Source organism: Cygnus olor, chromosome 6 (assembly GCF_009769625.2).
Source record: "Cygnus olor isolate bCygOlo1 chromosome 6, bCygOlo1.pri.v2, whole genome shotgun sequence".
In the NCBI taxonomy this organism is placed as follows: domain Eukaryota; kingdom Metazoa; phylum Chordata; class Aves; order Anseriformes; family Anatidae; genus Cygnus; species Cygnus olor.
The window spans coordinates 38515556-38803913 of NC_049174.1; the positions used below are offsets into that span (position 1 = coordinate 38515556).

Genomic DNA, 288358 nt, shown 5'->3' on the forward strand with positions numbered 1-288358 from the left:
CCATTTTCTATCATAATGAGGAAAAGAGCAAAGAAAATGTACCTTCACAGGAGAAGTAAAAGAAGATGAAGTAAAAGAAGATGAATATGAACTCCATAAAAACACACATATATCAAAATTACCTAAGAAGCAGACAGTGGTTCAGAGCCAGGGGAGATAAATATACCAATAGAAAAAGCACAAAATGATCGGAAGAGGAAAGTATGATGTTGTCCACAGCCAAGAACTTTTTCAGTAACCATTACCTGATGAAGGTGCTGATGGTGATTGTCAATGACGACCTAGAGGAAAGACTACAGACATTGCAACTTCAGATGCGGTAGGAATACCCCATACCGTGGTAACGCCATCCCTAGCCCACTTGTGCAACTGGGCATTTCCAGGAATATGACACACTGCCAGGAATATTAGTTAGAACTGTCCTGAATGCTGTAATCACGGAATTGCATGTGTAAGGCAGTGATCGGAGACACCAGCTTGTTTGTCTTGAGCTCACAGGGGGTGAGTTATGCCCAGGCGTGTAAGCAAAGCCATAGCCTGGCTCTTTACAGAAGACTTGAAAATGGGTGACCGGGATGTAGTTTGTGATAGGAAATGGAATAAAATAAAACACACACACACAGAAGAAAAAAAAAAAAAAACAAAAAACTGGTAAAAATACTGAGTGACCATGGCGTTAGGAAAAGACATAAATTTGGTTTTGTCAGAAACTGAAACAGCAGGAGGGAGGAAGAGAAAATGAATATTCAGTGTGGTAGGAAATGAGTGTTGCAGACATAAAGGGACGTCTTAGGCAACGACTGCTGGGACTAATCCTCTGAGTATGTTATCACCACATTCATCTCTTTGGGTTTCAGAAAGGAGTTTATCATAATTCTGCAAAGCAGATTAATGTGTATGGGTAGCTTTTGTGGGTTTGGAGGTACTGCCCTTGAGCTAACGAGCTAACTGTAAGACCACAGACAGATTCTGCTACTCCCATGCTGCTACCACACCAAGGATGATGTCCTTAGCAAAGGACCTTCCTGTGGAAGATCCCTTTATTCAGCTACAAGATCTGACATACCATGCAAAATGAGATAAGACGACAGGAAAGGAAATGAGAAGCAATAGCGGAAGAAATCAGGAGGGGTACGTAATGGCTGGCAGCTTCTGAAAACAGAAAAGTGCAGAAGGCTGGAGCTGGCCAGGTGAGCAAAAGGGCTGAATTTGGAGAGTATACGCAAGGGGTGCTAGTGCGTGGCCGGCCTGGCGGCCTTCCAGGAAGCCAAGGTCACAGCATAGAAAGAGGTTTGTCCCAATCTCTAAACATCTTTTTCCAGATCTAAAGCACTGGTCTGCATTTGAAAGCAGGTGTTGTCTGCCCACGTGGGACTCACAGCGTGGACAAGCACCTGGGTGGGTGCCTGCACCATAGGATCATTCAGTGTCCCAAGCTGGAAGGGGCCCGCAAGGATCACCGAACCCAACCCCTGGCTCCACACAGGACCACCCGAAAATCAGACCCTATTTCTGAGAGCGTTGCCCAAACACTTCTTGAACTCCAGCAGGTTGGTGCCGTGACCACGTCCCTGGGCAGCCTGTCCCAGTGCCCGACCACCTCTGGGTGCAGAACCTTGCCCTCACAGCCAGCCTAACCCTTCCTGTCCCAGCTCTGTGCTGTTCCCTTGGGTCCTGTTGCTGTCCCCTCCTGTGGTGTAACCCAGCTGGCAGCCCGGCACCACGCAGCCCTTCGCTCAGTCCCTGGAGTGGGCCGGGGGCAGAATCAAAACAAGGTAAAAGTGCAAGAACTCAACAAGGATGAAAAAAAAAAGAAAACAAGCAATGCACAACACAATTGTTTGCCGAATTGCTCACCACCCACCAAACGAAGCCCAGCCAGGACAAATGAATGGGATTTAAACTAAAACAGGAAAAACTTTCATACACTCCGAATGCCCACTGGAGGCTCACTTAATGCAAAGGCTCTTAATTCACATGTGTAAACTAAATGTTCACAGTTAGTGTGAATGCCTGTGCTATGGTGTATGCCAATTAAATAATTATAAGTATAGGAGATTAAAATAAGCCCTGTAAATGCCTAGGTACTTTCATCACAAAGAAAAAAAAATAGCGAGGATGTGTGTTTACCTTGTATGTTATACTCTGACAATTTTGCAATAACTTACGCGATATCTCACTGCAAATGTAACGTGAGTAATGTGAATTTTTACCGTGCTCTTTAATTTAGTTATTATTGTATGCTGTCAACACGGAGTATTTTAAATCTTGGCAGGACAGAGATGTCCTGCCACAAAACCGAGTAGTCAGATAAATTAGTGTACATATGAAAACTGTAAGAAAGGGAAAACATTTTTAACATTTTTTCCTTTCTGCAGAAGTAATTATTCACTGCTGCTTAAGCTTTGTAGGAATAAATAAGTATCTCTACCATGCCACACATGGAAGGATTTCTTAGAATCACTCATCTGAAAGCACATAAGGTTACAGGAATGTTTATTTCCCCAGCTGTGTGGACACAGAGCCTTTCTTAAAAAAATTGTCTCCATGTGGTTGAAGGGGCACCAGCAATTTGGCTCTAATCTTGCTTTCACCACTGTAAAAATAGATAATATACAATATTTTTTAAATCTATTCTTTGTAAGTATGAGGTGATTCATATAAGTTTGCCAGACAGTAATGTTTTTATGGACAAATTTGCTAAAAAGAAGCACATCATCTTTTAAGCTTCTGATCAACAAGCTTTTTATGTGCATGTTACAGGCGCGTGTGCATCTTTAAAATCTTGTTAATGTCGCAGCACAGCCTCGTGCGCAGCATAACATAAATGGTAAATCGATGGCATCAAACTTAGCATTTTGGTGGGCAGGCTGTCTCCTGGGAACCAAACGATTTGTCTTTGAGGTCAGACGTGACAGCAGTGCTCCCAGCTGCAGGTGGGTGGCAGAAGCTCTGGCTGTACCTGTCCCAGCAGACAGGAAAACTTCTCTGTAATGGCACCGTTGGATAACAGCTCGAGAAACATGGGTTCCGTGTGTTTGTCTGCTTGAGGACATTTGAAGCTACGTAGCTCATCTGCAAAGGGCATGTGCCAGGCAGCGGTTCGGAGTTATCCATGGGTACCTCACAACGATCCCCTCTAAAGCTGCCCCACTTTGGCTACAAGACTGTAGACTCCTTGTATCCAATTCTTATGGTAATTCTTATGGGAAGAACAAGGCCTGGGGCATGGTTTTTACTACACAATTTGATATTTAGTATTTGATATTCCAGAACAGACCTGGAAGTGCCTTAACAGTGGTCCCAAGGGACTCAATTCCATGCATCCGCCTCCTTGACTCCATCTACTTTTATTTTGAAGCTGAGTGTTAATATTTTCACGTACACACACACGTACAGCCAATATGTTGTTGCAGTTTGCTTTACAATGGCTAGAGTTGCAGCTTATTTTTACTTTTAGGAGCTTTTTGGCAATTTTTGGAGTCTGTTTTTCTTGGATTATCCCTACCATATGACCCATTCTTCAGTACCATATTCTAAAAACTGCCTACATCAGTTTGTGATTTTTAAATATATTTATGTAGTTTTAAAGTGTAAACATGGAAGAATGTCCATGAGAAACTTGTAAATTTTATGTCTGTCTATATTTTTAGTTTTTAAATGTCCAACAATTTTATTTAGAATTACTGTCATAGGACTTCAACTAACAAATATTTTAACTTGGCAAACATTCAGATTTTTTAGTAAGTGAATCCATTATACTTTCCTAACATCTGCTCTTAATAATCCCAAATGTTTTGGGGTTGTTCTACTTTCACATAAAGATTTTTTTTTTTTAACTAAGACACCATTACACACAATGGTTGATCCTTATTTCATAGAAGTTGCTGATAGAATGGGCATTGATTTTAATGAGAATTAAACTAGGAAAAAAAAAGGAAAGTAAGTTTAAAAATATTTAGTTATAGGGCAAAATGCTCTCTAAAGGATTAACTTAACACTGTGACAATAAATAGTAAAGTCATTGGCCAAATAAGTTCTCAAGTTACAAAATTCTTCTAAAATTGAATCATCTGAAGCATATAGGGAACAGAAAAAGTTACGAAATTTGGTTAGAAATTATTTTTGTCTTTTCTTTAAGTACAATAAATGTGTGGAAAATTTGGAAAACCTGATCTGTAAATTCACGGCGAAGTGAGTTTCTCAATAATCCAAAACAGAAATGTAGGAGTTTCATCAACTTTTTTTCCACAACACGCCACTTCTGTAACACTTGTCAGCTTTCGCTAAAAGAGAAAACATGCAAGAAAAAAGAGGTTAGAAAAGGAAGTTAATATATTCAGGTAGATCGACCAAATCTCACTGGTTTCTTTCATTTTGAATTTATTTCCATACTTAAAGCATCTTCTTATAAAAGGTGTTTTTCATTAAGTAGGTAATTTAAAATCTGGCTGGTTATTTTGAAAGGAAATCTGACGGACAGCAAATGTCAGACTAGGATTTTGTATCAACTGAAATGCCATCTAGAAAATACATGCCACAATCCACACTATCTGCCACCATGGAGTCTTTGCTTGGAGATCTGTGTTTAGTTTGGGCATGACACTTCAAGAAGGATGTGAGCCACCTGGAAAGGGCACAGGAGAAGGAAACGAGAATGATTGTGAGTCTAGAGAATATGACCTCCTGGAGAGATGAAAAGGACAGGCTGTTTATTTTAGGGAAGCAAGATACGATAACAGCCATAACATAACTCTCCTGCTGCAAAGAGGCAGTAAGGGAGCGGTTATGAAGCAAAAAGAAGTAACAGGCTAAAACTGCAGCTGGAAAGATTTCAGGTAATAGAAGATGTTTTGGTTAAGGAAGATGTTTAAAATGTTAGGAGGAGCTAAGCAGCAGGAGGCTGTGGAATTGTCACCGCTGGAAGCCCACAAGAAGAGGCGACACGAGGATCTGTCAGGAATTAGGTGATTATTTCCGCTGCGTAGCAGACGCTTGGTGGCTGGTGGCTCTTAAAGGTCTCCATGGAGGTTCTCAAGTGTGGGATCATCCTTCTACTTGTACCTTGACAGCTCAGTTCATTAAGAAAAAAGAGGTTTATTTTTAGAAGAAAGATTTTTTAAAAAGCAAAAAAAAAAAATTTAAAAAAAATTTAAAATGAGATACAAATAAGATAGAACTGGACGTGGACTTCTTTCAAAGGGCATCAAATCTAAGCCCCTGTTCAAACATCACCTCAAAATAAATTAGGTCTTTTGTTTGTTTGGTGTAAGTAGGTGCTTCGTATTTAAATTAATTCAAAAGAGATTTGTGACCCACATACGCTGCTGCTTGTTGGGTTGTTGTTGTTTTTGGTTTTGTTTTTTATTTCCTTCATCCCCAGTGGTTCGGCCATGCAGCCACTGGATTGCTTTGTGTCTCTGTCACTGGAATCAGTTTTATTTCACAGTAGGCTTCACACCACAGTTTGAGAACTACCAAGTTAGGTTTTCACTTCAAATGCTAGTAAAAACCACAGAACAACTTTCAAACAGGATTTCTTAGCATACGTATGTATGGAAAGAGTTAAGAAAAGCTCCCCCAGCCCCTCTCCCTCCCCCTCCCACCCCAATTTATTTAAGATTTGTCTGGGATATATTTAAATGTGGAAAACTTGGAAGAAAGCTTAAGAAAATACTGTCAGATGAATGTCTCGAAGTGCCCACGTCCAGCTGTGGAATATCTTCTTGTTGGTGAGAGGGTCTGCTAGGATTTACAGATGAAAACTTTCCAGCTCACTTGGGAGCCAGATGTATAGGACTGGACGCATTATTTTACTGACACTGTGAGTTGCACAGACTTACACGTAGGCTGGATCTGGAGCATATGTTTAATGTCAACACAATAGCAAACCTTATGTTGTTTCCTCAGGTACCAAAATATTCACCATACCCAAATGCTCTTCACTAGAAAATGTGTACTGAACCCTGTAGAGCTTCTGTTATCTTTTAACAAAGATGAAGTTTATTAATTTGAGTGTATTATGATAGACATCTGAATCCTGATTTCAAGACTCAACGACCTCCCGTGGGCCCTTCCAGCCTCAGCCATTGTGATTCTATGATTCATAAGCCATTGTATTTCTTTGGACTTACTAACAGATAGCCCAGTTTCTCCAGGGAGGTATATACTCATTCAAACATCGGACCCGGTATAAATCAAAAGAGATGCTGTCAGATCCTGTCATTACCAGAACTGTTTGTTACTTTATGTCCTTAAATTACTTGGTTGCTTTTCCTAACCGAGGCCTTTCATCATTAACAGTTAACTTGAGTAAAAATAATATTGGGGTTTTTTATTCATTAGGGCATGAGTGTCTTTCTCAAGAATTTCCCCATGCTAGTCTGTTACAAACCGTCTCCAAGCTGGTATGCGCTCCTTGCTCCTATGAGTTAGTCACTGTTAACACATTTCTGTGATGCTGTGGGATTGGCACCCGCCTCCCGGAACAGAACTCCTGTGGCGTGGACATCTGGCTCCGAGATAAGATCTTTAAGCTATCAGCTCACATCGCAGAGTCATCCAGAGGAACTGAATGGCAGACAGAAAAGGTGGCCTGTGCAGAGAAGGACCTCCACATCAAACTTCTTTCAGAAAGAGAAATCTTAGTGTCGGTCTAAGAGGATTCTCTTCATCTGATTCAGTAATTTGTCTTTTTATGTGACCAGTGTACGGTATTGCTGTTGAATTTTAATTTTTCTTTGGTTTCTGTTCCTTCCCTCATACCTCTTTGTTGTTTCTAGGTCCCCAGAAGATACCACGAATATAGAGGCAATATACACAGCAAGCAAAGTGCCGGTCTCCTTCAGGTAAGGAGAAACGGATGCTCCAGAGCAACACACTCAGCGCTGCCTCCTCCATTCACCGCCGCCATCTTCACAATTCATACCCAGGTAACCTCAGGTAAACAACTTGGAAAAGTTGTTCAGAAAACCACAGACGGCTACCAACTTACTGCCACAGAATAACGATGAGCTAGGTCTCATGGGCATGGGAGCTCAGCTCGGAGCACGGCAGGAAAGATGGCAGTCAGCCACTGTGCCTGCAATGTCCCAGGCTGGTCGGAGGGAACCAGGGGGCTGCCGTCATGCTGAGCAGGATGGCCCAGGGCCAGGCCTTTTCATCCAAGGGCACGTGAGCTTTGGCAGGAGCAAGAGGACCTACAGAGGTTGTGCACGCAGAAGGTCCAAACTTGAATGGGTTAGGCATAGGTATGCACAACAGGAAGGTACGTTTAGATGAATTTTATTAGGAGAAAACGTTTGCTCTCATCAATGAGTGCTGGAGAGTGACAAGTCTAGACATTGGTGTTTTGGTGGAAGGTGTCTTGCTACTGTCTGATGCAGGAGAAAGGCTCTTTCTCAGCTCCACTTCCCCACAGGTCCCCCCTTTAGCATCTGCCTGAGATGTAGTTGGAAGGAAAGCGTGTGTGTATTTGTGTACAGTGTAGATAGGTGTTCATCGCTTTATATTACAACTGGAGTGATGAAGAATATCTTCCTCCTTGATACAACAGTCATCTATGTGAAATATTTTTGAGTAGGCACAGAGTCCTCCACCCCTTCCTTTGGATTTCTGTTTTTCATTTGTTTTAACTCGATTGTCTTCGTGGCCGTGAGCACATCTTTTTCTGGAGCTCCTGACTCAGAAGTTATGAATGTTAGCAGAACTGGAGAGCAGAGTCCTCCAATGGCTCCTCATTGTGTGGGGCCACCGGACCATTTTCCATACTCTTATCTTTCCCCCCTTTCTACTCCCCAGTCATCCACAAGGAGCAGCTGCAGTATTCACTTCTTGCCAGAAGGGAAGACAGGCAGACAGCTGTCACACTATGAATCAGTTTTTAAACCGTGGTTTGGAGAGGAAGATTTTAGCTTTATTTCCCACTTGCAGAACAAAGAGCATCTGTTTCTGACACTTGTAGTTTTGTGCTGATCTGGGGGTTTGACTTGCAGTTACAGATTCCACGTAGGGAAACTGAATTCAAATATCCAATGAAAAATATTCCCCTGATATTTTTTAATTGATCAGGGCCGCTGTGAAATTAAATCCAAATTATATCTGAAAAACCAAAACGTTTAAATGAGAAGCAGTCTGTGTGATTCTCTTTGGTCCTGTAAATGGTGTGACTAGAGACGCTGTAAGCAGATAGAGCGGTTATTAGTTTTATTGTTCTGTGGAATTTGAAGACACTGAATGCTGAAGAATGAACAGACTTTGGCTTGAAAAGTGTTCATGTGTGCTGCAGTAGTTAGGGGTAGAATGGTTTCTTGGACACACTGGGAATCAAGAGAGCCAAAAGTGAGTCACATGGACGACTGCAGACATCACATTTAATTGTGTAATAATACTACAGCAAGCACAATTGGAGCAGGCTTGCTGACCTCACAGCTGAAAGCACTATTTAAGATCTGGCTACCAGATGTTCCAATAGGATCTAGCCAGCTGCTAGCGGAGGTTACCCTGAGTGTTTTAACAGGGAATATTTACAGCCTAATAGTTCGGAAGAGATGATTGCACTGATTTTCTTCTCTGCCCTGCTGTGGGACAAGGCTCAAGCATGGGGATTCAAGGACGGAGTGCTACATAACTCTATCTGGCTAGGTAAGAAATAATTTAATCATGAATGTTTTGCTGCGAAAGTCACTGTGTTTATCTAACAGTATAAAAATAAACACCTAGCAATACAAAAATGAGCCAGGCATTAATATTAGCAAAATCTTCACTGAAATTGGTCGTCATTTTATATCAGTAATGACTGCAAGTTTTGTAGTTATGAGCTTTTTGTTTTATTGTTTCTCTGAAGTGCAGGAAAAAATAGTTTTGGAATATTTCATCTGAATGTGTTTTCCTACAGCATGAGATGAAAAGAAAACTGTTAAATAGTAGCTGCTTCTAATGAAGGAAAACAAGTATGAAAAGAAACATTTGCCAAAAGAATGAATTATTTTCTGCATGAACATATTTCAAATGCCTGGGGTCCTACATATGAAACTAAATGATCTGGAAATAATATCAATATATTTCCTAGGTTTCTAGGGAAGTACAGAAATGTATATGTTTTGGCCATTGGTTTGTTCTCATCATTAAACAGTTGAGAAAAGATTCCAAAGGGGCTATAAAAATGTTGTGGGAATAGTTTCTTATACCTTAAGTGGGGTTAAATGCCTCTTCTTTTATAAGTCTTCATAATTATCCAATACAACAGAAAAACATATTCAAAATGCAGTCACATAAAATACGCCAAAGCAAATATATGCACTGAGTGCTCTGTTTCATAGACAAATGCTTACAAACTCCTTTCTCCTGTCTAAGGATGCTGCATATTTCTTTAAGGATTTTAAGGCATTCCTGTAGCCTGTACATGTTTTTGTAGCGCTGAGATGTTTCGTGAGGAATTGGAGCCACTCTCTCGTAGCTGGTGCAGCAACCACGTGGCTCCAGTCCCTTCTCAGAGGACCATGTAGACAGCAGGAACAGAAATGAGAAGGAGCAGTGTCAGTATTGCTTTCCATCTGACTGCACCTTTTTAATGACTTTCCTTTCCTTCTGAACCTGGAGCACGCCCGCTGTGTCCCGTGGCTGCTGAGGGTGCTGGGGGGGAACAGCTTGGCAGCCTCGTGCGCCTCCTCGAGGGGCTGCTCTTCGAGCGGACGATGGCAGGGGAGGGCTTGGCGTGAGGAGCAGAGCTTCTATTCCAGGCTGGAGCAGCACTCGGGGATGCAGCAGATGAGTAGCACTGAGGCTGTGTTAAGCCCTGATAGGGGCAGAGAACTTGAATTTGATACCGCCTGCGATGGGTATCCTCCTGCAGGATGTGGAGAAAAGGGGCTCGCTGTGCCAGGCTGTGCCTGCACGAGCAAACAGCACCCGGCCGTGCACAGATCCTGCCTGGGTCTAACCACGCGCGTGCTGCTTGGCACAGGTCTGCTCCCTGCTCTCCGCAGTCTTCCAGAGCATCCCAGTGCCAGCAAGAGCTGGCTGGGGACCGTGCCAGGGTATAACCAGGATGAGGCCACCCCAGCCCCAGGGTAGTGGGCTCAGCACACCCCGTGCGACCTGCGCTCCTAAGATAATGTTTTGCCGCACCTCTGGCATTTACAATGAGGGTAAATAAAAATCAAGGACAGGAGCAAAAACCGATGGCTTTCTCTAAAGAAACAAAGACATGCAAAAAGCTGGAAATGCAATGTGCAACTTTGAAATAACCACTCTGCTTTCCATTGTGCTTTCCAATGAAACTCCTTTTAAAATGCACTATCTATTCCAACTGCTGCAAAAAAATTACTCAAACAAAATCCAAACTGCAGTTAATTAAATTACCAATGGAATTCAGTGAAATTACATATAAATGAAGAAAAATTGGGCAAATTCACAGCCAGCTACTGTATGAATCTTTGAATTTAAAAAAAAAAAAAAAAAAAAAATTGAACACTAAAACAAGTAACCCCAATCTCATACCAGCTGTGGACAAGCATTAAAGCAAGACCCACCCCGCTAAGTAAAACCTAGGAATGTGCAGTGGCATCTGAGCCTTGCTTATCTCCTCTTCTGATAAAGCATGATTGAGACCAGAGTGAAAATGGAGTTTTCCATTTTACCTTTCTTCCTCAACAAACCATTAACACAAATATCAAATATTTTGTAGAGGTCAGGCTGGAAATGCTCATGTGTTTTACCTTTTTTCTGCGGTACAAAAGATCTTTTGTTTTCTCAGTAAACACGGAGTCCTGCAGCTGATTGTATCGTGTCCTGCTAATGTCTTTCTTGTGTGAATGGAATTTTATAGCTGCTCATTTTTGAAACAGGCACGCTATAACCAAAGGCTCATTGTAAACTGATGAGAGGATTGGAACAGCCTTGCCCAAATATGTTCAGACACTTATTCGAGAGCCAGTTCTTAGTGCCAGGAAGCAGGTTTCCCACGACAGGTTCTCCCCTCTCCGTGGTCCCAGTTTCACCATGTGTCAGGGAGGTTTGGGGCCATGCCTGCCCCGTTCGCTGCAGTATGACCGTGCCAGGAACTGTACCTGGCCGTCCTCCACTTAAAAGTTACGTATTTGTTTTCAGCCTTTAACATGTAGCACCGTGCCATGCATATTGAGGGAACTGTATTAGGCCAAGTCTCATACTGGCTGTCTTTGTGCAGAAGAGCTTTGTGGGTGAGCAGGGGGTCACTGTCCTTGCCCAATCCTGCTGGCTCTGGGCCTCAAGGAGAACTTTTAAGAAATGTGAGCTGGAAGAAAAGTGTCCCATCAGCCGTGCAACCCATGATCTTTTGTGTAAGGAGCAAAGTGGGTGGAGGAATCCTGGAGAGAGCACTCCCAACATGCAGGTTTTCAGGCAAATAAAGAGCGAGCTCAGCTGAAAGATCTCACTGGCCCAGGGAGAGGAGATTTCAGACAGGTCTCATAAAGAGAGAAGCCTTGGCGGAGTACTTGTGTGTGGTCCTTCCTTCCAAAGGCTACTTTTCTCATGTCACAAGGGAGACACAGACAGATGGGCGATTGCTCTCAGCAGGACACCACCATCCTTCGAGACACTGCAGGAAGACTCGGTGGTGCTGCTAGTGGAAGAGCAGCCCTCGCAGAAGTTGTGAAGAGCAGATCTTTCCAGCAATATTCTGAAAAATGTAATGCCTGTCCATACTGATATTTTAGCATCAATAAAAGTGCTAGTATCACTTGCGAAAGTGACAAGCCTTAGGATTCAGCTGCCCCTTACTCCTTGACTCGGTGTAAGGGGGGCAGCTCAGCTAATCCCAAGGACTAAAATCTGGGGTTTTCACCTCACTGCCAGCTCACTTCAACTCACCTTTCAGTTCACTTACCTATTAGCTGCAGTGATCAATAATCTCATCGCCAGGTTGTCCCCTGAGTATGCAGTGAGGCTAAGTGGTGCGCTATTTTCTGTAGTGCTCACATTTTCATGTGTGCTGAATTCAACACAAGCAAGCTGTAAAGAAACAGAGCTGGGTTTATCATGATAGACTATTAGGTGAATGAAAAATGATACTTCCTGCAAAGAAATTTTTAATTAAGAGCTTTTTTTTTTTTTTTTTTTAAATAGCATACTGTTATTCGACAGCTGATACGTGTTGGGACTTTTCTTTGCACTCCAACTGGCTTCTTAGAAGGATTTTTCCCCACAATATAAGTAAACCCGTGCCCATGCCAGGGACATTCCCAGCGATGCTGCAGAAAGCAGCTCTCAGTCTTCTGAGACCGCTGTCAGCAATATCATTGACTTCACTGGGCGCTGGTCCAGGGACTGTGGGTCCAAAAACTACATTGGCAAGCGTCATTCTGTATCTAATAAGGGATCTCACCATTGCTAACCACAATTCAGTGGTGACCATATTATTTTTAAAAAAATATCCTAACCTAGCCAAAACTGCTGACTCTAAGCGTGTCACTAGAAGAGACATTCTCTTTTTCCCATGGTACCAGTAACTACTGTAAAAATGCTTCCTGTTTTGCTTCTTTTTTTTCAATCGTGTTGAATAGCAATAACTGCAGACAGACGTTTTTCTCAGATTATACTAAATAAAAAAAAAAAAAAGCAAAAATGCTGTTCAGTTAGATATGCATATTGGTTCTGAGACAGATTTCTGCACATATGGTATCAGGCGAGTAAAACAAGAAGAGATTATAAAACCTGTAGTAGCGCTGACAATTTCTAGGTTTCCCTGGAAAGCTGCTTCATGTTGGACCTCCAACAGCAAAGAAAAAAATAAATTAAAAAAAAGAAATTGTATTAATTTTCTGTGCAGCAAAAATGTCAGCCAGCATTTGTTCTGGTTCTGCCCCTTGTGACAAAGCTCAGATATTTTTATTTCGCTTTTTCATTCCCTTTAATTTTTACCTCTCTCCTATCCAAGTAGCTCTGATTTGACTTCTCTGGAGACTGAAAACAAAGCTCTGATTCATCTTCCAAAAGCACTAAGGCTGCATCCAAAAGTATGCTGTGATGGCAGTCCAGAACGAGCTTCCCCCGCGTCAGATAGGATGCGCAGAACCAGCGATGCTGACACCAGCGATCGTTCCCATAGCTACTGCTTTCTGAGGAGTCCTCTGGGAGTCCTTCCCTGCGGTTGTTGATTTTCCCTTGTTCAAACCTTGCCAAGCTCTGACTAGCTCTGTTGTTCAAAACTTCTCCTGAGCAAACCCATACCTTAGGGGCGGGAGGGGTGCCTTCTCCTGACGCTTCCCAAACGGCACAGCTACCAGCCGAACATCTTGTTTCGATTCTCACCTGGCCATCGGCCCGACATGCGGGTCCTGGGGGACTGGGGGAGGCGGGAGGGCATCCCACAAGGCTGTACTGAAGGCATTTACTGTTCTTGGTCCCCAGAACGAGCAGCTGGAGTGTACCACCGGGAGTCACGCTCTGGCAAGTACCAGCTCACCTATGCAGAAGCAAAAGCTGTCTGCGAGTACGAAGGAGGACATCTGGCCACGTATCAGCAGCTGGAGGCAGCGAGAAAAATAGGTCTGAAACAAAGCCTAGCCATTTGCTTTTCACATTGCTCATTCATAATGCCTTGGATTTTCATGAATGTTATGAACTCTGGGACCAAGAGACTTGTAAAATCCTTGGATTTTGGCCCGAGTTGCATGCAATTTCCCCCCTCGGCACCAGAGCGTGACTGTGCTACCTGCAGAGCTGTCGGGGTCGTGCCTGCACCCGGTGCTGCGCATCCCCTGGGCTCTGGGTGCAGCACAGCCCCGAGCTGGTGGGGAGCCTCATTCCCGTTCGATTCCTGATGAGGAATGATTAATTTATTCAGCCCATTAGGAAAACAATGGAAAATGACCTCTTCACTAGAAATTCGCAGGCTATGCTGTTGAGTCAGAACCTGGCTCTCAGCAGCAGCACACATGTAAAAAGGGCACTTTTGTCTCTTCTGCGCGGCTCGCAGTCCGAGGACGCCACAAATATGTTCCAGATCGTCTTGGTGAAAACATGGAATCAGTCTCTACCAGACAGAGAATAACACTGCATTCTTTGGCTATTATATTTAGGTTCTCAGCCACAAAATGCATTAACAGGATCCTGTTGTTTAGCAAGAAATTTAGCAAGGCATTTTAGGTATTTACATTTAAACTGAAAGTATTTTAAGTAAATACCTTGTTTCCTTAGCTACCTTCCATGTGTAGCATTTTATTAACTCTCATAACTTAATACTGCAAACTGGTTCTTGAGATATGGTTTAGTAAGTTTGTATGGATTCAGAAGGGAAACAAAGAGCACAATTTATTCACTTACATAACTCATCCAATGTATAATTTGATTACAAATGCTGGTACAGCACTTAAAACGCACAACCCTGGAGACCGTATAGTCCATCTGCATTTGATTTTTGTCTTCAGATGAAGAACCAATGATCGTGCTGTGGAGAACATAAAGCAATTTTACATTCCATGCTTAAAATTATCCTCTCAAAGTACAATTCTTTCCTGTAGTTCAGTTTCTATTAGGCCAATTACATCTAAGCCATTGATCACCTTGAGTAAGTCCTGACTTACCGGAACAAAAAGCGGTTTCTTGCTTAGGATTGATTTATCACATCGATGCCCCATTTCCCCCCTGTTGCAGGTTTCCACGTGTGTGCTGCTGGCTGGATGGCAAAGGGCAGGGTCGGTTATCCCATAGTGAAAGCTGGAGCCAACTGTGGCTTTGGAAAAACCGGCATCGTTGACTACGGGATTCGCCTCAACCGGAGCGAGAGATGGGATGCCTACTGCTACAACCCTAACGGTGTGTTCAGAAACAACCCTTTCCCCTCGGGTCTGAGGTTACGACTGCATGCCGTGCTGTCTGGCAGTGCAAAAGCACCCTGGCTCCGAATGAGTTAGCCTCAGTACCATAAATATGCAGTCTGTGAAGGGGGATGTATTGACACAAATTGATCGGGAGCCGTGCACCCTCTGCTGTCACCAGCAGCTGATTCAGCAGCTGATCCAGCTCGCTCGGAGCTCGGTGTCTCTGCACTGCCTTGTGCTGCAGGTAACTGGGCCTGACCAAAGGCCCTCCAGAAACTAGAAGTGTTGATTAAAAAGGTAAGTGATGTTCCTAATGAGATCTTCTTTTGTATAAAGGCATTTACATTTAGCCTACAATTTCATTTAAATATCTAACCTGAGGTGCTTAACAGATGTTGAGCTAAGTGGTCATAACAGTGCGTTAAGCAAAAAATTTAACTCCTGTGTTGTAAGCACATTTTCTTACCTTCGTAGCAAGATGGTAGCTTAGAAAATTAAAATCAATCTCAGTGATAACTACCCTTTTGCTTGCCTTCACATTCTTCCCAGTTTGCACATAAAGAATCATACAATTTCTTTCAAAGTTCTCCATCATCTTGTTGCAAGCACTGCTGCTAAAAATTCGGAAGCAGCCGTGAGAGTTCAGAAAATAAAATCCAGGGAAGCTCTGGTTATCTTGGGTTTGTAAAAGCTTTTATTCTAAAACACTAGAATTCACTCAAATCTGACTTGTGACAGTTGCAGTGTTCCTTTTATTAGCTGGACATTTGGGCATGACATTTAGCTATAATTAAATGCTGCAAAGATAGGCATGTGTGTTTTAATCTGCATCCAAGAGCTAAAAGAGTTGTCAAACATCTCAGAGGCATGGTGGCACATTGCAGGGACAATGCCACCTCGCTAGGGAGCTGCCTCTGGGAGAAGTCTGCCAAAGTCACCAGAGGGTATGTCTCCTAAGGCTGGATGTGGCTGTCTGGATGAGAAGTAGGAATTTGTTCCCAAAGAGGTAGAATGTAGGCTATGGTTTAAAATCCACCCTGGAAAGCTATGTTCTTCAGTTATTTTATTTCTTTATTGCAAACACAGTTCTGGAGGGAAATAGGGGTGTGCCTGCTACTCTGTTGTTCCTGTTTACCAGCCTTCTAATGTGTTTGTAGAGACATACACAGATAAAACATTATGACATGGGAACCATTCTCTGGATATTTTGCCTGTAAACAGGCAAAATGTTAACCCTTATTCCTTCTTTCTCGTGCTTGAGATATAGCAAGTCTTGAAATGAATGCCATGCCTGGGACTGAACCACCTGACGGGTCCAGCTCCCAACAATGTCTTGTGCGCACGTGTGTGTGTGCACGTGTAACTGCAGTGTAACTAGAGAAAAGTGGGTCTCCAAAGCAGACCTGGAGAGATGGTTCCAACACGACAGACAAGACTTCACCGGATACGGGCCCTGTCTCTATTCACCTCCATTCTCTACACTGCAGATGAAATATTTACACGGCCACTGCATCAGTTTATCTCGGTTCCACTTCACATAGCGGGGAAGATGGAAGAAGTGGGCACCAACACGAAAAGAGAAGTTCAACTTTGTGCTCCATTCGAGTCCCCTGATCCCGGGGAGCGCACTGCCCTGGCTGGCAGAGCCAGAAGCTGGAGATGTTGGTGACGTCTGTACAGCTGTGCACATTTGTTTGTGCTCGCAGGGTTTGAGCTTGTTTATGTGAGCTGGGCAGTTGTTAACCGAATAGCTCTGTGGGGTGGGGGACACTCACAGATGTTCAGCACACAAAGAAAACTGCAAGAGAGACTACTGCACTCATTATTACTGCATTTATGTCAGCCCAACACTCTCCTTTGTCAGCCTTCTCCTCTGGGAGGAGAGGTAGTTGCTTTCCAGATGCTCTGTTTGGTTAGAGGACAAAGGGAAACTAGAACTTCCAACACTCCCAAAGCAGCCTGAGCCTCTCCCATGAAAAGGAAATGTAGTTGTGCTCGATGGGCAGCCTGCTATGCGGGCTGGCAGAGCTGTCTGGCTGCAGGTGGGACGTGAGTGGCCTGGGGCACAAAGCCCTTGGTTGGGGCAGTGGACGAACTACGAGCATTAACCACACCAGCCAGCTTCAGGGCCTGAACTCATGCCCAAAAAGTGCCTCCCCAGGTCTGAACACGGGCACTTCAGGACCTCTGGGTCTTGCACTTGGGGGAGTGCAGGAGCTGCAGTGCTAATGGTACAATGAAGTGTATGTGAGCACTGACCTTTACAAGGTGGGTGGGTTTTTTTTTTTGTTGTTTGTTTGTTATTTTGCACAAGACACACTTCAAAGAGGTTTTTGAAGAAGAAAAGCTGAAACGGAATGCCAGGGCAACTTGCAAGTACAGCCTTAAAGCTTACAGTTCAGCACAGTCAGAAACCCTAAATGCCTTTTACATGAAGCATTTAGCTCTGGCCCAAAGTCCACTGAAGTCAATGAAAGCTTTTCTTCTAAATTCAGTGAGTTTTGGATTATGCCTCTTCCAAAATATCTGCTTCCAAAAGCTAGGAATGACGGACGTTTCTTGTGAATGCTGACTGCTTAAATGTATGAAAAATGCTATCATGCTGGATGTCCCTTTGTGATTTTCTATGGATCTACTGGGTGAAAGAGCTCGAAGCATTAAATCATAGCCATATCCAAAATGAATACTTGAACTCTGATGTTTTTATTTTTCTCTTAGGAAAAGAATGTGGTGGAGTCTTCACAGATTCAAAACATGTTTTTAAGTCACCAGGCTACCCAAACGAGTATGAAAATGAGCAAATTTGTTATTGGCATATTAGAGTGAAGTATGGACAGCGGATTCATCTACAGTTTCTGGAGTTTGATGTTGAAGACGACACTGCTTGTATGGCAGATTTCTTGGAAATCTATGATAGCTATGACGATATCAATGGCTTTGTGGGCAGGTACAGTAATTCCAACTTTAATATAAAAATAATCAAATGATATATATTTTTCTGAAACATTACTTCAGAAAAATACTGTGTTACTTGGTCCAATTAGCACCTCTGATATGCTCATAATACTTGTAGTAATAGTACCTGACAACTTACCTTATTTCACTTTTATTAACACAGCCCTGTAAAGAGTCTTAGGAAATTGTGCTTTGCCCTTTTCTGCTTTGTTGAATTACATGAAAGAGAGCTCGAAACTTTTTAGTCAGCTGCTTATTTTAATTCTCTATGATTTTGCAGGAAGACCTAGCAATTTCAAACAATATTTTGGATTTGCTTTAATTAAAACGAGGGAGGAGAGGTGTAAAGTGTTAGCAAAAAATTTATCCTTTGCTACAGAAGTCAAATATTTTGTAACAAAATCAGAACAGGTGTTCCATGTCTCTCTTGTAAAATTCCATTTGTCTCTTTGCTTAATTCTCACTTTCTTTTGTTCGCTGTCATCTTTTTGCTTGTTCTTTAGTGGTCATATTTTTACTATGAAGTTCCTCATTTTTCCAGGGGGAAAAAACCAAAAAACCAACCAACCAACCAACCAAACAAACAAACAAAAAAGCGATAAAAACACTTCCCAATTCCTGCCACTTTTCATATCCTTTCTACAACTCATGTGTAGGAAAGCAAGGATATAGCCCATTTGTTTCTCCTTTACAGATCATTTTAGATGTTTTTCTTGACAAAGTTCTTTCTTTCTTAGCCTTGAGTCATTGTTCTTTTCCTTAATGCCTTGTTAAATTGTTTTTTTTTTTCTTCTTGTTTTGCATCATTTACTTCCTTCATATTTTGAAAAATGTTTCCTGCATTTTTCCTTCCCTTAATCCTCACTATAAAATCATGACAAAAATCCTTTAGTCAATGGCTTTAACATGCAGAGAATTATGTGCACTGAACAGCTACAACCAGCTTGGCCCCACGAGGCACAGCTCCAGAGGAGAGTACAGCCTGAGAGCCCCGTGGTCAGTGTGCGTCCCCACACAGCAGGGTAGGGCATATCTGCTGCGTTTAGTCATGAACATTTCTCTTTTTTTTTCCAGGTTTTGTGGAGATGAGTTGCCAGATGATATCATTAGCACAGGTAATATATTTGCACTCTTTATGGTTAAAAGAAAATCAGCCCAAATAAACTTTTCTCCCTGCTTTCTAATAATAAGTAAGAAGTCCAGAGACTCAATCTCTGCTTCACAGAGAAGCTGCTACTCAAAACTGCCAGCATGGTTTTTCATCAACGCAGCTACTTTTAAATAAATGATGTATCATTCCATCCACAATTTGAGGTTCAACTAGTGAATGCAAATAACAGCAGAATCTGAAAAATATTTGCTGCACACTCATGGTACAACCTCACCCCAGTGTCACCTAGAGATCCATGAGGCTTTGTGCCTATTTTGCATATCCAGGTGATTTTTCTTCTTAAATGAGGGTGACTTTTTTTTCCTTTTTCTTGTCCAGGCAATGTGATGACTTTGAAGTTTCTGACAGACTCCTCAGTGACTGCTGGTGGTTTTCAAATTAGGTATGTTGCTGTAGACATGCCTTCAAAGTCAGGTGACGGAAAGAATACAACTTCCCAAGGAAAAGCAAACTTCTTACCTGGAAAGTTTGGTATCATGTAAGCAGAGTGACACGATATGCTCATTAGGAAACGTGTTTTAGAACCCAATTCAAACATCTGTTTCTTCAGATAAGACAGACATACGGTCATTTCCTTCATATCTTCCTGACTTTTTATTTTCTGTTTTATATAAGTTTTGTTAATAAAGTATACTAGGAAATAAATTATAAAATGTATTTACATGAATGCTGGAAGACTATTTTTAGATTTCTAGACCTGTAAAAAACTGAAGAAATCACTGTTACCAAAGACTTTAAAGCTATTTTTGTATATAAACTGTTCCTTTTCCTTATTTCTTGCACCGTTTGAACAAACTTATTGTGACCAACGTTTCAAATATTTTTAAACCTAATTTGCTGTTCTCTCCTTATTTCCTTGGTTTCCACATATTTATTTTTTTAGATTGTGGCTTTATTTCTTCCTGTTCTCTACACTATTTTTTTTTAATTAACTAATTTCCCTGAGTTCAAAAGGCCTTTGGAGTCCACTTATTCTGAAGATGCATAAATTCATCCTGTGGATGGCCTAGCAGCCACCCATGTTACTGTCTGAAGTCAGAAGGTTTTGAAGCAGCATGGAAAGCACAGGATCCACAACATTATCAGTGTAATTTTGTTGTGAGATGAATCAGAAAGTACTCTAGAAATTTTGTCAGCGTCTCCTCATGCGGAGAAGAGATGTTCATGTCTTTCCACTTGTCTTATTTCACTTCATAAAGAATCAAATGAAAGACTTGATGATAAAACTGGCGAGATGAAGCATCGAAAGAAATTACTGACAACCAGCAAATCCATTCTGAAGATGCTGTTGAGATACTGTATGTTTACACGGGTTTTAAGAATGTACTGTTTTGAATTGATAAACACGAATCATCTTCTGTACATTCTCAACTTCAGTTTAAGTTCCTCAGTCTGAAGCAGCATTAAAGCTACCTCTGTTTTAACCTCGTCCTGAGTTTCCAATGATGTATTTTGATTCCGTGAGAACTTTTCAGACTGGGAAGGCCTTTTTTTTTTTTTTTTTTTTTTTTTAAGTTAAAGCAGTCAGTAAGCTGCAACATGTCTCGGTTTGGTGCGGAGGGCCATGGCCCAGCCCTGCCTGAGGGACACCTCGAGTTCTTGAGAGGGGAGTCTCGGGTCACGGCTCTTTTTTTTCTTTTCATTTTTGAGCGTGTATTACTCCAATTTCCCTGGGAATACGGTTCTAACTCCTAGCCTAAGAAAAGGGCAGAGGGCACATGGCTGGCCCCAGCTCCCCGTGTGAGGTGAGAGGGGGCGGGCGGCTCGGAGGAGCGGCATTTTACGACCCCGCCGCCTGCCGGCCGCCCGCAGCCCCCTCACGCCCTCCTCCCGGGGACCCCCGGGAGCCGGTGACCGGAAGCCGGCGTGAGGAGGGCCGCCGGGACGCTGCGGGGCGAGACGGAGCTAGGACGTGCGAGCATGGAGCTGGGAATGCAAGGTGGCCACACGGCGTTAGGGGCTTGGTGGGGAAAGGGCTCCTCAGCGTCAGACGTTACTACGGGGAAACGGCTGAGGGGGGGGGGGGCGCCTGTAGGGCTGAACCGGGTGGGCTGCGGGGCACCCCTCGTGTTTCGGGTTTATGCAGGGCGGCTTGTGTGGGGCTGGCGCTGTGAGCAGGGCTGTGAGACACTCGTGTTTTTATTTCCAGTCATAAACGAGCGCCTCGGAGCGTGACCGCGGCCGGAGGAGCCGCAGCGTTACCAGGACGCGGCCGAGCACGCCGCGGCCGAGGCGGAGCGCCTCGCCGCCTCAGGTGACGGACAGCCCCTCGCCCCGCCCCCGTCGCCCCCTCCGCCAATCCGCAGCGGGCCCCGGCGGGCGCGGGAAGCGAGCGATGGCTCGGCGCTCGGCCGCGCGCGGAGAAAACGCGTGGCGCCGCTCGATGCTCCCCGCCTCGGCCCTTAGCCCGGCCTCCCCGCGCTCCCCATTGGCTCAGCCGCCGCCGCCCGGGCCCGCGCACCGCCCGTCCCGCGCACGCCGCCATCTTAGGCCGGGAGGCAGCGGCGCGGCCGCGGGCGGGGGGCTCGGGGCAGGGGGCTCGGGGCCGGCACCGGGGCCGCCGCCGGGGCCGCCGCCGCTCGCCGCGCCGCAGGAGGCCCGGCCCCCGGCCCGTCGCACCATGAGCGCCGCCGCCGGCCTGCAGCCCCTGCTGGAGACGCTGGAGGACCCGGCAGCCCCGCCGGGGGAGCTGACGGACGCGCACCTCGCCATCGTCAGGTGGGCGCGGGGACGGGGGAGGGCAGCGGGGTGCTCGGCGCTTGGTCAGGCTTGGCGCGGTGCTGATCTGAAGCGATCTCCGCGCCTAGAGGCCGTGCCGGCGGTTATCACGTTGTCTTCTGGGCGAGCACGCTTCGTAAGTCCGCTCTGAGCTGGGTGAGACCGGTCCTTAATGGTTCGTAGGGCAGGTGCAGCTCCTCTGCGCAGCTGGCCTGTGGTACGTGCAGTCACTGCTGCCAGGTGTCAAACCAGAACTCCCCTAAACTCAGAGCCTGCGTCTGGAACGGCGCTTGAGGAACGTGCTTTCAGCTCACGTGCTTCTGTTCGTCCAACTTCCAGTAGTGGCGTGAAGTTTCATGTTCACCATTCCATCTTTGCTTAAAATATTAAGATTAAAAACCATAATGTTTTTCACATCCCATAAGCACAAAATATGTTGTTAGTCACTTTGCTTTTTCCAATGCACCAGCGTGCACATACTTCATAACGCACTATTTTATTGGTATGTCAAGCAACGTGTGCTGACTGGCTCTTCTGTGCTTCACCATCTTCTGCTTTAACTTCCTAAGGAATGAAGTAGTTCCCTAATGTTCTGGTTTAACTCCATTCTAGCTGAAACCAGGACACCTAACCACTGTCTTTAGACTCACTAATAAAGCGTGCATTATAGGAAATTTAAAGCTATGTAGATGATAACAAGTTTAACGGGTGAATGTTGCTTGTTTTCCCTTCTGCTCCGTAAAGTCGCTTGACTGGTGAGGAAGGCAAAGAATTCACTGCTGATGTCAGAAGACACTTTCCTCAACTTTGCAAAGTGTTTAAGGTATGTCTTTTCCAGATCAAAGATACGTTCAAGGCCAGACTAAGACTTGAACATGCATTCATGTAATTATGAATTCAAGCTAGTAACATAGCATTAAGGGTGTGTTCGTGAAACATTTCTTCAATGTTATTAGAAATTACTACGGGGGAAAAAAAAAACACCTTAGGGACTGGGATGACTTCAGGCAGGTGTTATGCAGTCAAATCAAATCTTCCAGGAAAGATAGCACGTGTATATTTTAAATGTCAATTTTTTGAAAGATTACTGTAAAGACTGTTTTTTCGCACGTTTTAGAACAGAGTCAAGTATTAGCGCAGGGAAAAGCAAGGAAGTAAAGAACTTCTGATGTCTAGCACGTTCTTCAGTAAAGATGCCTAAATTACAGAGAACAAAAATGTCTTCAGAACTTCAAATTGTTTTAATGATCTGGAGTGTGTATAAACAGGAAGGCTTTCCTACATGGGTGTATTTTTCATCAAGCATTCATTTTTGACAGGTCTCTTCAGCAGGTCTCGGTATTAAGACTGTTAATACTTTATGTCTGTTTTGTAAGCTGATATTTTACATGCATTTAACTCTTTTTCAGGCACATATCTCTAGCACAAATTCAGAGCTAAGTAACGCAGCATTACAGGCCTTAGGATTCTGCGTTTTTAATTCGAAGATCACATCTGAGTTATCAGGTAAGCAAACCAACTTCAGTGTGCTTGTTGGTGATGTATATCTTTATTCCATAGTCCTTCTTTTATTTCCTTGTTAGCATATACAGCAATTTTGGAAAATGTTACTGTTCGCAAGTGGTATAATAGTTTTATCTCTAGATCAGTGTGATTGGATCACTAATTCCACCTTGTGCAAAAAAAAAAAATCATGCTATTAAATTAATACTGGCCTACTACCTGATAGTTTGATTGCATGCTTTGGTAGCAGTCAGGTTCTGTAATTGTTTTCTGGAATTTGCAATCAAAAACCACCCAAGTGGAAAAATAATGAAGAACTTTTTTTTTTTTCTCTGTGGAGTGTGCGCCTGCCTGGTAGTGCTTTTCAGTGTTTTTCAGTGTTCGCCTGGTAATTCCTGTTCGGTACATTAAAATAGATTATTTTGAAATGTTTAATAGCACAACATTTAAAGTACTCCAAAATCTTACGGCCTACGTTCCTGGAAGGTGCTAAAACCCTGTAACAGCAGGTTTTGGTGCTGAAAACATGAATCTATGACTCAAGGTAAAAACATTGGGTTTTGTTAATCCAGGAGAGCTGATGTTCAAGTTGGCTGGTCCTCAGGAGGTACCTTTACAGGTTCTAGGGGTCAGGCATATCTAGTCGCAATGGTGTGGTCAGAAGCAGCTCGATGTCAGCTGTCTGTGTGCGTGTGGACAGGTTGTGTAGTTGTGGAAGGTGAAGGCTAAACTTGTCACATGTAGCTGGTCAGAGAGCATTTTTACACAATGCTTTTTCTCAGTTTTTCTATTTATATTTTCCAGTGTTTCATGCCTTTCTATTACTTAAACTATAATCTGATTTCTTGAGGAAATGAAGCATCTGTAGCAATGTCTGTGTGGTCCCTTTCCTTTCCCCTATAGCTTTTTTTTTTAACCAGTTAATAAACTGCAGTCAAACTTGCTAGGTAAGGTCAGGTCCTGAAGATAGGTGGAGAGTTAGGAAGGTGGGACAGCTCAGTTCTAGCTCTAAAAGTTCTAGTTTTTTTTCGTAGACCTTAACGTGAATTTATATATGTCAGTATTCCAGGAAAACTGACTTTGTAAAGTACTACTAAATTAAGTTGAAATCCAAGCAGTTAAAAATAATTGAATATTCAATCTTTACCCCTAACCCTTTTTAGGTAAAATTATCTTCTAGCTTTATGGTTATGGTGGTTTTACCTGTTTGGGGAGCTGAGCTCAACCACAACTGCTCTCTTACTTCCCCTACTCAAGGGAAAAGGGGGTGAAAATACGATGGAAAGGGCTCAGGGGTTGAGATAAGGACAGGAAGATCACTCACCAATTACCATCACGGGCAAAACAGACTCAGTGTAGGGAGATCCATATAATTTATTGCCCGGGTCCAATTTATTTACTGCTGGGTCCATCCCCCAGGAGCAAACTGCTCCAGCACGGGTCCCCCATGGGCGGCAGCTCCCCGCAGACCCCCTGCTCCTGCGTGGGCTCCTCTCCACAGGCTGCAGCTCCGGCCCGGGGCCTGCTCCTGCGGGGGCTCTCCATGGGCCGCAGCCTCCTCCAGGCCACATCCACCTCCTCCACGGGCTGCAGCGTGGAGATCTGCTCCATGTGGGACCCATGGGCTGCAGGGGGACAGCCTGCTCCACCAGGGGCCTCTCCACAGGCCGCAGGGGAACTTGTGCTGCATGCTTGGAGCACTTCCTCCCCCCCCTTCACTGACCTTGGTCTCTGTTTCTCACTCCTTTCTCCCAGCTGCTGTTGCACAGCAGTCTTTTTTCCTGTTCTTAAACGTGCTCTCCCAGATGACCAACCAGTGCTGCTGATTGTCTCAGCTCTGGCCAGTGGCAGGTCCTTTTTGGAGCCGGCTGGAGCTGGGCCTTATCTAACGTGTGGCAGCTGCTGGGCTCTGCTCACAGAGGCCACCCCCGCAGCCCCCTGCTACCAAACTCTTGCTACATAACCTGATACGATGGTTTTCTGGCTTCTCGTGATACCATGTATATGCTAGGTTAATAGTATCTACATGCATGAATATATTTTGATTTTTTTTTTTGCCAAAATTTCATGAGAAACTTCCAAAAATTACCAAAAAGTAACGTTTAAGACATTAAATCACAATCAGTCTAGTTAAATGTAATGTTAAATGAGCAAAATGACCTAAGGCTTGCTAAGAAACTGAGTGGAATACTCAGAATTTGACTCCTATGCATTCTGCTTTCAGCAACCGAAGTACATGACTTGCTTTCAACGGTAAACAGCATTGCTTTGAAAACTTCAGACAAAAACACTCGCACTCGAGCACTTTGGGTGATTTCTAAGCAGACGTTTCCTTCTGAAATTGTTAAAAAGGAGGTAAGTTTCTTAACTTTTTTGTAGCCTGGGAAACGAAATCTCACATTTCCAGCTGCTCAGGAAAAAATATTTGTATTTAAGTACAACATTCACTCTGATGTTCTTGTGTTCCCTCAGGTGTCCAATATTATTTCTACACTGGAAACAATACTTACTAAAGGAGAAGTCCAGTCTATGGTTGTTGAATATGAAGCACTGAATGTTGTTATACGGTATGTGCACTGTTTTTTTTATTGGCTCTCAGTTCAGCTCATATGCCTATAAAAAATACTGATAGTATAGAAAGGGCAACTGTAAACATCAGTTTGTTCTGCTTTTGGGGAGGTTGAAATAACCCGTCAGCATTGCAGTTAAGTAAGCCATCGAAATAGGATGTTCTAAAATTGTTCAGAATGGCTTCCTCTAAATCCGAAGTTGAATCAGAGCGCTTATCGATGATATCTAAGACTGTCTGAGCGTGTGAGCAGTATGCTGCCTGTTAGAGACGATCAATGCTTGTATTTGTTTTTTCAATTCAGCTTAATGGAGCAAACCCCAACCCAGATGGGAGAAGAGGCTGTGAGGTGGGCAAAGCTGATCATTCCTCTGGTCGTCCATTCAGCTCATAAAGTGCAGCTACGAGGTGCCACTGCACTGGAGATGGGCATGCCCCTGCTGCTGCAGAAACAGCAGGAGGTGGCAGCTGTCACTGAACACCTAATGACCACAGTAAGTAGAAATGTGCTTTTTTTTCTAGATACAGCACGAGTAGTGATCAGGGTTTTCATTTTGTTTTTTATAGTAGTAAATAGTAGCTTTTTGCTGCCACTGTGTGTTGAGAGCAACTTCATGATGACAGCAATTTTGACAAAAATTAATACAACAGCACGGTTAAACATAGCACCACTGTAAAAAAAAAAAAACAAAAAACATTTCTGGTAAGCATTATTGATGAGGAAAGCTTCTGTTTAAATGATCTTTAGAAACCTGTCTTTACAGCATTAACTCATAGTATCATTATACTTTTGTTGTTTCTTAAACAGAATTTGGTGAGAGAACTAGGATCTGTTGCAGAACTTGGTATGGCATCTTCTAGCTTAACCCCCTACAGAAAACGGGGCTAGCTTCAAAGCTAAGCTGGGTTGCTCAAGGCCTTGACGATTTGAGTTGTGAATATATTAAAGGAAGGAAATCCTACAACCTTCCTGGGCAGCTTGTTCCAGTGCTGAACCACTCTCATTGCAAAAATAAATAAATTTAAAAGCAAACGACACCACAAACAACCAAAAGAAGTAAATCCTTTGGCTGAAGTGGAATTTGCCACTAATAATGTCAGTGTGACTTGAGAGTTAGAGAGGCTACAGGTAGTGAAGAAAATCGATTTTGTTGTTTGATGCTGTCAGCAAGAATAATTGATACCAGCTATTCATTTCAGCAAAGAAGGTAATCAGATGGTAGCAGGGTTTGACTGACTCACCAGGGAATGCTACATGGTATAAAATTCTATCTTTCTGATCTAGAAATAAGTTATTTCCAGACTGCTTGTGTCTTTCCAGTTATCGTTGATTTGATTACATAATTTTTACAATAACTTGAATGTATTCCTTGTATAAATTATTTTTCTTTCCACCCGCAGAAATTAATTTCAGAACTTCAGAAACTGTTTTCTACAAAAAATGAGACTTACGTCTTAAAATTATGGCCGCTGTTTGTCAAATTACTTGGAAAGGTAAGCAGAAGAACAGTCATTTTACTTACCTAAACATTAATAACTATATTTTTGACTACTTAATTGTTGTAACTTTGAACTTCTTTATTTTCAGACTCTGCATCGTAGTGGCAGTTTCATCAATTCATTGCTGCAGCTGGAGGAACTTGGATTTCGTAGTGGCTCACCGGTAGTAAAGAAAATAGCCTTCATTGCATGGAAGAGTCTAATAGATAATTTTGCTTTAAATCCAGGTAGATTAAAAAAAAAAAGGTTAACCTGAATCGTTTTGAGTATTGTCACTTTTTATAACTGGAAGAGTGTATATATTGTTTCCCTCTTTCTTAACCTGGTGAAAACTGTGGTATGTACCATTGTATATACTGTGTATATATGTGGTGTATACATCGTAATATTTACTATGTGTATATACATAAGGGAAAGTGATGTAACTTGACCAGTAGTTCTATCTTAGTTTTGCTACTAGGAGAAATGGATAAAATTAGAAGCCTCTTTTGTAACACTTCACTTGAGCCAAACAGTCAGCAATCAAATGGAGAAAAAGAACTTTGTTCTGTAGATAGTATTTTGTACTGTATGGATTAACTAGGGAGAGCCATGCGTAAAGATTCTGAAGATGTGAAATACGTATTTAAAAAATCTGTTTAAAGGGTACGAAAGAGACCTAAACAAGTCCAGTATATATCACAACACCCAAAATATTTACCTTGATTGTGCTCACAGTCTGTCCTGAAGAGGAAGCTAAATGTGAACATTTCTGAGTTTAGCTGAATTTCAGTTAAGTTGTAATTCTGATTTGTTTGCCATCTGGTCACTTCTACTGATTGTTTTCCATAGATCAATTAACCAAGATTCTTTTCCTAGATAAAATCGCTGGCATTGCTAGTGTTTGTGCTGCATGCTTTATCATGGCTAACAAGGACTGCAAGCTGCAAAAGCAGTCTGTCAGCAGTTTCTTATAAATTGCTGGTGGACAGGTTCTGCTGCTGCTGAGCTGGCTAAAAGTTTTTTTTCCCTTTAAGCACTTAGGCGTGAGCAAACTTCTGTCCAAACATGCTATGCTATTTCTTCTTCAGTGGCAAATGATCATTTGTGGCCTCAGTGTGCCATATTTAAGGTCATTCGTTCTCATTTTGTTGTTAATATGCAGGTACATTAAATGTTTGGGCTTTATTTTGCTGTGGGAGATGTTACTCTTTAACATAGCAAGCAAGAGTGGATTTCCTTATGTTTATGTTGGTATGCAGTAGATTTCACTTCCTGTCTGGTATTGGAAAGAAATGCCTTCTATTTCCAGGGTCATTCCAGACACCATTTCAAGCAGTCTGAATAGTCTGAAAGATTAGCGTGGTATTGTAGTTCTGCAAAGCATTACTGTTTTTTAAGGTAAAACACAGTAAGAAGAAAACTAATGGTTTAAAAGGTTTACTTTTTATTTTGGAATCAAATTATTTATTTGCGTTGATTAAAAATACTTTCTTGTTTTTCTTCAAGATATATTGTGCAGTGCTAAAAGGCTGAAGTTGTTAATGCAGCCCCTGAGCTCAATCCATGTGAGAACAGAGGCTTTAGCACTGACGAAACTGGAAGTCTGGTGGTATTTGCTCATGAGGCTGGGGCCGCAGCTGCCTGCAAACTTTGAACAGGTAATACAACTGAAAATAGTTGTAGTATAATCATTTAGCTGATGTTCAGTGTGCAAAGCTACATCCACTCCGTTACCATAGCTTTTGTGTACCTACTTTGCCCTTCTCTAGTTTATTATTAGTATAAAACTGTCTTTAGGAACCAAACGTGCTTTTTGTTTATGTGTATGTTATATAGGAGGAACATTTAGGACTGTGCGTGCAACATTTTTCAAGTTCCAAAAGACTTGAGAGTATATCTGTCTGTAATGTGAGTGTCTTAGTGAAAATTTCCACTCAGTGCACAGCAATAATAAACATGAGCAGGTTATATAAGGATTGTTTTGTCCTTTCACGATATTCTTCAATATCATGGAGACAAATGTTTCAGGTGTTCCATTACTACTCACCTTGTATTTGAAATGAACAAAATGTTTCTATTTGGCTTCTGAATTTTGTTAAATGAAACTTCAGGATGGATATAAAGAAAAAAAAAAATCGAACTTTTTAAATGGAGTATAGTTGTATCACTTATAAGAGGAGTTTTTGTTTTATATATCTATTTCATAATTGCTCATCAGTATGTTTTATACAGTGTCTTAGAAATATTATGAGGACCCAAGAAGCACTGAAAAATTGATGCTGTGAATAGCAGTACAGTCTGTGATATTTGAAATACATGATTCTTTGTGGCTTATGGCTTGTTTGTGTCATTTTTATTTAGATTTGGTATTTTTGCAGGTTTGTGTACCGTTAATCCAGAGTACTCTAAGTCTAGATTCTTCTGCTGCATTGCCAGGAACTCCCTCGCGTGTACCAACCAACCAAAATCTAGGTTTGGCAAACCCTACACAGAAATCAGGTATTAAAATGGAAGCCTGTTTCCACCTGTGTTTTAGATGCAGGAGCTAAGGTGTTTTGTGTAACGCGTTTATGGTTTATTTGTCATATTATTGAAAGCAGTAACTTCTCAGATGAACATGCAGAAAACTTAGGTGGTGATTCACATTGGTTAAGTTGAGACTGTAGTCAGTTTCTCAAGCTTACAAAATCAGGATAATCAAGTTGCGCTGAGGGCCCATCTTTAATGTCCAGGTTTGTGTTCACTTTTGCAATGGAGCTTTGATTTGAAACTTAAGGGTTTTTATGTGTTATATGCTCTGTGTGTACTAGTCTCAGTTCTGTAGCATTTTTAGGTTCTGTCTGAATAATACAGCAGTGATCATAACACTGCTCATAACACTGTAAGTACGTGTGAACTCACATTAACTTGAGTGTTAGATCCAAGTGCTGAGATATGGAACTGCCTCTGCTCTGCATGGAAAGCCTAATGTTCTCATACAATTCTAGACTGTTGTAGTTAGAAGCCTCAGGTTCATTGTGCAAGTGTCCTCTGTGTTTATAGTGTAGCACGTAACTTGTTCTATTGCCATAACTTCCATGGCACCTTTTGTTGCCAAAATAAAGTTTGGCATCTGAGACTCTGAAGTCCTTGGAACACACATGCTTTCAAAATAGACGGTTAAAACTGTGATGTTAAACCCTGTCGAGTACGTAATGTCTGACTGATAAGAGGTTCCTTTTAGCCACCACTATTATATGACTTGCTCTTCTCACATTCGCTGTGGGGGTTCTGGTTTGTTGGATTTTTCTTCTCGCTACAGGTGAAATACGAGGTAACTTTTTCTTTTTACTCCCACCACTCAGGTTCTTATCCATTTGCAAGTCCGGCCACACCAAGAATGAACTTGAATTCTAGTACTGCAGGAGTGGTGGTGATTCCTTCTATTCAGCTTCTGGGAATTGAGATGTTGCTTCACTTCTTGATGGGACCAGAAGTTTTGGATTTTGCGAAGCAAAACAAACTTGTACTTAGTTTAGGTATGTGAGTTACCTTTTTTCAAAGTACTGTTACGTAGTCTGAAATTAACCAGATTTTGTTGGATTTAAAGGGGTCCAGTAGCATGAAATGCTTTAAATATTTAAAACTGCTAGTGGTCGTCTTTAATACTGGAAGTTGTTTTTAATTATGTGAAATACTGTAAGTATATACATTTCTGCTTGCTTTTTAAGACTTAATTTGAAAACAGACTGCAAAATAGCCAACTTATAAAACAGGCTTTGTTCTTCTCCTAGAGCCTCTCCAGCACCCACTGATCAGCAGCTCATCTTTTTTTTGTAAGCATGCCGCCACGCTTATAAATGCAGTTCAGGATGGATTTATTGCAATTGGAAAAGAAGTTCCTGGTAAGAATTTAGTGGGAAAATTCACTTTTTTTCTGAAAAATAATTTGGGGGAGGAAAACACAAGGGGGGAAAAAATAGCCGCTTTCTGTAATACTTCTGTCTGCATTACTTAAATACAACTTACCTGACTTGGTCCAAAAGCTTATGCCAGTTTCTGCTTATGTCAATGTTTGTTTAACACAGTTTGTATTTAAATATTGTTTGTTTAATGTTTTTATTGCAAAGTGAATGGAGATATTTTTATCTTTTAGATTCTACGCTGAATATTATATGGAAGGACATAAATGGATATGTAAAAACAGCTATTGAATCAGGTAAACTTTTCTTGTCATAGCTGACCAGTCAGTGATAGTGGCTTTTTTTAGTAGACTTTAAGAAATATTTGCTTCACTGGTAGTAAAACCTGTTTTTAGGCATCATCAACAGTTTTTTTGGAACTAATCTCTTTAATATGTGTGCTAAAAATACAAAATCATACTGATTCAATCCATTCAGGCTTGTCAGGGAAGACACCAATAGCATATGACTGCAGCTGTGTGTCTTTTAGCAATAAGACACAGAAGCACTTGAACTGATTTTATTGCTGAAAAAAAGTCTTTCCATTTCTAAAAACAATCCCATGCCAAGTCCATGGTATTAAGAAAAACTCTGAAATATTATTTGATGTATTACTCAAAGTAGTATCAATTTATGTGACTATAGCTACCTTTTTTCCCCAAGTCAAATTTGTTGTAGCATCGTCTCTTTACAGATAGCCTGATGTAAGTGCATTCTTATTAAAACAAACAAACAAGTCTAAATAAGCTTTTTATATTGAATGATCTAATTGAAAAGCATAATAGAAATGACGTGTGTTACTTGGATGCCTGCAAAATTTCACAGCCTTTTTTTTAATATGCCAGAGTTGAATGTTAACAGGAAGGCGTTTCTATTTTACTTAGATTTAGCTTTTCTATTTAAACCTTTCAGTTTCAGTTACAGTGTTCTTCAGAGATACTTGGTATCCAATTTGATAAAGTATTTGGTAATGTTTATAAGTATACAGAACTTCCTATGATCTTACAGTACCTTGTATTTAAGATTTAAGTAATGGTCGCTGCGCATTAATTTGTTCTGCTGTAACTGTAAATATACTTTATTCTAGGTAATAAGAAAGAAAAACAGGGGTCAGAAGTACTGACTATGTTACTTCAGGCCTTAAAAAACACTGTTAGATCAAATTCTCTTCCGGTGCAGAAAATACTGGTAAGTTGTGTGGGTTTGTAGGGTTTTTGTTTTTTGTTTGTTTTTAAACCTAATTTCTTTGTGATTGTGTAAATTCTGTTTGGTGGCAGTCTTTTGCACCTAATTGACCAGACCAGTCTCTTGAGAACCAGTGTTTGGTATGAACTGTGCAATTCTAATGATATGCCATAATGTTGCTTAAGGGTTTCTTAGGTGCTAATAAATCTGGAAAACAGCGTTGACCGTATTGGGTGTATGACTCTCAGAACCTTCTGTTTCAAAGGGAAGCTAGTTGCTACAGTTTTGCTTACATTTATGTTTTTATGTTAAAATATTGCTCTCCTCAAGAAAAAGAAAAAATTACTGTTTTCTTCTTTTCCCTTCTTTAGTCTCTCGTTGATATTACTGTTAAGGAATTACCTCCCAAAGTATTAGGATCACCAGCTTATCAGGTTGCTGATATGGATCTTTTAAATGTAAGTCTGACTTCCTTCCAGAACTTTCTTCATGCTTAAAGGCATTAGGATGTCATGTAAGCACATATGTGCAGAGCACTTCATAAGTCATGAGATCCAGACTAATATTTGAAGGTTTTTAATGTTTTTTTAATGTTTGAAGCTATTGCTATTGTCTGCTACAAAAAAAGTGGTGGTGGTAGTATTGAAAACTACTCTGTTCTACTTTGGTCCTAGTGAGCCGTAGCTGTACTGAGTTCTGTGTACTGCGTTGGAAGGGACAAGTAGGTGACAGCAATCTGAAAAACAACCAAAAAAACTACCACCACCTTTGAGAAAAGACTGACGTTAGATTTTTTTTGTTGTTGTTGTTACGAGAAGATTTAAGTGTAACAAGGTTATGTGAATGAATGCCTCAAGTGAATAGTGTAAAGTTTTGTCTACCAAAGCTTAAGAGCTCAACTCTATAAGTTTACCTCAACTCTTTTCCTGAGTTTGGATTCGGAGCTTTTTTTCCTGACTTAGTTAATGTAGTCAAACTTTATTAGGGTGATTGGAGCTTTAATTGGCAGGTATTACATGCATTTTTCTGAATGCTTTAACACTAGCAAGGTTGAAATGGTAGATTTTTAACAGAGGTTGTCCAGAAGATGTTGTACTGTGAAACTGAAGAAAGCCAATCACATAAATCACATCATGCTCTATCATGTTTCAGGCATCATAATATATAATGTTTGCATTATGCACACCGACCTTACGGTGTTATATATGGTGTCAAGGAAATAGTGATTAAGTACTATAAAACTCATGTGATGGTGGTTTTTTGCTTCAACTATAATATAATTGCTGGAAAGTACCAGCACCTGGCAGAATTCCTCTAGCTTTTGCCTCTTTTTAGTTTGAAATGTTAGAATTGACAATTTCTGGCAACTTGTAAACTTCTGGATTATGGTTAAAAATTGCAGATACATGCATGTTTAAGTGAGGCGACTGTTTTATTTGTTTAGTGTATATATTGCTTTGACATCTGAAATTTCTTTTGCAAGGGAACGCCAGCTTTGTTCTTAATTCAGCTGCCTTTCCATGATAACCTTTTGGAATGGTGTGTAACAGATGAGAGGTATGTGTTGTTTCTTGGTTTTTATTTTGTTTTAATTAATAAGTTCCCTGTGGTTTAAGACTTTATAGAAGTTTTTTCCGAGCTTCAGCTGAAATGTCTCTTACCTATTGAATTTCTCTTCCCTAGGTTCTTTGTAATCCTAGAAACTCTCGTGGGTTATGTTTTATCTGGGCCTACATCTCCACTGGCTTTCAGTGAATCTGTGTTATGCATTATTAATAAGAATGCAAAGCTGGTGGAAAACAAGGAACATCTTTGGAGAATGTGGAGTATTGTTGTTAACCCGCTAACCGAATGGATTAATCGGGTATAGTTACTTTTGTTCTCTTTACCAGAAAACACACATTCTGTGCTGATCTTCTATCTTAATGTATTTTTAGAAACTGTATGTCTTGATGGTAAAATTATATAAGCCTTGATGGTATGTATGAGACTGCAATGTGTGCAGCGTTAGTATGAACGTTTGCAATGACACTGTAATATTCAACAGGTTCTGCAGATGGCTTACTAGAAGTCCATTGACTAATCTTGCAGTCATGAGATGTAAAAACCTTAAAAATAGTTTGCTTTAGATATTCTGGGTATTAGCATCACTGCAACTGAAATAAGCTTAGAAAAAGCACTTTTTTTTTTTAATCTTTGAAATTAAGGGGTTATTTTGGAATTAAACGGAGCTTTTTATCTGCTTAAATAGTAGTATCAACGTGAACTCTTATAGAGTGGAGGAATAACTAATTTCAAAGCACCGTTGGCAGTTGAGCTAGTGCAATTTTTATGTACAAAACAGATGATAAATAAGGTTGTTCTAAATGTATTTGAACCTAGGGTTTGCTTAAGCAGTAAATTGTTTTTTATCGTTGCAGACTAACGAAGTAAATCAGGGTGATGCACTGGAACACAACTTCAATGCTGTTTATAGTGCACTGTTGCTACCAGTAGCCCTTATCTTCCCTGTTCAGGAATTTCCACAGGTAACAGTTAGTACTTCATAGTTTTTATAAAACCCACGTTGTTTCTAATCAGTGTTAGGTACCATCTCATGATCTCAGAGTAGCATTTCTTTCACCAGTACAGATGTATATTAAGACTACTGCTCCGAGGTTAGAATTCTTGAGTTCGTGTAGGCTTTGGCAGAAGAAAATTTAATTTTTTATCTCTGTGCACAGACACTGATACTCAAACTTTTTCTTTCTGTTGTTAAAGCCAACTATGAAGTCCTTGCTGCGCACTTGGTCAGACCTGTATAGAGCATTTGCTCGCTGTGCTGCTTTAGTTGCAACAGCAGAAGAAAACCTATGCTGTGAAGAGCTTTGTGCCAAAATAATATCTGGGCTAGAAGGTGAAACTCCAGTAGTGAGTATAAACCTGTGACATTGGACTATATAAATATTTTAGCAGACATTTTCAGTTAGATATGTGTGCAAGAACCTATCGTAAACTTTAATGTAGTGTTTTCTATAATTTAAAGTGTTTGGGGTAAGACTTAGAGCTATAACAAAATTCTTTGTATTAATGGGAGTTGGAATTGAACTAGAAATGGATTGAAAGAAATGAGTGAAAGTAATATAATTCTCGAATGTTAAAATAAGTTAAGCAGTCTTTGGGTTTGTCTTCTGAATATTTAAGTAATATCGTTTTGGTGAACGTCATCAACATCATGGTAAACACAGTTTGGCCAGTTGAAATTTTTTCTACGTGAAGGAACTTCAGGTTGAATTAACAAGTACCACAAAAGAAGCGTTGTGATTAGGAAGGATAGAGTAGCAGTGTAGAATTTAGAGGGCATAACTTGATTTGGAGGGTTACATCATTGTAACTTTTTGATGTGGCTGTATTCTGATAAACTTCAATTTTCAAAAACAAACTTGTACTTAGAGCTTCAGTATAGAAGTTGTATTGATACAGACTGGTTTTTGGCCCTTTTAAAAGCAATGTGTTTATTATTTAGAAGAGTTTGTGATGGATTGAAACAATGCTTGACATGGATCTCTTTAATGTGTAGTAACAACTCATTGTGCTCCCTTAATGTAATTCTGTTAAAATCTTGCACTTATGCCTACAGTGGCTTTTCTGAAAATCAGATTTAGTATAGTTACTGAATTAAGCACACACTGCGATGTGGCAATGTGTTGAGCCAGATGGTTAGTACCTTGTACCCTGAATGCTAACGTTTTGCTGTACGTTCTTAAATCCAACGCCTTCTCACAGCTGTCTGTTACTGCTTCGCTTCCTTAGTTTATGCATGTGTTCTTGTGTCACTTGTTAAGAGTGGGAAGACTGAATCTTCAGCTTGCTTGTAAACTTACCTTAGTCTTACCTGACAATGCACAAAAACTTCATCCCTGCTTTTAAATGTAAAAGCTCTTTTGCACTGCAGTGCTGAATGGCCAACACAGTTTTTCTGTCACTGCAGTTCTTCTGGGCTTTGCTGATAACTTCTGTTCTTTTCCTCAGGTGTCTTCAATGATGGATGGTCTCACCCATATTATATCAGTTATGGTTGACTGCATCAACTTTGCACCATATGGTATTAAATATCAGCCAAAAAATAGATGTAAGAAAATATCTTGAGTGTTGGGGTTTTCTGTCTCTCTGTCTCAGGTTTGCTTGAAAATAGGAGTTACTGCAGATGCAGAAGTGATGACTGTAGGCTATCAGTAGTCTATGTATGTTACGCATATTAGCGAAGCATTGGAGGGATTGACAAACATTCTTAAAAAGGAATTTAAAACATCATCCAGTATGCATATTTAAGTGCTAGACCTATTCTGATTTTTGAGCAGCTGAGTAGTTACTACGTTAGCTTGATAGAGAATGCTTGAAATTCATGTAACCATGAAGGCTACGTTCGATCTCACCTCCTTGTAGGACACAGCTCTGTCTGGAGTTGCATTTGATGTTTCAGCTATAATTTATAGATGAAATCTACTTCTGCTTTGTTCAAACAATCTGAAGCAGTAATGCTTGATCACTCTCTGTAGTCTAAATATGTAATAAATACCTGTCTGAAATTGATCTTAAGCTGTTAGTGTAACAGTTAAAAGGCTGCTGCTTGTGAAGCTGCTTTGCATTGTAGTAGTATACATTTGATAGAATACAAAAGATCTTTGTATGCAAAATAGTCTTTGTTCCCTGCTCCTATTTAGAACTGAAGAACTGATTTCCAAAATAATTCAGTGCAAAGCTCAGTGTTTTTATAACTTCTGTCCCAGCTGAATTTGTTGTAGAGGTAGCGAGCCACTGTGTTGGACTGCTGAAAGAATGAGTGCTTTAATGGGAAATGCTAATGAGAAAAAACATGATGGAAACTATATTTTTGAATGAAACTTGATACTTCCCCTTCCCTCCCCTCACCTGTTCCAGAATTTACACCTGTCAGCTAATATTTCTAGCTTGGTTGCTGTCTCTGCCAAGTAGGCATTAAAGATGCTTAAAAACAGTGATTTGTGTGACCAACCACAAATAAAATAGGAGGAATAGGATCCGTATCTGTAGTGGTATGATAAAGATGTATTTATTAAATAATGTATGTCTTCTTTTAGGTCTGGTTTTAAACTATTAGTATGTCAATATAGTACTGTTCCATGCACTTTGTTGTAATGCATGTTAGTTATATAGGGGAAAAATATTTCTTTTTTTTTTCTTTCTAATGTTAGCTCCACAGACACCTACAGATTGGTCTAAGAAGAAAAGGGAGCCCCTTGGAAAGCTTTCTTCTCTGTTTAAACTCCTGGTGATGTTAATAAACTCTTTCCATACGTTCAGTTCCAACGAAATCCATTCAGAAGCATTGGTCTCTGTTGGTCCTTCAATTATTGCTATTCTTCACAACATCATCAGCCATGTTTCATTGCCTTTGGTGATTGGGACGATGTTCGCAATTTTTTCAAAACCACTGGCAGTGTTTTATGAAAAAACAAAGTGAGTATTTGGATTCATTGTATTGCTGCATATTAATGAAACTTTGCGTAGTCTACATCACTTAGTGTGTTTAAACATAACCCAGGGTTTTTCAAAACACTGACCCTAGGACGCTAAGAATGTTCAACCTCTGTGGAGTCTCAGCTTTAAGGGCACCAGTTACTTTGCTGTATTTTCAGCCTAGCTGGTGGGTGCTACTCTTGTGGTGCACACAAGCACTGCAGAAAGAATGGGTCTGTAAGATCATCACTCAAGTTGCTCTTCTACAATTGGTGCTGGGCTGCTGGGACTTGAATGTGTGGTGGTGCCTGAGCTAAGGTGGGCTGCCAGAGGTGGCCCTAGTGGCACATGGCAGCAGTCAGCACACGTGGTGGTCCTCGGTTCTTGGTGATGCAAGAACCTTCTGGGAGATTCCAAAAACATGCACGTGAGTGGCAGTCTCCATTGTAAGTTTTTTTTTTTTTTTTTTTAGAAATAAAACCAAAAACTTAGGTATGTATACATGGAACGGAAGCTTTAGGACTTCTGAAGGCTTAATATTTCCAGTGTTGCCATTACATTCACACCAAAGAGACATTTCTGCAAGACTAAATTGTTTGGCTTCCAGCTGCCATTTAATTTCAATACTGTGACAATATTTATTAACAGTACTTCATTTTATAGTGGCTAGACAGTGGGTAACTTGTGTGAGGTAATTTACGTTGTATAATGTAATTTCATTAAGTTGTGTAATAAAACTAGTGTGCAGTGCTTGTGTGTGTGTGTTTAATTCTTAGGATACATGAGAGCAAAACATTTCATAACTCTTTTTATTTGTTTTGGCAGGCTTGCTGATGTACCTAAAGCATACAGTAATCTTAACAACAAGGTAAATTTTCTGGAGAAACAGCTGTGGGTTGGGAAAATATACGGCATTGTAGAGTTCTTGCTGTTCATTCTGTATTCTGAACAAAATTGTAGTGAAGGTAGAGATTTAACTGCTTTAAACTAAAAAAGGTAACTAAGACAAGTAAGCTTAGATATTAGTGAGGCTTCTGTGGTGTGATGTTTACACTTGTTTGTTCAGGCCATAATGTTATCTGGGTTTTGTGTGTTTTTAAACAAAACAGAACTTTTATATAGCAAATGAAATATTAAAACTAAATACTTCTTCCTTCCCTCAGCTTGAAAGACTCCTGGCCGAGATAATTCAGTGTTTGCAGTCTCACTGCACTGGCTCGTACGACAGTGAACTGCTAGAGCAGCTTTCTCCGTTGCTCTGCATAATGTTTCAGCATAAGAGCAAACAGATCCGCAAGCAGTGTGCCCACTTCTGGAACGCAACATTTGCTAAGGCTGCATCACTGACATACCCTGAAGAATTAAAGTAAGAAATGTTTTTTTGTATATTGTGTGTGGCTTGGACTGGAACAATATATGAATAAGGTCAGTGCAGCTTAAAGCAGGTCCTCTCCCTGACTGTAAGAGCTAGACTTAGTGAAGTACGTGGCTGTGGAAAGGAAAACATGGCTGGTATGCTGTTCAGTTATGCAGGGCAATGTATATATGTGGTTTTGTTCTAGAAAGCTTGGAAGAATGTTTAAGGAATAAGCCTAGAAATCTGTGTGTAGGTTTATTTGACTGTAACGTTTTCAAGGAAGAGATCTCAGGTTAGGTATAAATGAATTAGCATTGTTCTGATCACCATTTATATTCTGCCTCTTGCGAGACCTGGGGTGTCTGCTGGTCTTGTTGCATACTTCTACCCTCGTAAGTCTAATTTTTTTGGGTTGAGCAGGTCTGTGTTAAGCCAAGCCAAACAGAAAATTCCACTCCTGCTGCCTGGCTTTGAAAGCATTGAGATAGCTGAAGAACATAGCGCGCCGTTCTCTGAGGAGGTAAATACTTTGTACCTAGTGGGTGCCTTCGTTGTGGGTGAATTACCCACTTCACCTAGTGGGTAACTTCCTGGGAGTGCAGAGGTCAATTTTGATTTTCGATGTGACTGTCTTGCAATTACTTCATGTCTGGAATGATGAACTGTGCTGGATAAACACCATCAGGAGACTGAGCTGGCTCTTAACAGTTCATGCATTTAAAACTTGGGGTTCTACGAGCTTGTTCAAAATAATGATTTTTTCAAGTTGTCCTCTACATAATTTAGATGAAAAAAGGAGTGTGTTTAGTTGTAGAAATGAATGTTTCAGGGTGGATTTGTGAGCTTGGAGTTCCTTCATATGACACATTGGCTGTATTTTTCCTTGAATAGATGGAAAATTCACAGTGGGATGCAAAGATGAGTGGGATGGAAGCGAATCTGGGTCGAAAACGAGACTCCATATTGGCTCAGACAAATGAACTAAAAGACAAGCCCAGTAATGTGCAAGTAACACCTGCAAAGGTAAGGTGTTTGCAGATTGGTGTGACAATCAAATCCGTTACATTCTGCAGCTAAACATGCTGGTGTGACTTCTGAACTAAAATTAATGAATTGATTGAGGATTTTTTTTTAAAACTTAGCTGTACAGTGCACTTAGTTGAATTTTTCTGTTCAAATTTTCTGGTAAGTTTACAGATGGCTGAGTTTTGGGTGGGGATGGTGGAAGGCTGCTTGATGGGTTGCCAATCTGTCACTTGTATTAGGAAGCAAAGGGCAGGACATCTGTTATAAGAAGGAGGCTGGCAAGTTTGTAGCTGTTACTTTTCTTGGATCTGGAACTTAAGTTTTCAGACTGTTTTTGTAAAGCAATTATTAGTCTGTTCTGTTACACCGTCATTGAGATGTTCTGTGTACCCATGTGCTTAGCAACCAGCTTCTGGTAGATGGAGGTGGCAGGAATCATGTTCAGACAGTCAGAACTCCTGCGTTCCCTCCTAAATCTGCAGGTGAGAGCTGTTGAAATGGGTAAATCTGCCTGAGAACAAGGAAGGGTACTGGTGTTTTTCTGTCCTTTGAGTGTGTTGGAGATGGCAAGTACAGATGCTGGTACTTAAGTTGCCCAGCCAGGGTGGTGCAGTGCAACTTAAATTGTTTTTGTCACCCTTCAGTGATATCAAGTTGTTCTTTCAGTGGGAGCCACAGTATCATACTCTTAAGAAACTACTGATTAAGTAAACAACAGCAAATAATAGTCCTTACAAATATTGAGGTACCCTCGTGTGTTACAGTCTTTGAACTTCCAGATGCTAAAGGAAGTGCAAAAGTTTAAATAAGGGCAAAGAGGAGGGGTTGAAGAAACTCTAATAGGTGGTAGTGTTGGAAGAAAAAAAAAGACTGGTAAAGAAAATCAGCACCTACTGAAGGATTTGTGTTGATTAATATGCTGAAAGAACTGTGGTTATCTGAAAACTGTTCTGCTTAGGATCGCTGTACCTATGAGTGATGAAAGCGTTGTCAGTTCCACTGTCTTGTTTCTAATCCACCTTTTTTCCTTTCTCTAGTTAAAACTAGAGTTTTCATCTTCGAAGGCTAAAAACGAGATACTCCTGGAAGAAGAGAAATCTGTTGATTTTGTGTTCATTCCTCCAGAAGCAAAACCAAGAATATTGACAGAACATCAAAAAGAAGTGCTTGGGTCAAAGAGGTTTGTAATTAGTTTTCTTTTAAAGTTGCATGAAATGTCATTACATTGAGTAAGACATAACTTCACTTCTGCTATCTCAGATTACTCAGAGTGTGGTTAAATCCGACTCTTCCATACAAGTTAAAATGTTTAAAGCTGTCAAAGTTCCCTGGCTTACTGTCTCAAAGCAGTCAAATTATTTTCTGATCTGCAGTTCCTCCTGTGACTAAATATAGTCTATCTGTTTGGAGTTTGATACTTGGAGTTTACATTTTTACTTAATGACTCTTGTTTGCAATATGAAACAGAAGCTGGCATTTTTCTTGAATTGTGGAAATTCTGGTTTTCTTTCCTCATCTGATGGAAAAGCTCTAACTTTGAAAGAGAAGTCTTATGTAAGCAGCATGTCAAATTAGGCTATTCCCAAAACTCATCTTTAATTCAAAGATTCCTTTTCAATTTTCTTTTTTTGTGTGAGAAAATAGCACTAGTGTCTTCTGTATTCAGGCAGATGTTCACGAAAACAGACTGCAAGCAAAATTTGTGTACAATAGTGCTTTACAGGAACCCAGTTGGTTAATGCAGTCAGCATGTGTTGGTGAATTCTTTGCACAGTGGGATCCCAACCACAGCTCTTTATTCCCTACCCCTCCCCACACGCACCCTCCATAATCATGTTGCAAAAGATTTGATGCAGCTGAAAATAGCAGCCTTCCAGTAAGGAGTTGAATCATGATCTGCATACGCTCGGTGCTTTCTTTTGCCAGTTGGACTGTTCAGGTTGTGGCAGCAGGTAGCAATGCTGTGTCCTTTCCTTTCCAGAACATGGAGCAGAGTGTGTGGTCGCAGTCTCCTGATATTTGGTGCACATTACTTTGCTTCTTTTTACAGCAGTCTGTGCTTTGGTGCATGTTGCTCTTTGAGTAGTCTTAAGAGTTTGGAAGTTCAGTCTACTTCCTACAAGAATGTGCTGTCTAATGATGAATGCATTATACTACCCCATCTCACCAACTTTTTTAATACTCTAACTTAACCATTTCTGGTTTTGTTTCAGAATTGGTATTCCTGTTATGTACAACAATTTAGACACTTCACAAGATACAACCTTATTTTCTCAGTATACTCAGAGCCAGGAAGATTCTTTGTAAGTAAAGCTGGCCAGTATGGTGTTAAAGGTCCCCTCCTCCCTTTTTTTGCAGCCCTTCTAATTTAATTAACTTTTATTTTAGGGAAAAGCCATCTTTAATAGAAAATGCAAAAGAAGATAATAAAAACAATTCTCAGGTAATTTCTCATTGTCTAATGGTAGTTAAGATACCAGAATTGTAACCATATCCATGATGTTTTCTTCATATCAATAGCTCTGATAATTGATGGCAAAACTCTTTGATTACTGTGTATGATAAATAAACGGGTTTAAATTGCTTTGGAAACTATTTGAGAAAAAAAAAGTGCCCCCAAATGTATCTGTTCACAGGAATCCTTTTCTTTCTCTATGTTGATTAACCTGTAAGGCTCCCAGAATATCTTTGTTTTTCTTGAACCTCCTCTAGTTTTTCCCATTTCTGCATAATACTGACGCAGACTATGTGACTATAGAATACACTGAGAGCTCTTACAATTTGTATTTCATTTCATCAGTAGGTTTTAATTTGATACCAATTGCAGTGTTCTTCGTGCTGTGTTCTGCTCTGCCTAACTTAAACTAGAAGAGGCCAATCATTAAATGTTTGAATTTAATTTCAAACTGAAGATTTAACAAGGGTTTTAATAAGTTTTAACAAGGATGCATTTAAATTGCTTTGTTACACAGTGTACAGGTATCATAGGAACTTAGTTCAATCATTTGTATGCCCCACCAGTAATATTTTACTGGGGGGTTGGAATTTGAAAGCTGCAGCGTAGACTTGCTGTGACTTAACTATGGTGCTGTTCTGCAAATTGCCTAGCGTTGTGCTAGGAATCCTAACACTTGCTGACTTTTCCATAACACCTTTCCTTTCAGTGGGTGTATTTTATATGCATCATGTCTTTCTGTAACTCTTTTCCCTTACAAAAGTTATTGTTGATAGCTGTTACTCAGTGACCTTGCCACTAAGAAGGCCGATGGTAGCCTTGGCTGCATGAGGCAAAGCCCTCGCAGCAGGTTTGAGGGAGGTGGTCTTTCCCCTCTAGTCAGCACTGGTGAGACCACAGCTGGAGCGCAGGGCCCAGTTCTGGGCCCCCCAGCACAGGAGGGACATGGACGTACTGGAGGGAGTCCAGTGAAGGGCTGTGAAAAAGACGAAGGGACTGGAGCACCCCTCCTGCGAGGAAAGTCTGAGAAGCTCTTCAGCCTGGAGAAGAGGCTGTGGGGAGATCTCTTCGACACATAAATATCTGAAGGGGGGTACAAAGAAGGCAGAGCCAGGCTCCTTTCCATGGTGTCAGGACAGGAGGCAAGGGGCACAGTGAGACAGGAGGTTCTGTCTGAACATCAGGAAGTGTTTTTTCACTGTGCAGGTGCTGTAGCACTGGCACGCGCTGCCCAGAGAGGGAAGATCTCTCTCCTTGGAGATCTTCAGAAGACACCTGGACATAGTCCTGGGCAACCTGCTCCGGGTGGCCCCACTTCAGCTGGGGGTTGGCCCAGGTGACATCCAGAGGTCCCTGCCAACCTCAACTATTCAGTGGAAGAATAAAAACAAAAAAAATTGTCTACTGAAGGACACATTGTAAGATAATTTGAAGGAAGGGTGGCTTGAAAATCCTCATGGGTGTTTTGTTTTTTGTTTCACCAGATCTGTTTTTTATATCATATCCATAGCAAAAATACAGACCTTGCTTTTCATGTTTTTGGGACAGGGAGAAAACGAAAAGAGTGAAGGCTGCATCACTGAATCAGATGAAATCACGGGGGACTGCAAATCAGATAACTCTCTTGAGGATGTGAGAAAGAAGTCTGTTACTCACATGGAGAGCAACTCAACTGTAAATAGTGAAGGGGAGTCAAAAAGTGATACGGCTGAACTGATGCAGGAGGAGCCAGCAGTTGGAGAGGGGTTAGAAAAAAGTACCACAGAAACAGTTTCAAAGGAGTCTTTAGTAGGAAACAAAGACGCTTCAAATGTCAGTAGCAGTTCGACTTCAAGTGATGTAATTTCTGGAACTCCCCAGCCTGCAAGCCGACGGCAATCTTTTATTACTTTGGAGAAATTTGACAGTTCAGAGAACAGACCCTTTAGCGTTTCGGCGTTAAACAGTATGTCAGAGGTGTCTGGAAGCTCTTCTGTGCCAGATAAACAGGAAAATACAAACAAGTACAAGACTGCTACTAAACTAGAAAAATCTGGAGAAGAGAACAAAAATTCTTCACAGTCTGAACAAATATTTACTGCAATACGGAGGCTAACTCGCAGGCAGAGTAAAATGGAGCAGCTAGAAAATAAGCATTCCAGGTTAAGTAGGTCAGAACAAGAGAAAAGTGCGCAAGAGTCTGTTGTTTCCAACAGTATGGAAACCAGTCCTGAACCGTCTTATGCCGTGGAGGACACAGAACGTGTTCTCACTGCTCAGTCCCAAGCTCTCAGTTCTACAGAAGCAGAAATTAAAAAAGTTGAAGATGCAATAGCAGAAATAGAAAGGGTTCGGGCTTTAGATACGGATTCTAAAGAAAATACACCCCCAGAGGCAGCTGGTTCGTCTGACCAGGTAACAGATGATGATAATCAGGTCCCACATGTGTCTCCTAGTCAGAAAACACTAAGACGTTCTTCAAGGCGACGATCAGAAACTGGAGAAGTGTCAGCGGGTAGTCAAGATAAGGAAGACGGCCACCAGAAAAAGGACAAACGTAAAGAAGATGAAAAATCCCTGCAAAAGAAGTTGCCACAGACTAAAGACGATGTATCCCAAAAGCAGAAAGCAGTGTCTGGGAAAACAACAGACACTGCAAATAGAAAAGAAAGCAGCCTACCTGAGAGAGCTGCTGCAGAGGACTCTGGCTCAGTGGGTGATGAGGAGGTGAACAAAAGCACTAGGAAGTCAGAAGATAAATTGAAGATGGACGTGGAAGGTCAAGACTGTAGCTCAGGTACAATAGGCGAGAAGAAAAAGGAACGCCCACGATACCATACAAGAAGCAGCTCACAAGGATTGCTTTCCAGCATAGAAAATTCAGAGGCTGATGGCTGTGAGACCAAGGAAGAAAGCTTAAAGAAGAAGAAATCTGGAAAAGTGAAAACCAGAAGTGATTCTCTTGAAGGTAAATTGAAAGACCTACAGCCAGGAAGCCGTGGCCAGGAGGAGGTGTCTTCCCAAGAAAACGAAAGTAAAAATCTGTTGGAAACAAATAGAAGTGAACTAAGTGATGAAGTCAGCACAGACATGTCATTGTCTGAACCACAGGACCTGAAAAAGGACCTGAAAAATGAAGTAATTCCTACAGATGCTGGTGGAGCTGGGGGATCTGCCTGCCCAGAGACTTCACCTGATACGCAGAACACGTGTGGGGAACAAACCAAGACCGGGGTGGTGACAGAATCTTTTACCAACCCAAGTGTATCTGAAGCTCCGAAAGCAGGAGAGGAAAACACACACATTGAAAGGCAAAGAAATGCAGGAGACTGTTCAAGTGTTCTGCCTGACTATGTACGAGGAGCAAATGCTTCAGGTAGCGAGCCTTCCTCTTTGCAAGTACCTGAGTGTCAGCACAAGAGAAGCAAAAGGCAGAGAAAACTAAGGAGCTGCGATTGCTGTTACAGAAAGGTAAAGCGGCCAGCAATGTCATTCACTGAGCTGAAAACTGAGGACAGTCCTGACCCGAATGAGCCCCAAACCACCCCAGTTCAGACAGCTGTAAATACATCAGAGATGTCTGCTAGCTCAAATTTTGAGGAGAGCTTGGCCATGGCACCTTGTGCAATGAGCACACCACGGCTTCATTCTAAGGAACCCAGCGCGTTCAACTTGGAAAGAGAGAGAAAATCTGAAGATAACCTACAAGGGAATACTTGCAGTATGGAGGAGGAGGAGAATCCAGCTCGTGTAGCAGGGGAACTTGATGATTCTGTAATAGAAATAAAAGTAGCTATTGATGAGGATGACGGAACTGAACAGGGTGTACCCCAGTGTGCTTCAGATGAGCCTGCTGACAGCTGCCTGGCTGCAGAGAATCAAAGTGAAAAACCAGGAGCTACAGTAAAGGAAGAAGAAAATGAGAATGGACCAATGGAGGAGATACCTGGGGCACTGAGCGTTGTTAGCAGGCCTGAGAGAGAACAGATGAATGAACTAGAAAGCAATCAGGATGATGAAGAACAAGCTGAGAACGCTGTAGCAGAAAGTTGCGCTGTTCTAGATAAAGAGATGAAAGAGGAATTGATAGAAGCTGAAATTACAGTACCTGAAAATGTGGCCGTAGGGTGTGAAGGTGCAGTAGAAAATAATGTGGATTCTCCTCAGAAGCCAGAAAATCTCGATTCTTTTGCTTTAGTAAACGAAAGCCCTAACAGTATGCAGGCACGCTGCATGTGGTCTCCTTCGGCTTCTCCATCCACGAGCATTTTAAAGAGAGGTGTAAAAAGAAATCAAGATGATGATTCCCTGTCACCTGCTAATAAGGTATGGTGATGCGATTCGTTCTGTGATACTCGCAGTTCATTCTGTTCATAACTGGGATGTGGAACAGTATAACGAGTTCCAAAGGCACTCAATTACTGACTTTAACAGTATTTACAGTAAAAAAATAATGCTGAAGATGAAGACTTGTGGATTTTTTTCCATAATGCACAAGCACTGGCAGGCTTGTGTTATTGGGGCTTGGGAGTTTAATTTTTGAAGCCGAGTGCCAAGGGCTAGTTTGCATGCCTGAGTGGCAGCAGAACAAAAAACTGCAAAACCATTGAATGCACAGGCAGGGTCTTACCAGTGGGTTTTGAGAAGCATTTTTACAAAATGCATTGCATGTTTCCTTTAGCAATAAGGTAGCCACAGTTCCTGTCCTTGGGTGAAGCATCATTAGTGTCATTCAAGAACTTGAATAATATTACCCCTTTCAAACTGAGTTATTTTGTCTCTTCAGACTTCTTTCACCAGAGTGGGGTGGTCTGAGTTCATCTGATAAAAACTGCTTTTTCTAAAAACAGATTCGTCGTGTCTCTTTTGCAAATCCCATTTATCAAGAAGGACTGGCAGATGACATAGACAGGAGGAGCCCTGTCATTAGATCCCATTCTTCGCCATCTTCACGAAGTCTTAAAATCTTATCTAACATTCAGACTAAGGTAAGTTCTTACACGTGTTCAGTATGTCATAAGTCTTCTGTTTCTCATGTTAACGTAGCTGTAGCGTATGTTCACGGTCACTTGCAAGCAGTTAACAAACAGTTAAAAGGGTGAAGAGTAGAGAATCAGTAAGTTTAAGAAATAGCTGTAACTGTTTTAGTCTTGTTCGTTCTGTTGCTCTCTAAAGACAAATACAGTCTGAAATCTAGATAGCTAGAAAGTTAGCTAACTGAATTCTTACAATCCTGAGAGATTTTTTCCTCTTTTTCTATCCAGCATATTACCACTCCAACCAAAGGATTTCTGTCCCCAGGATCTCGTAACCCTAAATTTAAGAGCTCAAAGAAGTGTTTAGTAAGAAGTGCTTTGGTTCATGTTTCTCTTATTTTTCTTGTACTCTTCTCTTATTTTTCTTGTATTCGGTTGTGTGATAGTTAATTTAATAACTTTTCTCTGTTATTCAAAGATTACAGAAATGGCTAAGGAATCACTGCCTTCTACAGAATGCATGTATCCTGCCTTAGCAGGCTGTAAGGCACCAGTCGATGTAATTTTACCTCAGATTACGTCAAATATATGGTAAGTACATTGTTGCTTTGGAAGATCACATTTCAATAGAAAATTCTTACTGGATTTAAAAAAAAAAAATAATGGCAAAAGCAATTTTTGTGATGCAAAGTGATGAATTAGAGACACCTTTTGCAGGGAAAAAACAAAGCATCTTTTAAAAGGAGGGAGGTTGGATGGTGAGGGAGACTTTACTTGAACAATTCCAAACCAGTTGTCTCTCTTGTGAAGAGCTTGCAGCCAGACACAGGGAACTTTCCCTAGTTTGTAAGACAGAGCAGACTGATCTTAATGATCTGTGACAAAGCAGTTGGAGCTTCCAATAGCTCCAATAGTTGAAGATGCCACCATCCCGCTGCAGTTTGGGAGCACTAGAGACCAAGTGGGATTTTGGGGGAAAGATCTACGTTTCAAACACACAAATGCCAGGTGCTCAGCTAATGAAATTTTGATATGTCAGAAACAAACTATACACTGTAGCAGGAACTGCTCTGAATGGACTTTTCTAGTGTACTCAGCTTCTTTTCCTTCCTCTTACATGTAATTGGGCTTTTGAATCCCATTTCAGGGTTGGATATTGATAAATTGCAAAGAAGTGTGCTGCTGCAGATAGAAGAAATGTCTCTTGCATGTTGTTTTTTCCTTTATGTGCGTGTGAATTGGCATTCGTGTAAGATTTATTCCTGCTCTACAGTGCCAAGGAGAAGGGACATGGATTTTAGCATAATGAACCCTTTTTTCTTCCCTGCTGCAGCGCAAGAGGTTTGGGGCAGCTCATTCGAGCAAAGAACATTAAGACAGTGGGTGATCTGAGTACTCTGACAGCATCAGAAATCAAAACTCTTCCCATCCGTTCTCCTAAAGTTTCCAATGTTAAAAAAGCTCTTAAAGGATATCACGAGCAGCAGGTAAAGTTTAATCCTAGTGCCCAGAAAGGTAATGTTAACCTGATGAACTGCTAACGTTCCTCATGAAGAATAATGTATTTTTTTTGTACAAGAAAAATTTCTTTAAACTGTGATCTATCTGTCAAAGGTGGTCTTTCATGGTACAGGACTTGGTTACAACATAGTTACTGGGAATGAGGATTACATCTGTTATGGAGTAAAGCGTGTCCCACCTCATAACTTTTTCTCTGAACATGTTTTTTGTTCTCTCAAAAACCCGCAGGTAAAATCCCGAGGGTGTGAGGAATTGGTAGTGCTTGAAGATGTAGAGAAAACAATAAACAACGTAGAAGATAAATCTGTTGATGACGAGAAACTTGCAACAGGTAACTCTTGCCCATTTGTTGCTTAGGATTTGGATGTTTCTGCTGTTGCTGCTTTTCTCTTCTAATGGGAACACTTATTTTTGTTTTTGGAGAGGAGTTAATAGCTGATATTACCATATTAGATGGGTGATTGAGTTAGCCACTTCATGAAGCCCTATAGTAATGGCTTTTTTAAACTTGTTCTGTATTTGAGGGCAAGATACGCTGTGTTTTTCCCTAAACAAGCTTGTGTAAACAGCATGTTAGGCACGGCTCTGCATACTTCTCTTTCCGGATCTCAACCAGGGTCTCCGCTGAGCTGTTTAGTACTGCAGTAACTTCTCTGGTTCTGGGCGTGCACAGAAACAAAGCAAATTGAAACTGCGGAGCTGAAAAGGTGCCTGATGGCAGGCGAGACAGTTCAGATGTTTCTCAGGATACTCACTTTGGATTTAGGGGACTAGATTTTTATCTGAATGTTCCTGTGCATTTTTGGAGTTTGCCATTAGTTTATGCAGAGGAATCCCTAATTGTTCTTCCTGCAAGAGACTTTGAAGCATTTGGTTAACCAGAGAACAAAACCCAGGAGTAACTTCTCTTCATCTGTCCAATTTAAAATTGGACCATTCTTGGGGTAATGTGTCTTGAAGGAAACTGTCAGTATTTTAGTAGGATCAAATATTTTGATTTCAGTCCTTGATTTTGTGGTATAACCATGATCAAACAAAGTCACTATAAAGAAGGGTAGCATTTAGTTCTGAGGGGTGCCTTTGTCAGAAGCTCACTCTACAAATACTTTGTGGACTGAATACATTTTTTGTACAAAAACTGCAACATTGCACTACAACATAGTTCTGCTGGGATTTACACCTGACCACTCTGCCTGCAGTGCCCTACCTACCTTCCCCTTCCTTCCTTTTCAGATTTGATTGAACCGGTTGTCTTGAGTGCAAACGGCCAACCCACAGCAGATCTTCTGAGCCAAATCGATGCCCTTGCTGCTCAGCTGACCTCTGAAGTTCTCTATGGCTATTCAGGAAGCCAGCTCTTTGAGATGCAGGAAAAACTTGCGGGCATGACAAACTGTATCATGAAAAACCTGCAGTCCCGCTGGAAATCGCCTCCCCACGACAGTTCCAATTAGTTGCTTATCATTCCTAATTAAGGAGGAATTTGTTACAACAATTTTCCCCAGAAATTTAGCTTTCTTACTGGTGAATTAATCCTTAAAGTGTATGTTTTGTACTATAGAAGATTTTTTAAAAACCTATATGAACAAAATATATCATGATTTTTCTTTTTTCCGGTGGTTTTTTTAACTTGTGGGATTGGCTATTCCCCGTTGAAGGTATTTGTATTGTATTGCTATGCATATTTCTTTCAGGTAGCGAAAGAAAACTTGATGAAGGTGTGCAATAGCAAAGACTGTGAAACCAAACTAACAGAGTAGTTAAATTATTTTTTCACATCCAAAGTGTTCTTACGACTGCAAACTCTTACGTGGTGGGAGATCAATCTCACAGCTCTGCTCCTGTGCTTCCCAGGTCCGTTTCCTTTGGAGTCGCTGAAACTCTTCAGCGCTGTTGGATATTGGGTTAAGCTGTGCTTAGTTCCTTGCAGTGGTAGCAGTCCAAAACCCTGGTGTCTGACAACTGGATGGCATCTCTTTGTGCATGCCTTGTTACCAGAATCCCACTAAGAAGCTGACCATAAAATGCATCTGGCAAGTGAGAGACTTTGCAAAACTTCTCAGGCTTTTTCCTGTGCTCTAACAGCTTTGTTTGCAGCAGTTCTCCCCTGGTGGAGAAGACCTTCTCCTTTTGCGGAAGTGAAGGGATTTGACTTGGGTTCTTTGTATATTATGTACAGACTGCAAATGTTGGTTAATAATTTATGATCGAGTTTTAATTGCATGGAATGCATTGCTGCTTCTCAGAGACCTTCAGAGTTCTTGGGTTTTACTCCTGAAATCTAATTTGTATATATTGGACACTTATGGAGAGGAATTGCTGCAGGTGTTTTTAGAACTTACATATGTGCAAATAAAAGAGCAATTAGTTCCCAAAGGTGTTAATGTCAGTCTTTAAGTTTAAATGGGAAAAAAAATGACTGCAGCTCTGTTTAGCCCTTCCTCAGACTTGCTTTGGAATCGCAAGGTTGGGAGGAACCTTGGAAGGTTATCGGTGGCTCCTTAAGCCAGGACTAGGTCCTCAAGGCCAAGGTCGTGTCTTACCAGCACTGCTGTTCTGTGCCCTGTTCACACATCCCGTAAATGAATGGGCTGTGGTGTCGTAGCACTGTGTGAACAGCACCAGTGAGGAGTGCCTGTAGGTTTTGCTGTCCTGCCAGCTGCTTTCGCTACACCGCATCCCCAGTGGGAGGAGTGACGTTGTCCTTTCAAGCTGGCTGCGTACGCCACGATAGCTGCGGATTCCCTCTGAACAAAGGCCTTCAGAGTTAACAGTTGCAACTCCTCCTAATGTTAACTTACCGTGTGTACTTTGTCCAAGATAAACTAAAGATGAAGTGCCTTTTTTACCATTTTACCAGCCAGCCTCCAGAGACAGAAGGACCAGGTGCTTCAGGAGAAGCAGATAACCAGTGTTCAGGTATGAAATAACCTCTCCAGTTCATTCACAGTCCTCAGAGTTTGACTTAACATTGTGGCTGTTGGTTTTTTCAGTTTTCTGAACAAAGCCAATTTGTTTTAAGATCGATTCCTGCTCTTCATCATGAGTTAATAGTCAAAGATACTGCAGAAACATCAGCTTTATTTAGTCACTAATTTACAAGTAACAACTTCTGACCCCAGAACAACTGCATGACAAACACATGCATAAGAGCTCAGCAAGCAGAGGGAAGAGGCTTTTGCTTTGTGGTGTTTCCCCATCTTCCCTGACAGATAAACTTTGACAGATAAACTTTGGTTTGAGATACTAAGCTTACATGGAAAACAAATATATTCAAACATTTTAGAATAGTCCAGAAAAATCTCTTTATGGAAGAGTGAATAAAGTAACGCTTGGTAGCCTTGGCCTTAACTTCATGTGTAGAAGTTCAGCGATACTGAACTGGATTAAAACTCTAGTATTAGAACATTTTGATGGTAAGCTGTATGTTTTAAATGGAAGTCTAGGCCAGTTGGAAGAAAAGATTTTGGACACTGGAAGCAAGACAGCTCTTAGGAGCGCTGTCTAGTAGTGTGTTTACAGGTAGTTATCAAACATATTTTGAAGAGCTGTTTCAGAAATACTTTGTTCTGCAGTTTTTTCCTCTGTGGTGGTTTATAAGGCACTATCAGCATGGAAGACAAAGCACTTTGGAGAAGTGTTAGAAACTCTTCCAAGGTGTGAGACGTGGCCGGCATGTCTGGGCCATGCAGATGTGCCTTAGGGAAAGGGGTTTTGATTTAGACAGCTTCTACGTAGTTGGCTGGCAGCATGCCCGTCTTGCCAGTTCTCTGGACAGTCCCGTACATCCAGCCTTCATCGATGGCTTGCACGTTTACGATCGTGTCACCGTCTTTGAAGGAAACTTCATCAGCGTCAGCTGCCATGTAGTCATACATGGCCCGATACGTCTTCTGGAATGTTAAGGAAGGAGAAAAAGTAAGACACGTTTATACCACTGCTGTTAGTTCCTGGTCAGAATCAACATGTAAGCAGAGGGCAGGTTATATTCAACTCTTTTCAGTACTTAAAAGTATCCCTGATGGCAGTAGCTTTGGCTGGTCTTTTAAAAAGCCTGGTTTCAGATCACAGACTGCCTTTTTCAATAATTCAAACTTCAAAAAAAAAATTCCAACTCAAAAATTCAACTTCAAAATTCAGCTTCAACCTCCTTATCAGATTTTTTTTTTCTGTTGAATTAACTTTCAGGTAGATACAGCCTTGTTTCTGAGAGGTGCAGCCAGCACCCTGCCTTAGTGCTTTTGTGGTTTCGTGACTCTGAAGGTGAAAAAACACTTTCAGAGTGTACGTGAGCAAGAGTACGTGAACAATTAGGTTGGCTCCTGCTTATAACTTTGTGGCCTTGCCTCCCAGTGGATTGTGGTGGGAGGGAGGAGGTTTAACCTAAAGAACTCTACGCAACTGTTACGCCTTCAGCTGGTCCTGTACCAATTGCCAGCCCAGGGGTGGGGGTGTTGCTGGGCTGTCCTGGGGTGTGCACTGGGGGCATTTGGGGCCAGCAGGGGCTATGCACTGTGGGCAGGAAGCCAAATTTGTCCTGGTGAGAGAGCCCACCCTGTCAGCAGTGCTGCAGTGAGCTCGGGACTGGCTGTCAGCGCAGCTGCTCAGTGTTACTTACGCCAGCGGTCGATGGATGGGAAGGAACTGACGATACCGTTGTTTGCTGGGTGGCAACTGAAGATGACCTTTGTTGTGGCAACTCTATGGTTTTAGCATGTTTATAGCCCACTGCAAAAGGAGAAGAATGTTTTGTGTTAGTTCTTTTAGACTTAATGCTTTTATTTTATGGAATTAGCAATGGGATTAGGCTTACTCCCAGTAAAGGTAGTGTGGTAGGTCATGAGGTGGCTCAGATCTGCCTTTTACCCACTGAAACACCACTTGATATCAGTTATGGCTGTAGCTCAATGCTTTGCCAGATGTGCCTCTCTAGTTTTTCCTGGCCAAAGGAGTTGGAGCCAGTGACCAGTGCTGTCCTGCTGGATGGGCTGGGTACCGTCTGTCCTCAGATAAAGTGCAGTTTTGGTCTCATACCTGTGGTAGTTGAGGTAAAGAAGCCCCCGTTGCTGTAGTAGGACAAATGTTGATCCATCCCTTCCGAGGGCTCAGATTTTTCGTCCCCACCACTGATGCTCAAGGCACTGGCAGAGCGGGAATGCTCCCGGCTGCGGCGCTGGGCTTGGACTGCAAGGAGAAAACAGTGGGAGCAGAGTTACCTCCTTACTTTGTAAGGAGAGGCACACATTTAAAAACAAAGTGTGTATTTTATATATGCACATGTATACACGTGTTTTGTGTATGTGCGTGTAAATACATAAATACAGTTATCCCTATGAAGAAGAGCTACAATCTCTAGCCACCATTAATTCTTACACAACCTGTGTCCTTGCATAACAGTTTGAAGTACTCTTGCATTCCTGCACAGGTAGAGTGACTAAACTGTCCTTTAACAACCCAAGCTGTCAGTTTTACTGCTTGGATGTGTGTAAGTATAAAGGCTGTTTTGCATAAATAGTACAGACTGGAACAAACCTGAGATCATGTGTAGGCTTCTGGACTGAATGTTGTCTTCTGCTGGGTCGTAGTCAAAGACTGAGCCAGGATTGGTGCGCCACACACGAAGACCTGTAAAGGAAACAGCTTTTCTGAGGAGGAGGTGGAGCTCAAAACATTTTCTAGAGAGCTTGAGCAGCAACCATCTGTCCTGAAGGAGAGTAAAAGCGTATCAGAAAAAGGGAAGCAGGACTTCATAATTTGTGTTTCTCAAATCTATAGCACAGACTTCTTATTTTTTCATTTATTCTATATCAAGTGAGCTTTAGCATTTCTGCAGTACATGTGGAGATGAACTTAAGACAAGTAAGAAATTAGAATCTGTCACCTAGCATCACGTTATACCAGTGGGCAGGATGGGAGAGGCAGAGGAGGCCTCAAAGATGATCAAGGGGCTGGAGACCCTCTGTTACTGAGACAGGCAGAGGGAGCTGGGGTTATTCAGCCTGGAGAAGAGAAGGCTCTGGGGACAGCTTATAGTGGCCTGCCACTGCCTGGGGGGGGCTACAGGAAAGCTGGGGAGGGACCCTTTTGTGAGGGGGTGTATGGATAGGACAAGGGGGAATGGCTTTAAACTAAAAAAGCGTAGATTTAGATTAGATAGTAGGAAGAAGCTCTTCACTGTGAGGCGCTGGCACAAGCTGCCCAGAGCAGCTGTGGCTGCCCCATCCCTGGCACTGTCCAAGGCCAGGCTGGATGGGTTTGGGCAGCCTGAGCTGGTGAGGTTCCTGCTCATGGCAGGGGGCTGGAAGTAGACAACGTTTAAGTCCCTTTCAGCCCAAACCATCGTTGATTCTATGGTTTACAGCTGCTATCGAAGAATATATTCCACATTGATACAAAACATCATCTCCAGGTAATGAAAGTTTTAAATTGATGTGGCTGAGCTTAAATGATTTCTCACGGTCAGCTTGTGTTTTGTGTAAGTGATGTATTCTAGTCTTGAAAAAAAAAACAACAAAAAGCTTCTGCTTACCTGTGAGATTCTCTTGGTCCTGGTCCACACGCTTTCTCTCCATTTCTACTACTCGCCTTTGAATGCCTCTGTAGCTGATGTCACTGAAGTCTTGCATGTTCTTTTTCACACGTTCTGTAATGGGGTCAGTAACTACAGGTGTGAAAGTACCTTTGTTTTTCTCAAAATCCTCATGGTATTTCACCTGCAATGTACAATGAAATGTTTGTCCCTCTGTAGATTAGACAAATGATCGGTTTTATTCTTGCTTTCTTAAGTAAAATGTCTAGTAGAGAGGTGTGCTGCAGTTCTGAATTTTTGTTTTCTCCCCTCCAAAGAACAATGAGGGAGAGCCTAATCCCAACCATGCCTTTTCTGTGGAGTTACTATTGCTTTTTGCATTTAGTAATGTGGGTGACCAGTTGGTAAATGTATATTGTCCCTTGTGACAGCAACCCTGGTGTCTCTTGAGAACAAGGTCATGTTTTTAGTTAAATCACTGCCAACTTAATCCACCTATAAATGCTCTTACCGTGGAAATGTGTTTCTGGGTCTCTCGTACGCGCCGCATTTCAGGTGTATCCAGTACATAAGCAGCTTTGCCTTGTACTTGTTTTCGGAAGCTATCTGAATAAAGAACCTGCCAGGTAAGAAAAAGGAAGTGAGCACAGGGCACAAAACTAATTCTGCACCGTGAGGAGTGGCTGTGCTGATGCAAGGCAACCTGGCAGAGAAGGTTAAAGAATGTAAAACAGGCACCAGCAATTCTTGGTGAATAATGTTAGAATGCAAAGCAAATTTCTTTTTCATAATTATATGAGATGTGGACAGCACTGGACATGATCACAAACCTTGCTTTTCTCAACTAAAAGATCTTTCCTTTTTTTTTAAAAAAAAAAAAAACCTTGTAATAATAGGTAGAGAGGTAAAGTAGTACTAATATTTCAGGTAACGTTTTCGTAGATCTGATGGGCACTTTAACTTTAGTGAAGTAATTGTGAAACAGACACCATGACATGTATTTCTGATTAAAATATTACAATTTTAGCTGGTTTTGCAGTTATAGCTGGTTTCTCAGTTATAACAGTAGCGACAAGCTTCTGTAAATGTTTGTTTGCAGCTGTTGTATCCCTGGATTTATCGAGCAAACCTTGACGTCTGTATGTACACAAACCTTTGGAGGCTGGGGTATGTCAGCACTTTTACAGCTGGAGCAACAGGTTAGCAATGATGTGCCTAAAGGAGGCCACTTCCAACTTTGACAGGTTTGTATAAATTGCAAGATATTATCAGAAATCTAGCAAAATATATTGTTACTGAAGAATATTTTATATCTCATACAGTATAAGACCAGTAAACACAGAAGATATTTGCAAGAGAAGGCAACATAGATTTTTGAAATTTGGTTATTGGAAAAAAAAAAAAACAACAAACTAAAGCATTTAATCACACAGAAAGAAATAGTTGTGTCACAAAATGGAAGAAAAAGTATGATAGGATTTGGTTTTAGCATTGTTACTTCATTCTTCAAAACTGGGTAGCCAGGTAGCACTATTAACATCTGCACTGTTAATTTGCATTGAGTGGGAATTCCAGGAGTTTAAATATTAGTTTTTAAAGTATTTTCGTGTATCAGCAGAATAGGACTTACCGAGCTGATGTTTTCTTGATTGCGTTTAGCTCTCTCCATCTCTGGAGTCATTGGTGTTGGAGTTCCTTTTGCTAGATGTTCTTTGTACAAAACCTACAGTGTAAAAAAGGTGTCCACAAGTCAGACTGGCATAACTCCCAGCTCGGTCTGTAAGTGGGGTTATTGTTTAAGCATACTCATCACTGCAGGGGTAGAAAAGATCTGGGGAAGTAAAGCATCTAATAAAAAGTTATTTGCTAGAGCAGAAGGTAAAAAACAGAAGGGAAAAATAGGCAAAAATAAGGAAAACTGAGTGAAGAAGGATATATTAGAAGTGGATTTTTTTTTTCAGAATGGTTATTCTTAGTATAAGGCAGTTGTCTGTCTTCTTTCAGTACCGAGCTAATCTGTTCTTGATTGCGTTTGACTCTCTCCATCTCTGGAGTGACCGGTGTGGGGGTTGCCTTCCCTAAGCCTTCTTTGTATACAACCTACAGACCACAAAGTAACCCAAAGTCACAAAGGTACAGATTGAAAAACGTGATGTTACTGGTTTTAGAATAAATGCCATCCATTATGAAAAGAAAAAAAAAAACCAGGAAAAATGGTATTAAAAAGTTAATTGATAAAAAAAAAATCTTTCATGTACTGTAATTTTAAACTATGACTTTCTAAATTTGGGGGGAAAATTAGAGGGTTAAATAAAAACCAGGCAAACTTAAGTTATTTAAAAAAAAAAAAAGCTCTGTTTTAGCCCCTTTACTTCTTCCAGACAATACCGAGCTAATTTGTTCTTGATTGCGTTTCACTCTCTCCATCTCTGGAGTGATAGGTGTGGGGGTTGCGCGCCCCAAGTTTTCTTTGTATAACACCTGTGGGATACAGAACATGTATCCAGTATCTTAAAAAACAACAAAAAGTCAGAAGGCTTTGAACACAAGTTATTACTTAGTTATAGAATTTCAAAAAGTCATGATGGGTTATGATGCGTAGCACTGCACAAAAGCCAAACATCTACAGTTATCGGAGGGGTAAGAAAAACTGTAAAAGAATAGCTTGTTATATCTTGGGGGGAGGGAGGGTTTTAAAAAAAAAAAAAAGGGCTCTATCCAGCTACAGCTATGACCATGGCTCTACAGGTCTTGGGGAAGCTGCCTGTGTCCCTAAGAAATGTTTTGTCTACCCCACTGAGAAAGCAGCTCTTCCTGCTCTCCAGTTGCAGTTACAAAGCAAAATACGGAACAAACAGGATGAGAAGCTAAATGTGTAAATGTGAACCATCGGAGCCGGTTACGATCCAGGAGGCGCAGAGAATCCCCTGTGAGCAAACCCTGGCTGGAAGCAGTTGGTGAGGTTTCTCTGCAGGGGAGAGCCGGGTTTTGTCGCCTCCCTGGCAGTGGGCAGCCAGCTAAGGCCGGGTGTCAGCGGTGGGTGCCCTGTCCCCATCATGGCACCGTCACACCTACACGCGACCCTGGTCCGTGAGGCCACCCAAAAACCTCACAGGTACGCCGCAATGCTGGGCCAGGCAGCCTTCACGGCACTACAGTCACCTGTGGGGCAGGGAGGTGGGGTTTTCAGGGCAGGGTGCTCAGGTTTTTGTTTATTTCCTTCCCCACTAAAGTCAAATAGCACTGAAAAGCAACTGACAGCTGGACCGCTAGGCGCGGGGCCACAGCGCTGCACCACTTCCCAGCAGGGCACGAGGCTGTTGATGTCTGGATGGAGCCCCCAGTAACAGAACTGAGCTGCAGAAAACTTGTAAGTTTTTGGATCAGCATGTTAACACCGAAGCCAAGTTATTTTAGAAGAAGAGAGATTAATTTGCAGAAACAAATATATCTATATTTTTAAACTAAAATCAGTTTTCAGTTGGTAGTTAGAATGTTACTTTTTTAAAATATAGGCGCAAAGGAAAAAATAATCTATTTTTTAAGGTACCGAGCTAATGATTTCTTGATTGCGCTTGACTCTCTCCATCTCTGGAGTGATTGGTGTTGGGGTCACTTTCCCCACATTTTCTTTGTACAAAACCTATAGGATACAAGGGAGTATCCAAAGATCATTAAAAAGGTAACAACAGAACACAAACAATCACATACAATAAGGCTTTTGGGTTATTACACCTAGGAGGGGTTAGACTTGGCACCACTGCTGGTCCTGAAGGAAGCAATGGGCGTTTTGCCATGAATCTAGGATGCAGCAATGGACCCATATGGTATCAATTGGGCACGAAAGCAAGAGAGTAATAAGAAATAGTTAAAAAAAAAAAAAAAGCAAAGAAACAATGTCCATCAGAAGAAAAAAAAAAAGGCAAACAGTTCTAGTAAAATCCTGCTTCAGACAGTGTTAAATAGAAGCTATTACAACTTGTCTGTAAACACAAAAAACTAGGGGTTTTGCTATGACACAGGCTTATTTTTTAAAGTTAGGAAGCACAGATTATTAAAACTGCTACAGGCTGTTAAACACTTCAGATCTTTAGGAACTGGTTTCCTGTTAAAAATACCGAGCTAATGATCTCTTGATTGCGTTTGACTCTTTCCATCTCAGGAGTGACAGGTGTTGGGGTGGCTTTCCCTATGTTTTCTTTATACAACACCTATGAGACATAAAGGAGCCAAAGAAAGCAACAATAAATAAACAGCCATCTGTAAACAAAGGTGAAGCCTAAGGCATCTTTTTCTGTTATTTAATATCACAGGGCCTAGGCATTATATATATATTTATGGAAGGTACTTAGCAACATTGAAGTAGGGTTTGGCACGCTGCGTTTTTAACTAAGGATGACCCAATACATAACTACGTACTATATAAATGCGACTACAACCTACTATGCTGAGGGGCTAAGAATGTTATGAGTATTCAAATTATAACAAAAAGAATGTCAGCATTGCAGAGAAGACGAAAGTTTGTTAAAAGTTTGTAGGATTAGAATAGGGCATCAAAATAAGTCTTAACTACAACAAAAACTGTAACAAGTCAATGTTATTGCTGTAAACCACGGTGAGAGGTGGGTAAGAAGTACGCACGTATTGAAGCTGCTTTAGAGCTAGGATTGGCATTATTTTCGAGCAAGTGTTACAAACTCCATTTATTAAAACTGTTAAAATGTTCATTTAAACAGCGTTAAAGGAAACTTTTTTTCTTGGCAAAGTACCGAGCTACAGATTTCTTGATTGCGTTTGACCCTCTCCATCTCTGGAGTGATCGGAGTGGGGGTTCCAGTCCCCACGCTCTCTTTGTACAACACCTGTGTAGTAACAAAAAGCATCCAAAACAAAATCAGAACTCAGTAACGATTACATTCAACATGAAACTAAACAGTTGAGGCTCCTGGATCTTAATCTGCTCTCATGCAGAGCTCTAAAAGCTACCCCTGAAGGCACTGAGGACTGGGCTTGCACTAGGTAGGGTCTGAAGGCAAAGCTGTCCCTGCTTGCATCTTAGAAGATGCAATGATCCAACACAGAGACCTCTTACATCAATACTGCTGCACAACTACATTTTCATGGTGGAGGGAAGCTTTTTAGACTACCACTGAACCCTGCTGGAAAATCAGACCCTCCCTACTCTATGGCAAGAGCACTAAAACAGGAAAGTGATAGGATTTAAAAAAACAACAACAACAAAACACTAAAAGGAAGTAAAAGGAAATCAGAACAGGGAGCAAAAATGGTTAAAGATATTTAGGATTATGTAAATAATTACATATACGAAGAGTAAGATGTAAGTAAGACTAGAAAATACAGTACAGTGAGGGAAAAAGGATATTTTAGCAATTGATTATGTTGGTTATGTGGAAGTAAGGAGTGGAATTGTTCCATTTTTAATAAAGGTTAAAAAGTTCAGTTTAAGTGGAGTTAAAGGGAATACATCTTTTCCTCCACAAAATACCGAGCTAATGTGTTCTTGATTGCGTTTCACCCTCTCAACCTCAGGAGTGACAGGTATTGGGGTTCCTGTCCCCAGATCCTCTTTGTACAACACCTGTGGGCAATAGGGCTGGATTAAAAAGAAGAAACAAGCAAACAAAAGTAACATGCAGCTTGCTAAGAAAAAAGAATGTTTTTCAAAGTTGCTCTGAGCCAAAGCTTGGAATAAAAAAAGGAAAACTTACAACCTTCCTAAAAACGATTAAGCTGAAGACATACTCTGCAAAGACTCCTGGCAGAAAGCTACAATACCTTTGCTATTTGCTTCTCAGCATCTATTAAAAAAAAAAAAGTCTCTGCAACAGTAGATAAAGACTTCCTAAAGGAAGACGGTATCAAATAAAACACAAAAGGAACAAAGGAAAAACTGTTTCATTTACCCATTCCATAAACATCACAGCAGGTTAAGCTGGCATGTATTAGAGTGCTGTTACACTGAGCTCATTGCCACAGCTTTGTCAGGTGCAAATAGTTTAGTTTCGGTATGGAAAGTAAATAAAATCAGAAAAAAAAAGAAACAAAACTGAGGATGAAGTGATTAACAGAAGGAAAATCTGGATATTTAAGAATTTAAAAAAAAAGATAATCGGAATCAAAAGAAGGGTGGAAGCTAAAAGTTGTTGTTATTAACATTGCATAATCCAATCAGAGGAACAAAAATTATGTAAGTAAGTAATGATTACAGAGGAAAAAAATCTCAAAGGGAAGAGGATATTCCTTTTTAAGTTGATTATAGGGGAATAAGAGTATTTTGGGGTAGTAAAATTATTTTTAAATAGATCAAAAGGGAACGTTCTGCTTTGCAAACTGAGAAATACCGAGCTAAAATTTTCTTGATTGCGTTTGACTCTTTCAATCTCAGGAGTGACAGGTGTTGGGGTTCCTGTCCCCACCTCCTCTTTGTACAACACCTGTGGGATAACACGGCTACATGAAAGGAAGGCAGAGGAACAAGCAGACAACAGGAGCATTTTGTTTGCTGAGAGAACAAGCGGAACACAAGAGAGATGTTTTCTGAGTTGCCCTGAACAATCATACAGATTAAAACCCCCAAAGTCCATAGCTAGCTCAGCACGTGGATGAGCGAGTTAAACACCAAACACCACTACGGCTTGTAGCAGGATGCTGGAATACCTTCCCGGCTGGGCTGGCTGCTTCTCAAGGTACACATTTAAAACTGCTGGGTAGCTAGAATATTAAGTCTTTCATAAGTTATAACGACTGGTTTTTTGTCTTTTCGCTAGTTGTGAGGTAAAGCTGTTCCTGGCTGTACTTGAGCCATTGGAGGGCCAGGCCCTAATGCTCCATCCCAAAACTTTGCCACACACCACAATGACGAGTCAATCCTTCCCCTACGAGAAATGCTACCAATTATCCAGAATTTATCATCACAGAATCTGGTTTGCTTATTACAAGAACTACAAAGAGACATGATCATAATACAGGTGTACATATGAACTTGGTACAGGAGAAATTACAGTTATCGGTACTCTCCTACCTTACTTGAAACTTTCTCACCCCACAAAACATACTAATGCTGCCAATTTGTTACCCTGCAAAGCTGGGCTTCCAGCATATCTATAGCCTACACCACCTGGAAATCCGGGCCACTGTCTTTCTGCAGCAAAATTAAAGACCTCCTAAAGGAAGAAGGTATCAAGTACGACACAAAAGGAACAAAGAAATAAATGTCATTTCATTTACCCATCCCATAAACATCACAGCAAGTTACACCGGTGTGTATTAGCGCACTGTTATACTGAGCTCGTTGCCACAGGTTCGTATTAGACCACAAATAGTTTAGTTTTTATATGCAGTAAAACCAGGAAAAAAAAACTAACACAACAATAACCCATAACCAAGGATTGAAGTGATTAACAAAGGGAAAAGCAGATATTAAAGAAAAAAAAATGTTGAGTCAAAAAAAAACAACTTGGAAAACAGAACCTAAAAGGTACCATTGTTAAGATGATCTAATTGAAACAGGAAAGAAAAGGAGAAATGGAAAAATGGAGTAAGTAACAATTATGGAGGAAAAAACGTCAAAACAAGGGGAAGAGGATATTGTTCTTTGTGTAAGTTGATTATAGGGGAACAAGAGTATTCTGGGGGTATTAAAATTATTTTTAAATAGAACAAAAGGGAATGTTCTGCTTTGCAAACTGAGAAATACCGAGCTAAAGATTTCTTGATTGCGTTTGACTCTTTCAATCTCAGGAGTGACAGGTGTTGGGGTTCCTGTCCCCACATCCTCTTTGTACAACACCTATATGGTAACACAGTAGTATAAAAAAAATAAGAACAAAAGGAAGAATGCAATTGATAGAGGGAACGTCACAGTTATCTTTTATGCTCACCACATCCATTAGAAAGCAGGAAAAATTAGGAAGTTTAAACCAATTAACAATTGTGATCAGTTCAAAGGAAGTGTTCTGAGACCTAGAAATAATGCATCCTAGGTCTTAGATATGCTTCAACACAACCATAAAGCATTAGGAAAATGGAATTAAGCAAATTCAAAAAACTGTTTCTTAAAAAAGGCAAAACACTTCAAGCTTCACAAAAAAAAAAAAGAAGAAACTTTAAAAATTAAAGGCCATGACGCATTACGTGTTAAGATTACTATAATATCTTTTAAAAATGATTGCATAAAATATAACTAACAATGATTAAAAATTTAACAGTAGAAAAGGAATGTCTCTGTGAGTTAATTACTGAGAGCAGAACATTTACAAGTGTTAAAGAGTCCTCTAAAATGAAGTTATAGGGATCATTTTCTTAAATTGCAAAAAAGTACCGAGCTAAAGTTTTCTTGATTGCGTTTGACCCTCTCCATCTCAGGAGTTACAGGTACTGGGGTCCCAATTCCCAGCCCCTCTTTGTACAACACCTGTGTGGCAACAGGGAGGTATTTTTGGGGTTTTGGTTTTTTAAGGAAAAAGAAGGGAAAGAGGAAGATGGGGGGGAGAGAGAGAGAGAGAAGAAAAGTAATTTAATATAGTGAAACTTTGAAGTATGACAAATACAATTTTGTCAGCCTTGTTCAAATGCTAGCAAAAAAAAAAAAAGGCAATCAAAATAATCAGCTAATGACAGTAAACCTCCTAGGAACATTAGCCTTCTCACCTGGGTGTGCCAGCAAGAACTGCAAGAATTCTTTTTGTGAAAGCAGAGCTTGAACTACACCACCTGAAAACTTTTTTGCATTTACGCCTTCTTCCCCAAAGGAGTCTGTTTACTTACATAAAAGATCTTAGTGGTCAGCTTTGCCTCTAAGATTGCCTCTCACCAGTATAAAAGAGAGACATGATGGTCACAGAGACAGTTAAACATAGTGAAAAGTGTAACAGTGGTGACGTCTCTGAACTGTCCTATTAATCTCAAGTCAGGTCTGAATTTTGTATCTGTCACGTCTGAATTTGGTCAGACTGAGTCAAAACTAGTCCCAAGACACTATAATTAAAACTGAAATATACTACAAAATTACAACATAAAGCACTTCCAGTTGTGCAGGGGGACAGGAATGTGTTAGAAGCAGAAACAATTCTGGATAGAAATGCATTGCTACAGTAATTTTCCCTTAATTACACAATTTTCTTCATTTTTCACATTATAGTGACATGGGGATGCTGCCCAGGTTTTCTTACAAAGACCTGTAGGATATAAGAAAGCATCCAACACAACAAAACCAGGAAAATACAAACAAAGTCCGGGTGCATTAGATTGCTTTGCTTCACAGTGTTAAGAGTTCATTTTTCATTTGCACTGCACCAGTGTGGTGAGTCTGAGGAATGTTAGAAGGATCAACTTTGTTACCGAGGAGAAGTCACTCAGAATGTCACTATTTTGATGGGAAGAAAACTTATGGAACTGCTTAGCTTTAAGTAAATGAGGTTAAAAATTCACAGCTGGAATAATTTAATGACAATTAAGTTAGACTGAGGTAAAAAAATAAAATTCATAGGATACTGACAAGGCTTTAGTTATTTGATTAAGAAAAGGTTGTTCAAAGTTCAACAAAGAATTGAAATAAAAAATTAATACGGAGGAGTTAAAAAGATTCGATTTGCATTCTAAACGGTAGGTTGTGTTTCATTTAGTACTACCGAGCTAATGTTCTCTTGATTGCGTTTGACTCTCTCCGTCTCTGGAGTGACCGGTGTGGGGATGCCAGTCCCTAAGCCCTCTTTGTATAATACCTGTGAGGTACAAGAAAGTTTCCACAAAAACAAAACAAACCAAACCAAAAAGAAAAACCACCACACTCAACACAGGCAAAATAATTAAATCTCATTATTTTGTGAGTTATGTTTAGTGTTACGGTCACTTTTTAATTAATTACACACTTGTTCTAGAGGCTAATATTAAGGAACTGGCTGATGGTTGATTATTCTGTAAATATGACTACAGACACTAGGAGATAAAGGGTTAAGATAAAACAAACATGGGGAGAAACACTGGATTGATTTCACAGCTTACTACCAGCTTTGTTTCTTAAAAGAAATTTATGAGAAGTTGTCAATCACTCAAAAAAGTTAAACCGCAAAAAGGTGGAATAATTGAGTTAAAAATATTGTCAGGGAAAAGAAAGGAGAAGGGTGAGATTCTAAATCACTGAAGGAAACCAGAATACATGTTAGGATGTTATGCAAAAATGAGTCGCCTTTTTTTTTTTAAATACCGAGCTAATGTGTTCTTGATTGCGTTTCACTCTCTCTATTTCTGGAGTGACAGGTGTTGGGATACCTGTCCCTAGGTCCTCTTTGTACAATACCTGCAGAACACAAGCACCCAGAAAGGTGAGAAGATCATATTCCTTCCGTAATATCTACAATACATGTGGATAGGCAATTTACCTGGTTAACAGATAAATACAAACTGGGATTATATGTAAACGTGCAAAAGATATTTTACTCCGTAAGTACAGTCACCAGCTCAGCAAAGCTCTTAATGTCTACATTTAGGTGCTTGGAAACACAGAAGTCACTAGAGGACTTCATTATAATAGGACACAAATTTAAATACTCTGCTAATCTGGAATGAGAGGTAGGTATCTTCTGCTTTTCATTTTAGTTTAGGAAATGTCATAGTACTTCTTTTCAGGCAGTCAATATTTCCAGAGTTTTTTTTCACGGTGTTAACAAACAGCTGAATTTAGTTGTGGGCTAGATTTCATTTTGATCTCTACTTTTTCAGAACATTATCGTATTATTTCATTTTAAGGCTCTAGTGAGAAAACAATCTCATATTACTAGATTTAATTTAACCTACAATTGTTTGATCAAAAATTGCCTTTTCCATGATGGACGACAAATGTCCTAAACCTAATCATGTAGAAACACATTACAAATGCACCAGCAATTCTCGCAAATTTGTAAACTACTTGCAAACTGCATTTCATTGGTTGACGTCATTGAAAAAAGAAAAAAAATACAAAAATAAAGGATTCACAGCAAGAGAAAACAAATTATGTAACTTGAAAGTTAGAAAAATGAAGAATCATTTGAAAAAAAATCAATTATGCACTAGTGACCTGCAAAAGTCTCTAGTACCATAAACAGCTCAAGAGGGAATCAGTACTTAAAATTAGGAACAGTAAATCATGAGATATTCACTGTATGGGAGCCATTGCTCCTCAGCATTGTATAGCAAACATCTGAGGTACCAGTGATCAAAAGAACATATCCTCCCTCAACACTGCATTCAGGAAATGCTGGCTCAAAATCTGGAGAGCAGGGTTTAATTATCAGAATCTACACTTAACTAGATATGGGAAAAGCGAGATACTTTTTCCCATTTAAAACTGTTAATAGTTTCTGTGACTACAAAAAGAGGCTCCATTTATTTTTTTCCACACAGTTCTTTCTAGCTGTTCACTTTTTTTCAGAATAATTGTAAGATATCATCCGGGTATTTTTTGGTTTTAGTTCTGTGCTTAGAAAAGGTCACAGAAATAATTCAGGGAAGTGGCTGATGGTAATGATTACTGCAAAATTCAGATATTTAAACTTCCTGCCGCTGACTATAGGGATTTAAGGGATCTGTTCTTTCAACAATAAATACCACAAACAATATCAAAGGCTGGAGCCTGAGCTCTGCAAGATTATATGGGTAAGACGAAAATATTGGCCACTACCGAGCTGATGTGCTTCTGTGTCTCCTTGACACGTTTCACTTCGGGGAGATCGGGAATTGGAGTTCCTTTTCCAATACTCTCCTTGTACTTAATCTGCAAAGGCAGAGACATTAGAAAGTTAGACTTATATTTAAGCACAGCTGATACATGTATGGGTAACAAATTGCATGACTAAAGAAACACAGGTCATTTACACAACTCACTGAAATCTCAAGTACTAGATGTATTCTAATGGCAAAGAAGTTAGCAAGGAATTTTCTTTTAGAATTAATTATTAGATAACTCAGGCCACAGCCTAAAATATAGTAGTTTAAGAATAACTCAGAGCAGGGTAAAAAAGCAGTCTCGTATGAACGAAAAGTTTTCAGTTGAAACTTAAAATTTGGGTATCTAATATCTTCCAGGTGCTAAACTTCAGCAAAAACAAAACCCCTGATTTATAACAACCAAACCATTTCAATGTATCAAACACTAAGTTACAAAAACCTGTGATGTTAAAAACTAAAAAAATAATAATAATAATATAAAAATCTTAGCTTAATGGCATTAAAATAGGCACCTGGATTGCCATGCGGATTAATTAGAGCATTAACCTGATTTCAAGAAGGCTGAAAATGTCAAAGATCTCATTGGCTTCAACATGAGCAGAAAGCTGGTGTTAAAGTACTCCCATCATCTTTACAAGCAATCTGTTAGAAGGTAACTGCTGCGGAGATTTCACTGTGAAGGGCACTTTCATAAAAGCACTGTCTAGAAACTGTTATAAATGCCTTTGAACAGATCTGATATGATGTGGTCTTTCTAGCAATGAAAGCAGAACTCTGGATTTGTAAAAATCTATCTATTTAATATAGGTGAGGGTCATCATACAATATTTTAGCAATTAAGTGTTTGATATCAGTGCTATTTTCATTTTTACTTTAGCATAACCAAAAAAAAAAAGAGAATAGTATTTCAGAAAAATGTATTTAACATAATATGCAACAAATGGCTGAAATGTTAGTATCTCTTATACTAAAATAATGTCAGAATTCAAATAAAAAGCATGAAAAAAATTACAAATCTTGAGTTACATACAGTTATTCCAATATATGAGTATTACAACTTTTTAATAGAATATAAAGGTTTTACAAGATATGCTTTAGTAGTCTTTTGACACTGCCTGCGCTAACATCCTCACAGACAAGCTAACAAAGTGTGGGTTAGGTAAGTGCACAGTGAAGCGGGCTGACAGCTGGCTGAGTGACCAAGCCCAGAGCTTTGTGACCACTGGCACAAGGGCCAGTCGGAGACCAGTCACCAGTGGTGTGCCCCAGGGATCAATATGGGGGCCGATACTGTTTAACATCATTGGCGACCTGGGTGCTGGGACAGAACGCACTCTCAGCAACCTTGCAAATGACAGATCTGGGAGAAGCAGTTGTAAACCTTATGGTTGTGCTGCCATCCAGAGGGACCTTGCCAGGCTGGAGAAATAGGCCAACAGGAACCTCATGAAATTCAAGGGGAAATGCAAAGTCCTGCACCTGGGGAGGAATAATCCCAGGTACCAGAACATGCTGGGGGCAGACTGTCTCAAAAGCACCTTTACAGAGAAAGACCTTGGTGACATGGTGGACAATGAGCTAACCATGAGCCAGCAATGCACCTCGTGGCAAGGGAGGCCAACAGCATCCTAGAGTGCTGTTGAGGTAGGTTATTCTTCCCCTCTACTCAGCACCAGTGATGTGGCATCTGGGGTGCTACGTCCAGTTCTGGGCTCCTCAGTACAAGAGAGACACACACTTACTGGGGAGAGCACAGCACAGGGCCACAAAGATGATTACGGGACTGGAACGTATTTGATATGCGAAGAGGCTTAGAGAGCTGAGATTCTGCAGCTAGTAGAAGAGTAGGCTCAGGGGGAATTAGTCAACTTGTATAAATACCTCGAAGGTGGGAGTGAAGACGATGGAGCTGAGAATAACTTCTGAGTAGTGCCCAGTGACAGGACAAGAGGTAATGGGCACAAGTTAAAACACGGGACATTCAATCTGAACACAGGAAAACACTTTTTTACTGTGAGGGCGGTCAGATACTGGAACAGGCTGCCATGAGAGGTTGTGGAGTCCTTTTGAATATCTTGAATCCTTTGAGATGTTTAAAACTCAACTGGACACAGACCTGGGAAACCTGCTCTAGCTGAACGTGCTTGATCAAAGGGCTTGCAGTAGATGATGTCTTGAGGTGCCTTCCTACCTAAACAATTCTTTGGTTCTCTGCTAAATAAACTGTGTTTGGGATGAGACTATAATCATGACAAGAACTTTCATGTTTTAGAAATGGACTGTAAGTAACAAATTGAATGTTAATCATTAGAAAGATTATTAAATCACAAAAATAGACAAAAACTTTTAGAAAGTAACCCTTAGCTGGATAGATTATTGCCAAACCACAGTTAGCAAAATTTAAAGAATTAAGAGGGAAAAAGCATATTATTTTAAGTTGAATTAGCACTCGTAGAGTATTAAAAATCAAATGTTTTGTACCGAGCTAATTGCATCTTGTGTTCGTTTAACTCTCTGCATCTCTGGTGTCTTTTCAATCGTAGTTCCAGTTCCAATATCTTCTTTATATAAAATCTTAATATTTAGAATCAAGACAACAAGGTTAAGCATACAAAATACAACATTATTTCTTCTAGAGAGTGAATAGATTCGCATGACAAGTGATTTGCACTCAACAGTGCAGGCTGAAAGCCAACTGAGAGGATCTCCAGTCACTGCTTATTGCCTATCTGAAGTCCTATTTACTATGAGTGCTATGTGCGCAAAAAAGGAGACGATCATTTATATTTGTAGTAATGCATTTTAAGTAGAATATCAAAACATTTGTAGACCAATTTTAGGATTGAAAACTAGTATTTGTTCTTCTTGTTCTAATTTTGTTTTGGTATGTTTTACACAAATTCTTTCTACTTACTAGACTAACGAAACTAGTGGCAAAATGATACTGCAGACAACAGGCACTTCGTGGTAATACATGAAATGTGAAACGTATTGGGGAGACAGTTCACTTTTCACTGAAAGAAAAAGCCAAAGACTGCACTACTTACATGACAACAGAACAAAAGAAAGGTGGACACTTGTAATAACACTTTAAGCAGAGGGCTGACTGTTTAACTATATCACAGCTATGTACATGGGAAGGAATGCAGTCAGGGAACTCCGAAAGTGACAGTAGATAAAAAGGAGTAGCATAAATCAGCTAACCAGTTTGAAAAAGTTCTTATGCACATTTAAGCAGGTCAAGAACATAAGTATTCGTAAGGGAAAAGCCTAAAATTAGATTTACTCTGAGGGTGGTGAGGCACTGGAGCAGGTTGCCCAGCAAAGCTGTGGCTGCCCCATCCCTGGAATTGTTCAAGGCCAAGTTCGATGGGGCTTTGAGCAACCTGGGCTGGTGGGAGGTGTCCCTGTCCGTGGCCAGGGGCATAGAAATAGATGGGCTTTAAGGTCCCTCCCTTCCAACCTAGACTGTTCTATGATTCTAAAATAATTATTTTATTAAACACATGAAACTGTGGGTGTTTTGGAATGAGCACTGAAAACAGAAAATAACCATACCGAGCTGAAATTCTTCTGGTTTTCTTTCACACGCAGCATTTCTGGTGTATCTTGTACAACTGTAACTTTTCCTTTGCTGTTCTGTAGGTCCCACTGATACTGAAGCTGTTGAAAAAGTTGAAGTAAAATGCCAAATGTTGACTCTACACCATAAAAATTTACTCACCGAACTTTCTTTGAAGCTAAGAAAAATAAAATATTTTCAAGGACAGCTTTTAAGGAGACCATGTTAACATCACCATTAGTGATATAAAGACGTACAGTTATAAATATTCTCACTTAAATTAGTAATAGGAGATCCTTAACTAGATCAATCAAAAAATCTTGAAAGGTGCCAGACTATGGCATCTAAACCAATTAAGCCTCAACAATGAAAGATTTCAAGCCAGACTGTGGAGTAATTGTTCATGTCCCTGACCATACAGTCCTGCAGTTAGTCTCTACTGACCACAACTTCTGTAAGTATAATTCTCTATTATTAGCAAAGGAATTGTAAAAGCACTGCAGAAAGAAAACTACAGACTCATTTTTGTTTCCCTGTGTACTGCTGAATACATAGGGGACCAACTGGGGATCCCTGAGAATATAAAGGCAGCCTAGTTGGGATTAGTGTGATATTGGGACATTGTTAAGTAACAAAAAAGCTGAACATTTTTAATTATTTGACAGTAACAACGTTTGTTATGTATATACATACTGTGCTGAAGTTCTTTTGATTCTCACGGACTCTCTGCATTTCTGGTGTGTCTGCTACAGGCACATAGTATGGCATGGTCCTTTCTGCATCTTCCTTGTACTTTTTCTAATACAAAATACAAAACACATTCCATTAATTCAAAAGCACTAATAAACAGCCTGACTTTTCTTATTATTGCATAATGCTCATCTTTACAGAAACATGAGTACTTCTGTTTCAGATTACACCTCTGTGTACGACTTGTTTTAAACATTTAGAGTCATTAAGGAGTAGGAAAATTCAGCTAAATCTACTTAGAACTAAATTTACTTTGGTATTGCAAAAACAATAGGAATGATTGTTCTATTTTATACAGTATTACAATAAATTAATTTCAATATTGAAACGGATTTTCAATACTGGTTTTCAGTAAGAGATGCCACCTCACTGTTCCACAGAAACTTGTTTTTCTGATGTATCTCCTGAATGTTGTGACAGGTAGCTAGCTATTCAGGTGCTCCAAATTAACATCTGCTCAAGGTTCCCATGGGAACAATGATTACATATCTTCACTCTATTTACCTGGCTTGAAAGGTTTTTGACTTGCTGGGCATGAATAATCTCTGGAGTATCGACAACACTCGTGTAGTTGGCTTTCTCCATTTCTGCCAACTGCTTGTATTTGATCTGTTAGGGAGAGATAAGGGAGAGATCACATTTAGGTGCCTTTATCATATCTTTGCAACAATTTTCATACTATTTCACACTATTTATTCAGAAAGAAAAAAAAAAAAAAACAACTGCTAGCAATTTTTTCTTTAAAAAAAGACATCAGACTTGAGAAATGGATTATTCACACAGACCTGACTGGCAATGTCTGTGGCATTCTTTGCTCTCACAAAATCCGGTGTCTCCAAAGCCAGTTCTGTGAGACCTTTTCCTCTAATTTCTAATTCCAAGGCTTTTTTGTACTCTTTCTGCAGATTAAGACAATAGATAAATATTTTATTGATGTGAAAGCAATCCCTTTGGCAACTTCAGGTATTTTCATGACCACATCACAAAACAGGAATTCTGCTAATATAAACGTACAATTGAACACACATATGACATAACTGAAGTGTTTACTTTATAACTTAAATCTTGAGAACAAACAGCCCAGCTGAAGCAGCAAATGGAGGCACACTACAGGCCAGCTCTATTAAGGTTCCTTCTCACACCAGTAACCTCAAAGTGCAAGTTCCCTTAGGTCATCAGCGATCTGTGTAAAACAGTGACTTGCACAGAAGAGGAGCAATAGGGAGCAAGCAGTTTATGAAATGCATATGGTAGTGAAAAGTGGTCACGTATGTTTCACACTGAGCATGCCCAAAAGATGTAAGGGGACAGGATTCTCTGTGATAGTGTAGGCCCTTTGAAATGAATAGCCTCTCTAAAAATTCATCATCAGCAGCTACTCTTCCCAAAGACATCTTTCAGTAAGGTCTAAAAGATATATTAAAGATATATTTTGTATAGATTGGTATAATTCATCTCTTGCTATGGCAACTGCTGAACTTGGCTGAATATGTCTGTACTATTCTCTGGTAATAAAATAGGGGCTCCTTGAATAACTTAAAATGCTTGCCCTAAGTACATACAAAATGCTGTCAGTACGCAGTCAGCATGCTTAATAGAATTTGTTAACAAGCCATATCATAACTTAGTTTTTTCAGCTTTAAGCCTGGTGATGTTACAGCCCTCAAAATTTGAGCTGCACTTATCCTATGAAAATAGTCACTATGAAATATTTATGATACCAGTCCACTTTGTAAATAACATAGGTTACACATCCTGACTGTCTGTTGCCACCTCTCTCCACTGGGGAAAAGTCTGCCTTGGCCATCAGTCCTGCAGCTGATGCAGTCAAAAACAGTTTATCTGTTGACCATCTGACCATTGATTGCAGCACCTGTTTCTTCTTCACTTACCTTCCTGATAGTGACTGCAAAGCCAGAAACAGCTCACTTACAAGTTCAGGCTCCCAGTTTCAGACTTAGTCACCATACACATTCTTTTTTTCTCTCTACTCAAGAGTTTGTAGGGTATTACTATATACTAGTGTTATATGGCTATAAGCATTTGTCCATCTGAAGTTGTTACCTCTATTCAGGTATTTTCCAAATAGCTTCTGACATACCTCATTCAGGATTTGAGTTGCATTCTTTGCTCTTAACATGTCTGGAGTCTCCTCTAAAGCTGTTAATCCTTTACCTTTGACACCTTCCTCCAGATCCTTCCTGTACTCTTTCTGCATAAGAAAGAAAAGGAAAACTGCAAAGACAGACTAAAAAGAGTTCTACACTCTACAGCTTTATTGCAAAAATGAAAAAAAAAAATCCAAAAGCAATAAAAAAAAAGATCTTTTAAAACAGCAAAGGTATATGGTTATATAAGAACTACTGCAATGGAACAGTGTATAGTCATTATTGTTCAAGACAAAATGCAAGGGCACACACATACACATCCCACTATGTACCAGTTATGCTGATGAATGTCAGGAAAGGACACAGTAAATATAAATACAGTTAATGGACAATAATAAATGTACATGACAAATTAGAACACAACACAAAATATTTATAAAACATGCTTAAAATGAATGGTTAGGAAAAAAAAGTGGTGAAGAAGAAATGTTGCTGAGTATACTTAGTGGAATTATTTAACTTGACAGAGGAAAAAAATAGAACAATTGCTACCTCGCTTGCTATTTTGGTTGCATATTTGACATGTAATAAGGATGGTGTAATCTCCAAGCCAGTAAGGTTTCTGCCCTTAATGGACTCTTCAAAGTCCCTCTTATATTCTTTCTAATGAGAGTAAGAAGAAAAAAAGCAAAATAGCAAATATTTATTACATTATTTTTAATTATATTTTAAAACTTCTGGGAGGATGGAGAAGAAGCAGCAGTATTAATGTCATGATGACAATCTTCTATAGTCAGTGCTGCAGACAGAGAAAGAATAAATCCTCTTTCTGTTGAAGTTCATGAAACAGCTCATAACTTCCAATGGAAATATGACCTGATCCTGTCTTTGTTTTTTTTTCTCCTACTTATATACGCACAGAAAACATTCAATGGAATCACTCAAACATAATGACTTAGGGCCTTATACAAGTGTTTTTCAACATGTATAAGCCTTCACCTGCAACAGAACAAGATAATACTTCAAACAAACAGAAAATAACTGCTTCAGGAAATAGAATGACAGGTCAGCAAAGAACACTGTGACAGCAGAGACAAACAGGAAATAAATGGGTTTTTCAAACAGAGTTCTCAGGTGAAAACAAGAAACAGCATGCTTTCTGTGGACTGTAATAATTGACATAGTATACTCCTGTTGCAAATATTGAAGTGATGTGTGTTTCATATTACATTTCTTGTAAATACTCAAAGATTTGCTTAAGCTTCATTTACTGACAGCTTCTTGATGAAAAATTACAGAAAATATACACTTCATAGTGACAGAGGAAAATTTCATTTATTTCAAATACAGTATTTTACAACCAATATTAAGAAACGTGTGATACAACAATAATTTGTCAAAGTCTATCGGCATTCACAAAACAAAAGTATAACTGCATGTCTAAACCACTTTAACTATTTTAACTATTTTTTAACTATTTAACTATTTTTTTTTTAACTATTTAAACTAACTTTAACTAGTTTAACTATAAAAATAAACGTTAAATTTTCTTTAGTATATTGTTGTTGATTTTAATCTTACCTCACTCTGCATGAGCTGAGATTCCTTTGCAGTAAGGTATGTTGGAGTTTCAAAGTCCAACATAGGTTTACCTTTTTCCTTCTCATACTTTTCTTTATATTTCACCTGAGAAGAAAAGAAAAAAGTTACCCTTCTAAATAATCAAAGAACCAATTCATCAACTAATATTTGCCTACTGTGGTTAACTGATATCTGGTAAAAAAAAAAAATGAATTTCTAACACTGTTTATCTTCCTGAAATCCCTATTATTGATCCTAAAACGTAAAATCAAAAGTCAGCCTTGCAGCAAAATGTGCGTGGTCTAAAATTCTACAGTCATATTTCCTGTTGCAAAGAATATGCAGTGTCAGCTCTGATTTCAAGAAATAACTGATCACAAGAAGGAAGACAGGTAGCTGCAAAAATCTAACTTGAAGGCACTGAGATTGCTCCCGACCCTGGTTTGAGTTCAGCCAGTTACATGTTAATGGATTGCTGGAACGTTAGTGACAGGGCTTGCTGGAATGTTAGTGACAGGGCTTGAAAAGATGCAGTTCAGCATCTTCCTACCTAATTCTATATATGTCTGTCCAGGAAGTAAAAAGTCTACCAAAATGAAGATATTCTTGCTTCAACTTACAGTATCTAGCCTTTAGGGCATCAATTTTCAAACTGTTGCATGAAGTAATGCTATGTCTTTGGCTCAGATTCCAGTCTCAAACTAGTGCAATGAGTGGTGACTTACACTACAAACTGATGAGCAACTAGATTCTTAGTGCTCTGCTATGTAGTTTTTGCTCTTCCATGCTATTATTCTGCACCAGAACAATACCTATAGTCCTTCACATTCTAGCAGTTACTTCTCTCTTGCTTTAGGGTCAATAAATACCTGGAATAGAGAGGACTAGAGACTAAATTAGAGGATAAATTTCTGTGGAATGATTCACTATTTGCTGTATTCCAGAGGGAAAAGGTGTCAACAGGCACATCTAAGAGCAGCAGTAGATATTGGTTTCATTAAAGGAATTATGTATGCAGAAAAATAATGGCAGAGCTCTCCTTTGTATCACTTGAGACTAGAATGGATAAAGCAACTGAAAGCATACTGTCAACAACAACCCTACCGTTATCAATTCCCAGTTTCCAAGATAATTGAATCTTCTTTTCTATAGATGAAGTTGCCCCCAATAAATGTGTTATACTGTGTAACAAGATCTAGATACAACAGGAATAAGTAACTGAGATCTACTCTAGAATGAAGAAATCAGGTGTATAGTTTACATGTGCTTAAATGTGCAGATGTATGAGTATTTCTCATTGACTTTTGTTTTCTTGAGTGTGAAGTGTTTATAAAACAGAAAGGCACAGAAATCACTATACATCACAGAACTTACTAGGTTGATTTCAGTGATGGAGACTTTAGTACTCAATGATTGCGGTTAATGAGAAACACGCGACCAACTTACGTGGCTCTGTAGTTCTGATGCCTCCCTTAGGTGAACCTGTTCAAGATTATCTGGCACCACAAGGTAGTGACCCTTACTCTTCTCATACTGCTTCTTGTACTGGTACTGAAGGGAAGGTGTCAAAAATCATCTCAATAAAAAAAAAAATCCCTCAGCAAATTTACTTCTTAGGTCCAATCAAAGCAACACTTCAATGGAACATCAAAGAGAAATTAGAAAGACAAAAAGCTAAACAAAAACAAGAATTTTAACTCCCAGTATCAGATATCATTTTTAAAGATGTGGGTGAAAAGTTATCTTTTTTGATCATTTCGATTGCAGCAAAGATATTTCAAAACAAAGATAAAAAAAAAACAAAAAAGAGAGAGAAAAAAGTAAACAAGAAAGATAAAGAAAACACAGTGGATACATGAAAAGGCTGTGCCAGGCAATGACGACTTTTGTCTTTTCTCAATAAAATTATTGAGCACTTTGTTAGACATAATTCTGTACCTCTATATTAGGAGGATGTTAAACAAAAAAATGAAATGAAAAAGCAGACAAAAAAAAGTTTTATTATATTAAGCATTAAAGAAAAAATATAAAAAAAAGAAAGAAGAAAATAGTATTTGTTAGTGAGGTGCAATCAGTTAAAATGTAATAAAGAATGAATCCACTAAAAATGATTAGAGGATTTAAAACACTAGCAGTTCTACATCTAATAAGGATTTCACTTCCCAGGGAACAAATGTGACAAAGTTGCTAGTCGGCTAGGAAACAACCATTAGAACGTAGAGAAGAGATCACTACCAGGTGATATACCATGAACAATACTAATTGCTCCCTTAGCAATCATTATGGAAATAGTTAGCAGAGATCAATTCAGAATGGAATCAGCAGGAATGGGAAAATCAAATGGATCTGGTGTTAGTTAATGAGCTTACAGCACTGGCGAGTTGGCTTGTACTCAGGACATGGTTCATGATCAGCGATTCAGACATGTCTGTAACAGGCTTATGAAGTTTCTTTAAATCTGCCTTGTATTTCACCTGAAGATAAGAAAGGACAAACATCAGAAAAGAAGGCTGCTGATAAAACCCGTGATGCCTAATGTGTTAATAACACAAAGGAGGTCTTTCCTATAGGACATTTGAAACTTTTAATTTCCCTGTAGGAAAAGTGTGAGCATACCTCACTAGCCATGTTGTGAGCATCTTTCATGGTCTTGTAGATCTTAGCCTCCTTTAAATCATACTTGGGTTTTTTACCCATCTCTTTGGAAAAATTCTCCTTGTATTTCACCTAAATTAAAAAAAAAAAAACGAAACAAAACAAAACAAAAAAAAACACAGATATTACATCTGTTCTTGAGCGTTTACTTGTTTGGCTGCAGAAGGCAAAGAGACCTGAGTACATGCTGATTTTAAGCGGAAGAACAAAAATGCAGTAACTTGAAGGCATCCAGTGGAATAAAGGTTTTTTTAAAGATCACCTGACTTGGAAAGAAAATCTACATTTGAATTTACAAAATATCACTAGCAATTTTTCATTCAGTGCACATGTAACACCACCTCACTGTAAAAATAGTGACAGACATAGTCAAGAGAAATACATTGACAACATACAGATACATTCCGACCCTTTGTGAGATGAAGAATTCCTCATTCAGTGACAGCTATACATACATAAAAGATACCGTATTTCACAAAGAGACAAAAACTGACATAAGCATAAAGAGTATTTTTTAAAAAACTTTTAACATACTTCTTGCTGAAATATGAGCTTTAAAAACTACCTTAGGACATACCAGCACTGAAGATGGCAATGGAACAAATACTTACATATATTGTCATACACAGACTGGGTTTTGTATGAAACGGAGATAAAGGAAGATGATAACGATCACATATAGAATAGTGATACAATTAATTACTAGGAACTAGGTTGCATAAGAGACTTAGTAACACTTCTAAACCACATCAGATTAACGTTAGCAAAGTAAACCATATCAATGTAAATCGATGTTTTAGCAGACCTAGGCTGGAGGCACATATGCCAGGTTATATGAGTGAGTTTTGCTAATGGCTTAAGTTAGGGCAAGTCCTTCATCATGACTTGTCCCATCCCACTGCTGCTAAAGGTCAATTCCTCACTATTTCTTGTGGACCTGTAAAAGACTGCTTTATTAGGAACATTTTTGGTTTTAGTGTGTGTATATATATAAATATATATCCACAAAAATGCACAAAATTGTTTCAGAGGAATTAGAGAAGATTGCAAGGAAATAACTCTAAGTATTAAAGATTGGCCCTCAGTAATTTAGCCTTAAGTTCTGACTTTTCTAAACAGATCCCACAGTTAGCAATTATGCCCATCAGCATTAGAGTAGCCATCAGTAGAAAAATTCTGATGATTTCTCATGTCTTCCCTGTAGTAGTATTCTGACTGCACGGAAACAGGTGAGGCAACATTTCTTTCTGCTTACCAATCCACATTTACGTGGAGATACTTTATACTAAATAAACCAGCAACGCTCACACTTGGCCTAAAGAACAACAAATGAGAATTGTCATTTATCCTTCTGAAAGAATTTGATTGTTTTCAGGACCAAAATAATACATGTAAGAAGCATACATAAAACTGTGGTTGATAAGGAAAAAGGATTAATGGTTCTTCAGAAAAAAAAAAAAAAAGATCTCTCAAGAAATATTTATATGAAAATTGAAATGAAAGAAATAAACTACTGAAGAACTGATAGCTAAACTGAGGAACAGCTGAATCCTGCTAAAGCTTTTTAACTTACAATGACAATTACAGAAATGTAAACAGATAATTTTATGTTAGTAGAAAAAGAAAGATGCTTGAAAGCAGAATTAAATCACATTCCACAATCACATTTTACACTTCTGAATTCATTGGCATATTCTTGTCCATACAGCCCCACATTGCTCATGCTGTATTGCACTGCCTCTCTTTTGCTTTGCAAAATATGCCAGCATTCAGATAAAACACACAGTGAAACAGGCAAATCCACAAATTGCTTAACCAATGTAAGAAAACAATATCAACATTTTTGACATAAAAGGAATCAGTATTAGTTCTGATCTCACAAAAATTAAAATCAAGATGTATACAAGACTGTTAAGTTACGCAAGCTATGCAAAATATGATGAAGATCAGACCCGTCATGCCAAATTTTTTAAACCCAGATGAAATGTTATTGGAAAAATCTATGCGAAATTGAAAGCAAGGATGCCAGACAAATGAAATACAACCAAAAAAAAAAAGGCAAGTGGATTAACAAGCTGCTTTATAAGGAAGCTTTATAAAGAAGACAATGCTTTATAACGAAGAAATTTATGAGAATAAATACCCAAGAGAAAAATAAAGTGAAAGATGATACCAATTAGTATTTGCTCCCTTACTCCCCTCTAAAATAGTTGATTTTCTCTCAGGACCAAAATAATCTCTAAGTTTAAAATACTAAGAGAGAGATGGCTAGTATTGGAGCAAAAGCATGGAAAAAGAGGAGCTCATTATATCTGAATGGGAATAAACATAATTTCTTCTTTTTCTTGCAGTTCAATTGTTCCAGACCAGATGCCAGTTTAAGAGTCCTTGGTTCTACTGAAATTCTTCTTTTTTTTTTTTTGTTTGTTTGATTTTTTTTTCCTAACAAGCATGGTGGCTGTCATTCAAGCATGCGGCAGTTACATGCAGTAGTCACAGCTAGATATGGAAAAGCCATAATCCCCCTTTTTTCTTTTGGAAATACAAGCACAGAATTGAAATGCAGAGATCTACCTGCTGCCACTTCAGAACTGCTATGCAGCTATAGGTTTTTTGTTTTCCAAAGGTTTTGAGATGGCAAGAAATGTAAGAAAATATGTGCCCTCAAATCACTACAGTGTATACTTCTCAGAGCTCTATGGTTTAATCATACACTGTGCTTCCATTATGCCAATCCAGAACAGATTAGTTTAAATAGAAGTTTGAACAGAATAGTTAAAATAAAATTCAAGTGTGAATCTTCTGCATAGGGAATGACTGTTTACTAAAAACAACCTGCACCATTTTTGGGTTTGTCATATACATATTTGTTTTTCATACATTCTCAGGAAAACCAGCTCAAGCTTATATGGCTGGTTTTACTTTTTGGGGTGAAAAAGGGTAACTTCCATGTTACATGAATGCATTGGAAACTTCTATTATAAACACTGGAAGTTCCAAAACCATCATGAAGGGCATAGGGTTTGAAGCCTTATGTAGTATTTCTGAAAGAGACAAATTCCCCATGCACTTAAATCCCATGCACAGTCTTTCCAGAGGAAAAAAAGAGAGCAGTCTCACAAGTTTTGCTACATACAACACCTTTGACACAAAAAGACCTGGTGCAACTGGTGCATCATGAACCATTTAACAACTTGGAATTGTAAGTGCACAAGAGATAGATGCATAAAAATGGCATTCCCAGTTGTGTCACTTAAAATTATCTTACATGACTACTTAGCATATTAGCTTTCTTAAACGTTCTCATCCATGGGGTATCATAAGATGCTGCTCCATGCCCTCTCATATGGCGCTTGAGGTATTCCGCCTATAATGCGTAGCAAGAGAGCAAGATCAGAAATGCAAACAATAATAAGATTAAAGCATGAAGTGGTGAGAAAGAACCAAGTAGAACTGAGGACCTGGTGAAAAAAACAAACAAACAAAAAAAACAACAGAAAAGCATGTGCTTCAGAATAATTGGAGAACGTGTCCATTGCAAAATTAAACTACTAAGTTTCTATCAATATAGCATACTAACGCCAAAACAGAAGATTCTTTCAAAGGCACAAAATAGAAAGAAAGTGACCAAAAGAAACCGAATGTCCCTCTCATAAGGGATGAATAAGAAGAGTTAGGTAAGAGGCTGCTTCTTTTAAAGCCAATACTCAGAAACAGGGGAAAAAATAAAAAAATAAAAAAAAAAAGAGAAAGAGATAATATAGCTGACACATCAGCCTCAGTACTTAAAAGATCTTGTCATGGCATCATTTAGTATAAGAGAATTATATTTGCATACAGGTGCTTATTTTCTTTTTTTTTTTCTTTTTCAAAATATTCTGCACAAATGAATAACTTATCTGTGTCCATTTCACCACTGGAGACAAGAGAGGTGCTACAGCTTCTAGGCTTTTGCAGAAAATGTTTTTTAAATCCAGCAACCCTTAATTTTCAGGCAACCCTTTCTTGAAAACTATCAGCTGGCTTTTAGAGGTAATGATTGTCTTCCGTTTTGATCTTAAGGATGTACAGATTTATGCAACCTAACAACTCTGGACCAACAGAGTCTTGTAAAATAATTCTCTCCGTATCAACTGTTTCAGAATTTCACAGAATTTATAAATTTGTAAGTGACAGTTATTCAGGTACCTGTACATTTCTATGTTCTAACTTTCCATATTCCATCAAGATAAGAAACTGGACATCGCAGAATTATAAATAACATTTTTAAGAAGATGGAAACACTCAAAGATTTTAGAGATGGCAGGATTAAATACAGAGAAATTATATGCCCTGTCTCTGCACTTCTATGAATACTCTCTGCAGCCCGTACAGAGGGATCACTTCTGCTCCCATTGAAGCCAGCAGACTTTTAGTATCTGGGCAGTTATCCACCAGCCTAGTCTTTGGGAAAGTGATTGGATGCACTTTGGGAAAGTGACATACACTGAATGGATATAAATGACTTGAAAGAAAGTGGTGAATCACATCTGGCATCACTGTAAGCAAAATCAGACTCTCAATGTTTGTTCAACGAAGAAATAGCTTCACATCATGACTTAATTTTTACTTTAACATGTTCCTTTATAAATATTTCCTTATCATTTAATCTAGAAATAATTCTAGTTAAAATATTAACATCATTCTAGAAGTTAATGTTATTTCTTTTCTCTCACTGCTTCCAAGTTTCACAAATGTTTTATTATTACCTGACTAGTTAGCTTGGACACCTCTTTTGCCAGTTCAATATCCGGACGTCCCAGCATGGTAACACCAATGCCAGCTTCTCCACGCTTTTTATATTCAATCTAACAAAGAAAATCAAATTAAAAATGTATAGTTTAGTAGCGATGAAATACCCTTTTGATTTTACTGATACTGTTTTTAATAGTAACATTACTGCTAAACATTATACAGAAGATTTTAAAAACCACTCACGTCACTAATTAACTTGGCAGCCTGAGTTGCTTTCTTAATATCTGGTCGATCTGCTATAGGTGTGTAGTGGAGCTTTGACTTGGCATCTTTCTTGTATTCAATCTAAACCATGGTGACAGACAAAGGAAAAAAGAATACTCAGGTTTGTTCACGAGAAAGATAGCTAATAAGGACACAGAAATGCTGCTGGGAAAGTACATGATTTTTTTTTAACAATTTCACAAAGAATTGGTTAGGGAATCTGTTTTTGCAAGTGGTCAAGTTACATATGAAGAAATGAGCATATGCAATTCTGTCTGTATTTGAAGGAATGAAAGAAATTATTAAGTGTGATTTGCATTAGAATACTTCATGTTATTAATTATAAATATGAATATCAAATAAATCCTTTATTTCAGTGCAATTTTACAGCTGTAAATATTTGTATGTTTGTCCTTCAGAATTATACCTGAACAGGGAGACTGGGAGGAAATCCAGATGTATGTAATTTTTTTTTTTTGTCAGCTGCCTTTGATCGACTTTTCTTACACGAACTACTTAGTTCATAAAACCACAAAACTTACTGTACTCTGTTTTTTAGCAACTTCCATGGCATGTTTCACTTCAGGAGGCTCCAGCATGATAGAATAATTAGATTTGCCTTTCTCCTTCACGAACTTCTTTTTATAATTTGTCTGTTAAGAGCAAAAAGAGGCATGAGTTTCATGGTGAGGTAAATGCTACTGAAACTTGGAAATAAGTTCACTGAAGCTGTTAAGACAGATAAAATAGAGTCTCCTGATTCTCATATCTTATGATCCCCAGCTTGTTTGTCATAATCTGCACTTTAGATTACAAAAGCTTGCTATTTAGAGGTGATGATTTGTGTTTAAACTGTTTTCTATTAAAAATGAAATCTGGATTAAGGGCACCCATTAGAACTCCAGCCTGTCACTTTTCTCTAGAGTATTTCAACAGCTACCCCCAAAATGGATTTTGCTCTTTGTTAATGTCTCCTTCTGGTAGGAATTTGTCTTTGCTGACTCCTTGGGCATTTTATGTTGAGACTCAACCATGTACACTCAAATATGCAATAGTCTAATCAATTATAGGTATCAGTTAGTAACTTCACCATAAATTGGTATTGCACTAGTTACTTACTTCGCTGACATTCTTGGTCACTTGTTTCACATGAGCCGTGTCTCTTGTCTCAGGCAGGGTAGTATAAGACCCATGTGGTAGCTGTTTCTTGCTGTGTTCTTTGTATTTGTTCTGAAAGCACAGAATTAAAATAGGTAAAAAACAACATGCACACACACACACTGCCGAAATATTAAAAGGATGTACTTAAAAATGACTAAAGAACTGTCAGATGTGTTACCTCAGATACCAGAGAGCTGACATTCTTAGCCAGGAGGATCTGAGGTGTATCTGGAACAACAAGGCACGTTCCTCGAGCTTTGTTGTGCTTCTCCTTGTATTTTACCTAGCAGTGGGAAAAGATACCATTTTAAGCAGTGTGTATCTTGTTTTGTAATGATTTCCAAAGAGATTACTGTAGTTGTCACTGCTTTTTAGTGCAAAAGTTTGCAGATCATCTCATATTTTGATGTTTTCCAAGACAAATTTGTTCCAGCCTACACATTCCTGTAATTCTCAATTGTAATTAATATATTGAATATATTGCTAGTAATTGTTAAAGATACATTGTTGTAAGCACAAGCTATACCTGCAGCTTTTTTTGTTTTGTTTTCTCCAGGTAAGATTTTCATTTCAATAAGAGGAATCTAGAGATATATCAAAGGTCTGGGGTGTTCAGGCAATGTTGAATGTAAGTATTTATTTAATGTGAAAAAACAAACTAGGCCACTGACATTTACAAGACCAAACTTATTCAGATTTGCTAATTTATTAATGAAATAAATCAAATAATGAAATGCGACTGAGTTCCACTTTTCAAACTGTCATTCTTAATCCAATCATATTACCAGTAAAGTAGCTTACATAGGATGTAAAATTCAAGAAAAACAAAAATTGAATGCTCAAGTACTTACATCACTTGACAAGATGGCATTATTTAAAGCCAGTACTGTGTTTTTATCATCTGTGACAGAGAGTTTGCATCCCTTTAGGAATTCCCGGTCCAGTTTGTATTCATACTGCAGAAATTTAAAAAAAAAAAAAAAAAAAAGATTAAAAAAGGGAGTCCCAGATCTTCAACATTTTTTTAATTTTGAAAAAGAGAGATGTGGGGAAAGGGTCTATTCAGTTTATTCTGATTTTCTTACATCACTCTGTTGCAGAGACGACTTGGCCGCTTGAACAAAGTCAGGTCTATCAGCAATCCAGTGCCAATGAGCCTTGGCTGCTTCATATTTCTTCTTATAATCAAGCTGTTCACAGAGAAACATGAACAAAAAAAAAAAAAGTCAAAGTTGTGTACTTTACAGATCAAACTGATGCAAATTCTCTTTCAGTCTGAACAATTAATAAGGGAAGATGAAAGAAACTGTATCTTCATCAGATTAGGGCTTTCCTCTGAATCATGTGCAATCCAGTAGGAGCCCGCTTCCTCTAGTTACTCCACTGCTGGGTCAAGAAAGGAACATGAATGACTGGAAACTGTCATAACTTTGAGGAAGGTGAGTGCTTTCAGTTATTTGCCTATTGCAGTGGATGTTGGGCCACTGGTAATAGAAAACAAACAAGAACTTCCCATTAAGCTCTTACTCTGTCTACAAGAACATCATCACAAAACATTTCAGGTATAGTTACGCCTCTGTAAAAAAAAAAAAAAAAAATGGAGCCAGAATAATAGTAGATGTGTGACATGGAAGGAATCTCAGGTGTCTTCAAGAAGAACTTTCAAGAATGAGCATTTGTGTATGAAATAAATTAACAAATATTTTATGCAGCAGCATAAGAATTAAAAGTAATGTCCAAGCTCAAAGAATTTCAGTGGAATTGAAAATAATTTCCCTCAGTCTCCGCTCCTAGTCCCAACCACTGTCCATAAGAAAATTACAGTATTCATAAAACTGAACTCACGTTGCTGTTTAGCTTGTAAGCATGCCTTGGAGTCTTAATGTGAACAGAATCTGCTACAACATTGCAGTGAGATTTATTCCTCTCGTACACTTCTTTGTATTTCAGCTAAAGAAAGACAAACATAAAAAAACGTTTACAAAGATAACACATAAAAGCTACGGTCAACAAGAAAAGCAGCAAAATATTAAAACCATAATAGTAGCAATTGCCTCTGTAAAGATAAAATCTTGACGGAAGAAAAAGAACTTATATCACTAAAATGGAAGTAATGGAAGGCTAAAACACATACTTATGGTAGGTCAGATATTTACTTTACATATGCACAATATCCGTAGCAGAAATAAACTAACACAGTAATGGATGACGTGCCTAATTCAAGGCTGCACAAAAGTCACTAACCAATATAGAAAGAAAACCCAGATACAGACTTGCAAGTACAGTGCAAACAAAATAAGTTCACTCTAACAAGAAGCTTTTTTTATGACAGGTTTGCACACACGTTAAAAATATTACTTATCACAGCAAAAAGTTTATTATGTGTGTTTTTGATATTACAGACTAGGATGATTTACTTACATCACTTATTCTGTCCTTGACCTTGCGCACGTGCAGTAACATAGGTGTATCATGAATTGTAGTATAGCCCTTAGGCTTCGCTTTGTTATATTCCAATTTGTAGATAATCTGAAGATACAAATTATAGATCATATTATTTCTCCAGTCTTGGTGTCAATGGAAAAAAATCAAGATAAGAAATATTTTTTAACTGACTCCTGAAAATGCCATATTTTTATTATTTTCGAAGGTCAGAATTCAGAGAAGGAAGTATGCTTGGTAGGGACCGACCACACTTACATCACTAATCTGTTTGTTGACTTTTGTAGTCCTTAAGTGTTCTGGAGTATCCACAACTGTAGTGTACTTATCTTTCTTCTTTTCATAGTCTTTTTTGTACTCAACCTGGTGATTGGCAAAGAGAATACATTAACCACGCACACCAAGACAAAACATCTTCAGGAGATAAAGGTTTACATTTACAAACAAAGTTGCAAAATCCTTTCACCAAAGCCAGTGAAAGTTGAACATGCACAATAAACCAAACTTTGCAAACCCCTTATTTGCCTTAGAGGCTGCCTATTTGCAAGATTAATTTTACATTTATTTCATTGGGTCTAAAAACTTTGTTTCTATCTTAAATCTCCACAATTGAGTTAAAAAAACAACCTCAGCAGAACGGTGACTTTTTGAATTCATAACAGGACAAGATGTCATTTTAAAATATTAATTTGAATAAAGATAAATGTAAAACATCTTATACAACAGAAGATAAAAGCATTCACTGAATAATTATAATGCCAGGCTATTTTAACGGCTCTGATAGCAGAATTTGATAATTTCTTCCTAAAAGTTCATCTTGTCCTACTCAGGACTCTACCTGGTTTTCAGACAATTCAGTGAGAAAAGACTGTACACCAATAATAGTAATTCTTTGTAGATAGCCTCAAGGCAGGTGGAAAAGGTTAGAATACATTTTTTAAAACTTTCATCCTCTATCTTGTATCAGAAAATAAAACCATGCTTTTAAACAAGACTGAGACAGACAAAATATAAAAAATTATATACAAACAACAAATCAAAACACAACATCAACTCAGAGGAACACGCAGGTTAGGCAAAGTGCTATTTTCTTTTTCCAAACATACTCAAACTTACCTGCAAGGAGTTTTTAATGAGGTAATAAACAGAAATCCACCAATCAATTGAATAAAAACGTCTAGTAATGATTCCATTTGTCTAGTAATTCCAATGTCTAGTAATGATTTCTAGTCTAGATTCCAATGTCTAGTAATGATCTCCAGTTCCATAATACTAACAGAGTTTATTAACTGTGCTTATCATGACATCTTATCATGACATCATTACACTCTCATGTAATTGGTTTCTATTGTTGCCTTTCCAGTGTATAATTTATATGTTATATGCCAGTTTCATCTGACCCAGTCAGGAATCATTTTTGTCATTGAAAGGAGTAAGGTAAGGATACTGCTTAGCAAATCTGATTTCAGAGCAGATATAAATATATAATCAGTTAATTAATCCCATTTTTTCCCCAACTGTTATGAGCAAAATATATATGCAGGAATCCGTCTTAAATGAAGACAGAAAATGAAGATGGACTACAGAAATTTAATTTTTCACGATATCATTTACAGGTCTTCTTTTATATGATCAGAAATGCTAATATGTTAGGCTCTTTTTTTCTGTATGAACCAATAGAGGAATCAATCTCTACATAACAGCACTCCCAACTGACAGGAGAGATTATTTTTGTTTATAAACTCTATTATGTGACCATGGGAGGACTGTTTTGCTAACCTTGCTTAAAAGCAGAAAGTAGAGCAAGAAACTGATGGAAGCGTGACTTTGACTGCAGACTTGTGCGCAGTACTCTTCCTACATCACTTCCAAGGTCACTTAGAAGTGAGATATAACTCTCTTCTGTATCTAGGCACAATGTGTCATCATTCTCAAGCAGAGTGGTAGATAAATGTTGTAATCTACTCACCAAATTACTTCATCATAATCCTACTGAATTAAGGAACTTATGTTATGGGGGGTGGTCAGTCCGAGAAATGGTGGCAGAATGAGAGAAACAGCTAATATACAGTATCTTAAAATGTTAAAAAATGTGAAAAACGCTCTTTCTGTAATTATGTGAATTATTACATAGAAGGATATATATCAATTATTTGTAATGAAAGGAGGAAATGGAGGCAAGATCAGCCTGAGCCGGGTGAAGCTCAACTCACAGTAAATATTTTTTCAGATAGTCTGTTCTCAAAACTATTTTATCATAGCCAGCACTAAGCACATGGAGAAAACTTTGGAGTCTCATATCTGTGGATACTTAAGAGAACTCACAAGCATTAAATATTAAAAGTCCAAGCAACTAAATTGTATAAATAATGTCTCCTACAGCAGCAGTTCTTCGTATTACCTGGCTCCATAAGTATGTGTTGTAGAGAGCTGTCAGCATATCTGGCCTCAGAATTTCATTACATCCATGTTGCAGGAGCATCTTGGCAAAGGATTTATATTTTTTCTGTGCATGCAAATGGCAACGAAGTACAAAAGAGACTTGTGAAGACCATAAGCAAACAATAACACAGCTCTAGATCCCAGACACTTTGAGAGTGGAGAGATTTAGGCAAAGTACTATATGTATTCATTCACATGTGCATACAATTTACATCTATATAATTAAAAATGTCAAGGGTATGTATTGAAAGATTTTAATATTATCCTGTTAAGGAAATTATGAAAATATTTTTGGGGAGATAAGAGTAAATTATAGATAAAGGCAAGGGCACTCAAAGATCACATATTCTGCTGCTGCTTTATGTAGAAATGAGTAAGAAGATAATATTTGTGAAAGTCATTGAAAGAGAGCTAATAAATAAATGCATGGTACAACATGCATTTTTTTAAAATCTCTCTAATGACTTCAACCGGCCTTAGATCAGAAATTAATGGAAGATGATGTCAATTGATGCACAATATATGAAAGTACATACAGCAGAGATTAGCTCACTCAAAAAGTAATAACTCTTTTTGGGTGGCAAAACAAAGACTGTCTGATCTGAACTAAAACATCACAATATCACAGGTGAAACCTCTGATACTGCCAGCTGTAGACATTTCACACAGACAGAGTAGCTGTGAGTGAACCAGGCACTTTCTGGCAGCACTGGCGAGTGCTCCTACAGTACCTGACTGCTCAGTGTAGTCCCCCACTTGGCCAGGAGATTCCTAGGATCATCCACAATAACGCTGTACCTATCTTTGAGCTTCTCATAGGCAGCCTTATATAATTTCTGCTCAGAATAGCATAATACATCGTAACAAATTAAAAGAAGAGAGTGAAGAGACAAAGAGATCCTGAGATCACAGTTCTAATGATTTAAACCTCTTTATATGAAATACTTAAAAGCTGGGATTGAAGTTCATGTTCAAAATAGAAAAACATTTAAAAAAAAAAAATGGAAGAACAAACAAACAGGGAGGGGAAAAAAAAAAAAAACAACACAGATATGTCCAGATAACATACGCATTTCTGTATTTCCACTGGAAGGCCTAACTTACAATTTTACAATTTAAGGACACCTACATCCTATTCCTGCCACTTTTCGATAAGCCATTTTATAACCTATTTTACCCATGAAAAAGAACTGCTGAAGCCACTCTATATGCAGGTAGACTCTTGATTTGAGTACAAAGAGAGCACAAGGAAATGCAAGGCTAAAATAGAATATTATCATCAGATTTTTGCAAGTGAAAGATATAATCCTTCATCACAAAAACATCATTCATAACAGAAGACATTTAGGCAAGTTCATTTCAATGTATGGGACCCTACTTGCTATACTTTTTCTCATCTATTCTTATCATATTAAATTTTTCCTTGTTTGCTCTACCAAACAATAACAAGACTGAATATTAACAATGTTCCACAACAAGTTCTGGCTCATCGCTTATCAAATTGAGTATGAAATTATAGCAATGGTACTGGAATGGTATCTGTGATGAACCAGTTTTTCTTTTACCTAGAACACATAATAGCATAATGCCTTCACTGACAAGGAAGCAATGTTTCTTTCAGCAATTTCAGAAACGAACAGGGGTCCAGACTTCACTTTTTAGTCACTGTAAACCTGCTCTGTGCTAATACTCAGGCATATCACAGGTACAACCTTATATTTCTTGATTTTAGTCTGACCTTAAGACACCTTTAGTTCTGAATCTATTTTTATTTATTTACAATTTCATAAGGAAGATGAACTTTTGACTATTTATTAACATACACAAACTTGTTACTACCATCTGAGACTTTGAAGAAATCTTTATCACTTACCCCATCCATCAATTGAGTTGCATGTTTAAAATGCTTGTTAATTGGAGAGTCAGCTACATAGTTAAAATGAGACTTAGTCTTTTCAAATATCTCCTTGTACTTACACTGGAGAAAAAACAAACACCAAAAAACAATATATTCCAAAGTTAATTCAAAGTTCGGTAAGGTAATGAAAACCTATGATTTTAGAAACTATTTGCAGCAAAAACATGGTAGAATTATTGCATATGTGTGTTTACCTTAACTACAAGCAAAAAATATTTTAGAGCAAAATAGCTGTAAATAAATAGTAAATAGTAATAAATGGTAAATAGTAATAAATAGCTTACAGGATGGAGCTGCCACAGAGAAAACAATGGAAGATTCAAATGTTCATAATTTTAAAGCTAAACTTAGAATCACTAGAAAAATTACTTTGGAGCAGATATCTTTATAAGGAACAGAGAGGATAAGTAAAAGATTACTTTGCCTCTCTTTTATAGTAAGAACTGAAATTTTAGATGTTATATCTTCAGTTCTGTCACGGCAGATTCATATCAATGTCTACGTCAACTGGATACTCCTGAGAAAAATTTAGCTACAACATAAGCAAGCATAAAATAATATTTAGCAAAAATTCAAACTGTTTTACTTACCCCACTGTAGAGCACTTTATTCTTTTCCGCCAGAGCAAAATCTGGAGTATCCCATGCATAACAGCCAATGCCTCTGAGCCATGATAAGTCTTCCTTGTATTTAACCTTTAGAAAAGAAGTAAAAGATGCCTTCACTTTCTCAAGTAATAAGACTTGTTTTTCATTTTGGAAACCTACATATAAAGTTTCAACCTCTCACATCTAGGAACTATTTGAACTCACATCACTAATAGCATCTGTGACTGCGCGATGATGGAAATGTTCTGGTCGGTCTGGGATCGATCTCCAGATTCCCAGCTGGCTCATATAGTTTTCCTTATATTTCACCTTCAAAGAAAATTGGAGAATGAAAAGAATTTGAGAACAGAACACTCCATCCCATGCAATTTTAAGATGTTCTTTTTTTTTTCCTGAAACATCAAAACTAAAACAGCGTAAATAAGACTTACTTGCATTCACCTTTTTAAGAGCAAAAGCAAGCGCCTTTTATCTTTCAAAGAAAGAAATAATGTTAATAGCGCTGATCATATTTTTCTAATTATTTGACACAGTCAAAAAGAGCAATAGCATAAACAGCATGTTATAGGTTATTAAATGACAAACATTAATTAGGAATGAAAATCTTATATACGTACACTGCTAATATCATCAGTGACCTTCCGATGATAGACAATATCCAAAGCATCTTTCACTGTGTGGTATTTCCCCTTAGTATTCTCAAAGGTTTCTTTGTAGCGCAACTGGTAAGAAAAATAATATTGTATTTATCTGTCAGGAATCATTTTAATTAAATATGCTATATCTGAGGAATGTCATAAAGGGTTATGTTGCTTTCCAATACCCTAATCTAAGTCCTAAGGAATTTTGAGAAGCTTCAGCTGAATCATGAAAAAAACCTACTCATCCCTTCTTCCTTATCCTGGTCTAGAAGAAAGCAGGAAGATCATTCTGGTCATAGGAGAAAGATTTTCTCAGAGAAGAAATTTGGATGTGCAAAAGAACTGGGATGCTCTTTTGAGTCACTTAAAAATCACTTCTAAGAGAGCAGTATGAAAAATCACTACTAAAACATCAACCTTAGCACATTTCCTTTCAGGATTTCCCAGGGCAGCTGGGCAATGTGCAATCTAAAATATATAGCAAAGATCTCACTAATGAGTAGAGTATTCTTAGCCAGTGCCTTAAATCACAAATCACAAATCACTATTACAAACATGAAGGAAAGATCACTTTTACCTTTAAATTCTTATGTGCAGCAGCTCTTTTTTCCTCTCTCCCCCCCCCCCCCCCCCCCCCCCCCCCCCCCCCAATTTTTCTCTCTAATTTACTTCTAAATTAAAAAATTAGCAAGTTCTCAGTGACATGCAAGTCAACTCCTAAAACCAAACTGAGATGAAAATATCTGATAAAAGGTACTCTATCCTGGCTCCAGCATCAATCATTTCACTCTAGTCTGCCCTATTTGGCAATTTCATGTATACGCAACTTATTTTAAATCTACTTTTTCCTTTGTTTTAAGTCAGCACTTCAGTGCAAAGGAAAAATAATTATAATTATGAATTATAATAAATGAAATAAAGCATTACAGTGACATCAAGTGAAATCTTAATCTCTGTATTATCAAATGGAAATATAAGCAGAAAAGGGTGACAGTTTATTAGCCACACTGAGATACTCTAGGCTTTACATGCTTGTTTGCCATTGATCCTTTTTTTGCTCTTTTCTGAAGAAAACAACAAAAAGCAGCAGAGAAAGTTTTTATGGACTACATACATCACTGGCATTCAGGTACGCTCTCTTGGCTCTGATCAAGACTGGTGTGTCAGGGACAGGTGTGTATTTGTCCTTCATCTTCTCATACTGGGTTTTATACTTTGTCTAAGAGAGACAGCAAAAGGGAGAAGTTACTTCTTTGGTCTTAGAAGCGATTTGCTAACCTGGTTTAATGTTAACACCTAGAGGTGCTACACTGAGTGCACAAAGTTATTCTCTTCTGTCAAAATACTGGGAAACAAGCTCAGCTCTTCAGCTCTTTCAAGGTGTTCCAGATCTTGCAGCCAATCCGCCACATATTCTGCCAACAAGTTTATAGAAGCACATGTCTTGTAAAATACTTAAGTGTATAAGAAATTTGTACTCATTTACCCCAACTTATAAAGGAAATGTGGAACTTAAGCATAAGAGACACAATACCAAATAAAGGGTAAACAGGTTTGAGCCTTGAACCTGTCAATAACATTCAAAACGAAACTTTGAAACACCTCAGCATACTGTTACCAAACAAAAGACCCAATATCTTACCTCGCTGACCATGTCCTTTACATGCCTAGCATGTGTGAAGGCTGGAGTCTGACCATCAGCATGGTGGTGAGGTCTCTCTTTTGTGGCAAGCTCCACATACAAGTACTGCAGCAAGACAAAAAGAAGAAAAAAAAAACATTTCAAGTAAGTTTTACTTTATCACCTTGAAAGATGATTGTAAGTTCACAATGCATATATAACCACCCAATTTACCCCAGGAGAAAATACTGTGCCCTTTCATATTCCACATTATCTCAGTTCATCTTTCTCTACTAGTACTCCCAATGTTCTGTAAATGCCAGTAACACGCTTACAAACCCAGAAGTCGAATGCTTGTGATGTTAATGGCCTCTCTGCCCTATATCCACACCTAGCTTTAGATAAAAGCATCCAAAGAATCTGTTTTTCTCTAATGGGTAACATCATTTTGAACTAGAAGTTCAGGTATTAAAGTGCTATATGAATAAAGAAATGATGAGTAAATGGCAGATGGATAAAAGGATTTATTCCTCTGACAAAGTCAGAGTTTCAGAGAATTTGAACACAACTGTAGCACAGTTCAATGATTTGTTTCAGATGGACAAAGCTGGACATGTCCAGACATGGCCAACACGAAAATTCATAGACACTTGAAAATTAACAATGGCTATTTTTAGAAGTGATTTCTAGGAATTTGATATTGCTTTGAAATGACCTGTAAAGATTTTGCTGTACTCTAAGAGAATATTAAGAGGGATCCCCAGATTGTTTTCTAACAGTACAAATTTCTCACCTGGCTCTGTATTTTTTGTCCTTGTTTGGCTCTTAAGAAGTCAGGTGTATCAAGGATGGAAGTGTATTTTGTCTTCAGCTCCTTGCCTGCAGCTCTGTAAACAAGCTAGAAAAAGACAGGTGTGAGAATTATTTCTTATGCTACGCATATCCATTTAGCAGCCGAACAATCACAGCTTAGCAATTATAGCATCTCACATATTTACGAAAAAACAATGAGAAGATCTGAGCTTTACGTAATTATAGCTACCAAAGATGGACAAAAATAATGTAGAACTTACTTCACTCAAATGGGTTTTTAGTTCCTGAACTGTCCTGTATCCAGGAGTATCCAATACCACGCTGTATTTATCCCGCATCTTCTTTGCTGTATCAGTGTATATGTAGTTAGACTGAAAAATAAAGGACATATCACTTAGGAAGCTTTTATTCTTGGTAGTAAAGAAAATTTTACAGCATAACATAACAACACTTTGAAACAAATGACTGGATGCATAGCAAGACATGTTGTCATAAGTCTTTATTCATTGTCATACATTTTATTTCTTGGAAGTACATAGCACACGTCAATAAATCTATTGTTGTTAGATATGTTTTTCAGAAGAAAAATCTTACCCAAAGCTTACGCAGCTGACGAGCACGGACCATATCAGGAGTGTCATATAGGAAGCAACCTAAGCCCTTCAACCAATTCAGATCCTCTTTGTATTTAATCTATGAGGCAATTCGAAAAAGAAAAATTGAACGTTAACGCTTGGGATATTGGGTTCATTAATCAGTCTTTAAACACAGATATAAAGCATATAATCTATTACATAATAGAATGCAGGTGATAAGCCAAATTCCACTTTCACTATAAAAGTATTAGGTCTGCTGTATTCAGATAACAGGTATCTTAACAGAAGTTGCTTACATCACTTGTGATGTCTCCAACATAGCGGCAGTGCAACACCTGGGGAGTATATGGCAAGGAAATCAAGTGTCCCTGCATCCTGAAGAAATCTGACTTATAGATCAACTGAAAGACAAAGTGAAAATAGCATTTCACATGTTTGATCATGAACATTCTCTTCTGTTTCTCTGTTCGAAAGACACATACATCACTGACAGCTTCCTGTGTTGCTTTGACTTGACGGATTTCTGGTGTGTCTGGAGTGGTATGAATCTTGTCCTTGTTCTTGTGGTATGTTGCCCGATACAACCTCTGTATCAAAGGAGACAGTTACACATTAAAAACTTGACATGGTAAGAAGTTTGGCAGAATGTAAGTATTTGTCTTTTTAGGCCAGCTGTTTTGCTATGTATTAGAGCACTACTGGAAAAATGGGAGCAAACATACTATCTTCTAACCAGGCAAAGATTTTCCACATTTGATAGGAGCATCTCTAATATATGGAGAATCTAAGGCTCTAATTCTACAAATATGTAAATACGTATATTTAATTTTCATCCTAAAGTCAATGATCAAAGAAGTGAGTACATATGTATAAAACTCTACAGATTCAACATCATAAAGACACAATAATTTCTGTGCATCTTTAATCAAATAGCAGCAGAATGGTTAATAAAATTAGGCTGTAAGTGATTTCATATGATGGTAACAGTTGTACAGGACTATATAAAGTCAGAGTACAAAGAACCTTAAAAAGCCATGCCCAACTTTAAGGGTGAACCAATGATCCCTTGCCTTTCTTGATGGATATTTATCTAACCTGTTCTTAAAAGCCTCAAGGAGCAGGGATCCTACAGTCTTCCCAGTCAATGTGTCCTCATATCCCTCACTACAAATACAAATGAAAACAAATAAAAAATGTTTCCTGTACCTCATTAATGACTTGATTCACTTTCTTCACATTCTCAAACCCAACATCTTTAGGTCCCAGAGTATAGCCTTTAGCTTTCATATGTTCATAGGCTTCTTTATATTTCAGCTATGAAGTGGAAAACAAACAAACAAACAAAAAAAAATCTTTTAGATAGAACAAAAACATACAGAAATTAAAGTTGCTTGTGCTTTTACATACACTGCAGTTCTGACAGTAATTTAAGCAGATTTTTAGAAACAGATTTTTGTAGATTGTCAAATGAGATTTAGCTACATCAGAGCTAAATACACTAGGCATCATCAGTATTTTTACTTCTATGATGTGGCCCAAGATTAGTAACATTTTAAATTTCTCTTGCACCTAATAAGGCATCCATATCTGCCTAAGGAAACTTTAATTTTGATAGTAATTGCTTCAGATAGTTATAAATTTCAGTAACATTTAAATTCTGTTAACGTAAACAGTATCAGTGCTGGGGCCTGAGTGCACTAGTAAGAATTTATTGTTCTGGCTATCCCCACAGCCTGGGATGTCAGTCTTTGCCTGAGCTATGCTGTAGATGTATCTGTCTTCAGCCCTGCCTCTGTTCGCAATTCCTGGATGGACCCTGGTCCTACATTGCAGGTAACTCATCTCCAGCCCTGTTTGTAGCCCCGTTTCTAGCCCTCTCTCGGATTTACCTTGGACCTATGTTGTAGGTAGCTTGTCTCCAATTTCTGTCCTAACTCCTGCAGCTCCTGACTGGACCCATGTGGAAGGAGCTTGGGCTTCACCTTGTGTGAGACTGTAGACGTAACCTGTTACCAGAACCCTGCTATGCCTACCCTACTCAGTGGGACTTCACACTGGCTGATGAGGTCACTGCCTATGTCATGGTCACCATCAGCTCCTGTCTCAGGCATATACATGGAACTCTTGCTGCTCTCTGACAAGCACACTCATATTTGAGAAATGACTGCCTCAATAATTGTTTACTCCTAGAAAATTGGCATCAAATATTCCCTTGAGACTCATGGTGTAGAACTCAGTACATTACTTACATCACTGCCAATGTATTGGACATGTTTAGCATGCTGAAAGCTGGGGGTATCTGTAGGAAGGCTGTATCCAGTAGGTAGAGCATTCACACCAGCCCAGCGATACAAATTCTGTAAGGTGGTGGGGAGAAGGAGAGAGAGAAAAGGTGTTTGAGACAACTGTGTGCAATATTTGAGAGTATTCAATAGCTAAACAGGAAATCTCATATATATAACTGGCAAAAGATTTCCCACACAGCTGTATTATAATGCATACTTGCAGATTAAATAAGGATATTTTCCCACTTTAATTTTAGAGCAGTGAAATCCAGCTTCTTTATCTGAAGAGCTAAAGACCGACTTTTAAAGAATTTGTGTTTTGAATATAAGGGAACATTGTGGACTTGTAAAAAAGAAAATCAAGAGGAAATATGAACATGCATCAGAAACACAGGAGAAAAATATGGCCCTTGTTTTTGGCATCCTGTTAAAAAAACAAAATGTTTATACTTACTTCACTCTGTATTTTGTTGGCATGATATGCCCGCTCTAAATCTACTGTTTTATCTGTAGGAATCATTTTGCCTTTGATATTATGCTTATATTCACCACGATAGATAGCCTGAAAAAAAGAAAAAGTAATTAGAGGAGAGTCATCATATATTTTTTCATAGTAAGTATTGTTTGCAAACACATGGAAATATCTCCTAAAAATGGATGATTTTTTGATTCAGGAAATTAATAATTTTAATGATTGTGTTCTAGTGATTAGATATTTAGTGATATCATAATAAAGGCATAGGAAATGAGGTGCGGATAACCAGCAATGAAATAATGAAATGATTGAACTTATTAAAAGTCACATTTCTAGAATTTGTGAGGGAATGGCATATGCAATATTGGAGGTGAAACACTTACTTCACTTAAATTCAAGCCACTGAGGACATTCTGGACATAGACAGGAGTATCCATGACCACAGTGTAGTCACTCTTCATCTTTTCTGCCTTAGATTTGTACTTAATCTGCAGAGAGAAATTCAAGAGCTCTAATTAGTAAGACTAGTCATTATTAATTGAATTTATTATATTACTATGTTACTATTTACTATTTATTTCATTACTTAATTATTATACTAGTGAACCTGCATTTAAACAGAAAGTATATTGAAATTATGGCTAAATAAATGAGCATCACACCTGAGTACCTCAGTATCCTCTTCTCTAGGCAGAACAAATCAAGTGACCTCAGCCATTCCTCATTCATCTTGTGCTCTAGAAGCTTCACCATCTTTGTAGCCCTCATTTGGATGCTCTCTATTAGTTTTATATCCTTCTTATATTGTGGCAGTAATCGAGGTGAAGCCACACCAGCACAGAGCGGAGCAAGCAAGCACTTCTCTCAACCAGGTAGCAGTGTTGTGCCTGGTGCACCCCAGGATACGGTTGGCCCTTTTGGCTGCCAGGACACACTGCTGACTGATACTCAACTTGCCATCAACCCTAACTCCCAGACCCTTTTCTGTGGGGCTGCTGTCCAGCCTCATCCCCCAGTCTGTATATATATAGCAAGATGCCCCATCCCACGTGCAGAATCCAGCACTCTCTGTTGTTAAGCTTCACATGGCTGGTGATTGCCCAGAACTTTAATTTGTCAAGATCTCTCTGCAAGGCCTCTCTACCCTTGAGGAATTCAACAGCTCTTCCCAATTTAGTGCTGTCTGCAAACTTACTTAGTATATATTTGAGTCCGTCACCCAAGTCATTTATAAAAACATTAAAGAGAATTGACCCCAAAATGGAGCCCTGTGGAATCCCCTCTAGTGACTAGCCATATATGAATACTTCACTAGAGAAGGATATATAACATTTTCCAGACCATATCTGGACTAGAAAAAAGCTACTCCATCCTTTTAATACAATGGTTTGAAAAATAGTAAGAAATAGAACCAATGCATCCAGTTCAGACTCACATCACTGCGAAGGTCGTAGGCATGTTTGGCATGGAGAATCTCAGGAGTGTCCCAAACGAAGCAGCCAATGCCTTTCAGCCAGTTAAGATCATCCTTGTATACCACCTAAGGTATGAGAGCAAAGAAGCAATCTGTAAGACTTCCACTGTGGTCTAATTCCTTAATGCCACATCAGCCTGAAACATAGTTGTCAAATGAGGACAAGTAATGTTCCTGGTATTTTGACCATTTTTGTTTTGAGAAAATAAGAAAAAAAAAATAATAATTTAAAAATAAAATTTTTTGAATTGAGCACATTTTTCTTCAGTGCTTCATTTTGGCCAATGAATTAAAAAACAACAACAACAAAAAAACCACAGTAATTAAAAAAAAAACTATTTGCATATCCAATGCAAATGCTTTATTGATGGATCACTGACCTGCTCCTGGACTGAACTAAGCAAGGCAAGCACGTGGAAGCTTTGCATCACTGGAATTTTCTCAAATTTCCAAAGTGCTCACACCTTATGCAACCAGATCATAAAGGATACTTTACAGACAAAGATGGCTGAACTGGTAGAACTGTGAAGTTATGGCCCAAATGCCTATACTGATAACACTGAAATGACGCATGCTTAGCCACATCTCAATCACAGACCAGCGGCCAAGTATCACAGAAACATGATACAGATGCTGTTTAGTGGTGCATTATACAAGAGGTACAAGTGTAACCTCAGAGTGCTCCAACTATGTCTTTGCAAAATCATTCCTGCTAACAGGGCACAAATGCAAGAATCTTTTTAAAAAGTGATCTACAAACAAATTATTTGTGAACTTACATCACTGAGTTGATCAGTTACTTTTCGAACATGGGCATTGATTTGAAGATCTGGTAGGCAGATCCATTCATGGAGATGTGTACGGTAATCAATTTCACTGATTTTCTGCTGTGCATCCCTAGCAGAAACGATGTCTACCATGTCTGGAATAATGTGGACTTTGGCTTTATTCTTTTCATAGGTTTCCTTGTACAGACGCTGCAGAAAGTCAAAACAGTACATTAATAATTCTGACAAATAGCCTGAAACATTAACTGTTGACAAAGTTGAAGCAAAATTAGTGATATTTTCATGAAATGTTAGTTGGAAAGCAATCACTTTGGCTATGACTGAAATTTCTATCTTCCCTGCTTTAAAAATTTGCAGGTAAGGAACCTTCCAGCCTATCATAGTAATTAACACCAGTGACAAAATACGATTTGTCAAATTTTCATTGCACTTGTGTTAGAGGAGGTAGACTAGGTGGTGCCCTGTTTTATACATAAACATATATTGCACTGAAGGTTTAGTATTGCAGACAATTTAATGGTTAACACAGAAGCTTGAAAAGACATTTGTAGGTGTATTATTGTATTTAGCAAATACTGAACATTGCATATTGAAATGTGGTATCTATGTGGATTCTCTGAGTAGCCTCTTCTGAGATAAGTACGGTTTTATCAGAAAAATACACATCAGAATACAACACTTACATCAATATTAAGTTTTCCAACTCTAAGACACCTTGCTGTATTGGGATCATCCTCAACACCTTTGGGTATCGTGTACAGTGCTTTAAACTTGTCATATTCTTCTCGGTATTTTACCTAAGCAGATACAAAGAAAGACAACAAATAACAGACTCCAATGAGACAACTATATTTTTGGAACCAAATTCATCAGTAAGCAAATTATTTAGTTGAGTCTGAAAAGAAAAGGAAGTATTTGAAGCAGGATCTTGTTTTTCTATTTCATTTTCAGCTGCAAAGAAAGCACATTGTAATTCTCATTGTAAAAGAGATTGTCTAGAAGACTTTCAAACAAATAGATGGAATAAACAATTTATTTATTGTTCCAGCTCCTTCTTTTAAAGACATCCATGAAGACAATGATCTCTCATTAGCCACTGTTCAGCAAAGCGTCAGATTACGTTCTTTTATACTCAATAAAGCATCATTTAAAGACATATATAACATTTGGTGTTTTTCTGACCTGGATGCTTGTGCAATTTAGTATAAAAAAGAGTGAATCAGGAATTTTCAAGCTGTTTCTATTACTGTAAAATACAACATTTGTTTCCATGAAAAGAAGCAGCAAAGGACTATGTAACTGTTACCAAAATTATCATCACATAAAAGTGATTATCTACAGATATATTATACCTAAACTGAAAATCGAAGATTCTGTGATTCTAACATAATTTTAAAAAGTTTTGATAACTACAGAATATGCGAGACGTGTAAGATTTCATTGCTAGAATTGATAATCTGATTAAAAAAAATCAAAGTATCTTATTCACTTACATAACTAGCATTATGTTTCAGTTCTTTTGCACGTGCTAAGGATACAGCATCAGAGGGCATTATATAGCTAGTAGCTTTCACTTTGTCCCAGGCTTCCTTGTAAAGATTCTGTGGGGAAATAGAAAGTCTCTGTGAGTAGAAAACTTCTGGGAAATAACCGATGTCCAGTAAAAATCTGTAGGCCCTCTGTTTTTACTTATACATTTTAATTATTACTTAACATGAAATAAACTAGTATAGTAGTTTAATCTTGATAGCACACACAGAAGTTGACAAAATGCTTTCCAACTAGTCTTGTCCATTCTCATAAAACAACTTTATTTGGTTCAGGTGCAGTTTTCTTCAGGGAATCCATTTATTAATGCAGGTATTTTGACAAAACTAGAACTACAGATAAGAAATATGCCCTCTGCCTGAAACGCAGTTATCTTCCCCATACTCAAACAATGCAGAAGGCTATCACTGACTTTGGAAGCTTATCTTCAACCAGAGTGAACAAGCAAAATAAAACAAAATCCCACAGAGTAGCACCTCAAGAGAAAAAAAAATGTAGAGACACTTACATTGCTAAAAAGATGTTTCAAATTTTGAACTCTTTCAGAATCCACTGTTTCAGTCACAGTTGTATACTTGTCCTTAGTTTTATGGTAATCTTCTTTGTATTTCACCTATAAAAAGATAGGAAGATAGATTTAGTGAATTTGTTTTGGTTCTCAGAAGGAGCAAGAGGAAAAGCCTCAGCAGACAAAGTGGGAGACTCACATCACTGGCATTTATACCACTTTGCACTGCAGTCACGTAGACTGGTGTTTCAGTAACAACACCAAAGTTCTGAAGATTTTCTTTTCCTGCAGCTGTGTATTTTATCTGAGGAAACAGAAAAAAAACCAAAAACAATTAATACTGAAAATGTCTAAGTTCCCTGCCAGCTTCCTTTAAAATCAGTTCTGGACAACTGAAACCCAGGATTACAGTCCTATTATAACCAACTTTAAAAGTGACAAGCCATATAGAAGAAATACAGCAAGTATGAACTAATAATGAAAATTGCGTATAATTGTACAGCACATAGTAGGCTAAGAAAACAATCAGCAAGGGAACAGACTATTCTTTCAACATAAATATCTTAATTAAGCTACCTTGTGACAGATCTGTACACAGAAAGGCAAAGTATTATCTTCTCACTGTTAAAAAAACACAGCTCTGCAGTTCTTCCATTCTCCTAGTTTTCCTGCTCCTTCAATAACAAAAATTATCATGCTTCCACAGACTGAACTGCAAGACTGTATTATAATAATAAGAAAAAATATTTCTGATTTAGTAGGAATTACTTCATTCTGCTTTGGACTAGGACTGGTGTCAGTCACAGCGAATCATAAATGGAAGAAAAATCTGTTATATATATTTACTTATTTAAGGAAAACTTGCTTACTTGGCTCTGGAGGTCATATGATTTTTTAGCATGCAGGATTTGTGGAGTATCCCAGACGTAGCATCCAAGTCCCTTCAGCCAATTTAAGTCATCTTTATACACCACCTACATAGAAAAAAAGACACCTAATCAATTAGGAAGAAATTTGCTCTCTGCTTGAATAAAGCACTATTATTTCTTCTCTATATTCAGCATTTGCCACTTGTACAAAGTCAATGCATGACAATGCGGGCTCATTCAGTAATTATAATCTATTTGGAAGTTTAAATGTGAGCAGACAATACTAACCCATCTCACAGTTTGCCTGAATGATTTTTACCCACAGGATTTGCAAAGGAAAGTAAGCCAAATTACATCATACTAATAAGCCAGGCAATTAAAACATCATTAAATTTTATTAGGAAAGTTTTTTTCGGCCTGAGTTGAGATACTGTTGACTATGTAATATGAAATTCAAGTATTGTGGTTCAGTGTGCCAGTCACTGATACAATCCTAAAAGAATTAAGTTTTCCAGGAGACTGGGAAAAGCTGCTGGCTGTATGCTGTCCTTCATGCTGTCCTGGCTCCTGCGTAAATTGTATAGTGAGCACTGCAGCACAGCAACATTCTGCCTGTACCATGGTACATCCACATCCCTTCTCTGCATGTGCCAGACAGTAAGCTTTCTACACAATCTCAACCAGTCAAACTAGAAAATTTTGGGAAGGTTTTGCAAATCTTAACTTTTTAAGTTTTTTTTTTTTTTAAGTTTAACTTTTTAAGTTAGTGATAAGTAACCAGACCATTAAAATGTCCCAAAGAAAACTGCAAAAATACAATCTTTGGTACTATGCCACTAAGCAATCTAAGAACATGGTTATTAATTTCATGTTTAAATACTACAGAAATATATGAAAGCATTTTATATTTAAATACCTAAAAAATGACATGAAAGGTTACAAAAATGTCAAATCAAAAAGCGAAATACATACATCACTCAAAATTTCCTGGGCCCTTCTGGCTTGAATAACATCATTTTCTTCAGGTGAACAATTCCACTGATGGAAGTAAGTTCGGTATTCAAGATCGCTAAGGATATACTGGCACTTCTTAGCTAGTACATGATTCATCATGTCACTTGGAATATGGACATTTGCTTTGGTGTCTTCATAATTCTTTCTATATGCCAACTAAAAAGGAAAGATTGAGGAAAAGGTGAGAAGAGTGAATACAGTGTTTTTCTGTAAAATTTTGTATCCAATAGGCTACAGGTAATAGAATAATCTTATGCATGCTTTCTGGACTTAGTGGCTAAAATCCCATGGGATTCAGTAGGACAAAACCTTAACTTAGATATTAATCACCATTTATTCTGATGAGGTGCTAGAAGGACAAGAACAATCTTCCTCAATTGCAGACTTAACAGTGAGTGTGAAAATTAACAAGACCTCAAGATAAAAAAGACATACATTAAAAACATGTTTTTAATCTAGTTACATCTCCCTATTCAAACAAAGACAGTATATTTGGGATTATATTAACTTTATGCCCTGCATGACATGTTATACGTGCAGTGGTGATAATAAAACACCAAAGTAAATTTGCCTTCCTGGTTCTTAAATTCCTATTTCAATACAATTTTTTTTTTCTAAGGCAAAAGTATCCCAAGACATGTAGTATTTATTTCTTGCTGTTCAGATTCTTAAGTTGAAATAGAAAAAAGTTATTTTTTCCTATTCTGTCTAATATCTAAACAAATTCCTTCTTAATCTGTTAAAACATTTCAAGTTAAATTATTCACCGTATACAAAATACCATTCAGGAAACATAAGCATGTTGAAAATACTATTACTGATGTTAATAAGGATGGCATTACTTATGCTTAATATGAGAATTACATTAAAATAAGGAAAATGGAAATTATTACAGCAAAACAAATTCTCTCCTTACCGCGCTCCTTATTTTCTGGAATGCTAGTGAATGAACGACGCTGGGGAAATCACCAATCTCCTTCCCAGCCAGGTAATGTCCTTTCAGTTTCTCATATATTTCCTTATATTTAAGCTGCAAAATATTTGCGTAGAAATTTTAAAGTTCATTTAAACGAGATATAGGGGAAAAAAAAAAAAGGAAGGAATAGAAGAATGGAAGATTCACACTTACCTCACTGTTTATGTAGTTTGCATGCTTGGCTCCAACAAGTGGAATGTATTTCTCATCCAAAGAATACCCAATGGGCTTGCTGATTTCCCAAGCATTTTTATAACGTTTCTAGACAAACAAAACACATACAAATTCTGAAAAAGTCCATTATACTTTCCAAGGGACCTGATTCTGCCATTTTTACTCACATGGAATATGACTACTTTTATAGAGTAGTTCCTTATTCCATGAATTATCCCAGTAAAGTAAATGCAGAATGTGCCTTTAGAAAATATAATTGGTATAAAGCAATCAGAGTAAGTGTTCCACCTCAGAAAAGTACTGGAGCGGAAATTTGAACCGTTCTCTGTTTTCTTCATTAAATTCACTTTCTTTAAATGGTGATCTGCCATTCAACAGTTTCTAATTCAGAAGAGTAATAAAAATATGCAAGATGTAGATATGAACTCTTGTTTAAAAGTGTAGTATGGAATTGACAGTGATAATTTAATAGATACATGTTCAAAATCATGAAAAATCTCCAATACTCTTACTTATTATAAGAGCGTTAACTGTGTCAATGGAATTTTTCTAATATACCATATTTTGTTAAATATTAAATAAATTGAGACAAAATTACAAAGCCCCGACTCATATGAATTAGTCACTTAAATTTTCAAAAATAGATATTTCCAATTAAAATTAGTGAGACTACTGAAAACTAACTGCTTAATAAGGTAAATCACATGCACTTACCTTCTCATAAAAAGGTAAATGCAAATTTTATCACTAGTCTAGGGAGATATTATTAAATGGAGTTATAAAGAGTTTTTGTCATACAAATGCAGCTACTACTACTACTACTACTACTTCCAAACTCCCCGTAGCAGCACTTTAAGAACAATTCAGTGAGGAAAGAAATGATCCTTAATCCAATCATCCAAACCAGAAAAAAACAAAAAACAAAGATTAAATGACATTCCTGGTGCCACCTACTAGACTAATAACAGAAACAGAAATTCAACAGTATTCTGAAGTCTGGTCTATATTCTGTTGCTTTCAAAACAAACTAAACCTTAGTTATATATTTATCAAATCTTACATCACTGTACAGTAAGGACATGTCTCTGGCGTGGTTCAGTGCGGGAGTATCATCAGACCCAATGTACTGTCCTTTCTCAAGGTTAAATGTTTCTTTGTATTTTAGCTACAAAAGAAAAGAAATACTATGTTAATTACACAGTAGCAATAAATTATCCCAACAAGTCCATGTATCAGAAGTAGATGGTTATTTTCTTTTACGTTATCATATCTTCAGTAATGCTGTACAGTACATTCCAACCATTATGGTGCACAGGCAAATGTCATCAGTATGGCATATCACAAAATTCTAGTAAAATTAAGCATACTGATCAGCAATTACAGGTTAGTAGCCACACTGTGAACTCCACTAGCATTGTACAACTAGCTACTATTCACCAAGAACAGGACTCAACTTTAAATTACAATAAGAAAAATCTATGTAAACTGTAAATAAGGGACAACCTATATTCTTCTACAGAAAAATGTAAAATTATTTTGTATAGCAATATTGTGTCGTTCACTTATACAGATTCTTCCTGAACAACTTATTTAGATTTAGAACCTAGTAGCATGGTTTAGTGGTGGACTTTAGTAGTAGCTTAAGGGTTGGATTAGATGATCTTAGCAGTCTTCTCCAAACTGAATGATTCCACGATTCTATGATTTACCCAAATAAAAGTCTATTAATGAGGAATGCATATGCATACACTCACACATACATACATACATACAGCTAAAATGAGTACAGTCTAGCAAAAGCAAATAAGTCATCTACTGATTCTGATAATGTAACAGTTTCTACGGAAAAAAAAAATACATACATCACTCTGATTGACGGAGTTAATCTTTGCCAAGACAATGTCTGGAGTGTCAACCACACTGGTATAATTGGAAAAGTTATCAAGGGCTTCTTTCGTATATGCTCTCTGCAAAGAGATGAAATATTTTCTTAAACATTGCATGAGGAAGAAGAGCCAACCATATAACTGCTAAAACATTTTCACTTACCTTATTTATCAGTTCTTGTGCATTCTTAACTTTCTTATGTTCTACTGAATCCAGAGGAATCCAACCACAGCCACGGAGCCATTCCAAATCAGATTTATAAATATTCTGCACCATAAAAAGTTACAAAAAAGAAAATAAATCATTGAATACGGCCTTATATAATATAGAAAATGCACTTAAAGCAAACAAAGTGGAATATGGTATACATATAAAAAGACTTACATCACTTTGCAGATCATAGGCCTTCCTTGCCTGAATACAGTCATTCTGGTCAGGGTGGCATGTCCATTCGTGCAGGTATTGGCGGTAGTCAATATCACTGACCAAGGTCTGACACTCCTTGGCTGCTACAACTGACACCATATCTGGAGGGATGTGTATTTTGGACTTCGTTTTGTGATAATCTGATTTGTACAACCTGTCGTTTTGGATCTCGCCGGCATGCTCAAACCACACCAGTTTCGGGTCATCTCTCATACTGGCAACTCCAACATAATGACCTCTTTGTTTGACATAGTCAGCTTTGTATTTAAGCTGATGGAAGAGGGAAGAAATATGTAAAAATCAACGCTGATTATAGCTACTCTTTTTTAACACGAGAACAGCTACATTTCTGTCAATACAAAGAATAGATGAGACTGTGTTATTAAGACAGGAGGTTGTCAATTGCAGTCTTAGGTTGTCAGTACATGACCAGACTAAAATATTATAATACAAACAGTAATGTTACTTTATGTAGTCTTTCCACGTCAAAATATATAATTTTCTAGATTAATATACTACCATTCTTCAGTAAGGAGTATTTTCAACACAACAGGGAAGCCTTGCTAGAAAGCATTTGCTAATAAATGCTTTTAGCCTCAGTTTTATAACATTTTTGTAACGCATTATTTAAGACTGTCTGAAGAGTTTGATCTTTATTTAAGGTATTTACATCAAATTTTTGATAAAATGTGTTTTCAGTAGTTAACTAGCTGTCGTGTAATAGTTTCACCAACAACTATGTGAAAGATTAAATTGCAATGTGCATATCATCTTACAATTTTTCCAGGAGGAAGTCGCCATAATATGCCAAAAAGTGAAATCACAGCTACATATTACAATCATAGTACTTCTTCAATTCTTTAAGATTTATAAAATACGGAAGTCCACATAGTGGATTTTGAAAGGACTGCTTGTGGAGAAACTAAAGGCGGAAGGGAGAATCTTACCTTTCAGCACTGATATTCATAACATTGTAATATCAAAAATGTCTGAACTATTTTGAAGACAGTGAATTTGATGGGTCATAAATTGTCTATTGGGTGTTATTACTAATACAAACTTTTTTATTTCTTTTTTTCAATTTGCAAGTTCTTTAACATTTCTAAGCCTCCAGGCACTTGCTTTTACTTGTGATGAAAAAAATAATAATAATATTACCTCACTTTGGACATCAGTTGAGTGTTTGGCATGACAGATCTGCACAGTGTCAGGAGGTAAGAGGTAACCAGTGGCTTTTTCTTTCTCCCAGCTTTCCTTGTATAAATTCTGTGGAAAACAGAAGTGAGGAGAAATACAAAACTACTATAGTCACAGTCAGTACTGTATATATGTAACCTATGTTAGAGTGTAAGGGAAATGAATCCTTCCTTGAGGATGTTCTTAACAAGGCAAGTTTTCTAAATTCCTCAGAAGTGTTATTAACGTGAGCACAAACTGTCAGATGATCAAGAAGAGAACATGTACCTGATTAAGAATTCTGGCTGCCTCACGAGCCATATCTAGCTGTGGTGTATCTGTCAGAGTATAATTTGACTTGACCTCATTCCACTCTTTGTGGTATTTTATCTGGAACAGAGAAAGAAATGAGTGCCTCACAACATCATCACAACACTGGGAAAGCATTATTTCATGCATAAAGTAATGGTAATTATGTATAAAAATGATTGTTCAAGGCTATTAAATATGATACATTAAATATACATCCAACTTGATATTTTTAAAAAAAGGAAGTTATACAAGGAATTCCAAAATTTCTCAGAAAAAAATAATTGAAAACTTGTTCTAGTGTGGCTGGATGGACAGGGATTGGAAGGGACCTTGACAGATCATCTAGTCCAATCCCCCAAGACTGAGAGAAGGAAGGGACTAGCAGAGCTAGCAGCATCTTTTCTCATGCTTAGGATTGATGTTATGCTGCTTGAAGAGCTTCTTTCCTCTTAAGTGATGGAGATGAGTCTTGGTTCGTCACTATGTCATACATTCACAGAATTCCCACAGTTGGATCCAGAATTCTTTTGCTATTTTTAAAATTTATTTTTAAAGAGAATATACTAGCATGTAGATACACAGACCAAGTTAACAGCCTGACAACTTCCCAGCAAACTTACATCACTAAGAATTTCCCCGCTATTCTTTGCTGTGATATAATCAACTCTGTCCGCCACTGGAGTAAATGGAAGAGTTTCAGCTTTTGTACGGTACTTCCTCTGTACAAGAGAAAAGATTAAACTACAATCAGATTATACTGGAATACATTACAGTTAACACATCAATTCTGAACATATGGAGAAGAAAACAAAGGTTACATGGAAAGAAAACTCTCCATATATGATGAATACTCTGGTAATACTCCAGTTGTATTTTCTATAATAAAAATAAATGAAATACTGATGTATTTAACCATTACAAATACTTAAACTTACAGACATCCTTGAGAAAATCTTAGAACTCAAAACTATTTTGTTACCTCACTCAAGAGGTCTCCAGCATGTTTGACATGGTTTATTCCGACTGAATCATTTGGCAACCATCCAATTCCCCGTAGCCATTCTAAATCAGACTTGTAAACTGCCTGGGAAAACAAAATAAGGTCCCTACTGTTAGCCACAGCTCCCTGTAAAATCCCATAAAATTCATCAATAATGGCACTTCCACTGGTTAAAAGGAGAGCAGTAATTTCAACATCAGCACTACAGCTAAATTTAGCACACATCAAACTTGGCAGTATATAACAGCAGCATACACTGTGCATTCTAAATAAACAGCAACGCCAAAGATTCCCACTGACTTCAGTTAGAGCTGAAGCAGACTAGGAAGAGACAATACAGTAATAAGTTTAACTTAAGACTAAGTTTTTGTGTTAACTCACATCACTTTGAAGATCGTAGGCTTTCCTGGCGTGTATGACATCATTCTGATCCGGAAGACAGATCCATTGATGCAAGTAATGACGGTAATCAATATCACTGACCAAGGACTGGCCATGTTTAGCTGACTGAATAGACAGCATATCTACTGGCAGGTGGCACTGTGTCTTCCATTTGGCAAAGTATTTCTTGTATTCTAGTTCACTCTGCACCTTTCCTATGCCAAGGGCAAACTGCATTCTTGTATCTGCTTTTGCATTTGGAACTCCAACATAATGTCCTTTCTGCTTCTCATGATCCAGTTTGTATTTATACTTGGTAAAGAACAAAAATCATCATTAGTGACAGTTATAATGAAATAGAATCACAGTCTCATAGAATATCCTGAGTTGGAAGGGACCCCCAAGAATCACCAGGTCCAAGTTCTGGCACCACGCAGGACCACCCAAAAATCAAACTGTATTTCTGAGAGCGTTCTCCAAACACTTCTTGAACTCCAGCAGGCTTGGTGCCATGACCAATTCCCTGGGGAACCTGTTCCAGTGCCCAACCATGCTCTTTGTGCCAAATCCTTTCCAGTAGACTTGGACCTCTCAAGATTCCCAAGACCATTGAAAAATGACTGAGAGAGGTTCTTGCGATGACATCAGCCAGCTCTCTGAGCACCCTCGGGTGAATCCCATCGGGCCCCATCGACTTATATGCATCCAGCTGGAGCAGCAAATCCTACACAAGTTTGGGGTTGGCTCGGAGTTTATCATTACCACAGTCATGGTCCTCCAACTCAAGGCAACTGGGGTCCCGGATCCCAACATCAGTGTTGAAGGCAGGCGAAGAAGGCATTAAATGTCTCTGCTTTGTCTATGTCCCTATTTGTGAGGTGACCATCCTCATCAAGTGATGGACCAATGTTATCTCTGGTCCTCTTTTTGCTGTTAACATATTTTAAAAAAACCTTTTTATTGTCCCCCACAGTACTGGCTAGCTTCAACTCTAAATGAGCTTTTGACACACAAATTTTTTCCCTGCAATGGCATACAGCATCTCCGTAGCCCTCCCATGTCGCCTGACCTCACTTCCAGTGGCCATACGCTTTCCTTTTCTGCCCAAGCTCTACAAGAAGATCCATGCTCAGCCAAGCCAACCTTCTGCCCAACCCTTTTGACTTCTAGCATCTTGGAATTGCCTGTTCCTGTGCTCTTAAGAGGTGGTTCTTAAAGTGACCAGCCACTGATAGACCCCAACACCTTCAAAAGCTGTTTCTCAGGGGACCTTGCTAACTAGTACCCTGCGCATCCTGAAGTCTGTTCTCTCCATATCCAGGGTTGAAATTTTGGTGGCAGTTTTCCTCCTGTCACCAAAGATTTTAAACTCATCTGCTTCATGGTCACTATGTCCAAGATGGCAACCAATCACCACTTCACCCATGAGACCCTTAGAGCATGTGCTTTTAAAGCATGTGAAGAACTAGATGCCCCTTTTTGCACTTACATCACTAGCAATTTCTCTAGAAGCTTTGGCTGCCTTGATTGGGATTGCATCTGCTCTCAAATCATAACTCATCTTCAGTTCATCCCAGGCTTCTTTATACAGTTTCTGAAAAGACAGTACACAGTCACACATATGCTAAATACTCTGGCATTTGTCATTAGAGAAACACATATTGTACTGCCATTTGCTTGCTGAAATAGGAGATTTTTTTTTCTGTTACCTCTCCTCCTAGCTATAAATACTGCTGTAAATACTGCCTTTCAGTACATGCTCAGTGCCTGTAACACTAGGGTTGCAACTTATACAGCATAGAAGGGTGTTTGTAAAAGTTCAGAAAGAATTATATGCCTTCAGCTCTCTTCCATTACAACATAGTATTATCTCAATGGTGAGATATTAATCATTTCGAAATATACAAGCCTCTTTTATAAATTGTCTAAATTCTTCCAAATACTTCCAAATACTCTGCAGAAAGAAGGGAATGTTGAAAGCCCTGTATAAGTTCAGACTTCAAAAATACATGACTTAATCTTCAACTTTATAAGCAGCATCTTAGAATGTTAAAATTCACAGCTTACTATTTTATTGAAATGTAGAAAATAAAATGACAAACATACCTGGCTGTAATTAAGAGCGTTAGTCCTGGCTAGGGTGATTTCAGGTGTGTCTGGCGTAATATGGATCATAGTCTTGTCCTTTTCCCAGGCTTCTTTGTATTTTGGCTGTTAAAATAGTTGATTTTAATGATATTTTAAATATGGAATTGCACTTGTCAGTAACATAAAATTCCATAAATCTCTCCTGAATTATCAGCTCTAAAAACAAATGTCTCAAAAAGGATTAGGCAATTTAAAATACCACTGATCAATTTTACATTTTAGCAGAGAGATTTCACTTTAACTGTTTATAGCTTCAAAACAATGAAAGACTTTAAGAACGTTGTAACGTACAATGCTGATTTGTTCAGCGTTCACTTTAGCCAAAACAACGTCTGGAGAATCGACAACACTGGTGTACTTCAGGCTTTCAATAGGTGTGCGGTACACGTTATCACTCAGGAGATCCTGGGCATTCTTCACTCTCTTAACATCTGGAGAGTCATTAGGCAGCCAACCAATTCCACGGAGCCATTCTAGGTCTGACTTATAAACAACCTGTGTCAGAAATCAAATAAAACACTGTGTTTAAAATGACTGTCTTCATTATTTTAAACTATACAAAGCAGTATATGTTTTAGAAAATGCCCAGTCAGCTAGACCTAGATTAACCCTTTTTATACATGAGAGATATCCAGTATCATAAGTAAGCCTGGGAAGCAGATTTTAAAAAGTTCATTTCTTAAGCGGCTTGGTCTAAACCTTATGAAATTAAATAGAGGAGAAACAACTCAACAGAATATTGGTTATGGATGATAAAAGGAGTATTAAGAATAACCCTGTTCTCTCCAAAATATTTATTCCTCCAGGAAATTTGACAAAAAGGAAATCAAAAAAAAAAAAGTTATGGAGATACTGAGGAGTAGAGCTAACCAACATAACTCCTGAGGTGATATCAGGCAACACTGTTTAAATTTGAATTGAGCAAGTCCTTACACAGGAACATGAATCTCACCTCTGAAGCTCAAATCAAATAGAGGAAGAGTGTCTGTTCACTGATAAGCCGTAGAGCCGAGCAGAAAACCAGCTGCAGTGACTCCACATGCCATTAAATCAGCCATTAAAACATCTTTGCTGCTAACTTACATAGTTTTCATGTTAATAAATTAATTTCTAAGTAGATTCGGGTAAACATAAGTAATTGAAGACTTCTGATTACAAAGTAACAAACATTATTTATCTCATAAGACCCATCAAAGAAAGATGAATGCTTCATAGCTGTAAAATGAAAAACTGGAGAAAGAACTCTAAAGATAAAACCTTTCTGACTGTGTAATATCATGCAATTAAAATACTTAAATACACTAAATAAAAACAGTGGTATCTAACACATCTTTGCAAATACGCACATCACTCTGCAGGTCGTAGGCTTTCCTGGCGTGGATCACGTCATTCTGGTCAGGCAGACAGGTCCACTGGTGCAGGTAGTGGCGGTAGTCGATATCACTGACCAGCGTCTGGCACTCCTTGGCTGCCTGCACTGACAATGCATCAACGGGCAGGTGGACCTGGGCCTTCGAATCGTGGTATGCCTTCCTGTAAATGCGGTCGTTCTGCAGCAACATGGCACGCGCAGCAAACGACAACTTGGGATCCTCTTGGGCTGTCCGGCACCCAATGTAGTGGCCTTTCTGCTTCTCATGAGCTTCTTTGTACTTGTACTGAGAAACATAAAAAGAACGTAAGCAACCTCACCTTTCTCACCTGAATGCTACTGACAAACAAAGGCCTTCATCTTCCTATGCCTGTGACACCTTTCCCAGTGGAATTGCCTCAGCAAAGACAAAGCTCCATGCCACTCAAAGGGTAATCCCTCAAGCGTCCCAAATGGCATTCCTCAAAAATTCATCTGGCTTTTCTTAATGCTCAGTAGCAATGGAAAATGGTACTGAAGAGGAAACCTGTCTTGCTCTGCAAGACCACTCTGAGTGCCAGCCACATTCCATCCACAGCTTCCTCTTTAAAGTGTTCTGTGGTGGTGATTACAGGAACTGCAAGTATCCAGCAGCAGCCACATCTGCGGCCACTGCCAAAAGCAGTTTTAAATTGTTTCTTGGTGTCTGGAAATTAACACACTGCTTTGTAGTCTTCCTCGCAATCTCACAAACGCATCACATGGCATCCTACACACACAGCACTTACCTACAGGCGGCCTCAAGCTGTAGAAGAAAGAAGCACTCAGAATGGGCTTTAAAATAGCACAGGGGCAGAAAACCCTACTCTGCTTCTAGCTGAAATGCTACAAGCATTCACCCAGCTCTGCCAAGCAGGATGCAGGAAGAGACAAGACACAGCAACCAGTTGAAGAGAAGACGGTACCTCACTAGCGATGTCTCTGGAAGCCTTGGCATGTTTGATGGGAATGGCATCAGCTCTTATGTCATAGCTTTTTGCCTTGGCCTCATCCCAGGCCTTCTGATAATGTTTCTGCAAAGAAGATTAAACACTCGTGTCAATTCCAGCCAAGACTCGGTGATAGCAAGGACTTTCTTAAGAACTACTTCTCTTGTGCTTAACTGCTTGGGTGCTCCTGGGCAGTTTGGCAATCACATTAGGTACTTCCAAGAAAGTGAGCGTAGGTAGAGAGCCTTACCTTTCATTTCTCTTTTACCTTTACTTCCTCTTTAGCCTTTTACAATGGTGAAGAGAAACTAAAGTGCCTTCATCTGTCTGGAGGCACCCAAGGAAGCACAAAAACATGAGAGCTCTGTCTTTACGGGCATCTTGGCCCACACAATATTGGTCAGCCTACCTAGACTTGAAGTCATTAGTACAGCTGGGTAAATATCATGCTTTGTAGTTCTCTGATGACTGTGGAAAATCAGAGACTGAATGTTATTGCAGGTCAGGCCACAACAAAAATCAGCAAAAACAATATTCAAAGCATGAGTGAGAAAAAAAAGGGGGGGGGGACAGGGACGACAACTGCTGAAGGAAGTCCTGAAATAGTTCACTCCTAACCCAATCATGTCAGGAACTTCTGAACAGTATTTTACATACATGGACATCAAGAACATCTGGAGTGAATGCAGTTTCCAGGCAAATATTCTCAACCAATTAATTCCTGATGAAAATGCAAAATGGGAAACTGCTTCCAGTTTTACAGAATCTCCACGGTTAGTCCCATAAAATTAGGGGGTGAAACAACACAAATCTGCAAAACATCCCAGGGCTGATGAGTCTGCAGGCTCCTTCAACAACCCCAAGGAAAATATTTGCCAGTTTTTGTCAAAGGAAGGAGAAGTCCTGCGTAATTACACGCTGAACATTTAATTTAGCTCACAAACACAGCCTATCAAGCAAGGCAGGCGATCCCATGAGTCCCACCCTCAGGAATCTACAGAGTTTAGGGCAAAATGCACCTGCTGGAATGTTCCACACAGCCAGTTCCATCACTTTCACATTCATACGGACTGTGAGAGGTTACAATAACACCCATTCTAGATCAAGACCTCTGTTTTTTTCCTTCAGGAACAACTGGTGTGTTAACAGTACATGATCCTTAATTAATGATACACTCTGCCTAGATGTAATCTACAGTTCACCATACAACCACACCTGAGAACAGCGTTAGTAGCTGCCACTCTTTATGGCAAAATCTAAAAGAGGTCAGGTAAAAACTCTAAGACTCTAAGTAGGCACACCCTTAAGTTAATAACGCTTTGCACACATATCGTTGTGGGCTCTTACGTTGCTGATGTTCTGAGCATTGACTTTGGATTGCAGCATTACGGGAGTATCAGAAGGTATGGAGATCTGCATCTTATCTCTATCCCAGGCCTCACGGTACAGATGCTAAGGAGAAAGGAAGCACAATGACATTTCACTGTGGTCTGAACATTGGGAAAAAAAACACACTCATGGGAATTCTTTGGTATTGTTGGTTCGCATTGGTTTCAAATTAAACGTTCTCACGATAGAAACTGCAGTCTCTACCACTCAGAAATGTCATTGCACAAATGAAACGTAAGCAAAAGGTAAGCTTACATCGCTGAGCTGCAAAGCATTGATCTTGGCCTGGACGACATCTGGTGTGTCAGTTATGCTGGTGAACTTCAACTCCTCCGGACGTGTGCGGTACAGCCTGTCGCTCAGGATTTCCTGGGCTTTCTTTGCTTTAACCACATCCACAGAACCTTCTGTCAGCCAGCCAATGCCTCGCAACCACTCCAGGTCCGACTTGTACACGTTCTACAAATAAACCAAAGGGTTACGCCACTGCAGAGACAACTCTAAGTACAGAGAGCTTCCCCAAGCACGTGGCTTTCCCCAAGCTCCTTCTCCAACAGTCACACATCAACAGTCAGCGCTGAGACTGCAGCAGACCAATCCCTTCCCACCCATGGCTTTTGGTTGCTTTGCACAACACAAGTAGCCATCTTTTAGCATGCAGGGTCATCCACACAAATTCAATAAACCGTACCAGGACCGACTGCATCTTCACAAGCACGTCCTTCAGAGAATATTGGCACACTCACAAACATTGCCCACACACCTGACAGAACACCTTTCTACAGTTACTCCCACTCACATCACTCTGCAGGTCGTAGGCTTTCCTGGCGTGGATCACGTCATTCTGGTCAGGCAGACAGGTCCACTGGTGCAGGTAGTGGCGGTAGTCGATATCACTGACCAGCGTCTGGCACTCCTTGGCTGCCTGCACTGACAACGCATCAACGGGCAGGTGGACCTGGGCCTTCGAATCGTGGTATGCCTTCCTGTAAATGCGGTCGTTCTGCAGCAACATGGCACGCGCAGCAAACGACAGCTTGGGATCCTCTTGGGCTGTCCGGCACCCAACGTAGTGGCCTTTCTGCTTCTCGTGAGCTTCTTTGTACTTGTACTGAGAAACACAAAAAGAATGTAAGCAACCTCACCTTTCTCACCTGAATGCTACTGACAAAGGCCTTCACCTTCCTATGCTGTCAAACCTGTGATGCCTTTCCCAGAGGTATTGCCTCAGCAAAGACAAAGCTCCAGGCCACTCAAAGGGCAATCCCTCAAGCGTCCCAAAATGGCATTCCTCAAGGTGTACAAAAATTCATCTGGCTTTTCTTAATGCTCAGTAGCAATGGAAAATGGTACTGAAGAGGAAACCTGCAAGAAGTGGTCTATGCAAGACCACTCTGAGTGCCAGCCACATTCCATCCACAGCTTCCTCTTTAAAGTGTTTTGTGGTGGTGATTACAGGAACTGCAAGTATCCAGCAGCAGCCACATCTGCGGCCACTGCCAAAAGCAGTTTTAAATTGTTTCTTGGTGTCTGGAAATTAACACACTGCTTTGTAGTCTTCCTCGCAATCTCACAAACGCATCACATGGCATCCTACACACACAGCACTTACCTACAGGCGGCCTCAAGCTGTAGAAGAAAGAAGCACTCAGAATGGGCTTTAAAATAGCACAGGGGCAGAAAACCCTACTCTGCTTCTAGCTGAAATGCTACAAGCATTCACCCAGCTCTGCCAAGCAGGATGCAGGAAGAGACAAGACACAGCAACCAGTTGAAGAGAAGACGGTACCTCACTAGCGATGTCTCTGGAAGCCTTGGCATGTTTGATGGGAATGGCATCAGCTCTTATGTCATAGCTTTTTGCCTTGGCCTCATCCCAGGCCTTCTGATAATGTTTCTGCAATGAAAATTAAACACTCGTGTCAATTCCAGCCAAGACTCGGTGATAGCAAGGACTTTCTTAAGAACTACTTCTCTTGTGCTTAACTGCTTGGGTGCTCCTGGGCAGTTTGGCAATCACATTAGGTACTTCTCAACAGTATTTTACACATGTTTGACATCGAGGCCCTGAAGTGTGTTCAGAGAATGGCTTCAGAGCTTTTGGATGGTCTGGGACACAAGTCTTATGAAGAGCAGCTGAGAGAACTGGGATTGTTTAGTCTGGGGAAGAGAAGGCTCAGGGGAGACCTTATTACTCTCTGCAACTGCCTGAAAGGAAGGTGTGGGGAGCTGAGTGACAGTCTCTTCTCAGAGATAACTAGCAATAGGACTAGAGGGAATGGCCTCAAGTAGCACCAGGGGAGGATCAGGTTAGAAATGAGGAGACATCTCTTCTCAGAAAGAGTAGGCATGCCTTGGGATGGGTTGCCCAGGGAGGTGGTGGAGTCACCATCACTGGAGTTGTTCAAGGAAAGGTTGGACGTGGTGCTTGGGGACATGGGTTAGTGGGTGACATTGGTGGTAGGGGGATGGTTGGACCAGATGATCTTGGAGGGCTTTTCCAACCTTAATGATTTTATGATTTTATGACATCAAGAATGTCTGGGAGTGAATGCAGTTTCCAGGCAAAAATTCCCAGCCAATTAATTCCTGATGAAAACACAAAATGGGAAACTGATTCCAGTTCTACAGGATCTCAAGGTTTAGTCCCATAAAAATAGGGGGTGAATCAACACAAATCTGCAAAATGTCCCAGGGCTGATGAGTCTGCAGGCTCCTTCAACAACCCCAAGGAAAATATTTGCCACTTTTGTCACCAATTCTAGATTAAGATCACTCTTGCTTGAGGATCATCAGAAACATTATCAGTGCACACTCATTCATTAACAATATACTCTGCCTAGACAGCTCTTAGACGCAATCTATGTTTTACGATACAAGCACACCCGAGAACAGCGTTAGTAGCTGCCACTCTTTATGGCAAAATCTAAAAGAGGTCAGGTAAAAACTCTAAGACTCTAAGTAGGCACACCCTTAAGTTAATAACGCTTTGCACACATATCGTTGTGGGCTCTTACGTTGCTGATGTTCTGAGCATTGACTTTGGATTGCAGCATTACGGGAGTATCAGAAGGTATGGAGATCTGCATCTTATCTCTATCCCAGGCCTCACGGTACAGATGCTAAGGAGAAAGGAAGCACAATGACATTTCACTGTGGTCTGAACATTGGGAAAAAAAACACACTCATGGGAATTCTTTGGTATTGTTGGTTCGCATTGGTTTCAAATTAAACGTTCTCACGATAGAAACTGCAGTCTCTACCACTCAGAAATGTCATTGCACAAATGAAACGTAAGCAAAAGGTAAGCTTACATCGCTGAGCTGCAAAGCATTGATCTTGGCCTGGACGACATCTGGTGTGTCAGTTATGCTGGTGAACTTCAGCTCCTCCGGACGTGTGCGGTACAGCCTGTCGCTCAGGATTTCCTGGGCTTTCTTTGCTTTAACCACATCCACAGAACCTTCTGTCAGCCAGCCAATGCCTCGCAACCACTCCAGGTCCGACTTGTACACGTTCTACAAATAAACCAAAGGGTTACGCCACTGCAGAGACAACTCTAAGTACAGAGAGCTTCCCCAAACACATGGCTTTCCCCAAGCTCCTTCTCCAACAGTCACACATCAACAGTCAGCGCTGAGACTGCAGCAGACCAATCCCTTCCCACCCATGGCTTTTGGCTGCTTTGCACAACACAAGTAGCCATCTTTTAGCATGCAGGGTCATCCACACAAATTCAATAAACCGTACCAGGACCGACTGCATCTTCACAAGCACGTCCTTCAGAGAATATTGGCACACTCACAAACATTGCCCACACACCTGACAGAACACCTTTCTACAGTTACTCCCACTCACATCACTCTGCAGGTCGTAGGCTTTCCTGGCGTGGATCACGTCATTCTGGTCAGGCAGACAGGTCCACTGGTGCAGGTAGTGGCGGTAGTCGATATCACTGACCAGCGTCTGGCACTCCTTGGCTGCCTGCACTGACAACGCATCAACGGGCAGGTGGACCTGGGCCTTCGAATCGTGGTATGCCTTCCTGTAAATGCGGTCGTTCTGCAGCAACATGGCACGCGCAGCAAACGACAGCTTGGGATCCTCTTGGGCTGTCCGGCACCCAACGTAGTGGCCTTTCTGCTTCTCGTGAGCTTCTTTGTACTTGTACTGAGAAACATAAAAAGAATGTAAGCAACCTCACCTTTCTCACCTGAATGCTACTGACAAAGGCCTTCACCTTCCTATGCTGTCAAACCTGTGATGCCTTTCCCAGAGGTATTGCCTCAGTAAAGACAAAGCTCCAGGCCACTCAAAGGGCAACCCCTCAAGCGTCCCAAAATGGCATTCCTCAAGGTGTACAAAAATTCATCTGGCTTTTCTTAATGCTCAGTAGCAATGGAAAATGGTACTGAAGAGGAAACCTGCAAGAAGTGGTCTATGCAAGACCACTCTGAGTGCCAGCCACATTCCATCCACAGCTTCCTCTTTAAAGTGTTCTGTGGTGGTGATTACAGGAACTGCAAGTATCCAGCAGCAGCCACATCTGCGGCCACTGCCAAAAGCAGTTTTAAATTGTTTCTTGGTGTCTGGAAATTAACACACTGCTTTGTAGTCTTCCTCGCAATCTCACAAATGCATCACATGGCATCCTACACACACAGCACTTACCTACAGGCGGCCTCAAGCTGTAGAAGAAAGAAGCACTCAGAATGGGCTTTAAAATAGCACAGGGGCAGAAAACCCTACTCTGCTTCTAGCTGAAATGCTACAAGCATTCACCCAGCTCTGCCAAGCAGGATGCAGGAAGAGACAAGACACAGCAACCAGTTGAAGAGAAGACGGTACCTCACTAGCGATGTCTCTGGAAGCCTTGGCATGTTTGATGGGAATGGCATCAGCTCTTATGTCATAGCTTTTTGCCTTGGCCTCATCCCAGGCCTTCTGATAATGTTTCTGCAATGAAAATTAAACACTCGTGTCAATTCCAGCCAAGACTCGGTGATAGCAAGGACTTTCTTAATAATCACACTCTTGCACTTAACTGCTTGGGTGTTTTGTTTGCACCCTGTGACTGGGAAGGCTGCAATAATATTCCCTGCAATTGTCTTAGCAGAAAACCCATGACTCAAAGTTAAATCTTTTGCAAAAGCCAAAACACAAAGACACAGCTGGCACATCCCTGAAAACACATCACAAGACCCCCACTGAGGGACTTCTCCTGACCATATGCATGGCCTTGCCACAGAGGCCCCACACAAGCAGTCCGACTGACAGAGCAGTGCACCTCCCTGACCAGCTGTGAATTCTGCATCAGCCTGAAATGGTCAGGGTTCAGGTCACAAACATCCAACTGCATTACCAGAGCTACTGGAGACAAACACCTGTTCTCATGACAAATAAAAATCAAAGCCCGACTGAGCTATGAAGCCTCCCACAGCTGCTGCAGACTTCTTATTTTTTATTAGTCTTTTTTGAGTCCTTCGAAGAAAGCAAGTGTAGGTTGAGAAACTTAGTCCTTTCACAAGGCTGAACAGAGACTAAAGTGCCTTCGTCTGTCTGGAGGCACCCAAGGAAGCACAAAAACATGAGAGCTCTGTCTTTACGGGCATCTTGGCCCACACAATATTGGTCAGCCTACCTAGACTTGAAGTCATTAGTACAGCTGGGTAAATATCATGCTTTGTAGTTCTCTGATGACTGTGGAAAATCAGAGACTGAATGTTATTGCAGGTCAGGCCACAACAAAAATCAGCAAAAACAATATTCAAAGCATGAGTGAGAAAAAAAAGGGGGGGGGGGGGACAGGGACGACAACTGCTGAAGGAAGTCCTGAAATAGTTCACTCCTAACCCAATCATGTCAGGAACTTCTGAACAGTATTTTACATACATGGACATCAAGAACATCTGGAGTGAATGCAGTTTCCAGGCAAATATTCTCAGCCAATTAATTCCTGATGAAAATGCAAAATGGGAAACTGCTTCCAGTTTTACAGAATCTCCACGGTTAGTCCCATAAAATTAGGGGGTGAAACAACACAAATCTGCAAAACATCCCAGGGCTGATGAGTCTGCAGGCTCCTTCAACAACCCCAAGGAAAATATTTGCCAGTTTTTGTCAAAGGAAGGAGAAGTCCTGCGTAATTACACGCTGAACATTTAATTTAGCTCACAAACACAGCCTATCAAGCAAGGCAGGCGATTCCATGAGTCCCACCCTCAGGAATCTACAGAGTTTAGGGCAAAATGCACCTGCTGGAATGTTCCACACAGCCAGTTCCATCACTTTCACATTCATACGGACTGTGAGAGGTTACAATAACACCCATTCTAGATCAAGACCTCTGTTTTTTTCCTTCAGGAACAACTGGTGTGTTAACAGTACATGATCCTTAATTAATGATACACTCTGCCTAGATGTAATCTACAGTTCACCATACAACCACACCCGAGAACAGCGTTAGTAGCTGCCACTCTTTATGGCAAAATCTAAAAGAGGTCAGGTAAAAACTCTAAGACTCTAAGTAGGCACACCCTTAAGTTAATAACGCTTTGCACACATATCGTTGTGGGCTCTTACGTTGCTGATGTTCTGAGCATTGACTTTGGATTGCAGCATTACGGGAGTATCAGAAGGTATGGAGATCTGCATCTTATCTCTATCCCAGGCCTCACGGTACAGATGCTAAGGAGAAAGGAAGCACAATGACATTTCACTGTGGTCTGAACATTGGGGAAAAAAACACACTCATGGGAATTCTTTGGTATTGTTGGTTCGCATTGGTTTCAAATTAAACGTTCTCACGATAGAAACTGCAGTCTCTACCACTCAGAAATGTCATTGCACAAATGAAACGTAAGCAAAAGGTAAGCTTACATCGCTGAGCTGCAAAGCATTGATCTTGGCCTGGACGACATCTGGTGTGTCAGTTATGCTGGTGAACTTCAGCTCCTCCGGACGTGTGCGGTACAGCCTGTCGCTCAGGATTTCCTGGGCTTTCTTTGCTTTAACCACATCCACAGAACCTTCTGTCAGCCAGCCAATGCCTCGCAACCACTCCAGGTCCGACTTGTACACGTTCTACAAATAAACCAAAGGGTTACGCCACTGCAGAGACAACTCTAAGTACAGAGAGCTTCCCCAAACACGTGGCTTTCCCCAAGCTCCTTCTCCAACAGTCACACATCAACAGTCAGCGCTGAGACTGCAGCAGACCAATCCCTTCCCACCCATGGCTTTTGGCTGCTTTGCACAACACAAGTAGCCATCTTTTAGCATGCAGGGTCATCCACACAAATTCAATAAACCGTACCAGGACCGACTGCATCTTCACAAGCACGTCCTTCAGAGAATATTGGCACACTCACAAACATTGCCCACACACCTGACAGAACACCTTTCTACAGTTACTCCCACTCACATCACTCTGCAGGTCGTAGGCTTTCCTGGCGTGGATCACGTCATTCTGGTCAGGCAGACAGGTCCACTGGTGCAGGTAGTGGCGGTAGTCGATATCACTGACCAGCGTCTGGCACTCCTTGGCTGCCTGCACTGACAACGCATCAACGGGCAGGTGGACCTGGGCCTTCGAATCGTGGTATGCCTTCCTGTAAATGCGGTCGTTCTGCAGCAACATGGCACGCGCAGCAAACGACAGCTTGGGATCCTCTTGGGCTGTCCGGCACCCAACGTAGTGGCCTTTCTGCTTCTCGTGAGCTTCTTTGTACTTGTACTGAGTAATGTTAAAAGAAGTATGATAAGAAATATTTTGCTACTGGTTATGAGTCATTTTCTTTTAATTTCTCCTGAGTATATTCATTTAGATTTTAGAAATGCATAATATTTTCTTGCATCTATTTTACTAAATTGTTACTGGTGTATGACTTTCTAACATCCTTTCATGTAAAGAATTGCAGTAGAATTTTCCTTTTGGAAGTTGCTGCACATTATCCTCCTGCACTGAATTTTATCTTGGTAGGCATTCTATATGAATCTAATATACCATGATTTGTCATGTCACTTGTAGCTTTTTACTTGATTCCTATTTCACAAATTAACTGATTAAATGACGGTAAAGGAAGAACATACATCACTCGCGATATCTCTTGATGCCTTTGCACTTCGGATTGGAATCGCATCAGCTCTCAAGTCATAACCCTTCTTTTTGGCATCTTCCCAGGCTTGTATATAAAGTTTCTACACAAAAGAGGACAGAAAACGGTTTCTGAGTATTCATAAAGGTGGAATTTCTACATTTTATATATTTTTTTGAAAATTCTTGTGAAAACATATTTTAAAAGAACTGTATGTTTAAAGAAATGCTCACTTAATTGCCCAATTTCCATTAATTTATTATATGTATAAATATTCTTACATGGCTAACATTAGCCGCATTGGCCTTTGCTAATAAAATTGTTGGAGTGTCAGGCATGACGTGAATTGATGTTTTGTCTGCATCCCAGGCTTCTGTATATAAACGCTAGGAGAGAGGAAAACAGATTCCATTAAGAAGTTTAACTAAGCAACAATGAGAAGACTGTAAACTTGAAAGCATTATTTATCAAAAATATGTCAATGATATAAAATAAAAGTAATCTTGAGTCAGAGCCAGATCTATATAACCAAACTAATATATTTGTCCAAAGAAAGTATCTTACATGCTGCTGGTGTAATTCAAGTAAGCTTTAAATACCGTGGTATAGTAAAGCTTCTCATTGAACAGCTCAGGTAGGAAATTTTGTCCTTCCTCATAATTTCTCAGGCTAAGTTGGCCCAGCAATTGATTGATTTAAGGTTGCTAGGAAACTACAGTAGGAGTAAAATTATATACTTTACTCCACTGTAAGAGTTGTTTGATTGATGTTTCTTACTGAAGAGACAGAGTAGGTATATTGTGATTCTCATCCTCCAGGTCTGAGATAAATTGTAGAAGATTCACTTGCAGAGAACTTAAGTTATTTCCTCATAACTTGTTCATCACGCAGTATCTGACACTCAGTTAACAATACAGCACCACAGCAGCTGCAATAAATGCCACAATATTCTACTATATCCTGTCTTACAGCATGTTCACGGTACCATTAGCTCTATACGTACCCTAACACCATGCCACAAACTTGTCTCTGCAGATTTCACAGTGTTGTCTAAGAACTGTGAAGATATTTAGTCTGTTCTGTCAGAGATGTGTTTTGCATAGTGAAGTAGCCTTAACAGAATAGAAAAACTATACCAAACAACCATTTACAATAGGAATTTAGACAGGATAGGAAAAAGAGAGAAATTCAACCATATCCTTAGTATTGCTCTTGAAAAATATGTGACGTAGTAAAAATGACCAGAAAAACTAAGTGTTTAGTTCAGACTGAGACCCAAGATAAAATACCCTTTTCCTGTGCAAAGGCTGAATTGGGGCATTCATCTTCTCTAAGTCCATAGCAAATCTGTACAGTCTTACTCTGGATTTTGTATTTTTCACCATATGAACAAGTTCTATCAGCTAGTAGTACCAGTGTTTTTAGGGGAAAACAAAACAAAAACACCTCACCTTGTTCATTATCTCAGCATTTTGCTTGGCTAATACCATAGCCAAAGAATCTGTCACGCTAGTAAATTTAATTTGGTCTGCTGGTTGACGATACTTCCTTTCACTCAGGATTTCTCCAGCTTTCTTAGCTTTCTCAACATCCATGGAACCAATAGGAACCCATCCAATACCTCTAAGCCATTCCAAGTCAGATTTGTAAACAGCCTGAAAAATTTTGAAAGTTCATCATATATGTGCAAGTGTGTGCAATATCAAAATAACTGTATATAATATCTTATCCTATACAAGGAATTTTATATATTTTTGCATAGTAACAGTATTTGGCTTTGAAACCAACTTTAATTTTTGAAGAAAGAGTAAAAGAATTTTTAAATAACAAAAGGGGAGTTATTGAAGATCTCCATGAATACCAGAGTTACAAAGAAATTATACCTCAGGTTAAGGACAAAGAAAATGGAATTAAATATAAGTTTGATGACAACATATTAAACATTTCACCTCTATGAACATGTCTGATGCAAGCAACTAAGGAATATTGTATCTTTAAAAAAACATTTTGCACAAAACCAAGTACATTTAATTATGTATTACAAATCTAACAATTTACTCACATCACTCTGCAGATCATAGGCCTTCTTAGCATGGATAACATCATTCTGGTCTGGCAGACAGATCCACTGGTGCAGATAGTGGCGGTAATCAATATCGCTGACCAACTCTTGGCATTTCTTGGCCAACACGATACCCAGCATGTCCACGGGGCTGCTGAAGTGTGTCTTTGTCTTCTCAAAGGCTTTCTTGTACTCCCTGTCACTCTGGATCTTCGCTACGTGCATCGACCACATCATCTTGGGATCATCCTCTATGTTTCGCGCTCCAATGTGGTGGCCAAGCTGCTTGCGATAACCTTCCTTATACTTGTACTGAAATGAAATATATTAATATTCATATGGTATAATTATCATTTTATAAGTGATACACACAGATTAACATAATCAGTAGTTTTGTTTGATTTAGACTTTTCTACTATTTCATTAACTTTCACATTAAAAAGAATTATGACAGGTATCATTATCTCTGAATTTGATACAGTTATATGTCCTGTTTTTGGTTGGAATACACTTAACTTTCTTTGTAGTGGCTGGTACGATGCTGGATTTGGGATTTACGATGAAAATAGTGTTGATAACACACTGATGTTTTAGCTGTTGCTGAGCAGTGCTTACACTGACTCGAGGACTTTTCAGCTTCTCATACCGCCCGGCCAGTGAGGAGGCTGGGGGTGCACAAGCAGCTAGGAGAGGGCACAGCCAGGACAGGTGACCCAAACAGACCAAAGGGTATTTCCTACCACATGACATCATGCTCAGCAATAAAAGCTGGGGGAAAAGAAGAAGGAAGGCAGGGACATCCAGAGTGCTGGCGTTTATCTTTCCAATTAACCACTGTGCATGATGGATCCCTGCTGCCTGGGGTTAAACCACACCATGGTATCACACATTTAATTAACTAAACACTGAATGTCATGTACTTACTAACAAGTCTGATATTCCACATTGTTTTAATGTTAAGATTAGAATATAACGATTAACTTATTATAAAAGTTTATCACACAAACCCTTGAGGAAAAGAGTGACTTGGTCTTCACACTAGCAGTTTAATTATCAGTATTGATGAAAAAAAAAAAACAAACGTTAAAAATGTTATGCTCCTTGTTTTAGTGATGTTTTCTCATCTCTTAAATGAAAATTGTCATAGTCACAGCATATTTTTTATTCCATTTTTGTATTCAGACATCTTGATTTTCAAGACAGCATTCCAACAGAAATATTTTTTCCTCAGGAAAAAAACAAGTTAGAACTTTTAGAATTGATTTACAAATTTAGTAATTAGTAATTACTAATAATTATTATATTTGGGAAAGAAATTTCAAAGTATTTCCTATTTTGAATCAGAAATTAATTTGGTAACTCCAGCATAGAATTGTACACCTTACTGAGTATCCTACTTCAGCACCCATGGACATCAATGGAACTACCATAGTGGACATAGATTTATTATTTCTATTATTTTCTCTATTTATTACTGTGGTATATAACTTGTGCATAAAAATACTGGCTATCCCTTTCATGCGCTAAGAACATGCAGTAGAATCATTTGATTTCAGTATTATCTATTCTATACTCAAGATACTACATGAAAAAAACAGTGGAACAAAAATTCTGATTCTTTTGCTTTACCAAATCCATACAGACATGATGAAAAGACGGCTTACATCACTGGCAATCTCTCTGGATGCTCTGGCAGCTTGAATAGGAATGGCATCGTAACGCATGTCATGACCCTTCTTCTTTGATTCCTCCAAAGCTAGTTTGTACATTTTCTGTGAGAAAAAAAACACATTTGTGTTTCAAAAATCAGATAATTTACCCACTTCAGTTAAGCACATCTGTGCGATAAAACAAATTGAATCCCCCCAAAATATTGTTAATGTTCAGACAGCTTAAATATTTGAACAAAGCTCTATCTTCTCTAGAAGGTAAAAAAACAAAACAACAGATTTTGCAATTTTATGGTAGATACCCAGAAACTGGAAATCATCTAGGGATGGGAAAGAAAGGAATATTCTAAAACTTAAATTATTCATTTCCATACTTTGCTATAGAAATTATTTCTAGTTTATGGTGTATAACATATTCAAAAAGCCTGAGTTAGATACCTAGGAAGTAAATTCAGGGAAAAGAACAACTCTGATGTTATCAGCATAGCTAGCCACTTGTGGAACTAAACAACTTGACAACATTATAATATTATGTAAGAGTCAGAGATGACAAAATTCTACTTCTCTGAGCTCTTCAATTTTACTTGCCTGACTGTAGTTTAATTGGTTTTGCTTAGCTAGCAGGATTTCCGGTGTGTCAGGCATGACATGAACCATGGTCTTATCTTTATTCCATGCTTCAGTGTATAAACGCTAAGAAAGAATAGAGGAAGAGATTACCATTATGTTCCAATATAAGTTAAATACTCATAAACCAGCTAAAACAAAGGATATTAGGTAAAATTAAAGGCAGCAGCAGGAATATATGCTTACATTTTTAATCAGATACAGATAACAAATTCTCTTCATAAAAATAATTTATCTGAGGCAATTCAACACTTAGAAAACAGCTATATTAATTAAGAAAAATGAATAAACCAAAGCATTATTACTACTCACTGCATAGACATGTCAAATAAAGGATTAAAATGGAATATGTAGAATATCTTGAGCTGAGTCTTCCATTACATGGCTGTTAGTTTTGATTGAAATAAAGACAGCACACTATTTGAAAGAAGCATCATCTCTGAACTTCAGCATTACTTGTCATCGTGGTATTTCAAGTCTTCCGTCTCCAGGGTTTAGCTGGAGAGTGCTGACATGTTACCAGATTGGATCAAGACTCACCTTATTCATCGTCTCTGCGTTATGCTTGGCCAAGACCATCTCTAGAGAATCAGTAACACTAGTAAATTTGATTGTGTCCGGAGGCTGACGGTATAATTTATCACTCAAGATCTCTCCTGCCTTCTTGGCTGTTTCAACATCCAAGGAACCAATTGGGACCCAACCAATGCCCCGCAACCATTCAAGGTCGGACTTGTAGCAATTCTATTGCAAAAAATACACAGGTTATTCTAAAAATAATAATGCAATTTACGTAGTGCATCTTTTCACAGATGTTTAATTAAACTCAGTATCAACTTCTAATACAAATAAATTCCAAAGCCCAGGCAAATCTTAGCTGATATCACTGCAGTTCATCTAGATGCAGAGTGAAACCATTATCCAAGCTTCACAGAATGACAAATGATAAACAGCCCAAATTACAAAATTTCATTTAATATCAACTAGCAAACATATCTTATTAGAGGTCTGAGTTTCAATAATACCTAAAAATAAGTCTTGAAATTTGTTTTTACCACATTAGTATCTGATGCCCTGGACCACCTATGTAAAATTTCAAATACATCCCTCCCCAAAAATGAAATAAAAGGTACTTGCATCACTCTGCAGATCATAGGCCTTCTTAGCATGGATAACATCATTCTGGTCTGGCAGACAGATCCACTGGTGCAGATAGTGGCGGTAATCAATATCGCTGACCAACTCTTGGCATTTCTTGGCCAACACGATACCCAGCATGTCCACGGGGCTGCTGAAGTGTGTCTTTGTCTTCTCAAAGGCTTTCTTGTACTCCCTGTCACTCTGGATCTTCGCTACGTGCATCGACCACATCATCTTGGGATCATCCTCTATGTTTCGCGCTCCAATGTGGTGGCCAAGCTGCTTGCGATAACCTTCCTTATACTTGTACTGAGATATAAATCAAGATATTTTGTTCATATATTAAGTATAAAACTCAGTTACTCATTTTAAATGTTTCTAATAAAAGTCTCCAAAACACTCTGTAATCTACAGCCAACAAAATACGTTTAAAGTAATTATGGGGATAATAACTTGGATTCTCTGATTAAATTTCTAAGATTTGTATTAGAACCCTAAATTGAGAAGTGTGAGAATTTTTTTTTTGAAAAAACACTAATATTAGTGAAAAATAATCCTGATTTATACGTACTATATAAAGATTTAATTAACAAAACATTAAAATATTAACATGATTGCAGCATTGTATTGTCCATAATTTTTACAAATCACTCTTTATACATATATAATAATTTACTTCCAAAAATGTACATTTTGAGGTTAGAGTTTAATTGAAATGCCTTTTACAGAATTTAACTGATAGTTTTCAGGTTGTAGAGATCAGATATCAGCACACAAAGAAATAAAAAGTTTATATCTTACATCACTGGCAATTTGCCTGGATGCTTTGGCAGCTTGAATGGGGATAGCATCACTTCTCAGATCATAGCCTTTCTTTTTTGATTCTTCCATGGCTTGTCTGTAGAGTTTCTAGATGAAGAATTAAACAATAGGATTCATGTAACTAAATTCTTTATATTAGATTCTGTGCAAAACAAACTGCTTGTGAGTAGATTAAAAAAAAGTGTTAAGATTTATTCTAACCCAGTTTTATCTTTTTTAACTCAAAGCCTCCGAGCAGCAGCTCTTAAGAATTTGTATTGAATGAGGATCTTTGCTAAATACTTTAGATAACAATTTTTTTTCTTTCAATACTTTAATAACACAGATTACAACTTCATAGATAAGCTACTCCTCCACATACAAATAGAATAAAACTTACTTTCTAAAGCCTTCCCTTACTGATGCGAATATATTTACCTAAACTAACATTGAACACTGGAAACAATGTTCTTCACAATTGTGCTGGAAATTTTTTTTTGTCTTTCCAGTGTTGGAATGAATTTTGCACCTTCCCAACATTATGCACAGCGGGAGAAAGAACCCCCAAAAATTCACTGGAGACACACTTTTCAAAGAATTTATTCTAAGTAGCGCTCACAGACATATGTATACACTACTGTACAAAAATGCAAGTGATGCTTTTAAAGTCACAATTTTAATTATAAACATTTGGTGTCACTTAAAGAAATAGATGGTATCATCTATATCAGGTTTATCAGGATATTGATAATCCAGCCATGAAACAGACCAGTTACATCTGGAGATCTAACAAACTCACCGCACTGTAGTTTTGCATGTTCTGTTTTGCTAGTGTGATTTCAGGTGTGTCGGGCATGATGTGAACTTGTGTCTTGTCTTTATTCCAGGCATCTGTATATAAACGCTGCAGGAGAAACAACATATGTTAGGAGGGAGAAAAAAGATGGCTACTTGGAAATCCCCTATAGAGCAAGAAAAATTACAGAACTGTACTCCAAGTGAAGTCTAAAAAATCCTTATTCCTTACATAGCAACGAGACCTTATATTCACTCCTCAAGATGCTTAATTTACAGCTTAAGAATTTGTAACGTAGAAATAATTCAGTTTTAAAGGAAAAGTTTACAAAAAAAGGCTTTCAACGGAAGGCTAATCAGACACACACAGATTTAAACCCTAAGAACAAGGCCTCACTGAAGGAAGAAATGGTTTTGTTGACATAAATAGGATTGAGATTACAGCCACAGACTCAGAAAAACTCTTACATTGTGAGAGCTATGTTGAATTGTTTGAAATATAGATATTTCAAAGACTGATCTGAAACAAGTAATTTAAATCCTAGATTACTAAATATATTTGATAAATTATTAGATTTATTAGACAAATGGCTAAATTGTTTTATTAAAAATTAGATGGAAGATAACACTACTAGATACATGCTAGAGTATGTAGAAAGCTTTACAACTCATAATTAATATTTAACTTCATAACTTAGAAGATATTGTTATATTAGCACTTGCTAAAAATAAGTTACCTGTTGATTACCAAGAATGAAACAGACTTTTAAAGTCTCACTGTGCTGAAACTGCATGCAGCAACAGACCTGTATTGCTAGACCTCCCTCTCCAGGTTTTAGCTGGAGAGTACTGACATGTTATTAAATTGAATCAAGACTCACCTTATTCATCGTCTCTGCATTATGCTTGGCCAAGACCATCTCTAGAGAATCAGTAACACTAGTAAATTTGATTGTGTCCGGAGGCTGACGGTATAATTTATCACTCAAGATCTCTCCTGCCTTCTTGGCTGTTTCAACATCCAAGGAACCAATTGGGACCCAACCAATGCCCCGCAACCATTCAAGGTCGGACTTGTAGCAATTCTATTGCAAAAAGTACAAAGACAGCCATCTCATTAATATTGCCAGGGAAACATTTCATATATCTCATGCAAATAATGCTTATTTTCTGTTAGTCTCCTTCCTCCTAGTTCAATCTGCAAAACAATCCTTGTTTAGAACCTAGATTCAAATCCCAATCCCTGTCTTCAAGAGGTATCATTCACCGGACAACATGTATAGGAACAGTCAAAGGGTAAATGATGTAATTAAAACAAAATCCTGAAAGCCAGCATAAACTTTTCCTGTAATGTATATTCCCAAGAAACAGGAGGTCATTCGGTAAGGAAGAGCAGGTTTTAAGTTAAACAATTTTCCCAAGACAGAACGGTAGAATTCCAGTCATGAAACTTAAAGAAAAAAGTCATACGGGGCAATTTCCTCTTTATATGTAGTTAATCTGCATACATAGGCATTAAAGCTATCTGTTATATTACTTATCTGCTAATCTTCTATTATGCTAATGGATTTCCTGTATTTAAACCTTCATACTATTCAGTATTCCTTATTTACAGATTCATTTACTATTGTCTTATGACCTCCTCTTGAAACAAGTAGAGAAAAACACAATGTGAAAAAACACTGCAACGGAAACAGGTCAGGAGCTTCTGCATTTTGTAGAGAGCAGCTTCTATCTTTTATATGCTTTGTACGTAAGGGAAATTACATACACGTCAGAACATCAATGCTCATCAGTGAGTACTCACATCACTCTGCAGATCATAGGCCTTCTTAGCATGGATAACATCATTCTGGTCTGGCAGACAGATCCACTGGTGCAGATAGTGGCGGTAATCAATGTCGCTGACCAACTCTTGGCATTTCTTGGCCAACACGATACCCAGCATGTCCACGGGGCTGCTGAAGTGCGTCTTTGTCTTCTCAAAGGCCTTCTTGTACTCCCTGTCACTCTGGATCTTCGCTACGTGCATCGACCACATCATCTTGGGATCATCCTCTATGTTTCGCGCTCCAATGTGGTGGCCAAGCTGCTTGCGATAACCTTCCTTATACTTGTACTATAGGCAAAAAGATGTTCATTGAGTTTTATTTCAGTTTTCTTCACATACTAAGAAAAGCCCAAGTAGAACAACCTCCAGAGAACTTTGTATGTGGAACCACGGAGACGTTAAAGTATTCAGCTGATGAATTGCAATGTGCAGCTACAAAGGGATTCACCTAATATTTTCTGACTGTTGTAACCTTCATGTTTTCCAAAGCTCACTATCGCCTACATATTAAGAGCTCCTCCTCAGTACGTGAGAGAATAAAAAGTGTGCAAATTACAGAATCAATAAAAAAATCTCAAAAGTTCAGTAAATTTACCCATTTTCATAGAGTCAGTACGTGACTTTCAAGCACAAAGGAGAATTTTTAATATTAATATCTAATCATCGAGGAACCCACTACTTTTACACTGCCTTTACCTCTTACAAAAACTCTGTGATGAGAAAATTCAAAAGTATTGTGCATTAAGAGAAAAGAGGTTCTGAATAAGAGACTTTCACAAAATTAAATAAATGAAAGGCCAAATCAAAAAATAATGGTCTATGCAGAAACATTATCACAGATGTAAGATGCAGACACAGAGAAACTGTCCAAGAGGGTGTGCCACCAAGGCCTCCTGCATACTTACATCACTGGCAATATCTCTGGAAGCTTTAGCAGACTTGATAGGAATCGCATCTGCGCGGAGGTCATAGCCCTTTTTCTTCTCTTCCTCCATTGCAAGCCTGTACAGTTTCTGGAAGAAAAACAAGAGTTCCCAAGTGACCCCAACTACACTTCTTCCTGCACCGCCTCTGCCCACGGATGGACACCGAGCCCACACAAAACACCTACCTCACTGAGGTTCTGCTGGTTCTGCTGGGCCAGCAAAATACCAGGTGTATCTGGCATAATGTGAACGCTGGTTTTGTCTTTCTCCCAGGCAGACGTATACGCACGCTGAAAAGGTGAGCACAGCGTAAAAGATCATGCAAGCACAGGGAAACAAACACAGAGACCAAACTAGCTCAACAGGGCCTCTACCAGCCTCTAGGTCTCAACACACTTAGGCACTTTCCTTTCCCCAAGACTTTTAAAGTCTTACCCTTTTCTTTCCCGCACCACACCCAATCGCTGCTCCAATTACAAAAAAAGACATTAAACTAAAACAAGGAAGAAAAATCCTCCAAGCAGGAGCACGGTGTTGCCTCCAACAAAACCCTGGAGCCTGAGGCAGAAGAGCTCTAGAGCCCTGCTAGAGGCACTCCTTTCCCTCAGGCTGAAAACACAAGGAAGTCTCACTTGGTTCATAATTTCAGAGTTGTGCTTCGCCAGAACCATAGGCATAGAGTCAGGAATGCTCGTGAACTTGATGGTGTCCGGGTGCTGACGATACTTCTTGTCACTCAGGATCAGGCTCGCCCTCTTGTTCTTCTCATCGTCCAGCGAACCACTTGGGGACCAGCCAATGCCTCTCAGCCACAGAAGGTCGGACTTGTACACATTCTGAAATGACAGGCAAGGACACAAACAGCTCAGCAACATCCTCAGTGTGTGCAAGCACCCCTCCTACTAAGGGAAGCTCCGCCTGAGAAGGCACATTCCCCTGGGTCAACAAACCAGACAGCAGAAAGGGGCTACCATGCAGCACGGCTCCCGTTACACCGAGGTTTTGTAGGCAAAAGCCTTGGTAGGCAAAAGGGACAAAGATCTGCCCCATCCAGCAATCTTGGCTGACTTAGGCACAGACTAGGACCGTTACAACCCATCATCTAACGCTCTTTATACCATGCCAGCTTGTGTTTGCCCAGTGCCAGTCCCCCAAGATTCCTGTGCCCTTTCCCTTACAAAAAGAACTTTAGCCACATGCAGAAAACTTTCCCTCCACACAGTCAAAGCAAGACACAACTCTTCTGTGATCATAATATACAATGCCACACAAAATTCTTCCTCTCTGGTTAAAAAAATAAAAAAATAAAAAACACTCAGCATGTCAGTATGGCCACAACACCGTCTCACAGAATCAGCCCAGGTTTATGGTCCCCAACAGGGGAACAGAACTCAAGAAGGACAGCCCGTTTCCCACACATCTAGGAAAGAAGAACTTACATCGCTCTGAAGGTCGTACACTTTCCTGGCTTGTACAACATCGTTCTGGTCCGGCAGACACGTCCACCGATGCAGATGATGCTTGTAATCAATGTCGCTGACCAGCTCCTGACACTTCTTGGCCAACACCACGCCCAGCATGTCCACGGGGCTGCTGAAGTGCGTCTTTGTCTTCTCAAAGGCCTTCTTGTACTCCCTGTCACTCTGGATCTTCGCTACGTGCATCGACCACATCATCTTGGGATCATCCTCTATGTTTCGCGCTCCAATGTGGTGGCCAAGCTGCTTGCGATAACCTTCCTTATACCTGTACTGTAGGATTAAAGAAGCTCAGTAAGTTTACGCTCAGCCCTTCTTCTTCCTCTCAGCACTGTTCTGGAGCAACTCCTGTGAAAAGAGCTTTGCTAATGGAACCTGGCAAGATCACCATGGGAACAGGCATCCAAGCGCAACGTACCCCACGATGGGCTACACCTCCATCCCACCCCAGGCCTGCACCAAGACACAGGAGCCACACGGAGGTCCAGACTGCAACCCCAGCCAAGCCAGCTCAGGAACCAGGAGCAATGTGCTTGTGCAGACAGCAGCTCCACACAACCCAAGCAGCCTCACTGAGAGGCCAGCTCAGCAGCTGGGGTGGAAAACGGAACAAAACCCATCAGACTGCTCCAGCAGGCAACCTGGCCTTCATCCTGTACTGCTCTGTCTGCACTCACCCACGCAGCTGACACACTCCTCTGCACCAGGCTCTCCTCACAGTGCGGAGGACTCTTGTTCTCCCAGCTCAGTGTGTCCTCAGCTGCGGGCCACCTGCTGCCTGAGTTTGGGCAGTGACAGGGAACTGCGCTACACTTTTCCCTCCCCCATTTCCAAAATGCCCAGGAAGCCTGAGGAGAGATTGAGCTCATCTTCCCAGACTAACAGAACAAACCTAAACTACAGAATGTCTCATGAGAGAGTAAATTCAGCCCCTGCACCCTAAATTCATACTCCGCAACACAAGCTGGGACAAAGTAACAGTGGCCTGACAGTGACTGCACTGCCCCAGTCCACACAGAAATGATAAACATCCCTGTCATATCAAAAAACTTGGTTTGGGTTTTCTTTTCAATGGTCCAGCTCGTCGGGTAGCTGCAGGCATCAGGGGAGTGCACATCCGTACTGACAGACTGGCCCTACTGAACCTCTGGCACCAACGCCTTTACTGACTAGCTGAGCGGTAATGACAGGTACGTGCTCTGTGGGCTACACTCATCTAAGTTTGCAGTCCCTGGTCTTGAGCTGCAAGCACAGAGAAACTGTCCAAGAGGGTGTGCCACCAAGGCCTCCTGCATACTTACATCACTGGCAATATCCCTGGAAGCTTTAGCAGACTTGATAGGAATCGCATCTGCGCGGAGGTCATAGCCCTTTTTCTTCTCTTCCTCCATTGCAAGCCTGTACAGTTTCTGGAAGAAAAACAAGAGTTCCCAAGTGACCCCAACTACACTTCTTCCTGCACCGCCTCTGCCCACGGATGGACACCGAGCCCACACAAAACACCTACCTCACTGAGGTTCTGCTGGTTCTGCTGGGCCAGCAAAATACCAGGTGTATCTGGCATAATGTGAACGCTGGTTTTGTCTTTCTCCCAGGCAGACGTATACGCACGCTGAAAAGGTGAGCACAACGTAAAAGATCATGCAAGCACAGGGAAACAAACACAGAGACCAAACTAGCTCAACAGGGCCTCTACAAGCCTCTAGGTCTCAACACACTTAGGCACTTTCCTTTCCCCAAGACTTTTAAAGCCTCACCCTTTTCTTTCCCGCACCACACCCAATCTCTGCTCCAATTGCACAAAACAGATGTTGATCAAACAAGGAACACAAATCCCCTGAGCAGGGACCGCAACACCCCTCCAGCAAAACCCTGGCCCTGGAGGCAGAAGAGCTCTAGAGCCCTGCTAGAGGCACTCCTTTCCTTCAGGCTGAAAACACAAGGGAATCTCACTTGGTTCATAATTTCAGAGTTGTGCTTCGCCAGAACCATAGGCATAGAGTCAGGAATGCTCGTGAACTTGATGGTGTCCGGATGCTGACGATACTTCTTGTCACTCAGGATCAGGCTCGCCCTCTTGTTCTTCTCATCGTCCAGCGAACCACTTGGGGACCAGCCAATGCCTCTCAGCCACAGAAGGTCGGACTTGTACAAATTCTGAAATGACAGGCAAGGACACAAACAGCTCAGCAACATCCTCAGTGTGTGCAAGCACCCCTCCTACTAAGGGAAGCTCCGCCTGAGAAGGCACATTCCCCTGGCTCAGCCCAGCAGACAGCACAAAGGGGCTATCATGTATCTCGGCTCCTGTTACACCAAGGTTGTGTAGGCTCCGCACGCCTGCACCACCACAAGCAGGTGCCCAGCAACTGACAGAGCTCTCCTCAAGCATCTTCTGTGCAAAAGCCTTGGTAGGCAAAAGAGACAAAGATCTGCCCCATCCAGCAATCTTGGCTGACAGAGGCACTGAAGAGGACCCTTAAACCCCACCACCTAACGCTCTTTATACTACTCCAGCTTGTGTTTGCCCAGCACTTGTCCTCCAAAAGTAAAAATTAACGCTTTTGCCCTTTCCCTTACGTAAAGAACTTTAGCCACATGCAGAAACCTTTCCCTCCACACAGTCAAAGCAAGACACAATTCTTCTGTGATCATAATATACAATGCCACACAAAATTCTTCCTCTCTGGTTAAAAAAATAAAAAAATAAAAAACACTCAGCATGTCAGTATGGCCACAACACCGTCTCACAGAATCAGCCCAGGTTTATGGTCCCCAACTGCATCTTCCCCAACAGTGGAACAGAACTCAAGAAGGACAGCCCGTTTCCCACACATCTAGGAAAGAAGAACTTACATCGCTCTGAAGGTCGTACACTTTCCTGGCTTGTACAACATCGTTCTGGTCCGGCAGACACGTCCACCGATGCAGATGATGCTTGTAATCAATGTCGCTGACCAGCTCCTGACACTTCTTGGCCAACACCACGCCCAGCATGTCCACGGGGCTGCTGAAGTGCGTCTTTGTCTTCTCAAAGGCCTTCTTGTACTCCCTGTCACTCTGGATCTTCGCTACGTGCATCGACCACATCATCTTGGGATCATCCTCTATGTTTCGCGCTCCAATGTGGTGGCCAAGCTGCTTGCGATAACCTTCCTTATACCTGTACTGTAGGATTAAAGAAGCTCAGTAAGTTTACGCTCAGCCCTTCTTCTTCCTCTCAGCACTGTTCTGGAGCAACTCCTGTGAAAAGAGCTTTGCTAATGGAACCTGGCAAGATCACCATGGGAACAGGCATCCAAGCGCAACGTACCCCACGATGGGCTACACCTCCATCCCACCCCAGGCCTGCACCAAGACACAGGAGCCACACGGAGGTCCAGACTGCAACCCCAGCCAAGCCAGCTCAGGAACCAGGAGCAATGTGCTTGTGCAGACAGCAGCTCCACACAACCCAAGCAGCCTCACTGAGAGGCCAGCTCAGCAGCTGGGGTGGAAAACGGAACAAAACCCATCAGACTGCTCCAGCAGGCAACCTGGCCTTCATCCTGTACTGCTCTGTCTGCACTCACCCACGCAGCTGACACACTCCTCTGCACCAGGCTCTCCTCACAGTGCGGAGGACTCTTGTTCTCCCAGCTCAGTGTGTCCTCAGCTGCGGGCCACCTGCTGCCTGAGTTTGGGCAGTGACAGGGAACTGCGCTACACTTTTCCCTCCCCCATTTCCAAAATGCCCAGGAAGCCTGAGGAGAGATTGAGCTCATCTTCCCAGACTAACAGAACAAACCTAAACTACAGAATGTCTCATGAGAGAGTAAATTCAGCCCCTGCACCCTAAATTCATACTCTGCAACACAAGCTGGGACAAAGTAACAGTGGCCTGACAGTGACTGCACTGCCCCAGTCCACACAGAAATGATAAACATCCCTGTCATATCAAAAAACTTGGTTTGGGTTTTCTTTTCAATGGTCCAGCTCGTCGGGTAGCTGCAGGCATCAGGGGAGTGCACATCCGTACTGACAGACTGGCCCTACTGAACCTCTGGCACCAACGCCTTTACTGACTAGCTGAGCGGTAATGACAGGTACGTGCTCTGTGGGCTACACTCATCTAAGTTTGCAGTCCCTGGTCTTGAGCTGCAAGCACAGAGAAACTGTCCAAGAGGGTGTGCCACCAAGGCCTCCTGCATACTTACATCACTGGCAATATCCCTGGAAGCTTTAGCAGACTTGATAGGAATCGCATCTGCGCGGAGGTCATAGCCCTTTTTCTTCTCTTCCTCCATTGCAAGCCTGTACAGTTTCTGGAAGAAAAACAAGAGTTCCCAAGTGACCCCAACTACACTTCTTCCTGCACCGCCTCTGCCCACGGATGGACACCGAGCCCACACAAAACACCTACCTCACTGAGGTTCTGCTGGTTCTGCTGGGCCAGCAAAATACCAGGTGTATCTGGCATAATGTGAACGCTGGTTTTGTCTTTCTCCCAGGCAGACGTATACGCACGCTGAAAAGGTGAGCACAACGTAAAAGATCATGCAAGCACAGGGAAACAAACACAGAGACCAAACTAGCTCAACAGGGCCTCTACAAGCCTCTAGGTCTCAACACACTTAGGCACTTTCCTTTCCCCAAGACTTTTAAAGCCTCACCCTTTTCTTTCCCGCACCACACCCAATCTCTGCTCCAATTGCACAAAACAGATGTTGATCAAACAAGGAACACAAATCCCCTGAGCAGGGACCGCAACACCCCTCCAGCAAAACCCTGGCCCTGGAGGCAGAAGAGCTCTAGAGCCCTGCTAGAGGCACTCCTTTCCCTCAGGCTGAAAACACAAGGGAATCTCACTTGGTTCATAATTTCAGAGTTGTGCTTCGCCAGAACCATAGGCATAGAGTCAGGAATGCTCGTGAACTTGATGGTGTCCGGATGCTGACGATACTTCTTGTCACTCAGGATCAGGCTCGCCCTCTTGTTCTTCTCATCGTCCAGCGAACCACTTGGGGACCAGCCAATGCCTCTCAGCCACAGAAGGTCGGACTTGTACAAATTCTGAAATGACAGGCAAGGACACAAACAGCTCAGCAACATCCTCAGTGTGTGCAAGCACCCCTCCTACTAAGGGAAGCTCCGCCTGAGAAGGCACATTCCCCTGGCTCAGCCCAGCAGACAGCACAAAGGGGCTATCATGTATCTCGGCTCCTGTTACACCAAGGTTGTGTAGGCTCCGCACGCCTGCACCACCACAAGCAGGTGCCCAGCAACTGACAGAGCTCTCCTCAAGCATCTTCTGTGCAAAAGCCTTGGTAGGCAAAAGAGACAAAGATCTGCCCCATCCAGCAATCTTGGCTGACAGAGGCACTGAAGAGGACCCTTAAACCCCACCACCTAACGCTCTTTATACTACTCCAGCTTGTGTTTGCCCAGCACTTGTCCTCCAAAAGTAAAAATTAACGCTTTTGCCCTTTCCCTTACGTAAAGAACTTTAGCCACATGCAGAAACCTTTCCCTCCACACAGTCAAAGCAAGACACAATTCTTCTGTGATCATAATATACAATGCCACACAAAATTCTTCCTCTCTGGTTAAAAAAATAAAAAAATAAAAAACACTCAGCATGTCAGTATGGCCACAACACCGTCTCACAGAATCAGCCCAGGTTTATGGTCCCCAACTGCATCTTCCCCAACAGTGGAACAGAACTCAAGAAGGACAGCCCGTTTCCCACACATCTAGGAAAGAAGAACTTACATCGCTCTGAAGGTCGTACACTTTCCTGGCTTGTACAACATCGTTCTGGTCCGGCAGACACGTCCACCGATGCAGATGATGCTTGTAATCAATGTCGCTGACCAGCTCCTGACACTTCTTGGCCAACACCACGCCCAGCATGTCCACGGGGCTGCTGAAGTGCGTCTTTGTCTTCTCAAAGGCCTTCTTGTACTCCCTGTCACTCTGGATCTTCGCTACGTGCATCGACCACATCATCTTGGGATCATCCTCTATGTTTCGCGCTCCAATGTGGTGGCCAAGCTGCTTCCGGTACGCAGTTTTATATTGGTACTAATTGAATAGAGAAACCGCCGTGTTTTAAAGAAGTACCTAACATTTCTGATTTGTTAATAGACTGGCTTATTTTTGAACTGAAATGTATTATAAAAATATATCGCATATTTTGGCTATATTTTTAGCATTTTTATTTCTAGATCATATTATTTTCTATGGTTACATTCTTTCTATTTGTAAAGTATTTTAATGAATTCAATTAACTTTGCACAATAAAGAATTACACAACCTCTTGGGTGAGGAGCAATGTAAGTGTTAAAATGTTAGATCTCCTCCTATTACTGGGAAATGTCTACTAGCTCAATGCCACACTATTATTTTCACTCGGTAGGACTTACTTCACTAGCTATGTCTCTGGATGCCTTCGCTGACTTGAGGGGTATAGCATCGGGAGGAAGATCGTAGCCTTTCCTCTTCAACTCTTCATATCCTAACTTGTAATGTTTCTGTTGGAGAAGGATTCAAAGTAATTATTGCAAATAAGGTTCTGGAGAGTTTTTCAATATGTAAAAAAGTAAGATCATCCTACCTATACAATATGGTAATTTTATTCCTTTGATTATTGAAAAAGAAGAATGAGATTCCAAATGCAGTTTCATTAATCAAATGAAATCCCATACCTTATTTCTAATAATATGTATTTTGTAACTGATTATATAAAATATATAAAAATAGCTACCTGCAATTTCTCTGATGGTCTCATCTGAGACCAAAACTTTTCCTTTACTAGAAATATTAATCTGAATGAAGAACAGTCTTCTACAGAGGTGAATAATACAACCCTGCAATTTGCTACACCCAATTTCAATCACAATTATTTGTCTTCTTGATTTCTTATGATAAAGCTGCTGACATTTTACATTTTGCACCTAATCTATATTTGTTCCATTATAGCCAGAAATTTGATGTAATGTGATCTTAAGAAATTCTAAAAATGTAGTTTGATATAATCAGACTTTTAACTAAACAACAGGCTTACTGGAAATTCCTGAATACATATCTAAAATGTTAATATAATTGGTAGGGATGAAAGAAAACACCAAACTTGCACTGAGTATTTTCTTGGTATTTTTTTTCTAGCAACTCCACTTCCATATTATAACTTAGCAATTTACTTGAGCTTCCCAGTGCATAACAATTTTCACAGGAAAAGATTACAGGTGTGCTTACAACCATTAGATTTGTAGAATTACTCTACTTCATTTTAAACTAAAGCTATAAAGAGTAAACCCAAATTTCATAAAAGAAATATTGTAGAGACACACTTACATCACTTGTGTTGATTAAGTTTGATTTAGCCAGTAAAATTTCAGGAGTATCAGGCATGATGTGAACCTGAGTCTTGTCCTTGTCCCAGGCTTGTCTATAGAGTATCTGAAAAGAGACACAAACAGAAATATCTTGTCTGATAAAAGGCTCACATTCATGGCAGTGAATTCATCTTAATTTTTCTCAACAATTGCAAAGCAAAGATATACCATGCAAGCATGAGTGATCAATGCAAGAAATTTAAATAAAATAATACACCAACTTCTTACTGAAATACCTTTTTTCCCTCTTTACATCCACAAATGCTCAACGAGGCAGCATTATGACAACATGGTTGCATACTACATAGTAAGGGTTATATTTGCAGTTTGCTGAATAAATTGTATAGCCCTAAAGACCTTAATCTCCTGATTAAGGCATAATACTTCTTGACAACTGAGCAGTAAGGCACAGATTGTAAACATCTGATATTTTTATATTTTATATTTTTATAATCACATTCTGGTATAGTGATCTTTTCAACAAATGAATACTAACTTATTCCTACATTTATTGAATCACATGTACTTGTTTCAGAGGCAACTTACATCACTTCTATTTTTGGCATTAGATTTTGCTAAAACGATATTCATGGCATCTGGGATACTTGTGAACTTAATAGTATCTGGGTGCTGCCGGTACTTCTTTTCACTCAGTATTTCAGAAGCTTTCTTGTTCTTTTCAGATTCCAAAGATCCCAAAGGACTCCATCCAAGGCCTCTGAGCCACTGTAGATCTGACTTATATAGATTCTATTAAGGAAAAAAAAAATCATAGTAGGTTCTTTTACTGTTCATGTATTAAACCATATTAAAAAGCTAACTGGTATATTAACTTCAGTCTGATCTATACTAATATCAAAAGAGAGTTATTAGAGAAACTTTTCCATAAGTAGTAAATATCTTACAGAAAATGAATGAATGAAATCCAGCGGAAGCTTACATCACTCTGTAGTTCATAGACCCTCTTTGCTTGAGTGACATCGTTCTGGTCTGGTAGACAAGTCCAGCGGTGTAGCATCTGTTTGTAGTCTATATCGCTAACCAATTCCTGACATTTCTTAGCAAGAAGGAAGCCCAACATATCCACGGGCATGTTGAACTTTGTCTTCCACTTCTCAAAATCTTTCTTATACTCCCTCTCACTCTGCATCTTAGCTACTTGCATAGACCACAACATCTTAGGATCATCCTGTAAGCTGCGGAATCCAATGTGATGTCCCTGTTGCTTGCGGTAACCTTCTTTGTACTTGTACTAAAATTAAAAAGGTTGCATTATTGAAATTACAGTAAGAATCAGGCAGTGGTAAAATAAATAAGGCAAATATATTCACTCAGTTCAATGTTCCTCATTACCAATGAAATGAGCAACTTGCTATAGCATCTCATGTAAAGGTTTAGTAGCCCCCTGATTCATGTGCATCACTTGGTGTCTGTGAATGCTTTGCCTGGGAATAAACAGAGTCTCCTGGGGAGGAAGAGGGCATATCTCTAACAGTGGTCTCCTATGCCATTTGTTTTATACAGTCACACAGTTCAGAACTCCCAAAGGCTGTCACATTTAAATATTTTGATGAATAAAATAATCAGCTTAAGCATTTCCAATGATTAATGAAATCTGTTCCATAAATTCAGGAGTCATACCAATAGCAAGTTACAGAAAATAATAGAAATATATGTGTCACCGTATCTATTTCGGAGTCGTAAAGAGGATTTCCAAGTATAGGCACTGGCATCAGCTAAGTGGACTAAATTGCTGCTGCTCAGAAAACGTAACATTCAAAAGAGCAGACAACTCAGTTTAAATTGCTTTGTATGGCTAGCCACTTCATGGATGGACTTTGGAATTGCTAAGACCTAAGAACAACTCTCCTTCAAATCTTTTCAAAAAACAAACTCACAAAAACAGATCAGGAAAGTGTTTCTTCATCAATTTTGCTTGTTTACTCCAAGGCACACCTTAGCAGAGGGATGCACAAAGAAGTGCATTTCAGACTGAATTAGAAATGTTGCTTACGTCACTTGCAATGTCCCTTGAAGCTTTGGCAGCTTTCACTGAAATGGCTTCAGGTGTGAGGTCATAGCCCTTCTTTATCATTTCCTCCCAGCCAAGCTTGTACAGTTTCTAAAATTGAAAACAATTTTAATTAAAAAGCCTTAGTAATACATATATTACCTTCCACTTAGATATGCTAGTGATCCATATTACCTAATTCTTGTTACCTCAAAAGCTTCGGTTATGAGAGAAGAGCTACTGGAATGAAAACTCAGAAAAGGGAAAATGTGATAGGCAAGGAAGGTAGTCTTCCAAGTCTTAGGCCAGTGATTAAATAGCTTTTATTTACTGCAGCACTTCCCTATCACAGCTTACCTTTAGGACTTGACACATAACTGGGAAATTTGAAATCTGTACATCTGGGATAACTGAAAACTTTTCAATGGGCCTAACAAAATTTTAATTAATAAGGCTGTAATGTAGTTATTTAATAGTCAATTCAGTTCAGGCACAATTGATTTAAAGTTCCAGCCCTCATATGCTGAAAATTTGCCTCTGAGCAATCATGCAAAGCAAAATCTAATTGCTTTAAATAGCAAAATTTCTGATATTTAAAAGCTGAAAGAAAAGTTCAAATCATTACATGTAATTATTTTCTTATGCATAAAGTTAAAAATATACACAATGAACTTATAATTTTATAATAAGGAATTTGTAACACGATTGATTTCTCTGGAGTATGGACTTCACACTTCCAGAGGTCAAAAATAGAACTCATGTTTTCCATATATTTTGCTATAATTTAGGCTGTAACTTTGCTACCTTGAAGATGGTAACTATTGCTACTCTGAATATATATCGTATATATTATATATATTGCTACTCTTTCACAGCAAAATTCTTGCCTTTGTTCTAAAATCTCTTCCATTTTTTTCTAACCTTTATCAATTAACTTTCATTTTGAAATAGGAAGGATCCTTTAAATTTGAAGAAAATAGATATTAATTTGAAATGTAATAGAAAGCATGAAAAAGCACTACCTGACTGTAGTTCGCCTTGTTCTGTTTTGCTTGTAGAATATCTGGTGTATCTGGCATCACGTGAACTTGAGTTTTATCCTTCTCCCAAGCTTGAGTATAAGCATGCTATTGAAAAAGTAACATCAGCTGTGTTAGTATAAATGACAAAGGATGGTTCTTTCAAGGTTTTCACCTTTCTGTTTGTGCACTTTGCCTATGGATGGGTAAAAAGCAGAAGATGCTAACTTAGATTTATTTTACTATGTAATGAACTACCCCAGAATGAGCTGAATTAGGATCCAGTCCTGCTTCAAATGAGGTCTACCTAGCAAGATTTTCAGGGCCAATGATTTCTACGTAAGAGTGAGAAAAATAGATGTTGAAGAGGTGGCTATGAAAAAATGAGATAAGATTTATTTAACCAATGCCACTTGGCAGTAAATGAGTGTTTCAATTAAGAAAAAAATTGAAAAAGGAGAAATCTGTGACAGTTGTTTTTCCCAGGGAAACACTGCTACATAAAAGTGGTGACAGAGATGTATACAGTGTTTATTAATTTGGATTATATTTGAGTGCCTGACTAATTTTGCCCATAAATACTTACTTTATTCATTATATCTGCATTATGCTTTGCGAGGACCATGTCCATTGCGTCATTCTGTTTTGTAAAATGGAACATGCTGGGATGCTGGCGGTATTTCCGGTCACTTGCAATTTCTGTAGCTTTCTTAGACTTCTCCACGTCCAGAGAACCAGCAGGACTCCAACCAATACCCTTGAACCATTCATTGTAATCCTGCTTGTACTCATTCTGCAAATCAGGATACAAAATGAAAGTTTACAATTTATAAACGGTTCATGCTAAATAATCCTGTTCTTTCCAAAACACAGCCGTAATGAGAAAAGAGGAAAACAGGCACAGCTGTGAATGATAGTCAGAAAGAAAAGAGAAACTTACATTACTTTGTATCTGATTCATGTTTCTGTACAGTTCAAAACTCATTGCATCTGGTAGAAGCATATAGTGGTGTATCAGTCGTTTGTAGTTTGTATTGGTTACACGATCTTGTGCCTCCTTAGCTGCCACAATACTGAGAGCATCAGAAGGTGTTTGGTAATGCGTCTTGCTCGTCTCATAGGCTTTCTTGTATTCACGATCAGACTGCATCTTAGCCACTTGCATATAATGGACAAGCTTGGGATCATCCTGAAGGCTGCGGAAGCCTACAAGCTTTCCCTTGTCTTTTTCATAACCTAATTTGTATTTATACTGTGCAGAGAACAGAGACAGAGACTTTAGTTCTACTTCATTTGTTTAACAAGCAATGTCTATCTTGTAAGGGAAAAAAAAAGTAAATTAAAATAAGATCTTCACATTATTAAATAAAGTGGTGCAATCAATACACCAGAAGGAAGGGAAGCCATCCAAAGGGACCTGGACAAGCTAGAGAAGTGGGCCCAAGTGAACCTAATGAAGTTCAACAAGTTTAAGTGCAAAGTGCTGCACCTGGGCTGGGGCAATATTACATTTATAAAATATTAAAGCACTAGAACAATAAGAAATGAACGGCATTTTTTTTTCCCCAGGAAGAATCCCTCATTTATCTCCTAATCCTTCTAATGGAGAAATTCTTCTTTAACTCTGCGAGAAAATTTATTAGAATATATGCTGAATATGTCAATTATTTACAAACAAGAGAATAAATAGACTTCACACACTTAGCATACAAAATTGAGCCGTGTTAAGAAAAGAATGTTTTACAATGTCTGAAATGGATTGTTTTTTCTTTTCAGAACTTACATCACTAGCAATGTCCCTAGAAGCTCTGGCAGCTTTAATAGGGATAGCATCGGCTCTGAGATCATACCCTTTCTTCCTGGTTTCTTCAAAAGAAAGTCTGTACATTTTCTGTGAAAAGAAAGAAGACTCATCCTTTAAACAAACAAAACACAATACTGTATACATTTTATACATCAACTTGAAACACAGACTATTCATATGTTTAATACCCCTTGAACAGCTGTTTATGGCACTCAGGTTCACAAAGAGATGAATTCACCTTCAAAATTAACTTCGGTCCTAGTGTTTATACATCAGTGTAGCTGAACTGTGCTATAATCAACAACAATAACCTAAAACAAGAAGACCAAGTATTTGCACTTGCTTCCCACATGCACAAATACTGGTGAAAAGTTGCATCTAAAAATTAGATGTCTATTTACAAGCACATAAAGATGTGCGCAATTACAAACAACCCTTTATTTGGCATATGTAGATTTAACAACTAGCTACTGAGAAACTGTCTATGATATCACGTCACATAAAGAATAGGTTGAACCTGCAAGACAGAATTTTGAATGCAGTACAAAACGTGTATCAGGAAATAAAATAAATGCAGTAACAAACATGGATAGTGCTCAGACTCTACCATTTTGCTAATAACTACTATGTTTTAATGACCTACATGAATACTTCATAATCTATCCATAAACACTACGGCTTCTTCTTGACAACTTTTGGTATGTAATCTCAGAGAAGGGGGGGGCGGGAAGAAAAATAAATAGCTTACTGTGAAACTAATACAGATTAGGCAACTGAGAATTAGGGAGACTTTCCTATGCTGTTATTTCACTTATTATTCCTAATAAAAAACAAAACAAAACAAAGCAAAACAAAAAAACAGGTGCAACCTCTTAGCCTTACAAACAGTACTCACATCACTCAAATTAAATGCATTAGCTTTTGCTAAAGCGATCTGTGGAATATCTGGTGTGATGTGAACTTTCTTTTTGTCTTCTTCCCATGCTTGTTTGTATTGGTGCTGGAGGGACAAAGGAAAAAACATGTCAACGTACAAAAAAATTAAATATAATAGTATTGTTATTATTAAAATGTCACTATTTTAAATACAATCTTTCTTTACAATGATGCAACTCCTAATACGGTAAGACCATTTGTATTTTTATTTTACCATTTAAAAGCAATGTGAATCAGAAATAGCTCTTATGAAGTTAATCGTGCAAGTCTAAAATAAAAGTTGAACCAATACCAATCTTGCTACAGTATTTTATTGCTTGTCTCTTGCCCAGCAGCATGTTCAAGCACATTCAGCAGCAGAAAACAACAGCTATCAAAGTCAGGTCAGAAGGTAGAAGAAAAAAAAAGTGTTAGAAGAGTAGGTTGTTAGCCACCTTGTTTGAGGTGGAAGATTATCAGCTTATCTCATGAAAAATAAGTAGCAATTGAGAGAGACGTAACAAAAGTTTTCTTAGAGGAAGCAAAGCTAAGAAAAACCTAAAATTCTGGTGAGCACATCATCTCCAATGCATGTGAACACTAGACATTTCTAAAGAACAGCAGCAGATTCTACCAGTTCAGCAGAAGAACCAGGAAATAAATATCTCATTACAAGAGTATTCAGATCGTGCTGCAATTCCACATTGATGTAACAGGCATCAGATGAAACAGGCTATGTGTTTAACAGTTTAAATGTTATTTTCAAAAGCAAATCACTCTGGAACTTTTAGCCTCTAGGGTTAAACTATTAACAGTCTACAATCTTTTATGCTGTGTAGACCTTATGAATAAAATATTATGGTCATGCTTTGCTTTCAGGTATAGAAAGGCTCTAGGAAGATGAAATACACTGACAGTCAAGCATTCTCATTAGTTGCCAAAACTGAAAAATTCAGACATTAGTCACCCAATAAGATTGTGTATTGTTATGAATAATTCATTTCATATTTGTGCAAATTTAGCTAAGTTTTGATGAACACCTTCTTACCTCATCCATGATTTTAGCATTATTTAAAGCTAAGACCATGTTCATGGAATCCATAGGAACAGAATACTTCAGCTTGTCTGGATGCTGGCGGTATTTCTTTTCACTAACAATTTCCATTGCTTTCTTGTTCTTCTCAGCCTCCAGGGAGCCCAGTGGCATCCATCCAACACCTTTCATGCTTTCATCGTATTCTGCTCTATATTGATTCTGGAAGCAGAAAGAAAATAAAATAATCAGATAGATACACATGAATATCTGGAAATCTTGACACTTCCTCCTGTGTTTAATGAATATTAGATTTTGAATGCACTTGTTCTAAGAAGAACCAAATAATATCAAGACGTATCCAGTGTTTTCTTAGAAATGTGTTTGTTACAGTACTGTCTGTATTTTATTATAGTTCCCTTTATACAGTGTTCACATCCTCCCTGTGATGGATATAGATTGTTCACATAAGATTACATGCTAAGGCCCTCTTGGAGAAGAAGATCAACTGAACCACTATCCTGACAAAAAAAAAATAAATCTGTTTTCTCTAGAGTCTGAACATCCCAGAAACGGACACGGCTACATAGTTTGCTTCCCCTTTTTCTAAGAGGACATCTTCTTGGAAGTACAAGACAAAACTGCTGAAAAGTGAAGCTTTTCCTGCCTTGGCCTGCACAAAAGGAGTGCTGCTGAAGAGTCTGATGGAACATTTAAACATCCATTCTACTTCATTAATAAAATGGCTTATTTTTGAGCCTGAATTCTTTAGCAATAGGTGTAATTTAATATTTCAGAGTCTTAGAAATATACAATGGCTATCTTTACTGAAGATTGCATTTTATTTACCACATTTTAGTGTATAACTGAATTTCACTAAGAAAAAACTACTTATCTTACAGTATATTCTCATAATCTAAGCAACATTGTATTAGTAATGCAAAGGTTGAAGAGTCTATCACTTACGTCACTTTGTAACTGCATCATGTTTTTGGCTAATTCAAGACTCATAGCATCAGGTAGAACATTGTAGGTATGGATCAAGCTTTTGTAGTTTGTATTTGTAGCCACTTCCTGTGCTTTCTTGGCTGCCACAACACTGAGCATGTCAACTGGAGTATGGAAGTTAGTCTTTGCCTTCTCATAATCTTTTTTGTATTCACGATCAGATTGCATCTTAGCCACCTGCATGAAGTGCACTAGCTTGGGATCATCTTCAAGGCTGCGGAACCCAATATGCTTTCCTTTTCCTTTTTCGTAGGCTAGTTTGTATTTATACTGACAGCAGGAAAGACAAAGAGCAAGAGAAAAAAAAAAAGCATGATTAAGCTCATTTCTATCTTTGAAGACAGAAAATACTGCTTCTTTTTCATCACAGAATTTCAGGCTTAGTCATTTAGACATATTTGGTCTTATAAAATAACCTGCTGAACACAGGCTTATGAAGCTTAGCGGCTTGCTGAACAAAGAGCAAAAAAGCACAATTCAGTGTTATTCTACGGGAGACAAAATATGCCTGAGAGCCAGTACTACAAAGGTTTATCACATTAAGCATATAACTGAAACTCAGATTTTCCAAGATGCTTGAAAAATCACATTTGTGCATAACACAGCATTTTGAAAAGTTCTGATTGGCTCTGAAAAAATTTTGAATGCTACCAAGTAAACAAACTTACATCACTCGCAATGTCTCTGGAGGCTTTGGCTGCTTTTATTGGAATGGCATCTGTCTTCATGTCATAACCTTTCTTCTTGTCTTCCTCCCATCCGGCTTTGTATAATTTCTGATTTAAAATGTAAAAGAGAACAGGTACTCTATTATGAATGCAGAAGTACTAAAGTACCCTGCATCTGAACTATTTTCAAAAAAAAAAAACCTAAAAATTACACCAATTTTTGATCTATGCAACAGACACTGAATGCCCACTTCGAGCACAGTAACTCACATTACTCATTGTGATCTGGTTCACTTTAGACTGCAGAATTTCTGGAGTATCTGGCATAACATGAATGCTGGTCTTCTCTTTGTTCCATTTATCAGTGTAGAGCCTCTGCAATTAAAAGAAATGACATTTAGCGTTCAATAGGCGATGCACTCAAAATATAAGTTTGCTTTTGTTTTGCTTATGTGCAATATATAATGTTTTACAGTACAAAGTTCCATAAGCACTATAAATAATCTCCACAATTATAAATGCAGCATGAAAATATTGTATTCCTCCTCTTTCTTTAGTATTTCATTTGAGAAATTTGCAAAGTTTGTTTTGACAACTATTAAAAAATTAAATTTAAAATTTTCAGTCTGCTGTCTTCCCTGTTTTATATATATCCTTATAAATATATATAAATATATATGTCCTTGTAAAGCATAAGTGTTTTTTTTTTATGCACCCTCTTTCCACGGTATACAAGGAATAAGGATCAGTGGTGTTCCAGATAACACCAACAAATTCAGGAACAAATTTAAAGAATTCCCTTTTTCTGAGGATACTTGTAAAAACTTGACGGGATTTTAGGGTGTTTTATGTGCTCACTATTATATATAAAAAGAGCACCATTACCAAAGTACTATAAATCTGGAGAGGATATTTTTTATCATATGCACAAAAGAGAAATCTTTAATCTCTATAAACTTAAAACTCTCTCAATTATGCTTACATTCTGAGGCTTTATCATTGCTTAGTGTCCAGTTTTAACCAAGCAAACCACTATACCCACTGAAAATTCTGATGACCTCAGTGGGAATACACCCATCGCATGATTTTGCGAGATGAAGACCCTACCTCTGGCTCAGTCACAATCATCTGAACAAGTTCTCACCTTATTCATGATCTTGGCATTTTGCTTAGCTAACACTTGTTCCATTGCATCCATTGGAATAGAGTACTTCAGCTTGTCTGGATGCTGGCGATACTTCTTTTCACTGAGAATCTCTGTAGCTTTTTTGGCCTTTTCTACGTCCAATGATTGAATTGGCAACCAGCCGACTCCTCTCAACCAGTTATTAAAGTCTGCTTTATATACATTCTTTTAAAAAATAAACAAGGAAAAACAGTGAGACAAGGAAAATCAGAATGCCTGTATATAACAAACAAAACAAAACAAAACAAAAAAACACAGATGAGGCCTTAAAACTTCTCCTGGTCATTCTGATTTGAAAGAAAAGTTGGGCAAGCCTGTTTAAATCATGAATGTTTTCCAGCTCCTTAGCATAACATTAAAACTGTTAGGAGTAAAGAAACTATTTTCACTAAACCAATGTTTAGAACTCACACTACAGACCAAATGCAGACTTTAAAACAAACTTTGAACGGTAAACATGAAAAACAGACAAAAATATAGTCAGTTTTTTAAATGACACTCTTTGTTAGTCAACTCAGTTCACAGTGGAATTAATTCACTATGATGTTTTTTCCTGCAGTTTCTGCTTTAATCTTGAACAGAAACCAGTCCTATTTAATCACACATCGCAATATGGCTTTAGAACCGATAAAGGTATGAAGATGCTGCAAAAATGAAATAAGTTCCTGAACTGCAGTGTTAGAAGTAACAAGGAAAATAGCAGAGCAGCATCTGAGAAAAAGAACACATATTAGCTGTACACAGGACAAAGTTTCTCCTGAATTATCAGTCATCTCTCCTTGCAGATATCCTGAGTTAGACAGTCAAGCAACCTCAGCCTACTCAGCAAGGCTACCTAAAAATACAACAGGGAAGCAAAAAGCTTGAAATAAAAATTTCTATATTTGAATTGTGTTTAAAGGTCAGATCTATCTCTTGGCCAGTGGGAACAAGCACATTTTCCTCACCAAACAAAGCTCAGAATGTGAAGAATGTTCTCAATTAGATTATTTGAGCTTTTGGTGAGTTTTGAATTTGTCAGAAGACTACTAAAAATGCAGACTAATCTTAATATTTCCTGGGTAAACAAAAAGTAGACTCCAATGTTACACATGGAAATGAGTCACAGAGCTTAAAGGAAACTACAAAGATTTTTATAACTTAAACACACATCCTTAGTGTACATGGCATATGCATCTGTCGGAGGACAAAGGCAGGAAGAAAAGTGAACCAAATAAATAAATCTCAAGTCCCTAGGTACAATCCAGGTATAATCCTTAGGTATAATACAAACTTATATAACGTATATTTTGATAAACTTAAATAAAATATACTTTTATATACCCATAATTTATGATCTCTGAGAGTACAAATGATAATCACAGTAGTAACATACTGTAACTACATATCCAACTGGAAAAATAAAGGAATTAGCAAAACATTCATTTGCTGAGAAGTAAAGTTATTTGCTAAGTAAGTTTTCTAGAACTTATCATATGAACTTATGCATATTTATGATAAACTTTGGAAAACACACAGTTCCAGACCAGACATTAACATCTCAGTCCACTGATAATATCATACAGTTAATTTTCTAGCCTTAAAAGGTTAATATTGTAACACAGTAATTCTGAGAAGAAAAAAATAAGCCGATTAATTGTTACGTACATCACTCTGAAGCTGCATCACATTTCGTGATAGTTCCAGATTCACAGAATCAGGCAAGAGAGTATAATTGTGAATTAGCTGTTTATAGCCCGTGTTCGTAACTGCTTCTTGAGCTTTCTTGGCAGCTGTCACGCTGAACATATCCAAGGGAGTATGATATTTGGTCTTGCTGACTTCATAATCTTTCTTGTATTCACGATCTGATTGCATTTTGGCCACATTCATGTAATGAACAAGTTTAGGATCATCCTGCAGGCTGCGGTATCCAACCTGTTTGCCTTTTTCTTTCTCATATGATTCCTTGTACTTATACTACAGACAAAGCAAGAGAAATTCTTATCCACTTTGGAAACAGAAAATATACTTTTGATAGTTCTAATAAGTTGAAATTTAATATTTTTAAAATTACAATTCATTCCAAAATTTAGAAATTATTTTTCAGACAGCACAGGATTAACTGGATTCAAAAAAAGAAGATGGCTGCTGGATTACTCAGCTCATCTTGACCTCCGGTATAGACATAAATCTGGATATGAAGTACAAGGCCTCTCTTGCCATTGCCTCTGCCATATTTTATTTTACTGCCATAGATTTCTAACTCTGAAGAACATTCAGATTTTAATTAAAAGAACAGCATAATGGTATGGCTTGTGTCAGATAGCATACCAAGCTTTGATGTTGTCAATTGACTGTAGCTGCCTGAAAACAGCTACAGTCCTGTATAGACAGGCAGATGTACAGATCTCCAGCAACAAAAAATACAGAATAGATATATTATAACAGAAACTTTCAAAGAAGCTGGTGGATACTTTAACCACATGTAACAAACAGACCCAGCTCACCAGCACTCAGTCACATTAAAACACAATTCCAAAGAAACACCTTTTTTCTGAGGTTCATGTAAACATCTAAATTTGCTTATTATTTCACAGTACCATAAGAATTTCAGTTCTCAGTGTTAAGTATTTCTATATCTTTATATGCATGTAGATATGCTCTATGGTATAATATACTACAGAAAGCTGTAACAGTAGATTTTTGTACTCCTCTTTATGTAAATTATACTTACATCACTTGCAATATTTCGAGAAGCTTTAGCAGCAATAATCGGAATGGCATCTGGTTTCAGATCATATCCTTTGGCAATGGTTTTTTTCCAGTCTGCTTTGTAGTTCGCCTTGTAGGGAAAAAGGTAGGAGACTGTAATATCACGATAATTTTTTTTTTAAAGTTGTTTAAGACCTTACTTTTTATTGTATTTATTTGGATCAAAATATTAGTCTCTGCAATTGCAGGGAAAAATGTTAACCTCTACACAAACAACAACTGTATTATAATAAATACGAAGAGACCTGGACAGGCTTGAGAAATGGGCCTGTGCGATCCACAAATACAGGCTGGGCGGAAAATAGTTTGAGAGCAGCCCTGAGGAGAAGGACCTGGGGGTGTTGGTTGCTGTGAAGCTCAACATGAGGCTGCAATGTGTGCTTGCTGCCCAGAAAACCAACCTTATCCTGGGCTGCATCAAAAGCAGTGTGGCCAGCAGGGTGAGGGAGGGGATTCTCCCCCTCTGCTCTTTCTATATTTGATATTATAGCATGAATATATAAAAGGTAATTTTTCTACTACGTAAATGATAAATAAATATATTATTGAATGAACTGTCAATTATATGCTCACATCACTCAAATTGAAGGCATTGACCCTGGCTTGAATAAACTGAGGAACATCAGGATCCAGGGTGTATTTGTGTTTTACTTTCTCACCCTCTTGCTTATATGTTACCTGCAAGGAAAAATAAACAAACACTTGTTAACAAGTGCAAGAGATCTATAATTAGTGTTAATAAGTAGAGACAAAGCAACAATGCTTAATTCTTACCAACATACTGCATTTTTACTATTTGTACAGTTCTTAAAACCTAAAGGGTTTCAAATAGTAACATAAAAATCATACACATGGTAAAAAATAAAATCACTATATTGTATTAATAATGAAAAATTACTTACGTCACTCAGTTGCTTGGTATTGTGCTGAGCTAAAACCATTGGTATTGAATCTGGTATACTTGTAAATTTGATGGTGTCTGGGTGCTGACGGTATTTCTTTTCATTTAATGCATCTCCAGCCTTTTTAGCTTTTTCAACATCCAGAGAACCAAGAGGACTCCATCCAATACCCTTGAACCAGCTGTTATAATCTTGTTTGTATGCATTCTGTATGACAGAAAGACAACATGGACCAAGATTATCCCACAGAACTGTTTAAAACAATAACCACACTAGCTAGGAAGTTCCACATTAGCAGAAAATATTTATAAATTCTAGAAGGGAACAACAGATTTGTTTGTTTGTTTTTCTGTGATTTCATAGGGAATAAAGTGAGCTACTGTATCTTTTTCTTCCTGATTCATTTCTTATAAACAGTAACATCCGTTCAGTATTTACTAAGCTTCTTTTCTCTTACCCTTGTGAAAAATTTCACAAGTCTCTTCTTAATCAATCTTTAGAAGATTAATATCTTCTAAACTATCATATGGTGATCATTTAACATGGTTTAATTTGGTCTGTGTTTCAGCAGACTTTACCAGATTTGGCCTTTTGTTTAAAGGTCCACAAACCAAAGACGTTTTTGTCCTCCTGTACTTCCTTCTACAGTAAAGTATGCAGAATTCACAGACCTCAAGTAAAACGTCTACCCTAGATGCAGAGTGCAACCTGGTATGCTCAGTCAACCATCTGAAACTGTATCTGCAAAAAGTACCAAGAAGGTCCTAAATGAAATCTCTAATGCTAGAGATCTCCAGAGGATATATTCCTAATAATATCAATAACCAAATTTTGTCCACTCCTTCATGCTCAATAGATAATAATAGCCCAGCTACATTACCATACCTTTCTCACATGAAGACAAAGCAGGGAAATTAAAAGTCTTAATGAATAAAACAAAATTATGTTAGTTGCAAAATAAAGTCTTCTGAGAAAATGTGAAGAAAAAAAAACACATTTGAATGAATATCCCACAAATCTGGTCTTCAAAGACATGCCAACAACAAAATCCCTTTGAGCATAACTCACCTGGAATGTATTATTTCTAAATTCTGACAGCTGATACTTAAAGCTTCTAATGTTCTTCCCCGAGACATAAGAAAAACAGACCATTCTGGTACAGCAGTGGCAACTTTCACTGAATACAAACTCGCATTTTATTTTCACAGTGTGCAAGAAAACATCTATGAAATTGCGGCCACTGAAATACTTACATCACTCTGAATTTGCATCATATTCTTTGCAAGCTCAACATCCATAGCATCTGGCAGATAAGTGTAGTGATGGATCAGATTTTTGTAGTGGGCACCAGAAGCTACATCCTGAGACTTTTTCGCAGCCTGGATACTGAACATGTCAGGAGGTGTATGATAGTTAGTCTTGGTCTTCTCGTAATCCTTCTTGTACTCACGCTCAGACTGCATCCTTGCTACATGCATATAGTGAACAAGCTTGGGATCATCTTGCAGGCTTCTAAAACCAACTTGTTTTCCTTTAGTCTTTTCATATGCTTCTTTATATTTATACTAGAAACAGAGGAAAGAGATCAAATAAATTGTGGCATGGCTATTGATGTGTAAACTAAAAAATAAGAAAAGAAAAGCTCTTATGACTTGCATTGGAAAAAAAAAAAAGCTGCAAGAAGTTTACAGACATTAGTCTAAATGGCCTAAATGGCACACCCAGCAACTACATCTACATCAGATTATCTTGCTCCACCATCTAAGGTGGTACACAACAGGTTACACACATCACAGTAAGATTCATCAACATTAGCATTTCTTGAGAGGAAAGGAAAGTGTTCCCTAAGCATTCCTGTACTGAGAGGTGTATGAAAAATATTAAAACAATTGAGACAATCCTTCTGTCATTTGAAAGCAATAGCAAATAAATAGAGTACAACTGGACAGCTTCCTCTAGTTATCTGAAACCACTGAATCACATCCCACTTCATACAATTTGAACTACATGTCTTTCTGATTCATTTATAAGAACGTCTTCATGTCTTCTGCTGTCTAACCAAAAGCATATCAGCACATATTGTCTCACAGTCCATAAGTAGATGCCTGTTTAGCTAATTTTCTGGAAATTTGTCACCAGATGATTGCAAGAACTAATGATTTCATTTCTCCTGTGAAAACTGGTTTAAGAAACTGTGCAGTAATATTTGCTTATATAAAGCAAACAAATAGAATAAAATAAGTTTTACACTAACACTTTGGGAAAGACTAAGAATCTCTTTCTCATTTTAGCAGCTCTAGTGAGACTTGCACAACATTTGAAGTCTACCACATGGCCTGGAATGGATGACTTCTTTACTAAATGCCTAAAACAAGCATACCTGGAATAGATACTTACATCACTGGCAATGTTTCTTGAAGCTTTGGCTCGAGTAATTGGAATAGCATCAAGTGATACATTGTTTCCTTTAGCTATCAGATCATGATAGTCTTGTTTATAATACGCCTAAAAAAAGAAAATCTGTATTATTCTAGAGAACCTAGTAATCATAAGAATTATATGCAAGTCAAAGCTACGCCAAATCTACTTCAGGCAAACCTTTAGAAGCAGATATTTCATTCAGTGCTTTAATACTTCTCTATTAATTAAATTAAATTAATTAAACGATTACATGAGTACCTGGGATTTGTTTGGAAATTCAAATGATACAAAGAATGAAAAATTACATTGGTATCAGTTGATTATAAAGAACTGCCCATCAGTGAAAGAAATCTGGAATATGAGTGTATCTGCAACACATTACTTAAAAATTTATTAACAGTGTGTGAAACATTGAAAAGAAGTCACTTACATCACTGACGTTAGCTGCATTGTATCTAGCTTGGATAAACTGTGGGACATCTGGGGTAAGAGTATATTTATGTTTAACTTCCTCTCCGGAAGATCTGTATAGTTTCTGTAAAATATATGATACATAAATAAATCCTTCTTTCATTGTACAGACAGCCCCAGCTCACTGTGGGTTTATGTTTGGTTTTGCAAATATACATTGCCACCTATCTCAAAAGACTGAGACTGCACTTTTCATGCAGAGTAACTGATCTTATTGATAGAAGAAATGAGTCCTAAATACTCTATGCAGTCTTTACTCAGAAACGCTAAAGAGCATTGAGCCCTCCAATGGACAAAAAAACACAATTCTGGAAAACATGGGATAGTAAGGAATGGTAGTAGAGTACAAAACAAAGCTTGCTGTTTTATAATGATAGACATACTGTCATTAATCAGACATTCTGTAATTCATTCCTTATTGTAGGTGGGAAAACATCAAGAACAACTTGAAAATTTTGCATCATTTCTTAAATACAGTGCATTTAAAATAAACTTAAAACACAAATGGACAGGCTCAGGGGATGTGAACTGAAAGAGCTGCATGACTCCGTGGAGCTTGACAGTCTCCTACTGGGAAATTACTTGGGCAAAATCAGAGTACAAAACAAAGACAATACACAGAAACTCTTCCAAGCTGATAGTACTTAAAAGGATTTTAAAGACAACGCTCATCTCTTCAGTAGATACATCTCTACTCTGCTACAAGACCCTTTTCTTTCTCTACTTACATCATTGAGTTGAACTGTATTCTGTTTGGCTTGGACCATTACTGGAGTGTCCACCACACTTGTAAATTTAATGGTGTCTGGATGCTGACGATACTTCTTTTCATTCAAGGCATCTCCAGCTTTTTTAGCTTTTTCTACTTCTAGCGATCCAAGGGGGATCCAACCAATGCCTTTCATCCAGTTATTATAATCTGCTTTGTATGCATTCTAATAAAGAAGCAAAGACAATATTTAGAACTTCAGGAATGAGAAAAAACAATTCAGGGGCCTTTCCTGAGGCTTCATAGCTTTTGCTTGAGACATCTCAAAAATTCTGTTCACATAAGGTTTTACTTACATCACTCTGAATTTCCGTCATGTTTTTGGTTAGCTCCACATTCATTGCATCTGGTAAGTAAGTATAGTGATGTAGGAGGTTCTTGTAATTAGCATTGCTGGCAATCTCTTGAGCCTTCTTGGCACCGACAACATTGACCATATCCAGTGGAGTGTTGTACTTAGTTTTCGTTTTCTCGTAATCTTTCTTGTACTCTCGCTCAGACTGCATCTTGGCTACTTTCATATAATGAACAAGTTTGGGATCATCTTGGAGGCTCTGGAAGCCAACAAGTTTACCCTTGGAAAGTTCATAGGCTTTTTTATAGTTAACCTGTTAAAATACAATAGAACCCAGAGAACATCATTGTAAGTATAGTAACTTAGTAAAAAAGTAAATTAAAACCAAAGCTGTCCTTTGTTCTCTACAAAAAGTATCCCTCACATGCAGGGATGTGCCTTTCATCTTATTTATGATCAGACCTATAATTAAGGACAGAGAGAACTCAGGTCCATTGCTCATGGAGCTTTCATTAGTGACCTACTCCAACAATTTTCCTTAATCATACTGGACTGCAAGTCCGCCTTTTTATTCAGAGAGAATTACATAAAAAGACATCCTTTTCTAAATATAATTATATAAAAACATCAATGAAGCAATAGAATACCAATAAAAATAAAACTGTGTTAAGGCCATTAATACTCTAATAACATGCTCAAAAAAGGCTATAAAGAAGTTATCTCTCAAATATCAGTATATCTCTCAAATATAGTTTAAGTAAACTCTTATGAATTAAATAGTTCCTTTAAGAAGGATGCACTTACATCACTGGCAGCCTGTCTAGCAGCCTTGGCAGCTCGGATAGGAATAGCATCAGATTTTAGATCATATCCTCTTGATTTTAATTCTTCCAAACCCGTTTTGTAATAGTTCTAGAAGAAAAATTGAATTTTGAACGAACAGTTTATAGCTAGAAGAAACTTCAAGTTGGAAGTTGAATAAAGAACTCTGGAAATATACTTACATCACTAATATTGTAGGCATTAACTTTAGCCTGGATAAACTGGGGCACATCAGGAGGGAGGTGGTACTTGTGAATAATTTTTTCACCTTTGGATTTATACAGTATCTGCAAAGAACAATAAAGAAAGAAAATTACCAGGACAACATTTTTAGATAGCAAATGTTTAGTAATACTGAGTGGCACAACTCAAAGATTTTGTGCTACCTCACTCTCAGAGGAAGACAGAGATGAAATCCTAGTCCTCGCCTAGTGAATGGCATAAACCCCACTGACTTAACTGGTGCAAAGAATACTTTTAGAATGATAGACACGAAATTGCAAACACACACTGAAACTTGACATGAACGGCCACTTGATAAAAATAAAAACCATCTGATTTCCAGGTGGTCTTCCACTGGAACAGGACTGCATATACACACAAATGTTTTTGTCCATGTTTGTGCCTATATATGCACACACATTCACCTATACATCGATTTCAGGAGTTCTCTTAAACTGGATGATTAAGTGAAAACAGCCACAGTGCAGAAATTGATACACTAAGAATACAGTGACATGTTTAGTATGTATACTTACATCACTCAGCTGTTTACTATTGATCTCTGCTTGCTTCTGTACTGGAGAGTCAGTCACTTGAGTAAATTTGATTTGATCAGGATGCTTTTTGTAGGTGTGCTGAGGGAAAATAATAAATACATTCGTGGTAAATGTACATAATCTATCTTTTTATTTAAGAAGTCACAGCAGTGTAGCATTACTTGGGATAGCTAGCAGTTAGGGCATAGGTGCAGATAAGTACTGTCCCGCACAATGATTCTTATGTTACTTTTGCTGTAACTGTCTTGATCACTAGATGCCACAAAAGGCTTCTAAATTACAGATTAATAGGGTTTTTAAAAGTCACATACGCTAATAAATACAAATTGAAAATCTTCAAAATTAACAGGAATCACTCTGTAAATTTCCATATGCCTCAGAGCAGATACCCTGTATGTAAATAGCTATTTGATAACCACTGCAATGCTATACTTACATCTTTACACTGATCTAACTTCTTAATAGCTTCATATTCTTGAGTTATGGTCTGAGGGAAGTAGCACTTTGTCTTGTCCTCCTCGTAATCTGCTTTGTAATTTTTCTAGGGATAAAATCAACATTCAGTAAGAAAACATAATTCAGCTTTCTCCAAAATAAAAGTATCATGGTGAGAACAGAATGACTGCCACACTTACATCACTCTTCATAGCTTCAACTTTCATACAGTGTGTGTGATGTGGGTCCTCAAAACTGCCCAAATAGTGCCCTAAAATATTCTTCTGATATGCATCTTTGTATTTTACCTGGAAAAATAATCACAAGTTGATAAATAAAAGTAATCAAGAATGTTGGTACAGAAAGAAATGAACATAAAAATACATACATCACTAAAATTCTTTAGAACACTATCAGTCTGAAACTTTGGTGTGTCACAGTAATTCATGCTTGTTGCTTTTGATTGTTCATAGGCTTCTTTGTATAATTTCTGCAAAAGAAAATAATGTCAGGTAATAAAGTAGATTGCACTGAAAGTCACTCACAAAACAGTACAAATAACAGCAGCAAAATTAAGAAATGATTGCAAAGAAAAGCTTTCACAAAACACTGAAAAAATAGATGGCCTTTTTTATTTTCAGTGCTTATTTAAAAAAAAAAAAAAAGACACTTTTTAGTGACTTCTGACACTGAGAAATCTCTTTCCAAACAGATGAAAATAGGAAGAGAGAAATCAAGAAGGCCATTACATACTTGAAGTAAGTAACAAGAATGCAACATATATGAATACGTATAAGTACTGCATATTTTATCATTGTTGACATCAGCTGAAGTTCCTTAAGCAGTAAAGGAAGAACTGCCATCTTGTGATCCATTTTGCACAGGAATCTAAATGAACTATACAATAATTAGGTATCACCATAACATGCTGCAAATATTGTTACACTCTATTGTCACACTCTGCTGCAGAGAAATGACTCCTTTTAGCTATACTATTCTGGTCGCTAGTATCTCATGACAAATAATAGGTTTATAAAACTAAAATACTCAGAGGTCCACTGGAGAAGCCTTGTGAAGATATTATGAGTTTGGTTAATTGTACTTGACTGAAAATCATCCAGGTGTACTTTGACAATACTTACATCACTCAGCACATCTCCTGCAGTTTTCAATTGTTTCAACAATGGGTTCTCTGTGGCAGGAAGCACATTATAATCTGCATTAGCTTTGTTCTTCTCATAGTCTGCTCTGTATTTTGTCTTTAAAAAATAAAAAAGCGGTGAGGTTTTAAAAATCAGTATTAAAAGCCAAACATTCACTAAGCTATATCACCTTGAAATTTTCAGGAAAATTCTCTCTGTTTTTTAACTCGTGGCTCATATTGGCAAAGGACCGTGAAAAGCACTCAGATCACGTGAGTGCAGGGATGACATGCTGGGAGACAGAGTCACAAAATAATTGATAGCTGTTAAGTAGATGTCCCCACCTCTAAGCAGCTCACCAAACATTTTGATTTTTCAAATATCAGCTGACATCTCGGAATAGTCACATTGTTACAAATTAATGACTTATAAGCAAGGCTAGGAGTCATTGTAAGCTTTGTAGTGGAATACACAGAAGAATACATCTTTTGCACAGAAGAAAATTTTTTTGACATTTGACAAAACAGCTTCAGCACAGTCCTGACTACAGAACTATACTCTGGCTAAAGAAATGGGAGAAGTTGTCACATACCTTACTGACGTTATTTGTAACTCGCTTATTAGCTTCATATTCTGGAGTCTCAGTCTGCATAAAGTAGATTTGGTCTTTTATGTTTTCAAAGTCTTCCTGGTATTTTCTCTATTAGGAGCAGAAAAAAATAGAGAGCAATGTATCAAGTGCAGTTACATTACAAATCAGCCACCCATGAAGTAGAATAAACAGAAAAAGAGAAATACAACAAGTGGAGCAGGAAAACTTGATCAGTATTTGCCACATTAACACAAAACAGAGGATAAAATTTCAAGATTTTCTGAATAATTCACCTACCATACTTATATTTTCTGCATTCATTTTTGCAACTGCAACATCGTAGCATGGAGTCTGACTCCACTTGCCTTTGATCTTGTTATTATAGTCCTCATGGTAAATAATCTATAATGAAATTAAAAAAAAAAAATTTAATCCCCAGTTCAATTTTCACTTAACAAATATGCTTTTAAAAGTCTTCTTATTAAATTTGCTTCATATTTTACATCTGCATTATAACCACTTCAGCAGTTACTGTCAAAATAACCTCACATATGATTTGACCTAATACTTCAGTTTTCAGTTATTTCCCTCAGTACCTTCCCTTGACCAAAAAGGATGAATAGGTGAAATGTCATCTACTCTGAAAGACTTAATAAGAAATACTCTCTGTGAGACATCATTAACATATTCCTTAGTTATGTTTTTCTCACTAGTCACATAATTCTGGTACATAATATTAACCATCAGTTAAACCAGAATTTATTGTTATTCCTGCTGAAACTTGTTATAGGACGTAAAAGGAAAATCCTTTCAATATATGGATTGGCATGGTATGTGTGATTTCTGTTAGACTATATTCAAGCTCATGGAAATCAAGTATAAACTGCTTATACAGAAAGTTTAAAGCGTTTAAAAAACAATTACTTTAACAATTACTGTCTGCTTAATTAAACAAAACATCTTCATTTTTGACTCAGTGTTACAAATGCATTTTCAGCCACAATTACTTTATCACAAAAATACAACTTCTTCAATGCCATTTCAACTGTTAGAACATTGATAAAGAATGTATATGCCAAAAACAACCATTTTTTTTCTAAATTTTATTGTTTTGTAGATGTACAGGTTACTGACTATTTTATTAATTTCAAAGAACAATCATACTGATCTTGCTTTTTCCATGCCAAAAAAATTTAGCTTTCAATCTACTTAAGGTTCAAGAAATTTTCTCTAAATGACATACTACTGTCTTACACCTTGCAGATGAGTTCACTACAGTATTTCTAAATATTTTTGCAACCATAAATATTTTTGCAACCACTGTAACTTCCTAAACTTAAATAGAAGATAATTTCCAATACACAGCAACAAAATCATGCATGTCCTCCTTATCACCGCTAAAATTTGAACTGATTTAAAATCCTACTTCTGTGTTAAATGATCATGTGACTTAGCTCCAGTTTCTTCAGCAAAAGCTGGTCTTTCTCTATTTCACTTCAACTCCCACGTTCCTCAGCTGTGTTTTATTCTAAATGTAAAATGCATTAATGAGGACTGGTGTCAGAGTCTTTGTTAATGATGCCACGCAGTTATGGAATTTACTGTTGAATGTTACTTGCTAATCCAGCGTGCAAATCAGGAAATAGGTACCTAATTTGCCAAACATTTCCACTGATATCCATGAACTTAAGAATGCATGAGATATGCGTGAGTACAACGATTTGACTGTGAAATGAACATTTGGAATGTTTTCTCCAATACTGACCTAGGCATCTTCAAAGATCAGATATCCAATTTATCAGCGAAGTGAGATCACTTCTTGCAAGCAAGCAACTCATTTAGAAAACAGATATATACTTATATTTCACTGTTTACTTATAAGAGAATGGTAAAATGGATTTTTTTTTCTGCTTTCTCCTGTAAACATTTAAAGTGCAAAGTAAGAGAGAAAAAAAATAGGAAGAATGGGAAGCAACGTGTATGATAGAAGCAAATGTTTTGTGAAACCTAAATTTGCTGACAAGAATGAAGCTTTGCCTTTCATCTGAGACTAGACAGGATTTTCTCTGAGACATCTGAGGAAGAAAGAAAAGGTAAAAACTGACTTTCACCACTAAAAATCAACAAGATCTTCATATGAGCTCTGGTGTTTTCTTTTGTTCTCCCTTTCTTTAAGTACCTTTTTGCCTCTCTAACACCAAAAGGAAGATTTCCACAAAAGAATTCTGCATTCTACTCACATCACTCAGCTGCCTCGTCACTTTCTTGGCTTGTTCCACATCAGGTGGATCTGGCAGAGAAGTATATTTAGATTTTCGTTCATTGTGCCCTTTTTTGTAGACAATCTGAAGGTATGAAAGAGGTAATTGTTTACAGTAACTACCCACTCTACACAACAGAGCATTTACTCTTAATTCTGCTAACACCACCATTAACTAATGTCAGTCTGTCCACAGTTACTGCAGCATAAAATCTTTCAATCAATGTATTCTGGAGGAAAATAACAAGGAAAAATTTTCTTGATAAAAGACATCAAAAAAGAAACAGTTCCCTAGGAAAGTTTTCAAGTATACTACTCTATTTCTCATGATAAACAAGACATCTGCAAAATTTGTGGAAGTGTTTATGTGAAATCTGAAATTTAGTTGAACGGTTACGTCTGTATCAGCAGGAGTATCAGCAAATAGGATCCTGAGTTTGCCTCAGGAACTCCTGAGTTTTCTTATTGCTGTTTTTGAGATACAGATTTGTAGATCCATCACAAAGCCCAGTGAAATGGGCTTACAGCCAACCTAGAGTTTCTCAACACATTTTTAGAGACAGAGGTCTTCTTACCGATTATCTCAGAAGATCTTCAATTATTTTACTCAAAAGCCAACATTAAATTGCCAATAGAATACATACTTCTCTACTGAAGTAGCACTACTGTCAGAGCTAACTATTAGTGCATATCTATGCATTTTTATCTTCTGTTCTGTTAAAAGTCCACCGAGAAGGCTACCAAGTTACACTGCTGCAGTGATCCACTTGTCTATCAGGCTTTAATACTTACATCACTCAGAGTCTTCTGAGCTTGTGCCACCCTTCTAAGTTCTGGGCTGTCATTGTATGGATAGAATAATGTTTTGTCTCCTTCCCAGTCTTCTGTATAGAGTTTCTTAAAAACAGAAAAATGCCAGAATACAGAATGAATTAATATCTGATTTGGAATGCTTCTTAAACTTCAGCTGCATAAACCTGTGATTTTTCTTACCTTACTGAACATTGCTGTATTTTTTATTGCATTCACAAGCTCTGGGGCATCAGGAGGAAGTAAGTACTTGTCCTTGTTCTCCTCCCAGTTCTGTTTATATAACACCTGCACGGAAAGATCAGCAGGTTGGTTACTCTAATATTAGAAAAATATTTACATTTGTTAATTTGTTGCTAGCCTGCTCTAAAGATTTTTGCAAAGTAAAAGTCTCAAAACAGTCACATTTAAAGACATAAATTGAAAACATTTAAAGTATTTATACTTGCTTCAATCAATTTCTCTGGTCTCTCTTCCAGTGCTTATAAACTCTTTTACAGATATTATTTCAGCACCCTGAGCTCAAAACCTTACTTCTGTCAGTAACTCCATGATCCATTAATGTTCACAACCCTCCCAGGAAGTTACAACTTGCTCACCTTGCTCACTTGCTGCGATACTTTCTTTGCATGTTCTATATCCTTGGCCTTTTCATCGACGTGGCAAATAGTTCTAGCAACTTCACCAGCCATGCGGTATTTAACCTAGATCACACCAAACCACATTGATATTTACAGCAAAAACTGACATTTTTTTTTTTATAAAAAGCAGAATATCAAAATTTTGACACTTAATAAACAGCCCAAATCTGAATTCAGTAAAGCATTTAGGTATATGATTTCTCAGCTGTTGCTGAGAAATAAAACCTATGGAAACAAATTTATTTTGTGAATTAACCGAGAAAGAAAAGCAGCTCTGAGAGTCTATCAAGAGCTGTGAACCCAAGCTAGACATAGTGCCCTTCTGTAATGCTGTAAACAGAGCTCTTTCCAAGAGTACTTCCATCCTGCATAATGAGATGGAGAGACCCCCATGCTACATAGTATGTCTTAATTTCACAGACCATTACCATGGACCATACACTAGCTGTAGTTCAAAAGCAATATAGCCACACCACCATGGCAATCTTGGGCACAAAATGATCCTAATGCAGTTATACCACTCCCAGCTTGACAGCAGGCTCAGTCAGTCAGCATTAGTGCGTGGACTGCTGTATCACATTCCTCAATATATCCTAAATCAGGCGTGGAGTAGAATTTAGTGGATGCTCATCTCCTGAACACCGGTTAGATTAGCTGTCTCCCCTCTAAGCTTTAGGGATTGCCATTCTTAGGGACCTAACTCTCCCTATTTACTGTACAAAGAATTAAGATGCTTTGGTAGGCAGATTTCAGTTTCCCAAACTGTGAGGTGTATTGCTGAAAGGGAGACTGAAATTGCTTAAAAGAGAGAGGAGGAGGAGGAGCTAGCTTCCAGAACTTTAGCACTGCGTCAGTGGGGTAATTGTGCCTGGGCTAGCTTGCAAAAGCAAATCACTAAGATTCACACAGAGGGGACAAAGAAGGGGCAAAACACCTTGGAAAACACAAATTAAATTATGAGATGTACAGAAGTTCATTTTGTAACACTTGGAGAATTTTAGTATCATTTTTTCCAGTTTTTACAAACTGACTTTCCATTGCTTTATGAAAACAAAGATGTTCAAACATTTTAGAAGTAAAATTCTATGGCTATTCACCCAGCACTCAACTTAACCTCAACAAAAATTTGTCAGGCATATCATCCACGATGACTGCAGGACATAATGTGTTGTATCTTCCAATTCAACGATATAGGCATCACCATCATCTCCCTTGTCTGTAACTTCTGATCAGAATTTTTCAAACCTCTTTTACCACAATGAAGTAAGACTATTATTCAGCTGGCCAGGAATGGTCACATCTCCCTTGCTGAAAGGCCTAAACTCCAATCTACATCACAGAACTCAGATTGTCATGTACTCTATATTCCTTGCTCTTGTAACCTTGATGAAGTTTCTGCTAAACATTCAGGTTGCCTCATCACCATATCATCAAAAAATTATCACTCCTTATCTAACATTTAAAATCATGATTCAATTGGCTTCTTTGCCAGTCAACATTATTTTTTCTTATGACATTTGATACCTACCTCACTGAGCTGGTCTTGCACTTTCTTGATTCTCCGAATTTCTGGGGTATCAATTGTGGAAGCATATGGCTTTCCTTTTTCTTTTCTAAATTTTTCTTTGTATTTGTTCTGAAAGAAAATAATTACAAATGTAATTAAGACATGTCTTAAAACTCTGGCAGAAATGTAAACAACAATTATTGATGTATTCATCTGGTTAGTGTAGGAATTTTAGACAGATCATTGACTCACACAAACTGGCATTACTCAATTACACTTGCAGGGTTATGCTTATTTTTAACCAACCGACTTTCTTCCATCTAACACAATGGAAAATATCCATTTCTATCTTTAGCTTGTTTTAGATCACTTCTAATTGAGTTTATTCTCCTTAGGAGTTTGGTATTAATAAATATACAGTTACTTGTTTCAGTAACCAAAGATAAAGAGAATTTTTGCGTGAGTCTAGCATTCCTAGACCTGTGATCTCACAGAACAGTGAACGCTGGTGAGTAACATACATAAAAGTTTAGGAAAAAGGACCTGACACCATCTTACGTATGTGCAGTGCACCCTTTAAAACACAGTACATTATTGGTCTACTGGACTTTGGTTTCCCATACCAGGAATTTAGGTAAGTACTTGTTCCAACATACAAAAAATTTTATTCAATGCATAGAGGGATAGAGAAATATACTACTATAAAAATATTAAGCTTTGGATTCAAATAGACATTGGCTCCTGTATCTTTACTTGAGTATCCAAGTCAGATAGTGCAGGAGTCCTATTAACTGACATCTATGAAGATATTCAGACATCTGCCTCAAGCTACTTTTTGTGTTTAATGATTACTTAACGCACCTAAGCAGGAAATGGGCAGGCATGGGTTAATTGAAAGAAGGAAACTTCCTACTTCAGGCAAATAGCACTAATACACATCATGAAATGAAATACAGAAGTAGCCAAAATAGTAGCATGAAGGTTTGCAACAATACCTATTAAATACATTTTTAAAATTGGTGTTCTTAAACAAATAAAAGACATGGGACAATTTACCTCACTGAACAGGTCCTTCATTTTATTACTGTGTTGCAGATAAGGTGTCAAAAACTTAGATGTGTCCACTTTTGTCCGTATTATCTTCTTTCTGACTGGAGGTGCTGCATCCTCAATGGAAGGTTTTTCATGCTCAACAGTATAGGTGATGGTTTTAGGACCTGTGAAGTCTGTGGTAGTGGTCTCAGTGATCTCAGTGACCACCTGGGAATAAAGAAAAAAAAATACTTGCTTTGCAATTATAAATCTTTTTATTATTATTATATTTATCATATTTTATTTTAATTATATTTTAATTTTATTATAATTTTTCACCTCCTCTGCATATACAAGGATGCTCAGTTGCTATTCAGAAACCACTTACAAAGTGGAAAAACAGTGACACTTTTCCTATTGGGAAAATATTCATACTCATATGTAATTCACCATTCCACAATACTGTTTTCAAAAGCTGATACACATCAGACACAGAAATAATCATGCTATTGCTCCCTTTAAATCCAGCCTGGCTACAGATTTTAAAACACCTGATGAATTCAATGGCTGACTTCATCTTAAAAATAATATGATATTCTTCAAAAGTATAGTCCTAGTCTATTTGCTCAAACAGTATTCACTGAATTTTATTTTGTTAAATTAAAACTATAGGAAGACTTTGGGAATGGATCCTTTGTTTTGCAGCAAACACACATAAAGTGAACCACTAAGCTTTTGTTTCAGCGTAAGTCTATGCCATAAGGAAGATTTCATGGTAGCATACCAAATAATTTATTATATCTGTATTAAAAACATAATTTCAAAATATGGTAATAACTCCTTGTTAACTCAAATATTTGTTACCAGTGACATGAAAAAATCTACAAATGACTATAGTTAGACTACACAAGTAAAGGGAAAAGAATTAATACATGCAAACTGGTTTCAGGCAAAATCTTTATGTATTTATTTTCCTAAAAATGTTACATATAATGCAAGCATGTCCCTATTGCTCATATATACATATCTAGTCACATCCTCAATAATTCTGTTCATCTTTCATCTTTAACACTAGTAATTGTGTAGTTTTTTTTGTTGTTTGTTTGTTTTTGGTTTTGTTTTTTTTTTTTTGTCAATATGTTACCTAAGAAATCTTTTAAAGCATGTTTTTCTTGTTAATAACATAACCTGTGCTTCATTTTGTCAGCTCTTGTGCAAACTTAGCTGCTGGGCAGAAGACACAGTGCAAAACAAAAACAAGCATAGTCTTCTCCTGACCGACACATCCACAGTTCCGTCTGATGAAGACCAAACAGTGGCAAGTGGCAATTGCACACATCCCAACTGCAGTCCAGAAAACAGATAGGACAGATACCCTGCACAAGCTAGAAGTCCTCTTGGTCAGTACACAACAGGGTCTTGGAGAGGAAATAAAGTATCTAAGAAGGAACCATTCACTGATAGTTGTCTCCTTGCTATCAAAAATTAATCCTCAGAATGCAAAAGGTCACTAGTTCAGCTTTATATATTAATTACATGCATATATACATCACATGCAGTTTCACAGGAACTTTTACCTCATGTGGTTCACCCTCTTCAATAATTGTCTCCTCAATGTAGTACTAGTAAACAAAGGAGAAAAAAAAAATCGTTGTTAGGCCAGATCATACAGAATAACAATCTTCTCTTAAAAGGACTGTTTTAAAAACACACTTCTGGAGAAATACAGCTGTAGTTCACAGATACCTATCCTTGATAATAACAAAGACCTTTTTTTTTTTGCATTAACAATCGGATTTTTTCCATATGTTCCTGAATTAATATTCCTCCTAAGTCATTAATGAAAGATCATTATCTAATTTTACCTGCAAGAAAGAAGACGACCATAGAATCATAGACTGGCTCAGGTTGGAAGGGACCTTAAAGATCATCTAACTCCAACCCCCTGCCATGGACAGGGATGCCATCTACTAGATCAGGTTGGCCAAGGCCCCATCCAGCTTGGTCTTGAACACCTCCAGGGATAGGGCATCCACAGCTTCTCTGGGCAGCCTGTTCCAGTGCCTCACCACCCGTACAGACTGAAGCTGACCCTTGCTGACTGAAATTGATTAGGCCTGTTGTTCCCTGGATCCTCTTTCTTGCCTTTCTTGAAAACGTGTATAACGTATTTTTTTCCAGTCATCAGGAACATCCCCACAGCACTATGAACTTTTGAAGATGATAGAGAGTAGCCCTGCAGTGCCATCAGCCAGCTCCACCAGCATACCTGGACTTATCCCCTCTGGTTCCATGGAACCAATGTACATTACAGTGAGGTAAGTCATCCCTAACTATGTCTTCCTCTGCTGTGGATACTACTTCACCTCCATGTCTCATGGAAGACCAGAGTAGAAGGCAAAAACTGAGGCAAAAAAAAAATAAATCTTTGAGAACCTCAGTATTGACCATTGCTTGTAACTAGGTTCCTGCCCACTGAACTACAGTCCCACACTCTGCTTTCCTCTTGCTCCTACTGATGACACTTTCTTGCTGCTCTGCACTTCCCTTATTGGTTTCAGCTCCAGCTAAATTTTACCCATGCATATAGGAATGGAGTTTATAATGTTTTACTTCTTTGTATTCCTCCCAAGTGCACAGCTCCTGGCATACACCTTTTGTATGCCTTCCTGGATACCTTCTGTGTGTTTGAGCTCAGTCAGGAGCTCCCTGTTCATCCATGCCAGCCTTCTGCTGCACTTGACTTCTTCATATTAGATTGAACAATTCTTTTGCTCTGAGGAAATTGTTCTTGAGGATCACCCAGCTCTCTTGGACTGTTTCTCATGGGATCTTCCCAAGCAAGTCCCTGAACAGGCCCAGATCTGTCTTTCTGAAATCCAGGACTGTAATTCTGTTTATCTTGCTCATTTTGCTCAGAATCATCAACTCCACAACCTTGTGGTCCCTGCAGCCAAGGCTGCCCTTGACATTTGCATCTTCCAACAGTTCTTGTTTGAGTAGCATGTCAATTGAACACCTGCGCCAAACAATTTATCTTCAACACATTCCAGAAATCTCCTAGACTGCTTGCGCACAGCCATAGTGCCCTTACAGCAGACACTGGGATGATTAAGGCCATCCATGAGCACAAGGGCTGTATCTGTGAGGATTTCTCCAGCTGCCTAATGAAGTGCCCAGAGTGCTACATGCACTCTGAAGCTGCAGATCTGCAGGTGAAGCAAGAACCTTCCTCCTTTTGCCAGGAACCACAAGCTTCCAGCCTTCTTCATCCTGACAGCCAGCCTCCATCACCTGTTTAACCAGGGTTTCCAGCTGGCACTCCTTCCCCACCATGTGTGCCTCAGGCTCTCGTTTTTCATGAAGGCACTGTCAACTCTTCTCTTCCCTGACTGCGCAAGTCCTGCTCACATCTTCCTTCAGCAACCTGCAGTGCACCTCCGTGACCTGCCGGAGCACCGAACCCCCAGGAAAGACGAAGACGTTTACAACCCTGCCCTCGGTGTCACTCCCCCACCGGCAGCCTGCCTTTCCCCCGGGGCCGAAGGCGCCAGGAGCAGCTGCCGGGCACTGTCGCAGGCAGAGCCTCAGTGCAAACGGACGGCTCGCGGCCACCCCGCCAGCAAATGGCGGCCGCGCGATGGCGCCTTCCCACCTGCCCGGCCGCCCGCCATGGCGCCGCGCCGCCCTGCGGCAAATGGCGGCGGTGGTGAGGGCCGACGGCGGGCCGGCCTCCTCCGCTTCCCGGCTTAACAGAGAAACCACGTAAAGGTGTTGCTGTGCGAGGGAGCAGCAGTTTTATTCAAAAGGTATTTAACTTGCCGCTGGCTTCCAGCAAGGTAAAAACTTAAAATGTTACCTTTGAAAAGCTCCTCAACAATCGTTTGCTCAAATTCACATGCCAAAAACTGCAGGAACTGCAGCTCTTTGAATCAATCCATTAAAAATCTGATTAAAATTTAAGCCCTTTTCTTCAGGCCAGGTTCACATAGCTGGCTAATACTTTGCAGTCCATCTCTTAGTTCTGGTTTCAGGCAATTTCTGCTCACGGACCCTGTAAGGTGCTTGAACCACCTTCCCCAAATTCTTCAGTTATTCAACACTGAAAGGTTTGCATCATTTCTCAGTTTTTATACATCACAAGTGGCTACAGTGTCCAGTGCAGACTAAGAAATCCAGAGAAGGAAAATGTAGTATCTTAAAATCCTCAGCATTGTCTCAGCCACTCATTATTAAGCAATAATATTCTACCCTTTCTGAAGACAAATCTCTGATAGAATTCATATAGGTTAAAAATAGAAGATGCGTATAGTTTGAAAAAAAATCTGGAAAGGATTAATTAGCTTTAAGATATACCAGATGTTATTATTCCTGTTTAACTTCTCCCTTTGAATATCTTGGGGGAAGCTACTACAGCAGCACTGCCCTGGTCTGTCCTAGGAATGTGTTCACAAGAAGGCAGTAATCGAAAATTAAAATAAATAAATAAATGATTAAAGAGACCTGTGTAGACATAAAGCCTGGCATATAATAAGTCCAGCATCGACAAACAAACTTTGACAACAAATAAAAATACACTTTGTTACAGAGCACACGTAATGCTCAGGAAGCATAAAGTCATAATAACCTCATAATATAAAACAATGAAGAACTGGTGTCTTTTTGACTAGGTTGTATAAAGTGTGTGTTAAAATGGTCTTATTTCCCAACACATGTTTAACTAACTCAACTGGCAAACTGTATGACTTCATTCATTATTTAAATGTTTTGAAATTGGCAGCCAGGGCTCAATACTGTTATACTGCCTGAAATCAGCAACCCATTGAATTTTGTGTGGAAATAAGAGTTGTGGGACGTGTGTTTGCAATATATTTTGTTTGTATTTTCTTCCTCAAAGTGCCGAGCAGTTTGTTAGAATCACTTACGCATTTAATGACACAAATTTTCATTTCAGAATAGTAAAAAAGTAACAAGTAAGACCTTTCTTAACCTTGTATACTCTTTTAATAGCAAACTCATTATTCCCACAGCATTTACTTATAACAGTAAACTATAGTTTCTGTAGTTCCTTGGGATTCCTTTAATCCCATCATTAAGACTAAATACTTATGCATATAGCTGTCAGTTTAAATGCCCAATCAGCAAATGAATCCCTGATGCAACTCCACAGACATCTGCAGGTTTAGGTCTAGCTCCATCTCAGAAGCTTCTAAGACTAAATGCACTACTGGTCAATAGTACGTTGGAGGAAAAAAAATGCTGTATCTTTGCATTGCAGTAGGCAGACAGACAGAAGCCAGGCTAGACAGTGGCTTCCAAAGTCATCCTCTCTAGCATGGATTGGATGACAGAGGGCAAGCCAGGGGGAAAAGGAGATGGCCCCCTGCATCTATAATTATGCAGAAGTGTAACCACAAAACCTCGTGATGGGGGTGTGGGATGGTTACAATCCTTTTTTAAACGCAGAAACTATGACAGGAACCAGAGAGATTTTGCTCCGCTCAGAGCAACTTTATGCTGTTGTTGTTGCTTTTTACTGATCAAACCATTTAGCAGGTATCTAATCAAACCCTAATCTTCAGAGAGCAAACAGAAGTAACCACCTATGTTCATGAGCAGTGTCTTGTTAAAGTAGTTAATATATTCATTCACAAGGCAGAAAAAATTTAATCCAACCCTCAGGTTTTCTTCTTACCTCCACAACTTCCTCATATTCTTCCTCCTCCATTTTGAGGGTATTCTTCTGTCTTTCCCCCACTCACTGGTCATGCAGTTGATGAAAGCATAAATATACGGTATTAGCCCACAACCAACAGTGAAAAGCTATCTGTCAAGTTCATAAAGTGTATGGGTCACAGTAACTAGCAAAATTATTACACTGTTATTAGCTAATCAATGGAATAACTTGAACAACAGAAAGAACTAAAGTTGGGATCTGCCGTTACATTGTTTCAGATTATTATGGGAAAATGTTGGATTAAGTTTCAAGCACCACATAAGTATCAATACCAATATCAGTTACAATTTTGGACAAATACTTTAATAGTTGTAACACCAATACTAGAATTCAATGAAAAGTTAAAAAAAAAATAGAGGAAGAGATTTCTTGAAATATGATTTGATTTCTTCCATTACAGCAATCATATGAGGATTTTTCTTTTCTTTGAGACTATTCTGTACAATTTTGTTGCATTGTTAAAACTCTTGTATAAATGGGAGCTTTATCTGCATATTCTACTATATTCATTCACAAATAGAAATATAATGTAGAAAAAGATTGTAAATAATTTTTAAGTGACCTTATGTTAATGAGGCAATTTTGCTTTTCCTAGCATTAGCCTATGCATATTCTCTTTTTTTTTTTTTTTTTTTTTTTTTTTTACCTCCTGTGGTTTTTTTCTCTATATTTCTTCAGACCTGGAAAAGATGAAAAATCCACTGAATTGGCTGAATTACAAAGTACAGATTACTGTCAAAATCTCTAAATGAATTAATTAACTATGATTTTGCTGTGAGGCACAGTTACAATTTTCCACCGGGGAATATAGCCCTGTTTCTAATGTCGGTAGGGGATGAGGCTTTGGAACAGCTGTTCCTGAGTCCAAAGATATTTGCCGTGTAAGCTAATACTACCAAATGACAGGGTGGTTTTGTTTAGCTGGCTAAACTGCAATTCCTTCTGAGGCAAGTGAAGTCTAGTAATGCAGGTTAAATATAGGAACATAGGATACTGTCCCTTTTTAGTCCCAATATGTTGAGAAAATTCTTTTTTTAAAAAAAAGCAGAATATTACCTAATAAAATAAATGAAGAATAACTCAGTCAAAAATTGGCACATCCTGTGATAAAGTAGGCAAAAGTTTATGAACAACTGTGCAAGAGCAGTAGGGACTTGCACATAAGGAACCTCTCTGTACAAGTTGTCATGATTATAACCTTCAGTTGCAACTCCAAAACACAGTTCCAGGCCCTTTCCTCTCCCTGCAATTTCCAACCAGTCAGTTATTCAGCCAGACAGAAAATCTGACTCCCATGGGCAAGGCACAACTGCTACTCTCAAAAACTACAGAATCAGGAAAGAGCTTTAGATCCTAATCTAAGGAAAAAAAGCCAAATGTGATTAGATGTCCTTACCAGCAACATCTAGTAAATATCCTTAGGAGCAAAGCCTCTCCAGTCTTCCCTCCTGAGCAGTGCTGGGCAAGAGCAAGCCTGGTGCATCAGCTCCTAATTACGCATGTGGCCAGCACAGCCAATCTGGCTCCAGCCCGCTCCAATTTCAGCCCTAAATATACTTGGTGACCCCCGAGGGGGCCACCTGTTCTCAGCAACATGATGGAAAAGGGAGCTGGGCACTTCTGTGCTCCTGAGGAACCCCAAAAGATACCACAGCTCAACTGAACTTCATTAGGTCTCTGCTGAAATGTATCCCAAGGCAAATTCCAGGGAGCATTTGAACAGAAATTAAAACATATTCTTTTTCATCATTCAGAATTGATAATGAGTTCGAATTGACAGGGCTGATTTACATCCTTTATTGTACCTGAATCAAAACTATCCACATTCCAGAATCTCCAATCATCAGAGAAGAGAGAGGAGTCTGGACTTCAAACTAAATTTTAATATGTCTATCTTTAATTTCACCCTTTAAGTATACCTAAAGTTCTTCATCAGTTTAACTTAAGGCAAATTGCTTATCAATAGTTTTATCATTTCTTATGAAATCTTACATAGTTGAACACGTGGATTCAGGAACACATAAAAACTGACTTATTGCAAGGAAAAACTGAAACCATGCAGAAGAGTGCATAAACACCCGCTTAACAACCAATATGTCTGGTGGAGAAAGACCAAGGATACCTGATAAATAGATCGACTGAGGCCTAGCAGGAGGGGGACTCCTGTCAGGGGGTGTAGTGACAGGGCAAGGGGTAATGGTTTTAAACTAAAAAAGACTAGAATCAGATTAGATATTGGGAAGAAATTCTTTACTCAGAGGGTGGTGAGGCACCGGCACAAGCTGCCCAGAGAAGCTGTGGCTGCCCCATCCCTGGCAGTGCCCAAGGCCAGGCTGGCTGGGGCTTTGGGCAGCCTGGGCTGCTGGGAGGTGTCCCTGCCCATGGCAGGGGGGTGGAATTAGATGGGCTTTAAGGTCCCTTCCAGCCCAAACCATTCTGTGATTCTATGAATGAGCATCAAGGAAGCAATTTTAATGCAGTATTTTGGAAGATCAGAACTTATATGATGAATGGTGTAGAATCATGGTGAGGATAACAGAAGAAACCTCTTAGGTCATCTCGTCCATCCGCATTATAGGATTGCTATAGCTCTTCAAGAAGGTGCATTTAAAAGCCAATACCAGCTGTGATCTTCTCTTTTCATATAATAGATCACATAATTTAGTATGATATTGTCAGGAGTCCTTAAGAGACACCCTCATGTTCCTTAACACTTTCCAGAGGTTAATATTTATATCCAGATGAAATATCATATCTCATATACTACTGCCAAGGATTTTATATCTTACATAGAGCTGTAGATCATTCCGTTTCTCCTTTAGGCAAGCTATATCCTTTTAATTATTCAACATTTGCTTTACTAGGTAATCCTTCCTCCTTTTAATATTATTTCTGTTTATATAGAAGTCCTTCAGTTTCCTAATATCTCTCGAAGATGTCCAGAAATTAATATAGTATGTTGATGGAGTTTCATTAGAACGGTGTCAGCCTTATATTCTGATCTCTTATCCAGTCAGTGCCTGTGTGTGTGCATTCCAGAAATAACTGTCAGAGTCATTTTTCTCCAAACTACTGCTTTTCAGTTGATTAGATACATAATGTAACATCTACGCAAGTAATGACAAACCTTTTTGCAGTGAAAGGCCAATTATTATTTTTTATTATGATTATTTAACATTTAATTCTTGTTGTTTCCATCTCAAATCTCTGTTGATCTAAAAATTGGTGCTACAGCCAGTGACTCCATCCGTCTTCTTGGTTCTCTTCAGCAAGCCTGGATTCAAGGCTTCTTTTTCACACTCAACAGTTGTTGCTCTCCCTGTAAATGACATTCCCCATAGTCACTGCTACAGTATTAGATATTATTATATCTCACTCCAATCACCTGATTTAAATGACATTTGCTAGATCATCAGAAGCAAGTATCCCTCTGTCCTGATGGTTATTCTGACAAAATTAGAAAACATTTTAATGCAGGATGCAATTTTCTGTACAGTTCTCTTGGAAGTTCTTGCAAACAGCCTCTCCCTTCTTGATACTCTCTGTAACTCCCAGGTTCCTAGAGCACCACAATCAGATGCTGTTGCAGTGCATTTCAATATATCTTATTTAGGAAGACAATAAATGAGGCCAAAATCACATGAAAGACGCAAGTACCACTTTTTCTTGTGCTGAAATGCAGCTGGTTTTGGTGTGAGACATGGCAGATATTTAGCAGCAGACAGTTCAGGACTGGAAATGAAGCGTGGAAAAACCATGCAAAATTGCTGTAGGGGTTTAGGAAGTCAGACTGTTACTACTGAAACCAAAAATTGCACAGAACATAAGAGGTATGCTCCAACATACATCAGAACATGAAGAGGGAAAAAGAGAGCTCTTAGGTCATCCAGGGCTGCCCACAAATATTTCAATTCATACATTTGCCATTTCAATTCATACATTTGCCATTCTGCTCTATGATTGTATGATTCTATGAACTCACAAATATTTGGATATTTACACACGTCTATATAGAGATAAGTTGTTATTCTATATTTATATACAATGCATAAATATATGCACTGGAAATTAACTACTATGCTCATTGTTACATATATCACTCACTTCTCAGGACTGCTAAAATGCATTCTAATGATATGTATTCTTATTAGAATATCAGCAAGTATTGCATGCTAAAGTGGAACATGCATGAGGTAAATGGAATAATAATGGTTAATATTAAATTATTTTTTCTTCGTTGCTTCCCCTGACAGTGAAAATTTATGTCTGTAACTCAGATTTCAAGCCACTGCTTGCTGGAGTATTCTGAGAATACTGGCCTGACTTTCCATGGAACGAGTATATCCAGACAATGAGTTCTGCTGATAGGAGACAGTCTGGCAGGTCGCATACGGGTAGCACACCAGGCCAGATTGTTTTATCTACAGCAAATAAATATGCATTTGCACAGCAGTTTTGAACTAAAAAGACAGAGTAGTACAAGATGACTAAGGCAGAGGAAAATGTTGTTTCGTGTTTAAATGGTCCAAGATTTTAAAGCTGAAAACATTTTCTTCTGCTTAGCACTTTTAAATATTAAGTTCAATCAGTCCTGCTTACCAAACAGTAACCACTTGGGGCAGGGAGAAAGGAAAGAAATAACGTGCAACCTGCTGTTGATTTAGTTAGTGGGTATAGAACACAAGAACTATGAAATAACAGCCTACATATACTCACTTCCCTAACCCACACAGCATTCACATACAAAAACTGTGTTCCTTTTGGGAGACAGTCTTTCAACTATGAAAAATATGTTAACGTAATCCAGGATCCTGATACAGAGGGCAAAATAGAGAGGATTAATAACTAAGGACTAAAGGGCAACCACGCTCTAACCCCCATACACACCACCCAAGAGGACACAACTGTTACAGAAATTCTAGTTTTCTACAACCACCCCCCAGTCAGTGACGCTTCTTTCTCAGCTTGATCATTCATTCCCTTGTATTTCTTTTATAGCACATCTCTCTGCAGATCCCACACCAGAGTTCAGAAGACTTTTAATGAGCCGAGGCTGGATTCCGTGTCATGACACCTAGGCAGTACAGATCACTGTAAGCTGGCAATTAATTCTTGAAAGCAAAGACTTTAGGTTCAAAAGACTTTCTGTTCATCCTTGCATCTGTTTGACTGAAAATTACACGGGAAATCTGTTGTGCCAGATTACATTGGCTTCTCTGTGTCTTGCCCTTTGTGTGGATAAACTTACTGACATCAGTGGCGCTATATTTAACATCCTGAGGTAATCAGTGGACCACCCGGGCTTAACAAGCATTGTATCATTGTAAAAGGACATATTTTCATACCTCCTTGTGCCATTGTCATTATTCTTGGACTATCATTATTGGCTTACTTTTCATTATTTTCACCTTTCCTTTCTGCCTACCATATTTTGCACAGGAAAGTTGGGGGAAAAAATCTTGTACTGGAGCTGTCTCCCACTTGATATCCCAGTGGTTTTGACTTGCTGCAATATTAGAAGCATCTGAGCAAGGCATTTTCAGGATCTCAGTACTGAATCTGCGTGTCACTTAATTTGGCAGTATAACTTCGACTGAGCAAAGAAATATCTGCCCTTTGAACACGTGCCATGCACCTCTGCAATTTCTGTAATTCTTGCAGCCTAGGAACCGAGTTATGGTTTTAAGTGTACAAGCAAATGAAAAGGCAGTCTCCTGAGGCTAAACGTCCTTATTTCACAATATGTGACTTATTTTTCTTTCTACTAATTATCATGCTGTAAAAGTGGCACATAATCTTAGAAATATGCAAAAGCCACATCACAAGAACTTCAGCTGTATTCAAAGAAAGAAAAGCTTACACAAGTAAGTAGAAGCTGTGCATTTCTAACGGCTCAACTAAGCTTTCTTTGCATTAGCTCCAGGTGCAGGTTCAAAACTTGCAGATGATATGAAATTTGAGGAATGTAACAATGTGTTTCTCTTAAAAAAAAAAAAAAAAAATCCAATCTTCTATACCACAGAAACATGTGCACAAACATCTCTTTCTTGTAATTGTTTTGAAATGACTAAGAACATCTATTAGCACAGATGTGTTGTTGACAGAGGTGGCTGTGTGAAGAGAGGCTGTTCCAGAAGCACGTTATTTGGTTCAGAGTCAGCATCCACAACAGCTTACCTACACGATTGTTAAACCGCAAAGATCCACTGCCCACAACCTCTGCAGCAGGGGCAGACAAATTTTGGCCCGGTGTGTAGCTTGTGCTGCACACAAGCTGTAAATCCATCTACAGCTGCAGCGATCAGGCCTGAAGCACCACATCTGCGCCCCGATGTCCCGGAGATCTGGGGCGTTTGGGAGTCTGAACCTGACAGCGTCAGACTCACTGGTTTGTGAGGCTCCCTGAACACAGGAGGCAGGTCAGTACCTGACGATGAACAGTGTCCTAGTTCATTAACAACTGACTGTTTAACTCACTGGAAATCAAAACAAAAAAACAAACAAGGAAAAAAACAACAACCCACAAACAAATGAAAAAGCATCTTCCCTTGAGCCTGTTTATTCAGATCAGAAATGTTAGAATCAGTGCCTATATCCTTATAAAAGAAATAAGGTCATTTATATCACAGTTATATTTTCTTACTCATGTTAAGTTATCCATCCAACCAAGACAAATATTTGCAAACATGTTTTCAATGGAAGTACTATGGAAGTAGGTTTTGTTTGTTTGTTTGTTTTATTTTTTAGGAAAGGATACGTGTTCTAACAAGATGAACTTCACCTTTTACTCTAGTGCTACTGATCATCTTTCTGAAAGTATTAATAGAAAATATTAGATCATAACAAATAATTAGATCATAACAAATAATATGTCTGGAGGCAAGGCAATCAAAATGCCATGGTTAAGTCATCTACAGTGTCTTATTTGCTTGTTTATTTTTTGATACTGACAGGTTAATACACGATGAGTAGCTGCACAAGCTACCAGCCTTTCGGTACTGAAACCAATTGCTTAGCATATTGCCATGAGTCAGAAAGACTTTGCAGGAAGAGAGGGAATATTGCTATGAAACCAAAACTAATTTCATCCTTCCCGATGCTTCTGGAGACAGAAGGAAATGCTGTCTCATGGGTCAAGTTGTTTGGTTAGGCGATCTGTCTACAGGACACAGCTTTTGTTTACTGCCCACTGCTACCCTGCCGCTGGTGAAATTGCAACCAGTGCTTTTTTCTGACAGTCCAAGCCGCAAAATAAAGTCCAAAGAAGTATTAACCCACTGCCTGATGGTCTTTGGATATAGGACCAAATTTTTAGTAGAACAGTATTAGCACAAACTAAAAACAAACCAACCAAACAAAAAAACAACCACGAAGGTGTTTCACTTCCTTCTCCATCTGACATCTAGGTAACACACGATCATCACCCCATACTTTTTCAGATAAAACACTATTTGAAGTCCCAGGGAAACATGTATGCACCATGTTGTTTGCCTGCTGTGGGTGTATGTCCTCAAAAACCATATACTGAGGACTGTTCTCACACAGAATACTTGCTTTCCTTGTCCATTTGTTTTAATCTCCCACAGTCACCTTGCTAATGCCCAGTAAGGATATTTCAAACATGGAATCAAGAGTGGATTCAAAGGGAAAAACAAAAGAAATGAACAGACAAACACCTGGAAAGAATGTGACCAAGATGCCAAATATGTGTTAACCTTTTTTCAGCTGAGGTATAATGAAGCAAAGAGAAATCAGATAAATGCTTCTTAACCTAGCTGTCCAAATAGTTGTAGAAACTTAAAAAAATAGTATAAAATACAAAAGCACTACAGACATAAATCACAATGTAAAAGACAGTATATTGCCACGAGACATTCCCACCCAGCTAATGGTCAGCACTAGCCTTGGTTGTTTTGTTTTTCTCCACCTGAAGGTGGCCATTTGCACGAGGGGTAGCAGTCCTCACTTGACAGCATCTGTCACAGCCTCCACGGTTCTTTACTTAGATTCTTTGTGAGTCTTAAAAGAAAACATTAATCAACAATATGATGTCAACGGCCTAATTTATCCCTCCTGCTAATGTTCCCAAGACAGCAACAGGGTTTTGCTCATAGGCACTAAGCAGAAAGAAGATACACTGCAGATTTCTTCAGGGAGACAAAACCAGCGCTGATTGTATTGATCAGATTTCCTGACATGAGCATGTGGGATAAACTTAGCTATAGCATACAACTCTTTCATGTGCAACTCAAAATTTCTAGTTTTTAGAATATTAACTACGTTGGCATGAACTAGGGAAGGAAGGGGAGGTTCCTATCAAATCTTTCCTCCTTACTTCTATTTATAAGATAAATAAACTTCTGTATTTTTAGGAGAGTTACAAACATCAGCTGTAAATCCCAGTGAAAAGCCATGCCTGGTTCCCAGAATTTCAGTTCTTATCCTGTCTCCAGCACTTACCCCTTTGGCAAGCCCCTGTCTTGCTGTTAGGCAGTAAAGATAACACAGCTCTTGTATCTTTCACAACCTTTTTCATCATTATTACCATTGTTGCAAATCATCAGCTTACAGCAACTGCTCTGCGAGCTGTAGCTCTTACCTGTTAAGCAGACTGAGCCGTAATTTACAGCCACAGATGCCCAGAGAGCCCTGCAGCGGGAGGAGGTGCAGGGGCAGACCACAGGTCTGCTCTGATTGCAGGGCAGAGAACCTCCAGAGCCAGGCAGGTGCAAAGAATCACAATCCCCTGTAAGTGCTTGTATAGACACAGCAGGATGGGGACCACCCTACATCCCTCCTCCTTTTGGGTGCCTACTGTTTCTCAGCATTGACGGGTCTTTTTGCTGTCACTCCCTAAAGCAAGCTCCAATTGTACTAATGCTGAAGGAAGAAATCTCTTTCTTCTCGGTGGCCACCCTCAGCTACACGCACAGGAATTACCACACTCAGTAGTCACAAAGCAGCTGGCTGTCGTGGCATGGTCCTGTTTTCTCACAATCTGCCAATTTATTGGCCTGGACTTTTCAAACACCTCTTAGTTTCCATATACATGTGTTCTTCCCCCAGCTTCTTAACAAACTCAGCAGACTTAGAGTGAATTTAGAAGCACTTCTGTGGTTTCTTATGGAACTGAAGCGAAGCAATTTCTTGAGAAAGCACGAGCCAGTCCAGGTTCATTTATATCCCAGTCCACATTCAGATCAGTTATTAAGTCATCACATTAAGTCTATTTCTAACAAAGCTTGGCAGCAGGAAAGTTTCATGTGGCTTCGAACAGCGTTGCCAACTTTCCACATCATCCCACCAGCAACAGATAGATGGATGGATAGAGACAGCTACAATGTGAAGGCATTCCCTCCTGTAAGCCACTGGCGATGAGGGGTCAGAGCTGAACACACTCTTGAACTGCTGCAAAAATCGTGATCAGTCCCTCAATTCTGAAATTGCCTCTGCTGCCTTTTCCAGTTCCATGAAATTTGCACTGATAGTCCTGCCCCATAGGATAATGGAGGGAATAAATAAAATACTCAGTTCTTAGGCCCCGGTATCTTTTTTCACCAAGGTCATGCTTTTTTCCAAAAAGTGAACAAACTACAAATAGAAAGGCGTGAATGAGACAACAGTTCTTCTAATTTTTTTCTTGTGCAAAAGAAGAATAGTGCTAGGATCAGCCTTCCCCGTGGCATCCAGCCATTCCAAGGGTTTTTCAAATTCATGCCGGGTTCATTCGTAAAGCTTCTACTAAGTGGTGTCATGCACTGACACTCGATCCCTCTTGCTGTGAACCTCCCTGTCAGCCCCCATTGCAAACTAGCTCCCACAGAAAAGAAAAGAAAAGAAAAGAAAAGAAAAGAAAAGAAAAGAAAAAAGAAAATGCAATTTAGAAGAGACATGGGCTTCTAAAGGAATCATCGAAGGGCAAGGTCACAAAAACTGCCATAAAAGAAGGTCAAGACTGAGATCAAAGCTCAATGCAGTATACTCAGGAAATACCCTACTAACTAAATCTTCCCATCAACATACAATTCATGCACCTCTAGTCCTGCTGCTGACTAGGTAACTGCCTAATAAATTGCATGGCTTTACTAAGAGTATTCTTTCAAAGGGATAGCCTACATGGTGATGAGATGTCTAATTTCAATGTTATGGACTTTACTAAACTGTAACCTGTGTCTTTGAGAGCCTTTCTTGCAAATTTCTCTCTTTTTAAACACATTTATGTGAAAGTTCACTAATACCTCCAGCTGAAAAATGAAGGGGAAAGATTGCAACATGCTTAGCATTCCTAACGTGCATTGCTGGAATGGCATCTCATATCCTGAAATACAATCTGCAGTAGTCCATAAAATATTAAGAGTGCTTACTAGTCGTGGCCAGTAATGCTGTGCAGAAGCAGTGCCCAGTGGTAGAAGGCTCCCTGAAAGGTCATTGACACAGCACAAAGGTCATTAACACAACAGCCACCAGGAGAAGCTCTCCGGACTGTTACTTGCAGCACTAGCCATCCGTAAGCAAGCCGCTGCTGCTCCTGTTTCGCGCCTCTGGAGTGGCACTAGACAAAAAGATAACCACTTCATCAATAAAATCACATTTTGTTGCAGTGAGGAACTGCAGCCCCACAAACAGTATCCCTAACTCACTTGGCGTCGCACCATTCTGTACCAAGAGCGATGGATTCACCAGTACAACATGCGGCAGCTCATGAGCTGACAGTCACATCTTCCGACTGAAGTCCTCCCATTGATGCTCCCTCGGTGACATAAACAGGGATTTTACCCGAATAACTCACACCAGAGATAGAACAAAAAGAAACAACTGGGAAAGGAAAAAAATATAAGTCAGAAATTCAGCCCCTTGGAGGCAATTTATTTTCTTCGCCTTTCATTAGATAGCACTTTCAGCACGGGGCACCAGGCCATCAGGTTCAAAGTACCAGCCCTTAGCCCCGTCCTCGTGTTTGGGCCAGCCCCCATCCTTCTCCTCGCCCCATGCTGGACGAGACGGGGCTGCCCTGAGCACCTCCCTGCCCACCCGTGGGGATTTGCTGACTGTCCCGAGCCGGCTTCATTAAAGTGCCTTCACTCCAAAGAGTCAGGCAGACTGCCGGCTCATTTTCATGAAGACGGTTACGCGGGAGGCTAAACGCTGGTGACTTCATGGCTCTTTTTATAAAGCAGCATTATGATGGAGGACGGACAGAAGCAGCTGCAGAACCACCCCAACTCTGGCACAGGTGCCCTGAGCAGGGCACGGCACCACCACTGAGCCGCCGGGCTGCCGCCCCGCAGGCAGCAGGAGCGGGACCTGCCTTCGCTCCTGGCTGAGCTGGGACCCTCAGCATCGGTGCCACCGAGGAAACATTTGTTTTTGAGGAAGGAGACAGCTTGTCCTCGAGTCTGGAGGCCTCTCGTGACACATCCTGCTGTGCTGGAGCATGCACTCGGCTTATTCTCATTAGGATGAAGGTTTATTGAAGGAAGGGATGGTTTAATGCAGTCGTTCTCTTCCCAGTAAAAATTAGGTGTAATGATCTAACGCAGGCACGGGGCTCCATCAAGTTCAGACGCCTTGCACTGCAGGACCTCACCTTTGGTTTTAGCACTGCAGCACAAAGACTCAAAAGCAAGATAGCTCCATTAGAAGTGTTTTAACCCCCAGATTTCTGAGCAATGCGTATGGAACAAATATTTCTGTTTGTTGAAGGTTTTGGCATTGACAGTGAAAATGAAGGAAATCATTTTCAGGTTTGAATGGAATCATTTCTACAAAGAAACAGCGTGTTTAAAGCTATCAAAACCTGTCTGTTTAAAAACAACCCTTCTCTTCCACGGTCTGAAAATACAGGCAAACATATCAATTTCAAATTTACTAAAGAAGGACTTTTTAAAGAGAGCAGACACAAGACAGACTAACGCAATTGTCACAGGGTAAACGCCTTGACGATAAACACCTGCCAGCAGTGGCACACATCTTCCAGGGAGACCTGTGTTATTAACCCTCACTTTAAAAGGTCTTCCAGTGTCTCATTGCTGGTCTCACCGGTGCCCCAGTTCAGGGCCAAAAGCAGGGTGCTGGGTAAGCTTCCATCTCTGCCTTACTTGCAGGGGACAGACGAAGGTAGCGAGGAGAAGCCGGAGCAGAAGTCGTGCCGTGGGCACAGCCAGAGGCCAGCAAAACCTCCGTGAAACTGCAGCGTGGCTGTCCTCGACAACAACTCGTCCCGAGATACAAAAACTAACGTGAGGAAGGGGTTGCTGGCCTTCCAACAGCCCGTTAAATTACTCCGTGACATTGTAAGCATTTATCTGGACTAAGAGGGGACCGAGTTTTTAGCAGCACAGTCAAGGGATGATTTAGAGGAAAGATGATAGGCTACAGAAACATGCCTGGCACACCGGAGAGCAGACCGGGCTAGCAGTTTTTGCAGCACAGGGCTGTAAGGGGTAGGGAGCGAAGGGGCGGGTGAGGTGCTGAATCCCACAGGGACCGGCTGCAGGGCCAGCACGGCCCCACCGCAGCTCAAAGCTTGCAGCATCGTGAAGAAAGCCTGGAGGAGTACATGGAAGAGAAACCTTCTGAGCAATCACAAAACAGCAACACGGCATGCGTTCCTGCGGGGAAAGGAGCTGAAGGTGAGTGTGGGCTCCCTGAGCCCTGCCACAGGGGACGGGCTCAGCACTGAGCAGGATTTCCACCCCAAACACTCAAGAGAAAGGTGAAAAGCTGAAAATGCAGCTGAGCTGAAGAGGAGGCCCATGTAACTCAAAGCTTAACTTTAAACAGATTAAGCGAGGAGTTTGGGAAATTACTGTGCTTAAACTTTCATCATGTAAAAGCACAATAGTTTTTACATGTGACTACCCAAAGGACTAAAAGACTAGTTCTGTTTAATGTCAAGGTGAGTAAATTTAAAATTCAGTACACCTTATAACCTTTACTCCAGATGATAAAAATACCGACTGCTACAACTGGATCCTTCAGACAACAGCTCGTAAAGCACCATTGTCTACCTGATGGAAGATCAGTACCAGTGGCTTTGTGGGCCTGAAAGTATTCCAGTCAGACAAACGCTATGCATGAGAGCAGCGCTTGTGGTTGGGCTCAGCAGCAGCGGGCTGGCTCCCGAGCGGGCCAGGAGCGAGTTTCCCTCGAACATCACCCAGCCTCTGCCCCAGGATTTCCCAGGCCGGACGGGCCTCACGGCACACCGCTGCCCTCCGAGAGGCTTTCTGCGCTCCCCTGCGAAGGACCCAGTTACTAAGGAGACCAACAGCACGTGCCCAAGCGAGGCTTAGCAGCAGTTACGTGCAAAGGAATGGAACTGATACGTGCCACGGCTGGGGTGATTTCGGTTTGTGTGCCACGTCCTGCCCACGCAGGTGGTGGCTCAGGGCTGCATCTCCTTGCAGCTGATCCTATTTTATGCCATTCTCCTGCGTGAGAGGGACCTGTCTGGGCAGGCTCGCATGCAAGGACACAGTGAGAGCATGCACGGTCCCGACGGAGCCGTGGGACGAGCCAGCCAGGCGGCTGCCCTTCACCTGGCAGTTCCTTGGGTTAACGACAGCCTCTGCTGGCTCCCAGTTTGCTGCTGCGCAGTTTCAGCCATGAATGTTACCTGCTGTGGACTGATAAACGCGACATCACCTTGAGAAATGGCCACAGGCTTTCTGTGCACCTGACAGCACAGGGCCGCATCCTGGCCGGAGTTACCAGTGCCATGTTGTGATTAGACAGGAAAATATTGGACGGACACACCCCTGGCTCTCCATACAGAGACTTTTCTTGTTTGCCCAAAATGCGATGCCGAGAGCGGGGGCACTCCATCGGGGTCTGGGTTTAGCAGCAAGCCCCTGTCTGGGCACAGGCATCACCTAAATTAACTGAAGTTACTCTGCACGTGAAAGTTGGGGCCCACTTTCCTAAAGGCAGGCAGAGGAGACCCCCCTGCACGCCCCACCAGCTCCAGCTCCTCAGTCCCATCGCCCTCCTGCCCCCTCTGCTCCCCACCACCTATTTCTACACCCTGCCTGTGCCAAAAGAGCCCTTTGAGCAGCCTGAGTGACACTGAGGAACAAATCTAGCTGGGAGTCATTCAGAAGGTTACAAATAAAAGTATTTTTACCACAGATTTAGGTCTCCCCTCTTCAGTGCTGTCACACGAGTGTTTGTGGTGCTGCAAGGGGCGGAGAGGGACTGGGATTTCTTTTGGTGGCTACGCAGGCTTGAAATCTTTGATCACCTCGGGTATAGGTCAACTCCCTTAAAAAAAGCTTCCAGTTTGAAGTCTTTGCTAATAAAAAGGAGGATCCTGCCCCCCTCTGGCCTCCCTGGAAGGAAGCAGCCCATGGTGGAGCCAGAGCATCAGCAGCTGCAGAAACCCTTCACAGCGATTTCGAAACAGGAACACCAGGCACGATGCAAACTCCAGCAGCCGAGCAGCTCCCAGCGCTTGGAAACATCTGAGAATTCAGGGTTTGATCCAGGGCTGACTGGCAGGAAACCTGAGGTAGCTGGAATTGCTCTGAGGCAGCTCCCACCACATGCTGTCATACACAGATGCATACACTGAAAACAACGGCAAACCTGCTTTGAAAGTGGTATGGGTATTTTAAAAATAAAGAAATAAATTATCCATCCGACTTAATATAAACAATTATGTTTATTAGTTGTTTATACAGCTCTAATATGCATCCATTAATTCAAGTTTTAAAGCTATACATACAGGTTAACGGGGTGTCTGCTGGGATTCAACAGCACAAGGACCTCAGAGGCAAGTCTTCAACAGTACCAGTATTTATACTAAATCTTTATGTACAAAGTGTTTAGACAAAATATTATTATTCCAAGATCTGCATCCCTTTGCATGACCCCGGTAGTTTGCCTACACACGCACACACATTTGGAAAAAGAACGCCTTCCAGTTCAAAAGAATCGGGGATCAAAAGCAAGACAGAACAAAGTTAACAACAAGAATCAGCTCTCGAGATGTTAACTATTCTGTAGTTCTGCATCTAATTCAACATCATGCTAAAGAACTGTTACACATTCAGACAGAATAAACCAATGTATACTGTGTGGTAAGAGTAATGATCTGTAATTTTAAAAGTGGTATTAGGATCTAAAAGATACCATGCTTTAACTTAAAGACGATTAAAGAGAACACAGCAGTCCAAGTATCCTGCACTCAAGAAAAACAGAAAAGCCAAAAAGTAACATAGGATTTTAAGAAATGTAATTACAGTTTCATATGGCAGCTGTTAATGACTAAGGCAAGGCTCATTCCGGGAGGTCTGCTCTCTGCAGGATGTTCATTGTTGGAGGCAGATGTAAAGTGACCGGAGTTCAGCAGTAGCAAACACCTTTTTGTGCGCAGTTAACAAGAATAAAAGGTATTTAACACTAACAACACACAGGAATGAAAACCTTCCAAAATACTTTTGTATTTTTTTTTTAATGGACTAACGTGGCAATCTACAGACTAAGCACCAAGGGCATGTGGCCTTGGGGAACGAACAGGTCAGAGAAACCCCGTACTGAACGAGACGACAGTACCTCAGATTGGAGAAGTTAAAAATCAAAACAACCTATCTGATTAGATTTAAAAGACAAGTGCAGTTTTCAGAGAAGTTGAAGCAAAGCCAAGCAGTAACACAGTGAGGAGGCCGAGAAGCAGCAGGACGCAGGCAGGAGCCGCGCTGAGGACCACGGGCCGGCCAGGGGCCACGTGTCACCGCAAGGCAGTGGCTGCAGCAGGACACCGCTACAGGGGGAGGCAGAAGGATCAGCAGCATTTTGCCACCCTTCTCCACTGTAACAGAGGCGTCACGCCTTTACTGCGCTCCTCAAGACTCACTTAACATGTCTACACATTACTTAACAGAAAACTTACTCTGCAAGAGTATCTTCACATGGACACAAGTACTGCACAGTTAGAAGCAGAGCAACAAGTCCAAAATTAACACCCATGGAACAAGATTGCCTTCTGTCTGCAGAGCGGAGCAGCAACATACCGCTGGTGCAGGCACATGCACATGGTTCTTTTTGCTGTTGTTGTTTTTAAGCAGCTTCAGTTTCATCTCTTTTGCTTTGTAAGCAGTCACCTGTAACCCCCCTCCGCTCACAAGGCTGCAAATACCAGTGTGTGATATGTGAGGGCGTAGGAGCAGCACACCACTGGAACTCAGTATTTTCTACAGGAGAAGAGCATTTCACCGTTAAGTTCATTTTCTGTTCTACTTAAAAACAGCAGACACGCTTACCAAAAAAACCTCCAGCAGAAACCCCACCATCACAGAACAGGGCTTTATAACCCAGTAATGCCTACATAATCCACTACACTGGGCGGGAAATCAGACATTTGCTCTGAAAAAGTTTTGCTACAACACCCACAAAAGGTAGAATGCAAACAGTAAAATTTTGACAAGTGCTTTCATCTTAAAATAATAAATAATGGTAGTTACTTTAAGGACAAGCAATTCTGAAGTTACAAATAAATGCGTCCATGTGACTGTACACAGCCCCTTCCCTGCTCACCCTCCGGCCCCCCAGCAATTCTAGACCAAACGTGTTTGTTTCACCTCACCTAACAAGAATTAAAAGAACTCAGTAAGTTCCCTCTAACCAACTGAAAACTAGATTTTAAAAGCCAGGAAAGACAGAAAGAGGTAAGGGGGAAACAATTCAAGGAATGTTCTGATCAAGTTTCAGAAGATGTTATGTAAGAGAATCATAACTGAACTTTATTATAATAAATAGCTTTATAAAGTTTTAGCATAGATTTAAGACACAGAAGTGCTCAAGCCAGGACAAGCCAGCCCAAAAGTCCTCATATTAATTTGAAGCAATAATTTTGTGTGCTCTGGAATGAAATTTTATTGCAGTATCAGAATTAGTCATGTATTTATGCATTTCTTTCAGAAAGAAGACAACCTTTTTAGAAAGTACAAAACACAATCAAAATAAATATGACCCTGGACACATCCTTAATATTGCATACATACAGATGTTACTTTGCATTTGTAAAAAACCCAACAGAGACAATATACTATAACACAACTACATCATTAGTATGCCAATCCGAGAAGTTTACTTCCCACTCAGAGGGTCAGAGGCTTAGTGTTGGAGGCTGGAACCGCAACCAGCGCCTGGCTGAGCTCGGGACGAGGCAGACCTGGAAGCTGAGCAGCACGGCCCGCGAGCTGGGGAGCGGGGCTGCAGGCACGGACAGTCAGGACAGCTGGGGTCACCTTCCTGACCCTCAGAACAAGCACTATGCAGACACAGTGTGAACTGGCTCAGCTGCCGCTCCTCCGTTATACAGAGACGGTTCTTGAACTTATCAGCCACAGAAATGCTCAGCCTTTCCAATCTGAGGTTGGTTTTGTTTTGTTTTTCCTCTTCAAACCTCTCAGGAGGCTACATCTTTTCTTGGCCACCTCTTCTACCCGCCATGAGTAGATACAGGAAATATTTAGATAACAGCAACACTGAGCGGGTGATTTACAAAGACTGATTTAGAGCCTTCTAGGTAAAGGCAGCATGTTCTGTACCGGCCAAGTCGTCCAAATTTGCAAATAAGAAAAGCTTAAAAAAATAAACACCACCCAACTTACGCCTTGCCTCACAAGAAATCTGGCTTGAAAGGTTAAGGGGCGGTACACGGATATGACCCTTTATGAACAACGGCTGCTATCTGATGGGAAGAAACTTTTCAAAAAGAAGTTTCTGTACAATATACAAATTAACCAGTAAAATCCAAGTAAGGCAAGAATATAATTTCTGCTTATGATTCTAAAGAACACCATAAAAAAAAAGTTGATGGCAACCACTTATTTCTCATTTTTCCACATTTAATATACTCATTGCAACAATTATATTCAAGTCACACTTCTATTTACAATACATGCCATGACCATATGCTTACGTACGTTACTCTTAGTGCCGTTCTTCACATCATTCCTATCCTGTAATGCTCAGTGATGCACCACTTAAAGGCTCAATATTACATTTGTTTGAATTAGCCGAGAAACTACTTCTCAGACAAAACTCATCTGACAGCAGCAAAGTTAATGTTTTATTAGCCAATTAAAAAGGAACTACTTGCATGAGGATGTTTACAAGGCCAAGTATTCTTGGATTAAGTTATTTAAACACAGTCCCTTGAAAAGAATTCCAGCAAACCAATCTGCTACCAGGACAAATTTAGTATTTCCTTTCACAAAGAAAGCTAGCCATGTGAAGTCCAATAAATGGAAAAGTGCTTGGAATGCAGAGGACAGAAAGCTCCAAGAACTGAAAAATAAATTTATCACAAGCCGTGTTAAAACTGGTGAGTAGGGAGGGGAAGAATGCGCATTTACACATGCCTGTACACAGATGCTTTTATAGAAATACAGCTATTTTAGGAAAATGGAAGTTTTAGCACACAAAAAAGTGATTAGTAGGTTAGTTTTAGGCACTTGGGCTGCATAGACTGTAGTAGGTGCCTGTCAGATACGTCTAGCATTCTCTCACACACACACCCCTGGGAACATACTATTTAATGCATAGGAAAACAGCTACTAAGCCTCCCTAGAAAAAAAAGAATGTAGAAAAAATGGGCCAAATTGATCTCTTCGTATTTTCCAAGTTGTATATCCCATCTCTTCTCACAATTAAAAATCCGTGCAATTTTCAGATCATAGAGACAACACTGAATACAGCTAATTTAAAAAGTTTATTGTTTGCTAAACCAAAAGAAACATCTAAATATTAGATTACTGAAATATGAATTACTGGTATGGTTTTTGCTAGAAAAATGCTGTTCTGCAACATAAACTTAAATAACCGTTTTTTCAGGACACCTCCCTTTTTCTATGTAACATCCTAAGAAAGAATTACATGAAGAACGAAGGGAAAGTAATCTTAAGCTTTTTCTCTGAAAGGCAAGACAACACACAGAGGGTAAAAACACAAAAGCGATACAACTCAAGGTCATGACTCATGTTAAGACAATCACTTCCAAACAATAACTGAGAGAAGCTATAAACAGCATCGATGCAGTTAACTTGCTTTTCTATGGGCAGAGCTGTGTAAAAAGCCATGAACTGTCCTACAGGGAAACGAAAAAAGCTGTAAACAAGAAGCACATAATAAAGGGCTTACGTGAGTTCAAAAGTTTGTCTGCGCTTCTCTAGTTCTGCTGCACAACTAGGTTTAAAAATATTTGTAACATTACTTAAAAGGCAGGGTGCAAAGGAAAAGACCATCACAGCCACAACAGTGTCCTGAGGGTATATGCTTGCGTAGCCTTCTCACTAGTATCTGAGCAGATACGCTTGTCGTTGTGATAAGCCTTCAGCCAGCCAGACTTTTCTACAAAAACTTCCCCTGCGACACCTGGACGCAGCTATTTTGCTTTCTCCAGTCTTTGCTGCACCTTGAGCAAGGTCACAGCCACCGCTTGGTGTTGTGAGAATTTGGGACAGTCACCTGTTTACAGAGAGGGGACACACTGTTGGGCAGCTACCACAGATAAAATCCACCCTCAGAGGCTGCAAATCTAGCACGTAAAGCGAAGGCACGTCTTCCTTTGCTTCCTAGGCCCCGGCCAGGAATGCTATAGGCACGCGCTGCTTCAGCAAGCACTGGCCACCGCTGAATTCTGGCTACTGAACGGCAAATCTCCCCGTTACAATACTGTGGCGTCGTGAAATAGATGGAAAAGAAGCCTGCTGGTTACTTGCGATATGACACGCTCTCGTAGTTGGGTTAAGGCTGCATTGTTTGCCATCCAACACACAGGCAACGATTTGCTTTTTGGCTTACAAGCTCGTTAGGGCACAAAGGACACCGCTTGCACAGGCAGACTTCATGTGTGCAGTTATTCCCAGCTCCCTGCTAGGGGTCTGCTGCCACTGCAGTACCTTAGAGGCCACAGAAAACATAAGTGGCCAGGATACTGAGAGGGAAAAGGACAGTCAGTGTAAGTTAAGGTGTCTCGTTGCAACATAAGCCATACCTGGAAAAAAAAAAAACCACCACCACGCTTTCATTATATGGACATAGTTGCTCCTATAAATTTAAAGTGAGGGAGTAAGCAGCAAATTCCAGCAAGAAGTGGCTATCGAAAACCTGCTCCGTGAACAGGAAGGACTCATTGTCTTAAACACAAACAAAAAAACAACATGCAACCTTTACACATTCAGGCAAGAGTGTACAGTACTTAAAAATACCAATGCAAAATATTTTAAAGGCATGAAAGGGAAGACAAGACTCAAAAACCAGACACTTAAGTTTATAAGCATGTCTGCTTTTTCTTTTTTGAGACTAGAAAATGTACAATTCCATTTTATATGCAAGAGTGCACAGTTTGATTCTTGAAGATACTATCAGATAAACAGAGAAAGTAATCTTTGCATTAAGTTGTTATTTCTTCAAACATTTACACGTTTTGCAATACACCAGTTACATACCAATATCCATGTGCATGCACTCTAAATATATGCATGTACACATTAAAATGTTTAACAAAGACAGCAGGTTCCCTAGCCAATGAGCATCGTAAAGAGATACCAAAAATATATTAAAAAGTTAAATTCTTTACCTGCCTTTGTTAAATACAGACTTTTGAAATTGACTCCCTTCTTTTCCCCACAAATTCACGACATGATCCCTGGTGAAGCAGGCAAATGGGAAGGCAGGTGCGCTGACTGGATTACCCCATAACCAAGAAAAGCACCTTAGAAAGTTCACTCTAAGCTTATTCTTTAAAATGTCTCGTCCTTATCAGTTGCATGAGCTAAGAAAGGGAAGGACATTATAAACGGCGTTTTTATTTCATTTTACTATTCCCTTCAAACACACATCTCCAACATAAAAGCCCAGGATTAAGGCTACATACACCTTTACAATACTGGTAATATTTCAAACCATCCCACTGAAGAGCCTGTATCCTTTAAAATGGTAATTCCGACCGTCTGCATGGCACAACCACCCCACCAAATACTACAGTAAGAAAAGATAATCACATAGTGTCTGACACTTCTGTATAACTCACCTGGGGACCATGCAAGGGAGTTATATTTTCGGGAAGTACTGCCCTGGAACTTCTGTGGGAACATGATCAAGGGGTCACTTACGGCTTTTCAAGTAGTGTAGTCTACTTTGTTCCCCTTCCCCACCCCAGTTCCAACCATTGCATATAGGTATATATACATTTGATGCTATCAAAGAGAAGTGCGCCTCTTCCTCTGAAAAACACTTCCTGCAGAGAGTATGACTAGTTTTGTAAGATTCCAGTGGGACTTTCAAACATACTTTTGTCTCTCTTCTTTGGTTAAGGAGGAAAAAAAAAAGTGACATTTTTCCCTTTAGGAGAGTTAAAGGTACTTCCACGAGACTTGAATCACAAACGAACATGTGCTGCAAAAAAAGAAAAGCAGTAGCATAGGACAGCATGACATGCACTTTTTGGAATCATCTAATCCAATGACGACTACATTAAAAAAAAGAAAATTTGTTTTGTTTTAAACTCTTTGGCGAATTTTTACTGTTTGCCGATACTGTAATTTGAAGCTGAACCCATATGCCCCAACCCATTATGAAAAATCTAACTAAAAATCACGTGAGAAACAAGCAACTGTCCTAAGAGAGAGCTTGCTTTATAAAGTTGTGGTGAGCCAACTGCCTGATGGACCTTACAGCCACACGGATAACAAAGGAAAAGAAGCTGTGACACGTTGGCAATGTCAAATATTAGTACTACTGTCAACATACTGATTCAGCTTTACGCACTGGTCTGAACAGATTGCAATTAACCTAAAATTGAGGTATAAATATACACAAATATGTACAGTACACATACAGGAAAATATTTTTGCATATGTAACATCAGTAACTTTAAAAATACTGGAAAGTTGATATCTATGCCATTGATTTGTTTGCTAATTTACTGGAATAATGAAGCCACATCTTCAACTAGAGAGGACTACAATGGAATAGTAAAACCCCAAAATAAAAGTTCCTTTCTCTTGCTTCATCTTCACCGCACTCAACATCAGACTGTTCTGAGTGGCTGTATCTTGAAAAGAAGGTTGATCACAGCTTTTATGTGCATCCCCGGAGGAAAACAACCAGGAAAACAAACTTGAGCCATCAACCGCATCTTTCTTTTTGCTGAATGGTCTTAATTTTTAATACGTGTGTGTATCTACGTAGAAAATGAAGTTGTAATCAGTTCATTATAAATACATCTAACCCAGTAATTCTGCCACTGTGAGGGTAATCACGGGTACAGCTTTTTTTAAGCAATGTCTGTGCAAAGGGGTCATTAAAAATCATCTGATCTTAAGTCTTGACATCATCCATTCGAGTCCTTGGCAGAGTCTGTAAACAAAAGAGATAATTTTAAAGGAATACATGCACTCCTCAGGGTAACTTCAGATGATTAATTCCATGGCACCGATTTACACGAACGGCAATTAAACTCTTCCTGAGAGCTCTGTAATTCTGACTGAAGGCATCATTTCCAGAAACAATTCACTCTTTTAGGTCTTATTATGCAATCTATGGGTGAGAGACTTCAGTTCACAGCACTTCCAACACACACACTGCAGTTCTCTCTAATTATGATTATTCTTAATAAACCAAGACAAATTTCAGGTTGTTCCCACCCCCACCCTCATGAGGCCCCAGTCGTTTAAAACTACACCTCTAGGAGTTGGAACTGCAGATTTGATTTGCAAGTTGGGGTTTGGGTCACTCTGATCCTAAGCCAGCAGGTTCTGAACACAAAAATTTAAGTGCAATGTTATTACTGACAAGGGAGCAACGTGTTAAAACCAACTACCACAGTAAAAACACCAAAATCGTTCCAGACTCCCCTCCTACAGAGGAATAACTCTTACCCCTCTCCAGTTAGAGCACAGCACGCCTGAATGTGCCACTGGTGATCCTTAATTGAAGTCAGTTTCAGAAACTGAGAGATTTCAGCCACTGTCATACACTCTTTAACATCTTGCTTGTTAGCAAAGATCAGCAAACCTGCTTTTTTTAAGTCCTTGGGAGGAAGAAGAAAAAAGAAGGTAATTACAAATGTGCCCTTGGAGGCAAAAGCTACAACAGCAAACTAGTGAGTCGCAAACCCTAGCAAAAAAACCTAGCCTGTAAAACACTGCAGGCTGATTAGTGTTTAACTTCAGGAAATCTTTGATCTCGTAGACCAGATGTCCAATTTATGCCTAAAACTACCTACACTACGTTGTCGTCCTGCAGGAGGATCGGGACCCGGTGTCCCTGCCATGAGCACGCTCGGTGCAGTTACAGCAGTGTCACCCACCTGTTTCAGAGCCTTCTGCTTACCCCCCCCGCCTTGCAGAGTACTTGCTGCAGTACTGTTTTATTTATGGCACTCAGCGTTTGGAGGAAATCTTCACTTACAGTGCTTTAGAATCAAAGATGGCATCTAAATGAACAAGCACATTACACTAATGTCTGTATAATGCCCCGTGCAATACTTAAGCCATCAGTACAACAATTCAGAGATCAGTGACTCTAGGGCCAAGCTTATTTTATCTCAAACTGCTTGGAATTGCGCTAGTACAGACACATACTATTAAAATCTGTCCCTCTGAAAGCAACAGGGCCTTCCAGAAAGCCGAAACAAGCCAACCACTTAAATGCCTATAAGGCACGCTAGTTTTTACCAGCAATAACGTTAATTCCCAAATGACCCTCTGGTTCAAAAAGCAGCTGGAACTGACCTGGGCAAGTCCATTTTGCTTCCACAAAAATTCAATTGAGCTAGTTAACAAAAATGATTTGTTTTCAAAGACTGCAAGGAAAACCCATTCTAAATAGGTATCTGATTTTCATTTCAGCTTATACGTATGGTTGTTCTCTTCAAGTCTCAGAGGGTTAGGGGGAGGTTAGCAGAGTATCCCTGTCTGCTGTGAGACAGCGGGCACTTCAGCTGTTAGATGGATGCTTTCTGAGCACAGCAGCAGCCTCCCAGCACGAAGCAAGGGCACGTGTACTGCTTGGAGTTTCAAACTTCCCTCATTTCAAATTCAGCTCATTAACAACTTCTGCACCCTCATTTGCAGATTACAAAACAGAAGATGCAGACTTTGTTTAGCTCCTGCAACAGACTAAGTAGTGCAGCTGAGAAATTCGAATTGTGGCAGCAGCAGACACGATGGCAACAGCCCCCCCATGGCACATGCAACGCTCCACCAGAGCCACGACAGCCACGAGCTACAGCTCTGGGACCGTTCCTCCCCTCTGGTTTCCTAACTGGTCTTGCCCCAGCTGTTCTGTCCGGGCGGCCGAGCAGCCAGCCACACCGCACCAGAGACCTGAGCTGGTGAAACCAACGCCCCCACGCACAGCCACAAACCACGAGCTAGCGCAGGGGAGGGCGCTAAAAAAGAGAACCAAAACCCAGGGCAGCAGGACCCGGGACCTTCCAGCAGCCCAGCTGCTACCAGCTCACACCAGCACGAATGAGAGACTGGCCTATCCTCTTCCCTGCTCTCCCAGCTTTCCTGGGAGACTTGTATCTTAAATCCAGTTTACTTTATTAGAACTTATCCCCTTGGGAGCATCACAAGATGTAAGTTACAGACCTCCACATCACGTCTACGTTTTAAGAAGGTAAACATAAGGACTACGAGGTCAGAGCAAAGAATCAAGGTGCCTCTGACACGCAAGGAGAAGGAAACAGTTACGGTTTAGATTATACAGAATCTGCGTGTCAGCTGGACAGCGGTTGAGGTTTTGCAGTTCATAGTTCTGCAAAATGGTTTCTTAGTTAACTCCCACTAAAAATCACAAGATGGTTAAAAAAAGAAAAGGAAACATTTTAGGAGGTCACCTGCTTCTGAGAAAACAGGTTACCTGTCTTCTGGCTCTCAGCAAATTCCTCCAACGCATCACTGAAGATAAACTTCAGTAGTATGGTATTTAAGTTGTGGTTAATTAACAATTAAAAAAATAATCAAGACATTGAAAAAATCACAGTAATCTAAAGCATTTAAAGGAAAAAACAAGTTTTTTTCTCAAAGAGAATATACAGACATATAAAAACACATCTTCAGTAAAACTCCAGCCTCTGGTCCTGCCGCACTTCACCGACAGATTACGTGCGTTCCAGTGCACCGCATTAAAGTGTTTGGGTGTTCCACACCACGCGATAGATGCTCCTTGGCTTATGTGGTAGTGGAGTATTTATAAATCAGACACGGATGGTTCAGTTTCAAACTAACACAGGGCTCAATTTTAAAGAGGGTCTTTAAAAGTTAGCAAATCATATTCTCATTCTGTAATTCCAAATAGATGCAGAATGACAGCTCCTATAGCTTTCTCATGTACTTTTAAGAGTTTATTCATGCATTTTTCATTTCCACAACTATCCCAGTTACTCTTAGGTCATTATTGCACAGGTTTCCTTAGAATTGTAACAACCTCAGCTTTCAGCCCTAAGAACAAGACCACAGGTGCAGCCTAGTAACCCATCCTTTAACTGGAGGACTTCAAGAGCTTTCAGATCAAGAAAAGGGGGAGCAAACATCTACTGCAAAACTTTCCCCTGAGCCCCAGCTCATTTCATTTCCTCTCAAATTGGCTTTCCTCAAGTCTCCCTCTCCCTCTTCACTCTTTTCCCTACTTCTATTCCTTAGAAGACTCCTCATTTATCCCTCAAATTGGAAAAAAAAAAAGCTGATAGAGCAGACAACGTGGGCAGTGGAGGTGTGTAGGAGGGTTCGCATTAATGAGGCAAACTTAAACCGATATTCCCTCAGAACTTCCCCAAACAAATGGTTTCGTTAGCTTCCAAATGTCAAAAAGGCCACGGGCAGTCAATTTCTTCAGTTCTGTAGCTATTTGTTATAAAATATACTAGTAAGACTGTATTGGTTTCACTGTGAAAACAGAAAACGTTGAGCAACCCTGAAGCTATCAAAAATGGTAATTAAGCTTTTGGAGGAAGTAATATTTGTAAAAACTTATCTCATTCTTAACATGACCTCTATGTTTTTTCAACATAAGTCCATTTACGAGGCCTAACTTCTGTTTTGCTGAAGCACTCGGAAGTTGAAAAGCTATTTTTGTGGAAGATCATTAATTTGATATTAATTTACAAATTTATTGGGAGCTTCACAAAAGACAGAACCTCCAGCAGGAACGAGACGGATCTGATAGTACTACCCACGGCTGGGAGCATGACTTAAATGGGAATTTTCACAAATCATGTGCGAGTGCTTCCTTATCCTTACCAAATCTTACCCACAATAAGCATTAAAACAAAGCAAACACAGAGCCTACTCACCTCATGTGCTAACATTTTATAGAGTTCTTCTTTAGTCACAGAAATTCTCTCTCTGTCGGTGCTGTCCACGACGACTATTACAAACTTCAAAAAGTCAAAAGTCATTAGTCAGCACTTGAAAGAACACACTCTGTCTTTCTGGCCACGTACGCAAACACAGAACAGATTATCCAGACAGGCAGCTGGATTATCAGCTACGATCTTGTTCCTCACACACTTCTCCCAGCCAGAGCGTGGTTACCCACAGCACTGCTATGGTTAACAACGAATCTCACGGTTTGGACACAACGTAGCTCTGACAGCTTTTCTGACTTCCATTTTCAAGTGAAACATTTATACTGAAAGCAACTGTTTGTCTGCACTCCCAGATCTGGTTTGGTTCTTCGCTTAGCAGGCAGATCCCTCAGATAATTTGCTTCCTTAAATAGGCAAAGTGTATCAGCTTTCTCCCTTCGTTTCAAATTCTAACCTGCAAGTAGGTATTTTTAAGGGATTCTAAAACACACATAACGTTCGTGCTTCAAGAGTACACACAGATACATGTAACAGCGCCTTACAGCGAAGCACAGGAAAACAAAGATTATAAAAATCAACCTTTAGAAAAATACCAACAAAACCACAACTGATAGCACGTCGGAAAGCTTGACTTAAAGCATTGTTTTAATCAAGCTCAGTACACGCGCTGCAGCTTCATCACTGAAGAGTTCTGAAAACTCGGGGGGTGAGCCTGGGAGCCTGCAAGACAGAGCTCCCAGTTTTGGAGCAAAACTTTGGGGCTTTCAGCCTTCTGCACGAGGGGTTTCGCAGGTTTTAAAGCACCTGCTACAGAGATGCAGCAGTCACAGCCCGCAGCGAGGAGCCTGTAAACACAGGGAGCTGCAACACCCAGTGAAACCGGGCCCTGCCTCAGGGCTCAGACCCCAGCACCCCGAAGCAGCCACAGCACCGTGCAAAGCACCTCAGGTACGCTGCAGCCCTTCACCAGCGACCGTTACGACAAACCTGGCAGCGGGGCGCTCGCTCTCACCTCGGTGTTTGTGTAGTAGGTGTTCCACGAGGACCGAAGAGACTCCTGCCCTCCGATGTCCCACATCAGAAAGCGCGTGTTATTCACCACGATCTCTTCCACGTTACTCCCTATCGTAGGCGAGGTATGTACGACTTCATTCATGGAGCTGCAGGGAGAAACATCAACTCCGTGAGAAACTGCCAACACAGAACCGGCGACTTATTGGCATTATCGAACCTATTAGGCCTCCGAAGCAACCTGCTTCTGTAAGAACTAAAGCTGATGGCTATTCCAAGGCCAAAAGCTCAGTGGGTGACTTCTAGCAAACACACGTAACGCGACAAATACGGACGAGGTGGGAAGAGAATAAAAAAATTTAAAAAGGCCTCTGTGACCTATATAACATTTAAATTGTAAAGCTGGAAGAGCATTTGTGAACAAAACTAAATATTTAAAACCTAACGCTGTGGGAGTATTTGCTTCAGAAACTGTTTTAAGCAGCCAGCTCTTCTTTTTCCAGGCTGACTTTGGCACGCACGCAGTACGGGAGAGCTGTTGCTTTTCTCCAAGAATATGGTTAAGCCACAAGATTTCCAAGGCTGCAGAAAAACAACAACTCTTCAGCCAGCTCTACCAAACACAGCACGCTCCCAGCGTCGGCCACTACAACATACTTCCTCCCTATTTCAGTTACTTTATGTCAAGCTTGCTTCTTTTCTCCAGCACAGCCCAGCGATTCTGCTTTGTGGAGATGAATGCAGACATTAAAGATGGCAAATGCATTGTTTCAGTGATGCTCAGGGCAACTTTGTCACCAAGACAACCAGCTTCACATAAATAGTGATGACTAAAAGTGTGCTCTGGATACTCCTGAAGTTCACATTATTTAAACTCTATTGTAAGGGATGTATAAAAAAAAAAACCAAAAACAACCTAAAAGCAGGTTTAAGGAAACAAGTCAACCATTTTCAAAGAACTTAAATATTTTTTCTTGTGATAATCACGCTACATTTTTTCATTTTGTATGCTTGTTTTTTTTTTTTTAACAGCTTTAGCAGAGCTTTTCATGACAGAGGCTGCAATTTGAGACTTGTACGAGTGCCGGACGATTTCTTGAAGAGGGTACAGATAACGGAGGGATAAAGGCACAGTCTAGTGTTCTGAAAAGGAAACCCAGCTACCCTGTGTCTTAGGAGCACATAACGCTATCTTCTCACCACACATGTTTGGGGGAAGCTACGATAAGGGAAAAAGAAGGATTAGAAGAAGAAAGAACCACAAAATCAAATTAAGGAAAACAATGGTGTAACAAGATGCCTGTGGCTGATTTAATATTTAAAAACCAGGTTTTAGCGGAGTTCTTTTAATGTTTGGAAAAGCCTATCATGGACCCCCTTTCCCGGGCTGAATCTGCAGCCTTTCACACTCAAGCTGTTGGCATTTCTGTCTGCAATACGATCGGTGGATTTTCCTCCCTGCTCCCCCAGGACCAAGGTTAGCGTGGAGCTTAATGGCCTTCCTAGACGCCAGAACACAAAACCCGACTGCTAACAAGGAGAGAGGGAGGTCTGAGTATGAGAACGGGAAGAAATTAAGTGTCTGTGGGGCTGCCACAGTCTGCCAGAAGAACCACGGCTGCAACAGTGCAACACCAAAGCCATGGTCAGTGCACTAACGCGCTGCTGCCTGCTGCCTCTGCCCCGCTGCCGGGCAGAGCCGAGCGGTAAGAGCTCACGCTCAGGACACCTACCTGCCACGAAGGAACTGCACAATCCCTTCATTCAAAAATACAATATGCAAAGACTCTGTAAGGATGAAACGAGCAGGAGGAACAGGAGACTACTCATCTAGAGCAAACTCTGTATTCCCCTTCGTCTTCAAAACAAGAGAAGGGGAAGTCCTGCTGCACTACAAGGGTAGAAAGGAAAAGGATGCGTACAGAGATCCGCTGCACAAAAGGGAAAACACTGAGGCTGCAGAAATAAGAAGAGGAAAAGAGATGAAAAGAATCATGAGACACTTGTGGAAGATGTAGAAAGACACGGGCAGCTTTAAAATACACCAAGGATGGCCCTCAGCAGCAGCAGCCACTAAAATCAGTCCAAAAAATCGACTTCCTGCTATTTATTTTACATTTCTCAATCTCAGTTTGATAATGACAACCACCTTCATCTTTTCACTGTTTTTGCACAACTTGCTAGGACATAAGTGGCCGGAAATACTGCACAAGTTTCACATTCCAGAAAAGCAAAAACTGACTGTAACTTGACAAAAATACCCCAAACCCACGTCATTTAAAAGTGTATTTTAAGTTTAGGATTGGACCAGGATGACCATGTCACTTAACAGGAACTATTCCTGGTACTGAAGAGTTAGGAACACTTCCTAATAGCAGAGTACCTCGTGTGAGAATAGGCAAATCTGTTTCTATCGCAAACAGACCTTGAGCTGCCTGGCCCACCTAGATGCTTTCAGTCTGCAGACAGATTTGCAGCCCTTTATCAAGCAGCAGCTGAGGACCAGCGATACGAAGCTCGGGCAAGTTTCACGCAGATCAGCAGCAAGGTGAGCACGAGACGAACACAAGCCAACGCTACTGCTAAAGGCAGGAACTGCTTGAAAACTGCTGCAAAGCCCTTCGGTGGCTCAAAATCCAGCCTTGGGCAGGCAGCACGGGCTGCCACCCGCCACGGAGCTACACCGTCCTGCACTCAGCCAGCGCTCAGCCTGCATCCTCTGTCACCACCGACAGAGCGCACCTCGGCAGGCAGGACACAAGTCACGGCAGGGAGAGGTCAGGCTTCACTGCTCTGCTCCTCACGGAACAATTTGTTCAATATTTACACGCTGTGGCACGGATCAGTGTACCAGCATTGTCCTGTGGCTAACCCTAAACATAATAATATTTTATGGAGCTGGCAAACAGCCTGCACTGTGACACCAAAGGCAGTTGTGATTAAGTGTAACAGCAATGTAATTTGATAAACAAAAGCTCTCAACAGAACCTTATTCATACATCAGGGAAAACGCAGACCTTTCCAAAGCCTAAACACACGCTCTGACCCACTGCCACCTATACTGGTCAGTAATTTTCAGCACAGTGCTCTCAAAGTGAAAACAAACAGGGAAAGCGGCAAAACCTGGTCAGAACGATGTATGCAGCAGACACTTGGAAGCACACGACACATCAGCTGCAGTTCATACTTACAATTGATAAAGAATGGTCGTTTTTCCTGCATTATCCAGACCGACAATGATTACCTTGTGCTCTGAAATAAAAATATTACGAGTAAGTCACACAGTTAACCTTGCTATCACAACAATAACTGTTACAGAACAAGGTTCACGTAGCATTTTAGCCTGATCTAAGCAAGCACATACTTCGGGTGCCACGTTTCACGGCCATACCTAGAAGTCGGTTTGTCTGTGGAGACGTACAAACCGGGGTACAAGTCTGAGAAGGCGTGCCTTGGTCACTTTTTCCTGTCTACATACCCAAAGGAGCAATTTCTGAGAGACTGCATTCCCATTTTTTCCTTTCTAAACGGCTGGAGCTTTCTTACTGGAGTTTCTGCACACGTTTGCAGACCGTAGCAGACTACATTCTGTGTCACCTCCCTGACTACACAGCTCCCCAGAACACAGCTCCGGCACACGGTAAACGCTCCTGTCCAAGGCCGTGCTATTGTTACAACCAGCAACACCTTCATCTCTCTTCAAACAGTCGCTAAAAGCACAACTCTGGCGATTGGCCCTGCAAGCAGGGCGATCCGCCTGCCTCCCACAGGCCTCTTTTCCCTTCGGCAGGTTTGGAGCCTGGAAAACAGATTTGCCTGTGAATATTTCAAGCCCTCACTCACCCGGTTTAGCTGCGGATGAACCACCGGGTGCTACACAGAGCCACTCTGACACAAACGTGAGCGCGTTCTGGAGCTCGGTGCCAGAATCGATGCCTGTTTCTGCCTAGCACCTTCCTCCCTGTCCATCCCCAAATCGGACTCGGTGTTGTGAAGCACGTCCACGTCTACGATTTCCAGGAGAGGCGAGCGCTGCCTGCTCCGGGCCGTGCCCCACAGCTCCTACCTGCCCGGCGGCGCTGGCCTCGATGGGACTACTCGCCCAAGTACAGGAAGGGGGCTGTGGGGAAGGGGTTTTCTCCCCCCCAGCGGTCCCGAAGGACGACAATCCGGCATTAAAGCCTGCCCAAGCGCCAGACGGGCAGAGATCACCCCCTTATCTCCGCCAGGCGCGGCTGCCCCGCAGGGGTGCCCCGGGACGAGCCCCAGCGCCGGTAGCTCCACTCACCCTGGTGGTTGAAGAGCCGCCAGATGCGGGTGAGCAGGATCCCCATCCTCGGCCGCTCCCCGGGGCTGGGGCTGCGGCGGGGGCCGCGGGCGGGCGGCTCAGGGCCCGGCCCGGCGCTCGGCCTGGACGGGCGGGCGGGGGCCGCGCCGGGGCTGCTCGCGCTGCGCTCTGCGGGACGGCCGCGCCCCGCGCACCGACATCGCCGCCCCCCTGCCCCCGAACCTCCCGCGGCCCGCACCGACCGGCCCGGCCCGGCCCGCACCGCGCAGAGCCCGGCCGCAACGCAGCGCGGCCACCGTAGGGCGCGGGGCGGGCGCTCTGACGCGAGGGGCGGTGCCGTTAGGAAGCCTCACCCCCCCCCTCCCCTCCCCTCCCGGTGGCCGTTACGCGGCGCCGCCTCAGCGCCTGCCCGCCCGCCCCGCGCCCCCTCAGCGCCCCCTCAGCGGTGCGCGGGGTGTGGCTGCCGCCTGCTGAGTGTCGGAGTCACACGTGTCGGAAAAGCCCTTCAAGATCACCTGGTCCAACCACCCCCCTACCACCACTGTCACCCACCAAGCCGTGTCCCCAAGCACCACGTCCAACCTTTCCTTGAACAACTCCAGTGACGGTGACTCCACCACCTCCCTGGGCAACCCGTCCCAATGCCTGACTGCTCTAAGAAATGTCTCCTCGTTTCTAACCTGACCCTCCCCTGGTGCAACTTGAGGCCATTCCCTCTAGTCCTATCATAAGTCACCTGTGAGAAGAGGCCGACCCCCAGCTCCCCACACCTTCCCCTCAGGTAGCTGTAGCCAGCAATGAGGCCTCCCCCGAGCCTCCTCTGAAGGGCCCGTCCCACAAGGAGAGCTCGCATGGAGCCTCATCGGGACGCAGCTGGCAGCCCCCAGTCCCCCGCTGCCCAGGGCCATGCTCTCACCCTCTGGCTGCCACCTGCAGAGTTGGGGCAAGCCTGCCTGGGGCCCAGAAAAGAAGCTGCCCCACATGTGCTCCGGGCTGCAGGTGGCGAAACCCCTCAGCCACGTTTCTTTCAAGAGCCTGGGGTGCCTATAAATACATTTCTTTGCAAACCTGCTGCAGTCTCAGTGAAACATTGCCAGAGGCGGCCTGCAGAAACTGAATCCTGCCCCTCTCTGAAGAAACTCAGCCTGAAAAGGTTTCCATAGAGCCCCCAGGAGCCCAGTTTCCACAGCAGGCTGCTTTTCCTCACACAGGCTGCTTCTCACATGCATAGACAGGATACGCGCATCCCTGCGTCACAGGCGAGGCGAGACATTTGGGATGTACGCCCCTGTTGGGATGTACGCCCCCCTTGGGATGTACGCCCCCGCCTCTCACCCCTCTCCAGGAAATGACTTTGCTTGGAAAGTACAGGAGACGTAATCCACGCTGTGTTCCTCTTGTTATCTGCAAGTTGTCTGGCCACGCTCACGCTCCTCACCACCTACATTTTAACCTCAAGGCCTTTACTTTTGTAAACCGCTGTACAAATGCTTAATTTACATCCGTTGGTAATGTTTTGTCTTTCGGCAAGACTGGAGATTAGATGTAAGTTTAAGCAATGTGTATTTTCAGCACTAGTATTCATATTTGTCAAAATATTCTCTACAGAGCTTGAGATAAGTCCCGCAGCTCTTAGAGGGGCCTTTGTTTTAAACCACACCAGCGGGCCTGATAAACACACCTGCAGTTACCTGAAAAAGGAGATTTAACTTTGCTGGCTTCTCGGAAGAAACGCGTTAATGTGAAAAAAGCGAAACTGGTGGTAAGCCTGTTTTTCTAAGTTGAAAACATATCTCCAGAGCTTCTCTGAACTTCAGAATTTTAAAGCCTTGTTCAACACCAACATATTTGGGTTGTGTTCCTTTGATTTTGAACGTGTGGCCAGGTGGGGGCTCAGCCAGCCAGGGGCTGTGCTCCGTCTCACTGAGGTGGGATGGAGAGGCCTCTCTGTCCTCGAGGTTTTAGCAGCTCTGGACATGCTGGTGTCACCTCACTCAGAGGTGACAGTATTACACAGTGTCGCTTACAGTACATGTTGCTAGCTTTGCTCCTCATTCCACGTTGTCCTCTCAGCCGCACCACAGCCTCTCATTCTCCTGTCTGTGTGCACGCTGACCACTTGCTCTATTTTTCTGTGCAGGCTGGTACATCTTCTCACCTCCTCTTTGCTTAGTATTCTCCTTTCATCTTTCACATGGTATCTGGTCCTGTCACCATATAAAATACTCCTTTCTTATTTTGGCTCACAGTGCTTTTTGCTTCTAAAAGCCTTCTAGAAGCTTTAATTCTGATGATGGCTCCTTGCTTTTCTTTTGTTTTCCCTGCTGCAGTATTGGCCCATAGTTGAAGTAGCAAGGCCCGGAGCAATCTGAGTTTCTGTTCGCATCTGCAGGATTTTGTGCTTTTCGTTCCAGTTGAAGAAAATGAACATCCTGATAACGAACCGGAATATTACAACTTTAATAGGATAAAAATAAATCACATGCTGCACCAGTAACACCTGTAGTCATCCAGGTTGACAATAACTAGATACAATATATTATTGTCCGTGGCCTTCCTGCTTCACGCTTCTTTCCAGCAACGCAGTGTCAGCTGGCTAAATGGCAGGAAACCCAGACAGGCTCCGCTGTGTGAGCCCAGCCACTTCCAGCCAGTCTGAAACCCTTGCTTGGTGAACAATCGCCATCAGGCTGTGGAAAAAAAAGCATTTCTTTGAGAAGGAAGGCTGTTTACCCTGTGCAGTTTTGGTTCCCTGTTTTGAAACGACATCATTTTTAACCTCAGACATAACAAGCAGCACAACTTGGGAAAAAGAGCAACACTTTATTGCATGTAAGTACAGTGCACAAACACACCTTCCTGCTGTCCAGTTGCTGAAGTTACCAAGATTCAGGTCCTCCTCTTACACCAAGGAAGGGCATCCGAGTGCAGCGCCTGCAGCTCCTGGCTGACAGGGGAAGGCGAAAGGGAAACCAAGGCACGCAGCAGGAGCTGCCACTGCCCACGTCAGCACGGCAGGCGCTGGGGTGGGCTGTGACTGGCAGGGCAATGCAGCAGCTCCTTTCTGCAAGTTCAGCATTCAGCCTGCAGAGGAACTACTCGTCCTTGCTGCTGAACCTCAGCTGAGAAGCTCGGTGCAGTGGTACACCTCTACTAGCAGTCCCCCGGTGTAAACACCGAGTGATTCCGAAACCCGTGGGCTCGTCCTGGGGTTAGGTAGGTGTGACCGAACTTGCACAGTTAGGCAAGAAGGTAGCAAAACACAGTTGTTTCGAACCTTTAACTAGAAAGACATTGTTTTTCCCCCCCTACCTAGTTCTTGTTAGACCCTGTGGCTTTTTGAAGCAATGTCTAAGAAGCTGCAGCAGCACTGCAAGAACGGGGTGGCATTTTTACAAGATGAAGGAATATGTGGTGTATTTTGGGACTAGGAAGCTGTTAGGATTTCATCGCTTGCTTCCCTCTGGTAGTCCAGCCGTAATTGAAGACGATTGCACGATGGCCTGGTTCAACATTCACTGCACTGCTGCTTTTTACGTGATAGCACTAACATTAGGCTTGCCATTCCTGGTGAGAGCTTTCCAGGAATGGAAATCGGCATGGCTTTTTGTAAATATAATTACACGATTTCCTCCTGGACATTCCAAAAGCCTTTGTCAGGTCGTGTACGTCTTGTTCCAGGTAACTGCGAAGCAGACTGGGGGTACTCACGGGTCAGAACCGTGCTGCCGGCCTGCAGTGAGGTTTCACCAGCGGAGGGGAAAGCAGAGCCACACAGAACGAAACCGAACATGGAGAGGAGGCAGATAAGCTCTGTGGCTTACAAACATTTAACTTTTAGGATCAGATGAAAACACAAAAGAAAATATTTTTGTTCTATTTATTTGAAAGGCCATGAGCTCTTAATTAAACAGCTTTGATTAAAACTCACATGCTTCTATCTAATTTTGAACACAGGTAAGGTAATTTGACTTACAAACATTTAAGCCCCTGCACATGCACTAGATACATAAAAGTCAAAGTTGGATCACATCATAATTACACAGCTTACCTGGTAAATGCATTTCTGTCCGTAGAAGGCAGCCCCGAAACGCTGCAGAAGCACAAACGGAGCTGGCTGTTGCAGGTGCCCGACAGCCCGGGGAGATGCAAGAGGAGCACCCAGCGCCCGAGGAGGAGGTGGGTGGCAGAAGGCAGAGCAAACAGCAACCCCCGGTGAGCTCTGTGCAACTCTGTGCTGCCCTGCAGCTGGCTCGGTCCCCCACTGCCATGCCTGCTGAAAGCACAGCCCTTCAGGTTTAGAGGATCACAGCCTTTTGGTTAGGCTGCTGTTATTCACTTCGAAGAAGTCTGCTTCCCCAACAACTCCAGAAGGGAACTCGCCCTGTAATTCCACTCCTGCAATTGATTTTTGGATTTAGCTAAAGGTAGCACCTTTCAGTGCTTTCTTGTTTTCAAGATACTATAAACAGAATTTGGTTTTGCTTCAATTATTCATTCATTCCTTAATACCTCACGTTATGTTTGTAATACGTGTTTCCTTCTAGGAACAAATGTTAAATTGATATGAGATCATACTGGGGATCAGATTCAAAGACCATTAACGTTCTTGAGAATCCTTCAGCTGAGCAGTTGGCTGAAAGCATTTTATTTCTTGATGGAGTAGTGAGATATTACACAGATTTCTGTGCTTCTGGGTTGCGACTATTTAAGAGCAGATAGATTCAAAAATAAACACCGTTCATCTCAGACCAGATGCACGTCTCTGTTCAGAATCTCATTAATTTTGACTAAAAATGCTAACGTGAAGCTGCTTCCAAAAACTATCGTTAAACAATAAAAATGCCACAACGTTCTGAACTGTTTTCATGACTCTTCTGCATTTTCCCATCCTGAGTACTGAACACAGAGACTCAGAAGACTTTTGAACGTTCGTTTGTAGTTTTTGATTTATTGTAGAAAAGTTATTGTAATGCAGTTCATTTTTGTACATCTAAATTCCATAAAACAAATCCATAGAAATGAGGATACTATCAGCATGCAGTCTGCATTGTCTTTTTTAAATGATTCTGATCACAAAAATAACAACACTTTTCTTTTTTTTTTTCTTTGAAAGCCACTAAAAGCATAGGGAGAGCAAAGCATGCACCACTGTACACATTTGCATAGTATATTTTACCCAGCATGCCTTGTCGAATGCTACACATACAGTATCTATAGAGGTAAAAACAGAAAGGGGCAAATCAGCAGAAAAGAAAACGTACATTTGTGGGTATCTTTTCCGGCAGAGGCAGTGATGTCTTTACCACGGTGACTCTGACCTGGCTCCCGGCGAAGCTGCGGCAGCACGGCCAAGCCATCCCTGGGAACCAGGCGCAGTGACGAACAGATCTGCTGGGAGCTGAGAAGCCCAAGGCCCACGGTTTGAAGTTTGAATGGTTGTTTCCATCTTCTTTCTGTAGCCCTCTATTCCTCATGCGTACACACGATCGCACCGCCCGATTCTCTCCCTGTGCTGCTCCTGTGCAACCTCACTGACTTTGCCTGCATGGGAGGAGAGCCAGGCCTGCCACCAATGTCAACACACCTTGGGCCCGAGCACGCGTTCCTTAAGCTTGCTTTCCTTTCGGTTTTAAATGCTCAGCAGTGTCCCAGCGCTCCGGGTGGGCCCTTCTTCTCTCCCGCACCTCCCGGCCCCGCACACGGTGGCTGGTAGCGTTACGGCCCCAAGTCGGGCACCGGGAGCGCTTCGTTCCGGACCTTGGGTACAGCCAGCAGTCATCTGCCACGAGCTATACGTTGGTTGGCCGTAATTAGAAGCTTGCTTATGTGCATGGAATTTCAGTTTGGAGGAGGAAATCGGCAGAAATGAAGGCAGTGGACTTTGTAATTTTAAAAGGTTCTTTCTTCGTTAATTACTATGGAGGGAATAGAAGTTAGTGAAAAATCAAGTCACATATGCAAAATGCAAGGCCTTAGAAATAAACTGCTGAAGTATCAGGCAACGAGTTAAACCGACTGAAAATGCAATAAATCCATTAATGCTGGATCAAAATATCTACCTATTTTTTCAAAAATACAATGCCAAATGCAATAGTGGACTAATTGTAAATTTGTGCTATTACAAATGTGCTTCTTTTCCCTTGCTCTGTTTTTACATCATTGGCAAAATATACTATTCTGTACTGTACAATATATTTTCTCACTATATTGATTTTCTACTGCTTATACAGAGTAGAAGTAATATCAAAGGGGACTCTGGCATCAAGTTTACTCTATTTTGTTTTTCAGGAAATATTTGTAAGCCATGTGATCTGTGGTATGTGACATTTACGGTCGGACTTGCAAATACTGACTCTCGGACAAGGCAGTTAGAAACGCGGTGTCAGCAGCAGGTGTTTGCAGGACCTAGTCCAGACAGTCCCTCACTGCCAAGAAGTCTGAGGGGAAAAGGCAAGTCTAGAAACATCACTGAGACTAAGCCAGTGCTACTCCCCGCCTCACCACATTCAGAGAAATTAGCTATGAATCATAAAAGGAATGACACACTCTTATTACTGCCTCAAAATAATTTCTACCTTCTCCCCAGTTTTGTGTATGGATTCGAGCAGACTGTTTCTCTGGACTTCTTAAATGGGTTCCATGTCAGGGAGAAAACCTTTGTCTCCAGCTTAACAAAAGTTTTGACACTACGTAGAATCCTCAGCTCTTTTCCAGGCTAATTCCTTTCAGAACATTATTAAAATGTCCCTTTATTTTTCTATATAAAATAAATTGCACTCGAATAACAATCTAACAAAGGTTATTCAAATAACTGCTCTTCAAATAATATACTCTCTTTTGGCCTCATTTTAATGATAGCGGTAATTTCATTTCCCCAAAGCTAAAGTTGGCTACGTTACAGTACCTTGCAGTCCTGTTACTCTTTGGAGAAGTAAGGATTGAAGGAATGGGAGGTAACTGCATCAAAAGACACGACAGCAGAATGCCAGGTATCTAAACCCGCTTTAACACCAACTGGGGTGTATGACCTAATTTTAAAGTAATGACTTTTAGAAGAGAAAATAGATTTGTATAAATGGCATTTTACACAACATGCATCTGGTTTTGATTTTGATTTTTTTCCTTCATGGTCTCTCGATTATTTTTTTCTTTAAAAACGTGAAGACCGTGGAATCAAGGGCAGGCTTAAAAGCACTGAGCCTGGAAAACAAAATATATCAGAGGACACATTTAATATATTCCTAAAGCAAACGTGACTAATGAAAGCCCTAATTTACTCAAATTAGTATGCTCTAAGGTAATAATATTATCAATATTATATTGAGAATGGTAGAGTGATAGTGGTAAAGAGATTTGGGGAGATTTCAGAGGAGTCTACAGCACTGAGACCAAACTGAATTCAGAAGACTTGCAGTCAAACTGAACTGCAGCTTAAGGGTCTATGCACATCTACAGTAACTACCATCATTTTCTTGTTCCTACAGCTACCTGTCCTCCTTTTTGTAGTTTTCACTCCACAAGTATGTGTTAAACAACATGTTAGAAGCAAGGGACACAGCAGGTTAAACCCCCAAATACCAACTTCAGAAGAAGTTTTCAAACATGGAGAAAAAAAAAACAGTAAAATGTTCTTCTATCCGCAGAAACCACCAGTAACGCTCTGCAAATGACCGCTGGCAGCTGCCCTGCTGGAGCCACCGAGCGCCCTCCACCCCACGCCCGCTCCCGTGCCTGGGTCCGTCAGAGCCAGCCAGAAACACGCGGTACCAGAAGCAGGCTCAACAACGAGAAGTGGTGTGACTAGCAAGAGACACGGGGCGTGCTTCAGGAACTCCTCTTGCTTATCAAGTACAGAATCTGGGGCGCCACCTAATTTCCACGGTAAGATGATTTTTCAGAGTAAAATCTAGGCGTAGGGCCACGCTGCACTAGCGGTGCTCAACTGATTTTTACCAGCCCAACACGTTTAGAAAATGATCACAGAATTTGGCCTACTACTTATAAACTAAAATTTGATATAGAACGGCTTTGTCTTCCCTTTTAAACAGCAATTTCATAATATACTCACTGAGAAAACACTGTCAGTTGTGAGGTGCACATCCCATAGGATAACTGCTCGGCCATGTAGCTAGTATAAGAACCTGTACATCTGTTAAATACAACTCGCCAGAAAGGAAATATTTTAAATTAAGAATTTAACAATGAATTGTCTTTAAAGTGGCTTCAAGATTTTTAAAATACTTTGCTAATTCATTCACAAGCACATGAATGCACTGACATATATTGTCTTTAGATCTTAATACTGCCGTATCACTTTTATTGGGTAAACTATCATTAATCCAAAAGTGTCCTAACGAAAAAAACAGGTAACCAAAAAAAAAAAAGTATAAACATTTCTAAAATTCTCTGTATAAGCCAGAGCTTAGGACCAGAACTCTGATCTTTACTGTAATAATATTTTAATAGCAAGAGAAATGGTATGAGGACTGGAAAATTAGTCGTACTCGTATTCATTGAGGAATACATGAACTTCACAATTTTATATAGCGCCATTGCATAATAAATCACAATACAGCTGGCTAGCATTGCTGAAGTTCTAATACAAATACTATGAGTTAACATGTCCTGATCAACATTGCAGCTGTTACTGATTACTGTGTTTCCTAAAAATAATTTATTTTTAAAAATGAAAGAGTTCCAGTAGCTCGTATCTAGAATAAATTAATAATCTATTAGCATGTTCAGTATATTTGTACTTAAAGATATATCTATCTTCAAAGAATAAAAAAACCACCAAGCAATGAGATCTGCTGGATCTTTTATAATTGAATTCTTATATTAAAATGGAATGGACAGTGGGAGAGAAGAGGGTAAACTAATTACATACAATAGTAAAGTAAACTTAAACCCATATAATAAAGGAACTCGATAGGTTCCTTCAAAACAATACATGAGTTCCCTCACAAGATTGATTTATTAGAACAAAGAAAGTAGTTTTGGCACTTCAGATGCTGCAGGTGATGGAATTTATGCATATGTGTTGTGTAGATCTTTCTCTTTACTAGCGTGACATGGAAGACTTAAAAACAAGGCTCCAAAAGGCTCTAGAAATAAATGCCATTTTTGTCTAGGAAATGATAAAGCAGTAACCTTGTTTACTAAAAAATATATGTAGGTACTCTGCAGCTACCTGCCATTAAAATGCAAATATCTTCAAGCAATTAAATGATCTGATCCCTAATGCTACTACAGAATAAAGATAAACAGCTGTCTAATCTAGCTTTATACATCTCAGTGCATCCTTTGCAATTAATACTTCAATGCACACAAACAAGAAACTTATTAAAGCTTATAGAAAAAATGTTTTGCCTAATGCCTTCTTTCTCATGCAGGTATGTGTGCTGTACATGTAATAAAGATTTGTAAAAATTACTGGAGAATGCTCCACTGTGCTATAGCAGAAAATATTAGAGAAGGCAGCTGAAGCTACCATTCCCAGACCAGATCTCATGGTACTTTCTCAACCTAAATGCGCTTTTGGAATCTGCAGGCATTCAGCTGGAGAAAATCAAACGGGATCAGGTCTGTCGTGTCCATTCTTAACTCTATTACTCCAATGGATGCAGGTATTCTAATTTTCTTCTTGGTAACTGGCCCATTTGAATCATCTAGTAATGTTTAAGGATGCCTTTTAGGCAGAAGAATTGTTTAAAAAACTAATCATGCATCCACGATTTTTTAATGCTGCTAGAGATGTACATCATTTTTGGCTATACCAGATATGAGATGAATTACTTTTCTTGTTGTTAACAACAAGAAGATAACCAGACTCAATGGTGGTGGAAAATACCAGTGATCTTTGTTAACTGGTCCAGAAAGTAGAGTAAACTGTAGTACCCAGGAAGTTCAGTTAGTGCTACATGCTTTTAAAGCCCGCTTTTGGGAAGAAAATAAGCGGATACAAAAGTCAATGATCCTCATTTTTTGCAAAAATAGTTTTGACATGAACCTGCATAAAAAATGCATGTTCAGCATAGTTCTGTCAATTTTAGAAAATGCATGCAGTGTGGAGCTTTAGGAGTCTCTGCTTAAAGACATTAGTGTGTTGTACAAAATTGTCAGTTACGGTAACTTTTTCCATCATATTGGATCTAAGGCTTCACTGATAATGTAAGACATAAGGTCTAATCACGTAAGTTTATCTATTTAAAAAGAAATGAAGACTCAGTAGGTGAGAAGAAGTGATCATTAAGAAGTAAGGCAGCAGTATCTCGAAAGATTTATCATGGTTCTTTGAATTAAAAACATCAGCTCTACAACTTTATGTGAGCAGATTTTTTTTCCGATACTCCATTTTTATTGCAAGCTAATTCTGACCAATATCCTATTTTAACTTTTGATAATTTATGAGTGTTTAACCCCGCCCCCTTCCCTCAGATTTCACTACTGAAATTTAAACTGATGTTCTTCTGGAGAATTCTTGTGCAATGCTGGAATTTTCAGACATTCAAAGATGGATTTTGAAAGATGTAATAAACAGGTACTCAAATGTACTGGAATGTGGGTAGTCTACATACTGGGGTAAGAAAAGTGTATTGTTTTCCATTTAAAAAGGCAGAATACTAAAAATGGGAGAAAAAATATTACTTATCTATCCACTGATGTTCCATTTTGGGACTACTAGCTGTATTCAGGTAAGCTAGAGAAAAAAAAAAAAAAACCTATTCTCAACCTCTAACCATACAAACCATTCCTAAGTTTGTTCTTTTTCCTATTTCCCTTTATCCTGTCATAGTTCATCTTTGCTGACCGCAACACAAATGCCAGTACTGGCTAAACTAAAGAAATCATTTTGCTGCAACACTCATGCCAGGTCAAAAAATAATTTAAAACTGGAAAGTATTTTGTAACTGCTGCAATAATTTGTGATATTTGGCACTCTCAATAGTTTACGTTTGGTTTGTCTGAAAAAGCCATTCTGGAAGTAAGTAGTTAGAATAAAATACTTTTATTCTAGAATAAAATACTTTTATTCTAACTCTATATGTAAATTGAGCTTCCAGCAAACAAATACTGTAGCTGACTTTCCAGCTCCTAGTGGTTTGTAATTTTCAGATTTTTCATGTTTATTTTTTTCAATTGATTGCAACATGCTCAAGTCGACTTTCCAGTCAATTCACCCGAATTCCAACAGGAATTGGCTTATAAATTGGTTCCAACTGGAACTGGTCATTTGGAATTTCCAGCACAGGAAATTATTTTATAAGTGCCTTGATAAGTATCCTAAATTACAAACTGATGTGCCTAATATCTAATGACAAGAAAAGGTATGGCTATAAATGTAAATGCTGTACTAAAAAAACAAAACCCAAATACAACCTATATGATCGGGCATAAACGTAAGGGCATGGTAACTTTTTTGTCCCCTACTTAACATCAAATGTCAGCAGATTGTAACCTCAGTATGACCGCATTACATCTGCCAAATTAAGATGAATTGTTTTTCCTAGCTACGTTATGGCAAGTTATCAACTGATGAATACTATTTTTCCCCGGGTTCTTGAACTCAAAGCCTATGTCGTGAATCATGGCTATATCCTCCAGGGGATCCTCGGTTCCTATGGGGTTTGTAAGTGTCCTGGTATGAGTCAGAGTACTCTTCTTCCACTAGAGGATAGTGATCTCGGCTGTGTTGGGAACTGGAAGACAAGCGGTTCCTGCTCTTCCGAGCCCTTTCATTGTGATAATTTTCATCTGAGGTCATTAGACTTCGTCGCTCAATGGGAGAGTTCTCTGCAGAATGGCTGCTGTGCCTCATACGCTGGCTCTACAAGTGTCAAAGAATCCAAGGATTAGTACAAATAAAGAGTATTTTGTATTTTTAAGCTAGTTTTGAAACTTATTCTGAGGTCTTTCAGAATCCATCCACTTTTGAGTAATTCATTTTATATTAAAACCTGTATGCTTACAGGAATGGGTCACAACAACAGTCTGGTTCCTAGAGCTGAAAGCAGACTGATTATTATATGTATACATATGCATATATATATATAATGTAGCTATATATATATAGTATTATAATGCTTATTTTTCTTATGGTATTCACCTTGTTAAATATTACAGGCCATTTAGCATGAAAAGTGAGCTGATGTATTCAGCATTTATCACTTTTCTCTGATCACGAACATAGTTACATTCATGCTTCTATTCTGCTTAGAAATAGTTCATCATTGACCTATGTATTTCTAGAAAACATCTGGAGAGGGTTTTTTTTTTCCTGTTGCTTTTAAAGGTGCAGTTCTCTGAGCCCTACTTAAAAACCTTCCCACGATCAAACAAAGGATGGGCAGCTATCTAAGTAGCTGAGGGGTGGTTAAAATATTAACAAGTTCTTCCAACTAAAACATAATAAATATTTTAAATAAGGCGACAGAAAATCTTTTACTGAGATAATTAAAAGATTTAGCCTCTGCTATCCTCACATTCCCATAATGATAACGCATTACATTTGCCACACAGACAAAATTAGTTGATTAGTTGGCATTTTTTTTGCCAGTAAACTGGCACAACGAAAAGTAGCCTATGCAGAAAAAAACATTTTGTTTACTGTCACCACATTAAACCTCTCAGCAGTATAGTCGTCCATACTCTCAGAACAAACTCAGTCACTGCTTCTCCTTCTCTAGATTATAGTCCCAAAGTCACTCTGCTGATCCCGTACTTTAGCAGGATGTGCCGCAATGGCTGCCCCCTTGGTGCCTCCTGCTCATAGGCACAGACAGCATCGTCTGCTCCTCTTGCTTCTGAAATTTCGGACGATGCTCTCTGTGCTACAAAATCTTCCTCCTATTGCTACATCCTCTCTATGGCAATTGTTTAACTGCATAATTTATAATAAAGGCTTGTCTGCATGGGGAAGTAACCGTGCGGAAGGGTGTACATTTACAGCAGAGCAGACAGGATGTCCCATCCCTTTATGTGGATCGATGTTACCAAGGTTACTCCGAGACACCAACCCCTCGGTGAGCTGACACAGAGGAGGTGCTGTTCTGCAAATTCACACGCTCCATTACTGAGCAGCAACTTCTACCATGCTATCCCCAAGTTTCCCTTCTAGCACCATGTTTTAGTAGTGATTGTATGCCAAAGTTCACATATTTTCTTCAATGGCAACTTTAACTTCCTACGCTCATGCCCTCTATCTTCCCTGTAGTAATTTCCTCTCTGGATGCAGCCTGTTCTTTTGTTGAACCCTTTCTGTTTCCCTGCTGTGACTGTGTAGTTATTCTGATCCCTCCCAAGACTGTGCAACTGTGGCACAAACGTGGTGTGGCGACATGCTGGTGTCATGCCCCACGTAACTTTTGATCGTGCAGCACCATCTGCACCATAAGCTGTATTACATTTACTTCAGTTGTGGACTTAAAATGCAAGTCCTGGGGGGCCTAAGAAACACATTTCCCCAAGAAGTGAACTACAGGTTTAAGGCTATTCACTGGAATTAGCCCAAACTATGTAGATTTAGGCCTAACCAGAGATTAGCCACAAGGGCTAACCACTGGCCCCTCACAACTGGCGATGACAAAACCTACTCTTCCTACCACAACACACCTACCTTCCTACCTGCAAACACACGCAGCTGGACATCAACATCTTTCCCTGTTAGGCAAGGTCACAACCAAGGGCCAAGTGGCCACTGGCTCTGGCAGATGCACCACACACAGCACCTGTGGTGGGGCACAGCTGGAGCATGCTGTTGTGCAAACTCTCCTCCCTTTTGCTCCTTGCTGTACATATGCCAGTTAACTTCACCCTCGTGTCCTTCGTGAAAGATTTAAGTTAAATCAGAAGTTTCAGTTCTCAGTAAACTGAACTCCGGATCGCAATCAAGTTAAAAGAGAAACACTCCCAAGCCCTGATTAGGTAAAATACCATCAGATTGTCCCAGTGGATCTGCACCATTCTCAGGTGTGGCTGTTATAAAAAGCTCTGGGCTTCTGATATTCAGTTTCCCAAGATATCAGGCAAGAAGGAGTCACAAGGTCATAAGTAAAAATTCTTAATTTATCATAATCACCTAAGCTAGTTTAATTCCTAGGATTCCTGTGATGCTTTAATCACCGCCATCACATCGCTACATTTAAAACTGACACAAATCCTTCCAAAGGTTTGAATTAGTACAAATCTTTTAGGAGGATAAGCACTTCAGATGGTGGAAGTCTCTAAGATAACCATGTACAAACACCAGAACTCCTTAAATGGGCTGGAACACTTGAGTGGCACTGGAAGCCAAAAGCTGCTGTCTTTAGATGGGCACAGCATTCACTCAGGGAGAAATTTACCCCTCTGCAGAGTACTAGCACCAGTCAAGTCCCATCTAAGCCTTCACAATTAGGGTGAAGTGGGGATTAAGTGATGCATACCTTCAGCCAGCCCACTGCACAGGGGTGATTTTCATCTTCAGTGTGAGTTTTCCCTAAGTAAATGGAGCAACATTTCACAGTCACTGCTGGTGTCCATTGATCAGAGAGAAATAAATGCCTGAAAAAAATTCTGTGGATACACCCAGTTTTCAAAATGAAACTGAAGAGGTGAAAAGTCTACAGATGGGATTTTATTGTCATGAAGGGATGGAAAACTGAAATTTTAAGGCAAGTGAAAATGGAAACAACATTTTACATGTGCGCTTTATTAGTAACAGAACAGTGTTTGTGCATTCAGCCAGTCAGGAAACAGTGACTTACTGATCCTAATAAAACCAAGCACATCATTAGAAATGTGAGTATCAAATACCATGCACCTTCTGTGAAGTGCAGTTCACCCACAGGAAAAAAAAAAAAAAAAAAAGCTTTATATTAATTGAAGACACTGAACAACGAATTGTTTCCTTCAAAATTGTTACCTGCTTCCAGATATTCTACAAGCAGAACAGAGGTTAAATTTGTCAGGTGAATTATTCATTATAGGTAGCTTGTTCAGCTCTGCTTTTGACATACATTAGGAAGTGCACATTCCTAAAAGCCACACGCACACAAAACACCCTCTGAAACTTTCAGACTTAAAGGTTCAGTGCAATCCTGATCTTCTCAAGCATTCAGAACTATTACTTCAAAAACAGTTTCTGTTTTCAAACTTAGTAAAGCACGTACTTCTCATTAAGGACTATTTACATGCCACGTTTGAAGTTTCAAAGTTCAGCCGTTTTTGAGCTATGCCTGTGAAAAAAAATGGTCAGAATTTTTTTCAATGGGTAAAAGATGTATATTATTCACACTCAAAGAACTCAAAAAGGTGAAGGCATTTTGCTGATACAAGAGACAAACATGGAAGTTTTTCACCCAACAGTGAATGTTTTGTGAAGTTATGAGGGTAACAAAATGGGACCATTACAGCAACTGGTCTACATTCTTAACTGTAATAGCTGTTAGCTCAACTGCTGTGACAAATCATAGCTGCTTATTCTCAATCTGAGAGGATCTCATTTTCACCGGCATTTTTTCCAGGTTCAAAACGCCATTTTTTAATATGGCTAGAATACTACTCGACAGAGTGTCATTTATCCCCTCCTCAGGAACTAGCTCCTCGCCAGAAAATTTATGGCCATTTTAGTTCCCATTAAGGCAAGAACAGTCCCAGCACTTCAGCACACAGCTGTGTCTCCACTGCTTATGGGCCTCTGTTTTGAGGGCCTCTACTCTTACTGCTGGCTGTGGCCAACCAATGAACAGTAATCAATGAAACAAATAAAAATGATGCTATACGTTACACCATTTTCCCAAAGATAACAAAAAAAAAGAATACCTGATCTGCACTGCTGTTGGGGCTGAAACGTGTTTTCATACCTGTAGTCCAGAGATTGCAGCAGGATATGGTGAAAGTGCAGTGGATCCTAAATTTCGCCCAAGAAGAGGAGTCATGGGTGTGCTACTGGTGGTGTGAGTAGCACGCCAGTATGCCTCAAGATATTCTGCCAAGTGTTCGCAAGCGTCTTCGAGCTGATTTTCATCCAAAATTACATCAAACATCTCCTGATCACAACAACAAAGTTTGGTTCATTATGATGTTATGGAAGAAATGAGAGATGTTAAACAATTCTCATCATGCTAATCCTTTAGAATTAAATAAATAGCAATGAGAGCATGGCAATTGCAAAGGAAAACAATGCGAGTGGGCTTATACGGTGATCAAAAGCCAAAGCTCTCAGAAGTGACCGAATCCTTTCAGTGCGAGTCGCCAGATGTCGAAGGGGGCCTACCACGCTCAAAGGCACGGGACTGTGTGAATGAAATTCGTTTTGTACAAAACCCACTACAGTGGAAGACAGGACCTAAAGCTACTTGCCAGAGTAACACAGGGATGCTTTACGTTGGTTTTGAACCCAAGACTCACGCACACTTCTCGTATCCCAGCTGTGAATGCACTTCCAGAGCGAATCATGCCCCTAGCAGAGGTTTTCAGATCAGTGATGCAGCACGCCGCTCTGTCAGCAGTCCTGCTGCTCAAAGCTGTGACAGCACAGCCAGCTGTTGGCGACAGGACAGCCAGCTGTTTGGGGGTGTACAGCCAGGAATCTGTCTCCACGCACTGTGTGTGCAACTACCTGCTTATGCCTAGCTAGACAGACAGCCCTGTACCTGCTCTTGGATCTGCCAGGCCAGGTAAGATCTTTTCCGCTACTAATCCCTTCACCTGGGGACGGCACTCAAGCATTAGTGCAAATCCTGGCATTCTGCCTTGGACCTCTTCACTGTGAGACCCCCAGAGAGGCTATTTAGTAGTGAGCATGGAAGGAATTCAAAGCCACACGTCTTCTGTGCTGTCCAAAGGACACTCTGCAGATTGCAAGTGCTGGCGATTAACTGCTGATAGCAAGCCATCAGAAACAGAGTTCCTCAAGACAACTATAAATGTATTTTCAGCCGTGAATTGCTGTACCTCACCTTTAATCTTGACTCTCACCCTAGTGGAAAAAACCTATCATGAAATTCTCACAGGAAATGACAAGTGCAGGTGGTGCAGGTGCTAAGAGTAACTGATACAAACCACAGTCTAATTTTCCTCCCTGCATATTCACAGGTCTACCCAATGGACACAGAGCTGACGTCTCTAGCATAACATATAAGCTGCATGAGGAGGTTATTAGAAATCTCGCTCTTGCACCTACCTTCTCCCCAAAAGCCTGCTCCAGAACTTACTTCAATACTAAAACCATTTTATTGATTCATCCTTTCTTATCAGCATGGTAGAGAAATGTCTCCTCCCCTGCTGGCAAGTACGGAATACTCTTTCACTTGCAGTGCTATGAATACTCCTAACACTACATCCTTTCATTGAATTCAGCGTTTATTGCTCCTTCTTCTGCTCCTCTATTTATGTACACACCTGACACACTCCTTTGCTATTTTGACATTTGAAACTGCATAATTCATTATATAGCCACCCCACTCACACCATCACTTGTTGAAGAAATTAGTAATTCAAGCATAGTGGAGCTTGGAAATGTTAGAATGGGAACTGTTTAAATATACTCTGGAAAATATTGAAAATAAACGCTACACTTGAAACATAACGTGGGTTTTCTTGTAATACAGAGCCAATATTGTTATTTCCTGTGCTGCTCACTCTTTGCATAGCTGGCTGCTGATTTGAGGGCACTCTAGCTGTGCATACACCACCCCTTTTTGCAGGTCATCAGGTAATTGTACCTCTAGGCGTATTTTCAGCTGCAGGGGGACTTAGCAGCAAGCAGGTCACTCAGTACTCTTCCATCACCCTCCAACTTCCTCCCGCTAAACAAGGGAACTGTTTCTCACGTTTCTCTTCACCCTGGTTCGGGTGATCCCAGGGGCTCACAACGTGCTGTCCTGGCACAGCTAAGCCTGCTGCACGGTGCGGGTAAGACAAAGTGAGCAGCGATGGGAACTCCACTGCTGCTACCTACGGCCTCCTTTGCAATGGGGTAGCAGCTTCACGCACTTCCAAAACAGCACCAGCCAATACTCTAGCTAAAGTGCTTAAACCACACGGTTCTGTGGCGGTACACAGCTTCATCTGGTATTTTGACAGTGATCTCAATTAAACTGAAATTAGGGAACAAGAACTTCTAACAGCTGCAGTGAAGTGTCACCTTTTCAACAATTAACTCCGAAATAACGTAGGAACGGTAATGGCAAGCCTCTCAGGCTGTCACTTCAAGGTCACCTGGAAAAGCTGCAAAACTTGCAGGATCTTGATTCCAGGGCTCTACAGTGTTTTACAGAGAAAACTGTAGAGAAAGCACTTTTTCTCTACAAAGAGAAAAGTTTTTTTCCTGAATTTAACAGTTCTGCTCATAGCTAAACTGCATTTGTTCTATGTGTATGTATCTGGGAGGAGTTAAAAGAGAGTTAGAAGAATCATTTTAAAAGATCCTTGTTTGTAAGGCTCATGGAGCAAAGCAATTTCTTCCCAGCTCTCCTTGAAATGCAATTTATTGACTGCAGTGTTTTTTACTACATGCATAAAACATTTATCATATAAGCTTTTCAATATATTAGTATTTCTTAAGTGATATGGATTAATACAGTGATATTTCCTGTATTTTTTCAGTAGCCACTGTCCTCTGCTATTTTTTTTTGGTTTACTCTAGTGCCATTGTAAAATATTCTAAGTGCATTACCCCGTCAGCAACACAAACTAAAACTGCAGTGACTACAGAGGTGTCCTCCTCACCCACCGGTGAGACAGGGAGTGGAACAGGGGCTGAGCCTCGGGCCCAGCCCGCAGGTGGTACTGCTAAGGGCTAACAGTAAGATCCAAGTGTATATGACCAGAATATTTAAAGCTGCACGATCAGCACAGTTCCTGTTTCTTTGAGCCATATAATGTCCCTGCTGAACAGAGCCATGCAGCGAGAGGCATGCTTAGCCCTGGCTTGAGCAGCATCGGTGAAAGACTAGCAAGGAATTAATAATGAAAGCAGTTCCTGAGCTTAAATATGCCAAAAAAGAGAGCTATTTTTGTAATGTCTAGACGTACAGCACCATCTGATTACTTAAGACTGACTTGCAGCGAATGAAAAAAAGTTTGGCTTTTATGGTTTTCAAGTATCTTCACTTTAAACAAATAATCCTCTTGCAGGAATTTGAGCTGCAACACAGATGAAGCAGGTCACAGTGCAGAAGACAGACAGTGATGTCTTTGGTCTTAGCAGTGTACCTATAGTTAATTAAATCATGAATCAACTCAGTCCTTTAATTTAAACACAAACAAATCTAAACACTCATCAGCAAAAATGAACCCTTACTGACAGTAGTGAAATTTGGTTAGGAAAGTCCTGTTGGCTTCACCATGGACTCTGGCTAATACATTAATACAGTGCAAGCCTTCGGTTTGATTTCATAGCACTTTCATTGTCAGAAGATTTTACCAGATGATTGAACACTGGTTTAAAAAGCTCAATTAAGGAAAACACAAATTCTGAATGATACAAAAGATTTTGTGTCCTACTTGTTCACAAGTGCCAGCCCTCACGGCTCTTGCTAGGGGCTGTCTGTAAGGCTACAAGGTGTAACAGGCCGGGCAGAGACAGCAGGTCTGGCTCTGAAATGTGACCTGGTATAGCGAGGGCACTTCACCTGGATTTATATCTGTATCATGTGGGTATTGTCTTGACAATCTTGTATCTTGCTCGTGACAGACTAGGTTCTACCCTCACAAACCCAAACATCCCAGTAACCGGGGCTGGAGGTGTGAAGCCATCTCCCCTCGAGTGCTCTAAGCCAGGAATAACTTTCTTGAAACAAACCCATGCCAGGCTGATCTGATGATGTCCGCAGCAGGCTGTTGTGCAAGTCCAAGTGGAAAGCAGCCTCGGCGGCAGCACAGCCACAGGTCTGAAATCGGGACGCTCTGAAATTCGGGAACACTTCTTATCCGGGTGGGGTCCCTTTGTTGTCTTGGGCAAAAAACTAGAACCGCAGGACTGGGTACTGAGGCAGACTTTACTACATCCTGGGTTGAACAATGTTAAGCGCTGTGGTGCAAGGAACAAGCTACAACACGCACCCCGTGCTGCACGCTGCTCGTTTCAAGCAACGCAGCTCTTGCATCACTTCAACTGCTGTGAGCAAATCCCAGGGGAATAAGAGGAAATGACTGTACAAAAGAGCAACTGAGGCTGTGAAACACACGCAGGCTCCTCTGTGCAGGTGGAAAAATAAATAAACCCTTCAAAATGCGAAGAATGAAAAATGTGTGGCAGCTTGTTGTGCATGCAAGCTCCCGGTGACGGCGCAGTGCAAACAGCACCAGCCGGATTCAAACAGGTGCAGGTGCAGTTCCCTTGGCTCACAGCCCTTAGGAGCTGGGAAGGTAGACACACACACACTTCTACAGGAATTGTTTTGTACGACAGAAAAGTGTACAGCATTGGTTTAGCTAATTGGACCCGAGTGGCTCACAGGAATTCTCTGTCATCATTTTAAGACATAACAATTCAGTAGGAAATTACACATGAAGAGCACAACAAAGCTAACTGCTCCAGAAGAAACAGGGTGGTTTGAGCAGCTTTCAGTGCTGCTCGAAGAGGGAAACGAGGATGAGACAGGAAACAATCTCCAGTTACTGTAACCAGAAGCTCCGAGTGGCGCTGCCCTTGGCAGAGAGGGCAGAAACGAGGCTTTTCAAAACCACGGCGTCTCCTGCCTGCGCCGCCTTGCCCACGCTGGGATGTGCCAGGGTGCGGTATGAACACAGCAAGGGAACGTGAGCCTGTGCAATGCACAGCCCGACTCTCATCCGCCATGTGACATCCCCTTCAGAAAGCCCTGGGGGCTAGGGGGAATATGCACAACACCCATAAGCTGTCCGATGCCTCCAGGCTGCATTCAGCTGCTGGTGACAAGTTCGGGCTGGCTCTGCAATGCAAGCAGCTGTGTGTAATTGCTGTCACCATCCAGCGTTTCTGACAGGGGACATCTGCAAGTGGTGCTGCTAGGGCAAGAGAGCCAGCAGGAGGATGGCTGCTAAAACCACACCTGTTGGCAAATGGCAAGCTGCCCGGGGCAGAGAGCACTGCAAAAAGTGCATTCAGCTGGAGGATCGAGCTACACCCCTCAGACACACCACCACCACTTCTCTTCGTGATGGAAATTTTTGTTCTGCATCGGGGAAAGGAGTTCTCTCATTCTGGACACGTTCTTAAAGCATTCAGCTTTCAGATAAAGACAAAAATTTCATTCAAGCCTCTTTCTTTCTCTGTTTTCTAACACCTCAGCATAGATCTAGCCTGAACATACACCCAAACACTGTGCAAAACTCCCAAGATTAAGTGTTTTGACAGATCTACATCAACTATTCCTCAGTTTGTATCTGGGACATGTGTTGGACATGAGAGCACTGGAGTAAAGGAGATGTGGCTCGGCCTGAATCCCTACTAAGGGGAACAGTTAGAAAGCAATATCTTTGCTCATCTTTGCTATACACAGGAGGAGTGTCCAGAAATACCTGAATTATCTTTTTATGGCCAGTGGGGACAAGAGAGGAGGAGGCTGTGAAGTTTGGTATCACAAGAAGCATACAAAACCAAAGTTTAATGGAAATAAATCCTTGTGGATCATTACTCCAGAACAAAAGCTGTTTGAACTTGTTTTATCTGAAATTTTAAGTCAGAGGGTATGATCACAGAGTCCTTCCTGGTGTCTAATCTGAATTTCTCTGACTCTCCTCACAGTGCTTTGGTGTGAGAAAGATGGTCAGCCACAGGCTGGATTTTCTGATCACTTCTGTGCTATGAACAGCAGCCTCTGCACTACTACAATGTTGCTCACAGCTATTACACTGTAAAAGCAAGCCCTCAGCCAAGCCTGTTTCCACTGCATGGCTTTCTCTGTCATAGAAAACAAGCCCGGTTTTTCAAAAATAAACTACGCAGCTGAGGCAACCTCCTCTGCGGCTTCCCCTCAAACCAGGCCCTCGGAGACTTTGGCCCTTCAGCACCTTAAGCCAGCGCTGCTCCTCAGCTGATGTAACTCGCTAACGCGCTGCTGGAAGTTCAGTTTTACCATACATGTCATTTTTGACCTGTCATCTTGCCAAAGATAAAAGTAAACCCGGCTTTGGAGATAATCGAGAAGAAAGTAGCAAACATTTTTCTTTCGTAGCAATAAAAGCTGCTCTAGGGTTGCACTTGCAGAGCTGTCTGAATCACTATGAAGCGAAGTGATAACACGTGAACTCAGCTACAACAAAGGACCAACACAGCAGAAATCTTTAAAACTCCACGTATGACAAGTTCTTTAGCCTTTCTTCTGTACTTACTGGTGGGCATTGTGCAAGTTTATCAGCTGCCACCAAACTGACATTCAAGTGTTTACTTTGTGACTTTCCTCTAGATTTAATCAGTCGCTGCAAAACCTGATAGGGGAAAAGAGGAAAATGTGAGTTTAAGAACACGTATCTCCATAAAGCTCAGATTGACATCCCACTGGAGGACTAACAAGTTCAGAAGCTCTCCATTACGTTTAACAAAATTGATAAAATATCGTCCTAGAATATAAGCATAAACCTTGCTGATAACCTCTCTGAGAGCTGTGCGCGTTTCCTTCTGCATCATATTTGATCCCTTGCAAGTATTTCAAAAGCAGTGGAAATGGTGATTTTGATTTATTCTACTCTAAGTAATAGGTCATTTACGACAATGTAATCTGGAAGACCACCAAAAATATAAATGAAAACAAGCATGTTGTGCTGTGTAGCAATAATGCTGCGACTTTGTCTGTTCCAAGGTACGTTCTGGGTCCAAAAGGTATTTTACACAGTTTGTATTCCTCTTCTTTTTCTTTTCTTTTTATTTTTTTTTACTTCCACTATGTTCATTGCTAGATTTTTCAGGGGCAAAGTAGTTAGAAAAATCTAAATTATTTCTCTGTAAAGTCTCAAGGAAAATGACAGGAACATAGAGGAGAGTATTTTTTAAGTTGGAAGGACCTCTAGAGGTCTCTGTGCCAACCCCTTACTGAAAGGAAGCCCAGATGATCAGATTGCTTCAGTCTGCCAGCTGAGTTTTGAAACCCACCCTAGGCAATCCCCAGCCTCCCAGGGCCAGGACTGAGCTGTTTGCTCACGCAGAGCAGCACGTGGCTGCTGGCCGTGTTGCAAGGCTCGCTGCTCACTGCCGACAGGTTGCCACCAGGACCCCCGGCTGCGGAGCTGCTCCCCAGCCAGTCGGCCCCGGGCTGGCCAGGGCAGAGATTTAACTCCAGCCCCGCGGCAGGACTCAGCATTTGTCTCTGATGAACTTTGGGAGGTGGCTGACAGCTCATTCCGCCAGCCTGCAAGGTGCCCCCAAATGACCAGCCCTGCCAGCAGCACGTCGACCTGCCCCAGCCTTTGGTATTTCCCACGAACCTGTACTCTATCTCATCACCAGGCTGTTAACGAAGACGCTGAACTGTGCTGGCCCCAGACGCCAGCTGGACTTTGCACCCGACCAGCGCCCTGGATGCAGCAGCCCCTTCAGTCTTAAACACCTTCCATAGTCCGCGTTCACCCAGTGCACGTCTCGGCAATTTGCCTGTTGGGTGTGCTGACAGGAGAACACGTCACAGCCTCGCTGAGTAAAAGCTAGCAACGGCCTACAGCTCATCCTTTGTCCACTGGGGTCATAATCTCTGACAAAAGGCCAGCGAGGTGGGTCAGGCATAATTTGCCCCCGGTAAATCGCTGCAGGCTGCTCCCTGTCACCTCCTGTCCTCCGTGTGGCTGGAAATGGCTTCCCGGAGATTTTCTCCGTAACCTTCCCAGGGACTGAGGTGAGGCTGGCTGGCCTGTGGTCCCCCAGCTCCTCCTTCCTGAGGACGGACGCGAGATCTGCCTTCTCACGGTTCTCAGCAAACTCCCTGGATCACTCTGAGTTTTAAACCACAATAGGGAGCAGCCCTGCAATAGCACGAGACATCTCCTTCAGCACCTCCAGATGGATCCCATCTGGTCCCTCGGCCTCGCAGATGTCCAGTTAGTCCGGTGGGCACCAGATCAAGCTTCTGCTGTGGGTGCCTGCCACAAGCAGCAGCGGGCCCACATTTTTCTTAGCCCTTCTTCTGCTTGCCATGTCCTTACAGAAGCCCTTTTTGTTTACCCTTAGCGTCTCTTGCTACTTCTAGCTCCACCTGAACTCTGGCTTTCTCAATTCCCCACCCAAACTGTGCTCCTCATGGGACGCCTCTGCCTGCGTCCTCCTTCTGCGTGCCTCCTTTTTGTGTCTGAGCTCAAGGCAGCCATTCCCTCTTCATCTACACTGCTCAAGGGCTGGGTGCCTTGTCTGAAGCTCAGCTGAGGGTTAGGGCTCGCAGAGAGACAACCCAGAGCTACGGCTGTGGTGGGGTCGGATGGCTGCAAAGGGGAACTGGGAGCTACACAGAGAATTTGCTCCTGAGGAATACTTTAATACGATGCACAACAGATCTCTAGCAACAGGTAATAGCATGGATGCAATTCTGTAATATTCACTGTTGTAATTTGTTGTTAGCAACAGGGACCTCCCTCTGCTTCCTACTTACCTGGAAATACAGTGAAGGATCTGAGACAGATTATTTGGTGTAAAATAACCGTTATTACAAAAAGAAAGTTTACACCAATGTTCAAAAAAAGGCATGTCCTAAGGAACACATGAAATATAAGATGAAGACAGATGTTTTCCTTTCTATCCACTTACACTTATAAGAAAAATTGTTTAGTCTCCCCTCCTCCCCAGCCTTAACTGCAAGTGGTTTGCTCTTTTGGTCCCAGCTGGAAGCTGTGCCTCCTTCAGATGTGCCAGCTGAGCTGCTCATCTGTAACGTGTTAAACAAGCCAGGTTAGGAATGACTCGATTTAAAGTTACCCCGGCTCAGTGTGGGCTAGGACAGATGTTGCAAGGAGCTCAACATGGAGATCTGAGAAATCGTGCAACAGTCCAGTGGCAAGGGCTGGATTTAGAGGAGAACGTGTTCTACGTGGTAGCAATTAAAAAGGATTTGCTAAGCCAGCAAGTCTTTGTTGGATATGAACTCTGCGGGATTTTTCATTGAATCGCTTTTTCAAACAAGTGTCTGTTACACCCGGTAGACATTTCTGAAACTTCTTAGACCTAATGGATTTCCTTTGGACAGTAACCCAACCGAATTCAGTCAATACAAACTAAGCTTCAAAAACAATTTTAAATGCATCTTCCCTAGCAGCACGGGCATGCAGACAGGGCTGGGTCTACCTACTCATCACAGTGCAAAGCCCTGTCTATATACCCAAGCCCAAATACAAGCAAGGTATCTGCTCTCGTGTCTTCATTTTTTTTGGCTTCTGTGCCCAGCCAGCAGGTCAAGCGGACTGTTACACCGGGGCTCCAGGGGACAAATGAAGCCAGGAGGAGCTAGCCTGCAGGACAGCTGAAAAAAGTCAAAGCCAGCAGGGAACAGGGCTGTGACCAGAGCGTCACCACAGAGGGTACCTGCTCACCCAGTCCTCGCTACAGCCCTAGCAAGCTAAGTATTATTGCTGCTGCCTTAGGCAGCTTGGCTTCGGGAGGGTAAGTCAGGTCAGGTAACATGCTGTGCTAACCTAACTAGTTTGTGCTCAATTCTATCCTGTGTAGACCAGGATGACTGTCTTAAGGAAATACAAATTACTAATTCGTTTCACGTCTTCTGTGAAATAACTGTATTTTCTCCCTTAAAGAATTACAAGACATCCTGAAAGCTTTCACCACTGCGGGCAGCCACGGTGAATTGCTCTGTGATGCCAGGAACTGAACCCATCTTTCTTTTTAAGTGGCATCTCCAAATGAGCAAGAGAGTTCAGGAGGAGGATAAATAGGGAGAATCAACACCTGCTTCAGGGGAAAATGACGACTGTAAAGTGTTGATTAACATCTTCATGAACAATATGCCAAAGCAGTATTAGCTAAAAAGTAAATGGCAACTTTAAGAGAAAATAGTTACATGACCAACTCCTTCCTCTCCAGGGACAGAATAGGAGAAAAGAAGTGAATACATGACAGATGTTAGTCATCTTTTGACGCACTTCGGGAGGCAAGAAGTGGCAGCGATAGAGCTCTAGAAGGATCTTTGAGCCTCAAGCGGTTTGTCTGTATTGCTGTTACTGCTGGAAGGGTAAAGAAAAAAATCCTCTCCTGCCTCCAGGAATGCCCATACAGCTGTTTCAAAACGCAAATGCAGATAATGTAAGAGTCAGATGCATTGACCTTTGGAGAAGACACTTAACATGGACCATAATTGGTGCTAAAGATGTCTTGATAGTTGTGCAGGGTGATTGCATAGTGTCTGCATCTAGGACAACAGCTGTAAAGACCTCGCCAGCTCAAAGATTCTTTCAATTTCACTCTGTACTTCAGCTAGAAAAGGAAAACAAAATGGGAAAAAGCCATTCAACCACGACATTGCTTAGGCAAACAACAATCACCCATTAGCTTCATGGACTGTAAACACTCAATACATGAACTCTGTATGTGAATAATGTAATTTCCAGAAAATAACCTGTTACTTAAGGACTTTTTTTTTTAATTAATGTTACCTTGGAGACAATTCGTGTGCCTGAAAATACATACCTACTACAATTAAATGCAGGTTTCAATTAACACAAAATAACTCAGGCTTATTTTCCAAACTGCTAAATATCTTAGGAGTCTTAAGATTTTTATTTTTTTTTTGACAGCAAGGATACAGTGATATCTTAGAAGAAATCTCTTCTGGCTTGAGAACTGCTCCACAGGCACGTACGTTCACAGGCCAAGAAGATGTAGTACTCTCCCTTGCAGTTCATTTGGGGGTGCTTACTCCTGGACTAGAATGCAAACTAGAGGTGAAGAGCCCTGCCTCCTATACCTCAAGTTCAAACAGTCACTCAGAATATCAGAGAACTAGATTTAGATGTCTTTCTTCCTAAAAGATTAAAAAATAACTCATCCTACTTCATGGGATGGCGTCCCAGAGAACAGGTTACTGGTTTGTGTATACTACGCGCAAATTTCCATGCCTTGTTAAAGAAATAAAGATTTATCAGGACAGCGTAACCAGAAGTCATGGTACTGTAAGGGGAGCGTGGGAGGACCTATACCCTCATCTCTGCTCTCAAATCTCGGGAAATTTAAGCTGTAGCTGTCAACATTAAAATAATAATAATAATAATTAAAAAAAACAGCCTGAGGGTCAGAAACAAGAACCTGCTTCCTTCCTGACTGGACAAGGTGAAAGCTCTCTGGCACCTTGTGACGTGGAATTAAAAGCCCAGGCCTGAGAAGAGGGAGCTGTGAGGCCAACTCCCCCTCTGGGAGGAAACAGCCCTAAACCCACCTTCTGGCTGCAGGCCTCTAACTCACCTTTGGCTAATGTCAGTATAATCATTATAACAGCTGTAATAGTGCTTGCTCCAGCCCAGGCATTGCCCAACGTGAGGCTAACAGAGTACACTCTGCTCTGTTGTCACTCCTCAGCTGGGCAAATCTTGTCTCCCATCAGAGTACGTGAAATTCAGAATTCTACATTGGAATGCTGTAGGCACATTCAGAATTGCAGAACTGGTGACATCTTCAAGGCTGAAATCCTGTCACTTTCCTGCAGTAAGCAACCGTGTTCAGAATCAGATCTGTGTCAATGTCTCACCTAAACTGGATCTCGTGTTTGACCGCTCAATTATTGCCCTCTTGCTCGGATTGTTTAGAACAGACCTCTTAGAAAGAGAAATATCGGCCGTCACTCTCGTTATTGATATCCTACGGGTAAGACACAGGACAGAACAAAACCACAGCAGTTACATTCTCATTGTGCCGCGCGTGGTTTACAGCTGCATTTCATTCCAAAGTGCAAATACAATAAAACATCAGGCAGACATTGATATCATTAAAAAACAACTAAAGAGAAACACTGGCTAACTGAACAATGTTTTCTGTTGCCTACACTACTGTACACCCTTGCATACAGCTTCTGCTCTTCTGCTTAATACATGAGCTCACCTCTCCCCATCCCAACCCTCACCCATCTCCTAGATGATTTTACACAATACCAGAAATAACACAAGTTAAAGCAAGTCTTAGGGCATACAGAACAGCCGAGTCATAGCAGCAACAGTACTTCTCCTCCCAGATGGTTAAACTAAAGCTGACGTTGCTAGCAGGTGAGGCAGGGCCATATTTAGACATCTGAGGAGCAGACTTTGTCACGTCTGAGTCACTGAGCAGCACTGCCTGCTCCGGGAGCTTGGCCCTCCAGCACACACCCTCCTTTTCCAGACAGAGCTGTGCCGACGGGCTAAATGAATCAGCCCAGAGTCAAACAGCAGAAAAGTTGAGCCTGTGAAGCCTTCTCTTTAACTCAAGGAAGGCGATCCTTTCCACTTTTCACTGATCTGTCAGTGAGCTGGCGAGAGACAAAGAGTGAGTGCCCTCCTATATCCTACGCACGGGGATTCGGGATGCGGAACAAGCCAGTTTTATACCTGTATCTGAGAATTTGCCTTTAAATTAGATTATAAAACAAAGAACACGCAGTCATTTCACGTGAAATCCAGTTAGGAGGACTGTGATGAGTCAAAGAGCCGTGAATAATGAAAAGAAAACAAGCTGGAAGCGACTCGCAGCCATTCCACTCAACTTAAGATGGATTCTTAAAAACAAGTCCCAAGTATTTTTCCACATAATACATAAATAAAATTACTGCCAGAAAATGCAGTAGAAACAAAACGTATAAGTGAGTTTAAAATGAACGCAATAAATTAATGGATCATGGAGCTAAAGGTGCTAAAACACAGCAGGGTCTGGGCCCCGCCTCTGGCTCAGGAGGCTCCCACATCTCTGCTGGTATCTGAGCAGTGTAACGGACGGACCGTAAACGCTCACCTACTGCACCTGGTCGAGTGCAGCCAGCCACAGGAAGCGTTCGATTCTCCTGAGGGATCCTAGGTGTCACTGCTGCTGAAAGATGTTAAGAAGAAAACGTGCCTTTGCTGCCTTTTGTTTATGCTGTGTGTAGTCAGGCTTGGTCTTTGCAACAGCAACTAAATACAAGGCGGTTAGAAAAGGATGCTGCTAAAGCCTCTGCAGCAGCCAGTCCCTGAACGCCTCGTAGCAGCCAAGCTCCAGCAGGCTCCTTTCAGCAGGCTGCACAAGGCAGCCCTCGGGCCATTCGTTTCCTTCCTGGCCAGAAGAGGCTGTCACAGATACAAAAGAAGGGGCTGACAGAAGCCGAGCATACGAAGGGGCAGGGAAGGAGCGCTGCTAGTTCAGGTCGTACTGAAGCCTTTTTCCCTTGTTGGTATCATGGACCTGCCGCAAAACTGCAGCACAGACGGAAAAAATAAAAAGCAAACCAGAAGGCTGGAGGGGGAAGACCTCTAAAGCCAGAAAAGCTGGCAGAAGGACCAAGAAGCAGCTGAGGTTCCGGAAAAGGAACTCAATTGTTTTACCTGAAGGTTTATATTTCACACTTCTGCCTGATCTGGTGCCAACAAAGCTAACAGCAGTAAGCTTTACAAAAAATAGCCCACGCCAGGCAGGATGTCTCCCTTTGCCTCTCGGTGCAGACCAAGGGCACAGTGGGGCCAAACAGAGCAGAGCAAGGCAAGGTGCGACCCCGCCTGCCATCAGCTCGGGCAGCCTAAACGGGCGTTCAGAGGGCGTTACACGTGCCCTTCTGCTGATCTTTGGGGCTCAGGCCTCTGCTGAGCACATTCTCTTATCGGGTACACAAATACACCTCATGAAGGGTATATTCCCAGCAATCCCGTCTGGCAACTCGAGATGACTTACCGCCTCAGCTGCCATGGCTTCCTACCACAAACAATGACTTCCAGTTCCCGTGGGACATGCAGAGCTGGCAGACACGTGCCAACAGCTGGAAGGGAGCATACGCCACGGTTCCCTACCCGCCCCTAACACAAACGTGCACCACGGCTCCCGCAGTGAACTGCAGCGAAGGCAGCTCAGCCGTCCCGCTCCGGAGCGGGGAGAGGATGTGCCGACAGGGTGCAGGAACAGCTCAGAACCACAAGTTTATCTGCAGGCTGCCACGCCCAGTGCTTCATCTGTCACATTTCCAATCAGTCACTACATTTGTAGGATCTGCTAAAATCACTTGAGTCAAGTGATTAATAAAGCGGAGGAGATGCGTTATTTTGCACAGAGGTTGATCACCAAATGTTTTGTTGAAGCTGGTCACGGGTTAGTTCAGCATCGCCACCTCCCTGCACCCCAAATCTACCTTGACCACAAATCCTACTCCCCCTTTTCTGAACAACAGACACTTACTCTCATCATCTTAGTGCCAATGTTTTAGTTATTTACAAACCTGACTTGCTGTCATACACCAGCTAGCACAGAACGAGCTCCTCATTACGTGGTTAGCATATGGTGAACAAAACTGGAGGAAGGAAGGGTAGAACACCCCGAAGATGCAGCGGGTGTCTACGACTACTGATGGTTTCCTTCCAGGGGCAAGAAGAGATGCCAATGACCAAGCCTCCCTTCCTAACAAGGAAATCCAAATTTTTACATTCCTCACCACAGCTCTTCAGGAAATTCTTGCTCCAGCTGAACAAGATGAACCCTCCTTGCAATTTCTAAGTTCTAACACTTTTTTTTCCTGTATTTTAACTCTCAGCATGTCCTTCCTCAAACTTCTTAGTAATTTCTGACTACTAAGGGTATTAAAGAGTTGATTTTTCTTAGGTGCTGGTCTGCGGCACCATTACTGCACCCTGTTGAAACGGGCTGTTTCTGATACTTATTACAGGGCTTGGGTGCGAGGAGTTTTATTTAGAGATCATCCTGCTGTACGGGAACCTGGAACTTTACAGAAGGTGCTGGAATGAACTTAGCCCATATGGAGCAACTTCAAAATAAACCAAGAGGAACTTGTATTGGTGTTTGCACATTCCAGCACCTGGCTGGGCTGATCCAGTAGCTGTATCCAGTGGTTAAGAAATTTTCACATGTCCAAAGAACTGTGAATAAAACTGTACTTTTACGTGCAGTCGGGTGGGCTTTCCCAACTGCTCCACGACATCCATGAAACGTACTGGACAGCTCTCTGAAACAGAACCAATCCACGGGGCTCAGCACAGCAATGACCTGAGAGCTGTGGGGGGAAGATGGCCAGGAGCTGGGCTCTGCTGAAAGGGTTTTTAACTGGGTAGCACCTTTCTCTCCCACTCCTGGCTGTACAAGGGGCACAGCCTGCTTCCCAGGGCAGCTCTGAAAACCCAAGCCTGGTAATGCCATCTTTAAAGCGATTTTGGCACTCTTTCCACGTCCCCCAGTCACCTTTCATCTAGGTTTCTCCTGTGACTTCCGTCTGACAAGATACAGAGGCAAAACTATTCACTTAAACCCGAGAAATCCTACTACAGACAGCAGATTTGCAGACACATGCACTTCTGGTAATACACTAGCTGCTCTCCACCCCAAAGCTGGCTGCATTTCAGTGTTGATACAAAGGTGGTAAATCAGTTCTGAACATGCATCAGGCTTCTTACATTAAAAAAAATAATTACTAAACATTAGCAACACACGGGGAACAAAGCAAGGGAAGGACAGTGTTTCTCACCTCCCATCAAACCTGTGCTTCAGGAAGTCAAAGAGAGCTTTCTGCATCATGTCAGTCACCTTTGCAGAGGTGAGGAAAATTGAACAGGGAGGATTGACAGGGAGAAAAAGAAGTCAAAAGCAAGAAGAGAAGTAAGTAAAGGTAAGGATACTGCCAACAATCAATACCTCTTTATAGGTAGCAATCATTTAATCATCATGCCCTTGGCAGCAAGCGTTGTAATACATACCTGCAGGTTTCCTGACTCCCTCTCCAAACGCAGCCTGGAGGATGTGAGAACTGTCACCCTGCTCCTGCCTTTGTTTGCAGGGAGGCGTTAGGAGACACCTCACCGCCTTGCAGAGCAGTACCTTCCCAACAGGCTTCAGCGTATATCAGAAGCTTATGGGACTTTCGGGTCCAACAGAACATTTTTTTCCCTCCAGTAATGTTATTAGAACTGGCTTAAGACTCCAGATACAAGATCTATCGTGTTGGATGACTGTTCTAAGAGAAGAGCACAAACTGTTCTCAGAGAGGCCTACAAGCAGGAAAAACAGATGTTTCCGTTCCTGTACATGGGAAGCATCTGAGATGCTCAGCCCCGACAGCAGATGTCACCTCCTTTCCTGCCTGGGCTCCCTGTCCCTTCCAGTACAACTGTGACTGACTATTAGCTGCCAGCCTAGGTAAAGCCCCCAGACCTCTGGCAGTTCAATTCTCCTCCCAGGTTATCTTTCAAAGAGATGTCATATTAGTATTGTTTAGTATTATTTTCTTACACAAAGACGGGAAACACATTTGTAGAGAGGTATGTTTTTTAACAAATGGCCTCTCTCCCCTCCAAACCTGAGAGCGCCTAAGCAAATTAACCTGTGGTGCAGCACCATAAAAATCAATGCATGACAGTTATTCCTGTCAAGAAACGTCGCTGCATAATTAAAAGGCAGATAGTAGAAAATGAAGTACCTAATTCCCTCTTTGCTAATCTACACTCTAAATCATTCTTACAAAAAAAAGATGTAAGAACACTGCATTATGCTAACAATAGTGCCATGCTGCAATCTTCATAAAAGAACCATTCCAATGGTTAATAATATCCTATAAAGTACTAACAACATTAATTAAACTAAATGAAGTGTAGCTTTGATTTTATGTTCATGTTCATTTAGATCCTAATTCAGCAAAACGCTTAACAGATGGATAAGTTCACCAAAATGCCCTGCTAAAAGCCTATGTTCATTTAGCAAGTGTTTAAATGCTCCTTTGAATCTGCAGCTACCTTGAAAAATGGGTCTCCTGCTTATCTGTACCTGTTAGCTATCATGCCTCTCTTCCACTTGGGAGTAGGTAGGTAATTTAGAAGGGCTAGAGGTTTCCTTATGTATATATTTCAATATACTAATAACCTTGAAAAAATAAACGTCAAGAAAACATGCTGAAATGACAGTCAGTTTCAGGTGCTGGAGAGCAAGTATGGGTATGCTACAGCAGTCCACCTGTTTCATTTGCCAACGCCGTGTTTCACGGAAGACAAAGTTTTCACAAATGAAAAAGGAGAACAATAACCTTACAGGGGAACTTTCTTTAAATTTTGGCTAACTAAATTCAGAGCATCTGCTAGTTTGACTAACATTTTATATGTATATGGAAGTCTAGTCAGTTAATTGGACAATACAGCAAATGTATTAAGGCAAACGATGGACAAGAAAATATAAACTAATCGCAAATACGTGGAATACATACCTCGTAACCTTTCAGTGACGGACCTACTAAGACGACAGGCCTCATGATGGGACTACGTCATACGGGGGAACATGTTCTGTCTAGAAGAAGAAACGTCCCTTTAGATCATTAACCAAACCAGATGAAAATTCTGGGAATTATGTATTAGGAATAAATAAAACAAAATGAAAACAGAAGTATTACTTACCACTTTTTGTTTCTGTTTTGCTAAAAGACCAAATAAAGAACTTGGTTAAACAAACGCTGTGCATAACAACTTGCCGACAAAAATCCCTTTCTCAATGCACTTTTCATTTCCCTCAATGTACCTTGCTCTTCATCAGCTCTATTTAAATTGGTCACTCATTGCATTCTGGGGGGAGCTGCCCCTTTTCCTGAGATTTCTTTTTTTTCCAGTCCCTTAGCAACTACTGCACGTCTAGAAATAGATGTCCTTCTCCACCTCCGCATGCAAGCACTTTTCGGTAGAACATCTTAATAAGTCAGCAAAGAGGGAAAACATGCACTTTTCATATATGATTTTTAAAATAGAAGTATTAGAAATAGCAAGAGTTTCCTTAAATAAATTCTGCCTTACCCGTGGAAGTGGGCGTGGCTCGAAATGTGCCAGAAACCATTTCTCCAAGACTTGAGGAAGAATTTCCACTCGATTTCCTATGGTAGCAGATAGAGCCCCATTAGCACCAAGTATCCAGAGACGTGAACTCGTGAGGTTTGAGGCAGCAGCTAAGAAAATTGTCCCATGAGAAACTACACAGTAAATGAGAGCGTCTTCACCCCTATTCACACAGTGAGAAATCTTCCTCTGCAGGGAGCGGTGAAGGCAGGGGCATGGGGAAAGTGAAGAACCTGGAATTAAGCAGACCTCTGTGTCCAGGAGAGCTGCATGCAGGCTGCGAGGGGACAGCAGGTCCCACTGCTGACCGAGCAAAGCTCTCAGGAAAGCTCAAGGCAGCCACAGGAGGGCTGCTGAAGCAACCTGATGACTGCACGTGGCACCACGGCTCAGTACAGCCAGCAAGTCCCCAGTGCAGTAGTTAGTATTTTGTGTTACGTGCACCCTGAGCAGCAAGGGGACGCTGTCCAAACCAGGGTTTTGTCCTTGCTTTCCTGCCATGTGCTCTCTGAAGTAGGGATTGTTTACCCCTGTAAGCTTGGCAAATCTTCTGCACACTTATCCTAGACGCTGCTGCAAAACTCATGATATTGCAAATAATCACTAGCGACAGTTACTGTGCTTCAAGACTCTAGAAACCCTCTTTAATAGGTAACTTTTTACTGCCTTGTTCAGGCAAAACCAGAATTCTTCATCACAGAGAGCCTTAATTAGCACAGGTACTCACAGCTTTTAAAGAGATCTTAAGGTACAGAAACTGTATGGCCATATCTAATGAAGGCGCTCGAAAATAAATGATCTCACCATCTTTCATTACAATCCTCTTTTATAATGTTTCGCATTCTTATATTTGATTTTATTCCCAATATTCTCCATAGATGAGATTAGCCAAAATATTTGCAGGAATTGGTGATTTGGTGGAGTCATGCCCGTTCACACAAGCAGAGCATCCTTCTGCTAATACACCATATAAAAACAGGATGCTAAACACTCTGGATTTGATAGCCCTCTTTCCCTGAGATACACTGCCTTTCTCTGAAGCTATTCCAGAAATTGTAAAAGCAACTTGAAAAAAAGCACAGTTAATGCTGCTCGATCATTCTAAAAATATTTCCCCAGATGGTTTATACTTGAAATGATTTCTGACCTTGATTAAGTGTATTAACTCTCAGACAGTACTATACAGGCTAAATTGTGCTCCTCTTAGCGCTCTCTACTAGGTCTAGATTCAAATGGCTCACCTTTCTTTACCCTGCAGTACTAAAGTTTCTGTCCTCCTTGTTATCTGCGTGAACGTTTAAATTCCATTTTCAATTAGTGGGAATAATATGCTGGTAGTAAATTAGTAATTTTTAAAAAAGCATTTTGTGTATTCAGCCAATAGAAGAGAGAGACTTCAATGACCAAACTGAGACTAAGAGAAATCATTTTACTTCCTAGATCTGTGAACAAGTTTGTATTTTTCCAGGGATTTGCTATCTCCAGGTTTAGCAGTGTGGAGACACAGAAGGGTCAGGCTGGAAGATGAAGAGAAGGGAAGCTGAAGGCCAGAATCATCTCTATGATGTTTGAAAAGTCTGGGTCTGGCCAAAATGGAGGGGAAAAAAGAAAAAACCCACAACCTTGAGAATATGAGAGCTGGGATAAAAAGCCGGCAGCCTTTGAGCACCAAAGGCTTGACTTAAACTCTCGGGAACATCAAACTCTAGCCCTTCAGAAATTTCTGTTGTTACCACTCCTACAGTATAATTTATCTTTTCTAAAGCCAATACGATTTTTTCCTTGTTTTTCATAGTCAACTTCTAACATGCCTGTTCTCTGCAAATAGGTATTTCATTTGGAATCCCAAATCAAACACTCATTCAGATACACTGCAATAAAAAAGAATCAAGTGACCTTTGAAAAATATTGTCCGGTGTCAGAAACGATTTTAAATTATTTTAAAAGGTTACAGCATTCTTACCCTCCATGGAAACGTCCTCTTTTCTGCTCCTGCTGAATGCGGATATTCTCCAGTCTAAGCGGGCTTGGAATAAAGCCAATCTCACAGCCCTCCTTAACCAGCCTTCCTATCCACCAGTCATTATTATATTTCTGGAACACAGAAAGGTTACTGGCTTCAGTTCAAATGCTTCATGTCCAAAACTCCCTCGTTTTGTTATCCACAATTCTTAACTCCACATTGAAATCAGAATACTGGACAATCTGCACAGTTTAAATGAAGTTAAAAGGTGCTGGGCAGTGCCTGGAAGGCTGGTATCTACAGCTAGAGAGTGGAAAGCCGCGTTATCGGTGACAGCACCTGCTTATCTTTTAACTGCCCTAACACATTCTGCTGTGACTTTTCCTCTGTTGCCACCAACTGAGGTGCTGAGTGTGATGGAGACTTAATGAGCGTGTGACATTTCTGGTGAACAGATTCAAACCAGGCTGGATGGGGTTTTGGGCAACTTTTTGGGCAACCCTTCTTCTATTAGCAGGCCGTGGACTTCAGAGCGATTCCTCTAGAGATGAGATTGGAATCGGGGTTATGCTGAGAGCACCTGCACAACAGAAACGATAAGGATGCAGTAAGGAAAGCAGGGCTGTGTGCAGCAGGTCATTACCTCCCATATGCTATTCTCTGCCTCCAGCGTGTGGGAGGACTACAGTTCCCTCCTATCGGTTGCCATGCCCATGATTTCTTCTGCATTGTCAGTAATTGTTGCACTTCGTCTTTTCAGTAAGCACATAACGTATAGTCTTGTAGGAGACAGATGAGACATACAGGACATATTCTCAACATAGCAACTCATCAGTTACTGCTGATGTTTCATCTTGGCAGCACGGCGACCTTACTTCTACCTAGTTTAGTGTTGTTCTAAAATCTGGAACCGTGTTTATTCTAGTCCAAGTGATCTCTGCTGAAACGAGGGCAGCTGTTTGCTTGCAGCTCTGAGTGCTAGCAAAGGACATTTCCCTGATGGGAAGCAGGTTTAGAAGGTGGGCAGCTCAGGTGTGGTGCTAGATGGGACAGAGCACGTCCCTGGGGAACACGGAGGAGGGGGAAAACCAATTCTACACACAGAGAGAGAGAGAGATTCAGATTTCACAGTGCCCCGCTTCCTCAACAGGGGTTTAAGCATCACTCCACACAAATACATACATAAAAAAACCCAGCCCACAACTAAACTAAACAAAAAATAAAATAAAAAATCTAAAAAAAAAATAATCAAACTTCCATCTGTTTCCAGCAAATTGAGAAAGTGGAACATGCAAATCAACTGCCTCTCCTGTGTCCTTCTCAGGGAGAAAGAATTTAAAGTAAACCCCTCTGTTCTAGCACCAATCTCTGTCTCTAGAGATGAAGAAGCAGGTGCTTTCCTCTTAAATAGGCTCAGTCTCGGGGAGATCAGTGCTTTGAAGTAATGATGGACTAACGTTCAAAGAAAGAGACAAATTAGTACTGAACACCCCCAAATAAACCCAGAACGCAGAGATAAAGAAATGTTTCTGCAAGCTGCAAGCCTATGTGCAGATCTACAAAACAACAGGGGTTATGCAAATTTCGAGGGCTCACTTCAGATTAATAATTGCAGAAAATATGCCCGACATGCAATAAAATGTATTCTTCTCTACTAAAGGGCCTGTTTATTCCTGTTCCTTTTTCCTTATTTTAGTATATTTTTGTCCTACAGCCTCTTCGATATTTTCCTTTCTTCTTCTATTATTCTAAGCCTCATCTCTCTTGCAAGCCTCTCCGGTGCTTTATGAAGACCGGATGCAAACTGCTGCTACTGCCCTTCCTGATGGACAGACTCCCTTTTTATTACTTAATCTCAGATCCATCACAAACTGGATTTGATTGACAAGAGTCTGAATCTACCACGTTGAAGGGGATTTCAAATACAGCAAGATTCTGTTGCCTTCCTGTGGCACGAAAATGCAACTAGCAGTCAGCGACATCAAGCTTCAAAAAGTGCAAGATAAGCACCCCAGGGTGCTGGGACTCTGAAAAGGATGAACTACTCCTTGTTTTTACCTCTTTAATGTGTAGGAAGTCCTTGGCATCAAAAGAGATGGCAGTGCTTGGGACAGGAACATCTTCGTCCAGAGCACCGCAGTAACTCACATTAGTCTTAACAGCAAATGCTACTGGTTTGGACTACAAACAGAAACAGACATCACAAACAGCGGAAACTTTTCTGAATCAAGCATTCATTTGTTGTATCCAATTACCAGAAGTCTAGTAGAGGGTATTTGCCAAACACGTCAAAATTCAGGCCTCATAATTTCACACGAGCCAACGGAGTTCAGCTCACTAAAGAAGATCCCCTTTATACAAGAGCATTTACAGAATATTCCCCCCAAACCTTGCTGGCAGGTAATGTCACTTGGTTGACAAACTACTGCCAAAGATACCATCGTCACTATAAAACAGCAGTGTGAATTTTAACACCAGGCAAAGGATAAGCGCCACATAACTCAGCTATTATGAAAGTTTACAAGATTGCACCTTCGCCCTTTCAAGTTGTATAGCTGCTTGCTGTTCTCTTTCCTGGCGGATTGCTTCCCTATCTTCTTCCAAAGACACATCAGAGTCTGAGGGTCTGCTTGTGTACGAGTCTGCTGAGCCCTGAAAAGAAAAACACATCACTAAGAAAACAGACGTAAGAAATCGGAACACCTTCCCCAGCCAGGTACATGAAATACTTTTAAAATAATTGTTTCCTAATTCTGCTGCCTGGGTTTTACTTACTGTTTCTGCAGAATTTAGCAGAGAAGTAACACAGCTTTATCTTAGCCAAAGACAAACCCCCAAGAAAAGCCTCTCCCCACTTTCAGAGAATCCCTTCACTCCCTCACTGGGTCACATCCAGCTCAGCTGCAGGCACGGTACAAAAATCGTCGTAACACTTAAATCCTGAGACTCGAGACTGTCAGGGGCTAGGTCACATCGAACGCAATTCAGGTGTTACAAAGCTTGCTTGGAGCCACCCCTCCCTGCACACACAGCACCGCTGTGCCAGCACCTCCCTCCTGCTGCGTGCTGCACTCACACGAAGCTCTGCTCTCTGCTTCAGGAGCAAAAAAAGGCAAGATTACGTTATTAAAAGCTACTCGACGGGGCAACACAAAAGCTAAGCGATGATGTGAATAAACCCGGCACACACGAGCAGCAGCAGCGTGTAACCGCTCGCAGGGGGGAACAAGGCATGGCCACGGCTACACCTCTTCCCTGGACAGCCCTCGGCGTGCGTGGCAGCAGGGGAAGTTTGCAGAGCAAACTCTCTTCCTATTACAAAGCAACCCGACCCGCGTCCTACGCGTCTGGTCAGGCTTGCACGGAGCCAACTGAAAGACAGGGCTTTCCTCTTGCAAAACAGGTCCCTCTGAAATCCCAGTCCCCTCGCTCCAAAACCTCACACACACGCTCGACCCAGAAGCTTGCCAAGACGAGGGCTTGGACCCAGACTTCACAGAGCACCGCCGATGGAGGGGCGTGGGATGGCTTTTGTACGAAAGGTGAGCTTTCGCTATAGGAGCACACTCCTACAAATACCTCAAAATCCTAAAGCCCAGGTCTCACTCACAAGAGCCACTGTACAGCATCGCGTCCTTCGAACGTGCTTTTTTCTTCTTAAATCGCTTTATGTCCTGCAGCACAGGGACACATACCCTCTGTAACCTACCACAGAAGTCAATATCCCTCCTCTCCGTGTACACCAACACTTTTCCCCCTTATTGGAGAGAGTGCGAAGCGAGCCAGGCCCCACGGCCGGGCAGCAGGACACCCCGACTCGCCTCCCTGCTGAGCTACCAAAGGGGATCCCAATATACCAGGGGGAGGCTAAATCCGCCTGGTCAAATACTCCAGACCTAAAATTACAGCTGCCCTCCGTGCGGGGCCTGCATTGTTCAAAGCAATTAGAGCAAAAGGAACACCAGACCAGGAGTGGCGACGGGAGAGCATCGCTGCACGACACGCGAGCAGCCCACCATTTTCTGCCGAGTGAACGCTGCGAGGATGCACAGTGCTGCGTGGCTGCCGTCACCGCTTCTCTTACTTCAGACAAGGCTTCAGCAGCAGCAGAAAGAAGGAAAAGCGAGGGCGGTGTCCAAATAATAAATGAAAAGGCGCACCAGGAGCTCAGCGCACACAGGCGTGTCCGTGGCCAAGCCACCAGCGCTGCCGTCGCGAGCAGCAGGCGCTGCTCCTCTGCCACGTGTCCCTGCCCGAGTCCCTCCCCTGTTACCTCGCCATGTGCCGAAAGGAGCAGGGCCCAGGCAGGAGAGATGCCAGTGCCAGGAGCGCAGGCGGGCCGCAGGAGGTGCCTGCGAGCGGGGACACGGCGACCAGACGTGCACGGGCACACGCCTGCGGACCTGCTCGGTCCTCTGGCCGGGCCAAGTGCAGGGCCGCAGAGGCAGTCAGCGGAAATAACACCGCTGCATGATGCACAGCTTCCCACGCTGCTTTTCAGAGGTTTCTGACTGAGCGCTGACCTACTTCACGCTGTCAGAAGCAAGGAGCCTTACCCCAAGCGGCTGACGCCGCGAGGCTTCCCCGGGCTGCCCCCCAGCGCCGCTGGCTGCCGGCACGGCAGCTGACCCGGGGCGGCAGGACCGCTGCTCCTGCGGGTCACGCCGAGCGCCAAGGGGCTTGTCTGCAGGGCACGGCCCCGGGACTGCGCCTCCCGGGACGGGGAGCCGCAGGACGCTGCGGAAACAAGGCGCCGATTTGCAAACGGTGGCGAGGTGGACGAAAAAGCAGCCCGAGGCGAGCACCGAAGCACGAGCCCAGGAACGTGAGTGCCACGGGCGGTTCGAGCAGGGGACCAAGAGCACGGTTCTCTTCGCCACCAAGACCACGGCTCCTTCGCCCTTGCAAGTGCCCCCTGACTCTGCGGGCACCCCGTGCCCCTGCAGCCGGCACCCCCGAGCGCCGCGCTCTGCTCCAGCCCCACGGGGCTCCTGCCAGGAGCGACCTCGACTCGCAAAATGGGGCTCGGAATCGGCCTAAGGGGAACGGTCCAGCTTCTGGCTGCTTTTAAGACGCTGCATAGAAAAAAAGCAGCGCTTCTGATATTTAACTTTTGTTTTTTACATTTTTTGATTGAGGATTGCAATATCGCCAGATTCTCTTGTGCAAGAAGCCGACATGAAGACCCATGGCTGTAGAGCACCGAGAGCGGTGGAGCTCTGGGCCGACAGCTCGGACGTGCAGCCACAGGCACTCTGAAGGACACAGGCTGTGCTAGGTAGCGGTATTATCCAAGGCAATGCAAGGCTTGTTTCGTATCTCACAGCCGTTTTACTTTGGGCTGCTGTGAGTTCGTTCCTCTTGCGATTTATTATTTATTTTCTCCCTCATTCATTTCCCTCTCTCACCAATTAGCATAATTCAGCTTTGATACAAACACTGAGGCTTGAAGCAATCCCAAAAATGGGAGGGAAAACGCGTACTTCGGCCAAAGCAGGAAGAACAGCGGGTCTACTTATTCGGCAACTACAAAACACCGGCAGATGAGCGGTCCTCCTGCCCGCTGCCGGGTCTGCTGCAGGACACGGGCCGAGCTGGCTGCGGGGCTGGGAAGGGCAAACCCACGGTGGTTTCAGGCCCCGGGCTGCCTGGGAGGAAAACGCACCCTGCTCCTGGACAACAGCTGCCAGCCAGGTCCTCCCCCTGAAGGAAAGGGTGGAAGAAAATGCCCACTTTTAGCTGGTACGGTCTCAGAAGGTAAAAGAGAAGACTTCAGCGGGGCTGCAAATAATTTTTTCCAACTGCCAGAAATCTACCGACCCGGATTGCTCTCTAAGCAGCCATAACGTGCGACGCGCTGTCATATAGCTCGTGCAATTAAAGCGGCAATCCATTAGAGGCTCCACTAAGCCAGATGACAGGCAGTCTCTTTCGAAAAGATTTAGGGTGCTCCAGGAACCCTGATCAGAGAGAGAGCTTCTGCCTTCCCCATGAACACGAGGGCAGCGTTCGCCACCTGCAGGCACCAGGCACGTCTCTGCCCGGGAGCGCTCGTGGCAGTCCCCGTGCTCGAGGCCCTGTGCTCCCCGACCGGGAGGTCGGAACTGCTCAGGAACAAAAAGGGATTTCTCCTGAAGCCTGTCGGACTGCAGAGCACAGCTCTGCCCTGCCCTGGGACGGGGCTCTGCACACACTGATGCTGCCAGACGGCAGCGACTGGACACCTGCAGTCACCTGGGGACCGAAGACATTTTTTTTCTAAACACATTTATGGCTGCAAGCTTTTGGAAGCCACGCATTGTTAGCTCTTGATTCTATTCATGCAATAGATAAAACAAACCAAAAAATCTGCTCTCTGCTGTACTTCCTATCCGCAGAGTGCAGGCGAACGCGACGCACAGGGCAGCTTCTCCCACCTGCCAGGAACTCCTCGGCTGGGAACGTTACTCCTTTTTCATTCTAACAGGCTGAGCAGAAGCTGGGTAACCGAGAAAACAAAATATTCCAAGGCAAGAAATGGTACAAACCGAAACTGCGACCTTTTAAATAACGTCGGGTACTACCGCTGCCTGCAGTTGGTGCTCACCCGGTCCTGGCGCTCAGAGCAGGCGGCCGAATGTAATTACCGGCAGGTGATGTAATTAAGAGGCGAAAGCAAAGCCGTGGGTATCTGTTCCTTTGGCAGAACGCTGGGCACGGCAGCGAGCCTGGGGCCAGGCAATCTGCGGGCTGCAGGACTCTCCCGGCACAGCGCAGCACGGCCGAGGCCCCATCCTCAGCACCGGGGCGTGGGACGGGCACCGGGAAGCACCGACGGCTGCTGCACCCTGCAGACGCTTTGGTGCCCTGTGACAGGTCCCGGGGAGCCACCGCAACCCCAGGGACTGCACCTGGACTGGGGAGAGGGGTGGCTGATTGCACACGCCTTGGGCTTTTGGGCTTTTGCTCCCTCGGCACAAAAGCTCCTGTGCGACTTGGGACCCTGCAAGCCGTCACAGCAACAAAACCCAAGGGGCTATTCCCAGGAGCGAGGCTCTGCAGAGCTGACACGGGCAGGGCAGCCCTTAGCTTGATTTTACTCTCCTCCAGAATTATTTAATCTCTTACAGCTGCCGTAACGTTAAAAGCAGGGTCGAGCGGAGCTGTAGGCAGGGATTTCAGCAGCGCTTTGTCGCAGCTCCATGCCCTGCAGACAATGTGGATGTGCCGCGGAAGGTCCAGACAGGACGAGGTTCAGCTCCCAACCAAACCGTTTTCTCGCTGAACAACCACCACGCACGAGCCAGCTGCATAGCCATTCCGCGTTGGGTTGGGATTTCAGAATTAAATGCTCGGTAATTAGTTCCTTCTATATGTTTGGTAAATTTATTTAAGACAACTCATTAGGTGTCTCAGCAATTTGGAAATTACTAGGTAGTTAGAACATGTTGCTTCTTTGTGAATACTAATTATTAGAAAATAGGGCAACTGTTCTGCTATTTCTCTTCGTGATCTCTTTTCCTGAGTTTGAGATCTTGCAGCCACATCTCCTTTTTCGAGCAGCCCTCAGCTCAGCACAGATTGTGTTTTTACATCTGAAAACACTGGTAAAAAAATAAAAAAGAAGCACTAGTAATAAATACACTTACTGCCAAAGTGCTGGGCTCTTCAAATGAGCATTCACGGCACACCCGGCTGCCTCACGTGTACGACGGCACACGTTCACCTGCTGTTACGTGCGCAAGTCCGCAGCCGCACGACCCGCGGGGACCCCGGGGAAGCCCAGGCTGAGGCTGCCCCGGGTTGCTGGAAGGAGCCCCCGTGCTGCGGGCCTTCAGCTCCACGTCCCTGCCTGGCACGGAGCCCCGAGGAGAGGAGCTCCGCGTGCCCTGCGGCACCGCCAGCACCACCTTCTAGCGACGGGAGGCTGCCAGGATTGAAACATCTGCCTACAGCGTCCACAGAAGTGCAAAATGGCAGACGTGAACATCCCCGTATTCTTTTTCCGTTCCTCCAAAGTAACCCTTTTTATTATTTTTTGACCTAAAAGACTACAAATCCAAGCGCACTGAACGATGAGGATTAAAGCCAGAGAGATGGCGGAAGGCTCGGATTCCTCTTCTCTAAAACTGCACCCGCACCACCAAGTTCGAGCAGTATACCAACGTTTCAAACGCCTTTTTTCTTTTTGTTCGAGCCACGAAAGAGCTCGTGGCTGCCTGGGAAGGCTCTGATCTGCATTTGTTCCCACTGCCTGTGGTTAGAGGGACGCCTGAATGGAGAGCTGAACACCTCCGCTCGGGAGTTCGCTTTAATCTCTGCAGCTGGGCCCTCTTTTCCGTGAAAGCTATTCAGGAGGCCCACAGGAGGAAAAAAAGGTGTTTTTCCAGTGATAAAAGGCACCACGCGAAAGCTGCAACATTTAAAAAACGATGCCTTATTAGTTTTTAATTACTGTGGCTCTTGAAAGCATCGAGTGATCTTTGCAAGGCTCTGGGGAAGCTGCTCCTCGTGGGTTTTCCGACACCTGGTGAGAACACGGCAGCCAGTGAAAACGCACCTGTCGTCCTAGCCGAACTCCGCTGGAAGGGTGCCCTGTGCCTGTCCCCAGCACCACGCTGCCAAGTCACAAATGTTTCTCAGTCTCGGGAACAGAAGAGACAAATATTGCCCCCAAACACTGCCAGGTTTTTAAAGAAAACCCCTGCATCTAGCTCATTTCTACGGCAGGGACACTGAGCTTAGAGCACGTTCATAAAGCACCGTTTATAAAACCAGGAGCGATGTTGCTGTCATCGTCACGCTCAAGGGTGTATGACAGGCATAGGAGACTTCAGTTCCCCGTAGCAGGAATGTTCAACACCATCAAAAAATTAAAAATATGACAAATGCGAGACAAGAAGGGGAACTTTCCCCGAGACCCCACTGTCAGGAAGATCCCGCCTGCCTTCACCGCGTGCTTTCCCTGGTCCCGCCCGTTCAGTTGGAGAACACGCATCTTTTTAAGGAGTTCTGTGATTACAGCGTCCCAATTTCCTTCTGGCGTGGTGTCACCACTTCCCACACCGTCAGGCTTCAAACAACCAAAATAGCCCCGAATATTCCTTTCTGCTTTCCAAACAGGAGCGGTTTAGAACAGGCTGAGCTGCCTGGGGACGTCACCAGGCTGATTTAGCAAGAGCACGCGCTCACCGGCGCTGCTCGAGCCGATGCTGGCTCTGCCGCTTGCCCACGGGCTCGTAGGACACGAAGCAGGACCCAAACCGTCCCCGCAGCGCTGGGGGCACCCCAGCTTCCCAGAAGCTGTCTTTTCGCCTCCACAAGCCTCCAAACTCGGAGGCCTAGAAACAGCTTTAAGCACCAATAAATTAGGCTTACGACCAGAGCACGTTACTTTTTGTTTCCTTTTCTGTTTTCTGCTCTTTCTTTTCCCAGGACCCTTCTCCCAGCTGCTATGATCTTGTTTTTCCTGCAGCAAGGACCGCGTTCTGCAATCACCCGACTGCAGGATTCACAGCTATTACACGCCGCTGGAAATACCTTCGTACAAAGCCCTAATTTTCTAAGTACTACGCACTCCGTAAATAGCAACTCCTTTCCCAAAAAGCTTGCGGTCTGAAAACTGAACACGCTGAGAGCAAAGTAGAAGTGAAAGGGCATCCTGCTCTCACCTACCGAGGTAATGTTCCAGCGGCACTTTACGGGACTTAATTGCTGTAATCAACCCAGGGCTCCACGGCCTTGCCAGGACCTCGGGGTTATCACAGCCTGCCCCTCGCCGCCCACTGCCTGCCCGGCACTTCACAGGACAGGGCTGGGAATTCAGCACGCCCCACCGCAGCACCTCGGGGCCGTGCCTGCCCCTCCGAGCGGCCAGGAGCGCACAGGTAGCCCAGGCACACTTTGCAACCACTGCTGCATGGAACGTGGGGAAAAAGCCACAGAGATTTGCTGAGGGTTACTCTATCTGTTCTGGTTTGAATATTACTTCTTTTGTTCGAAACGCACACAGGTTTTGAGAGGTATCTGTGTATCCCAGAAGACCTGCAGGAAGGACCAGTGCGACACGGGACGACCAGCCAGGGCTTGACGTGGGCAGATTAGAAGTAGGAACAACCAAACCTCACAGACGTAGAGGAGTCCCGGGATGCTGCTGGCTAAATAGGTCTCGGTAGGTCTCTCCATGTATTCACTGCTGGGATAATCTAGGAATCTACCAAGTTACCTTAGGTAGAAATGCAAATCCAGGAAGAGGAACAGCAAAAGCCTGACGTCTATACCCAAACACCGCAATATTTTTTCTGCACACAGCATGGGCTGAATGTCTGTTCCCAGAGCCTTACGACTGCCACGAGTGTACGACAAACGGTTTAAGCCGCACCTAGCACACCAGCACGTGACAGTCATTGGGAGACCTAAACAAAGAGAGGCTGGAAACTCAAAGACAAACCCCACTCTTTTTAATACGCATCTCTAGCATTACCTCAAAATGGGTTCTCAATTAAATGGCTTGGAAGAAACAACGGTTTAGTATTTCTTATTACTTGCCTCCAGCAGGCATGCCAGCAACAAGAACAAAGCTTCTCTACGAGTCACTATCATTCCTGCAACCTCCAGGATCTGGCAAAAGCAAGGCGAGAGACAGACCCGGAGGCCCCGCTCTGTGCCAAAAGCCCCTTCTCTATCAAAGTTCTCGCCTGCGATCGGTAACACGATTCTACAGGAACAGCGAACAGGACAACTTTAAGCACCTGGATATTGTTCTGTGCTGAAAGAGGGGGAAAAATGCCTTGTCAGGAGGGAAATCTGTCAAAAACTTGATGAGATTTAAACCCCTTATTTTGGCCTAAAGCTTTCGCCGTTATTTTGGGATATTCTGCAAAAGGTACATCTGTTCAAAAAATGCCACTGCTGTCCAAGGTTCTGCTAACGCCCTACAAATCTGAGTACTGAAATGTGCCCAAAAAGGCAGGGAATGAGTATGATGCTAGAGAGAAGTCAAAGCCTGGTCAAAGGTCTAAAAAGGTTCGCTCGCAAGGAATTCACAAGGCTGCGCTGGCTGTTCGGTGTCTTCTACATCAGACGGGTGATCGTCTTTACCTCCGAGGGCAGGAGAGATTGGGGATGAACATACAGACATAGCCTCTATTAACGTTAACGCACATGTTAACGTCTACTCCATCTGGAGCCTTACACTGCAGAATGCTGCTGGTCACATCTGCACCCAGCCTTTGGCGGCACCCCAGAGCTCTTCCTACACTGCCGGGGCTCCGCGGCGGGCAGGGTGACGGCGGCCAGCCCTCCGGCCTTGCTTCTGATACCCTAGAGCTGGGTTAAGGAGGATCGAGGGTAAACGTTTAGGTACGCTTGCAATGGGGTCTTGAGGGGGAAAAAATTACAACAAGTTTTCAAAGGCTTTTTCTCTTTGCTGCTCAGTGAATGCACTTGACCGAGAGCCATCGCTGGAGGCTGTGCGAGACCGGCCAGGGCCAGCGCTGCTCCCACCACAGGCACTCGGCCCGGCGCTGGTGCTGGTGCCACGCGGTGCTGGAGACCTCACCGAGAGACCTCCGTGCTCCGCCGCTCCCTGCGAGCCCAGGTGCCCCGCGCTGCTGCCATCAAGGGGAGGCTCCTGCAGCAGGGTCTGTACCCAGCTCCACCGGCAGCGCACAGCAACAAGCGCAGAATGCCAGACTCCCCTCGGAGGAACGTTCCCCCTAACCCCTGCCCAGAAACGGGGCCGGGATTCGGGGCTGCTCAGCCCCTACACGCCGTGTGCCTTCCCAGGGCCGCGGGCAGGGGCCTGCAGAAGCAGCAGGCTGCCAGCGCAGACACAGCCAGGACGCGAGCTGCTCCTTGCTGACGTTTGTTTCTGCCCCGCTCGAGCCGCAGCCCCGTGGCCCTGCCCCAGTCCCTTCAGCACCGCCGTCCTGCAGCCCTCGCGGCGCTCTCCAAGCTGGAAAGGAGCCGCGCGAGGCACGCTGCTGACACAGAGAGAAATTACCGAATTAGCAAGAGGTGCCAGATAAAGGAGAAAACCCTGCCGAGCCTTAGGGAAGAGCAGCTCCCCTTCCTCCTGAAGCAGCGCCCAGCGGGGTGCTGCTCGGGCAGCTCGGCCAAATCCCTCCGGCCGGAGCAGAGGGAAGAGAGCGGCCGCTGAAGCGAGAGAGACGGAAGGAGCAGGCTCTGCCTCGTCCTCCTGGCAGCCTCAGCGCCGCTCGCGGCCGGGCGCCCGGGGCCAGGCTCTGTGTCAGCAGCACCGCGGCAAGCCGGGGCTACGGCAGAGCGGGACTCGCTCTAGGAGAGAAGAGGAAAATAAAAAGGAAGAAAAAATAAAAGAGCGTCCTGTAGGATCCCCCGAGACTGCAGCACGGATCCAGGCAGGCAGGCAGCCGCTCAGGAAACCACTGCTGATCTTCTTCCTGAAGAGGTTTGATGGGGAAGGACGGTTAGCCTCCTTCCAGCTGCTGGGAACCAGCATTTTCCAAAACGACGCAGCAACTGCAGTTGGGTTGGGAGGATGCAACTGAAGGCAGGAATTATTTAATAGCAGAAGAAATCAGGACTTTGGGGCCGCGCTTCCCTGAAATGCACGAGTCGAGCTCCGCCGAAAGCTTGGCTCTCTTTTTTATCCCTTAGCCCAGCTCTGGCCCCAGATTCCAGAGTTAATGGGCATATGTAATTCCTGTTGAGGCCAGGAAGGTTTGGAAACGTTGGGGTTCAGCAAATCAGCCTGAGAAGCAGGCTGTAAGGACCCCACAGATCGGCTTTCAGCAGAACAACTCTGCAGTGTTTTCCTTTATTTACTTTGCTGCTGTTGCTATTCCGAGGATACAGCCTGAGCTTTCTCTTTCTGTAGGAGATCAGAGCAGCCAAAGGAAGGGGAGCCTAGCTTTATTAATAGCTTCGTAAAATACCGAGTTCTGATGCCAAATAGATCTCACCAGTCGTTTATAAACGAAATTTTTGTCTGTGAAGGAAGACGCAAAATACCTGGGCCAATTCCCCTCCCTCTGAATGTATGCTCCCACCTCGCAGCTATCACTTGCACGCAGAGACAGCGAGTACCAGATCTCGCAACCGGAGAGCTTCCTCCTGCAGACAACAGAACGTGGGGGAGTATGTTTCTGCGTGTCGCACCATGCGTCTCGGAAACGGATTTTAGTGCTGAGCACATTGCATGTCATAGTGACATCATAGCCATCCCTTAGGTATCACGACTGTAACTTTAAATTGGGGCAACACCAGGACACGCTCGGCCTGATACAGTCAATATGGTTTTGGCCTGAAACGTATAAAACCACGGGCTAGGGATCAACCAAAGGGTTTTGAGCCTGGGGCCATACACACAGGGAGCTATTTGATGTAGGGATCTTGGTGCAGACTGCCCTGGGCTACCACCAATGGTGTCAGCACAGCCCTCAGCCTGCAGGTTTTGTTTCAGTACGATGCAAACGCTTTTTTTTTTTTTTTTCCATCTTCCAACTGTCCATACTCCGGTTACTGGGAGGCCAAACACATTTTTCCACGAAGCACAGAGCTTTACACACGACATCCACGGGACCAGATGCAACTCCGAAGCTGTCGGTAGAACACTTCTGCCATGCTGATGCAGCTTCATCCGGAGAGCACACACAGCGCCAGGCTCTCCTCCCCCTTCTCAAAAAACAATAGTGCAAAATGAGAGGCTCGGAGAGAACACGAATAACAGCCAAAAACCTCGAGAAAATGTCTGGGCAGAGAGAGACCAAAGTGCCAGGGAAAGAGCTTTCTCTACATCGTCCCAAACCCTTCCGCTCTGCCTGCCCAGCACAAGCCGAAAGAGCAACGGGACGAGCCAGGCGGGCGGGATCAACACCTGTACCCAAACACAGGGAGGTTTTGCTACAGAAAGGTGCAGGCTGCACTCACAGCCAAGAAGCAAGCAACCTGAGATGTTCAGAAGGGAGTCGCGGAGCTAAACATTTAACAGTGTCCTTAAACACTGTCAGAGATGAAGCACCTCCGGCGTAGCTGTGGCTATCGGCAGCACCAGCACCAGAAGGGACATCCAATGCCAACTTTCAGAGCCGAAGCCAACTTCTTAATTCAATTCGGCTAAACAACCTCTGCGAACGCGCCGCCATCCACACAGTCTGTGTCTAGCAGGAGGGATTCCAGCCTGCGGCTCTCCCTCGCTTCTCCTCCCGCCCGCTGCACGTTTGGATGCAGCAGGCCTAACAGAATAAAGGCGAGGATCGCTTAATGCCCTACTAAACCGGATCCGTTCTGGAGGGCAACACTAGGTACCGACCACTTCCTGCAGCTCTGCTCCTGAGCACAGCAAGTGACAAATACCTGATAACGGAAATCAGCACAGAAAAACGCAGGGAAGTAAAGTAAAACTGATTTTTTTTTTTTTTTTGCATCAGTCTGTATACTGTTCATTTTCTAATAAGACGTTGATAAAAAGTGCTGAGTTCCAACAGTTCTGTTTTAAGGTGTGAATACCACAGGGTGAAGTCCTGAGAACATTTTAACCAGGATAAGTACTGCACGGCAATAAAGCTCCTTCTCATATCTTGTCAGAAGCGTTGAGAACAAGTATGTTGAGCAATAACTCTGCTCACTTTTTTCTCCTTTTTTCACGCAGACAGCTCAGCGGGCACGCTGGATGACAAGTACGTACCCGTAAGGTTACTTTGCGTGAAGAACAAGAGCTCCTGCAAAACGAGAGCCTGCCACCAGCCCCGGCTCAGCACCAGCAGTACAGGTGCGAGGCGACCTCGGGTCCCTGCCGCCCGGTGTGCTTGTCGCACGGACATCTCCGCCTAGCAGGGGAAGCCGCGCTGCCTCCAGACGTGGCTGGTGCCGAGGCATAAAACAGCGATGGAGGCGGCTCTCCCAGGGCTGGAGCCTTCCTCCTGCCCAGCCCCGGCACTGGGTGCCACAACCGAAACTTCACCGCCGAAGGACGACGCCGGGCTTGTTCTGCCAGGAGGAGATGAGGGCACCACGGATTGTTCTGGAGGATGAAATCTTACCGCGGTATCTCACGACACAGGTAGCTTAGCAGGGAATACCTGGCGATCTGTCAGCAGGCACAGTTTCCCAAGCAAAACTGAGAGATGCATTCTTCAGGGGATGCACTGATCACAGAAGGAACAAGGTTTAAAAATATGCCGTGGAATCCTGCACTGGAAGAAGTTTGTAAGGAAATACCATAGGACGTAGCCACTAAAAAGAGGATTTTATTCACTGGGTGCTAATAATAGCAGATTAAAGGATGAAAGGTTCTGGAAAAACTGTTGGAGCTACCAGGTGAGAAGCCTTCAGGTTGTACCTGTCTCCACGGGCGGCAGGGCACGGAGCCCTTCGGCTCTTCCCAGGGGAGCAGAGAGGCCCAGGGCTCGTTCACGGCCACGCTGGACACAGCCGTTCAAAAAATAATCCTCCAGCCTCATAACACCAGACTCAAGAGCATCTACAGCAACACACGTTAAAAGAAAATCGGACATTTATGGTAAATAACCCCTAATTGTGACGCCGTTGTATGAAGGGCAAACAGCCTGCGGGAGGAAGCTGAAGGAGCGAGCGAGCCGAGCAGCGCCAGAGCCCGTTTGCGGGGAAATGGCCTGGCATGGAAAAAAACAGGAAAGGACTCGCAGGGAAAATATATTTGGTTTAAGCAGAATTGTCTCAAAATAGAAAGGCTTGGGGAGTTTTATTTGAAGTGTTAGCAGCTCGTTCAAACGCGCTCCACCACTTCAGCACGGAGCAGGATGATATGGAGTATTTTTTCCCCGTGATTTCTTCCATGTTGCTGCAATAAATCACATCACTGCCAGGCTGGTGGAAAAGCACAACCAAAGAGCTCCAGATCTGTAATTTATACAGCCTTTGCACTACTCGATGTTTTTAGGAGAAAAAACAGAACAGCCCTTCTCATCCCCTTTGTCCTCCTCCACCGTTTTCTTGCATTTCTGTGCTGTCGTGAAAGCAAAAATCCTCACAGCCCTGGCGACCAAAGCAGAACCTGCGGTCCGCTTTTCCAATAGGAAAAATACAAACTGGGATCTGACGGAAGTTGGTGAGCAAATCCCCACAGCGCTTGCAAACTCAGCATTCAGGCAGCTAAGTGGCACTTTGAAATTAATTACTGGGTTCAGAATGACCACGAGTGCCTGGCAGGCTTGTCCTGCTGGTAAAGCCATCTGCATACGCGCGAGTCGCTGGTTTTAAAACCAGGCCCCACTATCTCTGTAGCTGCTTCTTCAAGGGAACAACCATCTAACAGCTCCGGATCTCGCAGGCAGACCGTGTTTCAGGGAGATAGGAAGCAGGCCATGACACCACCAAATCCCAGGCTAAGCTCGTCCCCTCGCTGCGTGTCCTCTCTGCGACGTGGTCCTTCAGCACCAAGGGCCCCACTCCTCCCTCAGGCGCCCTTGAGCTCAGAGCGCTGTTTGCGCTTCCCAGCAGCGGCATTTTCTTAACACCGGGACGTTTCTGAAGCAATCCACAGTCCAGGATCAGCCCTTGTCATTTCAGTTGGACCCGAGATCACTCAAGAGCTGCCCAGAGGAGCCCCGGCGCTGGGGTAAGGCCGTGGAAGGACGCACCTTGCTGCTCAACACGCTGTCCCCGTCAGGTGGGCTCTTGCACGCCGCTGAAGTTGAGCGCACAACGCCAGCTATTCCTCCTTACGTCCTTCCAGTTAGCTGCCTCGAAGGGTTTTTGTTTGGTTTGGTTTAGATTTTAATGCATTTTTGCTGAAAACAACACTTCTACGGAAAGAGCAGGCGGTGATTTCTAAAAAATATTCTTCTTCCTGCAGGTTTTCTTTGCCTGCCACGCTATCAGATCACAACACTGCACTTAGCGCACACAAGATCTGAGTCAGGCAGAAAATCACTCTAGAAGTGAGCGCAAACATCAGACACTGTAACAATAGCTGATGCTGTAGTGGCGCTAGGAAATTTTAGCAGGAAAAAATAAGCAAAACCACCCAAGCAAACCCCCAAGGAGAAAACAAGCTGGCTTTCCAGTCCCTGTCAGCCAGCCCCTCATACAAAAGGGAAGCGTCGGGCAGATGATGATTCAGTAGTCGAGGCGAGCTATTAGGAACTAACGGAAACACATTTGGAACAGTCAAAAAAAAAATGCAAATGCTCTGCCCGTGTAAAAGCCAAATCTCAACGAGAATTCAGCAGACTTCATGGACAGAGGATAATCTCGTGCTAACAAAACTACCTGACAAATTCCCACTCGAGACAGACTTCGGTGTGCACTTGAAACTGAAAACCCCACATGAACAAACAGCAAGTGGGGAACTGGCAGCACTCTGGCAAACGACTCCGCAGTGGCTAGGTCCTAACGTTACTCAGCTTTTTTGGATTAACCATCAGAAAACTTAACTAGTTCAGATGGAGAAACAGAACAGCCATGCTCGAAGAGAAACCGAGCGTCATCAGCCAACGACTGGCACTGCAAACGCTGCTCTCGCAGCTCAGGAGGGCCTTACGGGACCGCCCGCCCGCTGCTCCACGCGGTCAGACCTCACAAAGCGGGACAGCTTCAGCAGCCTTCACCTCTTTTCTCTTGATTTCGGTGACAAGGAAAGAAAAAGGGAAGCTCAACGACTCCCAGATGGCCCGCACGGCTGGAACGCAGCACGGTCCCTGTGCGGTCTTACTCTACAGCTAATTGTACCTACAAACCACGCGGGGCTTTGCAGGTGGGAAAGCTGCCCCGTGCGCTGTCAAGGCAGTGTGTGGCACCGGGCTTTCCGCTGCCACGGAACCCTGCTGGCAAACCTGCTGGGGAAGCAAAACGCACTGACCCAGGAGCAGCCTTCATCCCTGCCCGCAACGTCTGTCAGGGCACTTCAGATGACAGCCAGACCTAGGCAGCTACCTTCCAGCCCTCAGCTTGACAATTTCAGAAGGGACCCGTGGAAACGGTGCTCCAACAGACACCGGAACCCTTGTAACCCCCCTGGAAATCCCACAGCTCACCTGACAGCCGTATGAAGCCTTCCGCTTGGTCTCAGCCGCGTGTTGTACTGAGATGTTCTGTGAAACAGATCTGGCGTCACAAAACCCGCGACATTAACAGGCTCTGGGATGGAAAGAGACACACTTCGCAGGCACAAAGAATGGATTTCATACGAGAACGCAAGTGAGTGCTTTTGACCACAGCCCAGGGCGCACACACTCTGTGGCCGTGGCCTGTCACACCTCTCCGTTGGAGGGCCAGAAAGCAGAGCACGAGGCTTCCAGCGTGCCCACTGCATACTGGTGTCTGCCCCTTTGGAAGAGCTTTGTGCTATAATCACCAAAGTTACAGGGTGTAAAACGTTCCCACATCCACGTTTTATTTCTTACACTCAACCTACTACCACAGAAAAGACACCCGGGGCCAGAAAAGGCTTCCTGCCCTCCCTCAGAGATCAGAGGCACCCACAGAAACCCAACCAGTACTGGAACACGAACCTCCCTAGCCAGGCTTGGGTTTCTATAACCACGTTTGTCTGCATAAGCAGCACTCAGAAACCTCGTCCCCGCTGAGAGAAGGCGCACGCTAGCGGAGGTGACTGACTGGTGCGAGCAGCAGCGCCCCTGAACTCGGGAACGGGAGCGCAGCGCACTGGCCTCAAAATACGGGCACTGACGGCGAGCGTGGTGAGCAAAGTGTCGCCCCGCTCTTCCTCTCACCTCTCTCCCAGAGACTCTCAGCAGCGCCCTCTCAAAAATGGCATTTGCCGATTGCAGACAAACCCACGGACCAGCGCGGTTTCCACACGGATGCCGCACAGAAGTCGTGTACAGAGGGACGAAAGCCCAGCGCTATCGCCCGGCGTCACAGCAGCCTCCGTCCTGCCTCCTGCAGCTTGCAGGCGACGCCATCGAGGTGCGCCAATACCTTTTCCTTCCCAAATCTGCAGGCAGTTTGTACCACTGGTGTACCAATGCACCGGAATGACGCCAAGCACAGCTTTCTAACGTGACGCACGACATGACGGGATGAACAGCGCAGGTGAAACGCGCACACGGCACGGCACACCTCTGAAGGTCATCACCAGGGTCAGCCCCACAGGTGGCCGCTCCCTGCAACCACCAAAGGACTTTGATATCCAGAACGCTGCTGTGGATCTGGGCACGGATCGCACTGACAAGCGTTTGCCTAATCCTCTGTGATACGGAGTGCGAACTGGCAGGTACCCCTGAGTGGAGGGAGCACATCTCCCCCGCTCGCACAGCGGCGAGCAAGGCGTCCTGCTCCTCTGGCGCACGGAGAGCCCCCTCCAGCACCGGCAGCAGGAGGCAGGCTGCAGGTGCAGGGATAAAGAGGAGATGGAGGGAAGCCAGAACAGGGCTGGACGCAGGCCAAAAGACTACGAGGAGTCAAGAAAATACCACACCGGGTGCATGGGAGGCCTAGAAGCAGGAGACTATGCTGGAGAAAAAGCAGATCGGTAAAGGCAGGGAACAAAAGGACCAGCAGAAGACGAAGCCTCACGCTCTTTGCCATCCCAAGTGACGGCGCATGGAGGACGAAGGTGGCCTGGATGGAAACGCTGACGTGCCTGAGCGGGGAGGCACGCGGAGCGCTACCGCAGCTGTCAGCGCCCGCTGCCGAGCTGGGACACCACGCAGCGCCCCGCCTCCACGTGCCGGCTTCTGCCCCGCGGCCGCTCCCTGCTCTCTCCTTGTCCCTCTTAAGTCGGGCTCTGTCCTGCACGCTCCTTCTGCCCGGCAATTCCTCCTGCTGGCCGGGCTGCAGCACCTGAGGGCTGTCCTTCCCCGCCAGCTGCGCTTCTGGGCGGACCCACCCAAGGGCAGCGGGTGCCAGCAGCCCCGACAGCCACCTCGGGCACACGAGCCCCCAGAATCCCCCGGATTAGACAGGACAGGGCAACAAACAAGGCAAAAACTCACTCGGATGATGTTACACGCTATAAAAGCCTGAACTTTGTGTTCATTACAAGGGTATTTGTGTCCACAAAAGTTGTTTACGTCTCTCTCTGCACCTCTATCCCTCAACGTGACAACTACTTTCTGCCTACAACCACCGGTAGTTTTTTTCGGCTTCAGCAGTGTAATTTTCCTCCCCCAAAAAGCCTCGCAGTAGCTAGCTAGTGCATCATTTACTTGGCATTAATCATCACAGCTGGTAATACATTGTAGTACCCATGCACACGCACAACCCATTCCCTCTTTTATACGTGTAAACACGTAGTTTTGCGTACATTTGGTATATACACACAAACACACTGTAATAATAACCTCAGTTAAAGAAAATCATCTATGCCTCAATTCACTCTCAGAAAAATGTCATCTTTCTTCCTGGTTTTAGTAGGAAAACTGCACCTGCACAATTCCCGAGTGCTCTCTAAGCAGTTACCCTGTATATCCTCTCCCAGAAGAACCTAGGGATAAATTGAGCGCAAAACCCCAGCTTCCTATCTTTAAACGCTGCGTAGCTTTCCCAAGTGAGCATGTTTACCCCGTTTAAGTGCCACACACTCACTGTTCACCTTTTCTTCCAAGGTAAATGAAAAATTGCTACGTGCACGTAGGACTTTTAGTGGGTGCAGCTTTACTGTTGAAGAAGCTCGCGGTGGCTGAGCGAGGTCACTGCCATTCTGCTGGTCTCTGCCTGTAACAGCGCGAGGTTAGCCTGAAGCAGGGACTGGAGTCAGCCAGCAGCACACATCTAATTCAGCCCTGTGAAAACCTACAGCCGTTAACCCTTGATCACGAGTGCTCTTCCAAATGCTCCTTTCCCTGATTTATGTTGAGAAGGAACAGGTCCGCTGCGATAAGCCCAACGCAGCAGCTCACCTCTCCGTGCTACGAGACAAACCTCGGGAAAGGGAGGTGAGCAATTTTTGGTTTTGGAGCATCTACAGCAGCACCCAACAGCTACAGCACAGCTGCAGCTCCCACCCCAGCTCCACGCTCATTCCTGTGGAGCTGCCTTCCAGGTCTGAGGTCAAACCAGATCTGAGCAAGCACTGCCAGCCCAGCAGGCTGCCACAGCTGGACATGCCCTGGGACTTCCTTCAGAGAAAATGCAGTGTGAACACGTACCACACGCCAAACAATACAACTGGGGGTGGGGGAAAGGCAGGATTGGTTTGTCAGCTTGTGTCTTGCTATGAACACAAGCTCGTTCTCTGCTGGTTTCTTACATTAGGCCACCCTATAGGAAGCTGCTGTACGTGTTTTGTAAGGGCAAATGCCTGCTTGAGGAAGATGTGAGCCGCACCAGTGACTCATCTCGGTACGGTTTATTTTGTGCTAGAAGTATTTCAAGCAGCACAAGTACTCGATCGCACCTCCCCGTGCTTCAGGGAGCGCAAGTGCAGCGTGCACGCTCGTCCTGCCCCGGGTTCCCCCGGCACACCACACCTGGGCCGTGCCTCCCAACCCCTAACGCCCAGAACAGCACCGAGTCCTCCTCAATCCTCGCAGCTATTTTCTCTTAACCGCAGGGAACCGGTCCTCCACCCTCGGTTTGCTCTTCGCTGTATTAATTCCATTACATCTGCTCGCTCTCTGGCTGGAAAGGAATACCCCCGTGCCCCATCAGGCTACCTGTTTGCCAGAATATTGTCTCAGCGGGCGTTCTCGGCTCATGAGTCAGAATCCCCGACAATAATAAGGTACGGCGCTTCGAGCAAGTGGCGTGGCAGCATGAAGCAAACAAGCGCTCGGGGAATTGTATCTGCTTTGCGTCTGAGCCTCTGGGGCTTAGGCTCTGTATGAGATGTGTGTTGTTTGTAGGGCTCGGTCTGCCTTTTTGCTTTTTAAATGGGAGATGAGGTGCTCACCCAGCCCCCCAGTCCCACAAGTTGAGCATCCCGGAGTACTGGCAGGGTTACAGAGCTGCCGCCACCCCTCCGCCAAGCAGTCAGGAGCGCCCTGAGGAACCCAGCCACCCGATCCTTGCTCCAGCCCCCCCGAGCGGGCACCCCGAGCCCCCTTCCCCCCTGCCGGTGCCACGGCGCCTGCCACGGCCGGCTGTGCAACCTCCCCGGCCTCCTGCTGGCACAAAACGGCCGTTTGCCGGCAGCAGAAGGGGATCAGCGCGTCCCTTGGGGCGCCTCACAGGCACCCCGGGGTGCCGCCAGCACGGCCCCGGACCCCCGGAGCCCCCAGCCCCGGGCGCTGTACGGAAGGCAGCCGTCCCGCAGCCCTCCCCGCGGCGGCGGAGCGCAGGCCGCCGGGCTCCGTGCCCTGCCGCCGGCCCCGGGACCAGAGACCCGGGGCCACAGACCCGGCCCCGGGCTCCGGGCTCCGGGCCCGGCCGTTACGCAACGCCGCAGCCCCCGACCCCAGCCCGCCGCCACGGCACCCACCGCCTCCGAGTCCTCGAAGCCGTGCAGGTACAAGTTGTCGTACATGGGGCCCCGCGGGCGCCGGGGGCGCGGAGCGGTGCGGCTCGGAGCGGAGCGGAGCGGAGCGGGCGGTGCGGGGCCGGGCTGCCCTCAGGGCGCTGCGGACGCCCCCAGCCGCGCGGCGCCGCCTCCCGCCGCCCACCGCCGGCACCGGGCCCGCAGCCCCCCCCCTCCCGGCCTCCCGCTCCCCGCGCCGCCGCGCCGCCATTGGCTGAGCCGCGCCGCCGCCGCCCTGCCATTGGCTGCGACGCGCCGCCGCCGCGCTGCTATTGGCTACGACGCGCCGCCGAGCAACGGCGGCCGCTCGGCGCCTCAGCGGCGTCCGTCCGCGCGGTGCCCCGGCTGCTGCCCGCCCTGTCACGGCCGGCCCGGCGCGGAGCCGTTGCCCGGCCCGGCCCGGCCCGGTACCGCCGCGCGGGCACGGCAGGCCCGGTGCCCTGGCACCGCTAACCCCGCTGGGAGCAGCGAGAGCCCCGCCAGGCCTGGTGGGCCCAAAACGGCCGCAGCACCTGCCGCTGCGGTGATGGAGGATGGCTGCTGGCTGCGGGTCCTAATCTAAAAGTCGTAATGTGGAGGCTTTTCTCACAAGTGATTTCTGTTCCACTCTAGAAAATAAATTTTCTCCTGATGGCACATGGTGATGCTGCAAACAAACAAACCCCAAACACTATGAATTAAAAAAAATAATAATAATTTTGGCCAAATGAGGAAACAAATCTCTAAAAGTGACCCTACCCAAGCTTCAGTCTTTAACTTTCTGGTTGTGCCTGAGGAAAGCGTTCAGGCGGTCACACGAGGAGCAAACAGCACCGCCAGCCCTTCACTCGCACACCCCCTGACCTCCCATCTCATACCTCAGCACACGTTCCTCCCTCCCCACACTTGCAGTGGGTACGTATAGCACCGAGGAATAGCCCTACGTGAGCCAATACAAGACAGCAAATCCAGGGAAATAATTTTCAATTTACTTCCTGTTGCTAATTATACTAATTATCTCAAATTTCATCTTTAGTGTAATCTAATCAAACATCTCTGCGTTCATAAACACTTGCTATCTTTTCCATTTGTTTCATCTACTATTCCTTCCAAAGGCTTAATTTAGCGCTGCAAAGTTACCACTAATCACTTGGGAGGTGGCCAACAGACATCTGAGGCAAAGCCAGAGGCATTCCTCTCCCCATGTTCACAATCTCTTATCAATTTCTTCAAAAATTCCTCCCAATTACAATAAATCTTATTTCCAATTTGCTGCTTCCCCTGTGCTACCAGTGCATTCTTTGCTTCCGTCCATACAAGCTCCTGGTTTGCCAAAAGCCCTTTGTGTCTGCGTGTAGAAGCACCACAGTCCCACCGACTGCCGAGAGAAGAATCTCACTGTGAACGTTTACTTCTCCTAAGTGTTTGTCAGGGTTAAGCCCTCAGACTATGAGATCTTCCAAGGAACAGCAACATCCCTAGCCCATGAAGGAGCTCATTGCCAATGTCAACCCAACAGACAAACTGCGAGCTGGTCAACGATGAATGTCTGATGGCTTTCAGTGGTCCGTCTGAAACAAGGGAGCACTTTTTGTCAGGAGACAAAAACCACTTCGTACAACTGACACTACCTGGGTCCTTTTCCCGGCCATCACCACCAAGTGTGGGACAGCCCCAGACACCGAACCGGCCCTCGTCCCGCTCGGCGTTATCCTCCCAGTGAGGCCACGGCCGGAGAGCACAGCCAGCATGGCTGGGGCACTTCCCAAGTCTTGACCACGGCTGTTCAGCTGGAGGAGGATTTCAGTTCCTGAGATATGGATGAATGTTTAGGGCCTGCACTACGCAGCATTTTGCCCCCCCCCCCCACCCTGAAGATCAGTGATGTCACAAACTTAAGGAAATAAATACATCGGTGGTAGGTGGCTATTAAAATTTAAAATGGGAAGGAATTTCTAAGTGCAACATCAAAATAATTTGTCAGCGCAAAATAGAAGAAGGACATGAAATCACAAGAAAAAAAAATTGTGTCTGAGCTTCGCATAAATTTGTAATGAAATAACTTAACTCTGAAGTCAGGGGAATAGCTGTTTGATTTCCAGTACTTGCATTGCACACTGTCCTTTTAAGATACAGAGGTTATTTAAAATATATATTTCATGACTCAACTTGAAAGGCTCCTAAAAGACGCTATAAAAAACACACAGCTCGTTAAATAGGGATTGTACTGGAAAGATGTAAACATAAGGGACGCCCGCACAACCCGCTTCCAGCATTTACCTTGGGTGCCTCCAGCACGGCGTGAGGGCCTCCCCGGCTCCTGAGAGAGGGGCTCCGAGTCCCCCTGAGGAGCCTGGAGCTGCACCCAGCCCTCACCACCCACTGGGCACAGTGCTGGGATGCGGGGACAGCTGAGCTTCACCACGACAGTCCCAAAAGCTGGGAGCAAGGGTTGCAGAAGCGGGGGGTATAAGGCTAAGGAAAATAATTTGAAATAATTCATTTCAGTGACAAGCCATCACTAGCCCTCTGTAGTATGTACTGCAGGTATCTATACATGACTGCTGGAGCACAGGGCATTAGCTCAATAAAAGCACGTTATGTTTTTACAGACTGTGATACCATGTCCCACAAAGTCAGATCTCACTGGTTCCAACTCAGAGCAGGCAAAATGGAATGGGTACAGAGGGAAAAACCTTTTCTAGGTGAGCTTCCCCAAAAACAGGTCAAACAAACAAACAAAAAAACCACTATAATAATAGATGAGGGTCACACATTAACTGAAGGTTTTGAGAGATGAAAATCATGCCTGGCCTCTTTCTGGAAGAGCATACAGATGCTCTGATATTATTAGGCACGGGAATTTCACTGCCTCAGGCCAAAGAGAAAGACTCTGGTACCTGTCATCCTCAGCCTGCACTTGGCTGGCACCAAGGCAACGAGCATCCAAGAACCCATCACTCTGCGTGCGTGCGCGTTGGTAGCTGTGAGAGACCCTACGAAAACATGTCACGGATGGGTAAATGAGCTGAATTAAGTCTTTTTAAGGTCTAATCCTTTAAAGATACTTTAAATGGTGTCAGCTGCTGCATTATCCATTTTGTATCATTCAATGTGTTTATGATATTAATTTTCAAAGACTGGTAAATAGGTATTTTCAAACAGTCTGGTCTCTACTTTTAAAGGGATTTAATCACGGTGCAGTGCAATCTCTACAAGCATGTGGGTTATTCCTCGCTGAGGATTGCTGTCCTCTGGTGATTTCAGCAGGACTGCTGTGAATTAGGTTTCCTGCGGATTTACTGCAATGCCGTATGCAGGGAGCGTACCTCATCCTTTGATCTCGGGCCACAGCTCCGCATGTTCCCGGGGGCACAGGAGATTGTGAAAAAAACGCGAACAAAAGACCACAAAATAATCCAGTTCCTATAGGACCTACCCAACGTGTCTGTCTGCCCCACTGATGAGGAGCGTAACGAGTCCGTATGGCGTAGCCATGGAGGTATCCTTTGGAATCACCGAATGGTCCATGCGGTGGTGCTGGCGGTTAATTAAAAGCCTCCTCCTTCTAAGGACTTATTACAGCCTTGTGTGTAGGTAAAAGGACAGGCCCTATGCTAATTAAGCTGTTTGTGGCATTTTGAAGCAGCGTTAACATTGAAGTCAATGCTCTATTGTACCCTGCTAGGTGATGGAGAGGAAGGGACTGAAGTCGGAATACTCCGAGCATCCCACAGACCTCTGAAATTTGTGGCTCCCTCCAAACCCGCTGATCACACCAGAGTTTATCCCCATTCTGGTTTTTGATCGGAACCAACCCTTCCAGGAGTACAAAGGAAAAAAAAAAAAAAAAGATAAATCCTCTTTGAGGCATGCATCCATGTATTCCTGAATATCAATTATTTAGTCATTTCTGAGCTATCCAAACGTGGGAATACGCTTTTTCCCAGAACACGAATTTTGTACAGAACCACGGGAAATTTTGTTTAAAGCCCAACCTAATGATTACACAACCAAATGACAGCACTCGTGTGGTTCTTTTAGGAGACGTAGCAACGAACTACTTGCATAAACACACTAAAGGGCCATTCGAATAAATGCACAGTAACTAGATTGCCAAGTCAAGTAAATACCTCAGCACCGCAGTGCGCAACGCCAGAATGTAAGTCAGCAACTTCTGCCTTTTTCCTGCTTTAACAGACTTTGCTTCCACCTGGGGTTTCGCTGCGACCGACGGACTGCGACTCGGGCAGCAGCACCCCGTGCACCCTGCTGCTGCGGAGAGGGCTTGGATCGACACAAATATTCACCCCAGGGCAACGAAACCCAAATATTGCCTCAGCGAAGATGGACAGAAGTTCCTTACAGCCTCTTCCTCCTCCAACAGACAGGTTACGACCCTGGGCTCACGACATCACTTAGGACTAATGAGACAGCATCCCTGCGGAGGGCGAGGGCATGTTAACAAGAGGCACGAGCGGTTACAGTAATAGCGCGTCTGGATATGAACCCTCTCCCTTAGCAGCTTTAAGCGCACAACAACTGCAGTATTTATCAGCATACTTTACCCAAAGCATAAGCATTGGTTCTGATCTTTCTTAACTTGCATTTCGGGACCTGTTGAAACACATCGCGCTCCCCCACGTAACGTTGCTCCTGCTGAAATCAGCAGCACAGCCCAAGTGTGTATTTCATTAATATCAAGGAAAAGGACTGTCAGCATTCTCCAGCAATCCACCTAAGGCAGAACTTGCTTCCACCAGTTGGAGGGAGTCCAGTTGCTCACTCTTCTAAGTTATTTGGCACAGCCCACTTGCTCGCCCTTCTCCCTCTAAAGCAATTTATTTCTCTGTCTCTCTCCCTCTTCCCTCTGTTTTGTAATACAGATTAGGTAAGCATCTGGTTTTAGCAGCAACAGCTTCTGCCTCGGGGTGGAGGTACGAATGAGATAACCTCCTGAGATCCCCACTAACCCTGTTTTCTAACATCTCAGGAGCCGTGAGAACTGGCTGTCAGTTGTGGTATTTGGCTGTCCTAGAAGTTATTAGATGAGTAAGTATTTATACTTCAAAAGGGAGAAGTATTGTGGTGTTTAGGAGATGTCTTGGCACGGAGGATTCTGTGCATTTAGAGGTTTAATTCAAAGGGAGAACTGGATGGTATGCTTTAATTCTTTGAATTTCAAGTAATAAATTAGTCTGGTAGGGTCTAATTTGACAGTTCTTCTGGAGGCAGTGAGGTGCCACCTATTCTAAAACACATTTATCTGACACTGTTATATAAAGGCTGCTATAATTAAAGAGAGTGTGAAGACCTCATTGTCACTTTCTCTCGATTTAAAGTACCTACAACGAGAGAGGTAACTGGGCTCCATTTGCAGGTATCCTCTATATTTAACTAGTTGTGAGATTTCTCTTTCCTGCAGGCTCTATGGAGATTTGCAAAAAGCTGAGCTGTGGGAAACTCGGAACCATAGCTACAGCCTTCCAGAGCAGTTTTGATACAGAAGAGTAGATTATCTCCACCTCCTGAGGCAGATATGAATGTGCTCTCAGGTTCTTATAACTCCAGCCAGCCCTACTCTAATTATGGCATCTGCTGGTGCGCGGTACTGAGCACAGCAAATCCGAAATTACCTGCAGAACACGGCAAGACACAGCCCACAGCCATAGCACCGTATTAACGTGGGTGTCCCCTTCAAAACCCGGACATTTGAAAGGAAGGACCTATAGAGCAGGCCCGGTGGTTCCCACAGGCACCGCACGCAGCCATCGCCCTCCAGCACAACTCCAGCCCACCAGCTACCGACCGGACGTCCAAAACACGGTCACATCACAAAAGGACAGCGTGTTTTTAGGGCTGGAGTTGGGTCATGGCTCTTTGCTGGAAGGAGGATACGGGGCTCTCTTTTCAGAGAAGACAGACATTTTATCTCCCGTGCCTGAAAACATCTGGGCCCGAGGATTAAGCGCTTGTTTTATTTCTTATTTTAAGCTCCTCTTCTCTTCTGATGAATGTTAATCAATCTCCTTAACTGCCATAAGTGCTGATGCCGAGTGTTGCTGTACACCACTTCAGACTGCAACTGATGAAATTATGGGAAACTATCAATAAAAGCCAATTACTAACTTTATGGGAAGCCGCTGCTTCTTCACCCCAGCAGCTGAAGTCGCTTCTGCCTCCTGGAAACCTCAGCAGCACTGAAGCACGTGCGCACGGGCACAGAAGGGCGACAACTACACACCTGGGGCTGGCGGAGGGAAGCTGCAGGGAGCCTGTGATGGGGAAGGAGCAGCGCAGGAGCATGGCGCCGAGCCCCGCAGCGCCCCGGAGCTCGCCTCCAGCACCGCTCTCTGCTTCATGCCGCGTGCCCCGTGCCTGGCTCACACCCACACCTTCAGCATCGCCCAGTACTCCCGGTAACGAGGGTATTCTTTATTTTGGGGAATTTAGAAGAAGTAGTAAACCTACAGCTTCTATTGTGTGACGCAAACTGATCTGCACTTTGCTGCTTCTCCCTGGGGTTTTACAGGGACGGCTTGATTAGCCTGTCATGTTGGGTTTTTTTGCTTGTTTTATTTTATTTTCTTATGCTTTATAACCCAATTACCATATACTGCAACACAGCATTTGAATTCCATGGCAAGGGCCTACAGGAAACTTCAGCTCATTTCAGCAGATTTCCCTGACGCCCATCCAAGTGGAGAAACGGATCCAGAAACAACCGATCAATGAAGGAGCAGCCACTTAGCCCGCTCAAGTCCTTTAAATATTTAGACAGGGTACTTGAGAATCGAGTGGGGGGAAAAAACCACAAAGATTCAAGAATTTTACTGCATATTTAAGTAAGAGACTTTACCGGCAAGAACTTCTCTGGGAGACCTTTTCTCACCTGCCAGACGAGACCGTCCATTTAGGATATTCTCACCATCCAGGAGTACACCATAAAATCTGTGTGCAAAGTCCTGAAAACAATGACTGCTCGTCGTTGTTATGGGGCTCTCCTGGAAGATGTAAGGCAGTAAAAGAACCCTAAAACGTATTTCTATGTGCCTCGGTTTGGGAGGGCCTGTTGGTACCCCTGACTTTGGGGCGCCTCCTTGCCGGAAGAGCGGGCACCCTTCGCGGGAGGACGAACGGCCATGGCCGAGCGTGCCAACGTGTGCAGTGGGTGGCCCAGGGCACACAGAGCAGCAGAGCATCATCCTCTTCCTTCCAGCTGTCCTTATAGGCAGGGTAGGGCTGCAGGGCAGCTCCGGGTACGGCAGTGACAGCAATCCAGGGGCCCCAGCACCGCCAGCCAGGTGGGAGGTCAGGATGGATCGGGTCGTCTGCGCTGGGGGTGACAAACACCTGCAGGTCTCTCTTAATTCCTTCAGCATCTCAACGTACTCCACACGCCAGCAGCGCCGTGTGAGTCCTTTTACAAATCTGAGGCAGTCAGAATGGCTAAAAATACCTTCTGCCTTTCCCTTACAAAAGAGAACAATCATAATTACAAAAATCCTTGCAGCAGAGCCCATCTCCCTGTTACGGGTACGAAAAGCCCTGTGTGTAAAGAGGGGTCGGTGCACGAGCAGTTATTAAAATAGGATGGAACAGAATCTGTTCCTCTGCTTTTGGGCAAAGATGTTTGAATCAATCCGTAAAATCTTTACAATTCCCAGTCTGAAGCAATACATCAATGCACATGCTGTCAGTGCCAGTCTGTGAAAGCTGGGGGTAGTTCTGAAGCTTGATCAGATCAAGTTATTTCTAACATAATGCTCTGAACATTTATACAGATACTAATATTTTTTCCCTTGCCACTTTCATGCAGTTGTTAGACATCTATTTTCCCTAATCTCTCAAATCCTATAGTCACGCACAAAAAAGGAACAGAATGGTTAGTTTATTCTGGCCTTTAACACGATCCTTACGGAGGCTACTCTAAAAAAATATATTAAAAAATCCCTAAATAGACTGCTGAGGGGAAAGTGGTGTGCTAGAGCTGAAACTGCCTATGAGACAGGAAACAAAAGAGCACGAATGAATGGAGAAGCAGCAATATTTAGGGTCTCGTATTTGCTACAGTCCAAAAAAAGAGTATGAAACACGTGCAAGCAAGTCATTTGGGAGCGAGCATGGAAAAATTCAGCTCGAATAGCTAGGCTTGACAGAGATACAAGTAGAAAACAGAATATTATAATGGGAGCTGCTGAGAATAATAAATAATGGCAGTTCTGCCATCTCTGCCCATAATCACTGCGAGCAATACAGATGAAGAAGCAGATCAGAAGCATGTGTTCTCAGAGCTTAATTCAATATCCAGAAGAGGGAGCACAGAATTAAATGGCTACAAAAGTCAAAACTGATAAGAGGAAATATTTATCCAAATTGTAGAAGAAATCCAGAGTATTAAAATAAATGATAGAGCCAAAAGCTTGTAACACTTATCCTTAGAAAGGAAAGGATTAGACATTTATTTGAATGCTACAGGCACTGCAGCTCGGCACAATCTGCTAAGCAAAATCGGAAGAGATGTAGGCAAACTCTGCTTTCGGCCGTGATCCCTCGGCAGGGACAGGCTTAGGAAGAGACCTAGCGTTGCCGGCAGCCTATTCTCTACCTGTTTGCTAATTCACTTTATTCTCCCAGAATACCTGCCACTGGCTGCTGTGACGGACTTGCCGCTGGAGGAGACTCATATTCAGGCTCTTCAAAACCGGTAGCTGTTGCTTCCCACAGCACTCCTACAGCACAGCCAAAGGTAACCATACTTTGGGCCTGACGCCTGTCAGCATTGCTTTCAGACCTGGTGCAGGGAGGGGAAACTGGTTTTGTTCCAGTTCAGACCAGAAGTGAAATTATGACTTGAACCCTCATTACTGCTACTAAACGTTATCCTCCAGTGACATATCAAACGTCTTAGGAGGGAATATTGCTGCCACCTCTTGGTTCAGCAGAATAAAAATAGCAGCGTAAGATTACTGACCGGTGCTCTGCACATGGGGCACCCGAGCAGCTTCCATTCCTCTCCCCCACGCCCTCGGAAACTTCTGGTTTTAGGACGGCTTTCAAAAACGAGCTGGTACTAGGGCAATCTGGTGTTAGTTCTGTTGACCTTGACTGTCAAGCCGTAGGCCAAAGAATTTCACCCGTGCCCAACAGCCCTGTACCAAGATCTGCAATTTTGTGTTAGAAAAAATTAGACTGGGGTAACAGGAGTTGTTGCCAGGAAGGCATTTGGTTTTAACTTGAAGACAGCAGGAAAAAGGTGAGCTCACTCCTGAGACTGTCATCCAGCCTCTGCTTTGGGGAGGAGCTGCCTGCAGTTGTGTTAAGGCACTCTGAGCAAGGCTTGCTGAAGGTAGTTATCCCCTTAACATAACACGGGCAGCTCACTGGGAAAAACGCCACTGACACTTGCTCTATCTTTCTAATTCTTGGGATGAAGAGACAAGATTCAGGGCATTCCACTGGCACATCCACGCTTCTCGCTGCCGTGACTGCAGGAAGGAAAGAAGACGCAGTTGCTTTCCAGGTGTACAGCAAGCAGCAAAGTTAAAAACACTTTATAAATTAAATTCTGTGCAGGCATATTTTATACCAGCAATACAGCCAGCCAGCAGCAACCCCAGAGCTGGGAAGGGCCCCTCCAGCAGGTGACAGACACTACGCAGCGTCGTGTAGCTGGGGCACTTTGCACAAGCTCAGTGCAGCAGCCTTACCGACTCAGTCATGAAAAAATAAAAATAAAAGACTATTTACTAAATATGCTCAGTGTATTTCATAGTAGCAGGAAACAAGCATTAAAGATTAAATAGCTTCTTTTGTCAGTGGACTCACTCCTTCCCACACATGTACGCTCCGCTCTCCCCAGCGAGTTTGAAAGCCCTGAATTCTTCTTCATGGAGCTGATTCAGTTTTATTCATCTTTTGAAGAACCCACCTAAAATTTGGGGGTGGGAAAGTAGGTGGTAAGGGCATAGGTGACAAAGGAAGAGCAGCGAGCTGAATTACGCTCTGATCTTGTGAATATCTAGTGCAATAGGTGAAGCCCGATGGGCATGATACATTCATAAGAACATTTCCTTAAAATGCCAGATGTCTTTGGTTCTATGCAGATTGTAAAACAGGCGTCTGAATGCCTTTATCTTAACTGAGCAATGACGCAGGAGTAATGAAAATATTCTTTCTACCTGCAGCTAATTTCCCTCTTCCCCCGAGCATTAACAGCCAGTAGCTCCCAGAAGTTCCCCCCATCTTGCCAACATCCATGATACAGACTAAAACGTCAATTTTCAGAAACGGAGAAGCTATTTCCAGAAAAACCTTTTGTTGTATCCAGAGTCATAGGCATGGTTTGCCAACCACAATCAGCAAACAGCCTGAAAGTACCCCCAGATGCCAGCCTTACCTTCCCAGGAACTCACCCTACAGCCAGCCTGCTCGTTAGCCCCTTAAATGCAATGAATGCCCCCAGCTCCCCGCGAGGTGCCCCCCGGCCTCCCCCTGAGCCCCCAAAAGTCAAGATCACCGCTGGGCAGCGACGTGTAGGGGCAAAGGCCTTTTCACACGTTTAGAAATACCTTTACAGGATGAGGAAGTCGTTTGGCTTTGCTGGGAGTGCTGTGACACCTAATGCTTTGCTTAACGCTTCAATCTCTGGAGGAAGGACAATACAAGAAACATAAAACCAGCTTTAAATCAAAATTCCTGGCCAACACAGCTGGGGGAATCTGCCTACAAAAATCAGAGCTGCAAACCCCCTCAAAACAAACATACGCTATACGCACTGGCACAAAGTGACACCAAACCAGCTGTTCTGGTGACAAGCGCAGTCAGCTTTCTTTTCTGGAGGCGATACCCGACTCCTAAATTCTTGGAGTCGTCAAGACCTCAGAGGTTGCGCCGGCGTGAGATCCCTTTAGCGCATCGACCGCACAGCTCAGGTCTCGCCGAGCCCGGAGACGCAAGGCGGAGGTACAGGAAGCAGCGCTTCCAGAGCCCAAAACAGGCCGCCTGGCTAACCCGGGAGTTCTGCTGCCGCAGCCCCCTGTCCTCCCCTACTCGTTGCTGCTGGTCAGGACAGGCAGGAACATCCAGCAATGCGAAGCAAACAGCTGGCTCTTCCGACAGACACCGCCTGCACGAGCGCGTTTTTGGAGCAGGACTCGTCGTTACAACACGACGGCAATCAGAAAGGGAACTGCCTCCATTTTAAGGGCTTCTCTATCAAAACCTATAGCGTGCATCAGTTAATAAGGGACAAAAACCTGGTTTTCTTCTGCTACGTGGCCTTCTACTGCTATTTTGAATGTGGGTTACCATGGCAATCGGCAGAAACCGGCACGGATTTGTTTCGTCATAATTGCTGCACAATTTGGGGCACCCAGCTAAATACTATCCTACTATTTCCTCCAGCTAGACTCGGGAGCAGAGTTTCGACGAAGCTCATGGTTTAATGAGCAAGCCGTCACAAAATATGACAAATTAAAGCAATTATAATTATTTAGAACGACCGAGTTTAATTCCGCGACCACGTAGGAGTGTTTATTGGTGTTTTCATGACTCCAAACAATTCCAGCTTCAGAGAACCTTCAACATTTCCTCCGTGCTCCCCACGCCTGCGGAGGAAACAGGGAATCCCATACCTGCACTCGGTGCCCAGGGCTTCGAGAACAGCCAGTGTGGGACCCGCAGGGGTCCCACAACCCTGCCCCATACCCGGGGGATGCTGCAAATGCTGCGGGCTGCCCCAAAAACGCGCACAGCTGGAAAGCACGAAGCAACAGGGCTCACAAAGGCCCAGGCACACAGCCTTTACCGAAGGGACGTGATGGTGCTCAAGTGCCCTCAGGCAAAGCCGCGCTCTCCCACGTTGGCCTCCAGGGTGAACACCAGGCAGGGGGGCCCCCAGGAGTGCTCAGCAGGGGCTGAACAAGCTCCCCTTTCCCTGGAGAAAAGCTTTCGGTGCAGCACAGCAAGGGATGGGGCAGCTGCCTGCTGGAAAGTTACCCTTCCAGGACCGTTTTGTGTTTTAATATTAGGTTTCTCACAACTTTGTATTGCCAAAACAGCAGAACCAGGCTAATTTGCATTAGTGAATCTGGGTTTCTTGGCTTTTTTTTTTTTTTTTTTTTGATAATTGAACCTGGAAGAAAAGCCAAGAGTTTATACTTTTAAAAAAATCTGGTTTAAGTTTACATAACTCCAGATCTCAGCAATGCCGCTGTGCACTGCAGATCCCTACCACATCGCCCGGCAGATATTTATATACCCGAGCACACCAGCAGATCACAGCGCCGGGAGCAACATAGACGAGGCAAAACAAGCCCTGCATTTGAGTTCCTTGCTTTTCTGCGCTCCATATTCAGAGGTTTAGTGGTAAATTACACGTGTGTTTGCGGTCCGATAGCACGTAATTTTCTTCTTCTGAAAGTGCGAACTGTAATTCCAACCCTCTGTGCTCAGGACAAACATTCCTTGCGACGCTGTGTCAGCACAGCACCAAGGTGCTCAGCGCAGCGCAAGGGATCCAACCGGCCCCACCTCTCCCCTTGGCCTCGACGGGGTGCTGAGGCTGGTGGCCACATCGAGGTGTCCCACTGCACCGGGGAGCCGTACTGCCACAATAAGCAAGCAGCTCCAGGTAAAACACAAAACGAGGGCGTGGGTTTTACGGTGTAAATAGAAAAACTGAAAGACAAATGCATGGACATGCACGCAGAGGAGCACAAACCAAAAAGTTTAACTCCCTGTTTCCATTCATCAGCAGAACGTAAAGTTCTGGGCTGCGAGTGCTTCAGGTGGCTGTTGGTACATGGCTAAAGCACAGCGCCAGCGGGAGCTAAGCCGGGGAGTGCGACAACATGGGCAGTGCTTTGAATCCTGCCCAGAACTTATGAACCATCTGCATCCTCATTCTGTGGCTTGACAGGACGGGAAATATTTAATTTAAGAAGTTAACAAGTGCTTTGTAATTTTTGATTTGTCTCGTGCATTCCACAGATGTAAATTCAAAGCAAGAGCCAGGGCTTGTGCCCTCAGCTACGGAGACCAGAAAGCAAATTCCAGGAAGCATCGTGTGATTGCTAGAGAGCAGCTTGAGCTAATTCGCGCCTCCTGAGCTAACCCGGGCATCCGATCAGACATCCAATACTGCAAATTACACCCCGAAACAAATCGGCAGGAGCAACTCCTTGGAATCTAATTGTACCGGGCTGGTGATGTCCGACTCTGAGCCAAGTGCTCTGCTGAGGAACGCGAAAACTGTAAAGATGGCATTTAATTTACCGAAAGGACACAGGGGCTCCAGGGCTCCGGCTTTGTGCCCGGTGAGGAGGGGACTGCAGCAAGGCGAAGCGCCAGCCCCACCGTGTGGCTTCGGCCAGAGCTGCACGCCTTTAGCACACCCAGCGGCAAGGTGCGCGCCGTCCCACAGCCTTTACTTTACCTGAGACTACGAAGGAACGGGCATCGCGCTCGGTAAGCGACGAAACACCTTGCAGTAACTCCAGGGGAGCTCCGTCTTCCTGCCTCTTAGCACAGCTGCGGGAACGCGGCATAAAACCCGCTCACCTGTCCCCTGTGACGGCGGCCCACACATTTACCCTTAGCAGCTACGCTCACATCCACCTGTCAGGGAAGATGCTCACCAGACGAACGAGGACCTGCCAGGTTCATCTTGCCTGGAACGCTAAGGAAGGAATTTGGGAAAAGATTCCCGAGGACTACACCACAACTCGAGATTTAGAGCACAGCCCCTGCATCAGCCGTGAACAACAAGCGGCTGCGGGTGAGAACAAGGCCACGGCAGGACCGCCGTGTGACCTGCGAGCTGGCAACGGCCCCCACAGCAAAACAGGAGTAACGCAAGCTTGTTTGACCCCACAGAGGTAGAGAGGAGGACGTTTTTTCCTCCTACAAAACAGCAGCACAGAGGTGAGCCCCGCAGAGCTAATGAACGGGCGCTGTCCTGACGGCGGGTGCTGGCAGTCAGCACCCCTCTGAACCAGGCGCTTCATCCTGTGGCTGGGTTAAAGCGTACCGTGCCGAGGAAGGGATGGTTGATGCCAAACCTGCGTGAGAAAAAAGCACGGGTTGAAGCCGCTGAGGAGAGCAGGGTGATCCATCTTTAACACCACAAACTTGAGAAAAACCAAACGGGATTAACGCTGGAAGTTAACACGGTGCATTCCCACTGCTTGTTAGCAGCTGGAGCAGCACGCCTTCAGCACCTGGGGTAATTAGAGACAGAGACGATGCTGGCTGAGGAACAAGAGCAGGGAGGGCTGGCCACGGTGCTCTGAGCCACCGCCTCCCGCACCCAAAACCAAGAAAATGAGCAAAAAACGGGAACCACGGTAGGTGAGGAGCGCTCCGGTGCACGCTGGAGCCTGAGACCCAAAAGCTAAAGCAGCAGCAAGTTGAAGCAGAGCAGGTGAGAAGTCATGAAAGCGACAGCCACAAGCACAATGAAATCCGAACGGAATTACAGTCCGTCAGGAAGCGGAAAGACGGAAATTGGCCAACCTGTGGCTGGTGGGCTTAAGAGCAATTCAAACGTAAATTGAGAACAGAACATTAAATAGGTTGTAAAAGACTTCAGGTGTAGCTTCTGCAACTCTAAAAGTGACAATGGTGACACGGAGGTGAAGGGAGTGCTAACACAGAGAAGACACGACTATTAACTAGAGCTATCGTCTTGTATTTAGAGATAAATAATGTGACATTCACATCTAACAGGTACTTTTCCTCTACGAATAACAAAGAAACGAGAGCAACAACAACTATTATTTTTTAGGTCGTCAGACAAAATTTTCACCCAAACACGCCACTGAAATTGGCTAAAGAGCTCTCTGAATTGTTAAGAATTGACGGCTTATTTTTAAGTAAGCAAGCCTTGAAATGCTGAGGAACTTTCAAAGGATGAGGAGCGAGGCAGCAGCGCGTAAATATTGAACCCGTGCTGTGTCGCTGGCACCCCTCAGCACACGGCTCCAAACGATGGCTGTTCTCACTACCCAGTGGCACGGTACGTTGTCCGTCCTCATGGAGCCCTTCCAGGCCGAGCTGCGAGCTCCGGCACTACTTACAGCCTACAAATCAGCAACAGAAGGCTTCAGCAGCCCAGAAGACCAGACTACACAAAACTGAGTTTTTCTAACCGCAACGCGTAGGAAATCTCAACCAGCAACTGATGCCATGCGTCATTCCCCCGGCCAGGCGGATTTCATTTCTCCGTTGCACACCAAATTGCTTTGGGGGCCATTCCCAGAAGTGGTTTTTCCTTCATTTATCACAATGTAGACGTGCAGGGGCAGCAAACTTCAATTTTACTGACAATGGCAGACAGGGGAAAAATACCCTGCATTATTAGCTCAGGCAGTCCTGCCTGTTTTGCCATGGAAGGACACCAGTGATTTCAGCAGGAGCAGGACAGAGCAAAAGAGATTTGGCCCCAGATACGCAATCGCTGTTTGCTTAGGTGCAGCAAAGGAAATGAAATATTGTGCTTACAAAAAAAAAAAAGGAAAAAAGGAAAAAAATCCTCAAGAAATTATACATGAGATCTGCTCTGTCCCTCCATATATAGGATCACTCCTAATACACGGCAAAATACACCGTGTCTCTCTCCAGCACCCTGAAATTCCTCGTTCCCTGTCCGTGCCAAGCGAGAAGTGGCCCTCCCCGCCAGCTGAAGCCTCCGCGCGCTCCAGCCGCAGCCTCGTGCCGCCGCGCTCCACCGGCATGCCCACGCTGGTGCGCCCACACCTTTATTACCATGAAAATCACACTTCTCCACGGCTTGTTCTTTCTCTAACGCGCCGCATCCCCGTAGCAGGCTGATTTTAGGCCCAAAGCTGTTTCATCCCCTCGTGTTCCATGAATCCTTCACCTCTCGAATCCTCCTCTGTGCACCTTTGCTCCCTTCCAGAACCGCCCCGTGGCCGTGCTGCTCCCAGCCGCTGTCTGGCAGCGGGACCAAAGGCTTGGCTGCTGCAGGAGGAGACGCTCAGAGCCCAGCCCTGCTGCACCCAGGCTGCTGCTCAGGGCTCGGCACACCTCGAGCCATCCCCAGGCTCCGCCAGTTTCTGGCCGGTAACACCAAGCAGACTTCGCACGGCGGGCAGCATCGTTCTTCTGGCCCGTAATGCCAAGCAAACGCCAGCAGCATCCTTCTTTGCTTCCTTCATCAGGTTCTTGGTTGCTGTGCTCAGGACCAAAGGTTTCGCGCTGCCCTCCACCCAGCTGTGAAGACCACAGCAGCTGTAGCTTGCAGGGAGATGACAGAACACAAGAGCCGGCTGCGTCCCCACAAGCACGCCCTTATTCACGCATACCCTCACTACAACAGCCAAGGCATCTCTCCAGAGAGCTCCGAAGCACGAGATGCGAGCTCTCACGTGGGAGTGCTCTGGGAGAAGTAGTAAATTTAGGAGCCCCTTCTCAAAACAGGGTCTTCAAAGCACAGGTCTGTCGTAAGGAAAATAAAGAAACATCCGGAACTGCGTGTTCAGCAGGAGTTTACAGCTGATCCAAAAATAAAGGTGGGGCAAAAGGGAGACATTTGAGTCAATGTATGTACTGTAGAAATTTAGGGCATGATTCATTAGCCAAAAAAATCCGAACACCCTCTGTAGCTATTTTCAAGGAGGTACATGCATAATTTATGTGGAACAAGAGTGGGCTGCAATTTCCCCCACACTGCTTCTGCATAAATTACACCGGCTTGTAATTCATCACACTTCTGTTTTTCCTGCATGTAAGTGGTAACCTCTCATTTCACCAGCACAGAAAACAGAGTCATCTGCGAAGAGGAAGGTGAGGCACTTGCAGGTGAAACCGTTGCAGGTTTGACACGTGCGTGTGGTCCAAGACAAGTGGAAAAGGGACCGTCTTTCTGGAAGAGGCTCACCGCGTGGTGACCCTTCGCTGCTGTTTTGTTGCTAATTCCCAGAGCTAACGACAGAGTGCAGAAGTCTTTCTAAGCCACCAGAACTCTCAGAGAGGACCCAAAGCACAAGACTATGCAGAAGTTTAAAACGGCAGGAGATTTGTCATGGAGGGACGTCAGCTGCTCAATCACTTCTTAATGCTCTAAATCAGAAAAATCTTGAAGTGCACTAAATGAACAAATAAAACACCTTGGCTTCTAGCAAGGACAAAACCTGCATGAACCTGAAACGCAGAACAAACGCTCCGTTAGGAGCAACTACACATTTCACGGAGCAGAGTGCAAAACCTTGCAAAACCCTTGCAATGCGAGCAGCAAGAGGGCCTGAACGGAGGGAGTGGTGCTCCACAGGCAGCAGCCGGCCCCGTTGTGCAGGGAACGCCTCCACGCCGCTTACAAGCAAAGATGGGAAGAGCAGAAAATGCAGAAAACGTGGCAGTTGCATAAGAAATTCTAATAAGAAATATGAAGCTTGCACAAAGATGCCCACCAGGGACACCAGTAAGCCTTCTGCACCTTCACGTCTGATAAGAGAGGACACGGCCTTAGAAATAAACTGGCAGAGGAACAGGTAAGGATGAAGGAGGCACACGGCACAGCGGGGACACACCACGTGCATGCCACCCTTCGTGCTGTTCTTGGGGAGACAGAATCAGCCTACAAAGTAGCTCCTTCAGCTCTGCTCATGAGAGGCAAGCTCGTTAGACAAATCCCAAGGAAGGCAGGCCTGAAAATGCAGTCAAACATATGGGTGTGCTCTGCCTGGCAAGGCTTGCACCATTTTACTTTTTTAAATGCACTTTCCTGCTCTGAAAATCGTGTTTGACAGCAAAAGCTGTCTGCCTCCTGACTACTGGATAATGCTAAGAATAAAGCACCCGCATCCAAGTGTCCTCTCCTGTACCACAACTTGAGGTTGGCGTTTAGGGGCCATTAAGACTGCCAATTCATGCTTTTGTTGAAAAAAATGGAAGAAAAAAAAAGAGACAAGTGCAAAACCAGAAATGAATGACCAGCAGCTGCCGGTATCTTCCACCTCCTGCATCTCACAGTGGCAGTCCCCTGCCACGTTGCCTCCTGCAAGTGATGCAGCACACCCCGAGCTCCCAACAAGGGTGGGGAAAGCTGTAGAAGACAATAATTGTGCAACGTTACCCATTCTGGCAAGTCTCCACTAACATTTTTAGTTTGTACGCTCCTTGTTCTGCAAACCAGCGAGGGACATATTCTGCCCCTTCTTTCTCAATCTCTCTTTTCTCCTCTTCTTTTTTCTTTGCCCCCTTTTTTATTTGTTTTTAAACTTTTCCTCATCTCTTCATATCACTCTACTAATTTGCTGGTGGCACTCCATAGACTGGGCAGCCCTCATCAACCAGGGAGTGTCACGACAGGCTGAGTCCACAGTCAGTTTTAAGAGAGAAACGCAGGATATGACACAGAGAGAGAGAACAACAACATTTCCTGAAAGAAAACAACAGCAACAAAATATCCCAGAACGTCCATAGTCAAATTTAAAATAGTTAATTAAATTGGTATTTGTGGTTTCCCCCCTTCCTACTCTTTGCCTCGCACACCCGCACGGTTACACTTCAGCAGGTGGAGCACGCCGCCCTGCACGGGCAGTTTGAGGCTGGATGGTCGCAGTCCTAGAAACGAGCTTCTCCCCTGAAGAAAGGCTGAGAGAGCTGGGGCTGCCCAGCCTGGAGAAGGCCCCGCAGGGACCTTATTGCAGCTTTTCAGTACTTAAAGGGGGCTTAAAAAAGATGGAGAGTGACTTTTTGCTCAGGTGGATAATGATGGGACGAGGGGGAATGGTTTTAAACTAAAGGAGGGGAGATTTAGATGAGACGTTAGGAGGAAATTCTTCCCTCAGGGGGTGGTGAGGCACTGAAGCAGCCTGCCCGGAGAAGCTGTGGCTGTCCCATCCCTGGAGGTGTTCAAGGCCAGGTTGGACGAGGCCTTGGCCATCCTGATGTAGTGGGTGGTGTCCCTGCCATGGCAGGGGTTGGAACTGAGTGATCCTTGAGGTCCCTTCCAACCCGAGCCGCTCTGATTCTATAACAAGGCCCCCGGCTTTGCCCTCCCTTCGCTTCACAGGCGCCCTCCCTGTCCCCCAACCCACACCCTGGCTTCGATCCCCGCTACCCCGTCTCCTCCCAGCACTCTCACCTCCCCGTGGCCGTTTCAACCCCATCTCATTCCTCACATCTCCGTGTCCCCGTGACCTTTTTCTCCCACCCGGCAGGCTAGATTGGGAAGCCCCAGCCCCCCGGCACCGCAGCAAGCCGCGGAGGCGGCCTTCACTGCCTCCAGCGTCCCGCAGCGCCACATCTCCGGCCTCTCACAAAGTGCTGCCACCCCACGGGGGCAGCTCCTCCCCACGAGGCCAACAAGACATCGAAGGCAAGATGGGAACATAATATTTAAGCCATGAGTGCTGCGAGGCAGCGGGAAGATGAATGGCCGGCTGGCAGGTTAATGTGCCTCGGGCCATTAACCCCAACTGGCCATTAAACCTAAGAAATGGCTTTTGTGCTGAGGTCTTTTTTTTTTTTCCCTTAATAATTTCAAGACGAATAAAAGAGGGGAAAAAAAAGAACGCCAGCTGATGAAACATCTCCTAATGAGAAGCTCAGTTTCAGTCGCTAGGAACAGATCGCCCAAGAAACGAACGCCCCACCCAGGCACAACAGATCCCATCGTGAGAGCTCATTTGGACGAGGTGCCCTTTCGGCCCCCCACCTCTTTCATATTTAAGAAAAACCAACCCTTTTGTGGCTCAGTACACACCATCAGTGCCGTGCTCTCGGCTGGCCACGGAGATGAGGCGGACAGGAGGTGGTGGTGGTGCGAGAACAGCCGTGGAGGGCAAGTGGAAGAAACAAGCGCCAGGGGCCCACACGGAGCAGCCAGCCCAGAGCATCTCTTCCTGCACAGAAGCAGCGATATTCCAGCCGCAATCTTCATTTGATTTTACCTGCATTCTCTGTTATTTGTATTTTTATGACTGTAATTCTCTGGACCGATGGTTTCAGCGCTTAACAAGCGACTCCTTCCAGCTGTATAGAGTCCCATCTACACGTACTGACAGCAGGAACTCTCCCCTGTGTCCTGACATTCTTTAGGTTAATACACTTGATCAACTACCAAAATCACTTTCTAACAGTTTTTGGCTAACAGGCAAGTGTGATAAAACCCAGAGATCCTGCTAACATCTTAAGTGGCAGAAGAAGCTCCGACCCAAACCTAAGCATGCCGAATTTTATTTTGCTGGAGCTCTGCTGTATTATTTTTCCAAGAGCAGAAATGTGAAAATTATACACGTCAGGCTTCCCCACGTAGCCCTGAAATGAACACAAAGGAGCTAAGAAGCTATTTTTCCAACTCTGCAGGTCACCCAAGACCCGAGGATTTTAGGAAAAAGCTATTTCTGTCACCACCATATTCTTCTCAAAGCACCCCGACACATTTTAACAAATACAGGTTTGGAGTCCCATGTAATCATCTCAGCTTCCTCTATATTCAGCACAGACAATCGCACCGAGATTGCATTTGACACAAACTCCCGGTGTCCATAGAAACTGCCTGACAGCAAACGCAGGCGCAGCCTTCCCGGGGCTCCAGCTCCCGAAAGCGGCTCTCGTTCCCCACGTGGCGCTGTGACCCCCAGCTGCAGCTTCTCTACGATCTGGTACCACGTGGAAGACACGCCAGGGCTGCAACCCCAGGGCACAGACCCCTGGCGAGGCTGCGGCCAGGCCACCGAAGGCCAGGGGAAGGCACAGGGCTCCTCGGGCGCCGGAGCTCCGAGCCTCCCCTGCGCCTCCGTGGAGGATTTTCATCTGCTTACCTATCCCGCAGCACGCACCGGGTATTGCCCTCGTGTCCCGAGCGGCACTGTACCACGTATTTCACTGTGACAACACCGTGTGATAAGGGGAATTAATTTTATAGGTCACGCCAGGAGGATACATGGAAACAAACACCCACACCATGCACAAAGAGACAGGCAACTCCAAACTATAGGGAATTTTGGATGAGGAAGAGCCAAACCCTATTTTTTATTCATACCTACGCTGCCTCTGCTATTAATATCTGACTTCTCTCGTGTGACTTTAGGCTATTTTAAAAATGAAACCTTGTTCCCATGGAGACAATAAGCCGGTCAGCACATCTGCTGGAGAAGAGGGGATAACATTTTTAAGCGAGATTTTAAGGGCTCGGGCTTCCACGAACCCGTGCCAACGGCTCCACCAAGCACCCAGAAGGGATGCTGTTAACATAGCGAGCTGTCACCTGCACCATCTCCGTCACCTTCACGATCTCCGATGCTCTCGTTGGCCGACCCGTCCTCACCACCACGTGCCGTGCTCACGGACGAGAGCTTCTCATTAGCCAAGCGTAACGAACCTGCCTCGACGGCTCCTAGGTAGCTCTGCACAAACCCAAACAAACCCCACAGCTCGGGGACCTCTTTATTTATTTATTAGCAGCACGCAGTCACAATCCAATCGTTATTTGCTTGCAAACAACGACAAAAATCCTTTTCCTTTTCCAGCGGAAGACTAATGGGAACATAATTTGAGATTCAATTAGTGCATTAAGAAGCATTCAATTAAGCCTCCCGGTGACACAGAGACAGGCAGCCACGCTCGCTCTCCAGATGAGGAACCGAAACTCGCGGGGAGCCTGCTGGCTTCCTCGCGGTGATGGCAGGATTACGGAGGGAAGCCACATTTCCTGTTCTCTTGTTTCCCAACAAGAAACGCCACGGAAGTTTCCCTCTACTGCCACTTCAGACTGGTGAAGCTCACCCCGCGGCCACCCCCTAACCCAGATGTGCAAGGAAAAACCCAACCAAGGCAGGATTTTGGGATGTGGGGACCAAGGCAGCCCTGCGACAAAGGCCAGCGCAGCTTCCAGATGTACACACCTACGTGGGACAGCCAGATGCCTCCAGCTGTGCCCAACACGGAGGCCAAGAAAGGAGGACACTCCAAGGGACGTGCAGGCAGCAAAGGTGCATCTGAAGCCCACTCAGCTCCGCTGCCTGGGATCAGCTCGGTGCCACCCCGCGCTGCTCGGGAGCACCCACGGGCTCCAGGGGGACACAGGCACGGACACCACCAGAGCCTGCCCTCAGCGGTGCCCTCCAGCAGCTGGCTGTCTTCAGAAGTCATCTCCACGGCTGGAAACGAAGCTCAGGCCATGGCGACGCCGGTTGGAAACACTGACTGACCTCTCCCAGAGCTGACGGCAACTTCTGTACGCTTCCTCCGTGGTGCTGTGCGCAGGGGAAGACTGCAAACCAGCCCCC

The 288358-nt window shown here is 42.0% G+C and overlaps 5 protein-coding genes and 1 long non-coding RNA gene across 8 annotated transcripts in view; 3 read left to right on the forward strand and 3 right to left on the reverse strand.

Annotated features, from left to right (window-relative positions):
- The first annotated feature begins 6558 nt into the window (after positions 1–6558).
- On the forward strand, positions 6559–20358 carry TNFAIP6 (TNF alpha induced protein 6). 2 transcript variants are annotated; one of them, XM_040562350.1, is made up of 7 exons: positions 6559–6682; positions 6783–6932; positions 13393–13530; positions 14638–14799; positions 17523–17751; positions 18834–18874; positions 19249–20358. In XM_040562350.1, the coding sequence occupies exons 2-7, from the start codon at positions 6863–6865 to the stop codon at positions 19410–19412; spliced, it is 804 nt and encodes a 267-aa protein (XP_040418284.1). In that variant the 5' UTR covers positions 6559–6682; positions 6783–6862; the 3' UTR covers positions 19413–20358. The 2 variants fall into 2 exon arrangements, with proteins under 2 accessions (XP_040418284.1, XP_040418283.1); XM_040562349.1 differs by lacking the exons at positions 6559–6682; positions 6783–6932 and adding an exon at positions 7805–8643.
- A 1134-nt stretch (positions 20359–21492) lies between these two features.
- On the forward strand, positions 21493–50721 carry RIF1 (replication timing regulatory factor 1). 2 transcript variants are annotated; one of them, XM_040562344.1, is made up of 35 exons: positions 21493–21648; positions 22393–22471; positions 23058–23154; positions 25376–25506; positions 25624–25718; positions 26025–26214; positions 27122–27214; positions 27309–27447; positions 28709–28860; positions 29581–29701; positions 30547–30720; positions 30976–31086; positions 31338–31400; positions 32231–32331; positions 32700–32786; positions 33812–33885; positions 34012–34192; positions 34749–34856; positions 35089–35238; positions 36340–36439; positions 37542–37806; positions 38632–38674; positions 38970–39172; positions 39584–39683; positions 40055–40186; positions 41227–41369; positions 42403–42492; positions 42578–42632; positions 44193–46949; positions 47474–47611; positions 47888–47965; positions 48078–48190; positions 48933–49086; positions 49349–49451; positions 50354–50721. In XM_040562344.1, exons 1-35 carry the CDS (start codon positions 21551–21553, stop codon positions 50572–50574), a joined length of 6939 nt encoding a protein of 2312 aa, XP_040418278.1. In that variant the 5' UTR covers positions 21493–21550; the 3' UTR covers positions 50575–50721. The 2 variants fall into 2 exon arrangements, with proteins under 2 accessions (XP_040418278.1, XP_040418279.1); XM_040562345.1 differs by lacking the exon at positions 47888–47965.
- NEB (nebulin) lies at positions 50612–174116 on the reverse strand. Its single transcript, XM_040562351.1, has 156 exons — positions 173815–174116; positions 172098–172142; positions 170545–170748; positions 169510–169617; positions 167940–168044; positions 167524–167628; positions 167323–167427; positions 166511–166615; positions 164568–164672; positions 164271–164378; positions 163679–163795; positions 162925–163026; positions 162737–162844; positions 162538–162642; positions 162081–162179; positions 161505–161609; positions 161305–161412; positions 160502–160813; positions 160165–160371; positions 159396–159500; positions 158942–159049; positions 157798–158109; positions 156545–156751; positions 156216–156320; positions 155605–155712; positions 154536–154847; positions 152847–153053; positions 151973–152077; positions 151703–151810; positions 150993–151304; positions 150042–150248; positions 148974–149078; positions 148058–148165; positions 147215–147526; positions 146861–147067; positions 146278–146382; positions 145259–145366; positions 144185–144496; positions 143791–143994; positions 143204–143308; positions 142273–142380; positions 141620–141931; positions 140717–140920; positions 140271–140375; positions 140065–140172; positions 138725–139036; positions 137822–138025; positions 137376–137480; positions 137170–137277; positions 135830–136141; positions 135023–135226; positions 134576–134680; positions 134370–134477; positions 133441–133752; positions 132515–132718; positions 131638–131742; positions 130839–130946; positions 130035–130346; positions 129438–129641; positions 128859–128963; positions 128265–128372; positions 126601–126912; positions 125990–126193; positions 124820–124924; positions 124534–124641; positions 123866–124177; positions 123322–123525; positions 123025–123129; positions 121291–121398; positions 120301–120612; positions 119757–119960; positions 119460–119564; positions 118232–118339; positions 117242–117553; positions 116698–116901; positions 116401–116505; positions 115030–115137; positions 114060–114371; positions 113005–113208; positions 112672–112776; positions 112055–112159; positions 110566–110877; positions 110164–110268; positions 109805–109903; positions 109161–109262; positions 108855–108962; positions 107655–107966; positions 107433–107537; positions 107246–107350; positions 106444–106548; positions 105363–105470; positions 105150–105263; positions 104192–104389; positions 103220–103324; positions 102550–102654; positions 102351–102455; positions 101788–101895; positions 100978–101091; positions 100286–100483; positions 99468–99572; positions 98416–98520; positions 98012–98119; positions 97522–97629; positions 96479–96586; positions 95755–95859; positions 95569–95673; positions 95271–95369; positions 94937–95047; positions 94657–94761; positions 93885–93989; positions 93357–93461; positions 92219–92323; positions 91806–91910; positions 91584–91688; positions 90949–91053; positions 89807–89911; positions 89035–89139; positions 86892–86996; positions 86613–86720; positions 86037–86141; positions 85277–85381; positions 85043–85147; positions 84370–84474; positions 84150–84260; positions 83573–83683; positions 83010–83111; positions 82781–82879; positions 77994–78104; positions 77747–77851; positions 76824–76928; positions 75378–75482; positions 74349–74459; positions 73790–73900; positions 72474–72587; positions 72193–72297; positions 71632–71736; positions 70935–71039; positions 69858–69950; positions 67330–67422; positions 65875–65967; positions 65300–65392; positions 63991–64083; positions 62012–62104; positions 61156–61248; positions 60419–60511; positions 59768–59860; positions 59200–59292; positions 58038–58130; positions 57657–57749; positions 57280–57372; positions 56161–56268; positions 55650–55833; positions 54653–54745; positions 54155–54304; positions 53739–53848; positions 50612–53013 (listed from the first exon to the last, which is right to left on the reverse strand). The coding sequence occupies exons 1-156, from the start codon at positions 173854–173856 to the stop codon at positions 52840–52842; spliced, it is 22020 nt and encodes a 7339-aa protein (XP_040418285.1). The 5' UTR covers positions 173857–174116; the 3' UTR covers positions 50612–52839.
- Positions 174117–193107: 18991 nt separating this feature from the next.
- ARL5A (ADP ribosylation factor like GTPase 5A) lies at positions 193108–208034 on the reverse strand. The gene is made up of 6 exons (XM_040561296.1): positions 207883–208034; positions 206786–206846; positions 203596–203743; positions 202569–202652; positions 199147–199298; positions 193108–198625 (listed from the first exon to the last, which is right to left on the reverse strand). Exons 1-6 carry the CDS (start codon positions 207926–207928, stop codon positions 198577–198579), a joined length of 540 nt encoding a protein of 179 aa, XP_040417230.1. The 5' UTR covers positions 207929–208034; the 3' UTR covers positions 193108–198576.
- A 557-nt stretch (positions 208035–208591) lies between these two features.
- Positions 208592–217995, forward strand: LOC121072055. The gene is made up of 3 exons (XR_005820956.1): positions 208592–209644; positions 210213–212061; positions 213171–217995. It is a non-coding gene; the product is annotated as an uncharacterized LOC121072055 (long non-coding RNA).
- The window catches only part of CACNB4 (calcium voltage-gated channel auxiliary subunit beta 4), an 82338-nt gene continuing 7144 nt past the window's right edge, over positions 213165–288358 (reverse strand). Inside the window, 15 exon segments of the mRNA XM_040561178.1 lie at positions 213165–219712; positions 223728–223913; positions 230185–230280; positions 234104–234117; positions 234120–234200; positions 234203–234253; positions 235521–235630; positions 239457–239515; positions 241182–241228; positions 241231–241261; positions 241369–241388; positions 241759–241835; positions 243761–243891; positions 245819–245941; positions 246293–246412. Of these exon segments, the coding sequence (XP_040417112.1) occupies positions 219452–219712; positions 223728–223913; positions 230185–230280; positions 234104–234117; positions 234120–234200; positions 234203–234253; positions 235521–235630; positions 239457–239515; positions 241182–241228; positions 241231–241261; positions 241369–241388; positions 241759–241835; positions 243761–243891; positions 245819–245941; positions 246293–246412 (1407 nt within the window). The 3' untranslated portion in view covers positions 213165–219451.

Bases quoted from the DNA above. Each gene is read 5' to 3' on its own strand.
- RIF1 (XM_040562344.1), top strand. From the start codon at position 21,551: ATGAGCGCCGCCGCCGGCCTGCAGCCCCTGCTGGAGACGCTGGAGGAC. The intron at 21,649-22,392 runs GTGGGCGCGGGG...TGCTCCGTAAAG, and splicing joins GCGCACCTCGCCATCGTCAG to TCGCTTGACTGGTGAGGAAG. The intron at 34,857-35,088 runs GTAACAGTTAGT...CTGTTGTTAAAG, and splicing joins CTGTTCAGGAATTTCCACAG to CCAACTATGAAGTCCTTGCT.
- NEB (XM_040562351.1), bottom strand. From the start codon at position 173,856: ATGGTGGGGAAGGAGTGCCAGCTGGAAACCCTGGTTAAACAG. The intron at 103,325-104,191 runs GTATGTATTTCG...TTTTCTATGTAG, and splicing joins CCCAGGAAATTTTGAGTGAT to GTGGTGTATAAAGATGACTT. The intron at 85,382-86,036 runs GTGAGTTCAGTT...CTCTGTGAACAG, and splicing joins CTTACAAGCTAAACAGCAAC to CTTGATTATAAGAAGAAATA.
- ARL5A (XM_040561296.1), bottom strand. From the start codon at position 207,928: ATGGGGATCCTGCTCACCCGCATCTGGCGGCTCTTCAACCACCAGG. The intron at 199,299-202,568 runs GTGAGTAGGCTC...CTTCCTCCCAAG, and splicing joins ATAAAATGTTAGCACATGAG to GACTTAAAAAAAGCAGGTTT. The intron at 198,626-199,146 runs GTAAGAGTTATT...TTTTGTTTACAG, and splicing joins TGTGCTCTAACTGGAGAGGG to ACTCTGCCAAGGACTCGAAT.
- TNFAIP6 (XM_040562349.1), top strand. From the start codon at position 8,550: ATGATTGCACTGATTTTCTTCTCTGCCCTGCTGTGGGACAAGGCTCAA. The intron at 13,531-14,637 runs GTCTGAAACAAA...CCCCTGTTGCAG, and splicing joins GGAGGCAGCGAGAAAAATAG to GTTTCCACGTGTGTGCTGCT. The intron at 18,875-19,248 runs GTAATATATTTG...TTTCTTGTCCAG, and splicing joins AGATGATATCATTAGCACAG to GCAATGTGATGACTTTGAAG.